General features: G+C 44.1%; 3 protein-coding genes, 3 long non-coding RNA genes and 1 pseudogene across 13 annotated transcripts in view; 4 read left to right on the forward strand and 3 right to left on the reverse strand.

Annotated features, from left to right (window-relative positions):
- Positions 1–10,049: 10,049 nt before the first annotated feature.
- On the reverse strand, positions 10,050–143,417 carry KCNK10 (potassium two pore domain channel subfamily K member 10). 3 transcript variants are annotated; one of them, XM_058739938.1, is made up of 7 exons: positions 142,945–143,417; positions 84,343–84,677; positions 64,695–64,812; positions 53,464–53,624; positions 23,991–24,177; positions 18,022–18,164; positions 10,050–16,131 (listed from the first exon to the last, which is right to left on the reverse strand). In XM_058739938.1, the coding sequence occupies exons 2-7, from the start codon at positions 84,565–84,567 to the stop codon at positions 15,511–15,513; spliced, it is 1,455 nt and encodes a 484-aa protein (XP_058595921.1). In that variant the 5' UTR covers positions 84,568–84,677; positions 142,945–143,417; the 3' UTR covers positions 10,050–15,510. The 3 variants fall into 3 exon arrangements, with proteins under 3 accessions (XP_058595921.1, XP_058595919.1, XP_058595920.1); XM_058739936.1 differs by lacking the exon at positions 142,945–143,417 and adding an exon at positions 139,375–139,895; XM_058739937.1 differs by lacking the exon at positions 142,945–143,417 and adding an exon at positions 88,738–89,434.
- LOC131517607 (uncharacterized) lies at positions 24,171–46,440 on the forward strand. Of its 3 annotated transcripts, none has more exons than XR_009264699.1 (4): positions 24,171–26,865; positions 31,477–31,557; positions 38,420–38,560; positions 44,928–46,440. It is a non-coding gene; the product is annotated as an uncharacterized LOC131517607 (long non-coding RNA). The 3 variants fall into 3 exon arrangements; XR_009264698.1 differs by lacking the exon at positions 44,928–46,440 and adding an exon at positions 38,769–42,394; XR_009264697.1 differs by lacking the exon at positions 44,928–46,440 and having other exon boundaries at positions 38,420–42,394.
- A 14,516-nt stretch (positions 143,418–157,933) lies between the features above and the next one.
- LOC131517613 (uncharacterized) lies at positions 157,934–161,925 on the reverse strand. Its single transcript, XR_009264702.1, has 2 exons — positions 160,089–161,925; positions 157,934–159,880 (listed from the first exon to the last, which is right to left on the reverse strand). It is a non-coding gene; the product is annotated as an uncharacterized LOC131517613 (long non-coding RNA).
- Positions 161,926–181,559: 19,634 nt separating this feature from the next.
- On the forward strand, positions 181,560–181,920 carry LOC131517992 (large ribosomal subunit protein eL32-like; annotated as a pseudogene).
- A 4,586-nt stretch (positions 181,921–186,506) lies between these two features.
- On the forward strand, positions 186,507–226,860 carry SPATA7 (spermatogenesis associated 7). Of its 3 annotated transcripts, XM_058739962.1 has the most exons (12): positions 186,507–186,684; positions 193,374–193,448; positions 195,298–195,393; positions 199,479–199,526; positions 208,901–209,034; positions 216,247–216,719; positions 217,845–217,911; positions 220,323–220,438; positions 221,782–221,835; positions 222,625–222,702; positions 225,939–225,996; positions 226,243–226,860. In XM_058739962.1, the coding sequence occupies exons 1-12, from the start codon at positions 186,666–186,668 to the stop codon at positions 226,825–226,827; spliced, it is 1,803 nt and encodes a 600-aa protein (XP_058595945.1). In that variant the 5' UTR covers positions 186,507–186,665; the 3' UTR covers positions 226,828–226,860. The 3 variants fall into 3 exon arrangements, with proteins under 3 accessions (XP_058595945.1, XP_058595946.1, XP_058595947.1); XM_058739963.1 differs by lacking the exon at positions 195,298–195,393; XM_058739964.1 differs by lacking the exons at positions 193,374–193,448; positions 195,298–195,393.
- Positions 226,861–237,231: 10,371 nt separating this feature from the next.
- PTPN21 (protein tyrosine phosphatase non-receptor type 21) overlaps positions 237,232–288,358 on the reverse strand; it is an 84,182-nt gene continuing 33,055 nt past the window's right edge. Inside the window, exons 4-19 of the mRNA XM_058739956.1 lie at positions 278,450–278,547; positions 276,557–276,624; positions 275,674–275,744; positions 272,630–272,717; positions 272,159–272,247; positions 268,635–268,722; positions 267,644–267,723; positions 256,400–256,460; positions 255,680–255,764; positions 250,037–251,445; positions 245,360–245,497; positions 243,885–244,106; positions 241,522–241,650; positions 240,896–241,130; positions 239,943–240,103; positions 237,232–239,700 (exon numbers count right to left, since the gene is read on the reverse strand). Coding sequence (XP_058595939.1) covers positions 239,572–239,700; positions 239,943–240,103; positions 240,896–241,130; positions 241,522–241,650; positions 243,885–244,106; positions 245,360–245,497; positions 250,037–251,445; positions 255,680–255,764; positions 256,400–256,460; positions 267,644–267,723; positions 268,635–268,722; positions 272,159–272,247; positions 272,630–272,717; positions 275,674–275,744; positions 276,557–276,624; positions 278,450–278,547 — 3,151 coding nt within the window. The 3' untranslated portion in view covers positions 237,232–239,571. The remainder of the gene's footprint in view (positions 239,701–239,942; positions 240,104–240,895; positions 241,131–241,521; positions 241,651–243,884; positions 244,107–245,359; positions 245,498–250,036; positions 251,446–255,679; positions 255,765–256,399; positions 256,461–267,643; positions 267,724–268,634; positions 268,723–272,158; positions 272,248–272,629; positions 272,718–275,673; positions 275,745–276,556; positions 276,625–278,449; positions 278,548–288,358) is intronic.
- On the forward strand, positions 249,025–264,472 carry LOC131517612 (uncharacterized). 2 transcript variants are annotated; one of them, XR_009264700.1, is made up of 9 exons: positions 249,025–249,287; positions 252,630–252,723; positions 253,795–253,909; positions 255,372–256,734; positions 259,497–259,581; positions 259,672–259,835; positions 259,972–260,039; positions 260,468–260,599; positions 263,896–264,472. It is a non-coding gene; the product is annotated as an uncharacterized LOC131517612 (long non-coding RNA). The 2 variants fall into 2 exon arrangements; XR_009264701.1 differs by lacking the exon at positions 259,972–260,039.

Here is a 288,358-nt window from a genome sequence, read left to right on the forward strand (position 1 = left end):
GACTGAACCACCCAGGCGCCCCAGTCTCTCCATTATAACAGCACCCACACGGCTCGTCCCAACCTGTACATCTCTGTGCTTTTCCTGACAATTCTGCTCTATTTAGAACCCTCACCTATGCCCCTCCCCAGGCCAACTGCTACTCAGGCCTCTTCCTGAAGCTTGCCTGCCTGGACCCCTGCCTGCTCGTCTCCTCCACTACGTGGCAGCTGGGACCCTTTTCCAGGGGCACACCTCTGTCATTGCACTGATCACATTCGATGACATTTATCGACGTCATGGATTTCACCCTTGACAAGATGGTGAGGTCCCCTGGGCAGATCCATCACCGGATCCCCGCCTTTGCCCCGCACACAGTAGGCGTTCAATAAATGTTGGGTGAAGGGATGAGTGAATGATCATCTTCTCTTCACACTTGAACCCCAGATGGAAAAGAAGATGGAAAACAAAGTTTGAAGCCACTCTTGTTTGTTAATCCCTCCCTCCGGCCTCTTAGTAGGGGCATATTCTATGCCTTTTTCTCCTAGGACCCTCACCTGTTTCTTATTCCCCTTTGTCACTTTAATGGCATGCCAGCTCCTGTGTGCTGGAAGCCTGGCAATAAATAGCGCTATGAGAAGAAAGTGTCAACTCCCAGAGATGGCCTGAGTTAGCTGGGGACGTTGGGAGGCATGCGGCTGTCCCTGCAATCTATTCCTAGGGAACTCAAGCGTGTTGGGAGACAGCAATGTCTGTTTCAAGTAAACCGAGGAGAGCCTGACACCCAAGTGAGGGCCTGACACACAACAGGCATGTTGGGCCGCATTCCGAACCCCTCCCCACTCACGCTGGAGATGCGCAGGTGGCAGCTGGAGGGCTATCTCTCAGGATTACTGTGAAGAGGATCTGGGCCCTGTGCGGAAGGTTGGGATAAGTGCCTTCCACAGTCTCTACCCCTCCATGGGCAGCTCTCCAGCTCTGAGTGTGGTTGGGGGAAACCGCAGGAATCTCTGACTAGGGCTGTGCTTCGGCCCCACTGTTTCGTTCCTTCCCCTGCCCTCCCAGTAGGAGCACTGGGAAGACGTTTGCTCTGCACACCCCTTCTCCGAGTCCTAGAGGAGGGTGGGCATCCTCCTCCCCCATGTTCTTGCAAGGTCCAGCCTCTGAAAAGGAAGTGAAAACTGTCCAGAGAAGGACAGTCACCATAACGTAAAAGAATGAACGTATGCACCCCCCGGGCCCTGCCAGTATATACACACAGCGTATGTGACTCCCACTAGTTACTCAAGGCAGTGTGGACTGCAGCAGGCTTGATGGTGATGTTTTCAGTGCCTTTGGCACAAGCACCACCCAGGACCTTCTCTTGGATGTGCACAGTAGCCCGGGACCTTCTGGCATCTTCCACGGCCTGCCTGCCAGTCCAATTGTTGGCAGCAGCCCAGAGCACTCACACAGCCCAGCAGCTCAAGAGGGAAATGAGCACTGCATGAGAGAGTCACTCTCAGAGACTCAGGATGGTCTGAGAGGAACTCCAGGGACTCGAGGGGAGGGCAGCTGCAGGCAGAGCCTGAGAAATACCGCCCGTGGCTCTTGATGCAATTCTCACCCTTGGCTACACCCCGCCCCCCCCAACCACCGCCCGTGTGAGGGAGGGTCTCCCTGGGGAGTTTTGCTGCATTCAGAACAACTGGACTAAGATGACTCCTAGGGAAGAGTTTGGGAGTGAAGGGGGCGACAGTCTGGATGCAGGAAGACATCCTAGCAGGTGGGGCTGGCAGCAGCAGCTGCCCTCCAGATGCCGGCTCTGCGTGGAGCCTCCCGGCGGGCGAGCAGAGCAGACAGAAACTGGCTGCTCGGCGGCAGAGAAAGCAGAAGACAGGAAGAGGCAAACCGCTTCTTGTCCCCACTGTCTATGCCTGGCCCGGACGGTTTGCCTGGCGTACAAGGACCCAGGGTACGGGGCTGCTGGGCATGCAATGCAGCCCTGGCGAGGTTGAGAAGGGGGGTGCAGCTTCTGTGTACCGCAGGGCAGTCCGAGGCCACGTCCCTGCTTGTCACAGCCCCGCCTGAAGAAGGGTGCAGGCTCTACTTGAGTCTGGAGTCCCGTCCCCTCTCTTGACCATTTCTCGGCATCATACCACCACCACCCACCCTCCCAGACCCCATGAGGCCAATGGGATGCAACTTTTCAACAAGCAAAACTGTATGCTTTTGCAGAGCTCAGAAACTGAACTCCAAAGCACACAAATGCTAGTCATATCCCCCCCAACCGAAGGTTCCCCCAATACCAGCCCTCTTGGCCTCCTAAAGCCAGAGGGAAGTGGGCTCTTCTGATGTGAAATGATGTCTAAATGCAAGACGCATTTTTGAATGGAATCATACATGACTTCAAAGGGCCCATGTGAAGGGGCGCCTGGGTGGCGCAGTCGGTTAAGCGTCCGACTTCAGCCAGGTCACGATCTCGCGGTCCGTGAGTTCGAGCCCCGCGTCAGGCTCTGGGCTGATGGCTCGGAGCCTGGAGCCTGTTTCCCATTCTGTGTCTCCCTCTCTCTCTGCCCCTCCCCCCTTCATGCTCTGTCTCTCTCTGTCCCAAAAATAAATTAAAAAAAAACGTTGGAAAAAAAAAAATTTTTTTCAAAGGGCCCATGTGAAACATGGGAAGTGCATAGATGCAAAAGCATCACCTGCAGCCAAACCCTCCCAAACTGCAGGAGGAAATTCTTGCCGAAGGCCACTTACCTGGCACACTGGAGGCGAATCACGGACCTTGGACCGACTGTGGGAGTCGGGAGAACGGGGCAGGAGGGAGACAGGGAGGAATGGCCAGTCACCTCCATTTTCTCTCTCCGGGAGCCACATCTGGTGAAGAGAAACCATCCAGGATGAGGACAGCAGGTGTGGCCTAGGGGAAGGATTCCACATGTCCCTGTAACAATTAAGCCCACCCGAGTCCCTCCAACAGACCACCGTCCTTGGCTTCTTCAAACAGGATGGGACTCGGGGAACAAGAAAGGGAGACAGAAAAAGAGGAAGGTGAAGCCACTACCTTGTCTTTTCCATGGCACACTTGCCCCTGGACAGCCTGACATGTTTTCTGATAGATAAGCAGAGAACTTTCTGACTTTTCCTACTGATGTTACTGACAGCCGGTAACCAGAGCTCCGACTTATCTTCTCACCTGAGCTGGATGGGGCTGGGGGCTAGGGAGTGCTGTTGACATTCAGGTACAGTCATTACAAGGCATCGCTGTTGCTTGAGTCTGGCCAAAACCAGTGCTTTCGCTGAGACCACAGGATAAGGGGGGCTTTGGAGAGGGCCTCAATGGCAGATGGTTGCTCCTTTGTAACGGAAGGGGAGGAAGAGTCCCCTACCTCTGGGAGTTGGTATCCTGCCTTAAGAAACTCATCCAAGTGACTCTGGAGAGAGGGGAGTTTTGCGGGCCTACCTGGTGCCATTGAGGACAAAGCAGTGGCATCTGCTGGAGCCCCTCCCCCCTCTACTCTGGTGTGGTTTTCACGTTGGGATTAGAAGCCTCATGGCAGAGAAGCGCCAGTGAGAAGAATGTGGCATCTGGAGCTGAGCACACGTTTATTTTCTGTCCCTGCCTTTTGACCCTCTGGCTGGTGCTGGCAGTGGGTGTGACCTTAAGGGCATCCCTCAAGTTGTCTGGCCCCTCAGGCACCCACTTAGCCAATGTGATTTGCACCTTTATTGTGGTAAACAAGGGAGACTCTCCAGCTTAACCTTCTGGATGGGTCTGAAAAGCCAGTTACTGTTGAAACGCTCTTCAGTTTGAGAGTTAAAACATAAATAGGAGGAAAATAAATTTGAAAGGGGGAAACGTACTCTCTGAAGACAAGGACTTGTCAAATACTGTTGTAGAATTTTCCCTCTGAATCAATTATGTTCTTCTGTACAGATAACAGCATAGGGTAAGAGGAATAGAAATATTTACTGTTAAATATTGAGTACATAATTATTTAACTAATTAGCAATAGAATCATTAATTATAGGTGCATGTGCCTGGCGCATAGTTACGGGCTTCGTATACGGTAGACCGGATGTATTCTCACCCAAAAAATTCTAACCTCTTTTTTTTTTTTTTAATCTTCTTATGTAAAAGGCCACCTCTTGCTTTGTTCTAATGGTCTTTGGGACATCTTCTGGGTCTTGCCAGAAAGGCCCAGAAGCCTTAGCTTAAAGATACAGAAATGGGGGAGACCCCCACCACTGTTAAGCACTGAACATTGTTTTTGTTGAACAGAGATTCACATTGTACACTTTCCGGCTCCCTTTATCTGCTGATTCTCTGAAATAAACTTCCCCCCAGGAAGGAACATGAGACAGAAGACCAGCTCTGTACCTTCAATAATGTTCACCTCCCCTTGTCCAGATGGGAGCTGTTTGTGCAGAGGTCCAGAACCTGGCCTATGGCTAGGGCTTGGCAAATAGTTTAGTGCAGCTGGCCCCCTCCTCCCTCGCGCTGCCTTGAGATGCACCTAGTTGAAGCTCAGCCTTTTCAGCGTGTGGCCTTTTCAGTGTGTGGCCTGATCCCCGGAGAGTCAAGAGACCTTCTACACTCATTTTCAGCCTTCGATGGATGCATTGTGTTGTATTAGTTGGCTGGGCCCTGGGAAGAGCCGGTCTTGGGAGACCTCTTCCTCTGTCCCAGCAACCTCTTCTTCCTCTTGTGGAGCAGGCACAGGGGCAGCCTCAGAGAGCCAGGGAGAAGAAATAGGTCTCTTGGAGCCTGCCCGCATCTCCATGCAAGGCGCCTACTTCCTCCTGGAAGGCTCTCCCTAGTCCCTTCAATTCAGATCCCTTCCAGTCCTTTCTATGACCTCAGCCCACCTCTTCTTGTTTTCGACGGTTGCTGGATCACTTTTCTGAAACCTTTAGCCTGCTCGGGCCAGCCCTCCCCAAATCTGAGGCTAGCTTTAGCTTCCTGACGGGCCTCTGTGCCTCACACAAGTCAGGTAATCTATGTGGGGCCCCTCCCCTTATCTTCTATACTCATTGCCCACTGGTTTTGGCTCATCTGCCCCACCCCACACCAGAACACACGATATATTGCCCTTGGGGGATGTTAGAGCCCCCTCCCCTCCCCCCCCCCCACCCTCGCAGAGAAGCAGACCCTGTGGCCCCACCTGCCGGCTAGGCAGCCATCTTCTCTGGAGAGATTATTTTGCCTTTTAGCTTCTGGTAGACACTTTTGCCTGTATCCCCTACCTTTTCTCCTTTACCAGTTCTCATTGTTCTGTCAGCATCACTAAGGATTCAGACTTTCGGGAAAATTAAAGGCCAGGGAAATATTAGGCTATTTCTGCTTCCTTTCCAGTCACATCCTTCTCTTGCTTGAATTGGGGTGGAGGGTGGGGATGCACAGAGGGCAGACTGACGAAAGGAAAAAGAACTCGAGAGAGTAGAACACTTTTGTGCAGGATAATCATCCAGCCCCACTCCTAATATGCAGTCAGCTTCTAGGAGTCAGCTCATCTTTCTTCTAGGAGCTCCTAAGAGGACTGGAGAGGGCAAGAGAGAGGGAAGGGGGAGGCGGGCCCCTCCCAGCCATGCACATATGCCTATTTTCCAGGATGAGTCCTTCTTCACCTTGGCCAGAAATTGATCCTGGACCCCAGATCCCACAGTGCTGAGCTAGTAAAGGGAGAGAGCCCAAGAAGCGGGCATAGAATGTGCTTCTGGACATCCAGGGGGTAGCCAGGCCTGGGTGCATGTGCAGTCCAGTCCTGTGGCTAATTGGATCTCTCTCCCCACAGGAGCCCCTCACTTCTGCCACCAACCACCGTCCTCTCTGCCCGAGGGAGGAGGCAAACTCTGCTGGGCCCCACCTTGCTACTGCTGAGGCTGGAAGGAAATAACAAGTAGGAGATCAGCCGAAGGCATTCCTGGTCTCTAGTTACAAGAAGCTACCTCCCCACCCCTTCCTCAAAAAGAGACTGTCCAGTCTAGATGCGCAGTATTTCTAGAACAGGGATCATCCACAAATCAGGGAGAAAACTTGATCTGTTCTTGCCTAAGAAATAAGACAGTGCAGGTTCAAACCAAGAAGAATCATTTAGGACAGAAAAACAGTTCAGGTCTGCAAGAAACAGTGGCGCTCTTTATTTTCTGTAAATTTCCCTTTCAAGACCCACCCTACTGGGAATGTGGGAAGTCCTACAGTGGTTGCTGGTTTGGGCTAGGATCCTGGGGCCCAGCACCTTCCCCCAGGGCCCCTGGCCTTCTGTCAGGGCTGCCCAAGGGCTCCTCTACTGAGGCTCATCATGCTGTCTGTCCTTTCTCTCCAGGAGGCTGCATGCAGGCCCCCTCTGGGGAGACCCCAGAGTCTGTCCCCAACCTAAGGGAGTCTCCTCTTACTCAGGGAAGATACTTGCCCATCCGTGTGCTCCAATCTCCTCTGCTTCCTGTCACCTGAAATCCTCCTGTGGACCTGGCTTTTGAATCAAAGCAGCAGGAATATTCTTGCCATTATATTCCTCCCTGGAGGAAATGAAGCCAGAACCTAGGATCTGCTTGACAAAAGGCAAGAAGGAGGGAAAACACAGAGAAGGAAGAGGAACTCATATACTGCATGGGATTGAGTCACACGTGGCTATCAGAAGGAGTTATAATTCCTGTTGTAATTGGTGACTAATAGAGCTAATCTTCTGTTCATCTTTTAATTTTGGCTTAACGTTGTGATTTCTTGAGTCATTTTAAAGCATCCCTCCCCCGCCCCCCGCCCCTTAACAGAAAATGTCTTATAACAAAGTAATCCCAAGCGAGGATTTATCTGTGGTATCCTCAGACAGACGGGTCAGTCTTAAATATTACCCAGAAGTATGCTTTGGAGCCACTCACACACTCCTGCTCCCTAACTGGTCCTACTACACCTTCTTTAAGATGCTGCCTCTTACAGAAAGCCCTATTTGATTGCCATGGTGCTCACTGATCCTCATGCCTTCTGAATTCCTAGCCCCCTTGTGAGAACTCCTTGTGCTTTTGAACAGAATCACATACCGCCCTATTTTTATTCTTCCTCCAACCAAAGGGCAGGATTTTAGCATCCCAGAGCACATTACACAGGGCTGCCTCACTGCACATGTGACATTCTTGTGGGCAGGAACCTTGCCATCCCTTGCCACTGTCCCAGGATCTCATACAGAGTAGGTTAAATGGTTGGTTGGATGGATGGATGGATGGTGCAGTCTTAACTAGCTACCATCACTGTTACCTGTGTCTCTCTTTATTCCCCTCAACAATCATTCGGTGGAGAAATTGTTTCAGGCTTCTATTCATTTTTGGAAATAATGGAACAGCCTATTCTCTTCTTTCTTTTTTTTTTAATTTTTTAATGTTTATTTTTGAGAGAGAGACAGAATGTGAGCAGGGGAGGGGCAGAGAGAGAGGGCTCCAGGCTCCGAGCTGTCAACACAGAGTCCGATGCGGGGCTTGAACCCACGAACAGTGAGATCATGACCTGAGCCGAAGTCGACGCATAACCGACTGAGTCACCCAGGCGCCCCTACTTCTCTTCTTTTTATGGAATCAGAACAATGTTCTTTTGAGGCATGGGTTAATGTTCTACATAAAATATTAAAATGTACATCCATCAATTACGTTAGTGTTATGTGTATTTCTGTTTCTTACATTTATAACTAATAGTGTTGGTTCCAGAATGATAGAGTTCTCTAAGGCTCTTCTTTTCAAAACAAGTTTATATCTTACAAAGTCTTACAGTTGTTCTTTGCCTCAGGTATTTGCAAATAACTCAGAAGAACCATTGTCGTAGGCAGTTTGTAGATAGCGTAGTTTACTATGTTGGAAAATATTCTAATATTGTCATGTTCCAAGTGAGGAAAAAATCCTTATTTATCTTAAATGATTCCAAGCAATAATTAATGACCTTTAAAATGCATTTAGTAAACATGACTCTTTCCAATAGATTGTGTGACATTTTGTATATATACATTTTTTAGTTTTAGATTCTTATATTTTTAAATTTGTTTCTTTTTTAAATTTTTTTAACGTTTATTATTGAGAAACAGAGCGAGACAGAGCATGAGCAGGGGAGGGGCAGAGAGAAAGGGAGACACAGAATCTGAAGCAGGCTCCAGGCTCCAAGCTGTCAGCACAGAGCCCGACGCGGGGCTCAAACTCACAGACCGTGAGATCATGACCTGAGCCGAAGTCGGACGCTTAACCGACTGAGCCACCCAGGAGCCCGTTTTTCAATTTATTTCTAAGAACAAGTCATTAAAATTTTGAAATATTTCCCGCAAAGGCAGGATGGATGTTGAGCTGTGTGCCACCTCAAATTCACACAGCCAGGTGTACCCTAGCATTTTAAAACCACAGTAGTTTTGTGTTAAGGTTGTTTACACCACTCTGGTGCCTGTGATTGATGTAAGGTCATAGACGTGACCAGGTAAAAGTTGTCATTGGAGTCAGTGTTCTGTATCCAGAAATCTTCCAAGATATTTTCCATTTGTCTGGACAGCTACCCTGTTCTTTTGAATCCATCCAGGCTCCTCTTAAGTTCACCCCAGATTTGGGCTCTCTTCATCTGTTCCTACTCTCCACAGAGGCCCTTTACACAACACCCATGGTTTGGGGTTTGCTATTCAACCAAAAAAATGTCTTTTTTTTTTTTTTTTTTGGATAAAATCCAACCACGTTCTGTGCACTGTGCCAGGCCCATGGAAACAATGAGCGAAAAAGATGTCCCTTCATGAGCTCTGGATACAGGGAAGGTGGACAAGGGGATCATTGGAAGGCCATCAATTCCGGTCCCAGAGGGGCAGAGAGATTTCTAGAAAACTGACTACAGCATGGTGGCCAAGAAATTGAGTAACCGTGAGATGCCTCTAGGGTTCTTAGGGCTAACTGGAGAGGAATTTGAGGGGTCGGATCCCCACAAAGCAGCTGCGCAGGACCAGAGAAATATTGTTTTGTGGCTGTTTCTAAGATCCATTCCTATGAGGCACAGCAGGAAGCCCTTTCCAATTATATCTGGGTACTTTGGGGTTTTCTAAGAAACATATGTCCATTTACCAGAATTTTGGAAAACTCTTTAACCGTCAACAAAAGGCATCACACTGCCTTGCCTCTGTCCTCTGAGTGACTAATGCTACTCAGTTCTAAATGCATGCCCTCCTGAAGGAATGTGTTAAAATGGAGAGTAATGTCTTAGTATTGTTCTGGAAACAGTTCTGACCTCATGATCCCATGAAAGAATCTTGAGGACCTACGAGGGTCACTGGACCATATTTTGAAAACTACTAACCTTGGCTATAGTCTTAAAGTGGACTCTGAGAATGTATCTGGGTTGATAGGGAAGTAACTCTGTGATAAAGAGAGCTGCCTTGGGCACAGGAGTCAGGGGTGGTGACCCATTTGCCATACGTTTGACATCCCCACAAAGCATAATCCCTTATTTCCTAAATTCATAGACATTAAAACTGTATCTGTAGTAATGACATTGGTCTTAAAACAAATATTCCATCAGCATACATCTAAATGAGAGCTATCCTTCAGAGTAGTCATTTTAGAGTCTAGTTATTTCAACAACCATCACGGTAAATTTTAGAGTTCGTTGTAAAATACAGACCCAACTCATTACTTTGTAGGTAAACTGGGTTTTGACCAAGATGATACTTTAGGAGTGGTATAAATTGCTTATTTTAGGAGTCTTGGCTCCAAAAGACTTCTAAGTCATGAAAAAATTAAATCTGCCTTGAAGGATGCAAATGCGCTATCAATAAAGGCATTAAAATCACTTCACCAATAATTTTGAGTGTCTCTGTTTGTATCAGGCACAGTGCTCAGCGCTGGAAATGAAAGACCTAATTCCTGCCCTGAGGAGCTTATCATCTGCGTCAAACTGTGGTCTCCTCCTCCAGCAAGACAGTGGGTTTCCTTCCATAGGCTCTGGCCTGATGCGTGCCGGTAAGAGGGTGCTCCGCCAGGCAAGAAGCCATTCCCTAAAAGACCTGAGTGTAGCTCCCGACCCAGCCGCTGTGAACCGTGCTTGGCCCCACAAAAGAAAGGAAAACAGGAGAGACATTGGATTGGATCTTCCAGAAGGTCTTTGTTGCAATTTTCTGCATCATTGGAAAAAAAATTACATCATCATCAAATAAAGACAATAGCAGCACAGCTTATTGAAATGTTACAAGCAAATTTGCTTTTGTACTTTTCCTAAGAACATTACGAAATTCCCTCCTCCCCCCACCCCGCATTTTCAGTAAAATGCCTTTATTTTTTTTTTAAAGCACCATGAAATCCTACAGAGAGAAAAATAGGTAAAACACCTCCACACAAGGGTTTTCATCATCACTGGGTCCCCTGCCTGTGAGTCTGGGACGGGAGAGGCTGGAGGCTGGTATGTGGGTTAGTTTGCATGTCACTTCTAGGTACCACTGCACCTTCCCCCTTCAAGCTCGGCACCCTGATGGCAAAGGAGAGGTTTTCCAGTTGCCCTCCGCAGCACAGGTCTGCTGTTTTGATGGAGCAGAGTCCTCTCAAGGGCTTTTTTTTTTTTTTTAATGCACAGGGAACTATGAGAGATTTTTCACTTAAGAACCAAGAACAGAAGGTAGATTTCAAATCTTAGGCACCTGTGAAAATGATAATCACTTTCAGTAAAATCAGAGACACTTCTTATTTCTCCTCAATGCCACTGCGCTGACGTCATGTGGCCTAGGGACTGCCACAGGAGGACTGAAGTTTACATGGACTGCGGGCAAGTTGGTGAAGAAAAACACAGGTGGTTTATCGCGCAAAGACAGAGTGCAGGGCTTTGTTTATAAGCCATGTCCTCAACATGCTATCCCAAAGTTTCCATATGCAGAATATAGCATCGACAATGCCAAATTGAAGTCACCTTTGTTTCAGAGAGTCCCCATTTTTATTTTTTAAGACCATTGCTAACTAGCTCTTACACTAACTATACTGATGAAAGTTCTCTCTGCTGACACAGCCACCGTCTTTGCACATAGGTGCATCATCACAGAAACAATAACCTCCACTTGAAACATCAGCGGGATACGGAAAGCAAAGACAAGAAATGCAATACTGGTTTCTTCCTCATTTTTTTTTAGAGAGTCTCTGCACGTTTGTTTTATTTTCTTATGCCTTTCCTATGGTTCAGAAACCATGGTATACATTGGATGGTCTCCATTCTTACCCAATCCAATGAGTATAAATCTGCCTCACCCAAATTCTGGCTACATTCTCACTAATCCCCAAAACCAAGCACACAAATAGATGAGCGGCATTGACTCAGCCAGGAAGTCCTCCTCTCGGAGGGAGGAAGGAGGTGGTTTGCTAATGTCTAGTGCAATTAGGACTTTCAACATGGAATGGTCCCCCATAGAACCCAAGGCAGCCATTTCCAGTGTGTGTGTGTGTGTGTGTGTGTGTGTGTGAGAGAGAGAGAGAGAGAGAGAGACCTGTGTATAGTATATGAATTCATGAAGTAATCAAATCAAGGGGAACTTTTACTACATTTGACTGCAAATAGCAACAGCTTAAAATTCTTTAAATAATCTTAACGCCATGCAAAAAATGTCCGCATCGCCTGAGCCCTCCGGGTGACAGCCTGCTGTAAGGGAGGATAGAGTGAGCCTACACAGGGCATGATTCTAATTTGGACACCAGGCTCCCAAATACATCTGGTCTCCATCAATTACCCAGAAAACAAATCCCAAAGGGCAGGAGACTAAGCTCTTCTCTTAGCCTAAGATGAAGGGGCCCATTAGTCGGTATTTACAAACCCAGCTAATATGGTTCTTAATAAATTTAACAAACTCGTGGACCAGGGGATGCTTGGTCAGAATGCTGCAGAACTAAAAGGGACCTCGATGATTTTGTGTGTTCAATTCCCTCGATGTGCTGATGAGGTAACAAAGTTGGATGCGCAAGGACTCAGTTGCCCACCATCACAGGCTGGGACAGGGGAGTGCAGACCAAGAGTCCCAGTCACCCCACCTGTAGGCCAGGAACACCCCTACCTACACACACATTAGGGCCCTACCCCCAAAAGCGCTAAGTTCTTAGAGTTTGCTATTGGGTGAGGAGTTGGTATGGAGCTCTAGTCTCCAAACCGTCCCTCAGCTGTCACCAGTAAACCTCCAGATCTGTCAGGGAAGAAAAAATTGGTACCCAGTTACCAGGTGAAGTGAAAGTCACCACCCACTGAAGATACGGAACATGTGTTCTTCCCGTGTGCAAAATTGAGGCATTTATTCCAGGTTTATGTGGGCAGGGGGTGGGGCGCAGGCTGGAAGGGCAGGGCTGTGCTGACGTGTGTTTAGAATGTGTAGCAGTCTTGCTACATGCTGTTTGGCCCCATCTTACAAGGGTGACATTCAAACAGCTTCACAACAACTAGCCTCCCCCCAGATCTTAGCTTGTACACACTAAGCAGAGTCCAAGCTCTTATTCCCTCTCAGCATCTCCTTTGGAGAGTATGTTATAGTTTGTCCAACACTGCATATTTAATGGATCAATCTCCACAGAGGGAGGGCTCTTCTTTGATTATATTCCTTGGGGCTTTGTGCCCCCTCCCCCCCGTACTCAGGGAACAGGTTATTTTGGAGATTTTCCCACTCTCAGCCAAGGGCTGTTTTGGATCCCTCTGTATTTACTGTGATTTGACTCGTTTGGGGAAGCACACACCAACACCTGTTCCATTTGGTAGAATGTGCAGCTTAGTTTAGCGCTTTGAATTGTTTTATTCCTGCTGTATTCGGAGTTCCTGCAAACTAAGCAAGTAAAGTGCAAAAGAGTGCTTTCAAAGGGCAGTTTTAACAGTACAGAAAGTGTGCCGCATACAGCCTTCCCAAAACCCAAACCAAAATAATGTTTACGTAACTGCAGGGGTAACCCGCGAGGTCATGTTTACGCAAAGACCTTGTGCCCTCTTGGTAACAGAGATCTTCTCCCCACCTCTGTGTGCCGTGTCCATGAAACTAGAAAGACACACACGCACACACACACACACACACACACACACACATACACACAAGAATGCATAACATGGACGCTATAGCAAAGTCAAAAGCAGACCTCGGTCAGATGGCCTTTGAATTCCAGCTCTATCACCTTCTTGCTGTGTGCCATTGGGTAAATTACTTAGCTTCCCTGAGCTCCCGTGTCCTCATCTGTATAGTGGGTTTATAACCACTTCTAGTACAGTGTTCCTGTGAGGTTTCAGCGAGCATTTAACGCCCATAAAGTGCCTAAATCTAGTGCCCGGCCCACGGAAACCACTGGATACATGACAGGGAAGCCTCTTCGCCAGCTTTGTCTGTAGGGTCTAGAATGTTTAACACATTACTGTAAAGAAGGTGAGAAGTAATACAGGGTGGATCGATAGCTAGTTTAATCAGGAAGGTTTTAACTTGTTGGAATAAGAAAGTCCCAGTTATCCACCAATGAAAACACGTTTTGCAGGCTTGAAGGACTCTCCCAGTAAGAGCCAACGCCCACACCTGCATAAGCGTCGTTTCCTGCGTCTCTTAATGTGTGGATGCAGGATGTCACCAGTGAGCCACAGCTCCAGCCAAGTGGAGGCACTAAACCAAATCTACCGTTGGAAAGGAAGGGCCTCATGAAAGTGACTCTTCTTTGGCTCCTTCCCAAAGGAAATGCCAGAACTTTAACTGGAGCCCAAAATTTGGGGCAGGGGAAAGGGGAGCTACATGTGGTCCAGGCATTTTGGGGAGACGGGCAGGAAGAGGTCTGCCCTGGTACCAGTGGTCAAGGATGTGGCGGATATAATTCTCCCCAGAAGTCAGAAAGCATTAGATGGTTTCGGGAAGTCTCCACTAGTCCTGTGATCTCTTGATTAAATCCACTCTGTGTGTGAATTGTGTGAAACCCCCAACAGGCGGCGCTGAGCCTGGGAGGACCACAACCTGCAACCTCCTGGGTTTGCAAGTCCAAAGGCTTCAGAGTGTGGTCCACGTAGCTACGTGTGAATGGCCAGCCAGTTATGCAAAAGGCTAAGGATGGTGAGCCTAGCACATATTTTGCCCTTTCTGATTAAAAAAAAAAAAAAATCATCAATTCAGAATCTTCTCAAAACCTATGACTAGCCACTCCCCCACTTTCCTTCACAATTTTAACCTCATGGAACAATCAGAATTATCAGGTGTTGCTATTGTTTGCCTTGAAACGATCGATCACACTGGGGTTCCAACTTTCGTGAGTAGCAGGTGTGGGCTAAAGAAACGAGCAAGGAAAAGAAGTGATGCTTTCAAAATAAGGAACACCCAAACATAAAAGTGGAATGTTGTAAATATTTCTTTTAAGCATTATTTGTAAATGGCATTAATGGCACTTAAGCTGCAGGCAATTTTAAAACAATTCAATCTTCGTGTACAAGAGTTGTTGGGGGAATCTTTCTTTCGTTTGGAGATAGCAGGACTGGACCTCGTCACTATGTCTACCTTAAGACACCCAAAGGGACAAAAAGCCCTGAGATGGAATGATGCCATGGTCCTCCTTGGTATGTCTCAGACATGCAGGATGTCTATTTTTATAAAAAAAATTAGGATCAGCTAGACAGAACAGCAAGCCACTGGCATCATGCAAGGCAATTGTTTTGGTATTTCTTCCCCCTCTTATCAAAACGACTTATAACCGAAGTTCCACTAGAAAAGTGAACGTGAACGTTTCAGAACCAGTTTATTTTCACCACTGCACCCACTGAGGAAAATGCATGATGTTGTGCCCGTAACCATGCAGCAAATGAGGCCGAGTGTCCGCCGATGCTCGCGGGTTCACTTTTTTCATCGTTCGTCGAAAAGACAAAGTTCAGTAGGCTTCTGTCGTTGGTTAAGGTGGTATTCCACAGTGTGATGCATTTGTGATTTTTTTTCTCTTTTGTAATGAGGAAAGCAATTGCACCTTTGAATACGTGTGCTCTGATCTGTTGCCAACAAATTCCACGTGCTCTCAGGTCCCACAGACGCTCATTTGGAGCCTAGAAAGAGTAGGTGCGCCCTGAAGGGTTTGTATCAAAACTCAAGCTCGGAGCAACATGCCAAAATGCCAACTCAGACCCTCCCTGCAGGTACTCGTTCACCCCCCATCTGGTCCCCTTCTGTGTGTGCACGTATCTCTAACGGTAGGTTCGGAAAATGAGACTCCACTTAGGAGACACATCTGTTCCTTTCAGAAGGCTGGTCTAAGGAATAGCTGCCCTTTTCTACATGCTGGGGCCGGGGTGGCACCACACAGGGGTGCAAGCACCGTCCCAGACACGCCCTTAACATTTGCGGCCACGACCTCCTGCGTGTGCGAACACTCCCCCAGTGTCCTGCGGCCGCCGCCAGAAGTGCAGTCCTTGTTCTTTGACTCCTTTCGGCAGAGCGATCTTTCTCATCTCAGTCGTTTATGGCACAGTGAAATATATTCTTCGATGCTATGTAATTTCGGACTAACGAGAAGTCTGTTTAAGGCACGTGTCTCAGGGTGAATATAAAAAACACGACGCTTGGTCAAGTCCAAGGTCCTCAGCATTTAGTTTCTGTCTTCAAGTAATGCGTTGTTCTCGAGTTCCTGGTCTCTGGTGTCCGTGGGGACCAGCCCGTTCTCCATCCCGGCCTGCTGCTGGATGCACTCAGTCAGCATGGCCGTGCTGGAGTGGTCCGAGTTGCACATCTTCTCCGTCTCCTCCTCCTTCTTCTCTTCGTCCAGGGAGTAATTCCGGAAGGTCTTGTAGATTTTGTGGACGTCCTCGGGCAAGGTCTTTTTGAGGTCCTTGTTTTTCCTCTTGGTGAGCTTGGAGGTGGACCCGAACTTGTTGATGATGTTGTCTTCCGAGGCGCCCTGCCCGTGTTTGTTGAGCTGCTCCGACCCCTTCAGGCGCAGGTTGTTGGGCCGGTTGTTGATGCTCTCCTGGGATGAGGCCTTGAAGCGGCCCGTGTCCAGGGCGGCGAAGACGGAGCGCTTCTCGGGGGACAGCATGTCCAGCGAGTGGGCCCTCTGGTCCAGGCCCAGGCGCCGGCGCTCCATGCTGCGGATGGTGGCCGCCCGCTGCAGCTTGTCGTGGATCTCCACGCTGAGCCGCCGCCGTGTCTCCCGGAACTCGGCCGTCACGTTGGCCTTCCACTCGGCCGCGTGGGCCTTGATTTCACCGACCTGGCCGGGAGACAGAAAAGCGACAGGATGAGAAAGTCCTCTCTCCGCCTGCCTCGAGCCCCCACCCGCCCCCAGCGCCCACAGCCCTTGGATGTCCTGATGGGAAGGCTGGCTCAAGGGAGGCCGGGAGATGGGGGAGCACAGGCCCAGGGGGAGGGAGGGGGGGATCAGGGAGTTACACTTGCTAGAGAAGCCGCCGGCAGGAGCCTGAGATGTGGAGGCGGTGACTGAACGGGAGGCAGAGCTCTCTGCGGGAGAGATCACTGTTGGGAGGTAGACAGGCTTGGGTTCCTGTTATGCACCCACCCCTTTGTTAGTTGTATGGCCTCATCCCTCCAACATAAGTGGGGTAATCATGTCTAGCTCACGGAGCTCTTGGCGTTATGTGAGACAGAGAGAGACATTCCCAGGAGGAAAGCACCCAGGGGGTGCAAAGCAGATAGATGTTCAGGGGGTCCTTGGCCCTTCTCTGTTCCCCAGTGCTCCTGTCTGGGAAGGGTGATCCACCTGTCCCAGTTAGACTAGGACTGTCCCGGTTGTAAAACACAGAGTCCTGTGTTCTGCAGTCCTGGACAACCTGGGGACCGTCGCTCACCCTGTATCTGGGCCACACGGTCGTGTGCTGTCGAGCTTACTCTGGTTTAAGAAGACCCTCCAGAGCACCTGGTGACCAAACTTTCCTGGTCATGTTCTGCAAAAGCCCACAGAACGTTCTTCCTCCAGAGTGAAGTTTTCGCAGAAGGATCAATACCAAATTTCTCGGCTCTTGTTCAGCAGCACCGAGACTAGTAGTCCCATGTCTTTCTATACGGATGAGCAACTAACTCAGAAGTTTGCATTTTTGCACTTAGGAAAGTCAATATTGATGTGGTTACTTTCACTATGGCTGATTTTCAGCAGGTCAGTGAGCTCTCTGGGGGATCGGACTGAAGACTACACTGACAGTGTTTATGCAAGGCAGGAAAATTTAACACTTGGGCCCGGGAATGATATGGGAAAGGAAATATTCCCACACAGTAACTTTCTCCTGGGGCCTTCTGTATAGAATGTCTGTCTTCTAGGAAGTGAGCAGGTGCCCTTAAAGAAGCTGTTCCTCTTTTTCTTTCTTTCTTATCTCCCTTCCATTCTTTAGCTCCTTTCTTCTTCTCTTGCCTGCCTTTACCTTTTCCTCTCTTCCTAGAAGAACTTCATGGACATTGTTTTTAACCACAGAATCTACCTTCCTCTTATGTCTTTTCTTGCCTTTGTTTTCACGCACATTTACATGAAAGTAAATGTGTAAAGTAAATGAGTAAAGGCTGCATGTCCTTGGACACATGGGTATGTCTGTTTCTATAGATCTGATAACCGAGAGGGGATGATGGTGAAAGGGACCCCTTGTGTTTGCTTCCTCATGGCTGGCCACTATTGAAGGACTTCAGTCTCAGGGAACCAAGAAGGATTCATAGTATTTTATTGCATTTCCATATAGACCCCAAGACCTGAAGGACAGGCCATCTTTCTCAAGCTTTTTAAAAACGTTCTAAACCTCTCCCTCCAGTCTGCACACCAGCCTCAGCTACAGCCTACCCCTGCTGACAATCGCTGTTTGGGTTTTTTTTTTTTTTTCCTTTTTCCCTTTTCACTTTTTAAAAAGCAGTCATCGTTTACTAGTCTTTCCCGGATCTGTGGCCCGGTGAGTCACCAGATGTTCTCACCTGCCGAAAAGGGATCCAGAAATAACTGCTATTCCGTTGACCTTGGCTTTTAGGGAATGCTTCAAAAAGAGGAAGCCACAGGGGCCCTCCGTTTATTTAAGAAGCCCTTGTGCCCATAGAAGAGAGACAGGTAATTCTTGACATGAGCTAATCTGATCTCAGGAACGTTCATAGAATTTGGAAGGAGTCCTACCTCTTCTTTTGTCTTTTTGGATAGAACCCGTAGCCAATCTCCGATCATACTGAGGACGGCTGCAAAGTAGGCAAGGCCAACAAGGATCCAAAACCACACTAGGGGCTTATACCACTCCCGGTAATTGATCCCAGCGTTTCCCCCTGAAAACAACCAAACGTTATTTTAACCAGGGCCTAGCATATGGTCTTTGCAGAACAAACATATTCTGGTCCACATGGCAGAGATGTCTTCCCATCACCATCTGACACGCAGCTGTTAGCCCTGCTGTATACAAGAGGTGACAGGCAAGGAAAAGATTTGTGCCTTCCCTAAAGGAGCCTGGCCTGTGGCTTAATTTCCTTTCATACACATATATTTTAGAGGGAGAGAGAGCACGTGTGTGAGCAGGGCAGAGAGCGGAGAGAGAGACTGAGAGGGCTCAATCCCACCACTCTGGGAACATGACCTGAGCCAAAATGAAGAATCGGACGCTCAACTGACTGAGCCACCCAGGCGCCCCAACTTTCTTTGATTCTTGACCACTAACAGTAACACCCATAACAAAAACTTTTCAGGGACACCTGGGTGGCTCAGTTGGCTAAGCGTCCGACTCTTGGTTTCAGCTCAGGTCATGGTCTCACAGTCTGTGAGATGGAGCCTGCATTGGGCTCCACACTGACAGCCTGCCGCCTGCCTGGATTCTCTCTCTCCCCCTCTCTCTATCCCTGGCCTGCTCATGTGCACACACTCTGTCTCTCAAAATAAATAAACAACAACAACAGAAACGTGTCAGTGGCCAATTTGGTCCACTTCTTCTCAACCTTGGTTTGACAATGAAAGACATGAGCGAGAGGGACAACAGCTCAGGCCCAGCCATCAATTTTTTTTCGTAAACTCCTTTAAATGTAATAAAAATAGGGACGCCCCGGTGGCTCAGTGGGTTAAGCGTCCGACTTCGGCTCAGGTCATGATCTTGCGGTTCAGGAGTTCCAGCCCCGCATAGGGCTCTGTGCTGACAGCTCGGAGCCTGGAACGTGCTTCGGATCCTGTGTCTCCCTCTCTCTGCCCCTCCCCTGCTCACACTCTGTCTCTCTCTCAACAATAAACACTTAAAAAAATTTTTGTAATGTAATAAAAATGAAGGATCAATAATCCCAAATGGCTTGGAACCATTTCCCCCTTAACACATGCATTTAGTAAGAGCAGAGTGGATGTGAGGAAGTAAAATTAGACTTAATGGCATCCTTGAGACTTTGATCCTAGCAGGAGTGATTTCACACTAACTGAGGGATGGTGTTTACACGATGCTAATCCAAAAGGTCAATCAGTCTGAGTAATTAGAATCACCGTGCTCGAGCTAAAAAGGCCAGCGAGTCCAATCCCTTTATTTTATATGTAGGGATCACGGTAGAAATCTATCAAACCAAATCGGCCAGCTGCCTGATGGCATTGACCGGCTGTTCCGTTGAAAGGACCAGTCATTTATTGCAAATAATTAGCCTGTTTGTTCTCACCCTCCTACAGGCCCTACCAAAAGTAGCCTTGTAAAACAGGCTCCAACCTCAGCGCTCTCTCCTGAAGAAGTGAAGAAGTTCCATGACATGGCTGCTATCAGCCTGCCTCTCACTCTGTGACACATTGTTGCCCAGTGAGGCAGGCAGGCAGCCATTTCTAAATTTTTTTTTCCTTAATATTTATTTTTAAGGAAGAGAGAGAGACAGAGGGTGAGCAGGGGAGGGGCAGAGAGAGAGGGAGGCACAGAGTCTGAAGCAGGCTCCAGGCTCCGAGCTGTCAGCACAGAGCCCGATGCGGGTTGGGACTCACAAACTGAGAGATCATGACCTGAGCTGAAGTCTGACGCTTAACCGACTGAGCCGCCCCCGGGAGCCCCCAGGCGGCCATTTCTAAGGCAACTGAACATTAGCAATGTATGGGTAATTAAGGTGTTACACGAGGAGTGATTACTAGTCTTTCCACTGAGTGGTGGTTGCAACCTCATCGAGCCCCACGGAATCCAGTCTGAGCTCTTACGGTCTCAGTAATACCTCCCAAAGGCACGTGGGCAGGCCCTGTGGCCTGTGGCTCCTGTCAGTGGGACCGAACCCAGGGTGCAGGGCAGCCCACAAGGCCTCAAGATCTCCACAGCCACTGCCATTTCTTAACATGAGAATTCCAAACATCGCTAACGGGCTCTGGGCAACCACACTTCGGTCTGGTTCGGCTGCCTTTGTTTTTTGTTTTTTGTTTTTTTTTTCTTTTAGGCAACGCTCCCCCCCCCCCCCCCCCCCAATAGCTTTCTCTAGGGTTCCTGCAACAGTAAGTGGTTTCTGAGGTTCATTTCCGCGCTGGGCGGGAGGGAGAACCGTGCAGCTCGGTCCTCAGAGCCTGGGGCGGGGGGGGGGGGGGGGGGGGGGGGGGGAGGGGCTTGCCGACGGTAAATACTGACCTCAGCAAATCACCACCGCCCGCCAAAGACTGCCACTAGGGTGCGCTAGCAAACAACACAAAAGGCACCCTTCGGTGGATTCCTTTCTCAACCGCTTGTCTGGAATTGAGAGCTCCGTGTGTGCGCTCCCATTGAGGGTTTCGAAATGCTCCGAAGTTGTTAGGCTGTCCCAAAGGAAGTCAGCTATTAAAATAAGCCAGCATTTAATCCTGCATGATGACCAACGTTCCGATTATATTTCTAGAAGTGATGCTGACTCAGAGCAACTATCAACTCTTGCTGATGCACCTTTTTGAAATGGTCGGGCCTCGTTCCCTGTTGCTAAGCTTGTGACAAATTTCATGCCTTAAAGGCATGCATCTTTGGACCACAGTCTACAGAAGTTCTGGAAACCCAAATTTAGGAAGGCCTGGTCCGCTCGCAGTCAGCACTGTGAATTATAAGAGACACCCTGTCCGTGGAGACCTCAGAACAAAAGAAACAAGGCTTTGTAATCAACAGTAAACAAGGGAATTAAACCAGCGCCAGGCCTGTGACGGGGGGGGGGGGGGGGGGGGGGGGGGGGGGGGGGGAGGGGGAGGGGGAGGGGGAGGGGATCATGCCCTTTCGAGGTAAGTAAAGATAAAGTCAAGTGCCGGTATGTGCTAAGTGCTCTCAATCCATGGTGGGTAATAAGAAGAAATAATAAATCAAAATCAGTGGCAGGACCCCTTGAAGCACCAGAGGCCCCTCTCATTTTGTCCTTGCTCCTCCCCTCCCTCCCCTTCCTTCCGGGGAGGAAAGACACCAGCTGGGCAGTGTTCCCTAATAAGGGCGGTCACTGTGGGTTAAAAGGTAAAGAACATGCATGACCTTTCTTCTCTCCCATCCACGATGAAGAGCAGGGACCCATATACACATCATAATGTTGAACAAGTCACACATTTTCTTTCCTGGGTTATCTTTAACTTTTTTACTTAGAACCAACATATGTAAAATCATTTAGGTTGGCCAACTGTATTCATCTAGGATCTAAATAAAAGCTACCTCTTTCTGACATTTTTACTGAAGCAGCAAGGCTCTAAATAAAGTCCCATCACACCGGCCAACCGAGAACATTCATGTGCGTTAAATCTGGGGCTCATTTATTTCATTTTCTTTTTTCTTTTTTCTTTTTCGGTCAGTCAGTGCTGTTTTGTAAAATGGAATTCATATTACTTTACAGATTCATATTCACCTTTCAATTAACATGAAAGCCTTGATTCAATAATATTAACAAAAGTAGATAGTAGGTATTTATACATTGACTCTAATGTGAATAGATTATAACAGTTTTGGTTTTATAAGATCACAACTTATAACAGTAAAATGTAAGATATTCAATTACGTTATTGTCAAATGTCATCTTCTTTTTTAATGTCAGGCTTTCCTGCATTTTCTTGCATTGTATAATTAATTATATGTAAACAGGTAACCTGGGGGTTGCCTGAGTGGCTCCAACGGTTAAGTGTCTGACTCCTGATTTCTGCTCAGGTCATAATCTCACGGTTTGTGAGTTCAAGCCCCTCGTCGGGCTCCTCACTGACAGTGCGGAGCCTGCTTGGGGTTCTCTCTCTCTCCCTCTCTCCCTCTCTCTCTCCCTCTCTCAAAATAAACTTCAAACAAATAAATAGATAACCTAAATTCAAATTAAAACTGCTGATCACTAAATAAGTAAATAAATTTTTAAATTTTATATTCCAAGGCTCTGCTATTTGTGCCCCAGATTAGCAGATTAACAGGCTGAGTCCAGCAGGTGTTTAGCGAGAAGGTTCGTCACAGGTGTCCTGTAACAGACAGTCCAGCAGACAGCCCAGGACTAACACCGAGCGCACCTGGAAGCACAGACCAGTGCGAGCTATGCCCTGGGGGAACTTACAGAAGTTTGTGAAATCGTCCCAGCGGGTTCCCTGTGGTTTCTCTCCGGAGCTTCAGGCCTCTGCTCGGATGGCATGAAGTGACTCCTGACCCAAGGCGAGGAGACGCACAGTGACTGTGCATAAGGAAAGACTGGTGGGGACCCAGACCCCCGGCTTTTGTAAGTTTGTAAAGTTTTTAATCACTTTGACTTTGCAATGCTTTGTCCTTAGGCAATAAAAAGGAAGAAAAGAAATATAAAAACTGCTATTTTTTACAAACTGGACTGCAGTCTTCATCTACCCTGCTGTAACAGCTAGAAGACCCCTAGTAGCCTGGAATGAATGTGGAGGCAGCCAGGCACCTTTTGAAAAGACTTCAGTATCCCCTCCAGAATGTCCTGCTTTCCGGATTCCCAGATCCCTGTCATCCTGGCGAGCACCATACTCTGTGAGGAAACCAAGGTGCTGCCAGGATCATGTGTCAAATAAAGGATGGGAGGCCCATGATCTCAGCCTGCAAATGTCTATGCAGCTGCCTAACCGGGAACTGGTGAATAACACACACACACACACACACACACACACACACACACACACACACCACTCAAACGTGTTGAGCCTAGGACAGAGTTGTTTAATCAAAGCATTCACTTCTTGGAGTAGGCAACGATCCATTGCCCGACCCCCTAGAATTATCTGTTAGGACACAGAAGGATGGCCTGTTTCTCTCTCTTTGCCTTCCTACCACACTCTGGGAAAGCCATACATGTAAGAAGCCAGATCTCATTTCATTTTCAAACTCCCTGTCCCCGGATGAAATTGATGGTGGTTTTCTTTTGCTTCTATAAACATAGTTCATTGGCATTGACTTTCACAATGAAGGCTATTGCTTCTAAAATATACATTCATGCAGAATCCGTTAAATTTTACTCCCTTGGGACGGGTCTCGGCTTCTACTAGTCAGCTGAGTCCTAAATTTTGTGCCCAGGATAACTTTTGCGGGGACCACGGCCCTCCCCTGGGCAGCATCAGGAAGCCTAACCCACAGATGGCTGCAGGTTAAACTCTATGCTAATCTCCCCAAAGTTCCTTATTTGCCACTTGCTAATACAGTCTTTATCAATTCATTCAAGGAGCTTTAATGCAAATCATAAGTCTAACATTCAATGAGAAATTCATTTCACTCATGCATAATTCATATGATGATAAGGGCAATGAACATCCTGGGGAGGAAGGGGCCGGCTTTTTTTTCACAGCAGAATCTGCGGCTTATTTTATATTACATGGGACCACGGGCTTGAAATGAGTCCATGCACAGCAGCAGTGACATTGAGATGTTTCCATTTGCTTCTCCCATAACGTTTTTTCTGGTGGTTAAAAAATTTTTTTTAGTGTTTATTTGTTTTTGAGTGGGGGGGGGGGCGGGGGAGGGTCAGAGAGAGAGGCAGACACAGATCTCGAAGCGGGCACCAGGCTCTGCACTGTCAGCACAGAGCCAGGCACGGGGCTCAAACTCCCCAACTGTGAGCCGGAGACCTGAGCCGGAAGTCAGACACTTGACCAACTGAGCCACCCAGGCGCCCCCTGGTGGTTGTAAAAAGCACTGTCAACAGAATATTCTCCCCGCTGGGGGCCCTGGTGACTGGGATGCCCAGGGAGCTTACCTGCCACAAAATCACCAAAGCCTACAGTGGTGAGAGTGACCACCACAAAGTAAATGGACTCCAAGGCTGTCCACCCCTCGATATATTTGAAAATGACAGCAGGGATCGTCACAAACACAATACAGCCGGCCAAGATGAACAGGATGGTTGAGATGACCCGGATCTTGGTCTGGCTCACTTGCTTTTTCTGGGAACAGCAAAGCAGAAAGATAGGTCAGCTTTATCACCCTGGATTCAGAGGACAGAGAGGCACAGAAAAAAATGTATTATGTCAGTGGCTTTTCACCCCTCTTCAGTCATGGGCAACTTTGGGAGAACCGGAGGAAGGAAGGCTGTGGACCCTCTCCTAGAAAAACGCACCGACAGAAGTTTTCAGATGCTCTATAGGTGTCTCTTGGACCCAGGAAGGCTGTTCATGGACCCCGGGTCAAGAAACCATGGACCGTGGGTCAAGAAACCCTGCTTAGGTCATGCCTTGAATGTCCTTCAAGTGGTTCCAAATGCTGATTCTAACTTCCTCACTGGTGCAAATATAATTATTCCCCAGAAGGGGTTGCTGCCATTTCTCACATATTATCGACCCTCCTTTAGGAGGGCACAGGTTTGGAGCTCTTTCCACAGTGGCAGTGATGGACTTGGCACCTAGTTTCCCTTGTATCAAAGGGAACGTGTTGGGGGGAAGAAACAAAAACAAAAACAAAAACAGCTGGCCTGAGACAGACTAAAGTGTTCAGAGGACAAGGAAAACACAGCCACGCCCATACTCATTTGACACAGACTCCAGCTTCTTCACCCTCCTTCCCTGCTGAAGTGGTACGTTTATAACATACTTTTCTTTCAAAACACATGTGTTTGAGCTAGCGCTACGGCGTGTTTAGGCTGTATTATCCACCAAAGACGGACAAAAGTCTAAGTCAGAATGATGCGGTCACTGTCGAAAATGACAGGAGCTTCATTTCAGATCAGCTTCTCAAGGAGCCAGCAGGAGGTGAGAGCATTTAGATTGGGTATTAGACTGACATCACTCAAAGAAACAGTGCCAACGGAGTCCAGAGGTAGACTGGAAGCATCATTGGTATTCCCCTTGAATGCACTCAAGACAACACTGGCATTGCCTCTGGACTAAATAATCTTTAAGGTCTTCTCAAAGCTCCCAGGACTGGCATGTCAATTGTCATCAGGGGGCCCTAGCACTATAACCCAACCAAAACCATATAATACCAGAATGAATGGGCCTTTCTACACCACCTAGATTGATGTTCTGCAAAAATACACCACATGTAGGGCACTGGATCTAGGAAATCCTTACCATGTGTTCTGTTTCCTATTCATTGCCTTCTGGTGAATTAGAAGGCAGAGAACCTCAGAGCCCAGAGAGACCTTTGCATTCATACACCTCATTTTACAGATGCAAAACCAGAAGCCAGGAGGGGTTGAGGGACCAGCATAAAATGATTTTGCTAATTAGAGGCAAAGCCGAGATTAGACTTCTGATGTGATTAACTCCCAGTCCAGTGCCTACTGATGGAACCAGACTTCAAGTTACTCAACAATTTCCCAGCTCAAACAAAGTTGCCAGAGTCCCCCCCGCCCCGCCCCTCCAACCTACCCCCTCATAACAAAATCAACCAGACTAACCCCCATAAAGAACAGGCCATCCTGCTTCCCTTCTAGAAAGGAAGACTGAGAATAAAAAAGTGTCACTATGCGATCTGTCCGGGAATTCCTAACCTTCAGTAATAAGCAGTGACACCTCTGTGACATCTTCCCAGGACAGAGAGAGTCAATTGTGTCTTCTAAGATGAGCCACTTGGGCCAACCATGGAAATGCCAGTCAAGAAGATGACTAGGTTTCCCCTCCTTCCATCCCCTCCTCCCCAACTGAGGGAGAAATGATGGTGTTGCTTGTTCACTGGAAATTTTCAGGGATGAGGAAGCTGAAAGGAGGAAAGGCTGCTGTCCGCTCTAATCACGTCTCAGAAACATTCAGCCCCACCTGACTGGGGTCCCAGTCCCAGGTATGCTCAACGCGGCAAAACGGAGGACACAGGGCAGTCAGTAAGAGCAGTTACAGTGGAGAACATATTTTGGCACAAATCTAAGTCAGCACGATTTCCACCCCCGTTCTGGGATCAGTATATTCCCTAAAAACACACAAGAAGACCCAAAGAAATACAATCCTTCCTTATGAAAAGTAGTCATGTGCTCTAACTCCCAAGAGGGCACTCAGTGTATAAAGTGGGAACAGGGAAAAATTATTTGATCCATGCATGTTTACATGGTCCCCTCCTCATCTCCTCAGAAAAGCCATCTAGAAAAAAAAAGTGATAATTTACTGATATTGTTGAAACTGCAAATGAAAATTCCAAGTATTTTTGCACGGAAGTATTGTGACCAGATAAATCACTTGAGAACCACGGGAATGTCTTCCCCATTTCATAAATTTCCAGACTGGATATGATAGCAGGACTGGGTGACGGCAGTTGAGTCCCTCTGAGAATCCAGGAACTTATGTATCACTGGCCTAGTTTTGTTTATAGATATATATAAAAATCCAAAGCCCGAAAGGAGATTTTGCCATCAATCATTAAATTCATCTAATTGCTGGCAATGGACACACCATTCCCCCCGCCGCCACACACACACCATAAATTGTCCTCCACAAACACATAATAAAAGTAAAGTGAACTAAATGTTTGTGAGACACTTGTGAGGTCATAAATTAGGGTGGGGACACAACTGCGACCCACATGAGGCTGAGGTTGGCAAAGGAGGACTGCAAGTATGTGAAAGCTGGGGGACATTCCCCGGCTCTCAGAGGTGGGCAGAAGGGACGATGGCACAGGACAGGATTCGTTTGGTGGCAGAGAGGGAGGTATGTAACAAAGGCTAAATAGTGGTGTCTTAAATGTATTATCTGTTGGAGAGTTTATCAGCAAGGTAAACATTTCACCACTGCTCACTGCCCAAGCCAGCACGTGTGCTCCTGGGCTGCTGCTTCCAGACATTCTACAGTGATGCTCAGTGAATGCGTGGAGAAGTCAATCATTGGGGTATTTTAGGGACATAAGAAGTCAAGTGTCTCACATGCGTGTGTATGAAAAGCTGTCTACCCATACTTCACTTTAGGAAGAGGTGTGGAGGCGACTGGGTGGCTCAGTCGGTTAAGCGTCCCAACTTTGGCTCAGGTCATGATCTCACAGTTGGGGAGTTCGAGCCCCACATCAGGCTCTGTGCTGACAGCTCAGAGCCTGGAGCCTGCTTCACATTCTGTGTCTCCCTCTCTCTCTGCCCCTAACCCACTCGCATTCTGTCTCTGTCTCTCTCAAAAGTAAAAACATTAAAAAACCTTTTTTAAAAGAGGACAAGGTATGGACGTAAGGTTTTAGCAATATATGTTATTCTGGATATCCATGCTTTTGCTGCCCTCCAGATATTAAAATGAAACAAAACAGTTGCCTTAATTGTACGCTTCACAGCTTTCAAGATGGAACCACAAACTACGTTACACCTCATCCAGTGATCTTTGGACTTTGAATCCCCATTAGGCCTGTAACTGCACCCTACCACTTGTAAAATGGTGGTTAGGAACTCGGGGTCTAAGAGCAGACTGCCTGGCACACCTCCCATCCCCACTGCTATATACCTGGGTGACCTCAAGCAAGTTTGTCAATCTTTCTACACATCAGTTTCTTCCTTTATAAAATGGACGTAAAAGAACCCACCTCACAGGATTGTTTGGAAAATTAAATGAGTGTGCAAAAGCTGATCACACTGCCTGCTAAGTGCTCAGTGACTGTTAATGATTATCTTGGATGTACAAGTTCAAATCTTTTCTTAGATGTGGACAGTCCCAGATTTAATGCTGCCCTTAGCTACTGAGGAATGTTCCCTCATGTCTGGCTTAAGATAATCTTTGTTTAGCTTCAGGAAGTCATTGTGGGCTTCCTGGATACGTTATCTCCTATAATCACCTCATTTTTAATGAGAAAAAAGGTCCTCATTCTCTCTTGGTTCTTCTGTGTTGACTCTGGGTTGAGTTCTCAGACAGTCTCAGCTCACAATCTTGAACACTTTTTATTTGCCTTCCAATTAATTTCCCCCTAGTTCTTCATCAGCCTTGCGAGACTAAGGATTGAAGATAATGTTTGCGATGTCAGAGACCAGCTGCAGAGACCCTGAGAGGCACATACCTTGCTTCCCGAGCCAGCCGCCTCCCCACCTCCCCACCGCTTACAAAGCGTGCTGTGTTTCCACGGAGGGGTTGCTAAGCAAAACCACACTGCTTATTTACCAGTAAGCCCAGCAGCTAGCAAAAAGCTTTGTGAGAACCCAGATCTGACTGAGCTAATGTGTTCTTGGGCGAACAAAATTGTGATCTGGGACAAGATGGACTGATACAATATTTGGGCAGGAGTGATAGGACGGTTGTGCACATCTGTCCAGATCTTGTTTTCACACTTTGTTGATTAGAATAAATGATGTGTTCTTTCCTTCTTATGCAAATAGCATTATGCGAAACAATTTCCTGCCTCCCATTGGCACGAACTGCAGGAATTTTCGAAGAACTCAAAACCTACCTCCTGTAGACTTTGCATTTAGTTGTCAGAATTATGTGTGCAATTATTCCAAAGAGTAAAACAAACTTCACAAACAGAGAGCAGGAGAGCCAGCTCTAAGAGCTCTCCTTTGAGACAGGGAGGTATGTGCTGACAATCCTGAAAGGATTTACTTGTTTCAGACCTCAGGGGACTAAGCCACACGTCCAACTCTCATTAAGCAAAACGCCCTTCCTGTGTTGGCTTACTTCTGCAGTCTTATTTTAGAGAACAAGTATATTTCTATTCATTTGTGGGTGAGTCCTTTATTTGACTTTTACCTCTCTAATGCCTGTTCTCCTTTTCACTTTTATGTGATTTCTTCGAATTCTGAGATCAGCAATCCAGATTGTTGTGTCTGGCCGAGGAAATTGCTTCTTTGTTGTGATTTTTAGCCGGAACGTAGGAGATTTTATTTAATAATAAGGATACTGCAATAAAAGTCATAGGACAGGAGCTAGACATGCAGAGCTCTACTTTACAGTCTGGTTTGGTTTTGTTGAAATGCAAACACATCACCATGGTAATACAATTCAACTGAGAGTAATTTCTCAAAATGGAAAGATAATAGGAACTGCCTTTCAAAAGAACTGACTTTATTTTCTGATATTATTATGTTTTTCCACAAAGATTTCTTTTTCCACAAAGTTCTAACAAATAGTTTCAACATTATAATGAATAACCATGTAGTATCAGCACTTCTATAAACTTTGAGGAGAGCTTGTAAACAGCATTTGCCTATAATCTCCATGGCAGAGATACTATAAACACACGTTAGTGAGAATCATGTAGCAAAATCCTCATGGAGCCTATGGAGAATGTCCTACTCAAAGGCTGAATACACAAATGTATTTTGTTTACATTCAGCTCAATAGCTGAATTCACACACACAAGTTTCATCTAGCACCTGACTCTGAGCCACACTGCAGCATCTAATAGATTATTGGCAAGTTCAGTGCTTTCCTGGTATCACCATGCAGTTTTTTAAAAAGCTTTTGGTATATATAATTAAATTGTTTTTATCACTGAAATGCCAATATAGGTGCACCTGGCATGTAGAAAAATTAAAATCCACAAATAATAAACATTCTCAGCTGTTCTACTCCAGGAACACTTTAATTAAAATCTTTTAAAGTCCTCTGCTCTACAATTCAGTGGTGTTTAACATTTGGAGATAATACTCAACTGGAACACAAGAGCTTGCACTCAGAATACAGCCAGTTAATTCATTCAGCACATAATTTTTAAGGACCTTTCATATGCCACAGGCTGTTCTGGCTGCAAGGGACACAGCAGTCTGAAAAGAGAAAAGTTCCTTCCTCATGCACACAAAGTCTAGTGCACAAGGCGGGGTGGGAACCACCAAGTCTTTGGCTGAGAGCAGTCTTTGTGGCGCTGTCCATGGTGTCCTGCCCTGGTGCAGGTGTTGAAGGCAAAGTATAGTACCTAATGACATCCCACTGATTAAAAATACCATGTAGGAGAGAAGATAGAAATATTCTTGTAGCTCTGGTAATGTGGAATACAAAAGCGTGCCAACGGTGATGGATAACCCTTGGATCTCTGTTAGTTAAGAATTCAGAAACCGTACCCTCAGGATTGGAACAGCACACAGGCAATCACACCGATGTAGGAAGCTCCCACATGTAACCTTGGCTGAAGAATGGTTCTGCTCTTCAGCTGAGGTTTGGAAAGCAAGCCCATGGAAAGCAGAGGAGGACGGACCCCCCTCCTGACAAGCCACCTCTACAGAATAACCCCTGGCAACCTTGATCAATGCCCGCCTAGCTGCTCACCGATCCAAAGTCTAAAGTTACTTTACCCAGACTTCAGCAGCACAGTGAACAACACAGCCTCCACCCCAAAATGCCCTCCCACCGTTATATGTATGAGCATACGATAATAATACTGCAGTAACAGTGCTACAGACACCTGAAGCCGCCTCACTCTTCTCCTCCCCTGGCTAACAAGCGTTCAAGGTCAAGCAGTCCACAACAGCCAGGGCAACAAGATCCCACCCCAATGCTTCTTTCTCGAGCAGGGGGCTCCCCCTGCTACGATACACATGGCCTGTCTCCAGCCTTACTCTGACCCAGGAATTGAGCACTCTGTCTCTTCCTCTCCTTTCCTTTTGGGAACAAACTGCCCTCAAAAAGTGGCCTTGTGATCTCCTAATTCTGGCACTGTTATTAAGAACCCCATTTTTCTACAGATACAAGCCATATTCTCCAGTGTTGAGAAAATATAGTAATACTGTGCTTTAGTGCATCATCTCCTTTGTCTTACTTCTCAATCAGTTCATACCTTGGGTGGGAAGGAGAGGACACTATTTATTTGGCTCCTTCAAGGACCCCCATCATCTCAACTCTCCTCCCTGCAGTCCTTCTGGTACCATGGTTTTTTATGTTAGTGATAGCTCAATAATTATTACACAATGAAGGGGAGAAAGAGGTCAGACTGTGTCCACTGGGGCAATTTCTCCTCAATGGAAGGTGAGTTCCCTTGTTTAGACTATGGCCCCCACCAAGGAGGAGCACGATTACAATGGACCTCCTACTGAGGGGCCTGTCCTAGAAGGAGATGAGGAACTGGGGAAGTCATTAAGCAAAGCCAGGCCCCAGAGGAGCTTTCTGGAGGAAGAGGGACCCCGCACAGGGATGAGACAGGCCAGGGGATAGAGCTGGGGAACAATGGTCACAATGCAGCCACATAACACATTGAGTAAAGTAAAAGGGTCACAGTGGATTATCAAGGAGCCCTTGACTCTTCCTCATCCTTCCTGGCCATCTCAGAGCCAGGTCACTGTTGCCTGGAACCAGCATCCAAGTGTACTCAGGAAGTGAGGGAGAGAAGAAAGCCTTCACATGCCCCCCTCCCTCCATTTGCAGGTATGAATAACCCAGAGGGCAGACACTTGTGAGCCTCTGGTGGGCTGCCCAGAGTGCCTGTCTACATGCCCAGGAATCAAGGTAAGTGGCAAAGAAGCATGCATTTTTCTGTGGCTTAATATTTATCTCACCCACTAGAAGACCTGAAGAAAGCCCCAAGATCAGCCAGAGTTAGGTCAATACCTTTAAAATGCACGTGGGTGTTGTTGAGTCAACACCCGTGAAGATCCCTGGGTGTTATTGGGGATGTGGTAAGCAATCCCCTCCCCAAGAGTTACACCCTTTCTTTCCTTCTTTCTAGAGAAAGACTTTTTAATGAAAGCACACAGGGATGCTCACTCTCATAAAACTATAGAGAATAATGAAATAGGCCTTAAGAAATTATATGGGGCAAAGATGTGGGAACTAGAAGAGAAAAAGGCAATGAGAAGCAAGAAAACAATAATTAAGTCTATGAAAAGGAGGAGCACGTTTGAGGAAAAGATTTGGAGTATAGAAAGCAGAAATGAAACAATGGTTTGAGGGCCTAGAATTTTCCTGGAGGTACAAGAAGCCTGCCCAGACAGGTTTGCAGAGAATTGTTGGGAGATAGAAAGAAAATGGAAAGAAGACAGAAAGAAATATGCATGCACTTTCTAGTTAGACTGGAAACAGAGGAGCTTAAGAAAGAATGAAACATGGCTTGAAAGAAAGAAAGAAAGAAAGAAAGAAAGAAAGAAAGAAAGAAAGAAAGAAAAGAAAAGAAAAGAAAAGAAAAGAAAAGAAAAGAAAAGAAAAGAAAGAAAAGAAGGAAGGAAGGAAGGAAGGAAGGAAGGAAGGAAGGAAGGAAAAAGAAAAAAATCCTGGGGCACCTAGGTGGCTCAGTCGGTTAAGTGTCTGACTTCGGCTCAGGTCCTGATCTCATGGTTTGTGAGTTCAAGCCCTGCATCAGGCTCTGTGCTGACAGCTCAGAGCCTGGAGCCTGCTTCAGGTTCCATGTCTCTCTCTCTCTCTCTTTCTTTCTCTCTCTCTCTCTCTCTCTCTCTGCCCGTCCCCTGCTTGCGCTCTCTTTATCACTCTCTCTCAAAACTAAATAAACATTAAAAAAAATTTTTTTAAAGAAATAAATCCTAAACGGGGAAACCCTGCATTGAGACAACTTGATAGAAACATCCAGATTGAACAAATTTTCTTTTGCAGAATATTTTCCAAGCTGTGAATGAAGTTGAATTCAATACTTTCTCCCCTTTCATTCAATAAATATTTATCGTGCACCTACTGAGCTCAATTCACTGATGAGCAAAACAGAACGATGCTCCTCCCAGGACAGAAGCTATAGAATGCCAAGTACTCGCTCTCCCAGCCTCCCCCCTGCAAAGACACAAGCATGTAGCCCAGGCTCCCCCGACCACGGAGACAAAAGCCAGGCTCTGAACCAGACACTAGTGAGACAGATGTGACAGACTTGGCCTTGGAGTATCTTTTCTATGGTTTTCTGTGTGTTTTCCGCTCTCTGGTATCCCAAAGGCTATTCCTAAGTGAGGAGCAAGGATTCCCAGAGGCATGCCTGCAGAACCACTTTTTTTTATTTTTTTAAAAAAATTTTAAGTTTATTTATTTTGAGAGAGAGAGCAAGTAGGATAGGGGCAGAAAGAAGGGCGGGGGAGAGAGAGAGAATCCCAAGCAGGCTCCACACAGTCGGTGCAGAGCCCAATGTGGGGCTCGAACTCACAAGCTGTGAGATCACGACCTGAGCTGAAATTAAGAGTCAGACGCTTAACCCAGGCGCCTCCAAATCACTTTTTTTCTCTCCCACAGAATAGATAAGATCGGGCTAGAGTCAAAGACAGAGAGAAGGCAGAATGGCCACTCGGCCTGGAAAGGGAAGACGGGTAGGAAGGGACTACATCTTCCCAGGGTCTCCTAAGCGGGGTTAGCAGAACCTACAGTCTGAGGGACCAGCGGCAGAGAGGAAGGGGTTAGATGCAGAGCCCTCCTCTAGTGTGGACGCAACTACCTCAGCACCTGTGCCCAGCCTGCCGCGCAAGACTCTTGGCTCCCCCGACGTCTCCTGAACAGAGATTGAGGGACATGGACACTACACAGGGCAGAGGCATGGAGAGACAACTTTGCCCCCAGTCAAGGTGGAGCCAGACAGCACTAGATGGAAGCTTCCATGGGGGCAGGGAGGTGGCAGGGAGCAGTGGACACACTGTCAGTTCTACAAAGAAGCAGGGACCATGTGGGTGCCATCCTGGGGCCGGTGGCCACAGTGATGATATTCTATCCCATTTTCAGGGCAGTCATGGGGTGGTTCTAGCAGCAGCACCTACGGCCCAGAATCAATGGGGTCAGCACGGCAAGATGCTACCTATGCCAGCCAGAAATGACAGTGGCTTCTTCCGGAACCGCTTCCGTGGCGTGATTTGGGTGACTGCTCTTGGCTGGGTACCTCCCAAGTCTGGGTCTCTGTCCATCCCAGGGATTCGGTAGCTATCAGATATCCTTTCATTTTTTGTTTTCTTTCCTCCTTAAATTATCCAAAGTTGGTTTCTCCTGAGTCAGCTAAGCTGCCTGCCTGCAACCGCCTCTCCAGGAGGTCAGAGTAAGCTGGCTTTAGCCACTTGCAGGCAGGTCAGGGACACGGCCCCATGTGGTCCCCGGGACAGGCATACACCTCTGAAGTCCAAGATCAGCCTGAACTACAACCTGACATGGCATGACAATGTTTCCGATGTTCCTATATCTACAGAAAAGTCTCGTTAGAAATTACAGCGGGTTTCAGCTGTGCAGTGGGAAGGGCTGCAACCATTCCCAGGACGGTTAGAGAGAGGGCAGTATCTGACTCCTCCCACAGGCCAGCCCTGCAGGAGGGGACCAGCAGCAATGCCAAGAGCAGTGTTAGAGCAGAGCATGGAGACCCAGAGACGGGTCTCTGGGGAAGACACAGGCTGCAGCTAGGACAGACACGGGGACACATGAGTGACAGCCCCTGCAAGCATCAGAGGGCAGAGGACCTTGGGAAGGGGATCGACATGCCAGTGGAGTGGCCGGCATTTGGGCAAAAGATGCAAAGAGAGACGATTCAGAAGCACAATTTTCAACGTGTTGACGACAGATCTCCTTGGACGAGGGGCTTTCGCAAGATTTTACTTTCTTTTTTGTACTGTTTTCCGAAGTCTCTACGATGGCCAAGTTCTCTTTGTCAGCTTTGTAATGAAGGAAAAGGAGGGGGCGGGGGACTGGGAGAGAGAGGGGTAAGGAGGAGAAAAGGGAGAGAGGCAACGTGGAACTGCTCCTGAATGCTGCATGGCTCCCTTGAGAAACAGCACAAATATCTGTAAGGATGCAGTTGGTCTTTCTTGCTTTTGGGAGAGACATGATGGCCGTGCCCCGGAGGGAAAACTGGAAGAGAGAAGGTGGAGTCCATACTCCCCACAGTAAAGAACAGAGATGGGCCTTGTCTGAGCCTTCGGAATCCCAGGGTCACGTGCCTACGGTGGCGGTGGCAGCCGTGAGGACGTGGCCTTGCTCCAAGGTGGTAGTTGCATCCTGCCTGCTGCCCTGCCACCTCCTCTTCCCACAGAATGTGTCACCCCCCCTCCCTGAGCAGAAGTGCCGGGAGCCCCACTGTTGGCAAGCATCTGCTGTCCCTCTCCGCCTTGCCTGTAATTCCAGTCATTTTTGCAGCTTACCCTCTAAAGAGACAGAATCCCGCTTCATGCTTCTGTGCCCTCTTTTAATGTTTTATTTATTTTTGAGAGAGAGCGTGAGCAGGGGAGGGGCAGAGAGAGATGGGGGCGGGGACAGAGGATTCGGAGCGGGCTCCGTGCTGACAGCAGTGAGCCCAATGTGGGGCTCGAACTCATGAAGCATGAGATCATGACCTGAGCCCAAGTCAGACGCTCAACTGACTGAGCCACCCATGTGCCTCTTTGCGTCTGTGCTTTTTAAAGGCTGTTCTGTCTGCTGGGATATTCTTCCTCTTCCCCTTTTTATACTTGTCAAACTCCTGATGCTTCTTGAAACACAAATCCACCATTGCCTCCTGCAGGAAGCCCTCTGCCCTCTGGCTAGAGTTACCTCTCCTCCCTCTGGCTGTCTCTGTTCTTTGCATTTTCCCCTGTCGATGGACCCACTCATCCTGCATTGCTGTCTACCCACATGTGTGTCTCCCCCATTTTGTATCAAATGCGCGATGTGTTTCTCTACACTTGCTCCCTCTTTTTTAGCACCTAGGGAAAACAGGGGAGTAATCATTTAAGATAAACCAACCTACAAAGGACATAAAAGAAAACTGTTCATCCAGGAACAGATAAACTGTCAGGATTTTGTAACGTAGAACACTAGTAAGAGTATCCACTACAGAGGGGCACAGGCGATGGCCATATACGCAGGCACACAGGACAGGTTTGTGGAATGGAATTGAATATTAATAGCACAGGAACTGCATGAAAGACAGAGTCTTGGCTTTTGAACATAGCCTTTCACACAAGAATAGAAATCATATGTGTGTGTTCCCGAAGCTACACGGGGGCTCCCTGGAAGTTTGGTGTGTTTTTTTTTAACAACCCCATTCAGACTGTAACCCCCTAAGAGGTGACTGGTAAATTTGGGAGGGTGTTTGTGGTTGTCACAATCACAGGGGCACTCCGGGCATGCAGCAGGAGGGGGCAAGAATGTACAAGAGTTAGTGTCACCAACCAGACAAGAATCCCAAACTTACTGTGAGTTTTGACTATCCCATGGAGAAAAATTCATGTTTATAATTACCTGAGCTGAGAACTCAACTCCCTTTTACGTGTAGACACACACACACACACACACACACACACACACACACACACACGTTTTTGCATAGTTTCAATATAGGCTGAACTTTACAAGAATGTGACTCCAATCAATGTAAATTGCAAGAAGGTTGAATCTTGACTAGTTGGAACACTGCCAAGGACTGTTCTCCATTTTTGAAAAGCACATCACTGGGGGGACATCCCTTGTAGCATCTTAGTCACTGGCGGGACATACCTGAACTGACCCACGTTTGGAACTACCGCGTTCCATACACAGACGCGAGGGTCTCGCTGCTTCGGTGGGTCTCCTAGGGTTTCATGCCCAAATGCCTATTACTGAAGCATATTATTCTATTGTAAATGATCTACCTTTTATCTCTCCTTTATACTGTAGCTAGAAAATACTACTGAAATTTTCCAAATTATATGTGTAGATGAGTTGCACAATCTAGGAGATTTATTTCAATGTGGTAAGTGGGCACTAATGAATATTTGCTCCAAAAGATGGTGTTGGGTATTACAGGGTTGAGAACGACTGGATATAAATAAACTGTATATTGTATTCAAGGCTGCCTTGCAAAGTCTGGAGAATTATGCTTACAGGTATTGCCTAATGAAACAAAAGCCCCTAGCACATAAATACCGCGTGCAGTGTGCAATAAGCATGATCAGAGGACAGAGGATCCTGGACCCCCTTTTAACAAAAATATTTGCACTTCAAAGGTGAAGACCAGGGTGGGTTTCTTTTTCCTCCATTGCCATTTATTAGTATACAACACTATTTTTGGTTTCAAGGTCATTTTCCATATCAAAATGCAGGCTAATGCTCATTCATTCATTTATTCATTCATCAGGCATGGATTCAGTGCTCTCCGGGTTCCGGGTTCCAGCCCTGGGCTAGAGACTGGGCCTCACAGAGCTCTCAGGCTGATGGGGACGTCAGCCATGAAGCACGTAACTCCAGTTCAGACAGATGAATGCCATCCTGGGGGTGTGCAAGGTGTTATGGGAGTAGGGGGTGCTGACCTCCTTTTGGAGTCAGGAAAACCTCCCTGAAGACCTGACATTTCCCCTCAGAGCTGGGGGACGACAGGCCCTGTCCAAAGCACCATAAATATCCCATGCAAAAATCTGAACAGGAGACCATGGCACATTCAGTGTAGACACAGCCCCTATGAATTTCCCCTGTGCATGCAGAGATACGTCCCCCAAACACAACCATCAAGGATCCCACTCCAAGAAAGAATGTTAATTGTAAAAAAAAAAAAAAAAAAAAACAACAATTTTTTTTAAATTTTGATATGAATTTTTCACAAGGTATGGTTAGTGAGTTCATCTGTGTTGTTGTTTCCCTAATCATGAGAGAATTTGGATTCAAGACGTTTCTAGAGATATTATTAAAACCGAAGGCATGTGATCATCTTTAAAAAGGAGAAAAGAGATGGGAAGCGATGCGCCCATTTTTCAGGCAGGGGGCAATCTCCTCAACCCTCAAACTCCCGCTAGAGAAGCTCCCAGAAGCAGGTGTCACATGTTTATAGGGCCATCTGGACAGGTCCTCTTTCCTCCTCTTCCCTGGAGAAAAGGCTGACAAGCCTCCAAAGAAAGGGAGAAGAGAAATATACCTCATAGAAATACAGAACCAAAGGGCTAAGGGCAAGTGAAACTTTTTTTTAAAAAGCAGCAGAGGCAAGAAGCAAACAGCGACGTCAGAAAAATGATGCAAGCCAAAGAAAGGGGTAATAACATTGCAAGAGCACCATATGGCATTTATATGCCTGCATTTTATTTTAAATGTGGATATTTGCTTTCTTGTTAGCCTTGGTGACAATCCCGTTACAGTGCTCGGTGAAATTCATTTTTTTTAAAAAAATCACACAGCAGCTCTCTGTCCTCTATCCTTAAAATCATATATAAATTCCTTTTTTTAGCTGCATGCTATATATCCCTGTTGCTAATCGTCTAAACTGAACTGTAAAACCACATTAAATTAGAAGGGAAAGTCCCGTGCATTGACTGATACAAGGTGCCCAACACATGTGTTTGTGCTTCCTCAGCAGGAAGAGGGGGTGGGGGATAGGTAGACGGCCAGATATTAATAATAATAATTTAACATTAATTTCATCATTAATCATTAATAACAATAATGAGCCCTTGCAAACGTTCCCCAGGCTCACATACAAAGACTGTTGATGCTTACGGTCAAATTCACTTCTGCCAAGGAACGGAAACAACCGACAGAGGGGACATTGCTCTCTCTACATGAAGCCACCGCGACAAACACGTAGGATCTGAACATGAGGAGACAGGATGTGAGCACGGCAAAGCCCATCTTTCGAGGGTTCCTTTTGATATTTGGGGGGCAGGTATCATGCGGGAAGAAAGCGTAGGCACATTCTGGTGCTTCAGGGGAACAGGAACTGGTCCTGGTGTTCACGATCAAGTGAGAGCACACACATGCTGAGAGGCAATCGGCATGCGGCTAAAATCTTTTCCATTCTTTGACTTTCCTTTTACTAGAATCTGTGTCTGCGATGGCACATCATGGACACATCTGCGTAAACAGTTGCAGCCCGTTAAGTGCAGCCAAGGATGTAGACAGAGCACAACCTCCCCCCTCTCTCAGACAGAACGGCAGGGGCACACTCAGAACTTCCATATTCTTCCCTCTCTGAGTCATGGCCACGGCAGCTTTTCCTTGTAGGACAATGGTTGACGACGAGCTTTGTCTGAGACCCAAGCCGTCCTGCCCATCCGGTTCCCTGTTACTGCTGCTCCCTACACTTCTCCAGCCCACGCACCCCCACACCCCACTCCCAAGAGGGGTGGGACCAACGGCAGCATCAGCAAGTGTCTCTTCCTCATTCAGGTTTGCCGGGGAGTGTGTTCTCCTGCACCCTTTGGGTGTGTGGAAAGGAATTGTGTTCATTTCTCCCTCAGCTCCGATCAGTTCACAATCAACAAGTATTTGCAGTATTTACACCTCCAAAGTGCTTAGCACGGAGCAGGTGTGGCAGGGGTACAGGAAAAGAAAGGCACAGAAGCTCTATATTCAAGGCCCTTAGGCTTTACTTAAAAAGAACAACCCATCATTATGCAACATAAGACAGGTGCACCACTGAAGATGTGTGCCATGTCACATATACAATCTAGGATCCACAAGTCCCTCCTCTGGGCTCCCGTAGCTAATGGTGTGCTTATTGTAACAGCATTTACTGAGTGCTGATTATGTATCAGGCAGGTTCTCATGCATCAACTAAGTGTCAAAAGAGATAGCTACTATTTTTCAAATAAAGAAAATGGGCATAAAATAGACATAGGTCAACAGAAGAGAATAAAAAAAAAAAACCACAGAAATAAACCCATAGGTAGATGGTCAATTAATCTTCAGCAAAGGAGGCAAGAATATCCAACGGCAAAAGTCTCTTCAATAAATGGCGCTGGGAAAACTGGGCAGCAGCACACAAAAGAATAAAACTGGACCATTTTCTTACACCACACACAAAAGTAAATTCAAAATGGACTAAAGACCTAAATGTGAGACTTGAAACCACAAAAGTCCTAGAAGACAGCACAGGCAGTCATTTCTCTGACACCAGCCATAGCAACATTTTTCTAGATATGTCTCCTGAGGCAAGGGAAACAAAAGCAAAATTAAACTATTGGGACTCCATCAAAATAAAAAGCTTCTGCACAGTGAAGGAAACCATCAACAAAGCTAAAAGGCAACCTACTGAAGGGGAGAAGATATTTGCAAATGACATGTCTGATAAAGGGTTTGTGTCCAAAATAAAGAACTTGTACAACTCAACACCCCAAAAAACAAATAATCCAGTATAAAAATAGGCAGAACACATTAAGAGCCATTTCTCCAGAGAAGACATCCATATGGCCAACAGACACATGAAAAGATTCTCATGATCACTTACCGTCAGGGAAATGCAAATTGAAACTACAGTAAGATATCACCTCACATCTGTCAGAATGGCTTAAGTCAAAAACACAAGAAACAACAAGTGTTGGTGAGGGTGTGGAGAAATGGGAACCCTCTTGCACTGTTGGTGGGGATGCAAACTGGTGCAGCTACGGTGGAAAATAGTAGGGAGGTTCCTCAACACTTAAAAATAGAACTACCCTATGATCAAGTAATCACACTACTGGGCATTTCCACAAAAAATACAAAATCACTAAATCAAGAGATATGTTCACACCTATGGTTTATTGCAGAATTATTTACAATAGCCAAATTATGGAAGCAGCCCAAGTGTCCATTGATAAATATTTATGCAATGGAATACTATTCGAGCAGGAAAAAAGAATGAAATCTTGCCATTTGTAACAACATGGGTATTAGGCTAAGTGAAATGATTCAGTCGGAGAAAGGCAAATGCCATGTGACTTCATTCATAGGTGGAATTTAAGAAACAAAACAAATGAGCAAAGGAAAAAAAAATAGAGACAAACCAAGAATCAGACTCAACTATAGGGAACAAACTAATGGTCACCAGAGGGGAGGCGGGTGGGGGATGGGTGAGATAGGTGATGGGGATTAAGGAGGGCACTTGCAATGAGCCCTGGGTGATGTATGGAAGTGATGAATTACTATGTTGTACACCTGAAACTAACATTACACTGTATGATAATGACCCTGGAATTAAAATAAGAGCTTAATTTTAAAATTTTGAAGTCAAAAAATAAAAGCAAATAAATAATTTTTTCAAGGAAAAAGCTCAAGGTCCCATGGCTGGTAAGTGGTGGATCAGGCCTCATACACTGAGGCAGTGCAGCTTCCGAGGCAGCCTACCTTAGCCCCGGACTCATAATGACATCGGTCTTTGTACAGGTCTGTTTCTTCCTGGGGAAGGAGTAGCTCCTGTTTATTGCCACAGTTCTCAACCCCACAGTGTTGAGAACACAGAAGCCATTATTTGATAGTTGCTTATTAAAGTGATCTGGGGAGGGGCACCTGGGTGGCTCAGTCGGTTAAGCAACTGACTCTTGGTTTGGGCTCGGGTCATGATCGCACGGTTCATGAGTTTGAGCCCTGCATCGGGCTCTGTGCAGACAGCGTGGAACCTACTTGAGATTCTCTCTCTTTCCCTATTTCTCTCTCTCTCTTTCTCTCTCTCTCTCTCTCTCTCTCTCTCTCGCTTCCCCTCCCCTGCTCACGTGGTCTCTGTCTCTCTCTAAACAAATAAACTTTAAAAAAAAGTGATATGGGGAGGGGTATGCAGGAGCAGCCAAGATGGGGAGCTGGAGAGCAAAATACACAAAGCTGTCAGAGCAGCAGCAAGGCCAGGTGGAAACCGGACGTCACCAGCCTGCAGAAGCCCCAGTTGGCCTGGCATGGAGCCACCTTCCCTCCAGGCAGCTCTGCTGTGGGGCCGGAGCTAAGGAAGCAGGATGGGGACAAGCACAGGGACACAGATGGAGGTGAGTGTGGAGGGCAGGGGGACAAGCGCAAGAGGAACACGAGGCACAGCCTCTCCATTTTGCCTCCTGTGTGCAAACGGCAGCTGTTGAGGCAGCCAGGATGTGAGAGCAGTGAGCTAGCAATTTACCCAATGCTATCTCCGTGGCCTATGAAAATTGAAGAAAAAAAAAAAAAGAAAACAGAAACTAAGTGCTGGCGAGGACGTAGAGAAAATTGGAACCCATGTGCATTGCTGGTGGGAATGTAAAATTGTGCAGCATTGTGGAAAACAGTCTGGCAGGTCCTCAAACTATGAAACGTAGAATTACCATATGACCCAGCAATTCCACTTCTAGATGCGTACTCAAAGGAAATGAAAACAGGGAGTCAAACAGATATTCGGATACCTGCACTCACAGCGGCGGTGTTCACGATAGCTAAAAGGCGAAGCAACCCAAGTGTTCACTAACAGATGAATAGGTAAACAAAATGTAGTACACATACACCCAGTGGACTATCATTCAGCCTTAAAAAGGAAAGAGATTCTGGAGTGTCTGGGTGGTTTAGTCGGTTGAGAGTCCGACTTTGGCTCAGGCCGTGATCTCACAGTTCATGAGTTCGAGCCCTGCATCAGGCTTTGTGCTGACAGTGTGGAGCCTGGAGCCTGCTTCGAGTTCTGCGTCTCCCTCTCTCTGCCCCTCCCCTGTCCTGCTCTGTCTCTTCTCTCTCTCTCTCTCTCTCTCTCTCTCAAAAACAAATAAACATTAAAAAAAAAATTTTTTTAAGGAAATTTTGACACATGCTACAACATGCATGAATCCTTAAAACACTATGCTAATGAAATAAAGCAGTCACAAAAGATGCTGTATGACTCCACTTGTATGAGGGATCCAGAGTAGTCAAATTGGCAAAGACAGAAAGTAGGATAGAGATTGCCAGGGGGCTGGGAGAGGGGAGAATGAGGAGCTGGCATTTAATGAGTACAGTGTTTCAGTCTGGGAGGATGAAAAAGTTCTAGAGACAGAGGGTGGTGAGTTTTGCACAAGGATATGACTGTAATCAATGCCACTGAACGGTACCTTTGTAAATGGTTAAAATGGTAAATTTTATGTTATATATATTTTCTCACGGTAAAAAAAAAATAGGCATAAGGGAAAACATTCAAGCAGGCTCTAAAGTATCCCACTGACTCCTGGGGTTACCTTAAATGAGACGACAACCTCTTTGAAACAGTGATTATGGCCAGGACAAAAATGTTAATTCCATGGAAAAAAAACGAACCCAGAATGACATGGAAACGGCACTGATTTGAAAAGCCAATGTCGCTCTGCCCCTTTGTACTCAACTTTTTTGAGTATAAGAATTCCTTTTGAACATTAAAAAGAAATCCCTCAATACCCACACCGTAGGACATTTCCTACCCACTGATGGAATTCTTGATGATGGTTCCTCTGCATACATTTGAAAAAGCTTAGCATATACATGAAGGAGACATACTGTTTACTCTGTCTACCAGCGATGTTTGCATCACAAAAAGCAATCCTCTGATCCTTGAAAATAGCACCTCAGGCCCCTGGGAACCCACCACCCACAGGGTGAGAACCACAGCTCTATGCTAACAAGAGACTAAGACTGAGCAGCAAACCTCCAAGTCAGAGCGCAAAACCTTTAAGTCGAAAATGCTACAATGCACCAATGCAGCTCTCTGCAGAAAATAAAAAGCAAAGCATTTTCCTCCAGAGACCAAGTGTGTTTCCTCTAACAGGAATGCACATTTCCTAGGCTAGATTTAATTCGGGCAGCCCTGCCTTACACAGAGCTATCAGAACCTGCTCAGCAGTGTGACCATCCTATGCCTGTCAGGTAGTCACCCCCAAGGGAGCTGCCTCTTTGGGGTGAGTGTTCGCAACAGTCGCACACCTCCCAGTGAGGATGTACTGTAAACAATTTCCCTTTCCTAAAGCAATGAGAAGTTTATCAATGACTACTGACATGCAGTCACCTGGAAACTGCCTTCAGTGCCGCCCTGGTGTAAACATCCTGATCACATACCCAGCTCTGCGATGGGCAGACTCAGCTCAACCAGAGCGTCTCTCAATTTTTAGGAACCTAATTTGTCGGAAGCAGCACCAAATGGGTTACTACTTGCTTGACTCACAGAAGCAGCATGAGGCTAAATGCAGAAAAAAAGGGGGGGGGTTACATTGATATATGTAATCCCCCCCCCAAAAGAGTAAAGAACTCCATAAAAGGGCAAAGGATTATTATTGTATTAAATCAGCGCCTTCCAGCCCAACCAAACTCGCCTGTGAAAACTGGTGATGAAGGGTGAACATGGGAAATCATTCACCTGTTACGTTGGTTTTTTGAGACCGATAAAAAATGCGAGTCCTAATAAAATTCTTGCATTAAATTCGTTAACTCAAAAGTACCTGGAAGTTTTAGAGACAGGTTCCCATGTGGTAGATCTAAAGCATCACTAGACTTTTGGTGGCCCCAACATGCAAAGATATTAAATGTCTTAATAAAACCCCCAAGGTTCTGGGAAGTGACTGTGTGTTAATGGTGGGCGAGTACTAGCAGATAATGAATGTCCGTAAAAATTTCCCAGACACTTTCCTCTATAAGATGACCATTTCTTGAGTTTAAGACCGAGTTAAATACCCAATGGGAATTAAGATCATGGTGTTGGTTTCCTCAAACGTAAGGTTCTTCAAATCTCGACCCCTGGAGCAGAGTGTCGAGACAACCCAATGAATCCAGAAAAAGGAGAACACTTTTGAGGGCAAGACCAGCTGGCACAGATGACCAAGAGGCTTGGCTTTGAGCTGTGTGTTCCTCTTATTGTCAACACTGAGTGAGTTGTACAAACGGGGACGATGAGGTGGAAGAATCAAGAATGGAGAATATTATCTGCCTGGCAACGCCTCTCTCTCGCAGGTGGCCCCAAATGAGGCAGCCATTGGGACAGCATAAGCCCCTCTTTTAGAAGCTTACTTTCGCATTAGTCACATAGCAGACATGACCAAGGGGGCATTTAAATCCTAGCTTAATCTCCAAGAGAAGGGAACACTAAGAAAGAGATGTTTGCTGATAATGAGCCAGCATCAGGGAGATAGCTCAGGTGCACAGAGAAGAATCAGGGGCTACAGTCTGATTCACAGTATTGATGGATCATATAAAGTTGGAAAACTAAAACCCTTGGAAAACAGATAAAGACGCCAATACTAACTTTTCCTCAACTAGCCATCTTTGTCTGTCCCCAGGTCTTACACCTTTCATGGAGACCCTTCTGAACCATCAGATGCTATTCCTACCTTACAAGAGAAGGAAGGAAGGAAGTGGAAAGACTAAGTCTGTGCATGCACACTGGGGCAGGGCCACCTCCTTTGGAATCCTTCTTCTGTCACCTATGGGCTGGGTGACCTTGGGCAGGGCACAGAACCAGTCTAAGCCTTCCAACCTCATAAGATTAAGATGATAATGGTCTATTTGGGAAGGCTGTTGTGCAACTTATTCTGGGTAAAGCCCACAACCCAGGGTCTAGCATACAGTACATTCTCAAAGCAGATTAGCAACTCATTTCTAGACTTCGATACTGTAGTGCCATAACACTCAGTCTGACCTCAACCAGATCCTACCAATCCAAGGCTCCCCACAAAGGTCCCTATATACAGAAGTTCACGAGGGGTTGGTTACTCCTAAGTAACAATCAGATTCCCAGAAGTTATCTGTGATCAAATCTTGCCAGAAAGAGAGAGACTTCGTTAACACTACTTACAAATGTTTAAATGTTAAACACTATGTGAGCAGTATTTTAAGTAGTTATATTTTAGGTAGAGTTTGATAGCTTTAATGTTTATAGAAAAAGGTGAAGATTCATTGTGTTTTATTTTATTTTATTTTTTTGCAAATGCATTTTAAGAGCCATTAACGCCTACAGTGATCTCAGATGGCAACAGGAAACACCAAAGGGACACCGGCCAGCTATCAAAGATAAACTGAAAAAGAGGAAGAATCACACGTTAGATTAGTCCCTATGGGGTCAGTTAAAGTCAGTGCTGACATGGTTTGCCTGCTAAAAAATAACAGAACAATCTATCTTTATGTGTATTCATTAGGGTGAAGTCCCCAGGCATTTTCCCTCATTGATAAGAAATGATCTTATTCCCAGAGCATAACATCGCTAAAGCCCTCTTTAAGGACCCATCTGAGAGAGGAGCACTCTGGGTAGGAATGACACCAGCACTGAAAAACTAGTGAAAACCATTGGTGGGGATACTAGAATTTGAGTAGAAGATTCAGTCAGGGGATCCGGGCATGCATCTTGGGACCTGTGGGTTAACTGACCCCTTACATCTCAGCAGAGCCGTGGTTCTTACTGGGGACGATTTTGCCCTTGATGGGAAACCTACTGATGTCTGGAGATGTTTTTGGCTGTCATAACTGGAGGCACTGATGATTCTGGCATCTAGTGAGCAGAGGCCAGAGACGCTGCTAAATATCCTGCAATGCACAGGGCAGGTCCTGTGACAACAATCTGCCGAAAATGTCAATAGTGCCAAGACTGAGCAACCCTGCATTACACGAAGACAGAAAAAAGGGGGCCATTCATGGACAGACTGTGTCACGGGCTGTCACTAAGAGATGTTGTGCAGTCTAGTTTGTGGATGTCATTTATGTCGTTTGTCCCAAGTGCACAGCTGGGCCTATCATGAAAGCCACACGATATCCTTAAACTAATTTAGAAGACACCTGGTTGATAAAGCTTTAAAAATATTTACTTTCTCTGCGTCTTAAAATGATTACCTCCCGCCTCCTTCTAGTCCCTTAGGGAAAGTAAGAGAGTAATTGTTCACATTCAAACCAGAATCTTCCCTCTGATCAAAATAAACCCACATTATCCATGTAACATGAATTCTACTGAGTTATTTCTCAGGAATTTTTAATACATTATATGCCCTAGTGCAGGCATGTTACAGAGGCAAACAGACACATACACACACGTGTACACACACACACACACACACACACACACACACACACACACACATACTTGGGCACTCAGCCCACGACTTCGCCCTTCCCCTACCTCTGTAGGCTGGTGTGCATAACTAATACCCCAATGAATATTTCCACTACTAATAGAATCAGAAATTGTAGTTGAACCCACAGAGCTGAAAAGAACACCCAGTTTCTAAAACAAGAGCTTTTATCTTCTTGAAATAATAATTTTTTTCATTTAACCCCCTTGCTCCTGCGGGCAAGCTCCGAGACCACTCATGAGTAACAGAAGGCTCCCGCCATGTGTGTCCTTCAAAGTCTTTCCGACTCATGCCAGGCACATGGCAGAGGCCTCCTGCAGTCCTTGGCTTCCACCACCAGCCTCCTGCCTTCAATCCAAAGTGATTGATTGGCCCACTAATTGTACATCATTAGCAGATTGAGACTGTCATCACCCCATCCTAAGCATTTCACAGGCTCTAAAGCCCCCAAGCAATCATGGTGCTGTTAAGCCTAGGGTAATGTGTTATTATTTGTCAGCTACACCCAGGCTCCTGTGGCTCCAAAGGCAAATAAACATTTCTGCTGTATCCTTGGGGGAAGAGACCAAAGAAGAAAAAAAAGAGTCTCTTGGTTCTAAAGGTAATATCAAAAAGCTTGCTGTTCAGCCTGATAAAAAGAGGCAGCTGCTTCCCACCAGAGGCCAAAGTCCAGCTCAGACCAAGAACATGGGATCCAGTCCAAAATCTGACCAGCCTTCCTACAGCATCCTATCAGGTCACAGTCAGCCTGGCCCAGCAAAAGAGCCAGCCCACAGTAGGGGAGAGAGAAGCTTCCCGCTTCCAAAATCTGCTTCAGAACCCAAGGTCAGCCTTATTTAATCCCAAATAATTATCTTTCCCTGCTAACTGCCCAGATTTCCCTCTGGAGACCCAGGAAGAAGTATTTTTACTTTATGTTATAGAAATACTTAAAAATCATCTCCATGAATTAGCATGACATGTCCAAAATCTTAAACTCCGCGTTGGTTTCACAGCATGGATTAATATATTTGACCGTAAATATTTTTGGCCCACCAGGAAGAGGATAAGGCTGGCTTGAGTCCAGGCTGCACCCCCAACTCACTATGTGGGTCTAGGCAAGTGAAATGAGTCTCACAGAGTAGTGTTCCCCAAAGAGTGACCCACAGGCCATCTATATCTAAATTTTAAGGACCCTTGTCATCCTAGAGTGGGGCTCACAGGTAATCCCAGGTATTATTCATAGTCATGCATTTTTCCAACCTGGAAACCACTTCCTGGAGATCAAACAATGCATTCCAGGTTCCTTTTGTAGTGGGCGGGGCTGAGGGACTAGTTGGAACCAATGGGCTGTGACTGGAGGCCAAAGCTCCTCGGGCCATTGTGCAATGCCCGGCTCTCTCCCTCAGCCTGGAGGGTTGCTGGGGCTGCAGCAGCCTGGCAAGGGTGAGAGAAAGCTAGTATCCAGCATAAGCTAGTCTCCCCTGACTGATTCAAAGATCCCAAAGACCACCTGATTTATGGCAAGGAGGGAGAACAGCTTCCCTATGAGTGGTCTGTGTGGCTAGTGGTTGACAGACACCTGAGCCAGATGCTGTCGTGTGTTTAGCCCAGCTTCTTCTTCTCTACTAGAATTCTCATTCTGTTCATCAGCCCCAGGAGATGAAGCACGAGTCCTCTGTGCCAAGAGTTCTGAGACTTTAGTAGGCATCAGAATCACCTAGAAAGCTTGGTGGACACAGATTGCTGGGCTCTAACTTCACTATGAATTGTCAATTCTAACAAGTTCCCAGAGGATGCTGATGCTGATGGTCCAGGGAACCACCCTTTGAGAACTACTGGTCTAAACCAGTAAATCCCACTCTTCTTTGTCAGATCCTTACTTTTTTAATTTCCCTTGCAGTTGGGAATGGTCATGTGACCCCATTTTGGTCAGTGAGACAGAGGGAAGTCTACAGGGTAACTTCTGGGAAAGTTCTCCCAATACAAGGAGATCTTTTGTCCTGCCTTAAATATGGTTGAGTGGAAACATATGTGGTCCTGAGGCAGTCGTCATGCAAGCCATGCAGTAACAAGTCTGAAGATGAAAAGCCAACATGCCAAGGACAGCAGAGCAGAAACAGAGAACAAAACATGGGTACAATTTGGTCTTTCCTGGTACAGAGGTTCTGAAACCCTTGGAATTTCCAGTGATAAGAGTAACCAAGGTGTTTTTTGTTATGTGAATGACATGACTTTTGGATCACCTAAGGATGGGGGAGGTTTGGAACTTTCAGTACCACGCCCTGGTGGGATTTCTGAGGAGAGGGGAGGAACTGGAGGTTGAATCAATCATCAATGGTCAATGATTGAATCAATCATGTCTATGTAATGAAGCCTCCAAAAAAATCCAAAAAGAGGGGATTCAGGGTGCTTCCAGGTTGGTGAACCAGAAAGCTTCTATGTGCTACTGTGTCAGGCCCCAACTTCCCCAGAGACATTCTAGCAGATTTACTGAACTCAAGGATGGGGTCGTGGGAACCCCTAATCTACAGCCATGTGGTCAGAAGCACAGGTAACGGCCTGGACTTGTGACCAGCATCTGAAGTGAAGGGAGATCTTCTGGAACTGAGCCCTTCACCTGTGGGAACTGAACTGATGTGCTCTCCAGGTAGATAGAGTCAGAATTGAGTTGAATTGTAGGATACTCAACAGGTGTCAAAGAATTGCTTGGTGGTGTTGGGGGAACATCTACACATCGGAATTGGTACCACAGTCCTTAACCTGCCTTTAGGGAACTGATGCACCGACCTTCCTCTAGGCTCTTCGCTCTCCAGGGTAAGTAAGTGTTGAATTTTTAAGCCATTGTTAATTAGTACTGGGGCAATGTCCACTCTCCTGGCCTCATGTTCTAAGTGGAAGGACTTCACCCAGAGTAACATTCCAGGCCTCGACCTCCACTGTTCAATCAGACAAGTGACAAAGCAGAAGGGACTGAGTTCCTCCACCTCAGTCCCCTTCCCCTCCCATCTGAAACCCTCTGCTACACAGAGGCATACTTTGTTCTCCTCTCTATGATATAGCAAGTTTAGTGGGGCTAACCCTGCTCTCGTTAAGGAGGCCTGTGCTGCCAATGACTAGAAGAGACAGAATCTCCAAAATGGCCCGTGAAAATATCCCACCCTAATCCCCAGAACCTCTGGTAGGATGAGCTATTGCTTTCATGGCTATGTTGTGTCATATGGCACAGTTATTCTTAAGACAGGGAATTATCATGTGATCTAGTCACATGAGCCCTTAAAAAGCAGGGCACCATTCTCAAGCTGGTGGCAGAGGGGCAGAGGGAAGTCAGAGAGATACAATACACAAGAAGGATTCCACGATGGCTTTAAAGATGGAGGGGCCATGTGCCAAGGAACCCAGCTAACTCCTAGAAGCTCTCAATGGCCCTCACCTGACAACCAGCAAGGAAACAAGAATCTCAGTCCTACAACCACTGGCAACTGATTTTTGCCAAAACCTGAATGAGTTTGGAAGCAGATTCCTCTCCAGATCCAGAGCCCAGCCCCAAGATATGCAGAGCATAGCACCCAGCCAAGCCTGCCCAGACTTCTGACCTATAGAACTGGGATACAATAAACGTGTATTGTTCTAAGCTTCTGCACTTGTGATAATCTGTTACACATCATTAGAAAACCAATACAGCAGAGAAGTCCTTCTGATTCAGGGCAAAGTGGTTAATAAGTCCTTTTGGCATCAAAGCAAAAGCTACGTTCTCTGATTAGCTTACCAGCAATAAAGCTGACATTTTAAACACTTTAATCTCTATCTGACTCCTGTGTCTACACCGCAAAATACAGGCGCCCAGAAATGCATTTTCTATTTTATCTTTACTCCACTAAAAATCTCTTCCCTACAGCTGAGGGAAAACATAGCAGATAAGAAAAAGACTTAACCCTTGAGCAGGTGGAAAAGAAAAAAAAAAAAAAACAAAAAAGGACCTTCCCCACAGGGGCTGAACTCCACAACCCCAAGCTTTTATTGGTTTATAACATTTTCGGTTTTCAACTGATCACCTAAGAGGAACTGGCCTTTGAAATGTAGTATAAATGAATGGCAAAGACCGTTGAGATTTTCCACCCAAACTCTAGGCGGCAAGCAAACTGCAGAATCGGTTGTTTGTGTATTCAGGAAGTCGGCTGATATTCCTGAAGTACAGTCACCCCTTCCAGCAGCACCCTCCGATGTCGGGCAAATGCATATGTCGCATGTTGCCAATTCCATAAGATACTGCTGTTTCCTTCCTGAAAGACTCCCAGTCCTTGATGGAGCCGCAAGGGACTGAGTGTGCCATCAGCATAAAAATGAAATGCAAGGTTTTTAAGGCTCTGTCCCAGGGTCCTTTGAACAATTCAGATTCACCCGAGAGGCAGCTTTAAGGGAAGGAGAATAGTACTCTCTATTTGTAGTTCAAAATTCCCTAGGGGAAACTAAGTCCCCAAATTCAGCAGCAGATGTGGTCAGAATGATTGCAATCTCTTCCTTCATTTAGAATACAGTAACTGGTTTCTTTCTTTCTTTTTTTTTTTTTTTTTTCTAATGGGGAATTTCAAAAGCTTTTAGTGCAATCCTTTCTGTCTACAAATAAGGAAACTGAGATCTGGAGAAGCTACATAAAAATAAAAAATGCCAGATCAGTCATTTCTCCATTTGAATCCTGTTCTTCTGAGTGTTCAATCTGCCAGATTCATTTTTGTCTAACTTGGAGTGGGGGCATGAGGCCATGGCTGAAAGGGCACCTCCGAGAAGTTCAAAACGGCTCTTGGAGATGGGGTTGCCGTGTCTGGTTTAGGGAGACCTGAACATCTGAGAAGCAGAGAAGCTGAGCCTTGACGGTTTCCATGGTGACCACTGAGCCCAAGTGCATGCTCTAATGAGCCAGCTGGCTAGCCAGCAGCCCAGGAGCAAAGGTTATGGGACATTCCAGGAAAATCCACGTGCTCCTGAGCTCCTCAGATGAAATCTGAATGGGCGGCTATCCCGCTAATAAGGGCTTCTTTTGGGAGACACACACACACAGCAGATCTGAACGCTGCGTGTCTGGCCCTGTTCTCTGCCAAGTTCTCTTGCATACATTATTTCATTTAATCATCACCAAAACCTTCTCAAGTGGATTCGAATTCTATCCTCCTCTTTCGCTGATGAGTAAACGGGGCAGGATCACTGTAAACCCAGGATCACTGAGCTCAGAAGAGGCAACTCTAAGCCAGCTCTCCTGCCCTATTCCTCCACTCCACTTTAACAAACCTGAAAGTGCTCACCTGGGGAGCTCCCTTGCCTTCTAAAGAGAAGTCACAATTTCTTGTCTCGGAGAGAAAAACCAGTGCAGCTTCAGAACTCACCACTGATCTATCTTTGCCCATCACTGTTAGAATCTGAAAAGGTCTTTAGACCGTCAGTTTTATTTTTTGCGTTGTTTTGTTTGGGAGAGAGAATGAGAGCACAACGCGCGAGCAGGGGAGGGGCAGAGGGAGAGGGAAACACAGACTCTTAAGCAGGCTCCAGGCTGAGTGAGGAGGCCCATGCTGGGCTCCATCTCACAGCCGTGAGATCGTGACCTCAGCCAATATCAAGAGTCAGATGCTCAACCGACTGAGCCACCCAGATGCCTCTCACTCAGACTGTCATTTTTTTAAATATTAAGACATCATCAGAAACAACTCCCTGAAGCAGGTTTGAAAGACTTGAGAATTAGGTCAATAATGAAAAAGAGAGCAGAAATGACATTGCATCTAAGCCAAACAAGTTATCTGTGAAATCATATGGAGAAGTGTGAGTTAAAGGGCACTGGGAACCCCAACCCAATCACATCTCCTTCACATACCAATAAATTTCTTGAGTTTTTGTCCCTTGTTTAAAGGTAAGTATTCTCAAGTGGAAAAAACCCACTAAGACAATAGCAATCATCAACATCTTAGTATAAATTAGTACATTAGTGTACTATTGCTGAGGGAGCACTCAGAAGTGGGGGTGGGGCGTGGGGCGATAGGGTGAGACCATGAAGAGACAAATAACAAAGCACAACGCAGTATCTAGACAAGGCAGGCTTCTGGAAGGGGTCTTAGAAGCTAGGATCAGCCTAAAGACACCACACTTGGACATAAAAAGGAGTAAATAAGTTCTAATAACAAAATAAATGGATTTACCCCTCTATTTTATTGCAAACACACTTAGAACCCAATCTTCCATGTTTAAAACGGAACTAAAGGGGCGCCTGGGTGGCTCAGTCGGTTGAGCGTCCGATTTCAGCTCAGGTCACGATCTCGCGGTCCGTGAGTTCGAGCCCCGCATCGGGCTCTGGGCTGATGGCTCAGAGCCTGGAGCCTGCTTCCGATTCTGTGTTTCCCTCTCTCTTTGTGCCTCCCCCATTCATGCTCTGTCTCTCTCTGTCTCAAAAATAAATAAATGTTAAAAAAAATTTAAAAAAAAAAAAAAAAAAATAAAACGGAACTAAGTGTTTCTCCCATCTTCAGAAAACCTGTTTTGGCAAATCTGTACTTAACCTTCTTGTATTGTGATTCTGGAAATACACTGTCAAGAAGGAAGCTGCTGAAGGGAAAGGAGTTTTAGGCACAGTACCTGTGACCACCGTTGGCCAAAAGAGAAAACACGGTCATAACATTATTCCTTCAAAAGTGACAACGGTACGATAACATCCTGATAATTCCTTCTGGATCCTGTCAGGCTAAAAAGCCAATTGGATTGCAGAGGTCAGGGTGTGAATAGACACAGTACTCACTCGAAAGACCTTCTCCACTCTTGCAATGCTTTTCCCAAAGATGGTTCCCAGTTGGTCTCCAATTCCAGCCAATAAGAAACCAAAAAGCGGAATTCCAAAGATGGCATATAAAATACAAAAGATTTTGCCTCCTTCAGTGCTCGGAGCAATATTCCCATACCCTGGTGAGAAATATCAAAAAGAGAGAGGGAGAGTGGTGAGGTGGCAGAGAAATCAGAGGGCTGAACCAGAGAACCCACAGATAGACAGAAGGATTTCTGCACTTCCACGATCAGTCGGGGAGTAGAGCTTCATTTCAAAGGCCCTCCAGCAATCAGAACGTTGTTCCATTGCTTCTCTCTCTTCTCTCTTTGGAAACAGTTTTAAGGAGATCTGGCTTTCCTGGATCTTCATGTGTTTAATTAGATTACACTTTAGGAAAACTGGTAGTCACCCAGAATTGCATTGCCGATGGAAATCGGTACCATCCACCTCAGAAACACCAAACATCTTGGACATGCCTGGTTCAGGGAGACCTGAATATCCACGAAGGGCTCGCCATTGCCCTTTGTAGATTTGAAAGGAGCTCCTCCTTTATAGTCTCATCCCATGTGCATCCCCTTCACCCAACAGACTTGGCTACCCCCGATATTTGGCTCTATAGGGAAACGGATACTCCGCACTAAGGAGGATATGTGGCCTGGCACAAATTCGGAAAGGACCCATGGATCGTACAGTCCCACCCCGAGACACCTGAAAACTGCAGAGCAGGGAAGGAAGACTGTGCGTCTTCTCACAATGAGTGATGTTTAGCTCTGCTTGGCTTTTGCTCCTTACTGGGAACTTTACATCGTCTCTGGATCCTGCCTCTCTTCCCACCCGCTTCCTGCATCAAGGGCTATCAAGCACTAAATACATATCTACTGGTGGAATGGATGTTTGAAAATAAAAGAATCTTTTTATAGTCATGGCTATAATGTATATTTCAAGTAGTGCTTGAAAATACCAGCATCTCCATTCTTAAGAATTCTGCAATTACGTAAGTAACTTCTGTATAGTGAGCACTGGGTTTCCACTAGATGGATGAGACTAATGGAAGTAGGGCTGGAAAAAAAAGCAGGGGTGGGGGAGGGGCTGTGGTATTACCGTGACTTATAAAGAGATGAGAATCTAAATTACTTGCTGTTCAGTTTCATGCCAATGAGTATTGCAATGTTATGCTAACTAGCGCCCAGGTAGTCATCCAACTATTCTCCCATAACAGGGTAACTCATGTGGGGCCTGTTTCTAGATCCATGCGATGGGTGAGTTACTGGGCTCATGGTTATGGTTATGTTAGGGGTGCAGCGCAGTCAAGGATAATGTTGACGCGGTCCCATCCTCCACTTCCTATGAGCCTAGAGACCTCGCTGCTGCTGTCTGCCTTCGGGTGATGAGTCACCTGGTTATTTTTCTTTCCAATTTTCTTGTCAGAATCATTCAAACCTCTTATCATGAATTATCTCAGTTACAGTTTCCATTTGTTAAATGAGCATTCAGGCAAGGCTTCCTCATCTTGCATTTCTTTTACTCACCACCACTGCCATTTAATTGTGCAAAAAAAAAAAAGGCTCCTGGAACTTTTTTCAGGTGCTTTCAGGAACTTGGACAAAACCATTTTTCTAAGAAATCCCCTCTAGAATAATCTGATTTACATTGAAAGGGGAATAAATGTGCCTACCCAGCTTCACTTTATAGAGGTGGATATTGACCTGTGAAAACATTTACGACTCTTGCCTGTCTCAGTATTGCCCGTTTACTGTCAGAGAACGTAGGTTTTCCTTAGGCTGAGTATCTCAGAAAGAAACATACGGCAGACACAGCACAGGCAAACAAATTGAGGCTTTGAACCTGCTGAATAATGGGCGTCTTATTAGCCCCGACAAGAGGTACACACTCTTGCCCCGGCTTTCTGTTTGGATCTACCCCACCATCTGGGTAAGGACTGTGTTCAGGGACTTTCTGGTGGCATCCAAGGAGCATGACAAAGAAGCGAGAAGACAGAGGCTCCAGATTCAACTCGACCTCATTCCACTTGGTTGTCCTCGGATGCATTTAACCTCTACAAATCCCAGGATGAGAGGAGTTCAAGGAAAATGGGCACAAATCAGTGAACTGTAAGGTACTATACCAGTGCAAAGTAGTATTACCACTAGTAGCGTTACCGAAATTGGCTCCTTACGTTTTCGGTGTTTCATGGACTAGAACACTGAAACGAAGTTAAAGCAAAGTTCTCGGGTAAGGACACAAGTAGAGTAATATTCACTAATATTCAAATAAGTTTTTAAATATATTTAAGGCCATCACTTCATACTGGGCATAAGGTAATTGCCATTTTTGAGTAATGCTGTGTTTATGCATGTGTGCATGTGTGTGTGTGTGCGCGTGTGTGTGTGTGTGCGCGCACATGTGTGCATGTGTCCCCTGGCTCTGATGGTCTATACGGAAAAGCTGTTCCAGTGGAACCCTCAATCCTGTCACTCTGGGGAAATTCTAGATGAATCACATTTTGGATGTTTGCTCTGAGGCAATGGGAGGGCCACATTCCTGGATTTTTGGCTCTGCTTTCCCGGGCCTGTTGGACTTCCCTGCCCATCCTTCCAAAATCCTTGGCAGAACTTTGAAGTTCAGAGTGATGGTTATGGACGCTCATGGCTAGAGACCGCAAAGCTTCCTGTTCTGACACTTCCACTTACTGACTCTCAGATCTTGGGTATTTACCTAACTTTTCCGCCTCACTTTCCTCCTCTGAGACCGGGCTGTTAACAGCACCTGCCTTGTATCTATTAAAGATAAAATGGGTTACATGCAAAGTATGAGTTGCCTGTAGAGATTAAATACATGTAAATCATGACACAAAGTAAGCACTCAGTAAGTAGTAGCAATTATCATCTTGCCCGGGGTTTTCTGTAGGAAGGAGTCGCTTCTGAGCAATACGTCTCCAGGAAGATGAAGCCCCAGGAGAAAACAGATGGCTGGCTCCTCTCTTCCCTCCAGAAACTCTGCTGTTCTCCCGCAGTGCCAGGACAAGGGGACAGAATGTCTGTACTGCCAGTGGGGCTGGCGCAGGGAGTTGGGTGGGCCCACAGCTGCATCTGGGGTGTGGGCATCTCTTGGTGCAGCTAGGGCCAGCAACATCTGGGAAACGAGATGGGGTGACGTGGCAGCGAGAGAGGCAGTTGGTCAGGGAGAACACAGGAATTTGTACTAAGCAAAAGAAGTCCAAAGAGCTACTCCACCAACCGACTTCTGGTGACTTCTGGCAGGAGATGACCAGCCCGGCAAGGCCCATCTGTTACAAATGAGAAGGACCAAGGCAGGGCTTCACTGTGTTCACCTCTGGCTAGAAACCAGTTCCAAGCCCTTTTTGAAGAGAAAGCTCATGTTTAAAGAAGACTGCCTGAGGGGCGCCTGGGTGGCGCAGTCGGTTAAGCGTCCGACTTCAGCCAGGTCACGATCTCGTGGTCCGTGAGTTCGAGCCCTGCGTCAGGCTCTGGGCTGATGGCTCGGAGCCTGGAGCCTGTTTCCGATTCTGTGTCTCCCTCTCTCTGCCCCTCCCCTGTTCATGCTCTGTCTCTCTCTGTCCCAAAAATAAATAAAAAACGTTGAAAAAAAAAATTTTTTTTTTAAAATAAAAAAAAAAAAAAAAAAAAAGAAGACTGCCTGAGTAGCTCACACATAACACTTGCATTTGCTATTTAAGCCAAATCTTTGCACAACCGTGTGCCATTCAGCCTGTTATCTGGTTAAAAAGTGTACATTGTAGGCCCAGACTGTCTTACGTGTGCAGAACTGGCTTTCTGGGAGTGCAATCTGTGCACCCACACTAAGAAGGGCCCCATGCTTGGTCTATTGATCTGCTGGTGCCATTTTGATGTTCTTAATCATTTTTTGGCAAGGGACCACACTTTCATTCTGCTCTGGGCCCTGGTGAACGAAGCTGGGCTCCACTGCTTACTAGTTGTGAGATATTGGCCAAGTTACTTAACATCTCAGAGCCTCGGTAAACTGAGGCTAATAACAGTACCTACTGGCCATGCTTAATGTGAGACTAAGTGAGATAACTTTGTGGAGCACAGTGCCTGGCACCTAGTAAGCACTCACTAAATGTCGGCCTCAGTGACTATTTCCAAAGCCACAGATTAGCATCCCGTTCAGGTGCTGCTTTAAGTAGAACTATCTGCTCAGGTACTTTGGCGCAGGTACTCTTAACTGAGGTCGTCAGGCAAGTGACAGTTACTAGCTACTATCTGGGACCTGTCCAGGGGCTCTCTCTGATATGAGTGGAGTCAGGTGACTCAACCCAAAAACGCCTCGAAGACTAGCATTGCATAGCTGTTGATAAGAATGTTGTCATTTCCTGCCCTGCTACAAATAATGGTTTATGGGAAAGCATCTGAACAAAGGAGTGAGCAGCATTCCTCCCGCTTAGAAACCCTAGTTGGTGGGAACCCACCATCAGAGTCAACATCCAAGGGCAGGTGGAACTTCCCCACATCAGAATTAGTTACTGACAAAGGGGACAGGGGACAGGGCACCCTCAGCAAAGACTGAGCAGAGTCTGGTCTTCCTCTGACGTGGCTCCTATTTTGGACAAGTGCCTGAATATATTCCCTTTTGCTACACACTTGTAAGTCTGCCTGTGTATCTGAACATAAGAAAACCTTGTTTAAAAAGAAGTACTTTGATACCTTCAGCTAAAAGGGACCCCTGATGCTTAGTAGTATCACTGCTTTTCAGAAAAGACTGTTATTCCTAAGAACTCTCTACACACATTCTAAATAATGAACACATTTTTCTTGCGTCTGACGAGTACATAACCTCATGTGGCTCATGAGAGTCTTTCTGGAAAGCCATTTGGCAAGCTTTAAAAAGTCCATGCCCTTCGCCACCACAACCCCTTGGGGGATCCTCCCCAGGAGACAACCAGAGGTAAAGACCATACTCGACACACAAAGACTTCACACCACAGTGGGACACAATCACAAAATGGAAGCAGCTTAAGCTTCCAACATGTGATTATGGTATGGATGATGTATCCAGTGGAATCCAATAGAGATCATGTTTTTCAAAGAACCTCAGCGATTTGGGGAAATGTCTACAATATTACATCACAAATTACAGGAACTCAAGTAAATAGGCAAATGTTTGGATAGTTCACAAATAATGAAAAGACAGCTCCTTAGCTCCAGCTACCCCACTGCCTGACTCCTAAATAGTGGAAAATTTCTCAAGCACTGGAAGAATTTGAGGACTCTGGGTTTTCTTATAAGCCTTGCTACCACGTGTGATGAATGAATTTGCCACCAAATAATTGAAGGGAAAAAACCACATTATTTCTTCACCTCATTATTCTTACCAACATTGTACTAAGGCTTTACTTAGAATTCTCTAACTGTAGGATTTTAGAAATATCCTCCATTCTAGAGGTAAAATTTAGCCAGCTCCGTGATTTTCAGCTTACAGTGTATTATTTTTCAATTAAGAGAAAGGGAGGGTCAGAGAGACAATAATTTACCATCGCATAGAACAAGGACCTAATCTCTAGCAATAATACTGAGCCATGATACTAAAGTGGACTTTTAATTCAGGTTGGATTTTATTTTTGCTTTGTGTTTTGTTTGTATGCTTGGTTTTAGTTTCCTGTTGAGCCCCCACCGTCCCTTCAGACTTTTGGGAAGGGTCTTCATTCATAGATATGACAGAGTGTCCTGCCTCCCGCTACAGAGCCTCCCAGGTCACCAGGACACAGGTACCTGAACCACAGGCTCATCCAATAGGATGTTCTCCATCAGGAGTGAGTGGCCCAAAAAAGGTAGAAGATAGTGCCCGCAGGTGCAGTGACCAGCACAGTCAGGCACGGGCCACCCAGGCTAGAGGACCCTTGTGGACCCTCCGTGATCTCTGACCCATTAAGTGACTCTGTCACTTAGGATTTTTTCAGTTTTAGGTAACAGAAAACCCAATGCAGTCTTGCTTAAGCAAAACCAGAAATGCACTGCCCCCAGTAAATAAGGGATTTAACATTTATTTCTTAACACCTCGTGGGTAGCTCCACCTAGAGTTCAAAAGATGTTAGCAGGACCCCATTTATCTGTCTTTCCTCCTCTGCTTCTTTAGTGTTATCTGAAGTCTAGCCAGGAAAATGACTACCAGTGTCTTGTGCCTATCTCTTTCCAGATTTACTCCAGTAACAACAAGAGGAAGCCATTTCCTCCAAAGCTCAAGCAAAAGCCCAGGAACTGAGTTTCTTATTGGCCTATTCGAGATCTCATGCCCGTCTCTGGACTAAAGACTTTGGCCAGGCACATGCACCGTATTGGATTTCTTGGTCTAGAAAAGATGATTCATCCCCTGAGGCCTGGAGGCCAAGCATGGGGGGGAGGGGTGCCACTCAGGAAATGGTTATCAGGAGACAAGTGTATATAAGTGTATAAAGTGAAACCCAGGCAGCAGAAACCAAGGATTAAGAGTGATTTGCACAAAGTCAAAGATTCCCGTGTACATACATTAAAAAGGGCAGCACATGTTACATATCAAATGTTTCTCATTAGGCACATGGAACCACCACTCCCCATCACAAAAGGTCATGTGGTCAATGAACACTGCCGTTTAATAAACCAAGCCCCTGGGATCCTAACGAGTTGACACAATAAATACCATCAGTGTGCATTCCAATGTAACTATAGTGTTTTGCAGCAAACCACTGATTTAGCCATTTTACAAAGCAAGAAAATTGGGATTTTTTTTCCTTTTTCTGTCTTCTTTAACACATACTAATGTCTCATGGATCCAACACTGGGTACGGAGTGCACCTTCCAAAATGTACCTCTTGAAGTGGCCCAGACTGCCTCAATTTTAATCATTTTACTATAAATCCTCCAAAAATGCATGACACATTTCTCCCTCTTACTGACCAGACTGGTGACACAATTTAACCTGACACTGGTCTTCTCTGATCTACTGCAGGGATGCTCTCGGGTGCCGTTGAGTTTTATAGCACTTTTTGCCCTTATGTCAAACGGTGCCACTTCCTCTGTGGGGAGCCGTGAGTTGTGGACTAAATGATCCAGTCTCGCCCGGAGTGTCAAAAGGCTTCTAGGACCCAATCCCACTATAGTGTGATGCACACCTCCAACATGTGTCGGAGCTGATTTTACTATGTTTGTATATTCGCAAATTTGAACATGGTATGTCATATAATTAGATTAAAGGACTTTCTGAAAAGAAATGCCAATTCTCCCTCATCCCAAATTTTCTTACTGCATGCAACTTTCTTGAACGCACCAATGTAGAAATAATACAGGTCCTAAAGGCTAGGTCTAAAAACAATAACTTCTAAAAACATAGAAGCCTATGCCTCTAAAACAGTCCTCAACCTCGGAAACTTGCACTAATAGGAAGTCGGTCATCAAAGTGCCCAAGGAGGGCACACTATCCAACACCCACTTGAGAGATGGTCGTGAAGGGTAAGGAGAGGGAAGGCATAGCTGGGCCTCAGAGAGCAACAGACAAGGGAGGTCCTCCCAGAGAGCATAAAAGGAGTTAATGACGATCCTTCCACCTCCAGGGCTGAGGGGCCTCTCGATGCTATGTGTCTCCCATTCTTCTGAATGAGAATTTTTATTGCAATGTGACTCAACTTTTGCAGAGGGGCAGAAAACTCTCACTTTCAGCAGAGCTGGGAGAGCAATATTATTTATAGCTTCCCCCATGTATGTAAGGATTACCAAAAGGGTTGGACTGACACCATATGGGAAACAATAAAGAGAAGAAGCACAGAGAAGGAAGAAAAGGCCCATCAGTAGAAAATCCCAGAAAGTGCCAGCAAAAATCCAATTATGACGGTGAGACTCTCATTCTGAACTTCAAAAGAACTATCTTTGTTCGTACCAAGTGTAGAAAACAGGGTGAAGAGAGAGCGCAGCAGAAGCCCCCTTGAACTTGATCTGGTTCAGAAAAAACCAAAGAGGCAGGACTATACAGAAAATCACATAGATGGGTCACACTTGCAGGAAACCCTCTCTCTCTGTGGCAGCAGAAAAGAGGACAAAGATGTGCTACCTAGAAGGTTACCCTACCTCTCCCGGCTTTCCTTCTCCGGCCGCACAGAATCTTTCAGCAGATAGCTGGATCGGGAATATCGTTTGTTTTTGGCATCATGTATTTCGAAAGGAAACCGGTCCAGCATAAATACAAAGCTTCTGTTTTTCAAAACTGTGGCAAGAGGGGTGCCTGGGTGGCTCGGTCAGCTAAGCATCCAACTCTTGATCTCAGGGTCGTGAGTTCAAGCCCTGTATTGGGCTTCACACTGGGCATGGAACTTACATAATATATAATTATTACCAACAGGTGAAAGGCACTCCGTCAAAAAACGCTGCCTCAACCAGACAAAACGTGTGACCACCTGTGAAGCAATCACCTCCAATAACCATCGCAGCAAAACCACAAAGCAGAAGAGCCGGAAATCAGGAAAGAAACAGTGAGATAACAAGGGAAGATGGAATGTGAGCTAATGGCATTCCGGAAAGAAATACGAAAGGAAAAAATATCCCCTAATGATCACAAAAATGAAAATAAAATTGGAAGGAGCACATGGCAAAAAAGGCACTGTGAAAAAACAGGAAAGGAAGAGAGAAGATAACAGGAACAAAATGGAAACCACATTTTCCGAGTTAAAAAGGAGTGGTGGGGCGGGGGGTGTGCCTGGGTTGCTCAGTCAGTTGAGCGTCTGACTTCTGCTCAGGTCATGCCCCTGTGGTTCACGAGTTCAAGCCCCGCATCAGGCTCTATGCTTGACAGCTCAGAGCCTTGGAGGCTGCTTCGCATTCTGTGTCTCCCTCTCTCTGCCCCTCCCCTGTTTGCGTGTGCGCGCGCTCTCTCTCTCTCTCTCTCAAAAATAAATAAAAACATTTTTAAAATTTTTAAAAAAGGAATAGGTGGAAAATGATAGACACAGAAGACAGGCAAAGTAATGACAATATATGTATAGTCAGAATTCCCAAAGGACAGGACCAAAACCACATGGCAGAGGACACGTGTAAAGATGACAATCAAGAACACTTTCCTGAAATAAAAGGGACAAAACCTACTTGTATTATCAGATGAAAGAGAAACGGCCCTTTGTGTAGCCAAGCAACAAAGTAAAATCCCTTCTAAAAGGGGGAAAAATTGGGCTGGCATCAGGTTTCTCCCCAGCAGCACAGACGTCAGAGAAGAGTGGATTATCACCCAGAAGACCCTCAAAAAAATAAAATGTGAGTCACAGATTTCATTTCCAGACACACTGCCCCTCGAGGGTAAGGCTACATTTTGAGCAAAGCTGAGAGAGAGAGAGAGAGTGGGTGCAAGCAGGGGGGCGGGCAGAGAGAGAGGAAGACACAGAATCCGAAGCAGGCTCCAGGCTCTGAGCTGCCAGCACAGAGCCCGACATGGGGCTTGAACTCACAAACTGTGGGATCATGACCTGAGCCGAAGGCTGATGCTTAACCAACTGAGCCACCCAGGTGCCCCTCCCATGAGCCCTTCATAAGGCAACTACTTGAAGATGAGTTTGAGCCAAGTAAGCGGTGATGAGAAAAGCCACAGCAGAAGAACGAGGGCTGAACATTGACAATATATAACTGTGGGACCAGGACTAAAACACATGTGAGTATCAGGTAACAGAACACAATGTAAATCACAGACCCTGACGTTATAGAATGATCCAGCGAGTAACAGCCGACAGCCCAAGTGCGAAAGAAGTAGAGACGCTGAGTAAGTTCACTGACTGCGTTCTACGTCACAGCTGAGAGCCAAGAGTTATCATTCGATGTGGGCAAATCATCAAATAGAAGCATAAGCATATTTAACAATTTAAAAGTAAGCATTACATGGATGGGATCGACTAAAATTGTGTGAGAGAAGAGATGTCTTCACCTGTGATAGAGAACTAGCAAATACTGCTTAAAAAAGCGAATACAGAGTTTGTTACATATGACTGTAATTATAAAGTTAACCCCTAACGCAAAAATCTAAAACTCCCCAAGAATCAGAAAAAAGACACACGCAAATATAAGACAAAAACCGGTGCAGGGAAGAGGTGATCACAGATCACCATAGGATCAGTTATAAAGGGCATTTACCTGGTCAAAATAAGGCAAACCTTCATTGTTGATCGAATTAAACCATATTGGGAAGATAGGGGGGGTGGGAAGAGAGCCCTGTACAGAAGGGCAGAGGGGAAGAAAAAGAATCACAGGGAATATGTTCCAAGACCCCAGTGGTGCCTGAAACCACAGACAGTACCAAACCCTATACAGACTATGTTTCTTCCTATCCATGCATACCGATAATAAAGTTTAATTAGACAGTAGGCACAGTAAGAGACAACTGATGATGAAATAGAACGATGATAACCATACACTGTCATAAAAGTTATGTGAATGGTCTCTCAAAATATCTCACTGTTCTGCACTCACCCTTCCCCTTCCTGCGATGATGTAAGATGATAAAATGCCGACGTGATGAGATAAAGTGAGGTGAATGATGCAGGCATTGTGATGTAGCACGAGTCCACCACTGACCTTCTGATGATGAATCAGAAGGAAGACTGTCTGCTTCTGGACCACAGTGGACCGAGAGTAAATGAAACCATAGACAAAAAAGAAAACCATGGATGGGGGGACCGCTCTGATTCCTCACCTTTCACAACTGGAAGTCAAGAAATAATCTCTAAAACTGAAACTTCTGGAAGTGGCAATACAAGTATAATATTTAAAGACAGGGAAATGAATGTTGAAATAATCAAAAGAGAGGAGAGCAGTTGCCCCAGGGGAGGTGAGGAAAGGCAGAGGGGCAGAAACGGTTGTGCTTCATTAACAAACTTCGTAGAACTTTTGGATTCTTTCGTTAACAACCCTAGTAGTAAAAAAAAGTACAATTTTTGAAAAGGAATTTGAGCTCAACTGACCAATCCATATTTTGATTTTCTATTCTGATCGTTTCATCAGGTCCTTTCAAACTAAAGGCTCCCTAGCCTCTCATTTTGAAAAATGAAATTCCTTAGTCTGCTTTGCCTTTTATTGAAAGCCCCTACAACTACTGCATTTATCCAGCAGTGTTTCATAAGCCTCCTTTGAACCTCAAGCTGCCAGTGTTCTAGGACCAAATGTTGACTAAGTGCCGTTTCTCGGGGCCCCCACAAAAAAAGATATTAGCGAAGGAATGAATACCTATGGTGGTGATGACAGTTCCAGCAAAGAAAAAGGCACTTCCAAGGTCCCAGTGACTGCTGTTGTTGGAAGAGTTTCCTATTGGACTTACTCCTGCATTATCAGCGTCAAGGGCATGCTGCAAAGAAAGCAAGAAAGCACGAGATTCAGTTAAAAAGGTTAAAAAAAAACAAACCCAAAGCTCTCAAATTCTTTCCCTGCTCAAAAAATTGCAGTGATCTAAAGGGGACCGGTCACGTGAATGCGGGTGCAGACATAACATGAAATACTAAAAACCCGCTTATTAAAATTGGAAAATTAATGTTAGGTGGGGAAAAAAAGATATAGAGAGTATGGTGCCATTTATGTAAAATTTGCAGGCACAGGATTTAGACAATCTAGGCACGGATTATGCAAAATGCATACGTGTCTATTGCATACACATAGAAAGATGTCTAGAAGGATTGTCACCCAAAATGTCATTCCTGGAAGGCAGAATTTTTAGTTGCTGTTCACTCTTCCCGTTTCTGTTTCGTTACAACGTTTTACACTGAGCTGGCTTCAGGATGGCAGGAGGTCAGAGCTTGGGCTCCAAGTCAGACCGCCATGGCTCTACCCACTCTTAACTTCAGAACCGTGCACAAGTTATTTTAACCTTTGTAAATCCAAATGTCCTCATTTGCAAACTGGGGATAATAATACCTTTCTCTACATAGTTGTGAGGATTGAATGAGATGGTTCATATAATACACTCAGCCCAGTGCCCAGCACCGAGTCAGGGGGTGAGAAACAGCAGCCAATTTCCCACCTGTCATTGGACAATTCCTCTACCCCACCCTGCCACACACACACACACACACACACAGCTCCTATTGTAAATAAATGACAGTGACTCCTCCTCGCTGGGTACAGGATCTGGAATGCCACACACCTTAAATTCACAATACATTGGCCACATCGAAGATCTAACCTCAACTCACACTACTAGAAAAGCCTCCAACCTGAGGCAGGACACTCCATGAGTCATTCCCTTCTACCTCTGGGCCCTTGCTTATGCCCTCCCCCAGTTGTGTCTATCCTGCAGAGTCCAATCCAGATCCGACTTCTTCCAGAAGGCTCCATCCATGTACCAGAGCCCCCCACAGATAATCACTTCCCAGGCTCAGACTTCTGCGCCACGTATATTTCATTGGCTTTGGATCACACACTCCCCCGCTGAGACTCGGCATGTGTAGAATAGGGTGGAAAATACCCCAGCGGTCCTTCCTGAGCTGGCCTCTGCCAATCCCTTTCAGGCCAGGGGAGAGTGTGGGAAGAACCTTCAAACAGGTGAGCTGTGGTAAGGAGGTAGAGCCTTCAGCCGGGGTTCAATCAAGTCTCACTGTGCCGAGAAATGTACACAAATGTCATAAGCTGCGTATAAAAGTACAGATTCGCCGCAAAGACAAGTGGGGATGATTATTTGTTTCATCAAAACATCCAGAGTAAGATTCCTTTTCAAGTCTCATTTTTTTTTGAATTATGCAATTGATAAATATTTAATGTTTACATATGTAGCCCTCAAGGAAAGCATTTGTCGGTTGAAAGCGAAGGAAACGAACATTTGTTGAGTTTGTGCCTTCAGCCAGGTGCTTCAGAAGTGTTTTTCCACTTTATCCTTTCTGCTGCTTGGATGTTATCCAGTTTTACCCTTTCTACAACGTGCAAGAAAGTAACATTATCCCCACATTAGAGACAGGGAACCAGGCTCAGGGAAGGTAAGTAACTTGTCCTAGGCCACACAGCCGGGAAGTGAGGCCAGAATTCAAATCGGGACTTGGCCTTTTCCTCTATAGATGGCAGTCCTATCCCCACCTCCAGGCTCACCTCCAGGCTCACCTCCAAGACATAAACGAGGCTGAAGACGGCCACTGCCCAAGAATTCAGGCAGAAGGACCTCTCAACGGATCATTTCTAATTAGACTATATCCTTAAATACACAAATGCAGGCACCAAACTGCATTTGGCTGTTGGCACCAGTGAGATCTTAACTGCTCTGCATTTAAAATAAAATTTAAAAATAAATAAACATGGGGACGGGTTGACTTTATACCCTGAGAGGGAAAGGACAGAACAAAGAGGGTGCAAGCCCTGAAAAAGCCAGAAGACAAGAAAGAAAAGGTGAGAAAGGAGTGTCAGTTGATGCTGGGAGTTCAGGGCTCAGCCACAGCAAAGCCAGGGCCACTCAAGAGCAGGTCCATCCAGTATCAAACGTTAACTCTGTTTATATATGTCATGTAAATCTCTCCCTCATTTTCCCAAATCTATACTAAAGTGAGCAACACAAGCAAATACCTTGAAGTGGTTTTGAGGAGATTAAATACAAGGCACAGTGGGGCCCGAACAAGACTTAGAACCAGAGCAAGGAGAAAAAGAAGTTCTCCAACAAGTCCCCAAGCCCTTGGTGAGGCTTTGGACAATCCCCAATGCCAGCAATATGATTTGATTATCCCATCCAGATCTGGTGAATCAGACTCCAGCAAAGCACCAGAATTAAAATGCATTGGCAAACTCACACCCCGCACAGAGAAAACCCAGTATAAACAGACTGCTGTCACTCGAAGCGAGAGCATCATTTTCAACTCAACAAGAATGTTTCTGATGGAGGGCAGAGTTCTAACTTTATTAATTTTTAAAGTATTTTCTAATGATCTTAACTGTTTGAACCCAAGTGAAACGTTTTAAAATTAAATGTGCTTGTTTTCACATTGCGTTTTTCTCTGCGTTCAGGCTGCAGAAGTGAAGCTAAGTCAGGCCATTAGAAAAGTCTGGGCACAGAGATAAAGAAATCATGCATATGAGCTGTGTACTGTTTCACTTAAAAGATCAGGTACAGGGTAGAGGCGTGTCACCAAGAGTAGCATCATGTTAGGCCATAATCTCAGACCTGATGCACATCATGTGTTCACTTACAAGTTCAACCACTATCAAGTTCAGAGAGGTCTTATGAGGATCAAAAAAAAAAAATTACACTAGATGTGATATGAGAGCCCCAAGCTTACTCAGGGAAAGAGTATTCTAGATAAGAGAGCATTACTTTAAAATTTAATTCCACTCCGCCTTGAATTTCCTTCTTAGCCTCTAAATTGGAATCTCCAGCACCCACCCAACTACCCAGCAAACGACTCGGGAGTGAATGCTCAAATCAATAATAAATGAACAAACTAAAGTAATAAATTCAGGCCCATGCAACTTACTTCTTCTGTAAAGGCAGACAAACCTAAGAAAGTAACCCAACAAAAATAAATATAGTGATGATTTTAAAAGAGAAGAAGAAGGTGAGAAGCTAACTTGCATGGAAGCAAGATCTTAAAAAGTAGAATCGTGGTTGACAGGGGCTGCGGGGGGGAGAATGGGGAGATGTTGGCCAAAGAGTACAAACTTTCAGTAACAAGATGAGTAAATTCTGGGGATCTAATGCACAGCGTGGCGATCACAGCTAGTGACAATGCATTACATGCCTAAAAGTTGCTAAGAGAGCAGATCTTAGGTACTATTACCACAAAAAAAGAAATGCTAATTATGTGACACGATGAAGGTGTAATCTAATTCCACAGTAGTAATCATTTTGCAACATACAAATGTATGAAACCAATATATTATACACCTTAAACTTACACGTTATAGGTCAATCATATCTCAATAAACCTGGAGAACAAATAAATAAGGGTCTGTCTCTCCCCCATCCTCCCACCCCCCCTAACCCCCGCCCCCCATGCATTAGGACCACCTGAAAGGTATAACAGAGAAACCACAGCCACTCTGAAAGGGAGGCGGGGGGTCTGAGGTTGATATGAAGGGAGGAGGTAAAGGTGGCCCTTGGAGGCCCCCACCAGCAAGTACCCCCACCAGCTTTCCCCGGAGCTGTAACCCATAAGGCAATGCTGGGCTGCACAAATCACTGTTCTGGAAGGCGCAAGATACCATCACAGGTGTTAGCACTACAGCAGAATGAATGATGACCCACAGGAGACCACTAACTGTCTGTGGCTCTTCTCCTATGATCTGTGTACTCGGTGAGATAATCTGTTTCTGTTTCCTTATGTGGCACCGAAAAGAAAAACCAACAAAGGCGGAGCAATCATGACTCAGCTGGTCTGAGACTCTGGCTGAAGAATACAGCCAACGGGTGCCATATGCACAGACGCTAACAGCCAGAGCGATCATCTGACTTAAGTCCAACCCAGGACACTTGCCGAGTAGAGAGGGGCTCTGTTAATAATCATGGTGGGACCAAAAGACAGACCGAGTGCGGGACGTATGGTCACTTTACTAATAGCTTATACCACGTGGACAAAAGGAAAGGGCCTCGTCTGAGAACCCAAAGATGGTTCTGTGTCTACAACATTCTTAGTCCCAGGAGGGCACGGTCAGCAAAGGGGTCTATGAAGTAGATAGTTAGCTAGAGGCTGTGGCAGGATGAGGGGGTGGGCAAGAAAAGTGACTCCATAAATATATTACAAGGGAGCACACTTTCAGCCATTAATGGACAGAAGGAAAGCCACAAACCCTGTGAGGCAGAGAAAGGCAATTGGCAGAACGCATTCATTACGACTCAAAATTGCCCCTAATGATTCAAAACCCCAACAAGAGGGCAGCCCCATCCCTCCACGTTCTTGCGCAGCTGCGGCGGAAGGGCCTCAGGTAGGAAATGGAAGCGTGGTATTAATTTGTTCGCCACAGCTGCTTTTTATTTCTCCTGCTTCAGAAGCAATTCTCATATAAATATTTCCCAGCAGCAGAAGTGAATATGCTAGTGTGAGGAAAGGTGCAGTCTTACATCCAAGGGCAAGGCCACATCACAATATTTCAAACAGTGGGAGGGTACCGGAGAGGAGACCTGGAGCGGCCCCCCAGCAAGGCACTTCTATGGCGGATTCCAAGAAGCCTTTGCTTCAGTACCCAGGTGGACAGTACGACCACCATCGGCCTATTACTCTCACAACAGAGCAAATCTGTGTATCGAGTGACAAATGTTCAGCCTCTACACATTACTCAGCTTCTCTGAGCCTCAGTTTCCTCGTCTATCAAGTGAGGGGCCTTTCCCTGTCAGGATTTTCTTTTTTAATATAATTCATTGTCAAGTTGGCTAACGTACAGTGTATATATACAGGGTGCTCTTGGTTTTGGGGGTAGATTCCCATGATTCATTGCTTACATACAACACCCAGTGCTCATCCCAACAAGTGCCCTCCTCAATGCCCATCACCCATTTCCCCCTCTCCCCCACAACCCTCCCTCATCAACCCTCAGTTTGTTCTCTGTATTTAAGAGTCTCTTATGGTTTGCCTCCCTCCCTCTCTGTTTGTAACTATTTTTTTCCCGTCCCTTCCCCCATGGTCTTCTGTTAAGTTTCTCAAGTTCCACATATGAGTGAAAACGTATGATATCTGTCTTTCTCTGACTGACTTATTTCACTTAACATATTACCTTCCAGTTCCATCCACCTTGCTGCAAATGGCAGGATTTCATTCTTTCTCATTGCCAAGTAGTATCCCATTGTATACATAAACCACATCTTCTTTATCCACTCATCAGTTGATGGACATTTAGGCTCCTTCCATAATTTGGCTATGACAAATCTTTGACAAAGCAGGAAAGAGCATCCAATGGAAAAAAGAGTCTCTTTAGCAAATAGTGCTGGGAGAACTGGACAGCAACAGGCAGAAGAATGAAATTAGACCACTTTCTTACACCATACACAAAAATAAACTCAAAATGGATGAAAGACCTAAACGTGAGACAGGAAACCATCAAAACCCTAGCAGAGAAAACAGGCAATGACCTCTTTGACCTCAGCCGCAGCAATTTCTTGCTCGACATGTCTCCAAAATGAACTATTGGAACCTCATCAAGATAAAAAGCATCTGCACAGCAAAGGAAACAATCAACAAAACTAAAGGCAACTGACAGAATGGGAAAAGATATTTGCAAATGACATATTGGATAAAGAGTTAGTATCCAAAATCTATAAAGAACTTACCAAACTCAACACCCGTAAAACAAATAATCCAGTGAAGAAATGGGCAGAAGACATGAATACACACTTTTCCAAAGAAGACATCCAGATGGCCAACAGACACAGGAAAAGATGCTCAACATCACTCATCATCCGGGAAATACAAATCAAAACCACCCTGAGATACCACCTCACATCAGTCAGAGTAGCTATAATTAATAACTCAGGAAACAACAGATTCTGGAGAAGATGTGGAGAAATGGGAACCCTATCGCACCATTGGTGGGAATGCAAGCTGGTGCAGCCGTTCTGGAAAACAGTGTGGAGGTTCCTCAAAAAATTAAAAAATAGAACTACCCTATGATCCAGAAATTACACTACTAGGAATTTATCCAAAGGATACAGGAGTGCTGATTCATAGGGGCACATGTACGCCAATGTTTATAGCAGTGCTTTCAACAATAGTCAAATTATGGAAAGAGGATTTTTTTTTAATGTATGAAAACTTTGAGAAGTGTGCCTTGTCATTTCATATATAATAATACTAATGATAGCAGGAATCCTTTCTGAGCACTTACTAGTGCACAGAGTGACTCAGTTAACCCTCATGATGATCCTGTGAGACAGGCATCACTATCTTCATGTGGGACACATGAGATTTAGAAGAGGGAAGTATCTCGACCATGGTCCCACATCTAGGGCACGGCAAAGCGAGCCAGTGGCTGCTATTAGAATTGTCAATGGGAGGGGCACCTGGGTGGCTCAGTTGGTTAAGCGTCTGACTTTGCCTCAGGTCGTGATCTCATGGTTCACGAGTTTGAGCCCCGCGTTGGGCTCTGTGCTGACAGAGCAGAGACTGGAGCCTGCTACAGATTCTGTGTTTCCCTCTCTCTCTGCTCCTCCCCTTTTCTCTCAAAACTAAATAAACATTAAAAAAACTTTTTTTTTTTTTTTTTTTAAGAATTGCCAACAGAATTGCTTCCTAAATGCCGGAAAGGAAGATTCTCTCCGTCCTCGGTGTTCTTCTTTCTCGCCATCCTGGACCCTCTTGGCCCAGCTCCCTGCCTTGCAGACAGCAGGCTGGATCCCACCCAGGCTGGGACCCCTCAAGCATCTATGAAAGATGGAGGGAGAAGGGAGAGGGGACTGATATGCCTGTGCCTTCCCCTCCCACCTGGCGGATGGTCAACGTGGCCCTCTGCCTGTGCTGGCCATCCTACAGCCATACCACCTCAGCATCTCCCACAAAGAAATGCCCACAAAAACTTTTTATGTCCAAACCATAAAGAGAAAAAGAGAGAGGCACCTTCTGCGCCTTGGTGAATATTACGACGATGTTTATTTTCCTGCCATCCTAAGTATCAAGTTACGTGCAAATATTAGCCCTTCCTCGGGTCCCCGACAGCAAGCTTTCATCAACACTTTACAGCCTGGTTATAAATCTAAAGTGAAGGCCACCTGCAGAACGGAGAGAACAGTAGAGAATCTGTTTAGAGAATAAAAGAGCAAATCTGAATTAACTGGACCATATACCCAGAGCCTATGGTCTTAGATAAGTAACTTTCTTGCTACCACTACTTAATTCTTTGGTGGGGTAATGTTCTAAAACTCAATTCATTAGCATCTGGCTATACACTAATGACTAATCTATCTGTATATTGTCACGTGGGATCAAGCCATATTTGGGGGTCTCTTTTACCTTCCAAATTGTGCCTTATAATGTAGAATCAATTTTCTCCCTCCCTCTCTCTCTCTCTCTCTCTCTCTCTCTCTCTCTCTCTCTCTCTGACTACATGGGAGGATGAAATAAGAGAAATTTTAAACCATGAGGAAAGCAACAAGCTCATGAGGAAGTAGAGTATCATCCATGCTCCAATAAGATCAATAAGCTTCCTGACGAACTGTCACCCTTTCATCCCAGTTTGGACTCATCCTGTACAGACTCAGTAACCAATTTTCCAAGTGATACTCAAAAGTCACCCTGGTCCGGCAGAGAATGTTTGACATATGCCCCATTCTCTCTGCACTTGAGATCATTCCTATCAAACATGAGTCCGTCCACAATTTCAGAGGTGGGGAGGGGGGAATTTACTGGGCTACAGAAGGAACTCCAGGAATTCTTTTTTTTTTTTTTTTTTTTCAACGTTTATTTATTTTTGGGACAGAGAGAGACAGAGCATGAACGGGGGAGGGACAGAGAGAGAGGGAGACACAGAATCGGAAACAGGCTCCAGGCTCCGAGCCATCAGCCCAGAGCCTGACATGGGGCTCGAACTCACGGACCGTGAGATCGTGACCTGGCTGAAGTCGGACGCTTAACAGACTGCGCCACCCAGGCGCCCCGGAACTCCAAGAATTCTGATTCACAGCAATGTGAGCTAATTCCTTCCATTGCTATGGCATTCAAGAGACCCTGAAATCTAAGAAATGATTCATAACATCATGAAAGAGAGACACTTCTGCTATCTTGTTTTCATTGTAGCTATTGACTTACTCTTCCTTGCTCTTGAGTGTTCAATATGAGTCCCAAATTAATACTTCATTTCCCGTGCCTCTGTAGGCAACATGCCAGCACCTATAACCAGCACCAGTGTCTGATGAGCATGATTTGATCTGGGAACAAGAAGGAAGTGGAGACAATCCCAGAGACTTTGGAGAAAGCTCTAGAATACTCACAAAAATAATCATAGTAGCCAGCATTTGAAACGCACCTTCTTCTCTTATTCAACCCTCACAAAAGCCCTGTTATAAAAAGTCATGTTATTAACTCCATCTCTAGTCTAAATGAGACAAGAGAAAGCAAAAGTAACTTGGCCACAGTTGTGGTGGCTGGTAAGTGGCAGAGCCGGGACTGGTTAAAGGCACACTCCTTCAACTATGCCTTCTCCTGTCTCCCACAGACACCTCTCTGTCCAGTGTGCAAACATCTTTCTAAAGCGCATCTGCTATGTCACTTTCTCCCACATGAAACAGGACAATATAGAGAAGAATTTGTGATCTGGTCCTCATTTCTCAAAGAATGAAAGGTTAACTCCTCGCTTACTCCATAAAGTTAACCTGGCATCAGCAAGATTTCCGTCTCTTCTGTCCACTGAGAAGGAAAGGAATTTCCTTGCTCTCAGCAAAGACTAAGAAGTTACTCTTCACCACAGAGCTGAATGACAACTCATGTACTTTGGTTTTAAACAGAATACACTGACCCAGCCTCAATACCTTTATGTGAAGACACAACGTCTCTCTAGAGCACAACCAACAGGTAATCATGACCCTCTGCCATCCTCACAGGTGAATGAAGGTCCTTTTGAAGGTCCCACAGGTTGAGACATAGACGCCTGCTCTGTGAATAAGGGCCCAAGTGTTTCCTTATCTTCCAGCAATGACCATACTGGATTCCAACTATCAAGACAAGTTGGTCTCCCTGACCATCAGTAGAACATTGTGGTTAAAAAGCACAGATACTGGGGACGCCTGGGTGGCTCAGTCGGTTAAGTGTCTGACTTTGGCTCAGGTCATGATCTCACGATTTGTGGGTTCGAGCCCCATGTTGGGCTCTGTGCTGATAGCTCAGAGCCCGGAGCCTGCTTCGGATTCTGTGTCTCCCTCTCTCTCTACCCCTCCCCCATTCATGCTGTGTCTCTCTTTCTCTCAAAAATAAATAAACATTTTTTTTTAAATTTTTAAAAAGCACAGATTCTGAGGCCAGACTCCCCATCTCCAGATCCCAGTTCTACCTCTCAGTCAAGCATGGGCAAGTTACTTAACTCCTCCCGTCACTTTCTGACCCTCACCTCAAAGGATCATGTCAACATTAAATGATAAAGTATTTACAGCAGTGCCTGGCCTCAGTAAACACCGTGCAAGTGTTAGCTAATGATACAATTAATACCAGACTGGGAGCTTCTGGAGGACAGGGAGTAGCCATCTTGCATCTTCTGTTATTTGTTTTCTTTTTCTATTTTTTTAAATATTTTTTTTAATGTTTATTTATTTTTGAGACAGAGAGAGAGACAGAGCATGAACAGGGGAGGGTCAGAGAGAGAGGGAGACACAGAACCTGAAACAGGCTCCAGGCTCTGAGCGGTCAGCACAGAGCCTGATGCGGGGCTCGAACTCACGAACCGCGAGATCATGACCTGAGCCGAAGTCGGATGCTTAACCGACTGAGCCACCCAGGCGCCCCTGTTATTTGTTTTCTAATCACAAGAGTCTAACACAGCACCTGCTTCGTGACAAGCATTCAGTAAATATTAGTTACCTAAATGAATACATCTGATTATAAATAATGAAAATAATTAAATGAGCCGCACACCATCAAAATCTCGTTAAATAAGATTTTCGCTTCACTTTAAATGAGAAGCAGACACATGCACATTTGTACAGAAATGTGGATGCCGTACCACTCATTGCTGGGTTTTTGTTTTATTTTTATGGGAGTTGTTTTTTTTTTTTTTTTTGGAACACAATCCTCATTTGCAAATTCATTTTTCCAGTAGCATGCCAATTTCCATTAGCTCTTTAATTTCTGGCTTAAAAGCTTCAGGACTTCACTAAACACTGATGGAATCACAACCTCCGGGATGAAAACAATAATAATGATGAACTGGAGGCCAGTAGAGACAGGCCAGGGGCTGCAGGCCCAACCCTGCGTGCACTGAACAATCTTGTGTATGACTGCTTCACTGGAGAAATGGCAGTGCCTCTGACTTCGGGACACCCACCAGGAGGAGTCACTTCAATTTGTCAGGGCTGCGTCCTTGGGCACAAAGGACTCAAACCCACACTCAGCAGAGGTCACCTGCTGCCTCAGCTGCGGCCTAAACTTCTTGCCCAAAAGCTGCTTGGAAGAAGTGATGGCCCAGGGTGGGGAAGGACAAAGCTTAGCTGGCTCTGCTCTCTGACTCACAGCACAGATTTCCGCGGACTGCTGAAGCAGTGTCTCCAGTGCCACGCTTTTCTTAAATCGCTGCATTCCTAAATATGTAAACTTTGGAGGTTATGGACACCAAGGGAATCTGCTCATGCAGGAAAAAAAGACAGGAAGATGCTTTAAGAGAAGTGCTCTTGACAACGAGGCTGAAAAGAAAGGGCTTCTATTGCCCCAAAACAAATTTTCTGCTTCGCTTCTGTGAAGGTTTGAAATGAAGGGCTCTTGGTCTCCAAAATAGATATGAAAATCCATTCCTCAAGCCTTGAGCATCTTCTGTGGGCCAGCTACTTGTGTCAGGCATGAGCAACATAAGGATAAAAGACACAGACTCAACCTGGAAGACCTTACAGCTGTGGGAAGGAGACGGATGAGAAAGACAGTAGTCACTCAATAGAGTCTATTAAGCGTGGAGGCAAATGTGAGTGATTGATGCCACGGGGCCAAGCAGAGCACCTCACGCCGTGGAGGGTACATGATGGCCTCCCTGAAGACTTGAGTTTGGGCACCTCTGAAGGCAAGTGATTCAGAAATCCAAAGCGTAACACTTAGCAGAGTGCCATAGTTGGTACTCCGTGAATGTGTAGTTACCAAATGAATGAATGAATGGATGAATGAATGATTTAAAACCAGCTCTTTGACTACCACTGCAACCCTTTGGATCAAGATAAGGGACCCAAATGGCAAACTGGTGACTGATCGCATCATGTCGCCCTGCTGCCTGAAACACGGCCACAGCTTCCCAGTGCGCTTAGGATAAAGTCCAACATCAGGCCCCGCACGGTTTGCTCCCCTTGCCCCTGCTCCCAGTCCAACCTCCTACCAACCTCCTACCTTGCTAACTCCCCTCCAGCCATAAATGCTCCTCTTCTCTCAAGTCCCCAGACACCCCGGGCACCCTTCCACCACAGGGCCTTGGCACTCAGCTGCCCTGCCTGGACTCCCCGCGCCCCCTGTGTCAGACCTCCTGCTCACATGCCCCACGGCTCCATCCCGTCTGCAGCATTCACTCATGGAGGTTTTATTTATACTAATTTGTGTGGTCACACGCACAAGATTTGCCTCCCCTACTACCTATCAGTAGGGTAGCCATATGATTTATCTTTCAAACCAGGATACTTGCGACAGAGACAGAGATGCTATTATTATTCCAGAACCACGAAAACTGGGATGTTCGGTCATCCTAGTTATAAGCTCCAAGAGGTCAGGGACTACGTCCGCCTTTTATTCACCATTATGTCCCCAGGACTTAGTACTGAAGTTGGCGCACAGCAGGAAATCAGTAAATTTGTTGAATGAATGAATGAATGAATGAATGAGTAATGGAGTAAGGGATTTGGAGCTTGAAAGAAGAAGGGAATGGTAAATGTCACAGCCTTGGGAAATGTTCATGGCTCATGCAAATTAACTAACATCTCCTGCTCCTGGAGAAAACAGTTTGGCAGCTCCTGATCTCTGGCCCGCCCTTATCTGCAGAATAGCGGCTTTGGTTACCATGGCAGCATTAAAGGTCCACGCCCAGGACACGACACAGTACCCCGTCCTCTCCTGCAGCCTCTTGTACCTTAAATGAAATCATGTCCCACCAAATCATGGTGGAGTCAGGCCCAAAGAGCAGAGCTAGTAAAATGAGTCAGTAGGCCAGAGTCCTGAGCAAAGTATCTAACACTCTAATCACTTATTAGCAAAGGATAAAAATCCCTAAGAGATCATAAAGGGAAAACCAGTGGCAGAGGTCCTGTTGACTAATGTAAAAAGTCCTGCACCAGTCCAACTGGGGAAGGGAAGATATAGCAGGATGAGAAGGGACCCCCACCCACAAAGGCTCATACTTCCAGGAAATTCCAGACCTGGCTGACAGTTGAGAGCTTCAGGTTTGCTTCAGATAAAGAGACCATCATGACTAGGAAGTACCCATTTTGAGGTCAAGACGGTTCTGAAAAGTTAAGCAACTTGCCCAAGCAAGGACTGAAGGATGCCAGGAAAAATGTCCACCTCCCAGCATCAAGGTAGTGTGCTCACTGGGGTGAGGGAGGGGGGGTGGGGATTAGGGGTTGCGGGGCAGGGGGGTGGGTCAGAGACGTTATACAAGCTGTCCCCCGGGGAGCCCTCCAGTGAGAGAGGAATCCTTGTTGCCTGCACTACAAGACCCTTACAATGGAACATCCTGAGTCCTCCCTGGTGGTCATTTCATCCAATACTACACCCACTCCTGTGAAACACCTCTCCCTCGTGGCTACTACCTGGAGAGAAAATAGCCATGAGACCCCACTAGCTACTCTGGAGACCTGCAAAGTCTTAAAACATCTAAGAATTGACAGCCTGAAGACCAACTGCCACATATCATCACTCACCCAGGCTGGGGTGTGGTTCCCCATCAGTCAGGGAAGCCACCTCATGATTTTATTCTTTGAGGTTTACAGAAGACGAAGGTGTTCTTGCTTTCTCCAAGACTAGCCATGACAGAAGCTTCTAAGACAATTGTATTGGGGTCAGGGACATAAGCAACGGAGGCATAGGAGAGCACTGAGGATAAAGAGATTCTTGGGATGGGGTGGCTATCAAATCAAGTTCAAGGAAATAATGTTTCCTGGACACCAGCTATATGCCAGGCACTCTGCTGGGTGCTCTGAGTGGGTTACCTCCTTCCCTCTTCAGCTTCTGAATGAGAGGGACTGTCCCACCCTTTTGTAGGAGGAGAAGACTAAGGTTCAGTGGGGTGAGGGACCAAGCCTACCTGACTTTCAGGCCCATGCTCCTTCCCCTCTTTGACATCCCCCTCTTTGAAAATACAATATAGTCCACACGTGTAATGCTATAGTGCCAGGTGAGATAGCCCACATCTTAAAAATTTCCCCTTTTCCTCCAGTATTTTCCTTGGGGGTAAAAGCTTTCAGAAAAGGCCCAGATGTGCTATAGGGGGATACTCACCGTTGATGCAAGTTGAGCAGCATAGCCCAATGGCTAGACCTACGGGCTCTGGAGTCAGGTATCCCAAGGCTCAAATCCCAGTTTAACCATGCATTGGCTGTGACTTACCTTGAACCAGTTACTTCTTAGAATTAATTTTCTCATCCATAAAATGGAATGACGGCAGTGCAACCCTATCTGTAGGCTTATTGCAAGGGTTAAATGAACTCAGACCTGGAAGCACTTAGAAGAGTGCCTAGAGGAAAGTAAACCACCAATAAGCAGTAGCCATTTTTCATTACCTCGACAGCTCTGCAGGAGATCTCTCTGTTAGTGTCATCTGCAGACTCCCTCGCGTCGCCTCAGGGGCGAGAGTCTAAAGATGGATGGCTCTTATGTGTCCCCTCTGGGTGGAACCCCTGAGGCCCAGCTCTGGTTAAGTGGCTTGCCCCAGGGCGTCAAACTAGAAAGATCCACACGCCTCACTAGGGGTAAACAGCAGTCAGGTACAGATGACATCTACCCCTTCACTCAGTCACACCTTGGAATGATGGCCACCCTATTGTTCCACTGACCTGTGCCAGCCTTGGGGGCTGCCTGAGTCTTCTGGGACCCTGAGGTTCTCTGGAATGTTTCTCAAACCACAGGAGGAACAATGGAGGAGGGGCAGACAGTGATCAGTGTCCCCACCACGGCTCGGGATAAAGACGCGGATCTAGATGGCCCCGGTAAACCCTCTAAATGGAATAGGAAACTGGTCCATTTCCTCCCTGAGCTCATGCCACAAAGACACAGCCCCTCAGTGTTAGCAAGCCAACCCGGCACTCACAGAGCAATTTCTGCGAAGGTGACTTCACACTTCAACAGTAGAAGCACATTGAGAAAATTTGTCAATGACAAAATTTAGGATTGAAACCCCGGAGGGCCTTTTAGGAGCTTTCTTCTCTTTTCCCTTAGGGGGATCCCAGGATGCACATACTTCAGGGGCTTTCTGGCTTTTTTCTTCCTTCCTGAACAAAGAAATAGTAGCAATCACAACAGCTGCAAGTAACTGAACTTTTTGTTTACTATTCATACGACCCAAACAGGTGGACACTAATACCACTATCTCCATTTTACAGACGGGAAGGTGAGGCCCTGGGGTGACTCCCCTATTTCCCAAGTCACCTGGCCGGGAAGCGGGAAAGAGATTTAACACAGGAAGGGAAACTGCAGAGTCTGGGTGCTTATTGCCAAGCTATGCTGCCCACGCAGCCTCTGCTTGAACAAGGAACACTGAGCAGGCACTCCAGAAATCTCTGCTGAATGGGGAATGAGTCATTTGCAAGTTTTCTTCATCCGACTCTCTTCAACGTGGCCCCTTCTGTGGGTGATGGGTATTGAAGAGGGCATCTTTTGGGATGAGCACTGGGTGTTGTATGGAAACCAATTTGACAATAAATTTCATATATTTAAAAAAAAAGGAAAGAAATTGTTTGCTATAACTGTCAAAAAAAAAAAAAGTGGCCCCTTCCCTGTTATCTCAGCATCTGTGTCTCACTTATGATGTTCTAATAGTCTCCTTATGAGTCTTCCTTCCTTCAATTTCTCCTTCCACCAACCCAAAACCCCCCTTGCTAGAAGAGTTATTTTTCCAACAGCAAATTTTCATCATGTCACTGCCTTGCTTAAACTCTTCAGTGACTCCCCACTTCCCAGGGCAGAAAGCCTAACTCCTCAGCAAGGCTCTCTGGGCACCTCCCAAATCCAGCCCCACTCGCCTCCCCAGTCTTATCTACCACCCCTCCCTCCACCTCTCAGCTCAGGCCACACTGACCACCTGCAGCTTCCTCAACGGGCCACACACACCATTGGGGTGCCCTTGACCCATGACCTAGGGAATGGATCTCCTCCCACAGTCCACGTTTCTGTTCGCATGTGCGGTGGTTAAAAGCCTAGGATGCATGGTCAGACCGCCCAGGAGTAAATCCTAGATCTTCTGCTTACTAACGGGTGACCTTGAGCACGTAACCTCGCTGCCTGATGCCTCTGTTTCCGTGGGCACAAAAGACTATCCTTGCAGAACGGTTATAGGGACCAAAAGAGATAAAGAGCCACAAAATCTTCCCTGACCTCTGTTTGCGTCACTGGGGCTCCCATTTTTATGTACTTCTGTAGCTCCATTCTGGCCGTCATAAAAAGACAAGATAGAACAAATGCTGGCAGGGACGTGGAGAAAGGGGAACCCTCTCGCGCTGCTGGTGGGAATGTAAATCAGTGCCGCCACTCTGGAAAACAGTATGGAGGTTCCTCAAAAACTTAAAAATAGAACTACCATATGATCCAGCAGTTGCACTTCTGGGAATACGTCCAAGAAAACACAAAAACACTAACTTGAAAAAATACACGCACCTCATGCTCACGGCAGCATTATTTACAGTAGACAAGACCCGGAAACCACCTAAGTGTCCATCCACAAAGGAGCAGATAAAGGAGTTGTGGTACATAATATATACAGTGGAACACGAGTGGATGGCATTATGCTAAGTAAAATAGGTCAGACAGAGAAAGACAGATACTGTATGACTGCACTTATATGTGGAATCTAAGAGAAAAATTCATAGAAAAAGAGATCAGAGGCCAAGGGGAGGGGGAGGGGGCCTGGAGGAAGGTGGTTAAAAAGTATCAGCTTCCGGTTATAAGATCCCTAAGTAGGGGCACCTGGGTGGCTCAGTCACTTAACCATCCGCCCTCAGCTCAGGGCATGATCTCACGGTTTGTGGGTTCGAGCCCCACGTCGGGTTCTGTGCTGACAGCTCAGAGTCCGGAGCCTGCTTCGGATTCTGTGTCTCCCTCTCTCTGCCCCCTCCTCTGCTCATGTTCTGCCTCTCTCTCTCTCTCAAAAATAAATAAATGTTAGAAAATAAAATTAAAATAAGATCCATAAGTAGTAAGGACAAAAAGTACAGCATGATGACCCTAGCTAACGCTGCATGGTGATATATAGGAAAGGTGTTAAGAGAGCAAATCTCGAGGGTCCTCAGCACAAGGAGAAGATTTTTTTTTTCTCTTTTTGCTTTTTTTCTTTATTGTAGCTATATGAGGTGATGGATGCCAACCAAACATAGTGGTAATCATTACAGAATATATGTTCCCAACCATTCTTCTGTACATCCAAACTTATACAGTGATGCATGTCAATTACATCGCCATAAAACTGGAAAAATAATAGCTCCATTCCAGTGAATTGCGGTTGTTGGGTTACATGCCTCTTCCTCCAGGGTTTCTCTGCCTCGGCCTGCCGACACCTGCCTGCATAATTCTTTGCTGTGGCCAGGGCCGTCCTGTGCATTGCAGGATGTTAGCAGCCTCTCTGGTCTCTACTCACCAGACCCTACTAACACCGCCTCAAGACTTGACAACCAAAAATGCCTCCAGACATTGTCAGAGGTCATCTGGGGGGCAGACCCCCTTCCCCATTAAGAACCACTGCCTGAACCAGGGGATGTATGGAAGTGTTGAATCTCTATATTGTACACCTGAAACTAATGCAACACCGTATGTTAACCAACAGGAACTAAAATAAAAACTTTAAAGAAACGGTGCCACTGCCTGAAACTCTAAGCTCCTGGAGCAATCCTACAAGCACCAGTGGCAGCAGCAATAGCAATCGTGTTTTCTGAGCACTCACCACGTGCAAAGCCCTTCTCAGTGAGTCATAGAATTTAATCCTCTCAACACCCCAGGGGGGAGGGATTTTAGGCACATTTTATTGACAATGAAACTGGATCTCAGAGAGGTTAGTAACTTGCTCACGGTGTATTTTATTTTCACCTTTTCTATCCCCAACACCTAGCATGTTACCTGATACAACAGGCGTTCAATAGCAAGTTAAAGAATGCATGGATGAGGGGTGCCTGGATGGCTCAGTCCATTAAGCATCCAACTTCGGATGCATCCATTGATGCAAAGATAATGTGACATGATCTTTTTCCCCAAGATCTCACTGTCTATGGAAGGAAAATTCAAGCATGAATCTAGATTCAATTCAGACCACCGTTTATATGTATTGCAGCTAAATAAAAAGGATCTCATCACAACAAGTATAATCCCATTCTTACTTAAAATTACTCCAGAATTGTTTCCCCCTTTTTCTATGGCATTCTAGGCCTTAAATCCAGCACAGATTAGTACCACACTCTCATCACCACAAACTTGATGGCGTTTTTTCACAAAAGAAGAAAACAAAGACAAAGCTATCCAAGAAAGAGTAATATAAAACACCACCCTTAGATTTGACAGGTTTTTTTTCATAAAAATTATAGGAACACAGGTATGAAATCATATTTATTCCCAGAGGGGGAGGTGGGGAGAGAATGTGTATTTCTAGGTATTGAAGAATCAAGTCAGATTACCAAAATTTCTTTAAAGGAATATAATTGCTATGAAGGTTCCAGATCATAGGTAGCCCCCAAATTCCTTTACCCTGTCAGTGCAGTTAGAAAGAAAGAAAGAAAGAAAGAAAGAAAGAAAGAGAAAGAAGAAAAGAAACAAAAAGAAAAGAAAGAAAAGAAAAGAAAGAAGAGAAAAGGAAGAAAAGAAAAGAAAAGAAAAAAGAAAAGAAAAGAAAAGAAAAGAAAAGAAAAGAAAAGAAAAGAAAAGAAAAGAAAAGAAAAGAAAAGAATGAGCCAGACCAGTCTTGCAAATCCTGCAATATCCTGGATTGCAGTAACCCTTAGAATTTAATGCAGAAAATCCCAGAACAGAAGGAGTTGTGGGAGCCATCTTTTCCATCCCTCTGCCTTGCAAACTTTAGAAGCCCTGGAAAGACGTGGCTCTCCCTTGCCTCCATGAATGTCACCGCCATCCACCAGGACCTACTCTTCCTGGTTCAGGAGGGTATACAGGATAGGAAATCAATTTTCAGCCTCCAAGGCAGCCATCCACCCTCCGTCTCCCGCACGGTGGAACCCTCCAACTGGGCCCCCGACCATTTCACTTCCTCCCTCTGGGACTTGACTCTCTGCCCTTCACAGACTTCTGAAGCCTCCTGATTCACTTCCTCCCATCACTCCACCTGAGAGGACTCTCTGTCTCCCATGGCCCTCCCATGGCCAAGTTCACCCCTGCCGAGGCCACCCCCACCCCTGCTTTCACTGCCTCGCTTCTCTAGGTGGTAGCTCAAAGTTCTCTGCCTCCATCTTTTTATGGGTGCTATTTTCTTAATACCCAAGCTATGCAAGGGCCTTAGCATGGTGCCTGATACAATAAAGTTCAAAAAGAGTAATCTTGATTATTCCTATTACTGCTGTCTTTATTGTATCCCCATAAATCCACCACAATGGCCCTCCCAAGTCACCAACAGCCTCTCATCCCACCTCTGATGGTCTTTACTCCACTTTCACTGACTTGAGATAGGTTAATACAACGCTGCTTGTCTAAAACTCTTTCTGTGGCACCTAGGGCACCCTCTTAGCCCAGCAGCTCACGCAGACTTCAGAATCAGGAAGTTAATCAGTACACATAGGTGGACTTGAATTGGAAAATCCAAAGCCTTTTTGCCTGCCTCTGCCTCCGGCCACCTCCTCCAAAAGCGGGTGATGTGAAACAGAGCCCACTCATCACGCGTCAGGGCATCAAGGCTGTGGCACGCATGTTCCCTCTTCCCCCTGATCATCACGTGCCTTACTCTCTGGGTCCTTGGAGGTCTCAGCTCACAGGTCGCCTCCCCGGAGAAGACCACCCTGACCATCAGGAGCATCTCAACCAAAGGCGAAACTCGGTGAGCTCCAAGGACAGAACCAACGCTGTCCCTTCTCCCCACAGGCTATCCTATGGCTGACTCACCCCCTGCTCACCTGGATCAGCGTCTCCAGCTCCTGTGGGCTCACGCAGATGTGATCCCGCAGGAATTCTGCCTTCTCCAAGGCGATGGTGTTCTTCTGGCTGCTCTCGAAGGGCTGTTCCAGCGCCCGGAAGACCAGACCGCCCGTGACGAGATAGACCACCACGACCACAAAGATGGCAACGACCGTTTTCCACTTCATGACGGTCTGCAGGCCCCCCTGGGGGGCGCCTTCCATTCTGGCTACCACCGTGGCTCGGGAGGAGACGGACAGGCGCGGGGCCGCGTGGTGCCCACTAGTGGCACCCTTGGGCTGGCACACCGGGGGTGCTGCTGCTGGAACGGCCACTGAGAAACAGGGTGGAGGACAGGGGGAGAGAGAGTTTGTTTATGAATACAAGACACAGAACTTGGCAGAAGCAAAGCACAGATGTCTTTCTCAAGCCAGCTTTCAAACGTGAGGATCACAAACCGGCTCCCCAAGCCGGCAGGGAGGGAACCTGATCAGTTGCGAGGCGCCTGTGTGAGTTCTTGAAAAATGGGCACCAGGAGTTCTGGCTTTAAAAAAAAAAATAGTATTAATTGAGTTTGAAATGCTTATATTTCTCTACAAGGTCCAATTTTGAAGGCCCGTGATTTATACTTCAGCTCTTGCCTTAGCTTCCTTGGTTAAACGATATATAAGATAAATGACAAACCACCACATTTGAAATACAGACGTATCATTCAACTTGGAGAGGAAATAAATCGGAGATGGACGCCCAACGACTCTGGCCACATGGTGAGGACCGGGTGATAACCAAGAGCAGAGGAGAGACTAACATCTAGCGAGTTTCAAAGTCCCTTTCATCCAAGGTCATGGTCACAAAACAAAGAAGGGTGAGCTTAGCATCAGGGAAACAAGTCAAAACTCAGACACGGTAAAAAAAAAAAAAGGTTTGGGTTTCAGAAGACTACCAAAGTGGGGGGAAAAAAAAAAAAGACAGAGTAGAATGAGGGAAGGAATAATGAGTGATGTTTTTATGCCAATAAATTTGGTTTCCTAAAAAAAGAAGAAATAGATTCAAAGCGCATTTCTCAATAGAAAATTCAGCGACTTAGATGTAATCACTCCTGATCTATTAGTAATAGAATTTTACTTCTATTTTCCTCCAAAAAGAAGCCATTGGAAAAGAAATTTCCCCTCGTGTTGAGAACACATCAAATTCTCAAAGGTCCCTGGTCTCTGTTAGGGCAATTTCGTTACCTTGGAAATAAATATGTTAAGCTGGAGGCTTTTCTGGAATGGCAGGAGGAACAGGGTAGTGTTGCACACGTAATGCTATCATGAATTTCGGAAATCTGTCTTGTGCAGCAGTGAGCAGACAGTGCACTTCGATTTTGTTCTGCCCTCATTATACTAATGCTTATTATAGCCTCTGCCATAGCGCAGCCTGGCTGTTGTGTAAATAAGGTATTAGGAGATGACAACCCTAATTACCTAAGTGGGGCCAACAATCCCACTCAAGAGAGCTCACTGCTCAGTCCCTGCCTTGGGGAACTCAAGATAAATAAAAGCACGGGGATGTCCCTGCCTGTTCACAGCACCAATGACCCTGACAATGCCTGGCCAGAAGGGTGGCCACCTCCAGGAATCTAGGTCTGTAAACATCTGCCTTTCCTCCTAGGGCCTCAAAATCAGCTTTTCTCTTGAAAACCAAGCAGAGCAATCAACCTTTTATTGTATCTTATTCTAGCAAATAAAAGCATTATTGTTGATAATCGTATATAATCGCTGCAAATAAAATGTTACATTTCCTTCTGACTTACTGAACCCAAAACTGCCTGGAATCTCTGATTGAAAGATTTAAGAATTAGGATCAGCACTGTGGGCATTATGGTCTTGCTAGTCCTTCCCCCAAAACACTACTTCCGGGTTCCTACTAGCCCTTGTTGATACTGAGGTGCGTCTTGTCTTGGGCAGCTTGCTTTCAGCCTTGCCCCCACGTTTCCCATTCATTCAACTTCCCCATTGTATCTCAGTCTCTTGCGCCTCTCACCATTCCTAGGACTACCAACCTTAACTCATCTTGCTTGAACCAATCCAGCAGCCGCCTAAGTGACCTCCCTGCTTCCACTCTCACCCATCTTTGACAAATCTGGGGTCAAATACCACTTCCAGAAGCACTTCCTCCCCTTTCCTCCTGCGGCCTCTGTGGACGGTGGAATAATGGCCCCCAAAGATGTCCACATCCTAATCCCTGGGCCCTATGCCTGTGTTACCTTACAACAGGAAAGGAACTTTGCAAATGTGATTAAGTTAAAAATCTAGAGATGGGGAATTATCCTAGATTATCTGGGTGGGCCCAATATAATCACAAATTTCCTTCTAAGAGGGAGGCAGGACAGTCAGAGAAAGACATGTAAAGACAGAAGCAGAGGTCATAAGCCAAGGGATGGAATCAGCTCCTAGAAGCTGGAAGAGACAAGGAACAGACTCTCCCCTACAGGCTCCAGAAGGATCCCACCCTGCCCACACCTTAATTTTGGCCCAATGAGACCGATTTGGAACTTCTGACCTCCAGAACCATAAGATAATAAAGATGTATTCTTTTCAGCCACTAAGATTGTTACAGCAGCATCAGGAAGCTAATACACCCCCACTAGATTAGATCTCTCTTGACCCACACTCACTGCCCTGTGCTGTTAATAGAACCTGTTTACTTGTCACTCGACTTAGAGCTTCAGGAGGGCAGGCCCCGGGTCTACCCTCTCACCTCTGTACCCCAGTGTCCTGTATGGTGCTTCCCACATGAGGCGCTGATAAAATGAACGAAGAACAGAAGGAAGAGACGTGGGCACGTCCGAACCGCGCATACAACGTGGATGAGTGGTGCTCAGCGGGAAACCGCTTGGCACCCCAGGAGCCAAGAGCAGGTGCCCCGACACAACAGTGCTCTGCTCACACCTCACCCCTTCATGGATGTTCCTCTGGCCGGCAGCCCCCTCCCCACCTTCACCTGCCTGGGAAACTCCCATCCTCCTCAATCTCAGCTCCAAGCCGCCTCCCCTGTGAAGTCATCCCGGACTCTCCAGGCCCACCTGGTGTGCCCCTCGCCCGACGAGCCTACAAACTCCTTGGAGTCTGAAAGCTTGTCTTTTAATGGCTGGATCTCCATTTCTCGGCATAGTGCCTGGCATAGAGCAATTGTTTGTTTTCTGTTGTTGTTGTTGTTGTTGTTGTTGTTGTTGTTGCTGATTCCTTCAAACCATAAACAAAAGCCCCATCAGTCACCACCACCCTCAGTAACAAGCATTTGTGTAATGCCAAATGAGCACGAGGCGCTGTGCTGTGGTAGTCACAGTCCCTCCCAGCTCCAGGGGTTGACAACCCACTTAGGGGACATCCTCCACACTGACAGGTGATAACCATTAGGAGGAAGCCTAATGACGGCCTTGAGCTCGGGGGGTCATCTGCAGCTGGGACTCATTCACGGACTTGCATCATGGATGTTTCCGGGGCTTCTAGCATCCCTGAGGCTGAGCAGAATTGGGCTTGACAAAGGTCTTTTTCAGACCAGTTCCTGATGCCACTCTGCTAAGGGACAGTCTCTGGGAGCAGAGTCTGAATAGAATCCACCAATCCTGAGTTTCCAAATCACCAGGAGTAAAAACCAGAACTTCAGTCCCAAATCTATCAGTGGCTGGGTGACCCTGAGACCGCCATTTAGTTTCTCTGTTTCCTTATCTGCGAAAGGTGGATGATAAGGACTCAGTTGGAGGGTTGGGGGGCTGGTGGGATTAAAATGAGAATAACGTGATTTCCAAGTCAGTCCTCTTCTGGAGCATAGGAAACAGAAAAATAGGAACCAAAGAAATTCCCTTGGTGGAAAGGGCCCTTTTATCTAAAACGTATCAATAACGGATGGGTCATATAAAGTAATGATCTATCATTCTTCACGACTCCCACAGAAAAGTATCTGGCAGCAAAACACACTGCCAAGAATTGATGAGAAGGCAAAGCCTGGAAGATAATACCGTAAGTTAATTTTCCTTTTAAAATGTTTCCTCACGGGGGCACCTGGGTGGCTCAGTCAGTTAAGCCCTGACTCTTGATTTCGGCTCAGATCACGATCTCATGATTCATGAGATCAAGCCCTGCGTCGGGCTCTGTGCTGTTAGCGCAGGGCCTGCTTGGGATTCTCTCTCTCTGCCCCTCCCCCACTCTCACTCTCTCTCTTTCTCAAAATAAATAAACATTTAAAAAAGAAAAGTACAAGATAAAAGGTTTCCTCATAAACATCTGCCCATTCTGCTTTTACCGAAACACGGGTAGATATGGGAGCACGCGTGCAAATCTGCTCCTTCTTAGTTGAACGAGTTGTTAGTAGTTTTAAAGTTTTCAGGCTTTCCCAGGCCCTATACTTACCGCATCACCCATTCTTGCACTCAGTCAACAAACATTTGAGTCAGCCGGGCACTGTGCTGGGTCCTGAGGACACAGAAATGAGTAAGATACGTCCCTGCCTTCAGAGTCAGTGGGAAAATTGACGAGGGTCTCACCCACGCGTGAACCTAGTTCGTCGTCACAAAACCTCCTGTGGAGAACAGTTGTCATTATCTACCCCTCTTGACAGGTGAGGCACTGACAGGTGACCCTGACCAGCCTGTCCCAAGCAGTGGCATCCTTGGATCTGTCTTCACACACCTAACCCCGGATGCCTTCCGCTCCTCCGGGCCGCTCGAAACAAATGACATCCCCGGGATTCAGGGTTTCTTGGAAACGTGGAACGCGGCCATCTCAGAGGTCCGCTGTCATGCAGTCACGTGACTCTGCCTATTGACCCAGGCAAAGTACAAGTGATTGCAACACACTGGCGAGAAGCAAAGAACTCCTGCCCTCCCCCCCCCCAGCCCTCCCAGGTCTGGAATCGGTCCAGGGCCACCTGCATGGACAGCTCGGAGCTTCCCGAGAGCTCCAGGTGGAAGCTCAGTCTGGAATCCTCAAAAGGCTTCCCTGGGGGTAGTGCACAGGGTGGGTGTCAGGAAGAGGGAAGGGGTGATGGGGAGCCCCACATGCCTGCAGTTGTCCCAGAGGCTGCTTTCACCTCTGCCATCCTCTAAGAAGAGCAGACAGGGGGGCGCCTGGGTGGCGCAGTCGGTTAAGCGTCCGACTTCAGCCAGGTCACGATCTCGCGGTCCGTGAGTTCGAGCCCCGCGTCAGGCTCTGGGCTGATGGCTCGGAGCCTGGAGCCTGTTTCCGATTCTGTGTCTCCCTCTCTCTCTGCCCCTCCCCCGTTCATGCTCTGTCTCTCTCTGTCCCAAAAATAAATAAAAAACGTTGAAAAAAAAAATTAAAAAAAAAAAAGAAGAGCAGACAGGATGTGCATGTTTGCTCTGACTCCAGACGTCCCAACAGCCAAACCTCGTTCTCCCAGCTTCCATCTGATGGCTGTGCCTTAAAGCTGGTCAAGCTGGTCCTGGTAAGAACGCAGCGACTCTCCGTCTACACACACTAAATGAGCAAGCCCTGTGCCCCAAATGCCACCAAAGCAAAGGCTCTCCCTTTGGGTTTAATTATTTCTCTCTCCTAGCCCTCTCGAAACACCCAAGCTTTCTTTCCAGATGGAAGAAAAAGGCATGGGGAAATTTCTGAGGACCTTTAGAGACAGAGAGCCAAGACTAGAGGAAACCAGGCTGAAAGAAAGGGGAGGGGAGGGAGGAGGGAGCCGAGAACATGTTGCCACCTTGACTCACATCTGTCCTCACCTCTCTCTTTAGGGCAAGGCTCTGTCTTCTCTCACCGGAATCACTTAGAAAGCCTCCGGTCCTGTCCCCTCAAATCCATCCTCCACATGGCAGCCAGATGGCGCTCTCCCGGGTGCAACTCTGAACACTTGGACCTCATATTTCAGGCCCTCTGAAGACACCATAGTGATGCAAATAAAGCACAGGCTCCCAAAACATAAGAGACTCTTAAAAACTGAGAACAAACTGAGAGTTGAGGGGGGTGGGAGGGCGGGGAGGGTGGGGGAAAAGAATAAAAAAAGCGCAGGCTCCTTCCAGGACCTGGTGCCTGCCGGTCTCCCCAGCCTCACCCGCTGCCACGCCCCCACAGGCAACCTTCGCCCCAGCCAAACCCAGCAGCACCCGACCCCTGTGTCCTGAGCCCTGCTAATGCCGCCCTCTGGGCCATCTTGCTTCCCGATACCTTTCTCCTCCCCACTCTTTATCTGGCCGACATCGCCTCCTACTTCAAAATTCACTTCGTGTGCCACCACCTCCAGGAAGTTCTCCCCGACTGCCCACCCCCAGTATAATCAGATGTCCTTCCTTTCCGCTCTGTGTCTCAGTGTGGAGCTCAGCACACTGCTGACAGCTGAGATCCTCCTACTTCTAATTTGTTCCATTCCTGGATTCATTCACGCCTCCATCCATAAATTCGCCTTGCACCAACATTTATGAGGTCAATGTCACACACTTGCCCAACAGAAAATCCGACTGCAGAATTCATTGATCTGGTAGTATGAGCAGTCCTAGTACTATAGTATTTTCCGCCCCCCACAGACAGACATCCAGAGTCGAGGTGGTCTCAGACAATAAACAGTCCAAGGAAAGCTCTTCATGATTTGTTCAATTCCTAAGGAAGACGAGGAAGAGCCCAGGACCAGAGCTCCTCCTTGCCCATGCGAGCTGGCCACGACAGCCCTGGCACTTCCCACTGCCCGGTTCCTCCTTCGAGATCTGGGGCTCCCTACCTTGTAGTTTTCCAACAGGCCCCACACTCCACCATGCTGGTGAGATGGACCCATTTGTCTTGACTCATTTGGTCAAGGCCTAAAGGCACGCGGCCCCAGATGGGGTTCTGTTGTCTAGGTCCAAAATGCTTCATGAAGAACATATTTTGTCTCTTGCTCTAAGTTTTTTCCTCCATAATTTAAATTAACTAAAGCACTTTTTAAAAAAAAAAAGATTATTTTTCCCCTACCTTTCGGATTAAAAAGAATGTCAGCTGCTGCGGTTCCCAAAATATCTCCTTTACCCTAGAGGTTTGCCTTTCCCGGGTGTTTTGTCAACAGCAATTACCTCTCCTCACTGGGCTCCATGAAGGGGACTCTTCCCAATCAGGCTGGAGCCAGGGGGTCCTTCCAAAATTCCAGTCCCGCTCCTGCTTAAAACCGCACAATGACTCCCACAGCTGTTTACGTGGCCTCCAATGTTCCACGTGCTCAGGCCTGTCTTACTTCCCCAGCCCTGCCTCACCCTCCACATGCTGCCCTCTGACCCCAGCAAACTCCCTTGGGTGTTGGCTGTCTCAAGCACGTAGGTCACAAGTAGTTGTACCAACCCAAGCAATTCTTTTTTCTAGATCCACAGTAGAAAGCAAAACTGAAAAATATGTCTTAACCCATTAGGTAGAAAGGTCCTATGACTTAAGTCCATAACCCCATGCCTAACTCCCTTTCCTTGGGAAACCTGTTCACTGCATCCCACACAATGGTGGTGATGGAAGTAGCCGGAGGTACTTTGAGAAATTCCAAATTTATCAGAGCATAAAATACAGAGGTGGTAAGTACACGAATGTTTTACGGGGATGAAAGGGGAGGGGCGTTTAGAAACTTGATGTGTCATTTACTCACTTACAACAAATGCATGCCAACTATGTGCCAGGAGCACATCGCAAGCTCCATACTTTGTCCAGGCTGCTAAACCACCATCTACCAGGAGGCTGAAGAACCCAATTCTTTTGAAAAGAGCAACGGCCAAGTAAGCCAGTGGATGTAAGCCTCCCTGTAGCTTTGATTCCCCTCAATGTAGCTTTAATCCCTCTTCTACTCTCTGCTTCGTCTGCTCTGATCCAAACTTCCCTCCTCCATCCCAAACCTTTCCAAAGACACCTGAGGGCCACCAGGACTGAAGACCTCCCCTACTTCCTCAGCATCTTCAGGGAACCTTCCTCCACCTTCCTCACTGACACCTGGGCTTCCCCGGAAGACCCTGTCCTCCGACTGTGGCATTCAGGTAGAGGTTGGCCAATCTCCCTCACCCACAATGTCAGGGCCACACTGTCCCGGAAATATAACACTCCACACTCTTGTGTCCAAATCCCTGTTCCTTTGAGACCCAAACCCTCTGGTTCCTTCACTTCCTCCTCTTCTTGTGGCTGGCTGTGGTACAGCCAACTTCTCTCCTTGATTCCCTGAAGCTTCCGTCCAGGTCCTGCTTTCCTCCTGAGTTATTTCAGTTGTTCCACAGACAATCTTTCCAATACCCACACCTCCCAATTCCCTCATTTCATCACCATGACCATCATCTCTAATCCACTTCAGCCAGATTCCTCCAGAAGCCGATCCCGAGATGAAGACTGGTTTGTAAGCAATCTGTTTAGGAAGCACTTCCAGGAAAAGGCCATAAGGGCAGAGAAGGGAAGGGCGAGAAACCATGCAAGAGTGTGACTCCAGGTGAAGCCCTGTCCCCTGAGCCCAGAGGAACCCTGAAGCGTCAATTACTTCTCCAAGTTTGTCCCACTTGGAGGCCAGGGAGCTAGGCTTGCCTTCTCTTACCCAGCCAGTCGTGGCTACAGAAATGGGACAAAAATGCCCAGGAGCATCCTGGCCAGAGGCACCAGTAGACCAAGAAAAAAATCTCCTGAAAAGGGACTCTTTGTAGGGACAAGCTACAAGGGGAGAAGTGCACAGACTCTGGAGGAGGGGTGCACAGGGCAGGGAAGACGGATCTGGAAGAGCTGGCGGAGCACCGATGGTTTCCACTATGACGGCCTCCTCCTATGGCCACATCCCGAACGCCGTCCTCACAAGAAATGTCCCTGCTCCAGAGATACTCCGGTAAAGACACCCACTTCTGACCTGAGCATCCTATCCACCCGGCTCTCTCCACATAATTACCCCCATAACACGTCCCACCTCTACCTCTCACCGTCTAGCGTGCCCCCCGCCCGTCCCGTGTTTTCTTCCTTCCCTGCCCAGCTTAGATGCCAAGTTCAACACTTCACTCTCCAGCTAATAGACTCAACTCCCTTTCCTTCCGTCCCTTCCTGGAGCCACCTGGAGCTGGAGCCACCCCCTTCTTTGTTACTCCTTCTCTCTGCTCGGAGACCAGATCCAGGCTGCTGGACGTCGCTGGGAAATTGAACAGCCTCGGGGATTGCTGCCACTCGAAACCCCCTGGTTTCCTTCCCAAGCTGGCTCTCGGTGCCAGCCAGGAAGCTTCCCTGTCTCCCTGCTCAGAGACAGCTGTCAGGACAAACGTCATGAAGAAATGAGGTGTATCTTCCTGTACATAAACCTGAAATTGTATCTAACAATCCCCTGCAAGACAGCTCTCTACTTTACAAAAGGATTTTCTGGGGAAAGCATTTGAACGGCACGTTCCGTGGACAGCTAGCATGGGCTTTGGTTTATATTTATATTTTTCTAAGAACAAACTGTTTATGTAGGATGAGCTGTGCCCTCGCTTTGCCCTTGTCGCAGGGTCACTGAGACGGGAGTCCCAACGCCCCAGTACATTGTGCTTTGCAAGCAGCTCAGCCGCCTGCATTTCCAGTGCAGCCGCCCAGTGCCCCCGGCTTGCTTGGGAGTCACTAAAACCTCCTACAGAAAAAAAAAAAAAAAAAATGGGATGGGGAAAACATTTTCAGATGGCTCTCCCTTCACTGTGCCTCCTAAGTCGCAGCAATGAACGAGATCCATGCAAGGGAGAAACGGTTTCCACAAAACACCCTGCAAAATGGCTTTGCCTCTTAGCATCACCCTCTGGATAATTCCCCCCTGGAGTGGCTCCTCTAATGCAGTATCGGTGCTGCTGACATCAGCAACATTTCCGTGATTCGCCGTAAATGCAGCCATCGGAGGCTGGGAGTGAGTGCAGGAGGGAGGAAGGGAGAAAGCCTAAAGGGGAAAAGAATGCCCACGTTGTTCCTCACGAGGCTGGGGAGACAGTGGTGTAGCAAACGTAGCAGTTCATTTCTCTGAAGACGGAGAAGTGTTTGCAAATACTATTAATAGCTCTCATTAGTGAAGTCTTCAAGGAATCAAAGGACTTACTGAGAAACTAGGGAAGCAGATCTAAAAAGACAGGGAGGGGGTTCTTCAATAAACCAGCACACCTAAGCTGGGGGTCTAATGAAGCCAGGGATCCCTGCTGCCGAGGGGATCCGAAGGCTGACCCAGGCTCCAGGGGAATTTTCCAACCAGGACGATGCTGAATGTAAGCTGGACCTTCTAGCCAAACCGACATGGCACGCCAACCCCCAAACGTCTGCAGTCCTTTCTCAGTAATAATCCCTCCTGCTAGAGGGTAAATCCCTCTAGGTGCCCCCTGCGCCGGACCCTTTGCCTCTAAATCTTCCATATCCCAATCCCAGTGCACAGCATATAATAAGAGCTCAATTCATGTTCATGAAAGGGATTCAAGAAATGTTGGCCAAGTGTCTCGTGCTTCAGGAACCAGCAGACAAACGGTGACAGAGCAGAACCCTGGTGTCCAGGAGCTCGCCAGGTAAAAAGATGGATGCATTGGGAGGGGCAACCTTCACCTCCACTCCCATGTCATTCAGAAAAGGCCCAGCACTCGAGGATCAAGAGAAGGCACCCGAAATCTCAGACAGCCAACGGATCCCTGCAGGGTTCAAGAGGAAATCTGGCATCTGCTCTGCTGGTCCCTAAACTGCCCCCCAAGAAAGAGCTCATAAAGCAGGGTGCACAGAAGTTTGCCTTGGCATCATTTACAAAAGTTAAATTCCTCTTCCATGTTACCACCTTCTCATAGATCCTTAGACCCACACCTGTTACCCAGGCAACCTCTCTATGTGATGGGTTAGTAGCAATGAAGCAATCACCAAAACCATATTTCCTTTCAAGGAACCACCCGGTTATAAGGACCATAGGACACGGTTCAAGAACCTACAACAAAATACAAATTAGCGAATATTGGCCCATAGTACGGCTCAATAAACTAGTGCAAAATAAATGTGCTCCATTCAGCTTGCCAGGTAAACAAATGTTAAGTAGGGATGCAAAGCCCTTGTAAATGGTGAAGCCCAGGGGGAAAAAAAAAACCACAAGAGAAAAAAAAAATTCTTTTCATTGATAGTTAAACCTAACCTTTGGGTTCTCAGCTTTTAACCAAGGAATATAACCTTCAGAGAAAATCCTAGCTGAGGGGTGCCTAGGTGTCTCAGTTGGCTAAGTGTCAGACTTCAGCTCAGGTCATTATCTCACATGAGCGGGTTTGAGCCCCTCGTCCGGCTCTGGGCTGACAGCTCAGAACCGGGAAACTGCTTTGGATTCTGTGACTCCCTCTCTCTCTGCCCCTCCCCTGCTCACACTCTGTCTCTCTCTCTCTTAAAAATAAATGAACATTAAACAAAAAAAAAAAAAATTTTTTTAAATCCTAGCTGATAGGTAATGCTTCACACACCTTGGATTCAACCCGTACTTAATTGCTTTGAAGTTGCCTCTAAAGGGATCATTTGAAATACAGTCTTTCGGTTAGGAGTCTTCTACTTCATAGAAAGGAGGAGGAACAGGGCATAGAAAGTGTCATAATGAACTAAAAGCACAAGTGACACAACCCAGCTATCTTGGAATTCATGGGCATTTCCAAGAGTTCCCTGCCATTTCAAGAGGCTTAATGGCCCCTCGGATGCCAGTTGCATTTAAGCTGCTATTACTGGGAGGTGCTGAATTCAGCAAAGCATTTGCTTCACAGCCACAGGGCTGAATCAGATATGTCATGGAGATAGCACTCGGTTCCTCCAACACAGCCAAAAGTGCCACAGCACTTAATTCACTGAAAACTTCCCCGCGAGGCCCATTTCATGACCTTCTCAAAGTAGTTCACAGGTATCAGGGTAGTGTCCTTCCATGCTTTTCCACTAACAGCTAACATTCACCACAGCACAGAATGCAGTTTGCATTGTTGGATGAGTGCCTACTATGTGCTCAGCATTCTGTGAGGTGCTCTAAGGGAACTTCATGGAAGCAGGAGCTATCATCAGAAAGAAAGGTCCTTGGAGGCTGGCATTTCTTACTGGTCCTGGAGACTCAACCCAGAAGCAGACCATATGGTAGTTTCTATATGACCGTCTAGTTAGGATAGGGTTGCCAGATTTGAGAGCGTGCTAAAACTCACATCACATAAAATTCACTGTTGTAGCCATTTTAAAGCGTACAACTCAACGCACGCTGGAAGGTTCAGCAAATAAAAACTCAGGGCACCCAGTTAACTTTGAATTTCAGATAAAAAAAATTTTTAGGGTAAGTATGTCCCATGCAATCTCTGGGATATACTTATACTCGAAAAAATTATTCTTCTGAAATTCAAATTTAACAGAGTGTCCTGCACTTTATCTGGCAACCCTAAGTCAGAGGGACAAAAGGAACACAACCATCAACCACCCAACACAACCAACCAAAAATGTAGGTAAGTACTACACTGGGTGATACCAATCATAAAGCCGTATAAAAACAAGCAGGCTCCCACCCCTAGCACCCTAGCTCTTCACAGGACCCCCACCCCCTCCACCCTGCCAGATCCAGGTCACAACACCGTGGCCTCATTTGACTTGGCCTCCCACAGAACTCCACACACAAGGCCTTGCTCCTTAAAATGCTCCCACTTCTGGCCTCTTGACACCCCATTCTCAAGGTGCGCCTCCATTCTGTCTGGTGAGGTCTTTTTAAATCCACTCTACAGGCTCCTCTTCCTAAAAATGTGTAAATAATGGACTTTCACAGGGCTCATCCCTGCACCCTTTCTTCTCTGTATCCTCCCCATGACTGATCTCTTTCGGGGCCAAGGTTTTAAATGCCACCCACTTGCCGATGACTCCCAGATCTTTATGCCTAGGGAAGCAGCAGGCAGAGGCCAGCAGGAGGCAACTCAGGGATCAGTGCGCCAAAGTCACAAGAGTCGCAGGCATGCTGCGTCATAGGTGATAAGCCAAGCCAGCACTGGAGGTGTCCAGAAGAACGAGGCAACTCTGGGTGGCTGCTCGGGTTACAGGGATGCTGATACCTGGGTCACCACGGCCATCACCATAAAATCTGGGCCACTTACAACTGGAACAGAAACCACATATTTAATGAAGACAATCTCAAATTCATCCTCATGGACTACACAGAGGGCCGTGTAGCCACCACTCGAGGGGCCAACCTAGCTCTGTGTATATTCCAAGAGAGCGTGGGCTTTGGAACGCTCAAGGCCAAGGCCCAGGCCTTGATTCAGTAGCTGCGGGAGCCCTTCACCCAAACAGTGGCATTGCAATGCGCATTGATAGAAGCGGGGGTCAGAAAAGAGAGAAAAGCATTTGCAAGGAGAAGGCCTCTTGGGAAGACTGTCCTGGACTGTGGGGGCAGGGGGACTGTGGGACCCTTTCTTCTAAGAATAAACTTCAGCTCCTGAAAACCTGTGCTCTGACTTCCAGCCTCATATATGCAAGTCACTGGCATATCTCAATTGCATCTCACACTTAGTTTGTCCAAATTGCACTCCATCACCAACCAGTCAAAAAAGAAGGCTCCTCTCCCAGGATGGTATTAACATCCACCCAGTTTGCTCAAGCCAAATGGCCAGATCCTAAGAGGCGACCTCACTTCAGCCTCCCTGTTCCTCCTGCTCTCCTAGAGTTCTGTCATTTCTACCTCCAAGGAGACCAAGAAACCACCTCTGGCCCTCCTTCTGCCTCCCCCGCCACCAGCCCAGGTCAGCACCTGGGGGGAGACTATCAACTCCGAGGGCAGAGACCTTGCTTATTTGGTTTGCTTTTACACACCCAGTACCTAGCACATGGCACCTGAACGTGGTAGGCTTTCAATAAATGCTCTGAATATATGAAGCCAAGGAAGAGGTTTATTGTATAATTATACCAAATTACACCACAAATCAGTAATATAATTTTTTTTTTACCTAAAGGGCATCCTAAATATCAGCTAATCCTGTAACACCCTCAGCTAGAGGGTGATATAAGCACCTTGTCCAAGGCAGGCAGTGACCCAGGATACAAGCCTGGTGTCCATCTAATTCTTTTCATTTTTAAGCCTTTTTTTAAGATGCTTATTTATTTATTTTGACAGAAAGAGAGTGAGCACACAAGCAGGGGAGGGGCTGAGAGAGAGGGAGAGGGAGATTCTGTGAAATCATGACCTGAGCCGAAATCAGGAGTCGGATGCTTAACCTACTGAGCCACCCAGGCACCCCGTGTGCACCTAAAACCCATGCTCCCTCAAGACCCCCTAATGCCCTCATGCTCAGTTACAAGAAATTTTCTGAAAGAGCACCTTGGCCCTCGATTCTGTATTCATTCTAGAATTTAACTTGAGTTTCTCGATTTGGTACTAATAAATCCTGCCATAATCCCAAACCTCATTCCTTGGTGTTCAGGACTGGATTTCACCCACTAGGAACAGAGAGCAAAAGCTGAGGCATGGGAGACACCTACTTTGTGGGCACACCCCAAAACAAATGAGCAAGCAGCCGCCATTCAGTCACCAGCACAAAGGTGAACTTCATCTCTCGGCAGGATCTTCCACTTAAGTACAGCTGCACAGTATCTCAAACCAACTCCTTTTTTATTCCTAGGCACTTGCCAGAAATGCCCTAAACTGAGAACACTGAAGGTACAGAGAGGCACTCCTTTGTAAATCACAGCACATGATAGCTGCTTTTCAAATTTTATGTTTATTTGTTTTTGAGAGAGAGAGATAGCAGGAGAGGGGCAGAGAGAGCGGGAGACAGAGGATCCCAAGCAGGCTCCGCACTGACAGCAGAGAGCCTGATGTGGGGCTCGAACCCACGAACCTCAAGATCATGACCTGAGACAAAATTGGACGCTTAACCGACTGAGCCACGCAGGCCCCCAGGATCTTCTTATTCTTACTACCTTGAAGCCTGCCATCAAGCCCTCTCATGCTTCAGGATCAACAGAGGCTGGAATCCATGACCTCCTGACAGGACTGCCACATTGCACAACTCCAGGAAATGCCATTCACAGTTGTGCAATACACAACCTGCACAGCCGTACATGACAGCCCTACGTCTTAAGGCCTACTTAAGCTCTGTCAAGTTTGTAATCACCCTACAATTTGGACATGAGCCAAAAAAAATGTTCTTGTGCCAGAAAATTCACATTTCCTTCATCACAAGCAAACAATTGCTGGATACTTCTATCCAACTCTGCAGTCTGCTAAAGAAGGTGATTATCACGCGTTAAGGTTTTTTAGTCACTTTCCGTCAAGAAAACTTGATATGAAAAAGTAAACTGAAAACAAAGATCACGGTAAGAACACTCTTTCTGGGACCTATTTACATACTAAATCAGTCAGGATAACCCAACAGACATAAGATCTAAATCACACTTTCAAAAGTCTTTTAAAAATTGGATAAACCCTCTCTCCCTTTCCTATGACTTTCAGTTTTATGGATTTGTGCTTGCAGGGGCACTTTAAAGGTTATTTTCCATAGCAGATGCTAACGCACCTCTTGCCAGCAGAGAAGACTTTAGCTAGTGACTGAGATCTTGAGGCTGGAATTAGGATAACTGTGGTACCACTTACGGACCAGATCTGTGCACTAAAAATAGACAAGATGTGGAACAGACCAGAGATGTTCAAACTTTTCAAACGAAACCCTTCCATTTCAAGGAAAGGCTGTGTTCTAAAAGTCTGAATTTTAAGGAGAAATTCAATTGAACTGAATAAAATTCAAACTTTAAGTGGAAATTATACCTATAAATGCAAACTTTCATTTGAAGGAAAGGCTTCAGGTAAACCTTACAAAGGTAAGATCTGAATCAAACTGAACTTCCTTCAAATGAAAAGGTTTTGTTCCGAAAGTTTGAATTTTGAGTGGAAATTCAATTGAACTGAATGAAATTCAAACTTTAGGTAGAAACAATACAGACACAGATAGAGATGTAAAATTCCATTTGAAGGCAGGATTTTAGGGGCGCCTGGGTGGCTCAGTCAGTTGAGTGTCTGACTTCGGCTCAGGTCATGATCTTGTGGTTCATGGGTTCGAGCCCCTCGTCGGGCTCTGTGCTGACAGCTTGGAGCCTGGAGCCTTCTTCAGATTCTTTGTCTCTCTCTCTCTCTCTCTCTCTCTCTCTCTCTGCGCCCCTCCCCCACTCACACTCTGTCTCTCTCTCAAAAATAAATGACCATTAAAAGAAATTTTGAAGGGAGGATTTTGTTCTAAAAGCCTGAATACCTCTCACCTACCCCACATGCTCTTGGATATTGAATACTGTATATTATATTATGTAGTGTAAGCATAATATGTTAAATATTAAATACATATAAATGTTATATTATTTTATAGTACATTGTGTTTTATATAGGATGGTATAGTGTAGTATAGTATGGTATAAAACAATATAATATAATCTCAAAGCAAGCTGTAATGGCTGGAATTTTGACAAGGGCCCAAAGTCATATGAGCTTTACCTCCCTCTCAATCTCTACACTCAGTCCCAAGACCTCCTTAGGACCCCAGAGACTTCATGGAACATGCATGGAAACCATGAATCTGGAAGCAAAAGCACCAAAGGGAATATCCAGAATGTGGGCTCTAGTCCCAGCTTTCTACGAACCTGTCCTGTCACCTTCAGCATGCGTTGTGGGAGCAGAAGGTCTGGGTACAAATGCCAGCTTGTGTCACTTACCCTCTCCACTACTCTCTGTTCTCTAGAAAAAGGAAACTGCCTCAGGGGGTTACACTGCAAATTAAATGGTATCATACTCTTCGGGGCCTTACTATATTGAATGGATGCAGTATTTAAGAATTGCTAGTTGTGATAATAATTAATGCATTAGATAAGGTCTGTACAATGGGAAATGTGTTCCTGAACGTTGACTACAATGCTAACTGAATACGTTTGCATTAAATGCATTTTGTGTCTTGTTTTGACTAGTTTTATTGTAACTATCATTAGGGATTGTCACTGGCTTTCTTCCTCTCCAGAGACCAGTTAACTGAAAGCCAACTGTAATTCATATTCACCTTGTGGTATGTTGGTTTGCCCCGACAGCAGTAAGGGTCTTGCACAGAGTCAGTATTCCATCGGGGTTTCTTTTTTTTTTTTTTAATTTTTTTTTTTCAACATTTTTTATTTATTTTTGGGACAGAGAGAGACAGAGCATGAACGGGGGAGGGGCAGAGAGAGAGGGAGACACAGAATCGGAAACAGGCTCCAGGCTCCGAGCCATCAGCCCAGAGCCTGACGCGGGGCTCGAACTCACGGACCGCGAGATCGTGACCTGGCTGAAGTCGGACGCTTAACCGACTGCGCCACCCAGGCGCCCCCCTCCATCGGGGTTTCTTAAGTGAATGAGAGCTTACCGGTTCTAACAAACCAACATTCCAGTACAACAAAGGCCAAGAGCAATCAAGTCCTTTAATAAATAAATGAGACCCTCACTTCAGAGCACATCCAAAATTTAGAAGTACGCTGGATTCTTTAAGCCAACTGGCCTCATAATTGGCCTCCTGGTTAAGCCTCAAGACAGACTGTATTTTTCCAAAACTGGCCACAACATCTCCTGTCCTGCATGTTCTGATATTCCTCTCATGAGATGGAATCTATGCCCCATCGCCTTGAATCTGGACAGGCTTGTGACTAAGGCAGAAGTGGCACTGTGTGGCCTCCGAAACTTTCATAAAAGACCACACTGCTTCTTCCTGGTTCTCTCGGGACACTCACTCTGAGAACCCAGCTGCCATGCTGTGAGGAAGCCCAAACCAGGCCCCAAGGAGAGGCCACACGGCATGGCCCTTTGTTGGTGCTCTAGCCAACGGCCAAGCTAAGACCCCAGCGGAGAGTCAGCACCAACTACCATCACATGAGTGAAGACGGCCCTAGTTGATTCCACTGCTCCCCACACGCCATCAATCCCCACAGCCTTCCCAAGTGAGCCCCCCACCCCAGACTTCGTGGAGCAGAGATAAGCCATCCCTAATGAGCTCTGCCTGATTTCCTAAACGCAGAATCTACGAGTATAATCAAATACTTGCTTTATGTCAGTAAGTTGGGGTGGTTCGTTATACAGCAACAGGAACAGAAACAGATTTTAATACATATTGCAGTAGAGGGCTTGTTCATAAAATGGAATCATGGCACAAACCTGGAAGACAACCCAAGCACACTATACACTGACTAATAAACAGGTCAAAACAAGACTCCAAAACAATACTCTAATTATAACACACCTTATTCTTTCATCTGTTGAAATGCACCACACAGAGCAACCACAAGAAATACTAACACTAAAATCGCTAGAGAGTATTATGCTAAGTGAAGTAAGTCAGAGAAACACAAATACCGTATGATTTCACTCGCCTGTGGAATTTAAGAAAGAAAACAAACGAACATAGGAGGAAAGAGAGAGAGGTCAACCGGAAACAGACTCTTAACTACAGAGAGCAAACTGAGTGTTACTGGGGGGGGGGGTTAAGTGGGTGATGGGTACTAAGGAAGGCATTTATAGGGATGAACACCACTATTGCATATAAGTGCTGAATCACCGGAGCTAATATTACACTGTATGTTAACTAACTGGAATTTCAATTAAAACTCGGAAATAAATAAATAAATAAATAAATAAATAAAATCACTATCATGTATTGAGTGCTTATTGGGTACCACGCTTACACTGTATGTTAACTAACTGGAATTTCAATTAAAACTCGGAAATAAATAAATAAATAAATAAATAAATAAATAAATAAAATAAATAAAATCACTATCATGTATTGAGTGCTTATTGGGTACCACGCTCTATTCCAGGTACTTCACAGGTATTAACTCGTGTAAATATCCCAATAACTCTGTGAAGTAGGTACTAGTATTACCCTCTTTTACAGATGAGCCAACAAAGCACAGGACTAAATTAACTTGCCCAAGGACACACACACCCCCAGCGAGAGGCAGGGCTGGGATCTGAATCCAGCGATCTGGTCCCAGGATGGGTCATCTTCCACAGCGCAGCAGGGCTGCTTTCCAAGGCGCGGGCCCCGCCAAACAACATCTGTGTGAAGCAGTTAGCAGGGTGCTTGGCACAGGCAACACTCACTGTTGACATAATTTAGATCGCCACGTTTTCTAGAGCAAGAATGACGTCCTTCTAAAGCCACGAGTACACCTCCCACATTTTGTTTTGCTCCTTGTGCCTCTGACGGATGATTTCTACATCTTCATCCCCAGCACTGACCTTTTCCCCAGCACTTGTGGATTTAACAGTCTACCCAATTTCTCCACTTAGATGTCCAATTAGCCTCTCAAACTTAACACGGACACGACTTAAAAGAAGAATCTTGTTTTCACCCGTAGGCATACCCTGAGAGTGACTCTTCCCCAGAATTCCTCAACTCAGTGGCACTGCCCTTCCTTCCCCCAGGAGCTCAGCCGAAAAGTCCAGAGTTAATGGTGGTTCTGCTCTGCCCAGGCTGCGTCAGCCAATCCAGCAGCCAATCCAGCCAAGTCTTCCAAGTGGATACTGACTTCCACCACTTCTCCCCACCCCCACCAGGTCCACGTCCCTCCCTCTCCTCGTCCAAGTACCAGAGCTGCACCAGGGTATCCGGCCCAGCCAGCCCATTCACCAAGCAGGAACCGGCTTGACTGCTTTCTAAAATGTAAAGTCGACCCCTACACTCCCTTGCCTCCAGAGGATTCCCATTACACTCCAAAGAGCACCCAAAGTCCCTTTCATAGTTCTCCCAGTTTTGGCCACTGCCTGCCTCTCCATCCTTAGCTCCCCATAAATACCCTCCAGCCACACTGGTTTTCCAGTGTTTCCAAGTTAGCTCCCACCTCTGGGACTTGGCATTTGCTGTTTCCTCTGGCTGGGACATGTTTGCCCAGATCCTTGCAGGGCAGCTCCTTGTCAACACTCAGCACGCTGTTCCATGTCACCTCCTCAAAGAGGCCCCCCTAGCCTCCCACCCCACTGCAGAAAAGCCAGTCCCCTGCAGTCACTCTTCAGCCCCCTGCCTGACTTTGTTTTGTTCACAGCTGAAACTGTATCGTGAGCTGAAATCATCTTTTTTTTTAAAGCAAACCTTTTAATGTTTATCTATTTTTGAGAGAGAGAATGGGGGAGGAGCAGAGAAAGAAGGAGACACAGAATCTGAAACAGGCTCCAGGCTCTGAGCTGTCCACACAAAGCCTGACTTGAGGCTTGAACCCATGAGCCATGAGATCACGACCTGAGCTGAGGTTGAATGCCCAACCAACTGAGCCACTCAGGCGCCCCGCTGAAATCACCTTCTATACTTATTTGCTCGTTTACTGTGTGTCATCCCCACTGGAATCTGGACATCTGGAGTATCAGATTTAGTGTATTTTGTTCATCGCTGCATCTCAGCACCTAGATGGGTGCCTGCTACATCACAGATGCTCAACAAAGATCTGCTGGATAAAATGAACGAATCCCTTTACCGGACACAAATCCCTGGCAGTCAGGGACTCGTACTTATTCAACTTTCCATCACAAGTTCTGAGCCCAGTTTCTATTCCAAAGTCCTTCTATAGATAGTGAAAGAAAGGGTGGGGGGAGGAGGGAAGAGCAGGAGCAAGAGAGAGGGAGAGAGAGAGAGAGAGAGAGAGAGAGAGGAAAAGAAGAGGGAAAGCCAGCCACAGCATCGAGTTGTTCTGATTTGTGGATTTTACAGACGTAGTCTTACAAATAGCCAAACATTTAATCCCACATAGGATGCATTTAATCAGTCATCATTATTGAAAAATAATTACTTCAAAAAATAATGACTTCAAAATATTACTGTCTTAAAGAGTCAGAATGTATGGACACCCTTACTATATCTGCCCCAATATAACAAACATCTTTCTGCTAGCCAATCTGTGAACGTGTCTAAAATGCAATGTCTGGGGCGCCTGGGTGGCGCAGTCGGTTAAGCGTCCGACTTCAGCCAGGTCACGATCTCGCGGTCCGTGAGTTCGAGCCCCGTGTCGGGCTCTGGGCTGATGGCTCGGAGCCTGGAGCCTGTTTCCGATTCTGTGTCTCCCTCTCTCTCTGCCCCTCCCCCGTTCATGCTCTGTCTCTCTCTGTCCCAAAAATAAATAAAAAACGTTGAAAAAAAAATTTTTTAATGCAATGTCTTCGAAGCTCAGGGGTGTAGGCAAAGGGGTTGAGAGAGAGAAGCTGTCTCTGGAGAAAACGAAAATGTGGAAATGCAAACCCTACCCCAAACAGCCTGCCCCTTCAGCAGGAAAGAATCCAGGAAAGTTCCTTGCTACCACTTCTGCTCAGAGCAGGGGAGGCACCACTTACTTACCTGCACACTTCACCCTGGGTAGACCCTCTGGAAACTTCTTCCTCTTCTCCCCGTCCTACATTGCCTGGGTAAGCTGCTGTGGGTCATCCTAGCGCCCAGCAGCTGGGTCAGCCTCATTAAAACACCACACAGTCTGGAGACCAACCGTCCCCCTACTTGTGCCCTTCATGTAAAAGTTCCATTCCCACTGAAGGAAATTCCGGCAAAGATCAAGAACAACGTGGCCTTTACTATTCAAATGCTTCCCTCAGATTCACTTGAATGTACCTTCTTTTTGCCCTTTAAAATCACCAGGTGGTTTCTATATTCATCACTAGAGAGGAACTTCACTGGGCTCTGCTATTCACACACTGCCTCAGCTTGAAGCAGGACCCCATTAGCACAGCGATAAATGGTCTTGGGAAGGATCAGTTCGGTGGGAAGATGAACGCATGTTATTAGATTCTCCTGAAGGCAACCAACATATCTGCCCGACAGTCAGGGCCATGAACTTGCAGCTTTGGACCATGATTGGGATGTAGCATTGGCCTCCCGTGGGAGCTCTGCCCCGGGTCCTGAATTACAGCTACTTGTCCACCTCTGTTAGGAAAAGAGCCAGAGGCACACCCATCTACCCTTCCAGGGGCAATATATAATCCAGTAATTAATTGTAGAGCTGAGGATCAGACAGACCTGGGCTCGCGTCACTAGCTGTGTGACTTTTGGAAAAAGTACTTAAGCTTCCTAAACTTCATTATCCTTATCCTCAAAATGGGAATAAAACCTTCCCCTTAATGCTACGCTGACACTTGAAGATAATTCCCTAAGGTGCCTAGCATAACACCTGGCATACAGTGAAGGGTAAGTGTCGACTGCCATGATTATCATTTATCTATTTTGGTATAAGCATGGTATCTTATTCATTGTTTATGCCCAGCCCAAAGCAAAGGGTCCGGCACACTGTGGATACTTAATTTTTAAGATAATCAGTGTGGTAGGCAGAATAATGGTTCCCTAAGACTGTCCACACCCTAATCCCTGGGACCTGTAAAAATATCACCTTATGTGACAAAGGGACATGGCAAATGTAAGTTAAGGATGTGGCATGAAGAGATTATCTGGATTATCTGAATGGACCCAATATAATCACAGGGGTCCTAATAAATTGGGGGGTGGGGGGTGGGCAGAGGCAGAGAAGGAGATGTGAGGATGAAAGCAAAGGTCAGAGTGGTGTGGCCATGAGCCAAGAAGCTGGAGAGGGCAGGGAAAGGGTGCTCCCTTAAAACTTCCAGAAGGAGTGCAGCCTTGCTGACCCCTTGATTTTAGCCCCACAAAGCCAATTCTGAAATCCGACCTACAGAGCAATACGGTAGGAAATTCGTTTGTTTTAAGCCATCCAGTTTAAGGTAGTTTGTTACAGCGACAGGACAGCAGCACCATCAGTGACATGTCCTGGCTGCTGGCCCCGTGCCAGGGGCTGCGTATGTTTCACACACAATCGCATTACGTCCAGTCCAGGGCAGAGGTTTCATTCTTGGCCCAATTTTACAGATGGAGAAACCGAGGCCCAGGGAAATTAGGTAGTTTGCCCCACACCCAGAAAAACAGATGCAGTAGCACTGACCTGCAAAGCACTATGTGTGAAGAAGGAAACCTTTACAGAAAAAAACCTTTGTAGAAAATTCTTGCCGGTTTCCCCGCAAGGAACAAAGGCATAAGCTACAGGACCACAAGAAAGTGACAGAATTATTTCGGCAGGTTGTGCCGCTGCGATTTTCAGAGGCAGATCTTTTCATTCACAGAAAAAAGGCACCCGCAAAGCAGGTGTGTGCGGAAGCTTCTAGGTCAGTGTCAGGAGACCAGGACGCAGGTGAGCCGGCATAACTATGCACTAAAAAGGAGCCCATCATCTCGGCCTGGCCAGTGGTCCGTCTGCAGCGGAAGTGGACAGCACCAAGACTATTTTCATTCCCACACGACTTGCACAAACTGTCGTTTTCACCTAAAAGTCACGAACAAGGCAAACCGGGCAGAACCGTAAAGAGTGAGAGCCTCCCCTTGCCACAGGCACCACGGCTGGCTTTCCCAGGCACAGTGATTTTCGAGCTATGCCCAGGAGCGAGCCTGTTGTACCTGCCCTTGCTCCCCACCTCACCCACCATGTGTCGCCCTCTCCGTCTGCTTTATACATTGGACTGTCCTGCGAGGTTTCATTTGACGACAGGGTTTCTCTACCACAATGCCACGTGAAGTGGGGCTTTTCCTGTTCCCTCAGGATTTATACTGACACCCCAGGGCGGAAAACTGAGCCTTTATTTAGGCAGAAATTGCTAAGTTGAGGTCCAACTGGTTCAGAAACCACCTGCTGCTTCCAGCCCATGTAAGAGAATTCACTGGAGAAAAGGCATTTCTTAGAGAAAACACAGCACTGGGGAGCACAGCAGCAGAGAAGCAGCCAGAGAACTGCTCAGAGGGATGAGAGTGGTTGGCAGAAGAGGGTCCCGGCACCTCAGACCCCCAGCTGCGGGCTTGCTGAGCTGCACACTTCACAGGCCTGCCTTGCGCCGTGCCAGACTAGAGTGTGAGACACTCATTAGCAATCAGATCTGCTGCATTAATTGCCTAACTCCAGAGTACGCACAGAGGGTGCCCCCTGGAAGGGTGCAGTGAAGACAGCCCGGGGAAAATCAGACACAAGGCCCCACAGTTTGGCCTGGTTGAGGACAGAGGGCAGCAGAGGAGTGGCTCGCTCCTCCCAAGCTGGGCAGCACAGAGATACATAATGATTTCTCATGGGCCAAATGGACACAGAGGTGCGACGAGGGGATAGCTTGGTTAGAGCCTTCATTAAAAGCCCTGCCCCCCAAAGTGGATCTATTTGGGCAAATAAATAAATAAATAAATAGCCCAGGATGTATTCGGGCAGAGGCTGAGGGGGCATCATAAGGGACCAGCCAGGGAGGGCATCACTCATGCTGTGGGAATGTCTGAAGATCTTCACAGGGGGTCTCCAAGAACCCACAAAAGCTCTTGGATGCCTGTAAGGCTACAGAGAACCATGAAGGACATCAGCTAAGTAGAACATTTTGGCCTCCTCCTCGTCCCTCTCCCTGCCACCTGACTCCAAAGGAGCCAGAAGTTGTAAAGCAAGCAGGGAAGGCGTTTGGACCCAGAGAGACAGAGAACAAACAAGGCTTCCCTTTTCCATTGCTGGTCTGTGGTGTCTCAGCCCAAGCTCGAACTACAGGGAAAGGAGAGCTTTTACATAGATGAGAGCATGGTACTTGGGTTTATATTAAACTGGAGTTTAGAATACTTGAAACTAATTATTCTTATTTCTATTTTTATTTGAGAAACGCCTGGAAAGGCTATAGGATACTGCTGGGATATGATTCAGGGTTGGCCTAACAGAACAAATGTGAAAGTCACGCGTGAAGAGAAATAAAGCCATCTTTCTGTTTGCATTCCCAATAAAATCCAGCCCATTTAATTAACCAATTACACGGCATTAAAAAAAAAAAAATGCTTCAGGCATCCGTGTCTCCACTGTCTCGCCTCTTACCTAAGCTGCTGCGATTCCTTGCCTGTACCTCAGTAACTTCCCAAATGGTATCCCTGCTTCCAGTCTTATCTGCCCTCTCTCCCTGCCCCATCCATGCTCTCACGACCAGCCCCATTGGGGCAACAGCCTGACTCTGTTTAGGGAAACCACTCCCGCCCAATCTCAGCCCTTGTGCTGAACATCACTGACCAGCAGAGGCTTCATGAGTGAAGCACATGGCCCAGGCTAAGCCAATCTGCGCATTTGATCCCCACCTCCCACCATGATTGGCTAAAGGATAAGTAACTGACCCCGGACAAGCCAATCAGGACTAAGAGAATTTCATTGCGAGACTTCTGTTTGAGCCTTAGACAATGTAGCTTACTGCGTCCTGAAGGATGTGAATCCGGAAGGACGGAGCCCAGAGCTGCTGGCAGCCTTCAGGTAGGACCACCAGGTAGGAGGGTGTCCAGGAACAGAGCGATGCAGAATGGACGAAAGAAGAAATATCCAATCCTGGATGCATCATCTGAGCCCGAGATGGCGCTCTGCCTAGGCTGCTCAGTTATGAGAACCAATAATCCCCTTTGGGGCTGGATCCCATTTGGACCAGGTTTTCTGTCGTCGGCAACAGAAATCATCCTAACAGATACATTGGCTGATCCAGTGACTGTGTTTAGGCCCATTAGGCTCATGTCTCCATCAATCCAGACTTACAAATGGCCTCCGACCTGTACTGGGCAAAGGCCCAAAGAGGTTCTGATTGGGCTTTGGAGCACCAATCACAGCAGCATCATTGCCATTAGCATCAATTCCTGACCTGAAAAATTACCAGCTTTCTCCTTCTCCTCCTACAATTAACATGCAACTTCAAGGACACTGCCCCAACACTGTTCCTCTCTTGGTGTCTTAACAATGTTGCTTTCTGCCTTTAGAAAGAATTTAAATACAGTCACCGTTAATACCCTGATACAGGTTACAATTCCTCACTGCGCTTTTCATTACTATTCTAACTCAGAATACTCTAATTCTCTTCAATGGATTTCTCATATGTGTTTCTTCATCTGTTTGCTCTTACATTGGAAACTCGAAAAGATAGGGACCAAGCCTCTTTGCAGGACACCTCACACAAGGCAGAGAGTAGTTAGAAACTTAATAAATGATTACCGATGACAGAGATAGTGATGACAAGGGTGATAGTGATTGTGTTACATGCCTCATTAGAAAGACGATTGTTCTCACCATTTAAGGGTATTTCCTCTAAATTAATAAAAATCTACTTTGTTCTATTACCCTCACAAGAACAAATCAGAAAGGCTTATTAGGTGATCAACTTAGACCTCTTCCTAGTTCCTAGATTTGAATAGCCACCTTTGGTGTTTGAAAGCTAGGACTCTTCCTTATAATATACAAAATTCCTCTTGTCTATCCAATAGCTCTAAGAAAAATAACACAGTGATTCTAAATAATAAACCAAACATTTTAAATTTCCTTGAGATATCCACAAGATCAAAATCTAAACGGAATCCATTGAAGGCAGAACATCCCCACAGATATTAGCAACATAATTAAAATTATTCATCAACTCCCAACTATAGACTGTGAGCTCACCCCTACAGCAAGCTGTTCTTGGGATCATGGGCTTTATTAAAACACCCATTCCTGATTTCTAGAATCTTAGCTACAACAGCACTTCTGTTCTGTGGGGGTCTGATTAGAGTAAAGTAATAAATTCTTGAACCTCAGCACATAAGTCACCAAGCTGCCAGATACTTCCCTGGGTCTGGGAGCCTCTGCCGCTTCCCAACTTTGTCCATCCAGTCCATGCACCTTGGTTACAGCACATGAGGACATTACTTAAGACATTGGTGGAATTCTGCTTACTGGCCCTAATTTTGGATTCTGATGCTATGTAATTTTCCATGTACTGCTCTGACCCTGGTTGGCTTCTGTGACCTCTCCCGATTGGACACAAATTCCCTGCATGTTCTGAGGCTTTGGGATGCCCTGCAGGATGTTGAAAATGGAGTGGACTTTGATGACCCATGGACCAAACCTGAATCCTGCTCCTATCACTTATTAACTATATGACACTGGGCAAGTTACTTACCCTCTCTGAGCCCCGGGTTCACACAAAAAACAAGGGCAATAATGATGCTCAATGAATACTTATCTTGCAGGATTTTTTTTAAGTAGCATCTTTGACTCAAAACCACAAGATATCACCTTACGCTGTTAGAATGTTATCAAAAAGACAGCAGATTACAAATGCTGTTGAGGATGTAGAGAAAAGGGAGCCCTTGTGTACTGCTGGTGGGAATGTAAATTGGTGCAGTCACCTTGGAAAATAGTTTGGACATTCCCCAAGAAAGTAAAGATAGAACTACGATACGATCCAGCAATCCCACCCACCTCTGGGTATTATCTCCGAAGGAAATGAAACCACTATTTTGAACAGATTATCTGCACTCTCATGTTCACTGCAGCATTATTCACAATAGCCATGGGAGGAAAACAATCTGAATGCCCCTCCGTGGGTAAACGGATAAAGAAAATGTGATTTATAGATATAGATACAGATACATGGATATATAGACACATACAATGAAATACTATTCAGCCTTTAAAAAGAAGGATATTCTGGGGCACCTGGGTGGCTCAGTCGGTTAAGCGTCTGACTTCAGCTCAGGTCAAGATCTCATGGTTCATGAGATTGAGCCCTGCATCGGGCTCTCTGCTCTTAGCACAGAGCCAGCTTCAGACCCTTTGTCTCCTTCTCTCTCTGCCCCTCCCCCATGCCCTCCCTCTTAAAAATAAAAAAAAAAAAAAAGAAAGAAAGAAGGATATTCTGCCATTTACAACAACATGGATGAAACTGGAAAGCACTGTGCTAAGTGAAATAAGCCAGACAGAGAAGGAGAAATACTGCGTAGTACCACTTATATGTGGGATCTTAAAAAAAAAAAAAAAAATCAAACTCAAAACAGAGTAGAATGGTGGTTGTCAGAGCAGAGGCAGAAGGAAATAGGGAGAGGCTAGCAAAAGGTTGTAAGATAAATAAAGTCTGAGGCTCTAACATATAACATGGTGACGGCAGTTGATTCTACTGTATTGCACAACTGAAACTTACTAACAAAGTAGAACTTAAGTGTTCTCACCCGGGGGGGAGGGGGGGGGAGGGGGGTGTAAATATGTGAGGTGACGGATGTCACAACTCAGCAGTGGAAATCTTTCCACAGCGTATACGATGTCATGTCACCACGTTGCACACCTTAAATATTTTACAATTTAAATATGTTACCATTTTATTGGTCAGTTATATAGGGGCGCCTGGGTGGCTCAGTTGGTTAAACAGTTATGAATAAATCAATAAAGCTGAAAAATGGCGTTTTTGAAATGGGCAATGGTAGGACACTCAATAAATAGATGCTGCTATCATGCTAACTTCGTTGTTCACTTTATCACCAGGTACACACACTGACGTCACTCTCCCGTCTCCCATGCTGCAACCCTGCCATTCATTTCTCATTCCTCCCACTCTGTCCTGATGTCTGTCAGAGTCACACTGCCTGAATTTATGTAGCAGACCAGAGAGGGAGAGAAGATACAGAGACGTGAGGCACTGGAGGATTTCTGTCCACCGTGCTATTACCGCCTACGTGGCTTGAACCACTGGCCCTCCGTCCATCTTCTGACTTTTCTCCTAATCTGGACATCTGGGCATCTGCGTTCTGGCATCCCTGGACCAACCTCCGTGCCTAAAATTAGAGGCTTAACATTAGTACTGAACTCCAAATGGGGCCATGATATTGTCAAAGCATGGTACCAACAATAACGTTGTGCACACATCGCCTACAAAATATAATACATCACCTACAAAATGCATCATTATTTTACATATATCTAAAAAATTAACATTGCCAGCTAACTGACTGCAAATCATTGGTAGTAAGACACCTTGTGATTTCGGGAATGTAAGGAAAATAATGCATCTTCGAATTAATGCGGTACAAGAGAACATTTGCCTTGGAGAAACGGTTAAGAGCAAAACACAGTTCTGATCCTTATTTGCAAGAGTCCTGCACAGAGCCTGGCAGATGGTAAAAAAAAAAAAAAAAAAAAAAAAAAAAAATTTGTTAAATGAATAAATATATATACATGAGTGAATGCATTTCCTAACAGGCACATTATAACGGGGTTCCATCATTTAAAAAGAAAATTTGATGCAAGAGGGAAATCAAGCTACAAGTTAAATGCATCACTTCACAAAGCTTCCACTTACATTCATTAAAAAAAAATAATAAAGGTCGCTCTGACCATTTTGTAAGTTTGCTGCCTCTTCAGCAACATGGAAGGCCAGATAACAGTGATAGATTTCCAAAAGCTTAGTGTCTACCTAATAGCCAGTCCGATGCTATTTTTAAGTGTGCGGTTTCTGGGACTATAAAATCTAAGGTGCCTCTTCAGAAACATCTGGCAGCATCCGCAGGGCACGCTTTGGGTTCCTATTAGCTAGGAGACAGTGCTGGCGTCTTTGAGAACTGGGAATGCAGATCCATTTAACAGACCCTTCTCCTTTCTTTTGTACCACTAAATTGGCTCCAGATTTGCTGGAACGCAACCAATCCCTGCATGGTGACGGGGACCCAGGCGAGTGAGTCACAGTCCCAAAAGAAGTTCTCATTAGAAGAATTCACCTCCACTTCCTGCCCAGAGCAGCTCCCAAGAGCTGCTCTGGCCTATTCATTGCAATTTAAAGTGGTGCATTTCACCTCAGATACTACAGAGTCAGGCATTCCATAAAATAAATAAACAAGAACTATTCAAGCAGAGACTAAATGAAAACAAACGGATTTTGGAGATTCATAAATTTAGATGGTGCTCCCGGAAAATTTCCAGGTGACAGGTGCCACCAGCATCAGAGGTCCACCCTTCTCTTTGCTCTGCAGTGGAAAGTCAAATTTCAGACCCTGCTCTTTTTAAGCCTTCATCTGCTGTTTGCTTAAATCATTTCACATTAGACTTCTCTCTGTGTAGAAGCAGAATTGCATCCACAGCTGCTGGATGTCACGTCCATTTCAGGCGGGAAACAAGGAGCTGGAATGGAAGAATCCCGTTACGTAAGCATCCCTCAATACAGGGATGTTGCAGGGGAAAGGACTGTGGGTAAAAACAAGTGACTCGAATGACTTTTCACAAAATATGGTAGTCCAATTTCCCAGGACATGGTACCCTTGTACAAGTCAAGAGCAATAATGTCCATTTTCAGCGCAACCTAAATGCCTCTCGAGCATGCAAATCTGGAAATTATACACGGAATTATACACGGAAATTATACAGCCATTTATCTTGGTGTATGCTTAAAGACAAAATAGAAGGAATTGACAGAGCATGGACTGCTTCTGTTCTGTCCCAGCAAAAAAATTACCTATAACATGCCTCCTCCCCCCTCACCCACATATACTAGAACTGCAAACTTTATCTTGTTCCCCCCACACACAATGTTCCCCAGTATTCCATACCTCGTGGATGACACCACTCTCCCCACCTGTAATTCGAGAGAAAGGACTGACCCCGCTGTGCTGGTGGCTGGTCGATCCCCAGACCTCTCCACTGACCTCTCTGTTTAGATCTTTCTTCTTCACTCCCTCATTGGTCCCTCCAGCCCAGACCTCTGTCACGTGACCATTCGGGATCTCATTATTCATCACCCAGGTTACTACAGTTTCTTCCTGAGAGTCCCCAGCTTGCATCTACTGGATGTGGATTCATATCCATTAGCGGTTTCATAAAGTGCAACACATCACACATCATAGCCTTCAAGGTCTCTTCATTGACTCCGGAAATAAATCCGTGCTCAACCCAGAGTCCAGGGTGTCCACAAGACCCCGGCCTTCTTTTCCACCTTCATCTCCCCACATATCCCACAGAACAACTGGAGACTCGCTCTTCTTCCAAACAAGTGCCTCAGTTTCCCTCTTTGGTGCCTTGCGATGCCTTTGCCTCTGTCGCACCCTCTCCGTCCCTGCCTTTTACGTCATCCTTCAAAATCCATGTCAAATGCCAGATCTTCCAGAGCCACACCTCCCCCCCCCCAACCCCACCAGAGCTGGCTATGAACTCATCCTCTCCTAAGCCCTGAGCATACACTCACTGCATCGCTCTTGAGGTCCTCACCCCATTCTGCACCCGCCACCACCCCTTCGTCCTTCATTCTCTGGCTTATCGCTCACTGAAACACTGTACTCTCCATCGTATCCGCACAGGCATCGTGCAGTATGTGACAGGTACCTGCTGAAGTAAACTGGACCTCGGGAGAGCTTACCAGCCCTGGTTCCGTAGATGGAAGTCACTCAGCTGCCCAGGACAGAGCTGATGTCAGATGGCATAATGGAAGCTACTTTGACAGTTGGGATTGGCCTCATCAAGCCTACACCTCACCTTCTTATTGGTGTGCCATTCCCTCACTGCCTTGCTCCGAATCCATTAAGAGCAAAGATCGCATAGAATTCCTATTTCCATCTCCTCCGGCACAGTGGTCTGCACATAGTAAGTATCTAATAAATGCAGCTGAACCCATGTGCTCAATTCATCATGTCACAACCAGAGAGCTCTAACAGTGCTCTGAGTGTTCCCAAGAGTGTAGTACAGGAACCACTGGTGGTACATAAGACGGCATTAGGTGACACACAGATGAGGCATTTTTTAATGGCCATGGGTTCATCTTCATGAGCACCCGGGAAAATCAAAGTAGTGCAGAATACCTACGACTTCATAGGTACCATTGCTTTAGGGTAAGGCTAAACTCATTTAAGTTTTGAATACAAGGCGGCAATCTAAAGAAAAAATATCAACCAAACAGTGGGAGATATTGCTCACGGCAAAACTAAATTTATTTAAGTTTTTGTTTTTATTGTTTTGTTACTTGAGAGACAGAGAGAGGGGGAGATCATCCCGGGCAGGCTCCACACTCAGGGAGGAGCCCGACACAGGGCTTCGTCCCCCCCCCACCCTGGGACCATGACCTGAGTCAAAAATCAAGAGTCAGGGGCGCAACTGACTGAGCCACCCAGGTGCCCCTATTTAAGTTTTTAACAGCGGAATCAACTTAATGAAAAAAATGCAAATTAAGTAACTAGTGTCACAGGTGATATTTCAATACGGCCACAAAAATTCTAAAGCAAAGGTGGCAGAGGAAACCTTGCCCAAACTAGCATTTCCGGTCTGAGCTGGTTTGCTCCCAAATGCCCGACACTCCACTGAAAGATCCGTCCCTTCCAAACATCCCTTCGTGTCACATCAGGTCTGGAAAACCCTAAGTAGCTCCCCACAACCAGCCGCATCTCCCTTCCTCCACTGACCGCTCTTACTTCTCTAATCCTCTTCCGAAGCCTTCCTCTGGTTCCTGGGCAGGGGGACTCCACCCTTTCTGCCCCTCGGGCAAAGCTTGCAAATGTGCACCGTCTTGCCTGTGCTTAGACCATTCTCCCTCCCCATTCCTCTTCCCGGTCCGCGCACATTCCTCCCCCTACTAATGGAAGCTCAAATCCGTGCGCTCCTTCTATTTCTTATTCCAATCCATCCCGTACTGCACATTCTTCACCTCCTCCGTTAACAGGCTTTCCCTGCAACCTTGCTTTCATCCACCTGTGCGTTTCATCACCCTGATCAGAATGTGAACTCAGCAAGAACTCAGCAAGGGCAAAGACTATGTCCTTGATGTCGTGTGAAGTCTCCATCAGCCCACAAGAGTGCTGAGCACACAAGTACAGAACACGCGTCTCATAATGGGACAAGTCAAAACCAACACATCCAGGAAACGTCTGACACCGGGTGCTCTACCAGGGTGTCCAACGTGAACATCGTTCAGGACAGCTCACCTGCAGCAGCATCCATATGGGATTCTCACTGCACTCATCCCAAAGACCAAGTTTTAACAATGTTCCTGCACAAATGGACCTGGATTTATCATTAGAATTCATCCTCGGAGTATACCAACCAATAAAGAAATCACTCAATCTGGGTTCACCCCTAACGCTTTTACGGAACTCATCTATCCTTTCAAAAGATTTGATGGAATCCAAAATTCAGAAGGATTTTGGTCTCAAAATTAATTTTACTTATATCATGGTTTTGAAATAAATAAGAAATCACCTATCCTAGATTATACTTCTCTTTCTCAATCTGTTAAGAGATAATTCAGTATTTCGATCATCATCTAAGGAAGTATATAGTCCAGTTGTTATGAACGTGGACTTGGGTTTTACTCAGACCCAGGTTAGACACTCAACTGTACCATTCACAAGCTCCAGGACCTTGGTAAAAAATTCATTCACTCCCATGGGAAACGTTAATTGAAAGCTACCGGGTACCAGGCACTGCACCTGAGCTCCCTAAGCCTCAGGGTTCTCCTCTGTAAAATGGGAATCGTGGCATTCCCTGACAACAGATAAAGTGTCAGGGTGAAATAAGATAATGTATGCAAAATGCCTGCCACCCTCCCAGCTCAGGGTTAATGAATAGCAACAATAAACATGAGTTGTCACTGTCCTTATCATATCATGATCATGATCTTCTTGAGTCTTTGCAGAGCATTTAACCTTGCCAGGTAAGGTCCCCTTCTTAAAACTCTCTCCTATCCTTGGGACACCTCAGTCGGCTAAGCATCTGACATCGGCTCAGGTCATGATCTCACGGTGTGTGAGTTCAGGGTCCGCATCAGGCTCTGTGCTGACAGCTCAGAGCCTGGAGGCTGCTTCGGATTCTGTGTCTCCTTCTCTCTCTGTCCACCCCACCCCCACCCCCGCTTGCCCTCTGTCTCTCTCGTGCTCAAAAATAAATAAACATTAAAAAAAAAATTTTTTTTTTGAACTCTCTTCTCCCTTGACTTCATGGAGAGGTCATCTTCGTGTTTTTGCTTTACTAATTTCGTTTCAGCCTACTAAATTAATAAATAGGAAAGAACATTTTCAGTGAGTGACAATGACAAGTGTGCTGACAGAGGGTGATCTGCACGAGTGGGTGTACAGAGAAGCATCTCTGAGGAGGTGATGTTTGGGCTGAGGTGTCAGAGGTGAGGAGGAACGAGTCACATGAAAATCCAGTGGGAGAGAATTTCAGGAGGGGAAAACGGGTCCCACAGAGGGCCTAGGATAAGGAGGGGCTGGTTTATCAGGGAAGAGAAAAACACCTAGAGAGGGCTAGACGCTAGATGAGGTTTGGAGAGGAGGAAAAACAGCCCTCACAGGGGGCTTTGGGAGCCAGCATCAGGAGCTGAGAGTTAATGCCAAGGGCAAAGGGGCACTATTCGAAAATTGTAAGCTCTGGGTATGACAGGATGTGATATATGCATTTAAAGATCACTTTGGCTGCCCTGTGGGGAATGGATTATGGAGAACAGGAAGGAAAGCAGTAAAAAGGCTGTGTCAGCTAGGAGGATGTGTTAAACCAGAGTGGCAGGAGCATATCCTGGGCATGTTTTAGAGGTCACAGTTGGCATGACTTATTGATGAAGGGATTGAAGCATCAAGGGGCTGGAAAGAAAGGACTCATCCATGCATCACGACTAGATTTTTTTGTTTGAGCAACAGTATCCACGGTGGTGCTGTTTGTGGAGAAAAGGAAATCTCAGGGAGGAGCAGGTTTGGGATGGGAGTCCACAGTCCCGCTTCAGGGTCTGGAGCTGGAGAGGGCCATTAGACGGGTGGGTAGGAACGTCAAGGGCGCAGGTAGATGTGCAAATCTAGAGATATACACCTGGGAGGTACAAAGGGCTGCTGACCTCACCCAGGGAGAACCACAGAGATCAGAAAGACCTCAAGTCCAAGGGCGTGGGCATTCTGCCATTGGAAGGAGAACACCAGGGAAACGGCCAACCGGAGAGTGAGGAGCGGCCATGAAAACTGAAGGAGAACCCCGAGGAAATAATGTCACAAAGCAAGTGACAGACAGACATACTTCAAGGAGGAGAAAGTGTTCAGCTATTAAAAAGGCCTCACGGTGTCAAGGAAGATGCAGCAGGTCCTTCCCAGTGCTTTCACGTTGGCCCCTCTCCCCTCCTTGCTAACACTCCCAATTTCACCCATATGTTGGTTAAAAGGCAGCATGTTTAAAGGTGGGCCCCAGTGGCAGACTCAGGAGATAATTCTTAATTGGTCCGAGCCAATAATGATAACACTGTTGCCCTTTGATGATGATTGGTTTAGGGGTTGTTGCAAGGAGAAGTATGCTGTGCGGCTCCTGGGTGGGGGGAGTCCTCCATGATGAAAAGAGAAATATAAGGAGAAGCTTACTTCACTTTCCTCCCTGCGTTTGGATGACATAAGACCTGCTGGAGCGTCTGCAGCCCTCTTACCACCATGTGGGGAGCATTTGCCAACGTGAGGAAGGAAGGCAGGGCAGAAAGCTGGACACACCTGGGTCCTCGATGGCATTACAAAACAGCTGAGCCACCTTGGCAACCCCCGTTCAGTGAGAAGATAACTCTCTTAACCATAAACGTCCTTAGTGTTTAAGCTTCTTTGTTTTGTTTTGCTTTTTGTTTTTGCTTTAGAGACAGAGAGAGAGTAAGCGGTAAAGGGAGAGAGAGACTCTTAAGCAGGCTCCACACCCAGCACAGAGTCCGACAGGGGGCTCAATCCCACAACCCTGGGATCATGACTTGAGCCGAAATCAAGAGCCAGACACTTAACTGCCTAAGCCACCCCTGTGGCTTCTTTGAATGGGACACTGTGCCACATGCAGCTAAAGCATCCTAATTGATACTTAAGACACAAGAACAGAAAGGGAATGCAACGGCCACTGGTGACCTCAGTCAGAGCAGCCCTTGTGAAGCGGTGGTGGCTGAGAAAGGAGGTGGGGTGGGAAGGTGGAGACCCTGACTCCAGACAACTCTTCCCCACCATTATGCTGTGAAGGGCGTAAAGGAATTAGCTGGTGGCCGCAGGGGATGTGGGCCAAGGGGATGCTGGGAGATTCTGAAGCACACTCACACACTCGTGGGAATATTCAAGTAGAGGGGGAGAGGGTGATGGTTCGAGAGAAGGGAGGAGACCAACAGAGCACCACCAGTGGTGGGGTCCCCAGCATACATGGAGGGTTGGCCTTGGACAGGAGTGGACGCACTTCATCCACTGAAGAATAAAGGCAGGGCAGTGGGTCCAGATACAGGTAGTCTGGCAGAGTTGGGGGCGGGGGGGACATGAGGTAGTTCTGACCAATTACTTCCTTTTTTCTCAGTGATGTAGGAAACGCTCAAAATGTCTCTCAAGACCTCTCTAAAACTCTCCCCGCACTGAGGATTCTGTCCTGGGTTACTCTGAATTTCTTCCTTCACATGCCCACCGAACTGTTTCTCTTTTGGAGTTTTTAATTCATCCGGCGTCACAGTTTTAACTCCCCTGTACCACCCGAATGGAAACTCCTCAAGGGCAGGGAACATCTAATTAACATCCCAGAATCCATCACGGAGCCTGGCACACGTGTAGTGAAAGAAAGTCCTCATGTGCTGGGGTGAAAAAGGCAGTCGGCCCTTATTCGCCGATTCCACATCTGCCGTTTCTCCTACTTGCTAAAATGTATTTGTAACCCAAAAACGACACTCACGGAACTTTTGCGGTCACTTGTGGACACGTGCAGAGCAGCGAAACGCTTTCGTCGTCTGATGCACATGCTCCCAGCCGAGGTCGGACAAAGCCAACGCTCCGCTCTGCCTTCTTGTTGTGGCTCTGGTATTGTAAGCAAGTGTCCTTTTCGTGGTCTGTTTAGTGCCATGTTTTTCACATATTTTGGCTTTCTGCTGGTCATTTCACCGTTTAAAATAGCACTCAAGCACAGTGCTGAAGTGCTTTCTAGTGTTCCTAAGTGCAAGGCTGTGCTTGCGTTATGGAGAAACTATGTGCCAGGTAAGCCTCCAGCAGGCATGAGCTACGGTGCTGTTGCCGTGGGTTCAGTGTTAATGAGTCGACAATACACGTCAAATAAAATGTCTTGAAACAGAAGCACACGTAAAACAAGGTTATGTATCGATCGGTTGATGAAAAGGTGGTGACCAGCGACTCGCAAGAACCTAACTCTAGAAGCAGTGGTCCGGTATTCACTAACTCGGTACCCGCAGAGACTTTACAGAACATGACCTCTGCAGATAATGAGAATCAACTGTACTCCATTTTGCCATCTTCTGAGAAGGAGAATTATGGAGACAGAATGGTTTGATGAGGCTGAGATGAGTCTCATCAAGCCTTAACCTCTCTTTTCATGCCTTACAGATTACTCATCAGCACCAGGATTTGTGCTGAAGATGTGTTGCAGAGAAAGCTGCTGATTAGCTGCGGATAGTATCCCCTAAGAGCCACTAGCCTGCCTGGGGAACATCTTGGGGCACTGTGCCCTATCCTCGTAAAGCTAGCTGGGTGGGGAATGAGGCAGAGAAGCAAGGGAAAGGTGAAGATTTACCATATGTCTTCATGTGGTTTCCCCCAGAAGCTGATCCTGAGATAAGGACTTGAGCACCAGTAGTTGTTTGGGAGGTGAAGAAAGCACTGGTGGGGGGGTGGCGAAGAGAGAGAGGGACTGGAAAGCAGCCAAGGAAACCAGCAAAAGGTGCAATATCAAGCTCGCTTTCACTGTGGAAGAATGGAATTCTTCCCGTTAAGAGAAACTAAGAAACTAAGACTCAAAACATATTCCTGAGTTATCCGACCCAAGGCTGGGGGAACTGGGGTATTCATACACCACCCACCATCAGTCATTGGTTGAGGGGTGCTCTTGGGGTGTGCTAATTTCCCTGCACTTTCTGCCTTCCGTGGAGCCTTCAAAGTCAGCAATGTCAGGAAAATGGCAGAAGATGCAAGAAATGGCAGTTGGAAGTCAGCCAGTTTGCCCCGAAGGGGTAAGAGTAAAGGGATACGGATGGGCCCTGGCATGCCTGCTACCTCAGAGAGGGCGGACGCTGAAAGTCTCACGTAAACCGAGACCCGGCACGGGCCACTTCCGTGAGAAATCTACAAAACAAGCTCATAACCATCACCTAAGTCCTGGGGTCTTCATGTACTTTCAGCGTAATTCATAGACCAATTCCCACTACTACTTTTAAGTCAAAATAAGGTTTAATGATGTTTCCAGAGGAACCTGGAGATAGTGTGTAAGGTCATTTTCCTTCTTTGGCAGAAGCAAGATGGAAAGCTGAGTTGCATTTTCAGGGATCAAATGGGCCCCTTCCCATTTGAGAATAGCATGTGAGAGAATAGCAGGACAGAAGCTGTTTTTGGAAAATAAGGGGAATCTAGCCCTTCATAGGATGTGCTGACTCACCATCACTGACTAGGTAGGTCCCCAAGGAACATACGCTGAAGACGCACATCCCTGCCCAAGAGCCAGCTGCTGCTCGGTCTTCCCTTCCATGAACACCTATGCCCACTGGCCCCAACGCTGTCACAGCAGCTGAGGAATGTGCACTCCAAACTGAGTGCATAGACATATGTCTATGTCTCAGGAAAACTCCTGCGGCCGGGAGGGGGAAAAGTGTGGCCAGCTCACACTTTGTAGTGGTCAATTACAATCTACTGTTACAGACGAGGCAAGAAAGACAAGGGTTCCTCCATTACATCGGGTGAGTGGACTTCTGGGCTTTGAACACAGAAAGTATATTTCTGGCTTCATTTTGACCTCTACCGCTTTCACAGTTCATGCCATAACCCTTGAGAAATGGATAAAAGAACTAGACTGGCCAATGCAAGTCACAGGAGCCACCCGTGAGTGTGCACCCATGAAACCAGACCCTCCTCCAGGAGGTAGATGGAGACCATCAGAGTCCTGTGAGCAGAGACTCCTCCGACCACAGCAAGGAAGAGGGGCCATGCCTGAGGCCCAGGTAACCCGCACCTAGCGGGACACGCCCTCTACCTGGACCTGACACTCAGCATGATACAGAGGCCCCATCAGAGGCCAGCAAATGGCCTTGGAGCCAGCACAGACCTGGAAGCAAGCCCCAACTCAAGCACTTTCAAGTGGGGTGGTCATGAGCAGTTACACACACATTCGCAGCTTTGGTGTCCTCGCCTCCAAAATGGAGCTGACCCTACCTGTCTCAGATGATTGCCCGTGTCTTCAATCAGAAGTAGATACAGATGCTGGAAAATGAGTGAACCTTGGAAACATTGTGCTAAGTGAAAGAAGCCAGTCACAAAAAGCCACATGTTATACGATTCCATTTATATGTCATGTCCAAAATACACATATCCATGGAGACAGAAAGTAGACTGTAGTTGCTTAGGATGGGGAGAGAATGGGGGGTAATTGGAGGTGCCTGCTAATGGGTCCAGGGCTTCCCTTGGGAGTCAGGAAATCTTCCAAAATCGGATGGTGGTAATGGTGGCGCAGCCCTGTGAATATCGTTTTTTAAAAAAAAACCAAACACTGAATTGTACATTTTAGATGGGTAAATGTTGTTATGTACATGATGTCTCCATAAAGCTATTATCTACAAAACAGAACAAAACAAAAAGATCTGGAGCCCTCACTATGTGCAGATTCTTCGGAAGCCATGAGTCCCCAGGTCATTAGACCCAACATGAGGACATGAACTGGAAAAACAAGCAAAGTGACTCAGGCTGCTGTGAAGAATAAATTACAGCGTGTGCCTTAAGCACTGAGTACCGCGCCCGGACGCAGAGCAAACCCTCGGGAAGCGTGCAGGCCCAGTACCCTTGTCATCATCGTGTACGAGTCTCCTGTGTGCCTGGCACTGTGTTCGTCCTTTGTGCCCACTGTCTCATTTAAGTCCCACAGGCCCTAAGGGATGGGCACTATCATCATTTCTGGATCTCAGGTGGGGAAGCGTAGGTACAGAGAGGTAGGTCAGCACCTCAGAACAATGGCTGAGGGGGGTGGCAGAGCTGGGGGACAAATGTGGGCTCTTGCACAGCTCCTCATCACATCCACCTCATCGCCAGCATCAGCATGGCCCCCGTTCCCCTCATCAGCACCACCAGGCAGGGTTCCTTCAGTCGCTAGAACTGGTTTAAAACAGAACAGAAGCTTCTGGTAACTGCTGGCAGGTTGGCTCCTCCAGGTCCCTCCCAGCCACTCAGCCGAGAATCCCGGGACTACAAGTATGGCCTCGCTGCGACCCTGCCTCAAACCCCAGGTAGGATTCCTGCGGGCCCCACTCCCCCCCACCGGGATTCAGAGTGGACACCCAGCCTGTCCAACCAGCTGCTGTCTCCTTAAGCCTTCGTGACCCAGGCTGGCATCCTTGACCCTCTGTTGGCCTCAGTCTGCCCCAGCATCCCAGATGTAGTGAAGAGATTGCCAGGCTCATAACCAACCCAAGCCCCAATTTCCCCCTATTCAGAAGATATGTAAATTTAGACACTTTGGAAATCACGTGTAGCAAGAAGTTCCCATCTGCCAGAGAGAGAGAATGAGAGAGAGAGAGAGAGAATTTAAGTACCTAACATGTTGGCCTCGCGGTTCCTCGGAGATAATTTACATGTCGTCACCCTGGGGGAGAGTCACACTCTCCCCACTTCCCAGTGATACGTGCACAAGCCACACAGTCCCGATGAACACAGATTCTTAAAAAAAGTTCAGTGCAAACTAGGCAGTTCCCAGGCCCTCGACGAAATCACTGAATTCTCTAACAGAATATTGCTGCCTCCAGCAGGATCGACACTCATTCCCTACAAAATTATCAAACTAAACATTTTTTTTTCACAAAGCAAGGTAACATTAGAATGGCCTTATCTTCATCCTTATTATAAAACTGCTTAAACTGGGGCGCCCGGGAGGCTCAGTCGGTTAAGCGTCTGACTCCTGGTTACGGCTCAGGTCGTGATCTCATGGTTCATGAGGTAGAGCCCTGTGTCGGGCTCTATGCTGACAGCTCAGAACTTGTTTGGGATTCTCTCTCTGCCCCTTCTCTCTCTCTCTCTCTCTCTCTCTCTCTCTTTCAAAATAAATAAATAATCTTTAAAAACTTGCTTAAACTCCTATACTTGTCAAATGTGGATCTGAAAAAGATTTCTACAATGCAGAGGAAGTTGACCTGAGTCTACAAGAGAGGCTGAGAGGTCTGGCCTGGTGGTAAGTTTCAGGAGGGCAGGGACTTTGTGTTGCTTCCCCGTCCCTGCACCCCCAAGCCCGGAACGGTGCTGGGCACCAAGAAAACATGCAGTAGATATTCACTGAATAAAGGAGTGGATGCCCTTCCCCAAGAGGCTGAATATACACCCACAGCCACACTATTATAGAATTTAGTTTGGAATCTCCGAACTAATATGCTCTAGGCTCTACGGAGCTACAGCTCTCCATTAATTCCTCCCAAAAAGAAGGGAATGGGTTTCGAAGGAGGCCCCAGCACCTGTTGGCATTACCTTAAGAGGCAATGTGGAATGACAGAGGTTAGCAGATAAGGATGCAAAGAGGCACTTTGTCCCTCTTTGCTGTCTGGTCAAAGGCAGGTCACTTGAACTCCCTAGACTCCAGGGCGTTCCTGAATGTCTGAACAGTCCCTTCCAATTCCTGAGGTGACTTTCATGTGAACTGGACATCATTCCCACAAGGGAAAATCTGTCTTCAGTGTCCTTTTCCCGCCCTCTGGGCACCTTTACCCGCTGGCCCCCATCACACAGCGCCTGGTGTCCAAGGTCCTCCACGTGCTCCCTGTGTGGCTCCTCCCCACGGCCCGTCTTCCCTGCTCCTGACTTTTCCCTTCCCCACTTTACACCAACCCATCAATATGTTTGGGTTCTGCGTCCCATTCTCTCTTGGCCCAGTTCTCCTTTAGGAATTTGATTAGCTTGGCTGCACCAATGGGTAATTGAGAGTTTGTATGTTATCCCAAAGAAATATATTTGCATTTTAACGAGATGTGTTCTGGAGATGAGATTTTAATCCATATCGCTATCAGCGCGTTTATCGTGGTATATTATGATACTTGATTATGCGCCTGGCTCAGCAGCTAGACTGGGACTTTCTGGGCATAAAGCCTCAGGTCTTTTTCATCTTTCGTGTCTGGTACCTAGCCCCCACTTCTCTGGGCACGCACTCAATAAATGTTCATGGATAACCACATAGATGAATGACAGGCTGTTGACGAGTAAAGTAACTGCTAGATTTGAGGTGATCTGATGGTCACGGGAAGGACTGATGTGGGTCAGCAACAGACAAGGACTTATAGGGCTCCTCAAATCCTGCTTCCACCTGCCCCTCCCCCCTGTGGCTGTCAGCTCTGCCTGCCTTTAGAACTCAGTCTGAATGCAGACATTATTGCCTGAGAACAGGCATTCATGCTCCTATAGAAGCTGTGTTCTCACCCTGCCAGAGAAAGGGACCAGCACATCACAGCGTCTCATTAATTCAGGCTTTTGGGAAGCCTTCTGAGCTGAGGCCACAGAGACTCAGGGGTTCCCATTATAGTCAAAGGAGAAATACCCTAATGTCACAATGCCTTTCAACACTCCAGAAACAAAGTGACAGTGGGTATGGAGGGGATGCTGACAATTTTTCTCAGGCCCATTATGCTGGACTGATAGCCAACTCCTTCTGAAAGCTGTCTGAAATGCAAAACACAGGCCCTCAGTAGTTGTTGGTTTTACTGATTCCTTGACTCCAGATATGTAAATGATGACAGAATCAAAGGCCATGTAGCAAAGCCAGGGAAAAGATTATTTAACAAACATTGAAAACGCAGTGGCCATTGTTTTAAGATACACCTCCCATTTGTAACCAGCTGTTTGGCGTTGGCTATCCTAAATCAAAGATGCCAAGAGAAGCTTTTCTCCTGCCTAGATTTAAAAACAAAACAAAACAAAACAAAACTCCTATGATTCGTAAGAGGAAACGCGAAGTCCCCCAGGTGAGTCAGGCACCCGGCACCCTGCCTGGCACATAGTAAGCGTCCTCCATAAACATTTGCTGAATCAACCATTCAATTTATGAGTGGTTTAAAAATCACTCATACGTGATTTATTACAAATCAAATATTTGTAAAAATACAAAATCTGCTCGTGTCATCTTCCTCCTTCAGACCATTCAGTGCCTTCCCTGTATTCTCAGAGAAGCAGCGAAACTCTTTCGTATGACCTACCATATCCTGCAGAACATGGCCAGCACCCCACCATGCCTACCTCTGTCTCCAGCCAGAGCCACAATCCGGGTCTCCTGAGACCAGCGCTCACCTTACTGTGCCTCACTGGCTTTCTCTATGCTTTTATAACACGCCCAAATACTCCTGAGATCTAAAGCAGACTTAGCTGCAGGGGCGTTACTGGAAACAGCGCCATGAACCACCAGCCTCGTGCACAGCTGCGGTCACGTCCACGGTACGTACACTACATGACTTACGACCGTTTCTCGTAGGAAAAGTGGAAGCGCTGAGGAAAGGATGTGCACGTGGCTCAGTGTGGCTCCTAATGAACCAGTTGTTGGTGCAGGAAGAAAGGGGCCTCGGGAAGTAGGAGAATTAGTCACAAGTTAAAATCACTCTGAGGGGCGCCTGGGTGGCGCAGTCGGTTAAGCGTCCGACTTCAGCCAGGTCACGATCTCACGGTCCGTGAGTTCGAGCCCCGCGTCAGGCTCTGGGCTGATGGCTCGGAGCCTGGAGCCTGTTTCCGATTCTGCGTCTCCCTCTCTCTCTGCCCCTCCCCCTTCATGCTCTGTCTCTCTCTGTCCCAAAAATTAAAAAAAAAAAAAAAAAAAAATTAAAAAAAAAAAAAATCACTCTGAAAGTCCGTCTCTTAGCAGGGGTAAGTGGAAGCGGAGGGTTGGGGGTAGCTCCTGGATGAAGGAACAGAGGGGGAAGTCACAGAACCAGAAGGCGAGTACACTGGCATAGGAGTACCCTGAGAAATTTTCAGCCCGTGGTTACTATGGTTACAGACGCCACGAGAGGTGGCTCCAGAATGTGATGAGGGGGAGGGGGGCCTCAGGCAGCCTCCTTCAAACCCACTCTCGCGGGCCTAGGGCCTCTTTGCCATTTTGTGCGGGAAGTGACATAGTCAACAAAGCCTGTGGAGGCACTCAAAAGAAACTGTATTCATCTTCCTCCGCCCAGGACACAGAAGCTCCAAAACTTTCCTCAGAATGTAAAATTGCTTCAAGAATGATAAGCCAGGCATGCAGTGTTTGGAAACATGAGAACCTCTAAGGCATCAAAGGCATCCTTTTTCCTGGAAATCGTTTTCTCTACAAGAATGTGCAGAAAAAGCAACAAGGTAGTTAAAAAAGAAAAAAGCCTACTTAAAAGATGACAGAGAGGGCTAACAGGCCTCCCTCAATGGCTTTTCCCACGTGCTGGGTGGGTCCCCCACCCCCCGGCACACCATCCCGGCCATCTTGGCTACATTCTGACTTGGGTTTCGGTCACACCATACAGACGCAAGGTCTGCTGCAGAAACACACCAGACGCCCATTCCCTGACATTTCTGCTGCTCAGCCTGAAGGATGCCCTGTTCTTCTGGCTTTGTCCAAGGAGGCTAGATGTTCAGTCACTGAATCTGTAAAGGAAGGGGGCTGTCAAAGAAGGGCAATCTGAACAAGAAGTGGGCCCAAGAGTTGCCACACTTCACCTCTGGATTCAAAAGAAATTGGGTTTATCGTGTTGGTTATTCTCTGGTGAATGTCCTACAGATTTATGCGTAGCATCGTGCCCACCCGAGACAGCCTCCACGGATGCTTTTTGTAATTGAATAATTTGCTTGGACTGCTAGGTATCCTGGGATCTATTATGAGACCCTATATTCATTCCTTACATAAATCAACGTCATACTGTCTTTCTAAAATACCATTTTGAGTAGCAGGTAATAAATAGGAAGGGTAAATGGAGTTCAGTGAATCACTGTTCTGTGGGTAAGTGGGAAATGCAGAGTTAAATAAAATCAACCAGGTTTCTGTACTACAGGATTATCAGAGGGGGTGTAGGGGTAGAGGTGAGAGCTCCAGCATGAACAGACAGGCCCAGTTTAAGCGACGGAACTACAAGGTAACTTTGTGCAAGTCACTTGAGCTGTGTCGGACTTAGTCTCCTCATTCAGAAAGCAAGGAAAATAATTCCATCTCTTTCTTTGGACTATAAAGAGGATTATATGAGATAATGACTATAAAGCACTTAGCAGAGCGCCTGGAACTTAGTATACATTCAATAAATAAGAGGGGAAAATGCTTACAGTAATTTTAAAATATAGCCTCAAATCCTTTGATACTCCTTGCTTCCAAAGTGAGCTTAATCATCCCAAGTATGAACTAAACTTAGTAATTCACATCTAACGAAAAGACTGTGGCTATAGTAACAATATGTGATTTCTGAGGTTGATTCATAAAAGGCATCGTCAATTCCACCTTGTTCTCTCTCGGATGGCTTGATCTGGGGGAAGCCACCCACCATGTCGGGAGGACATTCAAACAGCCTGTGGAGAGGGCCACATTGGCAGGAAATGAGGTTTCCCCCCCAACAGTGAGCAGCAGTTGCAAGTCACATGAACACATCATCTCAGAAGCAGATCCCCCAGCCCCAGTCAAGCCATCGGATGACAGCAGCCCCAGCTGACATCCGACCACAACCACGTAGTGGCTCCTGAGCCGGACCACCCAGCTAAGCTGTTCCCAAATTCCTGATCCACAGAAACTATTAGATAATAAATATTTGTCATTGGTTTAAGCCACCAAATGTTAGAGTTTTTGTCCCACAGCAATACCCACTCCTCAGGAAGGCATGAATGAACACACATCGTTCTGTAGACCAACCATGAAACCCTTTTTTTTTTTTTCCTCACAGTATCTGACAAGATTAACTTGTGTCTTATGGAACACAATTTGGGAAATGCTGGTCTACAACTTGACATTTTATAAAGCTTGTTCACACTTGTTATCTCATTTAATCATTTCACCAACTGTGAAGCAGGTGCTGACTGTGATCTTTATTTTACCCAAGAGAAAACTTAGGCTCAAAAAGGTTAAATGATTTGTCCAATTTATCATTCTAACTAATGCAATTGGTGGAACAAGAACTCAGACTCAAGTATTATGATTCCAAACTATATTTTTTTCTCTCATCTTTTCTCTGGTTTGACCAGAACAACCCAGGTTTTTGAAACCTGGGATAAGAATACTGACAGTCTAAGAGAGTCCCAGGGAGGGGGGCTGTGCAGTAGGCCATGCTCCCAGATGACCTGTATAATGAAATAGATGCTTCTCAAGTGGCTGGAGCTGTAGCGTTGCCTGACTTCTCAGAACAGGGACCATGTCAACCGTGATAACAACATAATGCAGGTACACGGAGCCTTCGCAATGCTCCAGGATGCTTTTGAGAGTTGGCATATATCACTTTATTTAACCCACATAATAAATCAGAGAAGTACAGGGTGTCATCATCTCCACCTTACATGTGAGGCTAAGTCACAGACAAATGAAGGTACTTGCCAAAATCCGCCACTAGTAAGTGATACAGCTCAAACTGGGACCCAGGTGAACTAAGGACATCAAGCCATCAACATCTCAACCGTCTCCTTTCCCGTAAGAGTGGCAGAGCCAGTGCTAGAACCCAGATCCTTCCACCTTAAGCTCCAATCCTGTAGAGAGGGTAGCATCTAGTCCAGAAGCTAAGTTAAATAAATAGAACATACATTTAGTTCCACCAGGTTTCAAAGACGTATATGCTGAACCAGATATACCATAACTACTTCCCATATGGCCTCAAATTCCATCGAAAGAAATGAATGCCTTTGGCCCAAAGCAATATTCTCAACCAGTAGAATCTAGGAGTTGACCCAGGTTGGTTCATGGTTAAAACGGATAACAACAGATTCCTCCAAATTTGCAGGCAAAAAGAAGAAAAATAAGTTAATGGATAGAATCTTTTCATTTCTAAGCTTTTTCTCCCATCATTTTTTCTTAAACATTTGGACCCTGCTTCCTTATCTCATCTGATAAAGGTGACTAAATGTTCAATTGTCAAATATCACACCTGATACCAAGCATCTCTATTCAGACTGCCAGGCTCCTATTACACTAAATTTGGTAAGTTACACTAGTTGTCTTTATCCTGAGAAAATATTTGATATTCGGGGGATCTACAGGCATTCTTACACAGAAGAAACTCACTCTCCTGGTATTAAAATTGTTTTTAGAAATACAAATAGCATTGGGGGCCATTCTGCAAAGGTCACCATGACTTCCAGATTCCTATCACTTGGGTAAATCTGCACTGTCTCTGTGGGCATCTCTTTTTAAATTGAAAACACTACAAACACCCCTACATTGGGTGGATGAATAAAAAAAAAATGGGATCCTCTGCATAAGAGATAGCGACTGAGGTCAGAACTCTGTGGGAGGGCAGGTGAGGGGTGAGGAGGGGTAAAGGAAGGAAGGCAGAAGGAAGGGAGATGGGAATGAGGGAGGTAAAGTTACCTATGATGATGTGGTTTACGTATTGCAGCAGTTAACTCTCCAAATCCTATGTTTCACTACGATTCTAGTCTCCTTCAAAGTTCCCTCTGGGGCGGGGGGGGGGGGGGGGGCGGGAGTCAAGGAACCAAAGTTGGTAGTATAGAAAATGGAATCCCCTGAAATCTTACCTACCTACCCTGCCACACCACCTCTTTTGTCCATCCGTCCAGCCTCCCCGGCTCTGGGAATGGAGGAGGAAGAGAACGCAATTCCCCCCGGGGCGCCTGGGTGGCGCAGTCGGTTGAGCGTCCGACTTCAGCCAGGTCACGATCTCGCGGTCCGTGAGTTCGAGCCCCGCGTCAGGCTCTGGGCTGATGGCTCGGAGCCTGGAGCCTGTTTCCGATTCTGTGTCTCCCTCTCTCTCTGCCCCTCCCCCTTCATGCTCTGTCTCTCTCTGTCCCAAAAATTAAAAAATAAAAAAATCTGCCGGGTGGGTGTAACTGACATTTAGGGAGATTCCAAAACCACGCCATGCGGAGCGGAGCCCCTGACTCTGTCTCTGTCTGCTTCATCGTCTAAGTGCCGTTTAGAACAGAATCTGAGTACAGCAGAAGCTTCTCCCTTTAATTCACCTTTATGCTTCAGCCAAGAAAGCTGTCCAAACTGAAACCTCCTAATTGGCTCTCAGTAAAATGGCTTCATTCTGTTTCATTAAACTCTTCCAATTCTCTATGGACTAAAAGTCACAATAAAATAAAATAAAATAAAATAAAATAAAATAAAATAAAATAAAATAAAAATAAAAATAAAATAATCCACTATCTCTATAACCTTTTTCTTGCCAACAGTGGGCCCCCAGTTCTGTGCCATAGGAGATATCCTTCACACCATATCGCAGGTGTGGTTGAAGTCTCCCAATTTGGGGCAAGCTGCACCTTGTATTTTTTTAATGCATCTGACTTATGATGCTAATATACAGCCTGTTATGGACTGAACTGTGTCCCCTGCAAAATTCATGTGTGGAAACCTTAACTACCAACATGACTGTATTGGAGATAGGGCCCTAAAGGGGTAATTAAGGTTAAATGAGGTTATGGGAGTGGGGCTCTAATTCAATAGCACTGTTGTCCTCGTTAGAAGGAGAAGCCACCAGAGTGCTGTCTCTCTACCTTGTGAGGGCACAGTGAGAAGGTGGCCACCTGCAACCCGAAGGAAGAGCTCTCATCAGACATCGATCCTGCTGGCACCTTGATCTTGCACTTCCAGTCTCCACAACTGTGAGAAAACAAATTTCCATTGTGTGAGCCACCCAGTCTATGGTGCTTTGTCATGACAGCCTGAGGAGACTAAGACAGAGCCAAAGCACAGATGTTTTTGGAAACAGGGTGAAGTAGCAAAATCAACCTGTCTTGTCTTAATGCCACTCAGCGAACACTGGGATGGGCAAAAGAACGGTGAAGCTCCCTCAGACACTGCTGGAAAAGAACCCCGAACCAAATCTTGGCCCAGACGATCTTTGGAACATTTTTTCTTTTTACTTTCTAGGATAATTGCGGTGATTTGGGCGCATTTATTAATCCCATTTGGAACGCTGATCTCCTGAAAGTTGGATGCTAAATCAAAAATAGATGGCTTTCTTTCCAGCAAGTCTAAGCTATACAAATGTGTGTCTGGAAACACGTTAGCAAAGATAGCGCTCAAGTGACCTTGATGGCCATAAGAGACTGAATTTTTTTTTAGCCAGGACAGCAGAAGTGAAATCCAAGGGTCTTCAGCTGAACTCTTGGGATAGAGTGCCAGCCAGTTTATGGCCTGCAGAAAACAGCCAGTGACTACCAACTCACTGATAGACTGAGAGCCTTTTTCCTCTAAATCTCTCAGAGAAACTTCTGAATACACTTACGGGTAAGAGTCAATGAAAGCGTGTGGGATGGACAAAGACCCTGGAAGGGAGGAAGGCTTGAGGGAAATTGGCCTTGGCCTGGACTTTAAGGATCGAAAGGACTGGGTTGGCCCCCAGCTCTGCCTGTCTGCAGCCTTGGGCCTCTAAATAACTCATTTCCTCTTCAACAAACCTCAGGTTCCAATAGCAACAAAAATAAGGTTGTTTCTAAAACAAATGAGATAACCTGTAAGAAGCGTTATGTAAACTGAAAAGCGCTAAACATGTACAAGATAGGCCTCTCTGTAATTCTGCATTCAGGTACTCACTAAAAACAGCTTTAAAAAAAAAAAACTAAAACCAGCTCCTTGGGCATCTGGATGACTCAATAGGTTGAGTGTCTGACTTTGGCTCAGGTCATGAGCTCATGGTTCATGAGTTCTCATGCTTGGTGAGATCAAGCCACGCATTGGGCTCCGTGCTGACAGCATGGAGCCTGCTTGGGATTTTCTCTCTGTCTCTCTCTGCCCCTCCCCCTCTCACACTCTCTCTCTCAAAAATAAACAGACATTAAAAAAATAAAAATAATTAAAAATTTTAAAAAGCCAGCTCCAGCTCTGAAGCTTTGCTTCTTTCTTAAGTGGATTTAAATACCTAAAAAGAGCTACTTGTCAATGGCTAATCTGAGCCGAATTACTCATTGAATACCAACCGTATCTTTGTCAGGCTATGTCACCACCCTGCCCCAGCCCCCACCCCACCCCCATTCAGCCTTTTCACTCCTGATGAGAGGGAAAACAGGAGGAAACAGTCTGCGGGAGACTTTTCGAGAGAAGGGAGTTTGCAACAAGTGGAAATGTCTGTGTCCTTTCCAATACCCCGTTATACAGAAAAATTCTTCCTTTCTCCTTATTTGTACTTTGCCGCTTGTAGCTTAGAGGAGTCCTGGAATTTCCTTCACGCACGAAGACTTAGAGATCCTCTCTACTCCAACCCCCCAACCATCCACTCATTCAGCAAAAGTCACCGAGTGTCTACTAGGTGCCAGGCTCTTCCTGGGGCACTGGGGATATGAGAGTAACAAGACAGGGCAAGTTCCTGCCTGTTCATGAAGTTCATACACTAGTGAGGGAGGCTGGCATCAAATGAGACACATGAGTAAGAGGCTTTCGGACAATGACCAGTGCCGGGAAGACAACTGAACGGGCGACATAGTAGAGAGTGACAAGGCTGGGGAATGAGAGGGGAGGTCTTCGGATGGGACAAGGAAGCCCTTGCTAAGAAGGTGATCTTTGAGCTGACATTCAAAGGTGGAAAGGAGCCAGCCACACGAAAATGCGTTCTAAGCAGTGGAAAGTGCAAGTCCCTGAGACAGGACCAAGTTTGATCTATTTGAGGAACAAAAGGAAGCCAATGGCCCCAAGGTCAGATCGTAGGAGAGGGTTGAAGAGATAGGGTCAAAGAGGCCAGGTCAATGGTCCCTTTGCACATGGGAGGGGCAATGAGAAGAAGTGAAATGAGCAGCCCAAAGTCACACAGCTAATTATTGCTACAGCTTATTCTAGAACCTAATTCTTTTGCCTCCAAATCCAGGGTTTTTTACACCATATTGACCTGCTTGCCTTGAGGTGTGGGAATATTGTGTGCTGATCTTAATGCTTTTTAAAACCCCTTAAGATACATAAAAGCGGGGCACCTGGGTGGCTCAGTCCGTTAAGCGTCCGACTCTTGATTTCGGCTCAGGTCATGCTCTCGTGGTCGTGAGATCCAGAGGAGGCTCTATGCTGAGCATGGAGCTTGCCTGGGATTCTCTCTCTGCTACTCCCCCGCTTGCTCTCTCTCTCTCTCTCTCTCTCAAAATAAACAAACATTAAAAAATATACATAAAAGCAGCAAGCCAATCCCAGTTTTCAGCAAAAAACCAACAGGTGATCCCAGTGATTTAAAATGCACATAAGTTTGGGGCACCTGGGTGGCTCAGTCGGTTGAGCATCTGACTTCGGCTCAGGTCATGACCTCGCGGTGCGAGAGTCGGAGCCCCGAATCGGGCTCTGTGCTGACGGCTCGGACCCTGGAGCCTGCTTCGGATTCTGTGTCTCCCTCTCTCTCTCTGCCCTTCCCCCACTCGTGCTCTGTCTCTCTCTCTGTCAAAAATAAACGTTAAAAAAAATTAATAAAAAATAAATAAATAAAACGTACATAAGCTCTACAAAAGCCAGACTTGGTGCCAGTCAACTTTTTCTGAGGTCCTACACAAGCAGTAACTATTTGTTATAGGCTTAGCTTTACAAATATGGAGGAAGGCCACATTTCACCGGAGAATAATCATTTTACATTTAGGTCTTCGTTTTGCACCTAAACCTCTTGACAGTGCTTTGCTTAATTCACGCAAGGGCAATCAAAACCAATCTGCTCTCAATCCGCCTTCATTCTGTGCTATTAAATTGTCAGGTAATGGGGCTGTAAGTAAAACATCATAATTACAACCTCCTTCCACAATCTGTGAGCACCTCCACCTGAAGGTTCGAATCTGTTAATACTCAAAACCTACAGTCTGTGGAAGTGTCCCTCTCCTTTTCTGTTATAATGCTAGGTTCCCCCTGCATCTCTGCCCTGCTAAACACACTTGGTCTGTGTAAGCCCCAACTTCCAAAGAACAGACCCAAAGTCTGTCCAGTGGCCAGTGACTGGCCCACCAGAGGTAGAGGCGGAGATTCTATTTGGCTAGATGGGCTAATGGAAAAGGACTGAGTAGGAAAGGCATTCTTCTTCCTCTCCCTCCCCCTCCTCTTCCTTCTTCTTCTCTTTCTCCTTACAATGAGCTTCTCCAGCCCCTGAGCTCTGGGAGCCTCACCAGACAAGAGCCAGAGGTCCGAACAACTTAAGACATAGACTCAAAGAATGTATAAGGACCCCTGTTCTTGGGGCGCCTGGGGGGCTCCGTCAGTTAAGCGTCCGACTTCAGCTCAGGTCATGATCTCACGGTCTGTGAGTTCCAGCCTCGTGTCAGGGTCTGTGCTGACAGCTCAGAGCCTGGAGGCTGCTTCGGATTCTGTGTCTCCCTCTCTCTCTGCCCCACCCTCCTCGTGCTCTGTCTCTCTCTCTCTCCCAAAAATAAACATTAAAAAATTAAAAAAAAAAAAAAAAAAAAAAAAAGGACCCCTGTTCTAGTCCAACAGCACCACACACTAGCTGTGTGATCTTGGGTAAGTTACTCAACCTCTCTGTTCTTTAGTTCCCCCACCTGCAAAATTAGGCCAGTATCTTCTTAAGTTTAAATAAGAGCAAATAACATTCTTCTAGTTAAATTGTAATGAATTAGTTAATAATAAACTATTTTTTAATGTGTGCAGAGCACATGGTTCCATACAGGTGTGAGATATACCACCCTCACTCCCTTACTCTCTTCCTGCCTCCACCTCCTGGCTAGAAAAGACTACTGCCACGCCCACCTGCAAGAACGATTGTGCATGAAGTCAGAGCATCTTACTGGAAGGTAGTTCAGTGGCACCCTGATGGCCATCAAGTGGGGCCAATACCACCGCAGAAGTATTATGAGAATAATTGCATGAAATAATGTGCATGAAACACCTGCATGCAATGATGTCTCATTAAATGTTGGTCTTTTTATTGGAGTCTTTTCATTTTTAGCACCATCCGTTGTGACTGTAGATGCTACTTGTGCACTTCTCCATTGTTGTCAGGCTGTAACATGTTGGATTCATCTGTGTTTATCACTTTGATATATATATAGAGAGAATGACGGTTATCCAGAAACGTATTCTCAAAACCGAGGCAAACTTCACAGCCCTCCATCCCGACCAGAGTTCCCTGAAGATGCCAGTATGATTGTTTAGACAGCTGCCCACCTGACACACCTCAGGGACATCTCCCAGTCAACAAGTTTCAGACTGAACGCTCGAGCTTTCCTGCAAGACTGGTCCTGCCCTCGGTGTCTTCCCGGTTCTTCCAATGACTCCACCTCCACGCTGCATTCACACAAAACCTGTTGATTTTCTTTCTGCCTTCCAGAGCTCCCTACCCCATCCACTTTTCCATTACCACAGCCACTACCCTGGTCCCTGTCACCATGGTGTCAGGTCCCTAACATTCACCCGAGCCACACAGCGCTTGTTTGGAAACGGAGTTCAGACCATACCTGTTCTCAGCTTGAAACCTTTCAGGGGCTTAAGATAAAGACAACACTCCTATCCCCACCCCACAATCCTACCCTACCTACAACAACATGAGGCTGTTGGGGTCTGACACTATGGATCCACCAGCCACGCCTCAAAACACATGCTCTCTTGCTCTCCACTCTAGCCATGGAAACTGCCTTTCACTTCCTCAGATACATATGTTCCTTCTGCCGCAGGGCCTTTGCACTTGCTGTTTCCTCTTCTGTGTCAGTTCACCTCCTCGGTAGCCAATTAAGCCCTACATATCTTCCAGGTCTCAGTACAAGGGTCTGACTACCTTCCCTGACTGCTCACCTTCCCTGATCCTTGTCAATCTCTTCTACACTTTCTTAAAACCCTGATGCACTCCTTCATGGAATGTACATAAACATATAATTAGGCACTCTTCTGTGCATTGACTGATTTAGGTCTATGTTCCTCACTATAAAGTCCAAGAAGACTTGTTCTATACTATTCTGACTATATCTCCAGGGACAGCATTTGGTAAGTAGTGGGCATTCAATAAATATGTTTTGCAGGGACCAAAATAAAATTAAAAAAAAAAAAAAAAAAAAAAAAAAAAAACAAGGCACACTCTCCAGAGATCAACAGACAAAAACTAGGTTGGGTTTGGGTTGTATAGGTGTAACAGCTTCAGTGTTGAAAACAGGCAACACATCTTCACTCGCGAATAGCCAGTCAGCTTATAATACATTTACTCAACAAATAAGTGGGTTTCCGCTTTTCTGGTCTGGAGAAAAGAATAAATGCCCTCGCAAAACAAACAAACAAACAAACAAACAAACCAAAAAAATATTAAACACACATACACACATCAGATAAACAAATTTCAACCCAACACACACAGAGTTGTTGCCTAGCCCAAACCAGCTTCAGAGGAGGCTGGGAGAAATGATAAAACGCATTCCTGCGAAAACCGGACACTCGGTTGCAACTTGTTCTGCTCGCCTGGCAGTCATTCAAGAGGGGCCTTAACATCTGTATGCTAATTCCAGACACGGTGGTCGACGCTAGGCACACACAAATCTGTCTTGGTCGCTCTCTTTTGCGCCAAGGGAACGCTGTCCAACATTCATTAGAGCTTGTAGACCACACTGCTGCTCAGGCGGACACGCTGCGCGCCCCCTCCCCAGCCCTTGCCAGCCCCACCCTTCTCGCAAACCCTTTCCCCCTCCCACTTCTAGTCCTGTCTGAGCCAAACTAGCTGTCTGGTTTGGTAATAAGATTGAGAGAAGACTCGGAAGGCCCTGGGGGCTCCATTATGCCCCGTGCCTTAGGAGAAGGGCCACCTCCAGGGACCGGTGCTGCAGATCCGAGCCTCACTTGCTGCCAGGAAACCTTTCCCACCGAGGACACCCTGAGCAGGCTGCGCAGCTCCAGATCCAGGGGGAGGCACCCCACCCATCTGCCAGAGAGACAAAGATCACCAGAAACAAAGGACACACACACACACACACACACACACACACACACACAGTCAAAAGCAAATACCGACACTTGGTGTGAATTCAAGCCAAAGAGCCGGCTTGGTGTATCTTTAAATAGGTTTTGAGACAATCCAGGAGGGACAATGATTATGTGGTAATGACAGGCACTATCTGGGTTTGGAGCCCACGCTGCCTCCGCCCTCCTCCCACCCGCGCTGCGGTTCCCAGGCGCATTTTCCAGCCTCAGGACACACGCTGCCGGGAGCAAGAGTGCTTCCACTCACGGAAGCGCGCGCGCGCAGGAGGTGGAGGCAGGACGAGGGCCGCCCAAGTAGGAAATACCAACCTTTCGGATCCCAGTTCACCTGTTTTCTTGGAGTCTCGATTGGAAATTTCATGGCTCCGTTGCCCAGAAGGGGAGGAGATGAAAAGAATCGAAATAATAATAAAGTCCTCAAGCTTTACACGCCTCGGTACGGCAGTCCAACAAAACAATCTCCAAGGATGGGGGAGCCTTGGACTGGCTCGTGGAGGAACCCCGGAGAAAGATAAGTGGAAAAGACTGGCTAAGGAGAGACTGGAAACGGCTTAGGTGTTGGCACCGGCGGAAGAGTGGCCAGCTGCAGCCCCCTGGGTGAAAGGAAAAGTAAGACTGGCGAGGGGTGGATGGAGAGGGAGGCTCGGGGAGATAAAAGAGCCAAGCTGCTTCCCAAACGCGGGGGCGGCAGGTGGGGGGGCTGAGCAGCCGGAGGGCCGGCGCGAGGGAGAAACCCACTGCAGTGTCACTCCAGCCCCCGAAGGCGTGTGCGCACACACTCCCGCACACACTCACTCGCCCGGGCGCGCGCTCCGGCGGGCACGTCAGCCTCGCTCGGCCGCGCACCGCGCACACGCCCCACCCCGGCCGCGGCTCCTAGCCTCCCCCCGCCCCGGGAGACGCCCCCCACTCCCCACCCCCCGAAAGCCATTGGACGGAGGGGTGGCGCGGCACCCGGGGAGCGCGCGGCGAGGGCGACCCTCCCCGAAGCGCGCCGCGGACGCCGCGCCACGGCGGGAGAGCGCGCGGCGGGTGGAGGCGCGGGGCCACGGCGGCGCGCGGGGCTCCCGGCGCCCGGGCGGGAGCGGCGGCCGGCGGCGGACTTGCCCGCGGGGCGGCGGCGGCGGGCGCGGCGCGGCGGCCGGAAGCCGCGGCGGGGCGGGGAGCGGGCGCGGGCGCGGGGCGCGCCGCTACTTACTGGCTCGGCCGGCCGGCGGGCGGGCAGGCGTGGAGGCAGCCGCGGCGCGCTCGGTGGAGTTGCAGCCGGAGACACGCTTGGCTGCCTGGAAGGCGCAGCAGGAGGCGGAGGGAGGGCCTCGGCCGCCCCGCCGCAGACCTCGGCCTCGGGGGTGACCTCTTGCCACCCTGGGCGCGCACACACACACCCTTTTTTTTTTTTTTTCCCCTCACTTCATTTTTTCACTCCAGTCCCCCACCCCGCGCCCGGTTCTCCCGCCTGCGCCCCGAACCCGCGTCCCCAGCGCACTCGAAAGAGGCCGGTGCCAGCCATGAGCCTTTTGTTCTGGGACCGCTCCGCGTTGGCCGCGCTCTCCCCACCCGGAGAAGCTCGCTCCCCAGGCGCAGCCCGGTCCCTTCCCCAGCTACCTGCAGCCCGGCTGGGGCCGCTGCTCGGAGGCAGGGGAGGCGGCTGGAGAGAGACGCCACGACCCCAGAGGAAACTGGAGTTGCCAAGACCTAGCGGCCCCGGGAGCCCGGGGGGGCCCAGCCCGGGCAAGTGCAAAGGAACCCCACACATGTTCCCGGAAAGAGGCTGAACCTGGCGCCTCTCCCCTACCCCAGCTCTCACTGAAGCCGCACAGGGGCTTTCCGTGACGCCTCGATCTCCAGAAGAGCCAGGTGGTGCTGAAATGCTCTCGAACGGGCCACTCGAAGTACCAGTATGAATGATGCTTACAAATTATTTCGGCTCCTAGCAACAGAGACTTGCACATAGTAGATGTTCAAGAAACACTCGCTAAATGAAGGCATGAGCTGCATGAAGTAGTGTTGGACAGAAAGTAGTTTAAATTCCTGTCCATTCACTGTCCACTCGACCTGTATCTTAAGCCCCTTCCACGTGCCGTCACTGTGCCAGGTGCTGGCAGTGTGGCAGAGCCCGGCACAGATATGGACCTTGCTTCCGTGGGTCTTACTGTCTAGTGCCCACGAGGTCCGGTTAGATTTGTCGTTGCCCTTAGTTATGAACAAGAAAGTGACTACCAGGCTCATTCCCAAGACTGCCTGCTATGGTCCTGAACCCCTACGTTGGCAGTTGCCACTCTAGGGCACCTTGAGGCCTCTGGGAGCCCTGTTTCAGCAGCGCCCTTCCCATCCCCCGCAGTCACATCCAGGTTTCTGAGTCCCAGGGCAAGATCCACAGAGGTCCACTGTCATCTGTGGGAAGGGCTGGTAAGTGCTTTGTCACTGACCCTGCAGGCTGCTGGGACTGGACTCCTGAGTTCAATGCAGACCCCATCCAGGCAAACCTGGTCCCGGTCTGATGGCGATACTCTGACCCCTCAGCCCTTTGGGAAGACACAGGTTCCCAAGGCACTTAACAGCCACCTTCTCTGGGAGTCCATTTCCACACTTTGTTTCCCTCTACGAGAAGTGCAGGAGGATGGATGAGACACGGAAATCAGACAAACAAGGAATTTCGGCTTCTCCAGCCATGACCCCAGAAAAATTCTGTCCCAAAACCCGAAGTGAGCTGCTTCTAAGCTCCTGCAACAGCCTTCAGAGGTTCACTCTGCTCTCTCCTTAACTGCTCACAGGCAGGAGGGCTCGAGCCCAGTCACTGCAATGCAATGTTTTTCCCTGCATCTGAGTCAGAGAGAGGTGCCCCCAGAGAAAGATACCCTCTCTCCCAAAGCCTCTGAGAATAGGGAAGAAAGACTGACATGTATCAAATGGCCCCTCACAGCCTCATACTTCTCTGTATTTATCTTCCCTGTGTCATGTTGAAGAAGCTCTAATCAGCCTCATTTTACAGACGAGAAGATCAAGGCCCAGAGAGGTAAAGGAACACACCCAAGGTCACAACACAGAGATTCTAACCCAAGGGAGCTCATCTGGTCCCTGCACCCATAAATCTGACCCTGAGGACATCAGATAGGATCTTTGGGTCATGAAGATCTAAATACTCTATTATCTAGGACCCCAGCCCTTCCTCCTTTGCAAAATGAATTGGGCTACCCTGCTGCCCTGAGATCTACATCAGGGAATTAGTTTAATATCCAAAGCAAATTCCCCTGGCGCAAAATGTAGCCCTAGGGTGCATCATTCAGTCAATCAACAAACACATATTGAGCAGGTCTTATGGATGAGACAGACTGGAGATTTCCCTCAGAAGTTTCATGGGGCCCTGGGAGAACCTTGCCCCAGAAAGGCATCATCAGGACCATTATTTGGAGGCTTAGGCAGGTTTCAGATGGACCTGCTGGGGAGAAGGAGTAGGATCAGGGGTCTGAAGTGCCTGATGTGGGCTGAAGACTTGCCCTAGTCACAGGCCCTTAGGATCTCTCTGCTAATTCACCGACCCCCCCCCACCCCACCCCCAACCTCTGGGGCTTTCTCTTTCCTCCACTTTCACTCTCCCTTCTCAGTATGTGGACAACACAAATGGGGGAGGGGTCCACCAAAAATTAAGTAAATAAGTAAGTGAGTAATGCCGGCACAACCTCCCCAAATGCGCCTGACACCAAGCCCCGCTCCTAAAGTGCGTATGTGGAAACGGCTGTAGGGGATGGAGGGTGTAAAGGAAGAGCCCCCCCCCCCGCAAGAAAAACAACTTAGCACATTAACCCTTTGTGTTTCTGCAACCCCCTTCCACCTCGGCCGATTCTTCCCCTTGGTTATTACGCACTAGATTCCACTTACCCCAAGGAGGAAAGAAGCGAACTGTCTAGAGAAAAAACATCCAAAACAGATGCCGCGCGGAGCGGTTCCCTCTCCCTCTCTGCCGCCGCAACTTCCATGGCTATTGCTGCGGGCGGGTTAAGTCTGGTGGAGAGATACCGCCTCGGGTTCCTGCGGCAGGAAAACAAAGCATCGTGGCGCAAAGTCTGCCCGCACTGGCCGGGCCCCGCCAGCAGCCCCGGGCCGGCGGCGGCCGCGTCCTGGGCGCATTCGGTGGCAGAGGGCGCAGATCCCCGCCGGGGAAGCGTCGCAGCGGGTCGCCCCGGCCTCTGCAGCTCAGAACCTGCAAATAGTTGTCGCACCACTTTAACGATTGCCTGGTGGCCGGGCGCGGGAGGGCTGGGGGAAGCCGGAAAACCCCAGTCACCTCCCGCGAGGAAGTTTTCCGAGAGTTGGTGGCTTTGCTACCCCCTCCTCACGCCGCAGTCCGGGATGGGTGTGAGAGCCGAGGGGTGCTGCCTGCCGCGTTGGGGAGTCGGTCTCTCGGGGTGGGGGGGGCGGGCGATGGCAAAGAACAGCTCAGCCGGAGAAGAGTTGAACACGGATTCCGGGGTGAGGCCGGAGAACGTCCTGGACAGAGAATCGCAGGGAGTGATGAAGCAGCTTGGGGAATCCTGCCTGGTGCCGGCTTGGCAAACAGACGCGGGAGGACAGATCTGATTAGACTCCACTTTGAACTCACGAATACCAGAATGAATTCACTAATCTGCTTTGAATTGTTCCCCTTTGGTTTCATCATTTCTCCCTGAAGTCCAGAAGAAATCCCCACTTTCCAAGATCTTCCCCACCCCCCCTGCAAGACATCTCCAGGTCTCCTTCTCCAAAGAACTGCAGAGAAGTTTCCGTGTCCTTTTGTGAGGATACCCCCACCCCAACACACACACACACACACACACACACACACACACACACACACACACACACCCTGTGGATACCCACTCTGTGGTAGAACTAACAAGGTTATGCGTTCAAGTTAACTTGAATCTCTCCTCCCAAAAATGTTTCCCCCAGTGAAGTTTCCACTTTGTTCTAAGCATTTAATCACGCCTACATTTGGCTTCATGTCCCAACCAGCATCTGCAAAAACACACCCTTAAATATATGTTGCTGTAATCTCAGATTCTGCTTTTGGCTTGGAAAAGCTGGAGTCACATCAGTAGCTAAAGGGCAGAGGGTATCATATGTCATACTGCTCAATAGCAAACTCTGTGTGCTAAACCCTGAAGATTTATTTTGGTGACTCAAACCTCTGATTGCGGATTAATGAAGACAGCATATTATGAACTCCAAACAAGTTGTACTTAAAGCATCACGCTGACGAGCATGTTTCATAACTAGGAACTGCTTTCCTCTTCCCTTGTAAGTTTCTGTATTTTAAATTTTGGTCCTTAAGAAAATATTGAGTTCCCATAAGGCACCATGCCCAACATTTTACCAAAAATGCACACACCTATAATCCTGCTTTCTTTAAAACACGTTTTAAGGTGATTCCCTCTCTCTGGGTTACCGCCAAAACATAATCCCACATAATTTTTCTGAGATGGCGCTGAAATTTTTTGGTTTTCCCCTCAACTTTTTATTCTTAACATTTCTGAACACACAGAACAGTTATAGGTGTTTGGTAAAAACCAGGATGCTGTCAAAGATTGCATTTGTTTGTTATTTCTAGTGTCTTTTATTCCAGAAAAGTCCCTTCATTTTTTTTTTTTTAAATGGCATTGACTTTTTTTTTAAGAATCCAAATTCATTTGCTTTCTGGTAATGTTTATGTCATGATGTAGCTAAACATAAGTCAACTTACTGACCACGGCAGGTCAGTAAAAGAACTCAATACCTTCTGTAAATTCAGTGTCCATGACAATATCCATGGGAGAGAACACAGTTGTATCCCTGCTTTCTCACGTTTCTCCCCTAGACTTAGTCCTAGCCTTAGTTGAAGAACTTATCTCTGTTTCTCATCCCCCAAAAGGCCATGGTTCAGGGAGGAATGAATGAGTGCTTTCACATATGTACACCAAGTAGACAGGCACATATGGTATTTTACGAAATTTAAAAACAAGAATTCAGCAAGGTTACAACCATAACAAAGGAGCTCAGATTTTCGTATCATTCTAGGAACATTTTAACTTGAACCAAAATGTTAAAGTGCATAGAAGTCATACATGTTCTCTATAACCTATTTATTTATGGTGAGTCTCATGCCAAAGCCTTTCAGCTTACAAAGAGTTGAAAATCTTTTAGAGGGACCCTACTTTCCCAACATATTGACAGATGCTTCTCTCAGGAAGCCAATGAAAGGCGTGGGAAAGTCTGACCGATAGAAAAGGTTTGGCTCAGGATGGGGTGGGACATAGTCTCAGTGTCCAATGGGGAGGTTTGAAATATATTTACTTCATTTTTGCTCTTTTATAGCAAATACTTGTTTGGCTAAAAATGGTTACAACAGGGGCGCCTTGGGTGGCTCACTCGGTTGAGCGTCCAACTTCGGCTCAGGTCGTGATCTCACAGATAGGGAGTCAAGCCCCACATCAGGCTCTGTGCTGACAGCTCAGAGCCTGGAGCCTGCTTCAGATTCTGTCTCCCTCTCTCTCTGCCCCTCCCCCATTCTCACTCTGTGTCTCTCCCTCTCTCTCAAAAATAAACATTTACAAAAAATTTTTTTAATTAAAAAAAAAAAGAAAATGGTTAGAACAAATGTAGTGTGAGAACTTCCCTCTCCTACGACTAATGCATCTAAGTTTTTGCTGAATCATAGAAGGAGATTTGGAAGAGGTCATTTCAAGATACTTCCTGGTTTAATTTTCTACTTCTAAATCAGGTTCCAATTGATATGACCATTGAAGAATAGTAAATACATCTAATGAAAGCATTCCAAACCCTGTATTCATGGGCTTTTTTTAAATTTAAGAAACTCTGCTAAGGTCAAAGTTTTTCTTACTTCCAATCTAAATCTCTGCCTTCTTTAAATTTTTCAATACTTATATGAAGATGAAGAGAATGATGCCCTTTTGGTTACTTTTATATATTAGAGATGAAATTGTCCAATGCCTTCTTCTTCGTGTAATTTCATGTAACTTCAGGTAACTTCATCTACCCTTTTACCAGTATATACACGAATTTGGCCAACTCATACATTTCTTAATAGTATCTTTGGGGGTTTTTTTGCAAGATTTTATTTTTTTAATTTTTTAAATGTTTTTATTTATTTTTGAGACACAGAGAGACAGAACATGAGCAGGGGAGGGGCAGAGAGAGAGGGAGACACAGAATCCAAAGCAGGCTCCAAGCTCTGAGCTGTCAGCACAGAGCCTGACACGGGGCTCGAACTCATGGACTGTGAGATCATGACCTGAGCCGAAGTCGGACGCTTAACCGACTGAGCCACCCAGGCGCCCCTTGCAAGATTTTATTTTTAAGTAATCTCCACACCCAACCTGGGGCTAGAACTCACCACGCCGAGATCAAGAGTTGCATGCTCCACCAAACAAGCCAGCCAGGCACCCCACTTAAAAGCATCTTTTTTACTACAAATTTCAGAGAAGAGCATCAATATCTCTCTAAGCCTTGGAGCACCTAAGTGGCTCAGTCAGTTAAGCATCTGACTTTGTCTCAGGTCATGATCTCCTGGCTTGTGGGTTTGAGTCCCATGTCGGGCTCCAAGCTGACAGTATGGAACCTGCTTGGAATTCCCTCTCTCTCCCTCTCTTTCTGCCCCCCTCCCCAACTCGCGCTTTCCCCCCCCCCTCAAAATAAATAAACTTCTTTAAAAATTTTTTAAATCTGTCTAACCCTTACTGAGTTTCCCCGTCTATAAAATAAGGATAAGTAATAAGTAGAAAGTATTCGGCCAACTTACACGTATTTTAGCCAGCCATCCTCTTCAGTAGGAAGTACAACCAAACAGGGGAATTTGCGAGGCTTCACTCAGTTTCTTCATCTACAAAATGGGGTACTAAACGTCTGGCTAGTTTTACCTCTAGGTTTGCTTAAGGAGACAATAGATATGAAAGTACTTTGTAAACTATGCAGACATTTACAAATGTACGGGATCATTCTTAGTACGTAATCCATCAGACTGTTCTTACCCTGCCAGGCACATAGCAAGCACTTGTTAAGATTACTCCATTTATTTCTCATACCAATCCTAGGAGATGGTTACTATTATCATCGTGACTTCGCTTAAAACAAAACCTGACATGTATTAGGCACCTACATATTTGTTAAGGGGGAAACTGGAACTCGGAGGGGACAACCGTTTGTCTAAGTAAACATGGCTAGTTAGGAATGGCAGTAGAACCCAAACCAGGCCCCCATTCATCTCTAGATCAAATTACCATTCGTTACCCAGAGCTAATTACATAAAGTTATCTTGGTCTCTGGAGTAGTCAGTTTCACTCAAAATGGTAGCCTAAACCATCTCTGTCCTTTTCCCATTGCATTGACATCGCCCTATGTTTTGGGGTTCTTTATATTCTCCCCCCCCCTTAAAGTGACTATGAATCTTAGGCCATCAGGCATCATCAAACAGATAAAAGAAGTATTGGGGAAAAGGTGTAGGAAAGGAGGTGGGATAACCTTTGTTATTGTCCCTGAAGTCACACCAAACCATACCAAACAGGTGGCCATCTTGAAAGAGTCAGATAAACAGCCTTGTTGAAATTACTTTGATCCTTCCAGGTCTTACCCACTTCTGCACAACCACATTATGTTGCTAGGTCTGCTGGTCGATTAATAATGCTGATTATGGAAAGAGGATCTCCTTCCAGTTTACGTAATACTTTTATATTTAGATTCTGATACTGTGTTTTAAAAATAGTCATATAAAGTTCCTGATACATATTGAAATATTGATCCACTCAGACCCGCAAAATAATTACTGATCTGTACCACCCTTTTCATCAGGAATCAAAGTTAAGCTGACAACTGTAATTTTTAGGAGTCTTATTATATCTTTTATGGAAGGTAATTCTTTTTCATTTCTTTCTAAATATGGGGCATTATCCTTCAAAAAGAGTTTCCAAAGAGCCATATCCCTGGATTCCATAAAGTTCTAAGTGACTGTAACCTTCAGTTAGAAAGAACCCAACATTTTTAGAAAACCACCATCAATTACTATCCCGCCATCCATTGGACCAAAGTAAAATCTTGGCTCATCAGAACTCACTGAATTAAATCTGCCCTCAGCAACATCTTGGAAGGGTCAAAGACTATATTTGCTAGTATATACATAAGGTCGCTGCCAGTCTAGATGGTCACTGCTATCCTGTATGATAATATAAACAAAGTTCCTGCTAGCCTAAATGGCTATTAGTGAGTGGCACTCCCTCCAGTGGAAAAAGCACCATGGCGCTGCCTTGATTTGTAGACAGTGCCTTTGTTCAAGTCAGAGGACACTCCTTGGGAATGCAGAGTCAGGTGGGGGAGGACATACTGATATCAGGAAGCACAGCACTGTATCAAAAACTTGGAATGGACCTCAGCCCCCATTCGTCCCCTCAGCTTGGTGCAATGCAGAAACTTCATAACTGTATGCTCTGGCCCCTTATATAAGATATGTAGAGGGGCGCCTGGGTGGCGCTGTCGGTTAAGCGTCCGACTTCAGCCAGGTCACGATCTCGCGGTCCGTGAGTTCGAGCCCCGCGTCGGGCTCTGGGCCGATGGCTCGGAGCCTGGAGCCTGTTTCCGATTCTGCGTCTCCCTCTCTCTCTGCCCTTCCCCCGTTCATGCTCTGTCTCTCTCTGTCCCAAAAATAAATAAAAAAACGTTGAAAAAAAAATTAAAAAAAAAAAAAGATATGTAGATAGATATATTGAGCAGGAGTATATGATGGGTTCCAATTATTCAAGGTCAATTTTGGGAAAAAAAATATTTAGTACTTTATACCATACATGAATTCAAATTAACTTTAAAGTACTTTATAACTATTCATTTATTAATATATATAATTATTATGTTTATCATTTCCGGACATGTTCAGGTTTTCTTGTTTTCCTTATTTTTCTCAGTTAGTAGAAGATCAAACTATCATAGCTCTTCAACATCCTAGCCGTGTTCTTTCATGAAATCTATACCATTAAGCTTGAACTTCATATTACAGTGATGCCTCCACTGCTTTTGTGCCATGAATGATGGAAATAATAAATTTAATTCTAAAATATTAATGTTAAATATGTTTAATTATATAATATCACCTTCTACCTCTGACCAGCTGCATAAGTTGTTATTGTATTAGGAAAACTCCTGGGGTACCTGACTGGCTCAGTCAGTAGATCACACGGCTCTCAATCTCAGGGTTAGGAGTTCAAGTCCCACACTGGGCATGGAGCCTACTTTTAGAAAACTAAAAATAAAATAGATGTTAAAAAATAGAAAAACTACTGAGAGGATGTGAAATTTACAGAGATTTTTTGCTCTCTTCTACTTTATCCCTAGGAGATAGCATCGCCTACTATTTTCTGTCTTTGATGCTGAGACTTTTATTTGTAATGCAGGCACATTGAAGATAGAGTGTCTTTTCTGGCAGATAGAATTTTTAAAGCTGACATCAGAGAGCTCGTTTATTAAATTTTATATTCAAAAGGAGATAACTGGAAGCTAGAGCATTTGTCCATTTTTCTTCCTTTTCTCCATGCAAAGCTACAGATTCTTACAATGTTTATACTGGCAGTGATCCCCAGTCCGTCGAACAAAGATGCAATTGCTTTAGAAATTCTGAGCTTATTCCAGTGAGAAAGCTGAATCATAGAATGTAATCATTAGTAGAACGAACGTCAGACACCATGTATGAGAGCTTTCCAAACTTTCCTGGTAACAAAAAAAAGATTACATGGTCCAAATGCTTCTTCTGGAGATCCTGTTTCAATGGACCTAAGATGGTTGTCCGGGGATTTACTCCTTTAACAAGAGCCCCAAGTGGTTCTTTCACGCAAAGTCCGTCACTGGAGGGGCACCTGGGTGGCTCAGTCGGTTAAGCCTCCCACTTAGGCTCAGGTCATGATCTCACAGTTCGTGAGTTCGAGCCCCATGTTGGTCTCTGTGCTGACAGCTCAGAGACTGGAGCCTGCTTCAGATTCTCTCTCTCTCTCTCTCTGTCTCTCTCTCTCTCAAAATAAATAAATATTTTAAAAAATTCAAAGTCTGGCATGGAGCCCGTAGCTTTACAGATTCAGCAATGGAGTTCTAAGAGGTAAGGTGACTTTCCCAAGGCCAAAGAGCTGGTCTGTGACAGAGTCAGAACTGGAACAGAAATATCCTGATAGGCCTCAAGCCTTCAGAAAATGGAATACCATGTTTGATAAACATTTTCAACCATAGTGGACAGTGTGGCTTATGGGGAAAAAAAAGCAAAGGTGTGTAACCAGAAATTTTAGTTATCTGAAACTCCTTGTTTCAGATGCAGCCTGGTTATCTGAGCACTTATGACACTCTTGTCCTTTATTTGCTGAACACATTCTTCCAACCCTTTCTCTGATTGGACTCATATGCTTGAATATGGCTAATGGGGCTCCCCTCAGTAACTTTGTACCTACCACCACCTCTGTCTTCTTCATTGCCCTCCTTAAAACTTTTATCAAACCTGACACATCTCCCCTGATTCACACTGCAAAATTCCTTCTCATGCCATTAATTCTATCATCTTTCCATTTTGTTGTCTCTTTTTGCATCTAACTCTGGTGCATGCTTATTCACATGAATGTTACACTTTTTGCATATAGGACAGCCATCCAACTGGAAAGCCCACCATGGTAGAGACTAGAACTACCAATTCCTAGCCCCAGTCTTGCTGTTAATAAGCTGTGTGATCTTGAGCAAGTCACTTAGCCTTTCTGAGCTGTTGTTCAAAGAAAGGGTTAAACTCTGGGATTCTGAGTCCTCTCTTTCTGTGTCTGCCCTATCTCTTTCAGAGAGAAAGGAACTATCTTTTCTAATTTATTTTTCTCTTTGCACTGGGCCTATTTTTATAAAACTACATAGAATGCTCATTCATTCAATAAATGCTGACACTTCCTTCCTTGGTCTAGTTTGACTTTCCTCCTCCCATCACAGATGGTGTATGAGCCACATATCTGATCACAGCTGACCTTTGTTTTTGGTAAGGACTAGGTTTTTCAAAAATAGTACAAACTGTGTGTCTTTCCAATGTCACTATTCCTTTTCATGAAATGGCACATCCTGTTCCTTGGCTCTCCATATTTTCCATTAAAGCAAAATATTATTTCCACATGTCCCTTTTGCCTTACAGGTTCTTTTTTAATTTTAAGTATAGCACTCCTGATTTTTTAGTTGATCATATAATTTATTTATATCCCTGATGCGGATCTTAAAGAGGTCTGCTCACCTCTTTCTTTAAAATTTCCATTCGTAATTAGGTCTCTGTTCAGCTGTGGCTTGGATCATGCTCACTCATGTTTTTTAAAATTTTTTTAATGTTTATTTACTTTTGAGAGACAGAGATAGACAGAGCATGAGCAGGAGGAGGACAGAGAGAGAGGGAGACACAGAATCCGAGGCGGGCTCCAGGTTCCGAGTGTCAGCACAGAGCAGGGTTCAAACTCATGAACCGTGAGATCATGACCTGAGCCAAAGTTGGACACTCAATTGACTGAGCCCCCCAGGTGCCCCCACTTATGTTTGAAGATACTTGGTCTCCAATCACAATTGTAAGCACATTTATCTGTTTTGGATTTTTTTTAAGTAGCTCTTAAAACTATGGCACTCTATGACATGTAAAATTGTTCTATTTAGTCAACTGATCCACACTCAAATGTATAACCTTAGAAAAACATACATGAAAGAGGACATAAGAAGTATGAAATGATAGAAAGTCACTCAGAGTTCAAAATAATACACATGATTGTAGAATAAAAGTATGTGAGATTTCAGGACCTTGGACAGTTAAATGTATTTCTGTTGTAATTCCTTCTGTAATTCTGCTGTATCACAGCATAAGTAAGCTAGCAGTACATTTGAAAATCTACAGCATCATATCAGACATGGTACCATGAATATCATGAGTGATTTTCTTTTTTTAATATAATTTATTGACAAATTGGTTTCCATACAACACCCAGTGCTCATCCCAACAAGTGCCCTCCTCAATGTCCATCACCCACTTTTCCCTCTCCTCCACACCCATCAACCCTCAGGTTGTTCTCAGTATCCAAGAGTCTCTTATGGTTTGCCTCCCTCCCTCTCTGTAACTTTTTTCATCCCTTCCTCTCCATCATGGTCTTCTGTTAGGTTTCTCAAGATCTACCTATGAGTGAAAACATATGGTATCTGTCTTTCTATGAGTGACTTATTTCACTTAGCATAATACCTTCCACTTCCATCGACGTTGCTGCAAATGGCCAGATTTAATTCTTTCTCGTTGCCAAGTAGTATTCCATTGTATATATAAACCACAACTTCTTTATCCATCAGTTGATGGACATTTAGGCTCTTTCCATAATTTGACTATTGTTGAAAGTTCTGCTATAGACATTGGGGTACATGTGCCTCATGCATCTGCACTTGTGAGTGATTTTCTATAACTCACATCTTACAAGAAGAAAGTAAAGAATTCCCTAATGAAAACAATAAAGCCCAGACTATACCCTTGAATACACAAACATGAACAGTTTTAAGGCACCAGGGCATGGTGGTGGGGTCTCTACAAAGCAGTGCTGCTGAGTGGCTTACATGACTCTTCCGTAGATAGTTTGCTATTTAATTTTAAAATGTAACCAAACATTAGGGCACCTGAGTGGCTCAGTCAGTTGGAAGTCCAACTCTTGATTTCGCTCAGGTCATGATTCCAGGGTCATGGGATCTAAGTTGGGCTTAGATCCAAGTTGGGCTCTAAGCTGAGCCTGGAGCCTGCTTAAGATTTTCTCTTTCTCTCTCTCTCTCTCTCTCTCTCTCCCTCTGCACCCCTCCCCCAATCGTGCTCTCTAAAATATAAAAGGTAAAAATAAAATAATATGTAAGGCAACACTTCTTTTAAAATTTATTTGAGAGAGAGAGAAAGAGAGAGAGAGAGAGAGAGAGAGAGAGAGAGATCATGTACATGAATGATAGAGGGGCAGAAAGAGAATCCTGAGCAGGGTCACGATATCATGACTTGAGCCAAAATAAAGAATCAGACAACTAACCAACTGAGCCACCCAGGTGCCCCAAGCAAACACTTTTAATTACACAATCATGAAGATCTACAGGTGAGCAATATCAGAAACAAAAAATTCAACTTCACCACCATCCAAGAAATGCAAATTGAAACAATAGGGTGCTGTTTTTCATCTCTCAGATTGACACAGATTACAAAAATTTCCAGAGATGTAGGGAAGTGAGCACATATATGCACTGCTGGTAGGAATGCAAGTTGGTACAAGTCTTTGGTTGGGGTGATTTGGAAATATGGATCAAAAGCCTAAATAATGATAAAGCTATATATGTAATAACATGAAAACAGATTCTTAATTCATTGTTAGGTAGAAAAAAGCAGGTTACCAAATTATATAATAATGTATTTATGATATTTAAACATACGTTCTGAAAGAATGTAACCCAAAAGGTCATGATCTTAGAGGGTAGGATGGTGGGGGGGAATGGGAGGAGAGCAATTACATTTTGTTTACATGTTTTCTAATGTATTTGTATTCAACATAAATTACTATTTCTGTTTTTTAAAACAACTTATCCAATTATCAATAGAATTCTAGGTAAAGACTTCCTAGTTTCTCCTTTTTAGGGATTACATTGGGTGGAATTGGGTTGAGCATGTTGAAGAGAAGCCAGAGGGGTGGACAGTTGTGAGAAGGATGAGAATGGCCCCAGACATGTGTAGACAAAGAGTTAGGGTCCGAATTACTCCCAGTTTTGAAGCTATGGTAAAGAGTTTGGATTTCATTCTGGAAGCACGGACCACCTTTTCAGGTAATGAGCAAGGAAGGAGCAATGATTAGATCTGTGGAGTTTGTTTTGTTTTTAATTACACTGGTTTCCGAGTAGAGAATGGAATGAAGTGAGACAAGGTTGGAAGCCAGGAAGATCAGTAAAAAGACCACTGTAGAATATGATAAATAACAGTAAGTCACTGAAAGTGTCAATGGGGAAAAAATAGGTTTTATTTAAATTTTGGAAGTAAAAACCATAAGACTTGCCTATGTGGTAAAGTAGGAAGAAAGACATCAAGGATATTTCACTTATTTGGAATTAAGGATAACTCTGATAGTTGGGGTTTTTTTGTGTGTGTTTTTAAGTAACCTCTACACCCAATGTGGGGCTCAAATTTACAACCTCACAATCAAGACTCACATGCTCTATTGAGCCAGCCAGTGGTCCCGACAGTTATTCTTTAATATCAAATTTAGAAAGACTGAAACACTCATTTTGGTTATTAGTTTTCAAATCTTCTTATTGAAGTCTGTCATTGTGGTGGGTTGAATGGTGACCCCCAAAAAAATATGTCCACATCCAAATCCTAGGAAATTGTGAATATTACCTTACTTGGGAAAAGGGTGTTTGCAGATGTAATTAAATACCATATGATTTCACCCATACGTGAAATTTAAGAAACAAAACAAATGATCTTAGGGAGAGAAAAAGAGAGAGAGGCAAACCAAGAAACAGACTCTTAACTTTAAAGAACAAACTGATGGTCACCAGAGGGTAGAGGGTGGGGGATGGGTGGGTTAGGTGATGGGGATTATGAAGGGCACTTCTTGTGATGAGCACCGGGTGTTGTGTAGAAGTGTTGAATCACTATAACTGTACACATTAAACTAATATTACACTGTATGTAATTTAAATTAAAACTTTAATAATTAATTAATTAACTAATTAAGGATCACCCAAAATTCTTTGAATGGGCCCTAAATCTAATGACACATGTCCTTATAAGAGTGAGACAGAGGGAGGGGTGCCTGGGCCTGGGTGGCTCAGTCATTTGAGCGTCTGACTTTGGCTCAGGTCACCATGTCGAGGTCAGTGAGTTCGAGTCCCTGTCGAGCTCTGTGCTGACCACTCCGAGCCTGGAGCCTGCTTCAGGTTCTGTGTCTCCCTCTCTCTGCCTCTCCCCTGCTCATGCTTTGTCTCTCAGAAATAAATAAGCATTAAAAAAAATAAAAAATAAAAAAGAGTGAGACAGAGGGAGATTACAAACAGAAGAGAAGACGATGTAACCATGGAGGCAGGGACCAGAGTGACGCAACTACAAGGCAAGCAATGCCAGCAGCTCCCAGAAGCTGGAAGAGGCAAGAAATGAGTTCTCCCCTAAAGCCCTTGGAGGGAACACAACGCTGCTGGATTTCAGACTTCTAAACTCCAGCACTGTGAGAGCATGCCTTTCTGTTGTTTTAACCCACCCAGCTTGTGTTAATGTGTTATGGCAGCCACAAGAAACTGAAAAAATATAGATCCAAAATCCTGTACAAATAGTAGGTGTCCAGTTTAGTCAGGACAGTTAAATGAAGGAAATCTTCAAACACACCCAAAAGCAGAGAGAATAATATAACGAACCTTCATTGTTTCCCAAACCCAGTTTCAAGAATCGCCAATACACAGCCAAAGTGGATTCATCTCTGCTTCCATCCATCACCCTGGCACTGGATCATTTTGAAGCAAATCCTAATCATCATATTTTCCATCAAAAATACTTCAAAAGATGACTTTTTTATTAGCATCACAAAATGCCATATGTTACCTAAAAGTTAGCAAAATATCCTTAATAGTATCGAATATCTAGTCAGTATTCAAATTTCCCCCAACTGTCTGGGGCGCTTGGGTGGCTCAGTTGGTTGAGCATCTGACTATTATTTTGGCTCAGGTCATGATCCCAAGATCGTGGAATGGAACCCTGTGTCAGGTTCCATGCTGAGCATGGAACCTGCTTAAGAGTCTCCCTCTCTCTCCCTCTGCCTCTCCCCCCCACACACACACAAGTGCTCTCTCTCTAAAATTAAGAAAAAAAAATGTCCCAGTGGTCTCATACACAGTTTCTTTTTTCAGTTGGTTGTTTGAAACAAGATGCAAACAAAATGTGCATTCTGTATTTGGTTCATACTTATCTTAGTTCTCTTAATCTATGAGTTCCCTCTCCTTCTTTTCTTTTTCTTTTTAGTTTATTTATTGAAGAAACCAGCTCAGATCATTTGCCTGGTAGAATTTCTTGGATTTTAATCCATCCCTGGGTGTCTTCAATATGCTCCTATCTTCCCTGTTTCCTGTAAACTAGAGATTAGACCTCAAGTAGATTCAGCTTCAGTAGTTTTGGGAAGAACACTTTCTAGGTGGGGTTTGGGACAGCATTGTATCCTGTTAATGCCTGGATATCTTTTTGTGTGACACTAAGATCGACCAATGCTTTCAGGAGTTATTGACCTGATCTACCCATTATAAACTTTCCTGTTAGCCTGCCCCCTAGCTGTTCTATGCGCATTCATGATCAATGCCTAGAATCATCATCGGCAGTTGCAAAATGGTGCTATTGTAATTCTACCACTATGTTTGCATTTATTAGCTGGAACTACTGTATAAAGAACTTTCCCTCATAAACGATTTGATCACCTTTGATTATCGATGATACAGGAGAGACAGGGTAGATGCTCAATCCTTTCTCTTTATGTACCAAGAAGCTGGTTCCCTAGCGTTCTTCAAAGATGACCTGTGGAGTTTGTTTTGTTTTGTCTTGTGTCATTAGGAAATAATAAATTTTCCTTTAGTTTTTTTATTTCTTATTTTTGGGGTTCTGGTCAGAAGATACAAGTATACTATTCACTTGGCTGTGTCTCCTGGGAGCCAATGTCTATAAGTGAGTCCTAGACCCATTCACTCTTATGTCTATATATACACCACTGGTTTCAGCCCCTCTGATGATAGAGGAGGAGACAGAAGGCCAGAGTGGCCTGGCAATTTGCTAATGTAACTCACCTGACTAGTGGCAGGATCCAAGTGAGATTCCACATCCATGCTTTTTCCACTGTAAGGTAACTAAGAGAGCTATTTGCCAGAGGGACAGCAGCCACAGTAATCAAAACAGTAAATACACTGAGTTGACAGATAAGGAAGTAAAATTTACATATTTCGCAGTTATGTACAACACTTCTGATTTGATCGAGAAGGTCAGTAAACGGCAATGTGCACACCCAACAAAGGCATTCAAGCCAATTGTTAAATCAAAGGGCTTGAGCTTGATTAGGAGAAAAACACTTTTCTATTTTGACACTGAAAAGAACCTGTTTTGTTCACATTCTAACGTAGAATATGAAATAGCAAGACTGGAAAGGCAGTTCCCACAGTTTGTTCTACCCAGCTTTATTTGTACTTAATTTTATTTTAATTTAAAAAATACGTTTTCAATGTTAAATACAGTATAATATGGAGATCTGAGGTCCCAGATTCACAGATCTTTATGACATGGCTTCAGATAAAACATATTTCAAATTATGTTCCCCTCCCTTCTAACATATAAGTGATGATAGTTAGTGTAATGTAATGCTCCTGGGGTTGTAAGAGAAGGGTTAGCTCTTCTTCCTCATGCCAGATTTATAAAGTAAATGATTTTAACAATCATTTATTGAGCACCTGTCCTATCACTTAAGAACTGAGCCTAGCGTCTTTTCACATATAAAACTGCATCTGAAATCAACATGTGTCCCTGAAGTAAACTTTTATATTTATATTATTTATTATATTATATTTAGTATTTATGGCTTGTATGGTAATAGACTTGAAGGAACTAGAAGATTCCTGGAGAAAACTAATAATCATTGTTTTCTTATCTATTGTATCAATGGCCAGTTAGAAAGTGGAGTTGTTGTCTTCTTTGTGGCTCCAAACAAAGACCAACGTGTGTGAAATACAATGACATGTTTTGACTCAACAATGTCACAGAAGAGCGAGGACTACCTTCTCTTCATTCTCTTCCACATAAGTAAAGCATCCATGGAGGGAAAAGGAATATGCATGCACCTTCACATTTCCAAACCAACTTATTTTTATTTATACAAAACTCTGATTTTAAAGAACAATGTTAATATAAATTCTCTCTTCCCTCCTCCCACTCCACCCCAGCAACCTTCAATCTTTCAGCAGGCATGTTTCTCTAACAGCCTGTCTGTGTCTCTCTCTCCCATATCTTAGGTTTCCTCTCCTGCTCAGTTTCTTCCCTTGCTTGGTTCAGAATTCTTGGAAGAAGATTGGACATCAGCAGCCAGGGATTAGTGAGGGAAATCCTGTAATAAAGCACTGGTCCCCCAATCTTGGAATTTGTTTAAAGATGCAGATTCTAGGGGTGCCTGGTGGCTCAGTTGGGTAAGTGTCCGACTTTGGCTCAGGTCATAATCTCATAGTTTGTGAGTTGGAGTGCCATGCCAGGCTCTGTGCTGACAGCTCAGAGCCTGGAGCCTGCTTCGGATTCTGTGTCTCCCTCTCTCTCTCTGCACCCCCCCCTTAAAAATAAACATTAAAAAAAATCCTAATGCAGATTCTAGGCACCATCCCACATTTAGTGATCCAGACCCCCAGGGGCGGAACACCAAAATGTGTATTTGTAACAAACTCCTGAAGGAATTCTGATAGAACAGGTTCAAGGACAGTTGTCTGGGAACCACTTTCATGAATACAGTGATCGTTTACGACCATAGATAAGACACACATTTCTCCTCTCTCATCTCCCTCTACCAAATGAAACCTAAACAAACATTACGTTACAATAAACTTCTTTTTATTTATTTATTTTTTTGATGTTTATTCTTGAGAGAGAGAGAGAGAGAGAGAGAGAGAGACAGAGCATGAGAGAGGGAGGGGCAGAGAAAGAGAGGGAGACACAGAATCCAAAGCAGGCTCTAGGCTCTGAGCTGTCAGCACAGAGCCTGACACGGGGCTGGAACTCACGAACTGTGAAATCATGACCTGAGCTGAAGTCGGACGCTGAACCAACTGAGCCACCCAGGCATCCCTAAACTTCTAATTCTATACACAAGCCCTATGAGAAACTTAAAATCCTGGTACCTAAATTTTAAAACTACTATTTGAAACAGTACTTTCCTGGGGCACCTGAGTGGCTCTGTCGGCTAAGCATTTGACCTTGGCTCAGGTCATAATCTCGCAGTCTGTGAGTCCGAGCCCCGTGTTGGGCTCTGTATTCACAGCTCAGAGCCTGGAGCCTGCTTCAGATTCTGTCACCTTGTCTCTCTGCCCCTCCCCCACTCACACTCTGTCTCTCTCTCTCTCTCTCTGTCTCTCCAAAATAAATAAACATTAAAAAAATTTTTTTAAAAGAAAGAAACAGTACTTTCCTTTCAGAGAAGAGGCTTTGCTTAAAACCCTATACTTACCTTACTTTTCTATAGTTCATGTAAGGTTGGAAACCCCATCTAGGCCAGATATTTGCACTAGTGAAGGCTCTATAGGTCTCAAGCATCAGAAAAAAATAATCCAACCCATCTTAAGCAGACAAGGAATTTACTGGCTCATGTTACTGAAAAGTCCAGATACTACTAGCTTCAGTCATGGCTTGATCCAGGAGCTCAAAATGTTATTTCAATTCCATTTCTCTCTATCTCTTAACTTTGCTTCTTCTGGTCTGGCTCTGTTTTCAACAGTGTCTTCTCAAGGTTGTAAGAAGGTCACAGCAGCTCTACTTCACATCCTCCTGAAGTCAAGTCCAGCATGGAAGAGGCTTCCTTTCCCTATGTAGTCTCAGAACTGATCTCATTATATGTCATTGATACGGATGGATCACACAGTCATTCTTGAGCCAATGGCTATGCCCTGAGGAATGTGGTGCTCATCTGATCAGGTCTGAGTCAGTGGTACCTGCCCTCTGCTGAAGCTGATAGTGGGCTCAACACATGCAGACCAACTGTGATCAAGGCGGCTCTCCAAAAAGATACTGGGCACTGTCGCCAAAAGGATCCTGGACAGACAAAAATGGCAAATGTCCTTCCAAATAAATGATGATTTCAAGGTTATTTTGACTAATGTAAGAAACACTAGTAGGTTGCAAAACTGAAACCCAGACCAGAATTTTTAATATTTTTATGAACTTCACCATAGATAACTTCCCCAAATAAGATATCATGGTCTGTTTTAACAAATTCAAAGCAAGATCATTATCCCCTCACATTTGAGGAGGGAGGGTTGTCTTTCTTATCTTCATATTCATTTTAAGCAATGAATCAAGCAATATGAAAAAGCTAAAAATAAAAAAATAGATCATGAATGTAAAATGTCATTAAATAATAATGATGCATTTTATGGTAGCTGATTGCATGCAATACTTTCAACTTTGGAATAAGGTTACTTTTTTCACCTAAGTGCTGTTAGAAGTTTTTCAGGCCTGAATATACAGGGATCTAAGATGCATATTGATGCATATTCTGCATAAACAGAGTACATGAAAACATGAAGAACATACCTACCATAAACCTAAACACTTAAAAATCACATTGTACATAAGAAAATGAAGAGATTATCCAGTATATATATAGAACGTCTAGAAAAAGATAAACAACCAACAGAAAATTGGGCAAAAACCCTGAATAGGCACATTTCACAAAAGAAGCTCTCTAAATAACCAATACACATATGGGGCGCCTGGCTGCCTCAGTTGGTGGAGCATGTGACCCTTGGTCTTGGGGTTGTGGGTTCAAGCCCCGTGATGGGAGTAGAGATCACTTTCAAAAAGAAAACAAATAACCGACACACATATAAAAAGGTGCTCAACTTTGTCATCAAGGAAATGCAAATTGAAAGCATAAAGTGATAGCATTACTCACCCACTAGAAAATAACAAATGTTGGAAAGTATATACAGCAACCAGGATTCTCCTCCACTACTGTTGAGAGTGTAAATTAGCACAACCATTTGGAAAACTATCTGGCAGAACCTATTAACATGGAAATGTGCTTATTCTATGACAGCAATTTCACTCCTAAACATATGCCCAAAAGATATGATCAAGGATGTTCATGAGAAGCACAATTTGTAGTGGTCAAAAAGCAAAGACTACCAAAAGGCCCATCAACACTGGAATGGATCAATAAATTATGTTATGCTTGCACATCTTGACACTGTGTAGCAGAATGAACAAACAGCATGGATGAGTCTCACAAACATAAAATTAAATCTAAGAAACCAGCCACAAAAAACATGCGGTAGCATTCGATTTCTATAAAAGCTAAGAACAAACTAAACTAATCTGTGCAGTTAGCAGACAAGACGCCAGGTAACCTTGGAAGGACAGTGACCTGAAGACTCGGGGGGTTTGTAATACTCCACTTCCTGATCTGCTGCCAGCTACGCAAGTATGTTAAGTTAGTGAAACTTCAGCTGGCTGACACTTATGTGCATTGCTCTGAATATATATTACACATTAAAGGTTAAAAATAGAAAAGGAAGAAATCAGTTAAGTCTCCCGCGAGTCATTTCCAGCCTATCTGTTCCTTCCATTACCAATTCCCCTGCTGTTTTGTAAAGTTGCCTTTGTGTGAAAATACTTGCTCCATTTTAACAAGTGGTGGGTGGTTGATGTGATTTCTCTATAAATAGTTTGTAGAGAAACTATTTATAACCACTGTAGTGGCTTGGAAAGCACAGTATAAATGTTAGTTTTAATCATCTGGGGATGTACACAATATTTTGTTCCATAAGGATCATATTATTAAGTCATAGTATTTTTCCTCAGCTTTAGTTTATCTCTGGAGCACAGCACCCAGAAGCGCTCACGATTCCAGCTGCAGATGACAACCACACTTCATTCCTACGCAGATCACAGCTCTTAGAGACATGAAATTGAGTCAAGAATCAGAGAGAGCCTTCGTTGTTGATCCTGTTGAGTCTTGTTGGAAATAATGAAGAAAATCTGAGAAGATGTGCTTTCTTCTTCGTTCGATTGCTACTTCCCGTCAGTAGCCCCGTACCCAAAACACACAGAATAATGAATGGTCAGGTTTTAAACAGAATCTGTTGGGGCGCCTGGGTGGCTCAGTCGGTTGGGCGTCCGACTTCGGCTCAGGTCATGATCTCACGGTTTGTGAGTTCGAGCCCCGCGTCAGGCTCTGTGCTGACAGCTCAGAGCCTGGAGCCTGTTTCAGCTTCTGTCTCCCCCTCTCTGTGCCCCTCCCCTGCTCCTGCTCTGTCTCTCTCTCTCTCAAAAAATAAATAAACATTAAAAATTAAAAAAAAAATAAAAAAAACCAATCTGTTTCTCCAGCTTTCTCCCTGTGAGCCCACAAGTCATTGATCCAACCAGAGCTCTTCTCCCTGTTGCAACTTCCTCTAAATAAAAGCAGAACAGTTCTGTGTAAATACAGGGGGAGGCTGGATTAACACTCACAATAAACAAGAGATCCTTATAAGCAGCATTCTGTTATTCAGAATAATGGAGTTCGTGGCCTATCTCACGCCATAAGAAAATCCAAAAAGAATACCAAAAAAAAAAAAAAAATGTTCATCACAAAATAATGAGTTAATGGGGAGACATTTGTAAACAGACAAAATAGCAAAGGGGATGCATCAAGAAGTAAATCATTTTATTGTGAGGTCTCATAACAAATAGGCAGTGAAGAAGACTCACATCAGTATCCCTTGATGTCATGTGTTAGGAAAATCAAGACAACAGGTTTTGTTTCTTTTTTCCTTAAGCTCCATGCCCAAGGTGGGGCTTCAGCTTATGACCCTGAGATCAAGAGTCACATGCTCTACCCGCTAGGCCAGCCAGGCACCCCCAAGACAACAGTTTTTCTAACCCATAATGTTGAAAATACTAATTACTATCTTTTGGAAGTTGCTATCCTTTATTTTTGTTGGTATAATATGGGGACTCCAACCTTCTAAAAAATTATTAGGGCATTATTTTTTTGAGATTTCTCAGCACTACAGACTAACTTCTAAAGCTGAATGAAACATGAAATTTTACCTAACCCGATGGTCCTCAAGTCATGCCATTGAGGAGCCCTGGGGCATCCTACTCAATATGTCAAAGGTGCCCAGGAATTGGTTGGATAAAGACCCAGAGAGAAATACTCAGGACTCTCCCCAAACCTGGGCCAACCTTATTTATTTATTTTTTATTGTTTATTTATTTTTGAGACAGAGAGACACAGCGTAAACAGGGGAGGGGCAGAGAGAGAGAGAGAGGGAGACAGAGAATCCCAAGCAGACTCTGAGCTGTCAGCACAAAGCCTGATGTGGGGCTCAAACTCACAAACCATGAGATCGTGACCTGAGCTGAAGTCAGATGCTTAACCGACTGAGCCACCCAGATGTCCCTGGGCCAACTTTAGCAAGCAGACCAGCTCATTTTCTGTTTCCATAATGGGCTTCCACATGAGTTTTATGTGAAGAAATCATTCAACTATTTAAAAACAAGAAATAATAAAAATTTTTTCAAAAATTTTGTTTATTTACCTATTTTGAGAGAGAGAGGGCATGAGCAGGGGAGGGGCAGAGAGAGAGAGGAAGAGACAGACAGAATCCCAAGCAGACTTCTTGCTATCAGCATGGAGACTGATGCGGGGCTTGAACCCACAAAACGCAAGATCACGACCTGAGCACTTAGGTCACTTAAGAAGAGTCGGCACTTAACCGGCTAAGCCACTCAGGCGCCCTAAGAAATAATAAAACATGTTGAAGTGGACAACTCATCTTCAAACTGAAGAGTTTATAAAAAGAAAAGTGAGAGGGCCACCTGGGTGGCTCAGTTGGTTAAGCGTCCCACTTCGGCTCAGGTCATGATCTTGCAGTTCTGAGTTCAAGCCCTGCGTCGGGCTCTGTACTGACAGCTTGGAGCCTGGAGCCTGCTTCAGATTCTGTGCCTCCCTTTCTCTGTGCCCCTCCCCCGCTCATTCCCTCTCTCTCCCTCTCTTTTTCTCTCCCTCTCTTAAAAATAAATAAACATTAAGAAAAAGAAAAGAAAAGTGAGACCTAAGCAGATTAAATGACTTGCCCAAGATCTCAGATGCAATTAGGGGCAGGACTAGACCTGGACCTTTTGTTTTCTGATTCTGGTTTGAATGGACTTTCCAAACCACGATGTGCCCAGCAAAGAGTTTCCACAGTTTCCAAAAAGAGGGGTTGGAAATCCCGAGTGGAAACTAGCATATGCTTATTTATCTAGCTTTTATAGATTCTTCTATTTTCAGTGTCAAAGTCCTTGATACAGAGGCCATCTGCATTTTTTAAATAATGCACAGCATGTCACACGAAATAATATGGGCAGCAGAACCAAGGCTAAAAGTCCACTGTCTGTTTACTCCCAAGTGCTATTTGCAAATGGAAGAAGAAATTAGCTGCTAAAAATGTTACATTGGTTATGATCTGGAATCCTTCGACAGAGTAAAGCTGCCATGGGAACTGACTAGCTGATTTTTAAAGCTTGAAACAGGCCTTTTTCATATACATATACATATACATATACATATACATATACATATACATATTTATATATAGCAGAGTGTTTTTTCTTTAATGTCAGGATGTTTGTTCAAAAATGCTATATAATTAGATAACAGCTTTCTCTGTCATTCCAGCTGTATTTTCTAAAGAGAATATACTGCAATTTTTTTAATCCAATTTGGTAGCTAAAGGGTTAATTAAAGAGAGGGCCTTCTATTTTTAGCTGTTACTATAGCCAGACTCTCATTCAGTCTAAAAACAGCCATGCCTTCTGCACCATTTTTAACCCTGCAAAGCTGAGACTCATGCCTATCCAAATTAAGGATAAGCTTAAATAGCCCATCCTCAGCCAAAACCATGGCAACCAGTACTCAGTACGCGTCCTACATCTTGCCCGGTAGTCCTTAACATTCTTTTATCACAAGACAGGAAATCTGTTTTGTTTGGTTGTCATTTAAGGACAGCTTTACACTATAGAATGGCTAACCATTTGCTTTTATTTAGGGAAGAAATGGTTTATGATGGTGTGAGCTTTACAATTAGCTAAAGACAGGAATAATCTTTATTATTTATTTACATATTTATATATTCACTGCCTCATTTCAAAAAGAGACCTGTAGTAACTCCCAAAACATCCAAAAGGGGATATGGAGAACATGAGAAAATAATGGGAGTATGGGCTTTCTATAGTTATGACCATGAACACAACTGGTTCGGCAGTCAGATTAAACAATAAAAAGAGGGGCACCTGGGTGGCTCAGTCGCTTAAGTGTCCAACTCTTGATATCAGCTTAGGTTGTGATCTCACAGTTCATGAGGTCAAGCCCCACATCAGGCTCTGCACTGACAGCTCAGAGCCTGCTTGGGATTCCCTCTCTCCCCCTCTCTCTCTGCCCCTCCCCTGCTTGCTCTCTCTCTCTCTCTCCCTCTCAAAATAAATAAATAAACTTTAAAATAAACACACAAACAAGGGGCGCCTGGGTGGCGCAGTCGGTTAAGCGTCCGACTTCAGCCAGGTCACGATCTCGCGGTCCGTGAGTTCGAGCCCCGCGTCAGGCTCTGGGCTGATGGCTCGGAGCCTGGAGCCTGTTTCCGACTCTGTGTCTCCCTCTCTCTCTGCCCCTCCCCCGTTCATGCTCTGTCTCTCTCTGTCCCAAAAATAAATTAAAAAAAAAAAAAAAACGTTGAAAAAAAAAAAACACACACACAAACAAATACAAAATAATAGATTCTGCACAGTGACACCACCCAAGTACCATTATCAAAATGGGAAATACAGGGGGCGCCTGGGAGTCTCAGTCAGTTAAGTGTCTAACTCTTGATTTCAGCTCAGGTCATGATCTCACCGTTCCTGTGTTCAAGCCCTGCATCGGGCTCTGCACTGACAGCGTGGATCCTCCTTGGGATTCTCTCTCTCTCCCTCTCTCTGTCCCTCCCCCACTTGTGCACTCACTTGCTCTCTCAAAAATAAATAAGTAAACATTTTTTTAAATGGGAAATACGGTCTTTATTTCCCTGAAAAACCTGAGAGGTCTTTATTTTTCTACCTTATTTCTAAATGAAAATAGCTTTGTGATTTTCTTCTGATAATAACATCAGTACATGCTCAGGTAGACAACCCATGCATTTTAGAATGCTATAAAGAAGAGAGTAAAAATTAGCCTAAATGATGCAGAAGCAACTGTCGTGACCATGGTGACCATCTTCCCATCTCTTTGTGCACTTTCATAAATGTACATAAAATGAAGTGCTACCCTGCATGATGCTCTAGGACCTGCTTTTCCTATTCACTTCGTTGCGAAAATCTTTCCATACAAATTAATATAGAATTGTGATACACTCTATCAAATAGGTGTATCATCATTTTTTTAACTAAGCCCCTATTTAGGAATATTAAGAGTGTTTCTAGCATCTCACCATTACGAACAACACTACAGTGAAGATTCTTTTACGAACATATCTTTGTTTAATTGGTCAATTACTTCCACAGGATAAATTCCTAGATGTGAGATTGCTACACCAAACAGCATATATATTTAAGTTTGTGGTTCCTATCATCCAGAAAAGTTGAGCACCCCGGAAAAGTTGAGCCAATCTATATACATGCTTGTTAAAGATGTGCATAAAGTTTCTCTACACCCTCACCAATATTTGGTATCTCGTTCTTTTTTATCTTTTTCTATCTAGTAGAAAAGATGTCATTATGTTTTGATGGGAGCAGCTCTTCTCCCATCAATTCATAACTCTAAGAAAAGGAGAATTATAATTAAATTGAATAAGATAGCTGAGCTACATGATTTTGAAAGGCTCTTCCGGTTTTAACATTCTATAATTCCAGTAGTGCAATTGCTAGATCGTAGAGCAGTTCTATTTTTAACTTTTTGGAAAACCTCCATACTGTTCCCCACAGTGGCGACACTAATTTGCATTCTCACCAACAGTGCATGAGGGTTCCCCTTTCTCCACATCCTCACCAACACCTGATGTTTCCTGTGTTGTTAATTTTAGCCATTCTGACAAGTGTGAGGTGATGTCTCACTGTTGTTTTGACTTGTATTTCCCAGATGATGAGTGATGTTGAGCATCTTTTCATGTGTCTGTTGGCCATCTGGATGTCTTCTTTGGAATTCAAAGGGATACGTGCACCCTGATGTTTATAGCAGCATTATCAACAATAGCCAAATTATGGAAAGAGCCCAAATGTCCATCAACAAAAGAATGGATAAAGAAGACATGGTACATATCCACAATGGAATATTACTCAGCCATAAAAAAGAATGAGATATTGCCATTTGCAATGAAGTGGATAGAGCTAGAGAGTATTATGCTAAGTGAAACAAGTTCAGTCAGTGAAAGACAAATACTATATGATTTCACTCACATGCAGAATTGAAGAAACAAAACAAACAATCATGGGAAAAAAAGAGACAGAGAAATCAAGAAACAGACTCTTAACTATAGAGAACAAACTGATGGTTACCAGAGGGGAGGAGGGTGTGGGGATGGGTTAAATAGATGGTGGGGATTAAGGAGGACACTTGTCGTGATAAGCACTAGGTGTTATTTGGAAGTATTGAATCACTAAATTGTACACCTGAAATTAAGATTACACTGTATGTTAACTAACTGGAATTTAAATAAAAACTAAAAAAAAAAAAAAACAACTCTATAATTCTACAAAATGTCCCTAATTAATTTCTCTACCAAGCATCTATTATAAGCAAGATCCAAAGGGAAGAGAGGTTAACTGGGAGTCTCTAATGTGCATGAAAACAACCCTTTTAGATCACTGTTTATACTCATTTTATTTTTCTAAATTTTTTTAATGTTTATTTATTTTTGAGAGACAGAAAGACAGTGCTAGCAGAGGAGAGGCAGAGAGGGAGGGAGACACAGAATCTGAAGCAGGCTCCAGGCTCTGAACTGTCAGCACAGAGCCCGATGCAGGGCTCGAACCCACAAACCACGAGACCATGACCCGAGCCGAAGTCAGACACTTAACCGACTGAGCCACCCAGGCACTCGTGTTTATGCTCATTTTATACAGGAAAAATATGGGGCTCAGAAGGGGTTAAATAAGAGCAGAATCAGAGCAGGTCAAACTGACAAAGTTTTTTTTCCCCTATAGCATGCTGTCATTCAGCGGGATTCCTGTCCTTCAGGAACGTACAGTTACCCTAAGGCAGGGATGTGAGTTGCAGAGAGACCACACTCACATAAAAATCATTCAAGTCACATCTGATTTCTAAGGTCAGGCCCTTGTCTTCCTCCACCCACCCCTACCACCACAACTTTGTATCATTCCCTTGGCACTTAATATGGTATTTCCCATAGAGTAAATGCTCAAAGAATACTGTCCATACTCCTCTCTATCTGCCTGACTACTTGACTGGGAGGGGTAAAACCTTCTCATTGTGGACAAGACGGTCCTACTCCTTGTACCGTTTTATAGTGGCCTGGAAGCTAGAAAGCAATTAGCCTCAGACTGGTCATACACCTACCTGGTAGGCCCTCCCTCTACCCAGCCTGACCAGGCTTGGAGCCAAGAGCCCAGAGAAACAGAGTGGGCTCCAGGGATAGAAAGACACTCGGTTCCAGGGCACAAGTGAGACGAATTGTTCCCTTTCATAGTTCTGCTTTTGAACCTTTCTATACAATCTTAAATATTACCGTATCTTACAGCTTCGACATTTCATCTCTAGCTATTTGACATTTTAGAGTGTCTTTACACTTCATCAAGATTATTATCAGAAACAATCAACAAAACTAAAAGGCAACCTACTGAATCAGGGAAGATATCTGCAAATGACATATCTGATAAAGGGTTAGTGTCCAAAATAGATAAAGAACTTAGAAAATCCGACACCCCCCCCCAAAATCCCAAATAATCCAATTTAAAAATGGCAGAAGACATGAACAGACATTTCTCCAAAGAAGACATACAGATAGCCAACAGACACACTAAAAGATGCTCAACATTGCTCATTATCAGGGAAATACAAATCAAAACTGCAATGAGATATCACCTCACACCTGTCAGAATAGCCAAAATCAAAAACACACGAAACAACAGGTGTTAGCAAGAGTGTGGAGAAAAAGGAACCCTCATGCACTGTTGGTGGGAATGCAAACTGGTGCAGTCACCGTGGAAAACTGTTTGGAGGTTCCTCAAAAAGTTAAAAATAGAACTACCTTATGATCCAGCAATCATATTACTGGATATTTACACAAAGAATACAAGAACACTAATTCGAAGGGATACATGTACCCCTGTTGCTTATAACAGCATTATTTACAACAGCCAAGATATGGAAGCAACCCAAGTGTCCATCGATCGGTGAACGGCTAAAGAAGATGTGGTGTATATATACAATGGGAAATTATGGAGGCATAAAAAAGAATGAAATCTTGCCATTTGCAATGACATGGGTGGAGCCAGAGAGTATAATGCTAAGCAAAAGAAGTCAGTCAGAGAAAGACAAATACCATATGCTTTCACTCATAAGGGAAATTTAAGAAACAAAACAAACGAGTGAAGGGGGGGAAATAGGAGAGAGAGATTAGAGAGAGGGAGAGAGAGATACACTCACAAACCTAGAACCAGAATCTTAATTCTAGAGAACAAATTGATGGTGACCAGAGGGGAGGAGGATGAGAGGATGAATGAAAAAAGTGATAGGGGATCAAGGAGTTCATTTGTTATGATGAACACAGGGCGATATATGGAAGTGTTGAATCACTATATTTTATACCTGAAACTAATATTACACTGTATGTTAACTAACTGGAATTAAACTAAGAACTTAAAATAATACATACATACACAAATATTACAATTAAAAATATTTTAAAGAATATATCATCATTAGCATTATTGCTATCAATCACTAAACACGGATACTTCAAGTTTTTTATGGTTCAATGTTGTTGGGGTTTTTTAAATTTATTTTGAGAGACAGATAGAGAGGGAGAGAGCAGGGGAGGGGCAGAGAGAGAGGGGGAGAGAGAGAGAATCCCAAGCAGGCTCAACGCTGTCAGCACAGAGCCCATATTGGGCTCAATTCCATGAACATGAGATCATGATCTTAGCCAGAATCAGGAATCAGATGCTTAACCAACTGAGCCACCCAGGTGCCCCAGTTCAATGTTGGTTTAAAATGGTGCTTCTCAACTACTACTATTCTAGCTTAGTAGAACTCAATTAGTTATTGAGTTCTGAGAGCTAGCATATGGTGTGGGCAAAAGCTCAGGACTCAAAAGTCACTAAATTCTGATTGGTTGTGGTCAAAGGGCCAGCACTTGGGGTCGACAGGTACAAATGTTGGTGTTCATGTGCATTCACAATGGTCTAGGATCTAGACTCCATGTAACCACTCTTGCAAAGAAATCATATAATGTGCATTATATATTTCACATAGGTCTTCAATTTGCTTTGTGTCAATATATGACAAGCTGCAATTCAACACTTTCTGTAGATGAAGTATTCTCAAAAGTAACAGCTGGAAAGATGTGTACATTTACATTGTAAAATTTATACAAACCTCATCTGATACATGAAGCTAGACTACATGCTCGTAATGACTAAGTATTTCAGGTGCTTTGGGCAAGTTAAGAAATTTTTTTTTTTATATTCAAACAATACATCTTTATTATCTTATGTCACCACTGAAACTTTACATCTAATTTTATTACTTCATTATTAGATTACTAAAGTAGTGTTCTAACTACCCTTCTTGCCTCTGTATTTTTAAAATATCTCCAATGCCACTACTAACAAAACAACAGCAGTAATAATAAAAACAGTTCATAATTACTGAGTGTTCATAAAGTGCCAGACACTTTTCTAAGTGTTTTATAAAGATCATCTAAGTTGTTCTGTACAATGGCCTTATATGGTAATATTCATATATCACTTTATAGGTGAAGGGATTGAGAAAGAGAGATAAAGTAAGTTATCCAAATCATCTACTTAATGGGTGGATAAAGATCCAGTTCCCTGAAAAAGGAATTGTCTCCCTCAGATACAGCAAGAAAATGTTTATTTTGATCAATGCCTATAATTTTTCCAGGCTCTTAGATATGACAAGCCCTCCATTGGGGCCTAGCTCACTGTAAGACTAGCCTCTCTGTAGGAGAGACAATGGCCATGGGCGAGAACACTTGGGCCTACAATGGCAGCCCATTCTCAGGAAGAAGAGTGGGCCTATTGTATTTGCCGCAGTAGAATCAGGCTCTTCTTTCTGATGTGCCATCTTTTTTTGTTTTCAAACAAATGTGTTCTTGCTCAACAACAAAGGGCCTGACAAGATGCCACAGACCTCACACTATCGAGCTACATAAAAGCAGGAGATGATGAATGTTAAGTGCATTCTGGCTTGGTTTGATTTAAAGAGATCACTTCCAAGAAACACTTGGAATCAGTACTTGAAGTATTAGAGATGTGCCCTGACAGCTGGGATTTAGAGGAACAAGGGCAGCTTTGTTCTCTTTTATGTCCACTTGTTCCCGTGCATTTGTTGTCAGGAACTGCTCGTGCACAAGGCACAGGAGAAGAGGACATAACAGAGAGCAAAGAAGTGGGAGATTTTCTCCAACCAATGCTGAGGTGGAGGGATTGGCTGGAGTCTGCTTTTAGTAGTTGCTGCTGGGATTCTGAGTGCTGAGTCCAGCCCGTCCATACAAATGACTTCATGTTCGGGCATCGACAGGCATGTGTACAGCCAAACCCATAGCCTCTTCTTCTCATGCACAAGGCTAGACTCTACTTCTCAGCCTCCCTTGAGAGTAGAGCTAGTGGAATGTAAGCAGAGGTGATGTGGGCCACCTCTGCACCTGGTGCATTAAAATTTCCATGGTAATTCTCCTCTTTCTTCCCTCATCTGCCAGCTGGATATCCATGCCCAAGTACCCATGCAGCCATGTTTAAAGAATGATGGAGCCTCCATAGCCAGATCCTTGAATGATTATGTGAAGCTAAGCTTAGCAATACCAATACTCTCATGGACTGGAATTTATGAAAAGAAAATATAAACATCTATAGTATCAGGCTGCTGAAATGTGGGCAGGAGGTGGGGGAGGTTTGTTATAGCAGTTAGCATACTGTGACTTATATAGAGTATGCAAGAGCCCAGGGAAAGAATGGATGAGGCTCACTCTGAATGTGTTAGCTCTGACTGCCTTTCTGATCACCTTTCCTTTAGCCTCCCCACCTGCTTGCTGGGGAAAGATGAAGGAAAACACATTGGGTCATTACACACTAGCATGTTGATGTGACTTTGGAAAAGTCTCTATGAAGATAGTGAAGAACTTACATTCTTTTTTTTTTTTTTGAGAGAGAGCAAAAGTATGTGCCACGGTGGGGAAGGGGCAGAGGGAGAAGGAGAGAGAGAATCTTAAGAAGGCTCTATGCCCAGCACAGAGCCTGACACGGGGCTTGTTCTCTCAACCCTGAGATCATAACCTGAGCTGAAATCAAGAGCTGGATGCTTCACCAATTAAGCCACCCAGGTGCCCTGATAACTCACACTTTTGAGAAGAGAAATGCTATCCCAACCAACAAATGTTTATTGGACACATTCCCTAAAGAAATCATCTTGTTAGGTGCTGGGAATACAAAGATTCACCTCTACTTTGGAATTAAAACAAAGCAAAAAAGATAGTCCTATAAGCTTGAAAATTGGGGAAACATGATTTAAAAGATAGTTGGGTAATGAAAAAAGACATGCTTTACAGTTAGACAGACCAGAGTTGAAACACTAGATATGACACTCATTAAAATTATGGAAAGTCACTTAATCACTTTGTGCCTCAGTATTTTCATCTTTGAACTGGGATAAAACCTACTAACCTGAGTAAAGTGGTTTTTTTCATTTTTTATTTGGAAATAATCTTCAACTTAGAGAAGAGTTGCAAGAATTCCCATCTACCCTTTCCCCAACTTCCCCTCAACGTCAACGATTTGCATGGCTATCATTTAATTATCAAAACTAGGAAATTAACATCAGTACAGAATAGCTAAATGACAGACTGTATTAGAATTTCTCTGGTTTTTTTCCACTAATGTCCTTTCTCTGTTCCAGGATCCAATCCCAGGAGCCACATGTAGATCCTTCCATTTAGTTATCATGTCTCCTTAGTTACCTTGAGTCCAACACATTTACCTTGTTTTCCTTGCAGTTTATGACCTCACCACTTTGGAAGAGTAGTTGTAATATATCTTTCTAGAATGTCTCTCTCAATTTTAGTTTGTCTATGTTTTCTCCTGATTGGACCAAACTTATAGATTCAAGGAAAAATATAGCACGAATTGCATTATTTCAGGAGGTACATGGTATTAACATGACTTACTAGTGGTGATCACTTGGTGAAGGGGTATCCAAAAGATTTCCCCAGAGTAAAATTACTATTTTCCCCATTCAAATAGAAGTGAGTCATCCTTACATATTCTTTGGTAAGGTGTATAGTCAGAACTTTTGCCCATCTAGAAAAATCAGGTTGTTTGTTTTCTTATTACTTAGTTTAAGGAGTTCTTTATATATTCCGTAGCTAAGAACATTATCAGATATGTGATTTGAAAATATTTTTTCCAAGTCTATGGCTTATCTTTTCATTGTCCTAAAAGTGTCTTTTACAGACCAAGTATTTTTAATTTTAACAAATTGGAATTCATCAAAATTTTTTCTTTTATGGGCCATGCTCTTGGTGTCATGCTTTGTCAAATCAGGCAAGTTTTCTGCTAGAGGTTTTCTAGCTTTGGGTTTTACACTTAAGTCTAGAATTCATTTTGAATTATTTTTTGTAAAAGGTATGAGATAAATATCTAGTTCAGTCTTTTTTACAGATGGACATTCAGTTGTTCCAGCACCATTTGTTGAAGGGGCAATTCTTTCTACATTGAATTGCCTTTGCAACTTTACAAAAAAAGGCAGTGATTGTATTTGGATGAGTCTATTTCTGGACTCTCTCCTGTTGCATTTATCTGTGTTCTAAACTTTCACCAACACCATTTTGTCTTGACTACTGTGGCCTTATAGTAAATCATGAAATAAGGTAACATGAGACCTCCCAACTTTGTTTTCATTTTACAAAACCGTTTTAACTATTCCAGCTCATTCCCTTCTCCATATAAATTTCAGGATCAGCTTGTTGAGATCAGAAAAGAAGCATAGGAGTGCCTGGGTGGCTCACTTGGTTAGGCATCCAACTCTTGATTTTGGCTTGGGTCATGGAGATCGAGCCCCGAGTGGGGCTCTGTACTGACAGCACAGAGCCTGCTTGGGATTCTCTCTCTCTCCCTCTCTCTCTGCCCCTCTCCTGGGCTCTCTCTCTCTCCCTCTTTTTCTCTGTCTCTCAAAACAAATAAATAAACTGAAAAAAAGAAAGAAAGAAAGAAAGAAAGAAAGAAAGAAAGAAAGAAAGAAAGAAAGAAAGAAAGAAAGAAAGAAAGAGAAAGCAAGCAAAAAATTGGGTCTCTTAAATTTTTTTAGTGTTTATTTGAGAGGGAGAGAGAGAGAGAGAGAGAGCAAGTGGCAGAGTGGCAGAGAGAGAGAGGGAGACACAGAATCCGAAGCAGGGTCCAGGCTCTGAGCTGTCAGCACAGAGCCTGATGTGGGGCTCGAACCCACGAGCAGCAAGATGGTGACCTGAGCCGAAATTGGATGCTTAACCATCTGAGCCACCCAGGTACCCCTGGATGCATCTCTTTTTCATGACAGTCTACCTGCAAATGTATTATCCCACTTTACTTGTAGTATAAGCTTCTAACAGTATATCGCCAGTGCTTTTCAACCCTGCTGCACCTGAGAAGCACCAGAGGCGATGTGGAAAACAATACCAATGCCCAAGTTTAACCGAAAATAAATTTCATCAGAATCTGGGGTGAGGTTGGAGGTTGAGGGAGTGCAAAGAATCATATTTTTCAAAGCTTCCTAGGAGATTCTTAATAAGCCACCAGATTGGGTCACTAATCTCTAAAGATCATGGGTTATCACTTAGTGCTTACGTGTGATGTACAGCCTGGGAATGAAAAGGCTTATTTATGTCTGTCATTGAAAAGGCAAAGTACCTGAGCAGTGGTTATATCTGGTAGCAGTACCAGTGACTAAGCACCTATTGTCCTCATACATCTATGTCACCTGCCCACCCCCTGAAGGCTTTTGTGATTTCTAGTTTAGACTGTAACCATTGGAAGACATTGAACTATGGGATACGGAATGTGTAAAAACATGTTTAATGGAAATGGGTAAAAGAAATCAATTTCTTATAGGTTTGATATAACATGTCTCAGTCCAATCCATCAGGGAAGCACCAAGCAGAGTAATTTACTTCCTCACCCTGAAACTCTTCAATTTTTATAGATGGTAATGTCAACAATCCGAGAGTCTGAATGTGATTTAAGACCATGAATAATTTTCTAAGAACAAAATATCGGTGAAATCACTGACACTAGATCTGCCATTTCCATAAGCAGCTTGATAGCAGAATCCTACAATAACCCCAAAGTTTAGAGGTTTAGCCTTTGTTAGAACACTAGGAAAAACCTATCTTTAAAATACCCAGTTTTTCATAGAAAAAGTACTAGAAACAACATTTATTGCATTTTGGCTCTCTTATTTTAAATGTTAGGAAGCTGAGGGCTGCCTGGGTGGCTCAGTCAGTTAAGCATTCGACTTCGACTCAGGTCATGATCTCATAGTCCATGAGTTCAAGCCTCACATGGGCTCTGGGCTGACAGCTCTGAGCCTGGAGCCTGGCTTCGGATTCTGCGTCTCCCTCTCTCTCTCTGCCTCTCCCCCGCTCGTGCTCTGTCTCTCTTTCTCAAAAATAAATATACATACATACATACATACATACATACATTAAATGTTAGGAAATCTAGGCTCAGAGATGTGCTTTGTTCAAGGCCACACAACTAGCCAAGACCACACAGCCCAAAGGTTCTGATCTCATAAAGTCTTCATTCTACAATGCTTCCATGCTCTTGTAAAATGTATGCAACATTAGGGGTGTGCCCATAAAGGAGGGAGCGTGCCCTTCTTTTTCCCTTTCCTCCTTTCATCACTAGAATGTAAATGTAATGGCAGGACCTGGAACAGCCATCTCAGACTATGACGTGGTCCTGGGAATGAGGCAATGCTCAGTATGGTGACAGGTGAGATGGAGCACGAGTGTCTGACACTGTGGGGATTCGTACCAATCCTGGAATAGACCCCGTAGACACTAATCCTGGAGTCAGATATTCACAAAAGAGAATACTAAACTTTTGTGTTTTCTATTATTCACTGTTATACATAATCCTAACCAATCATAGTTAGGATTTTTATAGTCTCCAAACTAAGCTATGTAAATGGATCCTCCTAAAAATAACTTTACTGCCACTTGGAAAAGTCAATGGAGCATAGCATTCTATTTGTACACATTAACAAGAATTTTGTTACACGGAAATCCTTCTTGCGAGGGAAGATGAGAAACATTTTGATTCCATATGGCCCAACCAAAACCTGGGAGTGCAATCATTATTTAAGGGAAAATAAATATTGGGACCAAGTAGTAGCCTCCAGTACAACTTGTGAGAGAATCTTTTGTTATATATAAATGAAAAACAACATTCTCAATTGTCTGGAAAGCAAGATTTTTTTTTTTTTTTTAATGACCATGCTAGGAGTTAATGGTAATGTTCCTTATTTATTTTTATTTAATTGCTTTTTTAGAGAGAGAGAGCACGTGCACATGCTTGTGAACTGGGAGGAGCAGGGGAGAGAAAGAGAGAATATGAATCAGGCTCCATGCCCGGCACAGAGCCCAATGCAGGGCTCGATCTTACAAATGAGAGATTGTCAACTAAGCCTAAATTGAGAGGCAGACACTTAACCAACTGAGCCACCCAGATGCCCTGGTGATGTTCCTTTTTGGAACAGGATGGTGTTAAGTGTTCAGAGGGATGGATTTTTTCCCCTGGGCTCCCTGAATTGTAACCAAGATAAAAAATCAGAACATAAAGAGATGGGTACTTGCATTGTTATTTCTGAGAAATGCTTGTCTTGGAGACAGTCATTGAGAGACAACATTTCATTCCGCTGTATTAGTTTCCCAGGTCTGCTGTAACAAATTCTGGGTAGTCTAAAACAACGAAAGTTTATTCTCTGACAGCTCTGGAGGCCGGAGTCTGAAATCAGTATCACTGGGCCAAAATCAAGATGGCAGCAGGGTCTCACTCCCTCTGGAGGTTCTAGGGGACAATCCATTCCTTGCTTCTTCTGGCTTCTGGTGGTGCTGACGATCTCTTGCCTTGTGGACCACCTGCTCCGATCTCTGCCTCTATCTTCACATTGTCTTCTCTTCCATCTGTGGGATCTTCCTCCACTTCCCTCTTACAAGGACACTTGTGATTGTATTTAGGACCCACTCACATCATCCACAATCACCATCTCATCTCAAGATCCTTCATTTAGCCACCTCTGCAGATACCCCTTTTCCTTATAAAATAACATTTATAGAATCCAGGGATTAGGACCTGATCTCTTTGGATGGCCATTATTCAGTGAACTACATCCACCCAAAAGAAAATGTGAAGATGATTGGAAAAAAAAAAGAAAGAAGTCATCACCATTTGGTGGAATCATCGCCTCTTCTTATAAGAAGCCATTCCCTGTCTCTCTTTTCTGTCATCAGGAAGAAAGTTGCATCCTTTCTTGGAAACCAAGGGAGGAAGATGCCAAGAGGATCATTCATTGGTGGATTCACAGGTGCCTACAGAAAGGGGAATTCTGATTCTACTCCCTGGTTACATACATGTCTATGTTAGCCTGTACATCTGCTCACTTGCCCCTGTGATCCAGGCAGAAGGGAATGAATTAAGGAGACAGCGCAGGGTGGAAAATGTGAAATGTGAGTGGCACCTTGTCTACCTAATCTCTTTTTTTTTTTACTCTGAGGAAGCACGGATACCATTATACTAAGCAGGTGATTTCCAAATTCCAGTCTTTTACATGTCACCTACGTGTCTTTTGCCACATTGTTACACCAGTAAACACTATTGTTTCCTTTGTAGTTTTCCTTTGAGTTTACTCACTTTTTACATTAAACATTTTTAAAAGAAAAACTATACCTCAGTTATAATTGGAAGAATAGTAGTAAATGCCATAAGCAAGCACCACAAAGACAAAGAAGGATGCCTCAAATACTATGGCCTGAAACTGAACTTCAGCCTTTGTTAAAAATGGAAGATTAGCTAAGATGACAGGTGTTAAAGCCATAGTAGGGTCACACTGAGACTTTCTCCTTGATGTAATTAGGAGTGAAAGAATGGCAAAGGGGATAACTTTCTCATGGGGTAATCCAAAGTTATTCAATGTTGTGACTGAGAAATAAAGTATGAAGCGCCAGAACCTCAAAGGAGAGGAAGGCTATTCCAGAATATAAAGATACCGCCAGTTCATACCTGCCTCCACCATCTTGCTAGCAGCTTTTATAACTACTTAGGAATTTACATTGGAAGAGGAGGTGTTAAAAGATGTCCTAGAATTGTAGAGCATGAAATGCTACAAATGTGTCCATTAGGATTCTTCCCTTGCATGTGAGAGTGAAGAATTTATTGGCTCCTAGAACTGGGAGGTCAGGTTCAAATGCTTCCACCAGAGCTGTATTGGGGGAGCTCAAATAATGTCTTCAGGATGTTTCCTTCTGTCTTCCTCCCTCTTCTCTCTCTTCCCCCTCCTCCTCTCTCTCTGTTTCCCCTTATCTGTTGTACCTGTGCTTTCCACAGAGAGTAAGAGAGCGGTCAGCAGCATAGGCCTCTATCTCCCAGCTCAGCAAACCCAGCAGAAAGAGTCAGTGCTAATAGCTGTAGAAGCTAGGTCCCAGAGAGGATGCTGATAGGACCGGATGCGGACTAGGTTTCTGTGCCCATCTTTGAATTAATCCCCATAGCCAGCTGGCTGGACACATTCTGGCCAGGCCAGAGTCACATTCCCCTTTCCTGTGATAAAGGAGGGGCAGGAGAAGAGGGGACTGAGAAGGAGGAAAAATGGAGACTATCACCCAAAGGACAAGGGATGTATTTCCTGAAGGAAGAAAAGAGAAAGGATGCTGGGCAGACAAAAATAACAGGTGTTCACAACAAACGCCTTCTCTGTGCCAGTCGTATGCAATTTGAAAAGAACCCAAAAGCGTACTTAATGGTAATGATGTTTAAAAATACAAGGAGTAAATGTATGTTGAATGGCTACTGTCACCAGGAAAGTGGACCCTGTCAATGCCACTTCCTTGCTCGCCAATCCCAACTGCAACAGTGAGTGCCTGCACCTTATTGCCTAGAGCTTTCTCTGAACACGGAAGCCTACTTTACCTGCCCTTCAGGAATTACCCCCCACCCCGCAGCCCTTAAACATGGTCTGACAGCAGGGTGGTGGATAAATAGCCCAGCTCCCCACCCTTGGGTAGGATAACTCTGTGGTGTTCTGTTTCCCAGAGTTCTCTGGAGGGACTGAGCTCCAGGTATGCACTAGATAGAACCCTTTACAGCTTCCTTCCCTTCTCTGTCTCACTTATGTCCCCCTTATTGGTGTTTACTGGGATGACCTCCTAAATAAATGACTTGTACTTGAATCCTTGTCCCAGGGTCAGCTTCTGGGAAACCCAAACTATGGCAGCCAGGCAGGCACTTTGGTAAGCTATTTATTCATATTACCTCTGATCATACTCACAACAATCACATAAAGTAGACACTATTATTATGCTCTGCTACCTTACACATGAAGAAATAGAGTCTTTGGTCAAGGTCACACAGCTAGGAAACAGCAAAGCCAGGATTCACAAGCAAGTGGATTCCAACACTTATTCTATGTTACCTGCCACTTTACAATATCTCTATAAATGCCCAGCTTCCAGGATCACTGTAAATGAACTAGAGAGAATATGGTTGTGTGTTGTAGAATCCGAAAGGAAAATGTGAGCTGAAGAGTCATGGGTCTTGCGCATAGTAGGTGCTCATTAATGAGTTGGAATAACTCATTAATAAATTAAGGACTGAAATAACAGGTGACAGTTTTTAGTTTACAGGAAGTTATTAGTGTTGTTCTTTTCTTCACCCTTGAAAAAGAGAAGCTGCCCCTTCTCAGAAATAATTCTCTAATATAGTTTCCTGGGGCACCAGGGGGCTGAGCCAGTTAAGCATCCAACTCTTGATTTCAACTCGGGTCATGATCTCATGGTTTGCGAGATCGAGCCCCGTGTGGGACTCTGTGCTGACAGCACAGGAGCCTGCTTGGGATTCTCTCTCTCTGTCTCTCCCCTGCTTGCGTGCTCTCTCTCTCAAAATAAATAAATAAACATAAAATAAAATAAAATAAAATAAAATAAAATAAAATAAAATAAAATAAAATAAAATAAAGTAAAGTAAAGTAAAGTAAAGTAAAGTAAAGTAAAGTAAAATAAAATAAAACAAAACAAAAAATAAATAAAATGTTCCTAAACTCAATGTCAATGACAGTCTTTCTGGATTACGGCAAAGTAATCATCTTCGGGGTAGGAGAAAAACTGGGCTCAACTGAGCTCTATTTCATTTTGGAAGAATAATATATGTTAGCCTTTTAGAAAAAGATATGACTTTAAAATATACATACACTTATCTTAGACAGCTTAGATACAGGTTTGCCTAAGAGAAAGGACTGAAGCAAAGTCTCATTTCCCCTTCCCATTTTATACATCCATGATTGCACATGAAAAAGATTTTTCCATTATTTTAGGTAACACGTGCATAGAAGTGCAAACGGGCATAATGAAACGCCACTGAAATAATTGTCTAGCTGCCTATTTCTTGATTTAGTGGAATGAGCATTAAATCAAGAGTCAGAAAGCTGAGTTGTATAGGCTAATTATTTATCTTCTCTGTGCTCCAGTAGTTTTTTCTACAAGATGGATATTTTGGTTTAGGAATCACTGGCATCCTTCTAGCCCCCAAATTTTCTGAGGTCCAAGAAGAAATATTTGTTCCCTGTGAGGCTCATTTAAAAAGGAAATTAAGAAGGCTCAGAGAATCACTCAGTCTCTTATTTGTCTGTTTATCATATACAAACATCCACTCCACATGTTATAAATGACACAGAGGAAGTCTTTCTGTGCCTGGAGCACAACCAAAATTTCTAGACTGTGTCCTCACTGTGGGAAATGACTCCTGAATGGCTGCCCTCAGACCTCTGGTGACATCCGAGATCATTAAAAAGAGAACCAAGGGGCCCCTGGGTGGCTCTGTTGGTTAAGCGTCCAAATCTTGATCCTGGCTCAGGTCATGATCTCACAGTTTTGTAAGTTTGAGCCCCCGCGTCAGGCTCCCCTCTGACAGTGCTGGCCTGTTTGGGATTCTCTCTCTCCCTCTCTCTCTGCCCCTCCCCCACTCACGCTGTCTCTGCCTCTCTCAAAATAAATAAATAACTTAAAAAAAGAGAGAGAGAGATGGAGAGAGGGAGAACCAAGAGGGGCACCTGGGTGGTTCAGTCAGTTAAGTGCCAGAGTTTGGCTCAGGTCATGATCTCGTGGTTCGTGGGTTCGAGCCCCACATTGGGCTCTGCACTGACAGTACGGAGCCTGCTTGGGATTCTCTCTCTCTCTCTCTCTCTCTCTCTGCCCTTTCTCCACTTGCATTCTCTCTTTCTCTCTTTCACTCTCTCTCCCTCTCTCAAAAAGAAAAAAAAAAAAAAAAGATGGCTGAGAAGTTCATCTGGCACCAGCCAAACCAGTATGTCAAAATTAAGCACAACTGGCAGAGACCCAGAGGCATTGACGATAGGGTGGGCAGAAGATTCAAGGGCCAGATCTCGATGCCCAACACCGGTTGCAGGAGCAACAGGAAAACAAAGCACATGCTGCCCAGTGGCTTCCGGAAGTTCCTAGTCCACAAGGTCAAGGAGCTTGAAGTGCTGTGTGTGCAACAAATCTTACTGGGCAGAGATTGCTCCCAACGTCTCCTCCAAGCACCGCAAAGCCGCTGCGGAAAGAGCAGTGCCGCTGGCCGTCAGAGGCACCCATCCTGAAGCCAGGCTGTGCAGTGAAGAAAATGAATAGACAGTTCATGTGCATATCATATTTGTGTTAATAGAGCCATAAAACTAAAAAGAAAAGAAAGCATTGTCTGTATTTGACCACTTTTGATTTATAAAAGGGCAATTTTGGGTCATTCAGCCTAATAATTTAAAGTGTTTGGGGAGTATATTGCAGGCAGATACCCTAAAAGACAAAGTATGACAGGAGAGGAGGTTGAATCCCTAAGGAAAACTAGATAGGGCACAAATAAAGTATGGTTTTCATCGGTGGCTTAACAAAACCTAGTTGTTGTTTTAATTGATTCGTGTGTGGTAGTTTGTGAATCACAGACACACTTCTAAGAGCTTCACTGCAACTTTCCAAAATCCATTAATTGTTAAAACTCCGAACCCTGCTTTTTAAGTGAAACAAATATGAGCAGGATAGACTGACAACTTGGTTATGTCCTTTGCTTTGCTTTGTTTTTAACGGTGAAGCCATTTGTAAACAGGGAATACGTTAGGCGGAGATTATCAAGCCTTTCGGCCAAGCATTGCCCCAATGTATTGTGGCAACTGATTGGCAGTGGAGAAGAGATAAAATGCTCTTCTTAAGCTATGGCAACAGGTTACCTAGTAACCACAGAATGATTAAATTCCATTCACAGAGACTTGTTCTCTTAATTGGAGGAAAAGATATAAAGAACACAGCTGGAGAGAAACGAAAGCAATGGAAGACTGTGACAGGTATTAAGGGGCCTAATATCTGCAATTCTAGCAGCCTTCACTTAAGAGCCACACTATATGATTGACTCTTTTGTTAGTAATAACAAGCAGCTAAGCTGCCTGTAGAGCCATAATTTCGTGTTCTTCTCTACTATAGGAAAAACGAAGATAAAGTATACAATGGAGCACATCAAATGCAGCACAAACTCCAGAGGGTGCTATAGTTCTTAGAGTGACCACTTACCGCGTGCAAGATTACGCCTGTGCTGAGATATCAAAGTTCAATTCCTTACTAGAACTCAGAATGGTCATCTGGGGTCAGTATATCCTGCTATCACTCTCTTCTGTCTGTTGGGCACATATTGCTTTATAGAGAATTATGGTCATGCCATTCTCTCCTGCTTTAAACAATAAAATTAAGAAAAATCAAGCTCTAGATTGACAATGATGAGGATTTTTTTTAATCCATTAATTTTTTTCCTGTGCTCAACAAAGAATTCACCATGTATGTCACTAGCTATAGTTGGAAAAGTTCTACCTAAGGGTCACTTTTAAAAATGTTTTTCAGTTACATCTTATACTCCTTGAGTAAGATTTGTAGGTTAATATTGCCTCAGTTTGGCTGCTCTGCTCACAGGTATGCAGCTTAAAACTTTTTGGGGGCACCTGGGTAGCTCAGTTGGTTAAGCATCCAAATCCTGATTTCAGCTCAGGTCATGATCTCATGGTTTGTGAGATCGAGCCCCATGTGGGGCTCTGTGCTGACAGCGTGGAGCCTGCTTGGGATTCTCTCTCTCTCTCTCTCTCTCTCTCTCTCTGCCCCCCACCCCACTCGTGTGTGCGCATGCACACTGCCTCTCTCTCTCTCAAATAAATAAACATTAAAGAAAAAAAAAACTTTCTAAAAAAGAAAAACTTTCTTAAAGCCCCCTCTAGTGACAAACAACAAATTAATCCATTACTGTGTAACATGCTAACCCCTCCAAGGTCCAAGTTCTGTTTTCTCTTTCAGTATTAGATGAATCAGGAGCTGCAGTATTTTGATTGGAGAATGACTAAGAGCTAGTCAATGGCTCACATTCTTAAGTGCTCTTCAGTCACCAAAACCTAAGGGATTTTGTTTTGAAACTGGTCAACACAAAATGCACACACGTCATGTAACTGTATTTCTTTTACTCCGCCCTGTTATATATTTCTTTAAAAAATTTTTCCTGTTTGTTTTGTCCTTCAGGGACTTTCAGGATTAAAATACGTTCATGATAACACAATGAATGGAAAAAAGATTATCTTGGCCTTTTACGTCTTGTTGCTTTTATTGGATAATTTTCACCATGATGTTAAGCAGGTCCAAACAGACAAACATGAGTTCTAGGAATCCTCTGAATTATGAAACTAAGGGTTATCTATAAATATATAGACTGAATGTAGAAATGATTATTTTTAAAATATAAAATAAAATGCAGTAAATACACTATTATATGTATTAGACTATATATTATGGTATGTGTGATACATAGTTTATTTTATTTATATCTCCAGTTCCAAAGGGCTTAGAGCTCCTCCAATAAAACAGAAGTTTAATTGAGTCATTAAAACAAGAGTGGAATAAAAAAGCCACCTGCCGAATAAAGGGAATTAGAGGTAAATAGAAAAATAGGCTATGAATAATTATTGCAACTGAGCATACGTTTTATTTATGCTTTCTGTCAGCTGAGACAAAAAGGGAAACCCCCCAATAGTAAAAGTAAGCATGCCAATTCATTAGGGCCAAAAAATATTTTCCTTCTAAAATGTAACATATAAATTTCTAGATATCAATAAAAAGTATACCGTTGGAATAATTTCTTAATATGAAATTCATACTTAAATATTCAATAAAAGGTCTTTAGGAATGGCCCCTCTCCAAGTCCATTGCACCTGGTGGTGATTCTTCCCAGTGGAGGGGTATTTCTGGGAACTAACTCTACCATAAGCCCATACTAGCGGTATGCATCCTGCCTATGATCATGGATTGCCTCCTGGGAATAGCAACCAGAAAGGACCCTGTCTTTCTTGTTTATACACACAGAGTGAAAGCCAAGGACATATTAAATTGAACTTAGGATAACATGTTTGCTGCTAAAACTGGAGAGAGAAAGTAAATTTTTGAAAGAATTGGAACAAAATACTTAAATAATGAGGATGGCTTCAGTTGAAGTTGGGTACCAAGCAATGCTGTCTCTAGAACCCTCTCCTGATCTTGGAGATATTTAAAAGCAATATCCACTTTTCATATCCTAAAATGTACTTTCGTAAGAGGAGCTGGCATCACCTTCGTGTGAATCAAGTCACTGTGTTATCTTCCCAGGGGTGTTTGCCCTTTAAGCTTTAGCTCTAATTCAGTTTAACAAATGCTTACCAGAGACCTATTATATGCAAGGTATTTTCCAGATGCCAGTAGTGGAATAAAAGGCTTCATGTTCTTAGGGATTTCAAACATCAGTGAGTAGGTAGGCAAGAGAGTTTTTGTTCTCTGGGTAACACGTGACTCTCTACCCATGTATCCTTCTAAATGACCTTTGTTGTTGGGGCCACAGAGCCATCACACATCCTTCCACATTCCTCAGATTTTTAATCTAACGTTGTCCTTTCCCTAGTCTTAGCGAACCAGGAGTTCAGATGTTACTGTAACTGAATTTCTGGCTTATTCCCCTTTCCTTGTCATAGGATTCCTGACTCACTCCCTTACATCTGAATTTTTCTGATACCCCAGCTTTTCTGAGATAGGGTCTTACAAAGAGAGAAAACTATTATTTGTTGAAAGCCTCGTTTTATTTTCCAGGCAGTGGGCATATTAATCCTTGCAACTACAACATTAATAGCATCTTTTACATTTTAGAAAAGAAGGACCTGTGCCTCAGGGAGGTTTCCAAAGATCAAGTTGGCAAGTGCCAGAAAAGTTCCATGTATCTGCCTCCAAAGCCAGTACTTTTTCCATTACAGCAATGGTTCTCAAAGGGGTTGCAATTTTGCCACCTACCCCTGGGAAATTTGGCAATATCTGGAGACAGGCTTGTCACAGCCAGAGGTGGAGTGGGTGGGTTACTACTGTCATCTAGTGGGTAGAGACCATGGATGCTGTTAACACCCTACTAGGTACAGGGCACCTCCCACAACAAGGAATTATGCACCCAGCCCAAAACGTCAGTGGTGCCACTAAGGAGAAGCACCAGGTTACAGAATGTTCCCTGCCCTATTATGATTTTATCTGCAAGGATCCAAAGCTAGGTAACTGCTTCAACATTAAAAAAATTGTAGAAAGCCACAGATCAATCAAGGCCTTGTTCATACTGCAACTCTCTTCCATCCTAAAGAAAAACATATTGGAGCCTTAAGATGAAAAAGGCTGGGGGTGGGGAGGGAAGAGGGGTAGTGCTCAGTAAGCAGAAAGGAAATGCAAACTGATTCTTGAGGTTAAAAATCAAGAGGTAAATATATAGATATCTTTCACCCCCAGGATTTTCACTAATCCCAATGTTCGCTCACTGCTCTGAAATTTAACTATTGGGAACTGGCTAAATGTTACCCTGACCTCAACCAACATTTGCTTTTGATTTTTTTCCGGGACCCAGGGGACGTGGATACCAGATGAGGCCACCTTGTCTCCCGCTCTTCCCGCAGGGACAAGACCTGCCGGGTGCTGGTGACTTACCTCCCGACAGGAGGCGGCTCTGTGGACGACTGGCAGGATCCCAGGGCCACAGACCGGTGTTTGGGACACTTTCCCCGCCCAGTAAAGGCCGCCTCCCCTCGTTCCCCACTCCACAATCCTCAACTGCTCTCCCCCTCCCTCCGCGTACCCCCGGGAGCTCGGCTGCCCGAGAGCACGTCCCAGCGCGGTGACGTCACAATCCCGGCGCCGCGGCCCCGGCCCTTAGCAACGAGCCTAGCGACGGTCTCCAGCGGCTGCCGCCCCGCGCCGGCTCCTGCGCGCCAGTCCCCTGCTGCGGGGGCTGACCCTGCCCGGGGAAGGACCGAAGGGGGTCCGGCGTGTCCCCACGGCGGCTGCAAGAGGATCTAAGCATGAATGGCAGCCGGAGAGGTAAAGGGAACTCTCAAGGGCGACCGCCGCCTCGCGCCGCCGCGTAACCGGGCCTGGGGTCCGGGATCCGTGGCTCGGGGGCGCGGGTCGGGGCCGCGCTCTGGGGGCTCCAGGTCCCCTGTTGACTTGCCACTGTTGGCCCCAGTGTTAACCCGCGCACAGGAGGACGAGGTCCTGCCTGCTCAGAATTTGTGGCCCTGACTGCTGGAGGCCCGGTCTCTTGAACTCGGCGCATGCAGCCTTTCTTACCTCGGTGGCCCCGAGGCAGAGGAACTAAATTTAGGTCCCCCAGATCAAGCTCCCTTGCTCTTCGCAAGGACGACCCTCAATTTCCTCATCTCTCGAATGTGACAGTAAAATGTCCATGTCATAGAGTTCTTGAAGTTTAAATGAGGATAATATATAACTCCTGGCACATTTTAAGTAATCGGTTAAATACGAAATCTTCCCTTCTGTAACCACCGTCCTCCCCACAAAACAAATAACCCAGGGATTCTTTAACTTTAATGTGAATAGGAATCCCCTGGGAATCGTGTTAAAATGCAGATTATGGGGGCGCCTGGGTGGCTTAGTTGGTTAAGTTGGTCTCTTGATCTTGGCTCAGGTTATGATCTCACGGTTTGTGGGATGGAGCCCCGCGTGGGGCGGTGCACTGTCAGTGTGAAGCCTGCTTGCTTGCGATTCTCTTTCCCTCTGTCTCTCTCTCTCTCTCTCACACACACACATAAAATAAATAAACTTAAAAAAACAGATTATGATTCAGTAGGTCTGCTGGGGGCTGAGATTTTGCATTTCTTGTATGTTTCCAAATGATGCAGTGTTGTTGGCTTCAGTGTTATCAGCAAAGGACTAATCCATAATCACTATATTCACCTACCCTTTATTGAATACTGTCTGGGTCAAGTGGACCCAGTATCTTTATTTATTTGTATATATTGTATTTATACTTTATTTATAAATATATAAATTTTTATATTTATATAAAATATTTATATTTATTTGTATATCTTTAAAGTATCTTTATTTATTTGTATATATTTTTAAGTCCTCTCTCCACCCAATGTGCAGCTCAAACTTACCACCCCAAGATCAAGAATCACATGCTCTACCCACTGAGCCAGCCAAGCACCCCCTAAAAGTATCTTTAAACCAAGCTGCTAGATGGTTCCTTGCAGTGTCTCGCTTTTGAATATGAGTGTGCTTTTATTACATAATCATTGGTCAAAATAAGTGCTGTTGTAAACATACGAAATTACTATCCATTGATAGCAAACTGTATATTCTGACACTGTCAACGTAAGCTCCAGAAAAAGCAAACCAACATGCTTTTATGTTTTTTAGAAATTTTACAACATAAGCTATCCTTGCTGTGTAACAGAAACAACTCCCAAGTTATCTCATTATGTAATCCACAAAAACATCTTGATAGGTATTATCCTCATTTCACAGTAAATAAGAGGGTCATATATAACTTGCCAAGGTCATAGTAAGTGGCAGAACAGGCTTTGAGTCCCGTTGAGGAATGTGAAACCTTAGGGCCATTATTTTTACATACGATCCCATGGCAGAGGTGGGAGCATGGGAAAGGATATATGTAAAATTTAAAGTACAGAGGCATACCTCGGACATACTGCAGGGTGCATTCCACCACAATAAAGCAAATATCTCAGTAAACTGAGTCAAATAAAATTTTTGGTTTCCCAGTGTATATAAAAGTTGTGTTTACCCTACACTGTAGTCTATTAAGTATGCAGTAACATTATGTCTAAAAAATAATGTACATACCCTCATTTAAAAATACTTTGGGGCGCCTGGGTGGCTCAGTCGGTTAAGGGTCCGACTTCGGCTCAGGTCATGATCTCGCGGTCCATGAGTTCGAGCCCTGCGTTGGGCTCTGTGCTGACAGCTCAGAGTCTGGAGCCTGTTTCAGATTCTGTGTCTCCCTCTCTCTCTGCCCCTCCCCTGTTCATGGTCTGTCTCTCTCTGTCTCAAAAATAAATTAAAAATATATATATACTTTATCGCTAAACAATGCTAACCATCATCTGAGCGTTCAGCAAGTGGTATTCTTTTTGCTGGTGGACGATCTTGCGTTGATGTTGATGGCTGCTGGCCGATCAGGGTGGTAGTTGCTGATAGTTGGGATGACTGTGGCATTTCTTAAAATAAGACAACATTAAACATTGAACTTTGCTGTATCAGCTGACTCTTCCTTTCACGAACGATTTCTCTGTTCACGAATGATGCCTTTTGATAGCGTTTTACCCACAGTAGAACTTCTTTCAAAACTGGAGTCAATCCTCCCAAACCTTGCCTCTGGTTATCAGCCAAGTTTATGTAATAGTCTAAATCCTGGGTTGTCATTTCAACAATCTTCACAGTATCTTTGCCAGGAATAGATTCCATCTCAAGAAACCACTTTGCTCATCTTTAAGAAGCAACTCCTCTGGGCACCTGGGTGACTTAGTCGTTTAAGCGGTCGACTTTAGCTCAGGTCATGATCTCACAGTCTGTGGGTTCAAGCCCCATGTCGGGCTCTGTGCTGACAGCTCAGAGCCTGGAGCCTGCTTTGGATTCTCTCTCTCTCTCTCTCTCTCTCTCTCTCTCTCTTTCTCTCTGTCTCTGTGCCACTCCCCCACTTGCCTCTGTCTCTCTCTCTCTCTCTCAAAAATAAACAAACATTAAAAAAATTTAAAAAAAAAAGCAACTCCTCATCCGTTCAAGTTTTATTGTGAGATTGCATCAATTCAGTCCCGTCTTCAGGCTCCACTTCTAATTCTAGGTTTCTTATTTCTATCACATCTGCAGGTACTTCCTCCACTGAAGTCCTAAACCCCTCAAAGTCATCCATGAGGGTTGGAATCAGCTTCTTCCAAACTTATTAATGTTGATATTTTGACTTCTTCCTATGAATCACAAACATTCTCAATGGTATCTAGAATGGTGAATACTTTCCAGAAGATTTTCAATTTATGTTGCCCAGAACCATCAGAGGAATGACAGCTAAAGCTTTATGAAATGTATTTCTTAGATAATAAGACTCGAAGGTTGAAATTACTCCTTGATCCCTGGGCTGCAGAATGGATAATGTGTTAGCAGGCATGTAAGCAACATTAATCTAATTGTACATCTCCATTAGAGCTCCTGGATGAACAGGTGCATTGTCAGTTAGCAGTAATATTTTGAAAGGAATCTTTTTCTGAGCAGTAGACCTCAAAACAGTGGGCTTAAAATATCCATCGAGCCCACCCAGGAACACCAAGGTAGGTAGGTAGGTAGATAGGTAGGTAGGTAGATAGATAGATAGATATTCAGCAAACCATGTTGTAAACAGAAGTGCTGTCACCTAGGCTTTGCTGTTCCATTTATAGAGCACAGTAGATTTAGCATAACTCTTAAGGGCCCTAGGATTTTTGAAATGGTAAATGAGCATTGGCTCCAATTTAAAGTCACCAGCTGCTTTAGCCTCTAACAAGAGTCATCCTGTCCTTTGAAGCATTGAAGCCAGGAACTTCTCTCTAGCTATGAAAGTCCTTGATGTCATCTTCTTCTAATGTAAAGCTGTTTCATCTACGTTGGAAATCTGTTTAATGTAGCCATCCTTATTAATTATCTTAGCTAGATCTTCTGGGTAACTTGCTGCTTCACTTTATACTTTTATGCTATGGAGATGGCTTCTTTTCCTTAAACCTCCTGAACCAACCTATGCTAGCCTCAAGCTTCTTTTCTGCAGCATCTTTACCTCTCTTAGTCCATAGAAATGAAGAGGGTTGGGGCCTTGCTCTGGATTAGGCTTTGGCTTAAGGGACTGTTGTAGCTGGTTTGATCTTCTCTCAAGACCACTAATACTTTCTATGTGTCAGCAATAAGGCTGTTTCACTTTCTTATCATTTATGTGTTTCTTGGAGCAGCACTTTTAATTTCTTTCAAGAACGTTTCCTTTGCATTTTTATAACTTAGCTAAGTATTTGATACAAGGGTCCTAGATTTGGCCTGTCGAGGTTTTCAACATGCCTTCCTCACTGAGCTTTGTCATTTCTAACTTGATTTAAAGTGAGAGATACATAACTGTCCTTTCACTTCAGCACTTAGAGGATATTGTAGGGTTATTAATGGCCTAATTTCAATATCATTGTTTCTCAGGGAATAGAGAGGCCCGAGAGAGAGAGAGAGAGAGAGAGAGAGAGAGAGAGAGAGAGAGAGAGAGAGAGATGGAGGAATGGCTGGTCAGTGGAACAGTCAGAACACATGACATTTATCAGGTTCCCCTGGATTGAGATCCACAAACTCTGAATCTGTTACACATAGTTGCTGTGTAATCGTGGGCAAATTACATGCTTTACTTCATTGTGCTTCATCTATAAAGTGGGACAATGATAATACCTGTCTCATTGGATTGTTGTAAGGATCAAGTGCATTTGTAGCTACCAAGTGTTTAGAACAGTATCTGGCACGGTTAGTATTCAATAAATTAACTTTTGACTACAAGTGAAGAAACCCAATTCAAACTGGCTTAGAGAATTTTTAGCTCCTATAAAGAAAAGTCTGGTAAGGGTAGAGCTTCAGTTAGATCCAGAGACTCAAGCAATATTACCAGGAATCTCTCTGTCTTCCACTTTTCTCCAGGTAGGTTTCATTCTCAGATAGGTCTCCCTTGTATGGTGCAAGATGGCCACCAGAAGTTCCAGGCTGATTTGTCTTGCACTGGGCTCTAGCCCAGTGGAAAGAATGTCTTTGGTTTTAGACAGTGGTTCCAGTAAATGGTTAAAAGATGTCTTAAAGTTCATCTAGTCCAACTTACTTATACTCTTGTCTGGATCCTATCTCTGGATCCTATTACTGGAACTAATGGTTCCAGTAAAAGTCCCAGGATTGTGTGTCATTGGCTGGACCTGGGTCACATAGTCATTCCTGATTCACTCAGCATAGCTGGTCAGATTTGGATTATATGCCCACCTCTGAGCAGTAGAATAAGCTGTACTTGAACCACTTGGACTAAAAGTGAAGGGCTAGTGGTTCCCCAAGGGCAAGTTGAGGTCCTGTCTCCACATACAGAGGCATTGGGTTCTGGGCAGGCAAAAAGTGAAACACTTATTTTTCCTCCATAGACACAAGGTCTGCTTGAGAGTTTTTGTTGGTTAATTTGCTTTTTTGTGTGTTTAGGTTTCAGATCCCCTTCTTTCCTGGTAGAAACAAACTATGCTAATTTCATGACTGTCATTACCAATTCAAATGGTGTAATCTTGATCTCTCTTGTCCTAAATAATAAGTTAATTTTTTTCCTTCCTGCTCTCTGGCCTGTGATACAGAAGGATCTTCTCAGACATTCTGATCTCAACTTGTTTTTCTATTTTGGTCTCTTTTAGCAAACTTTGTTCTCTGGTCCTGGATTTTAGTTCTATCTAGACACCTCTTTTTCTATTTTCAGTCATCTATATTTCTTCCAGACTTTGTGCCCCCTCCACGCCTTTATAGCTTATAGCAGCCCACCTGATGGCAGACTGACCATTTTATATACTTAAAACATGTCTTAGTGATACAGTATTCATATTTTGCATGTTAAATTCCATTAAACTCTGTAACTCAGCCTTCTTATCTTGAAGGTTACCCCTCAATACACAATCTACTTTTGGAGGAAATAAATTAATTTTGTGAGGAGGTTTATGTCTAATTTTCCATCCATCTGGTCTGAAAGATGAGACACTGACTTTAGGGGAGATAGGATCCAGACAAGAGTATAAGTAAGTTGGACTAGATGAACTTTAAGACATCTTTTAATAATTAAGTTCTGATTCTGACATTTTTATATATCTTCTACATAGTAACATTATATTATATAATTTCTAATTTATTAAACTACTTTGTAAGGGGATTACTTTTTATTTTAATTTTTTTCACATTTATTTATTTTTGAGAGATAGAATGTGAGTGGGAGAGGGGCAGAGAGGGAGGGAGACACAGAATCCAAAGCAGGCTCCAGGCTCCCAGCTGTCAGCACAGAGCCCGACGCAGGGCTCAAACCCACGAACCGTGAGATCATGACCTGAGCTGAAGTTGGATGCTCAACTGACTGAACCACCCAGGTGCCCCGGGGATTACTTTCTTAAAATTATTTTTAAGGACAGACTGGTCTATGATTAACTGAATAATTAATACATATGTATTAACTCAAAATCTCACTTCAACTGTATCTGAAAATCATTAAAAAATCTGGTAGGTCAGTGGTATACAGAATAAAATTAATATGTATCAGATAACATAATTGATATAGTTATCATTTTATCCAGAGAAACTAAAGTCTCAAGGTACACCTGTTCTGGAAACAACTTACTTTGTTAAAAGAGAAGGCCTTTTATCTATGGCAGAAGAATTTTTGTCTGTCTGATGTATCATTGCTGGTTAGTAATATGATTGAATAAAATTTTAACAATTCTGAGGGGCGCCTGGGTGGCTCAGTCAGGTAAGGGTCCAACTCTTGATCTCAGCTCAGCTGTTGATCTCGGTTGTGAGTTCAACCCCCACGTTGGGTTTCGTGCTGGGTGTGAAGCCTACTTAAAAATAAATAAACAAAATAAAACAATTCTGATATTTAAAATCAAAGGTAGATTTATTATTTTTAAATGCTCAGTATTTTTGTTTTCGTGAAAGATGTGTTTTACTTATCCTAATTTATATTTTTTTGTTAAAAGTCAGAGCAACCTCTGTCCTTCCCAGATATGGTTCACCATGCCTATTTAAAGGACACTTGAGCACCAAAAGTAATGGTAAGTGAGGTGTTTAAATGGTAAAAGATTATTTGTTAAGACGTTGACTGTTTGTTTCCTTTATTTGTAAATTGTATGACATGATGAAAAATTACTTCATGTAATCAATATTGAACCTCGTATTGTTAATTATAATTAAATAGTATAGGAATTCTTGAGAAAATTTAGGAGGCCATCATTTCACACTACTATTGTGCCCAGGACGTGGACCTGGTCGCCTCCCACTCCCTGCTGTATCTCCGGCCCAGCTCTACTCTTTGCTGCAGACCACCCTGGCACACAGCTTACCTTCCTTGTTAAAATGGTGGTCAGGAGGTTATTAAAGACACTGGTACTGAAAGGGAAGAGCACTTGAAAAATGCAATTTGTATCCGGAGTAAACACCGATGGGCCTCTTTTCCAACTGGAGTTCTCGATCCTATGAAAAGGAAATCTGAATTTTCTGTGTTTTCACACTTTAAAGCCTTTAAATTTTTAACATGAACTTAACATATATTTTTATAATTATAGCTTCAAAATTTAAACTGCATTTTTAAGCAAAATAATTGAAAATCTCTTTTTCCTTACTTACATGAAAAGTCTTTGATTCTGGTTCCTCTAAAAGTGAAAGACGGATCGCATTTTCAATTAACTTACTTATTTCTGGTAATAAAGTATATATACACATAAAGCAGAGTCATAAACGTTGAAAAATTATTTTTAACTAAAAATTTTAAACTAGATGTAAAGTGTACATACATTAGAAAAACAGGATGAAGAACAACAATATGTAGTTTGCTAACATTTTTTTTAAGAATATATGTGTGGAGCTGCTGTAGGTATAGTGGTTCTAGGTATGAAGCTGATTTGGTTCACACCTAAACCGCGTCCTTTATCAGCTGTGCGACCTTGAAGACCTTATTCACATCTCTCTTGGTCTCCACTTCTTTTAAATGGTAATAATGACTAAATGGCTTTTACATGTGAAGAGTCTAGAACAGTGCATGCACGGTACCTATTCAATAAATTTTACTTGTAGTACAATTATCAAGCTTATCGTTACTGTGTATGTTTGTATTATGCATAGGATTTCCCTAGAAGGATGCATAAAAATGGTAGTAGAGTATACTTCTGGGAGGCGAGGCTAGGGGTCATGACAGGATATTCACTTACTTTTCAATCTTTATATGCCATTTTAGCTGTTGGTTTTGTTTAACTATATGTATGTATTCTCAAAAATGGTTTTTAATGTTTAAAAAGTTATGCCTAGATTTATTTACATTTTATACACTCATATATAAGTGCTTAATTATTTCTAAGGTATCTTTTAAACAGTTTAGATGAGATTGAGAAGCTTATGGAATTTCTATGTGATCGTATTTGTCTTAATATATTCCTAATACTTCAAAAAGAGTGCAGTAAACTGATGGTGTTTTCAGGTGTAAAATTAGAAGTCGCCCCTCAGAAAAGAATCTTTGCAGAGAATTTTAGAGTTTTGGATTTGTTTGACTTACTCGACTGTTAACAATGCTAACATTATCTTATAATCAGGCAAGCAAGCTAGACGCTTTTAGTTATGAGATTAATGTCTGTCAATAAGAAATAGTTTTGTAAATGTAATGATAATAGATCGTATTCCAGAATCTCTTCCCAAACTCTCAGTCTTAGAAAGGCTCGAACCCAAGAAGTCAAGAGCTTGTCAGTTACCAGTGCAAGATGAAGGCTAGGACATACCCAGCATCACAGATATGTCAGTATGTTAATTTTCAGGACATTTTATAAAAATGAGCTTAATAATCAATATCTTGTTTTTCTCATGACTTGATATTAATTCTAAATATATAATGATTAAATATGTTTTAATTTTTAGCTTTTTGCACTGACTCCTCCTCTCTCAGACTAAGTACTCTCCACCTGGTCAAGAATCACATGGCTGTTCACTATAATAAAATCCTTTCAGCCAAAGGTAAAAATGTGCAAATGTGAACTTTCTATATCCAATTTAAATCCTCAGCTTCACTTCTAGTTAGGGTAAATCTGTGGCAGAAATGAATATATTATATATAAATGTATTTATGTTTCATGTAGCAAGATATCACCTGTTAACTATAACTTTTATACATAGAAAATTCAGAATGCCATTTTTGTTAACTCTATGTGATATCTATATAATAACTACTTATTTCATTTTACCTGTGTTATCTCTAATACATTTTTGTGGTTAGATATTGATGTTAATATAATGAAAGTTTATAATCTGCTTTTGTTTTCACATCTAAAGAAATTGTACAAAGAAGATACCAGCTGCTCTTTTTTTTCTTTTTGGTTGCTTTGTTGAGATAATAACTTATATATAATAAAATGACTGATTTTAAGTGTACAGTTAAGTATCTGTGTTTTGGAACATATATCCATTTGTATGATCACCACAACAATCATTCTATAACAGGGACTAGCCAACTACAGCTTGTTGGTCAGACCCTCCCACCACCTATTTTTGTACAGGTCTTGAACTAGAAATAATATTTATATTTATATTTTTAAGTGGTCAGAAAAAAATCAAAAGAGCAATATTTTGTAACATGTGAAAGTCACATAAAATTCAACTTTCATTGTCCAGATATAAAGGCAATCATGTTCATTCTTGGACATATCGTCTATGGTGGTTTTTGCACTAAAAGGCAGAGTCGACTAGTTGTGACAGAGACCATATCACTCTGCAAAGCCTGAAAAGTTTACCATCTGTCCCTTTACAGAAAACGTTCACTGACCCCTGATATAGAACATTTCCATCATCCTAAAAAGTTCTCCCTAGTCCTTTGCAATCAGTCTCCTCCTTCAATCCCTGGCAACCACTGATCTGCTTTCTATGACTATAGTTTTCCTTTCCTAGAATTTCATATAAGTGGAATCATACAGTATGAATCATTTTGTGTCTAGCTTCTTTGAATTACCTAACGCTTTGGAGACTAATCCATGTTGGTGTGTGCATCGGTAGTTCTTTTTATTGCTAAGTAGTTTTCCAGTCAATGACCATACCATAATTTGTTTATGTATTCATCAGTTGGTGGATATTTGGATTGTTTTGACTCACTTTTGGCCATTAGGAATAAAGCATACAATCTTCACATACAGTCTTTGAACACATGCTTCCATTTTACTTGATTAAATTTATTCACTAGGAGTGGAATTGTGGGGTAAAATGGTAAGTATATGTTTAACTTTGTAAGAAACTGCCAAACTGTTTTCCAGAGTGACTGCCATTGTGTATTTCTGTCACTTGTACATCCTCACCAGAACAGTACTTCCTTTCGTAGCCATTCTAGTGGAGACATAGTGGTAGCTCATTGGGTTTTAGCTTGTATTTCTCTAATGCCTATGATGTTGAACAACTTTTCTTGTGCTTCTTTTCTTTTTTTTTTTTTTAACATATTTTATTTTATATTTGAGAGAGAGACAGAGACAGAGCATGAGCAGGGGAGGGGCAGAGAGGCTCCTAGCTGTCAGCACAGAACCCGATGTAGGTCTCGAACTCACGAGCGGTGAAATCATGACCTGAGCCGAAGTCAGATGCCCAACCAACTAAGCTACCCAGGCGCCCCTCTTGTGCTTATTTTCTATTTGTAGATCTTCTTCAGTGAAATATCTGTTCAAATTTTTTGCCCATTTTTAAAGATAAGTTATTTGTCTTCTTAATACTAAGTTGTGAGAGTTCTTTATGTATTAAAAACAGGTCGTATATCAGATATATTTTCTCCCTGAGACTTACCTTTTCATATTCTTTAAAAAATATTTATTGTGAAATTGTTTTAGACTTATAGAAAAATTGCAAAAACAGTACGGTGTCACAGAAACCCTTCACCCAGCTCTCCCTAATGTTAAAATCTTATATAACCATAGTACAGTTATTAAAACTAACAAGTGACTATTGATAGAATACTAGTAACTACTGACTTTTTTGAATTTCACCAGTTTTTCACTAATGTCTTCTAAAAAAGTTTTTATCTTCTCATTTGAAGAGCTAAAGTTTGTGGTTTTTATTTTTTTTTAATATTTATTTTGAGAGAGAGAGAAAGAACACACGTGAGTTGCGGGGCAGGGGGCGGGGGGGGGGGTGTGTGTATGAAAAATTCCAAGCTGATTGCGCAGAGCCTGATGCAGGGCTTAATCTCACAAATGCTGAGATCATGACCTGAGCTGAAATCAAGAGTTGGACGCTTAACCAACTGAGCCATCCAGGTGCCTGGAAGAGGTAAAGTTTTAAATTTTAGTTAATGTTTTATGAAGTTTATGTTTTATTTATTTATTTTATTTTGTTTTGTTTTATTTTTTTTAACATTTATTCATTTTTGAGAGAGCATGAGCAGAGGAGGGGCAGAGAGAGGGAGACACAGAATCGGAAGCAGGCTCTGAGCTGTCAGCACGGAGCCCGATGTGGGGCTCGAACCCACGAACTGTGAGATCATGACCTGAGCCAAAATTGGTTGCTTAACCAACTGAGCCACCCAGGTGCCCCTGAAGTTTATATTTTAAATGATTGAGAAATCTAGAGAAAAATTATATTTTGTGACATGTGAAATCAAGTTCAGTTTTTCGATTGTTTTAATAGTTTAACTTTTCAGGGGTGCCTGGGTAATTCAGTCTGTCAAACATCCAACTCTTGATTTTGGATCAGATCGTTATCTCACAGTTTCATGAGTTTGAGCTCCTCATCAGGCTCTGCACTGACAGCACACAGAGCCTGCTTGGGATTCTCCCTTTCTTTCTGCCCCTTCCCTGCTCACCTTCTTCTGTCTCTCCCAAAATAAGTAAATAAACTTAAAAAAAATTAAAAAAATAGTAGTTTATACTTTTCATATCCTGTTTAAGAAATCTTTTCCTGGGATGCTTGGGTGGCTCAGTTGGTTGACCGGCCAGCTTCGGCTCATGTCCTGATCTTGCAGCATATGAGTTCAAGCCCCACATTGGGCTCAGAGTGTGCTAGTGTGGATCCCACTTTGGATCCTTTGTCGCTCTCTCTTTCTGTCCCTCCCCTGCTTGCGCTCTCTCTCTCTCTTTCAAAAATAAAACAAAAAAATTTTTTTTAAATCTTTCATTAATTTTAGGTCACTAGGATTTTCTTTGTCTTCTTTTAGAAGTGTTAAGTTTTAGTTCCTACATTTTTTTTTTAAGTTTGTGATCCATTTTGAGTGACTTTGTATATATGATATAAGGAGTAATTTTTTTTTTGCCTATGAATATCCAAATACTTCCAGTATCATTTGTTGAAAAGATTGTCCTTTTTTTTTTCGTTTCTTTTTTGTTTTTCTTTAATTTTAGACAAAGAGAGAGAGAGAGTACAGGCAGGGGAGAGGGGTAGAGGGAGAGAATGAGAGAGACAGAGAATCTTAAGGGGGCTTCACGCTCAGCATTGAGCCTGATACAGGGCTCGATTCCATGACCAAAATCAAGAGTGGGGGGCTCAACCAGCAAGCCACCCAGGCTCCCCAAGATTGTCCTTTCTATGTTGAATTGCCTTGGCAGTTTTTGAAAGACAGGTGACCATATTTGAGGGTATATTTCTGGACTTACTCTTCAGTTCCATTGATCTTCTGTGTCTTTATTATATTAGCATATTGCTTAGTTACTATAGCATTACAGTAAATCTTGAAATCAGGTGGTGTAGGGCGTCTAATTTTGCTTTTTTGGAGGAACTTGTTTTGGGACTCCCAATTACAGGTATGTTAAGTGCATGATTCAGGTAGGTTAGGTCAGGGACGCTCTGTGCATTTATTTTCCAGTCTTCCTTTACTCTGTTTCATTTTGAATAGTTTATATTGCTATGTTTTTAAGTTCACTAATATTTCCTTCTGCAGTATCCAATGAGCTGTTAATCCCAACCAGTGTTTTGTTTTTTTTTTCTCAAGGATATTATATTTTTCGCTTCTAGAGGTACGATAAAAATTAAAACAAGGAACTGCAAATTCTGGAACTTTTTGTGATTTCCACATTTGATATTTGTTGTCATTTAAATGTTAAGAATATACTGAACAACTGATTTTTTTCTTTCAGCTGCCGTAGACTGCTCAGTTCCATTAAGCATGAGTGCCAGCATCAAATGTAAGTAATTTTTGACATGTTGACTTTTGAACTAAACTACACATAACATAAAATTTACCATCGTAACAATTTTTAAGTCTAACCATCTTAACCATTTCAGTGGCATTAGCCGCGTTCATATTTCGGTACAACCGTCCACCGTCCATTTCTAAAACCCTTTTTATCTTGCAAAATTGAAACTTCGTACCCGGCAGAATAACTGCTCCAAACCCCCCTTGCAACTACCATTCTATTTTCTGTCTCTCTGAATTTGACTACTCTGGTACGTCACATAAGTGCAACCATCCAGTAGTTTTCCTTTTGTGGCTGGCTTATTTTACTTAGCATAATGTGCTTGAATTTCATCCATGTTGTAACATATGTTAGAATCTCCTTTCTTTTTAAAGATTTTTTGTTGATACAATCGTAAGTCGGTAAACACTTGGGTTGTTTCCACCTTTTGCTTAGTGTGAATAATTCTGTGGGCGTGGATGTACAAATATCTCTTTGACACTCTGCTTTCAGTTCTTTTGCATATATACCCAGAGGTGAACTTGCTAGATCGTATGGTAATTCTATTTTTAATTTTGTGAAAAAAAACCCATAGTATTTTTGTATACCAGCTACATCATTTTACATTTCCACCAATAGTGTACAAGTGTTCCAGTTTTTCCACATCCTTCCCAACACTTGTTATTTTCTTTTGACAGTAGCTATCCTAATGGGTGTTGATATATTGCCTTTTGAGGAAGCATTTTCTAACTTTTAAAAATTATCCGTAAATAAAAGCTTGTATTTCAAAGTTTGGAACTTAGAATTCAGCCCAGGCTTTGCCACTGAATTGCTGTGTGACTTTAGATAAATTATTTAACTTTTCTGGATTTCATTCCTACGTATAAAAATTAAGGTAGTACTTCCCATATCTATAAAGAACTTATGAAACTCAACACCCAAAAAACAAATAATCCAGTGAAGAAATGGGCAAAAGACGTGAATAGACACTTTTCCAAAGAAGACATCCAGATGGCCAACTGACACATGAAAAAATGCTCAACATCACTCATCAACAGGGAAATACAAATCAAAACCACAATGAGATACCACCTCACACCTGTCAGAATGGCTTAAATTAATAACTCAGGAAACAAAGATGTTGGTGAGGATGTGGAAAAAGAGGAACCCTATTGTGCTGTTGGTGGGAATGCAAACTCATGCAGCCACTCTGGAAAACAGTATGGAGGTTCCTCAAAAACTTAAAAATAGAACTACACTATGATCTAGCGATTGCACTACTAGGTATTTATGCAAAGGATACAGGAGTGCTGATTCATAGGGGCACATGTACCCCAATGTTTATAGTAACACTATCGACAATAGCCGAAGTATGGAAAGAGCCCAAATGTCCATCGACTGATGAATGGATAAAGAACATGTGTGTGTGTGTGTGTGTGTGTGTGTGTGTATAAATTATATACATACAAATATATATATGTGTGTATGTATATAAAATATACAAATATATACATATATAATGGAGTGTTACTGACAATCAAAAAGAATGAAATCTGGACATTTGCAACAACATGGATAGAACTAGAGGGTATTATGCTAAGCGAAATTAGTCAAGTCAGTGAAAGACATATATCATGTGACTCCACTCATATGTGGAATTTAAGATACAAAACAGATGAAATAGGGGAAGGGAAGTAAAAATAATATAAAAACAGGGAGGGAGCAAATCGTAAGAGACTCTTAAATATAGAGAACAAATAGGGTTGCCGGAGGGGTGTTGGGTGGAGGGATGGGCTAAATGGGTAAGGGGCATTGAGGAAGACACTTGTTGGAATGGGTACTGGGTGTTATATGTAGGGGATGAATCACTGGATCTACTCCTGAAATCATTATTGCTCTGTATGCTAACTAACTTGGATATAAATAAAAAAAAAAAATTAGGTAGTTCTAAAGGGCTTGCCAAGGATTCTCATTTCCCTTGGCTTTTTAAGGTTAGTGAATGATTCATTAAACTACTATAACCAGCATTTTTCTCCAGATAGATATTGTCTACTATTTGTATCCTAATAGCTTAACTGATAAGCTTGATAGTTACATGTATGTGAAAAGCTATAGTGACCCAAGATTTCTAAATAATCTTTACTAAGGAAATAATCAGATCACAAAATTTGAAATTCCTATTTTAAAATGTTCTAAAAGATACCATTTGAAGTCTTTGAGTTCAAATCAGGAAATATATACTTAAAAATAGCCAAAGGACATGGCCTGTGCTTGTCTAGTAGTAGATTATTAGTATTACTAGTAATTCGGTATTACTAATAAGACAAAATCAGAGAGGATTTCCATATTAAAAAATAAGTATCAGCCCAAGGTAGTGCATGCTAAGTGGTGAACGAATGAGACCATAGGTAGGGAAATGCCCCTTAGGTGCAACCTGGGAAAGATCAAAGACTGCAGGATTGTTTGGTCCCAGTCTCTTCTTGGATATCTTCTTAGTGAAACAGAGAGGACCTTTAAGCTGAGCCAATTGCCACCAGCTGCCATTCAGTGAGCACAGTGTCTTTGCAGGTCCTGTACCTGGCACTTTTTATTCTCCTCCTTCTGTGTATTCCCTTATGTACAAACGTAAGTTTGTAACAGGCCCTACTGTAGGCTCTCATATCTTTGAAGGAATCTTGTTCAAATAATTTTATAAGAGGAGTAAAGGCGTTTTAGGCAAGAGTACAGAATTAAGTCTGTTTTTACAGACTAAATTGACCACAGCATTCAAGTTATGTGGGCAAGTCATTTTATTTCTTACCCTCCACTCTTGTAAAATGAAAGGTAATTAGATAATCTCTAAGATCCTTCCAGATTTTTAATTTCTGTGGTGTATATTTTTTTTTTAATTTTTTTTCAACGTTTTTTATTTATTTTGGGGACAGAGAGAGACAGAGCATGAACGGGGGAGGGGCAGAGAGAGAGGGAGACACAGAATCAGAAACAGGCTCCAGGCTCCGAGCCATCAGCCCAGAGCCTGACGCGGGGCTCGAACTCATGGACCGCGAGATCGTGACCTGGCTGAAGTCGGACGCTTAACCGACTGCGCCACCTAGGCGCCCCGTATATTTTTTTTTCTGTATCATATTAATGATGTTTTGTAGCACACAAAACTGGCTTAGTATTTACCAGCTTAAAAAAATCTGAATCATTTGGGGCACCTGGCTGGCTTAGTTGGTAGAGCACGTGACTCTTATCTCAGGGGTCATGAGTTTGAGCCCCACGTTAGGTATAGAGATAACACACACAAGAAAATGAAATAATAGCTAGATAGCTAAATTGAATCTTTTTTAAAAAATCTGAATCATTTGCACTAAGATGTTTTTACCTGGGGCATCTGGGTGGCTCAGTCGATTAAGTGTCCGACTCTTGATTTCAACTCAGGTCATGATCCCAGGGTTGTGGGATCGAGCCACACGTTGACCTCTGCACTGGGCATGGAGCCTGCTTAAGATTCTTTTTGTTCCTCTCCCTCTGCCCTTCCTCTGCTCTCGCTCTCACTCACTCTCTCAAAAAAAAAAAAAAAAAAAAAAATGTTTTTACCCAATTGTCATTATCAGACAATCCTGTTTAACTAGAATCACCTCTAAATGGGAAAGTTTTGCTTAGTTTTCATACAGATATTAATTTCCTGAACAATAAATATATAAAATAAGATTATCTCTCTTTTATTTAGTTTGAGTAATAAAAAGCCTGCCTGAATATATGTATTAATCCCCTTACTGAACCAAACCCTGGGATCTAAAATCCATATTCACCAATTTAAAATAATCAGGTATTTTGCATAATATGTTGTTTAGTTCACTAGAATTTACTCATTGATTAATTCAGCAAATATTTATTAAGTACCTACTATGTGCTGGATACTATTCTACCTGCTTTTATAGAACTTGCATTCTAGTTGAAGGAGACAATAAGTAAATACAAAGAAAAAAGTAAATACAGAATATGTCAGAAGGTAATAAATGCAATAGAAAAAAATCAAGCAGGATAAGAGACATTGAGAGTCTGCTGGAGAATGCCTCACTGATAAAATGAGCAGAAACCTGAAAGAATTAAAGGAGAGGCAAGTGGATAAATGGGGGAAGAAGAACAGTCAAAACCAAGGAAATAGCAATTACAAAAGCCTTGAAATGGCATCGTGATCTGTGTGTTCAGGGAACAGCAAGGAAAGCTACATAGCTGACGTGAAATGGGCCTGCTGAAGAGTGCTAGGAGGGGAAGTTATTGAGGTGGGACAGGGAGAACAGACCTGGTGGGCTATGGCCATTGTGAGCACTTTGGCTTTCACTCTGGATGAAATTGGAAGCCATTGGAGGGTCTTGAGTAGAACAGTAATAGAGCCAGTTTAACTTTTAAAAGCACCTCTCTGGCTACTGAATTGAGAACAGTCTGTAAGGGGCAATGGTAGGAGCAGAATGACTAGTTAGGAGACAGGAATGCAGATAAGAAATAATGGTGACTTGGGGCACCTAGCTGACTCAGTAGGGCATGCGACTCTTCATCTTGGGGTCGCGAGTTCAAGCCCCACTTTGGGTGTAGAGCTTACTTGAATGAATGAATGAATGAATGAATGAATGAAAAGAAAGAAGAAAGAAGAGAAAGAAAGAAGAAAAGAAAGGAAAGAAAGAAAAAAGGGAGAAAGAGAAGGAAGGAAGGAAGGAAGGAAGGAAGGAAGGAAGGAAGGAAGGAAGGAAGGAAGGAAGGAAAAGAAAGAAAAGAAAAGAAATAATGGTGACTTGGACCAAAGTGGTTGCAGTAGAGGAAGTGTGAAATGGCTGCATTCTGGAAACATTTCAAATGCATGTCAACAGTACTTACTGATGGGTTGGATGTGGATAGGGTATGAGGAAAAAGAGGAGTCAAGGATGACTCCCAACACTTAGAGCCTGTCAATCAAAATAGGTTCTAATTTACTGAAATGAGGGATATGATAGGAAGAGATTTGGGGGAGGAAGTGAATCAAGAGCTCACTCGTGGTCGTTATAATAGTTTGAAATAAATATCTATTAGATAGCCAAATGGAGATCTTAAGGAGGTAGTCGGAGTTTGAGTCTGGAGTTCAGGAGAGAGGTCCAGGATGCAGAAAAAAATTTGAGAGTTGACAGCATATAGGTTGTATTTAAAGAATTGCTCCTATTTTTGGTTTTTGGAATTTAGAGTTAGCTAGTGCTTATTTATCACACGGTATTTTCTGCTTTCAGTCATTTGAGACAAGAGGTTTTCTTTTTTGCCATGTCAATGAAGAAAATTGTGACGGCCGGAAGAATTACAAAGATTGTTATCACCAAACTAAAGTGTAATTAATATTCATTATTCTTGTGTTATAGAGCTGATGCTCATTATAATTAATATAACTTAGAAACACATTTTATAGACACTTTTTAAAAAGGAAATCTCTGGGTTTAAGCCATCTGTTTTTATAAGATACATTCTTCTATCTAACAGACTACTACTGATTTGATCATTTCAGTCTTCATAGTATCTACACTAGAATAGCTCTACAGAGTTTGTTGAATTGATCAAATAGTCCCATAAATCGAATGCATTAAAGGACTTTACTTTTTATAGCAGTTTTATTGACAAATGATTTGCATACCATAAAATTCACTGATTTTTACTAAGTTTAAAAATTGCATAGGAGCACCTGGGTGGCTTAGTCGGTTAAGCATCTGACTTTGGCTCAGGTTACGATCTCAGTTTGTGAGTTTGAGCCTCCCCCACATTGGGCTCTGGAGCTGAGAGTCTGGAGCCTGTTTCAGATTCTGTGTCTCCCTCGCTCTCTGCAACCCCCCACTCACACTCTGTCTCTCTCTCTCTCAAAAAATGAATAAATGTTAAAAAAATTTTTTTAATTGTACAGGCATTAGCACAAACCACTTTTAGAACATTTATGTCAGCCCAGAAAGATCTTTTGTACCCATTTGCAGCTGCTTTCTATGGCCACCCCTAGCCTCAGGAAACTACTAATCTATAGATTTTTTTTTTGGACATTTCATAGAAACTGAATCACTCTGGTTTTTTACATTAGACTTCTCACTTAGCATAATGTTTTCTAGATTCACCTTTTCCTTAGATTGTATCAGTACTTCATTCAATTGCTAATAGTATTAGTATTGGTATAGTATTGCTAAATTGTATAGATAATACCACATTTTGTCTGGTATCAGCTGATGGATATTTGCATCATTTCTGGGTTTTTGGCTATTATGAGTAGAACTGCTAAGAACATTCATGTACCAGTCTTTTGTGTAGACATAAGTTTTCATCTCTTTTGAGTATATACCGGAGAGTGGAATTGCTGGGTCATAGGTAAAATTATATTTAACTTTTTTAATGATTTTTTTAAGTTTATTTATTTTGAGAGAGAATGCACATGTGCGAATGGGGGAGGGGCAGAGTGAGAGGGAGAGAGAGACTCCCAAACAGGCTCTGCAGAGCCTGACTTGGGGCTTGAACCCACAAACCATGCAATCATGACCTGAGCCACAATCAAGAGTTAGATGCTTAGTCGACTGAGCCACCCAGGTGCCCCAAAGTATATTCAATTCTTAAAGAAACTGCCAAACTGTTTTCCAAAGGGGCTGTGCCTTTTTACATTCTTACCTCCAACACATTAGGATTTCAGTTACTCCACATCCTTGCTAACGCTTGTTTTGGGCTCCCCGTTTTTTTTTTCAAGTTTTTTTTCTTTTTTTTAGTAATCTCTACACTTAATGTGGGGCTCAAACACATGACCCTGAGGTCAAGAGAGTCACATGGTCTTCCAACTGAGAGCCAGCCAGGCACCTGCCCCTTTTGACTCCCTTTTTCATTATAGCCATCTAGTGGGTGTGAAGGTGGTATCTTATTATGGTTTAAATTTGCATTTTCCTCATGATTAATGATGTAGAGCCTTTTTTTCTGTATGCCTATTAGCCATTTGTATGTCTTTGGTAAATATTCAGATCTTTTGTCCAATTTTTAATTGGGTTGTCTTATTGAGTTGTATATTATTTATATATTTTGCATGCAATCCCTTATTAACTATATGATTTGCAAGTATTTTTCCCCACCTGTGACTTGCCTTTTTATTTTCTTAGGATGTGTCTTTTGAAAAAGTATAAAAATTTTTCATTTTGACTAAGTCTAATTTTTTTTTAGTTTCTTGTGCTTTTTGGTTGTTGTGTCTAAGAAATCTGCCTAACCCAAGGTCCTGAAGATTTACACTTCTGTCTTCTTCTAAGAGTTTTATAGTTTAAGCTCTAACATTTAGGTCTGTGAGTTGTTTTTGTATATGGTATGAGAAGGCTTTACTTAAATGAACAGGTTGGACAGATTTGGTAATATGAAAGTATTTAAAAATTGATAGTGTTAAGGACTCTGTTATGTTTTTTTACTCCTTTTACCTATGAGTAAGATAATGGATCTGAGAAAGTTCTATTTATTTCACTCTACAGATGTCATCTGCTTTAATGTAGTTAATACATTCATTAAGCAAGTATTTGAGGATAGAATAAGCTGAAAGTAATAAGTTGTCCCTTAAGCAGTGTGGGGTTTAGGGTACCAACCCCCTGACATAGTCAAAAATCCCTGTATAACTTGTGACTCCCCAAAAACTTTACTAAGAGTCTACTGTTGACGTTACTGATAACATAGTCAATTAACACATACTTTGTGTGTTACATGTATTATATACTGTATTGCTACAATAAAGTAAGCTAGAGAGAAAATATTATTAAGAAAACCACAAGGTAGGGGGAACCTGGCTGGTTCAGTCGGTAGAGCATGCAACTCTTCATCTTGGGGTTGTAAGTTTGAGTCCCACATTGGGTGTAGAGTTTACTTAAAAATAAAAAATCATTTTAAAAAATGGCCAAATTACTAATTAGGTTTAAAAAAGAATCACAAGGGAGAGAAAAGACATTTACATTACTGTATTGCACAAAATCCATGTACAAGTGGACCCATGCCGTTGTTCAAGAGTCATCTATATTTCACTCTACATTTTAAATAATAAGTATATTTACTTTAGCATGCTTGTAATTTTTAAAAAATTTTTAAAATTTATTTATTTTTGAGAGAGAGAGACAGAGAGCAAGTAGGAAAGGGGCAGAAAGAGAGAGAGAGAGAGAGAGAGAGAGAGAGAGAGAGAGAGAGAATCCCAAGTAGGCTTCGCACTGTCAGCATGGAGCCCGATGCGGGGCTCGAACTCAGGAACCATGAGATCATGACCTGAGCTGAAGTCAGACGCTCAACCGAATGAGCCACCCAGGTGTCCCTAGTTCAGACTTTAAATATACATATAAATTACCTTTGTTTTTTAAGCTTATAGAAATTTTTATAAATTCTGATTCAAATCAGAGTGATTTGAAACTTGAAATTATACTGTCCATTAAATTGGGATAAGTTCCAATAAAAAGTATATGTTAAATTTTTCATTTTATATGAAAATACAATTTAATTTTGTTTATATTTAACTCTGAAATTTGACTAGCTTTCATTTTGCTATTTTCAGCCTTTATACAATGATAAATCTTTGATAACAACTCAGTACTTGGCTTGCATCCTAAAGTGTGAAATCACTGTTTTCATTTATATTTTCAAATAATAGCAGTTAAGAGAAGTGGAAATCCATTATCCTGATTGCAAATAATGTTATTTTTTAAGTCATTTATAAAACTTAAATTTGTATGTGATAGTATTGACAATAATACTGCATTTGTCTGAGAGTCTGTGGATCAACTCAGACTCTGCATTTAGTAACGACAGAGTTACAACACATCAAGCTTTCTAACTTTCGTATCTCTGAATATCAGCTAGGAATTGCTTTCTTGAGCTCTTAGGCTTAGCCAGGAGCCAAAATGTCACATCTTGTTTATGCTCTTTAAATAGTTAATGCAGGGGCACCTGGGTGGCTCAGTCAGTTAAGCATCTAACTCTTGATTTCGCCTCAGGTCATGATCTTAGGCTTGTGAGATCAAACCCTGCATTGGGCTTTGCACTGAGCCTGGAGCCTGCTTAGGATTCTCTCTCTTTCTGTCTGTCTCTCTGTCTCTCTGTCTCTCTCTCTCTCTCTCTCTCTGTCTCTCTACCCCTTCCCCGCTTGCTTGCACACACATGTGCGCTCTCTCTCTCAATAAATAAACACTTTTTAAAAATAGCTAATGCACTTACAGTTTCTGTAAATTAAGTATTTGTTAGCTTCTCTATACAGAAACGTATTTGGATTTTTATTTATATATCAATAGTGTAAACATTTTTTAGCGAAAAAAAAAAAAAGTGCCCTTTATTCCTCTTCCACGACCAAGACCTTAATTTTTCTATTTTGTTCTACATTTTAAAAGATTTGTTTTCCCCCTCAGATGCAGACCAACAACGAAGAGAGAAACTCAAAAAGGAATTGGCACGATGTGAAAAGGAGTTGAAATTAAATAAGACAGCAGTGCCGGCCAATTCTAAAAATAATTCCAAGTCATTATTTACCACTCTACAAAAGGTAAGATAGTATTTTCACTTTTTAAAAGCGGATGTGGGGCACCTGGGGGGCTCAGTCGGTTAAGCATCCGACTTCGGCTCAGGTCATGATCTCGCGGTCCGTGAGTTCGAGCCCCGCGTCGGGCTCTGTGCTGACAGCTCAGAGCCTGGAGCCTGTTTCAGATTCTGTGTCTCCCTCTCTCTCTGACCCTCCCCCATTCATGCTCTGTCTCTGTCTCAAAAATAAATAAATGTTAATAAATAAATAAATAAATAAATAAATAAATAAATAAATAAAAGTAGATGTTTCCAAGCTACTCCATCAGTGGTACAACCTGACTTTGTGGTAGCGTGTTTGCCATATGTCAGAATCGGTAAACTTCGCCTGTAAAGAGCCAGATAGTAAATATTTTAGGCTTTTCAGGCCACGGTCGCTCATGACCCTTGTGCCATTGGATAGTAGCCACAGACACTATATAAATGAACAGGCACGGCTGTGTTCCAGTAAAACTTTATTAAGAAAGGAGTAGTGCTGGGGCGCCTGGGTGGCGCAGTCGGTTAAGCGTCCGACTTCAGCCAGGTCACGATCTCGCGGTCCGTGAGTTCGAGCCCCGCATCAGGCTCTGGGCTAATGGCTCGGAGCCTGGAGCCTGTTTCCGATTCTGTGTCTCCCTCTCTCTCTGCCCCTCCCCCGTTCATGCTCTGTCTCTGTCCCAAAAATAAATAAAAAACGTTGAAAAAAAAAAAAAAAAAGAAAGGAGTAGTGCAAGGGTGCCTGGGTGGCTCATTCGGTTGAGTGTGTGACCTCGTCTCAGGTCATGATCTCAAGGTTCGTGAATTTGAGCCCCACGCTGAGTGAGGCTTTCTGCTGTTAGCGAGAGCCCACCTCGGATCCTCTGCCTCCCTCTCTCTGTGCCCTTCCCCTGCTCTCTTGCACTCGCTCTCTCTCTTTCTCTCTCTCAGAAATAAACATTAAAGAAGAAGAAGAAGAAGAAAAGAAAGACAGTAGGCCAGGGGTGCCTGGGTGGCTCAGTTGGTTAAGCACCCAACTCTTGATTTCAGCTTAGTCGTGATCTCACGTTGTGTGGGATCCAGTGTTGGGCACTGTGCTGACAGCGTGGAAATGACTTGGGATTCTCTCTCTCTTTCCCTCTGCCCCTTTCTCTCTCTCTCTCTCAAAATAAATAAACATTAAAAAAAAAAATCGAGCAGATTTGGCTGCAGGCTATAGCTTACTGACCTCTGCTATTGGTGTTCTGGGATACCTTTTAACATCTGATGGAGGATTTGTTTTTCCTTTCTCATGAATGCATGTTAATTTTATCAGATACTCTTTCTGCATTTTTTGAAAAGGTGATATCATTTTTCTTTTAAATGTGTTTATGTAGTGAATTACAGTCAAGTCTCTAATGTTGTAAACAACTTTGCATTCCTAGTATAAACATAGCCTTGTCGTGGTGCAATACCTTTTTTATACATAGTTGGTAGAGTTGCTAAGACTTTGTTTAGGATTTTAGCATCTACCTCCGTTATCAATACTGACCTATAATTTTCCTTCTTCTCTACTCATGTCTATGTGCTACTTCCTCTTTTTCCATGCTGTAGAATAATTTATATGAATTTAGAATTATTTATTCCTTGAATTTGATGGAACTCAACATTAAAATTATCTGGGTGCCTAGAGTTTTCTTTTTGAGAAGATTTTTGACCACTATTTCAATGTTTTGAATCATTATAGAACTATTTTTTAATGTATTTATGTCAGAAGTTGTCCATTTCATCTAACTTTTCAAATTTTTGAAAGAGACTTGTTTAAATATAATCTCTTAATCTCTCCTGAATATGTATTATTTCCCCCTTTTATTCCTCATGTTGTTTGTTTGTGCCTTTATTTTCTCTTTGATTTTTCTCACCAGAGATTTGTCAGTTTTTAAAGTCTTTAAAAAGGGCATATTTTTTTTACTTCATTAATTTTCTCTGTTGTATTTTGTTTTCTATTTTATCAATGTTTGCTCTTACCTTTTCCCCTTTTGGTTTTCTTTGGGTTTATTTTGCATTACTTTTCCTACTTTTGCTTAGCTTATTCTCATCCTCACTTCTGGGACGGTATAAGCATATTTAAGATTATATATTTTCCTCCACATGCTGCTTTAGCTGTATCCCACAAGTTTTGATATGTGGTATTTTTATTACAATGCAATTGAGAGTATTTTCCATTATTTCTTTTTTAACCCAAGAGTCATTTAGAAGTATTTCTTAATATCTGTATGTATTTTTTCCCTAGTTTTTTTCTTTGTTCCAGCCTAATCGTACTGTGGTCAGGGAACATCTATATGATACCCATTTCTTGAAATTTGTTGAGAAATTTGTTTTATGGCCCAGTAGGGAGACAGATTTCTTAAAATGCACCGTGTCATTATGTGTTTGAAAAGAAAATATATTCCATAGTTGTTGCATGCAGTATTTCATATACTCTGTATTCATTGGATTAAACTTCATATCTTTTATATATTCAAATCTTATTGATTTTTTGTCTTGTCTATCATTTATTAAGAGAAGTATTCCACATGATTATGTATTTAGCTATTTCTCTAAAAATTAGTACTACTAATTTTTGTTTTGTAGATTTTAAGTATATTATTCTATGTATACAGATTAAGAGATGATATATTTTCTTGGTGAATCAAATCAAACCTATTATCACTGTGCTTTGAACTTCTTTATCTTAATATTTTTTGTATTAAAGTGTTTCCTTTTTTTAAAAGATTTTTTTTTAAGATTATTTATTTTGAGAGAGAGAGAGAGCAAGAGTGAGGGAGGGGCAGAGGGAGATCAAGAATCCCAATCAGGCCTGCACTGTTAGCAAGGAACCTGACACGGGGCTCGCTCTGAGAAACCATGAGATTATGACCTGAGCCGAAATCAAGAGTCCACGCTTAACAGACTGAGCCACCCAGATGCCCCACAAGTTACTGTGAATTCTAAGTGGACAAAAACTATATACAAACAACACGGAGCCTGCTTGGGATTCTCTCTCCCTCTCTTTCTGTCCCTCCCCTATGGAAGCGCAAGTGCACTCTCTTTCTCTGAAAATAAATAAAAATTAAAAAAAAAAAAAAAGAATTCACAGTAACTTGCAATTTGCATACATTTTTTATAAGCCTTGATAAACATTTAGATGAATTCAGATTCAAATTATTACTTGGGGTATACTATTTTAATAATTGGGCTTTATGGTTAATAGACACCTATCCTAGTTATAATCTGCATATCCTGAAAAGTTTGCTACAATTAAAAAGAACATGCTAACTTTAGCCTCTGAATATAATAGCCATTTATATACGTGAGATCATATAATCAAAAACCGTTTCTTCTAATTGTCCAGACACTCATACTGTTCTTTCTCTCACACTCTGACTCACACGCTGTCACCTCAGGAGCCTCCAGTGTGTTTCCAGTCTGTACCCTGTAACCCCACACAGTTATTCACCAGTCATTCACATCACTGGTACAGCACCTACTGTGTGCTGTTAGTATTAATTGAATATGTGAATGTGACCCATATTCCTAAATAAATCTAGGAAATTTTTTTAGAGAGAGTGAGCACAAGTGGGGGAGAGGGACAGAGAGAAAGGAAGGAGAGAGAGAGAGAGGGAGGGAGGGAAGGAGGGAATCTTAAGTAGGCTACATGCTCAGTGGGCTTGATTCTGCAACCCTGGGATCATGACCTGAGCCAAAATCAAGAGTCAGATACTCAACCGACTGAGCCACCCAGGCATCCCTGAAACATTTTTAAAGCAATATAAAACAATGAAAAGCAAGAGCTATCAGTTTCTTTTTTATTTTATTTATTTATTTATTTTTTTTAGCGTTTATTTATTTTTGAGACAGAGACAAAGCATGAACGGGGGAGGGTCAGAGAGAGGGAGACAGAATCTGAAACAGGCTCCAGGCTCTGAGCTGTCAGCACAGAGCCCGACACGGGGCTCAAACTCACGGACCGCGAGATCATGACCTGGGCCGAAGTCGGCCGCTTAACCGACTGAGCCACCCAGGCACCCCTATCAGTTTCTTTTTTAAACTAGAATTTGAAACTTTTTTGCAAAACAAATGTTAGTCAGATTTTTAAATAATTTGTACCCATCCTATTCTGCAATTGAAATGATTCCTCGACTGTTTTAAAACCTGACAATTGCAAAATCTTTGTGTGCTGTTTCTTCTGACATCGTCCCTGAAAAAGATAGTACTCAGTTGTTCTGTGATTGTAAAAGTTGGGTACGTGTTCTTGACGTGAAAACATGATGAGTATATAAGCTGGGCAACGATTATCACTTTATATAAATTCTTAAATCACAGTTCACAACAAATCACATTGAACTGTAAAGCTGACTTAAGAAATGAAAGCGGGGGCGCCTGGGTGGCGCAGTCGGTTAAGCATCCGACTTCAGCCAGGTCACAATCTCGCGGTCCGTGAGTTCGAGCCCCGCGTCAGGCTCTGGGCTGATGGCTCGGAGCCTGGAGCCTGTTTCCGATTCTGTGTCTCCCTCTCTCTCTGCCCCTCCCCCGTTCATGCTCTGTCTCTCTCTGTCCCAAAAATAAATTAAAAACGTTGAAAAAAAAAAATTAAAAAAAAAAAAAAAAAGAAATGAAAGCGGTCAGATTACAACCAGAATTTTTGTTCTATTCACATATAATTGATAAACCCTTCTCTGATTTTAGAACTTTACAGTTACCTGTTGTCCAGATTTTGGTGAATTTACCACTGTGTTATTTATTTTCTGTGAAAATTATATCCATCCAAGCTTTCCAATATTCGTACCTACAGGAAACCGTTATATAATCTCAAAAAGCAGATTGGTACAATTGATTTCATACTATGTCCTACAGGTTTCCAAGGAAAGAAAAAGTGTAGGGTGCAAGGTTGGAATTATGATACCTAAAAATAGAGAAGTTTCTTGCCTTCAGTCAGTTCAAAAGCAGTTTTTCCAGCCCATTTGATACAGATGAGAGTATATTTCTGCCTTTAAAGACTTCCTTTGAGGGGGCACCTGGGTGGCTCAGTCGGTTGAGTGTCTGACCCTTGATTTCAGCTCAGGTCATGATCCCAGGGTTGTGGGATCGAGCCCTGCGTCAGGCTCCATGCTGAGTGTGGAGCCTGCTTAGGATTCTCCCTTCCCCTCCTCTCTCCCTCCCTCCGCCCCTCTCTTCTGCTTGTGTACACTCTCTCTAAGATTAAAAAAAAAAAAAAAATATTTAAAGACTTTCTTTGGTGTTTCGTTTTGTTTATTAAATAACCATTACTGATAAGAGTTTTCTTGCAGGCAGTCTAATGCTTTATGCATTTCTGCCGCCTCTGATCTCAGCTTGTACCGTTCCTCTAAGTATAAATAATTCCTGTGATTATTATTTAATAGCCCTGTAAAATTTTTCAGATCGTACTTAGAAATTTTTTCCCGGGAGCCAAACTCTTCTGGTATATAAGCTGTGAGTCTTGTTTGGGAGTGCTTTTTAAAACTAATATATTGAAATCATTAAAAAAGGACCCTAGTGACTCAGAATTTAATGCCAAAATATTTCCTTGCTTTGAGTAATTTTGCCTTGTATTTGAGATCAGGTTAGAAAACACTTGGAAAGGAAATCGGTGACTTTGCCTTTAGTTACCCTATTCAGTTATCTGCAGTTTTCTTACTTAGATGAATCAGTTCTTAGGTTAGCTGACTGGTTCACCATCAGGCAAAGAGTTAAAATCGGTTTAAAATTCCTCATGGTGTAAAAAATCTAAAATACGGGGACACCTGCCTGGCTCAGTCAGTACAGCATGCAACTCTTGATCTTGGGGTCATGAGTTCGAGCCCCACGTTGGGTGTAGAGTTTATTTTTTAAAAACCTGAAATATATAATTTTCAATTGAGTCTTTATAATAGATAATATGATGTCGTCATGGAGAGCATAAGCTCAGCCTGGGTTCAAATCTGTGCGACCCTGCACGGCCTCATTTTCTTCATCTCTGAAATAAAAGTAGTATTTGGGGCACCTGGGTGGCTCAGTCGGTTAAGCGTCTGACTTCGGCTCAAGTCATGATCTCACGGTTTGTGAGTTCGAGCCCAGTGTCGGGCTTTGTGCTGACAGCTCGGAGCCTGGAGCCGGCTTCGGATTCTGTGTCTCCCTCTCTCTCTGACCCTCCCCTGCTCATGCTGTGTCTCTGTCTCAAAAATAAATAAACGTTAAAAAAATTTTTTTTAAGTAGTATTTGTATTACCACCCAGAAGTTGATGTGAGGATGGAATGAGTTGTACGTGTAAATTAATTAGAACTATACCTTATACATCGTAAGCATAGTAACCCACTATAGCAGCAGTGATAGAAGTTCTAATCGTTCTCTTTTATTCTACTCAATGGCAAGAACAGTACCTTGCACACAAGAAGCACTCAGCTATTCTCTTGCTCGGCTTATTCATCTTTCTCTTGTTTTTCTCCCCATGAGCTTGTAGGACAGATGTAACAGCTAAATCCTAGTCATTGTCACCTCAGAATCCGTGACTTCTATGTAACTTCCCCTCTACCTAATAAAGTGCCTCAAAGTTCTGTAATGCATACACAGGTGTCCATAAAGTCTGGAATCATAGACAGAGCTTCTTGGACATCCAACCTGTGAAAGAATAAAATATTATCTATGTTTTAAGATTTTCTGGATACCCTGTAGAAATGGTTCTTCCAAAATTAAACCAAAAAGAAATGGAGCAGTCCAAAACGCCTTTCCTTTCGGCTCTCCCCACTTGTGAGGAGAAGTGGAGAGAAGTTCCTTTTCATTTCTTCAAAGCCTTCAAGTCTGAGGCACCGCTGGCCCCGGAGATTGCCCTAAAGGCCCGATGGGAAGGGGGGTGCTGCCACCAGCAGTGGTTGAGAAGGGGATTGGTGCGCACAGGTGGTTTGGAAACCTTCAGATAAAGCTGAGACCTACCCGTAGATGTCAGTGTACAAGTTCAAGACCAGATATAGGTAGATGTGAATAATTGCTTTTTTTTAGTTTCAGAAAGAAAAATGACTGGTCTTACTTATGTTTAGAATTATATTTTTATATATTAATAATTCAAAACCTTGAATAGAGGTCATATCAATGCTAACACCTTCAGGAATATATAGTTCTCTAGACCTCCTAAGGCAACCATTTTTGGGTATATAATCTGGAGAGATCCCCAGTTATGAGAATTTGTAGCAAACCAAATGTTTTTAGCCTTCAGGAGAACCACAAGATGAAGACGTGTTAATCGGAGAAGTGAATGGATTTCCATCCTTCACAAGGTCACCAGTAACTTCTTCAGAGAGACTGCAGTTGAATCTACCTAAATCTGATAAAGTCCTCACAAATGGTACTGAGAAGAACTCCGGTTCCTCCATGTTCAACGTGGACTACACCCCCTCTGGGCCTAGGAAACCGTGCTCTGGAACTCCGTACGGCAGAGGGCCCAGGAGCACGCGCCCAAATACCCATCCGTTTCAGTTAGTTATTTCAAAAGCACCGAGTGGGGACCTTTTGGATAAACACTCTGAGCTCTTTTCCAACAGACAGTTGCCATTCACTCCACGCACTTTAAAAACAGAAGCAAAATCTTTCCTGTCACATTACCGATATTATACGCCTGCCAAAAGAAAAAAGGAGTTTACAGATCATCGGATAGAAGCGGAAACCCAGACTGATTTAAGCAGGTATGGCCCATTCACAGCCAACAGTAAGTCCTTCAGGGTGTTGTAAGAAATTAAATAGTAATAATATTCCTTATTTTACGTCATGTACCTAACATGCCCGACTGAAGGTCTGGGAGTGCCTTTTTGATTGGAATGAGATTAATGTCTTTTCCTTTTGCATGTGTCACTAGAACTACCCAAGTCATTGTTGAAAAGTACCTATTAAACTTGTCAAGCTTTCCTTACAAACAGGAATGTTACATAGTTTAATTTATTGTTTCAAACATGGTATGTGCTTTTAAATATACTTTCAGAGAATCCTTAAAATATGTCATCAAGTAGCATTTGTGTAAATATGTCTATTGCTTCATTTTAAAAATGGCAAAACAGTGGGCTAGAGAGGGAAAGAGGACAGCTGATTCTCTGACTCTCCCTGGGTTCCCTTCCCTGCAAATATTCAACTCCACTGTTACATAGGAGCAACTCCCCAGGAATAATTCAGGCAATTGGGGTAACTTCTGGAAATTCCATAGATTTTGCCTCAATAATGTTTTCATATATGATAGTGCCTGGCACATAATGAATATTCAGTAAAAGTTTGCCAAATGATTGAAGAAACAAACAAATCTTATAAAGTATTTAGTGTTAGCTGACTTGTGATGGTTTTTCCTGGTCCTATATAAAGAGCTATTTACCTCATCCTAAGTATGAGTTAATTTTAGAAAGCAAAAAACAATTTAGCTCTAGTATTCTTTTCTCTAGGTACAGATAAGAGGTACAGAAATATCAGATGAGTCTGCGTACGTTTAATCCCAAGGATTAAAGAGTGGAGGGGAATGAGGAAAGCAAGCATATCATATCCTTTTCTGATTGTATTTATGACCACTTTGGAGGATAATAGTTCCCATGTCCCTGGTCCCATTCTATCCAGCTGAAATCTAGCTGCTACTGAAAAAAAAGGAAAAGGAAGCTGTGTAATCCAAACCATATCTGTTTCCTGATTATATAATCAGAAACTACACATTTTATAAGAATAGATGGATTTCATCTCTTAGTTTGAGGGGTTTTTAAGACAGTAAACTTGTTATCATATCACGGTATTTGTATTTTGAAAGCTTGACAACTATTCCTTTTAAAATATTACAGCTTTAAATCTGATTTTGAGGCATTTGAGACCAAGAACTTCACAGATTCAGAAAAGAACATAAAGCAGGTAATAAAAATGAGATCTCTCTGTGTGCTGCATTGGAATTACAGCCACTTTCACTTAATAGGATATATATAGCTATTTGGACTTCAAGAATCTCTCAGTGACACTTCTCGCATATGATGTCACCAGCATGGAGAAAGACTACCTATTTACAAAGGCCTGTTGCTCCTTTTGAGTGGCCAGATGGATCCTGCCCCGTCTGAGAAGTCATTTGTTGTTAGCATCTTTTCTAGATGGTTGATTGGCCTGCTAGATAGAGGAATGGGTGAATAAAATACCTTAAATGTTGCTTCAAAGATGCAGATTTGGATACTAAAGGAACCAGAAAAGCTGTATAGAAGTCATTTTAATTTCTATGCCTGTAATTTTTCTTTTGAAGAATTGCCACCGATTATATTATTGGAAATTATACATTTTATGAGAATAGGTGGATATCACCCCTTACATTTGCTTTTGCTTTTTCTGGACCATAGGCTCTGTTTTACACTGTGTATGTTTTGAGTGTTCAGCAGTCATTTCTTTTATTTTCTTAAGCATGTTGATTTATTTTGAGAGAGAAAATGTGAACACAAGCTGGGGAGGGGCAAGAGAGAGAGGAGAAAGAGAGAATCCCAAGTAGGCTCTTCATTGTCAGCACAGAGCCCAATGCAGGGCTTGAACCCATGAACCACAAGACCATGACCTGTGCCGAAATCAAGAATCTGACGCTTAACCAACTGAGACACCCAGGCGACCCAGCAGTCATTTCTTTTAAAATATTACAGCTTTAAGTCTGATTTTCACATAAACTGATTGTTTTTATTTTTTATTTTGGGAGTGTTAATCATACACTTGTATCCTAATTTATATTTGTTTGCAAAAACAGTTTGTCTATTAAAATGTCAAACACAGACTCGAAAATAAGATAATAAAATATAGGGGTGCCTGGGTGGCTCAGTTGGTTAAGCATCCAACTTCAGTTCAGGTCATGATCTCACAGTTCGTGAGTTTGAGCCCCATGTCAGGCTCTGCACTGACAGTGCAGAGTCTGCTTGGGATTCTGTCTCTCTGCCTCTCTCTCTGTCTCTCTCTCTCAAAATAAATAAATGAACTTAAAAAAAAAAAGAATAAAATATAATCATACTGAACTTCCATCTTCCCTTCTGAATACGTATTGTAGGTTTCCATGTCAGCCATTCATACCTGTTTGACATGGGCCCTGCCACTCAGAGCCCGAGGGCAAATCGCTTATCCTCTGAGAGCAGAGTTTTGCATCAAGAGAAACTGTACTTACCGTGCAGGGTCACTTATCAAGGAATAATTGATATAGGTAAAGTGCCTTGCCCGAGAAGGGGTCAGTAGAGGAGGACTGTGACTAGCTTGAGATTGAGGAAGAGAGTTAGCTCAGTAGGTAGCTAAATAAATGAAGTAAGTCCATTTTCATGACGTTGTGCTCCAAATGCTTGTCCATAACCTGGTAAGGAAATGGTGTGTCCCATTACTCCATAATCCTTGGCCTCAGCAGTCTGCTTGAAGGTCATGAGGATCACACCAAATTCTAGCAGCACTGTGCATGAATGAGCACTGTAAAGACTCCTCTAATACTGCAAGGAAATGCTTGCCACGGATGCAGCTCGTAGTAAGGGTTCTATAAAAATAAGCTGCCGATATTTGTGTGTGTTAATAGTATCGACGGAACCACCAGAACTACCACTGCTTCTCCGTAGTTGATACATGGACATTTGACACGAATGAGCTGTTTGAATTTGTTATAATGGGATATTTTTTTCTCAGGTTTACTTAAAACTTGCACATTTGCTTCATTTTTCTCTTTGCATGTTTATTTGTGGTAATTCCTTAACAGATTTAAAATATCCCTCATTAAGACTCTCGAATATAGAGAACAACCTGAGGGTAGATGGAGGGAGGTGGGTAGGGGTTGGACTAGATGGGTGATGGGCACTAAGGCGGGCACTTGTTGGGATGAGCACTGAGTGTTTTATGTAAGTGATGAATCATTAAATTCTCCTGAAATCATTATTACACTATATGTTAACTAACTTGGATTTAAATAAAATTTAAAAATTAAAAAAATATATATCCCTCATTAAAATGTAAGAAATAAGCAGTTGTCTTACCTTACTTTAAATAAACTTAAGAAAGAAGTCTTAATTGGGTAGAAAATGTATTCTAAAAACATCCTTTGTTATAATATAGCAGTCACTTTTATTTACTGGACTTTGTTTCCTTGACTTTTTTTTTTTTTAAGTTGATTTTGAGAGAGAGAGCGTGAACGGGGAAGGGGCACAAAGAGAGGGAGAGAGAGAATCCCAGGCGCCCCTCCTTGGCTTTTTTGAAGTTTGCTGTTTTGCTTTATTTCTGCTTTCATAATGTATTCTTGAAGCAAAATAAAGATCGATTCTTCTCATTCCCAGGCATCTAATTGTATGACATATGATACCAAAGGAAAAATAACTCCTTTACCCTTGCAAGGGCATGACTTACCATGGCATGAGATTAAAGGTGGAACTTTCCAGTGTTCCTCACCCAGGTAAACAATTTACAGAAGTCATTTCAACTGTAGATTTAACTGCTTTCCTGTGTAACAGACATATGATATTTGCAACATAAGTACTATTTTAATTACGTGAACTCTGATCTATTTTGGTGTTACACAATTCAGTAGCAGTGTTAGTTTTACTAATGAAATTTTACAAAGTAGGTACTCAGTAAAAGTTTAAATGAATTTATTTTGCTAATTCATTAATGAAAAAGGGGGGCACTGGCTTGTTTTATATGCCATTGCTATTCGTAGGGAAAAGGATTTTTTCCTCAAGGCAAACCCTCTAGCCGTGATGCTAACCAGTTTACATGGCAGAAATAATACTGAAGAACCTCACGATCTGAGGACTCCTAATTCATGATTGTGAATATTCACCATGTGCTGGGGTTTTATCTGTCCCTGCTGTGTATCGGGCACTGTTTTTCAGACTACCCATTGTATTTCGTAATCACGGAATACAGCACCTAAACAAAAATGATGGCTTAGCAAAAATGCCTTTGATAGTTTCAGCTGTCAAATGCATTTCCAGAGTCAGAGATTATATATGAGATGAAGAAGGTGGAAGTAAAAAAGGGCTACAGATTAAAAAGAGGCAAAAATGAGGTGTCATACAGGCGACCGGAAGGCAAGCCCTTGTGATCCCTCAGAGCCCAGGCCCTTCCCCCAGGGAGATGGTGCCTGCAAGGCTGTGGGCAGCTCACCGCTGACCTTCATGATGCCTCAGTGCTCAGAAGATTTATAAGCTAACTCTTAAGCCTCTCTGCAATGGACATAAAGAATGCCCTAAAGAAAGGAATATTTATCTTTTCTAGTAGTTTCTATCTAAAAAGTAAAATATTTTAATTGAGCATACCTAAATAAAAAGCTTGGAATTAACTAATGATGATATAACTAAATAATGACAAAATTTAGTATAATAATCAGCTTAAAAAACAGTCTTTCATAGGGAAATATCTGTCTCCAGCATTATTTACATGTTAACTGTAGTCAAAGTAAAATTATGTATCCTAGATAAGTGCTGTAGTCCAGTTTTAAAAAGGATTGTGAATTTGTAGTTCCCAAGACGAGTTCAAAATATCTCTGCTACTTACTAACAACATGACTTCGGTAAGTTACCCAACCTTTCTGCCCCCTGGTGAACTCATCAGTCAGTGGGAAGATAATACCAACCCCATATACCAAACAGGGCTGTTCTGAAGATGAGATCGTATCACAGATATGAAAGTACTTTAAAAATTCTACAATCTATTATTACTGATATATAATATTACTGAATACTTACTGCATGCCGATCATTGTTGTGTTCAAATATTGTCATTTTCTCTTTCCAGGGCAGTATGTCAGTATTCTTTGCAGTTTCCTCCAGAGAGAAAACTCCACTCTGAGTAAGATCTTTTTGACCTCTTCATTGTGCCTAGGGAAAATCAAGAATTAAGAATCATGGGGCACCTGGGTGGTTCAGTCAGTTAAGAGATCTACTCTTGGTTTTGGCTCAGGTCGTGATCTCCCAGTTCATGGGATCGAGCCCCACGTCGGGCTCTGGGCTGGCAGGGCAGAGCCTGCTTGGGATTCTTTCTCTCTCTGCTCCTCCCCTACTCGCACTGTCTCTGTCTCTCTCAAAATAAATAAATAAACAAAAAAGAGAATCACACAAACCATTATTAAATCAGTCAGGACTGAATGCTAATTTTTCTTACAATTCACTCCCCGCTCTCTCTGCCCCTTCCCTGCTTATGCTCTATCTCTCTCTCAAAAATAAATAAACATTAAAATATATATATATATTATATATATATATATATATATATAAAATATATATATATGATAGGGGGCCCTGGGTGGCTCATTCAGTTAAGCATCCAACTTCGGCTTAGGTCATGATCTCACAGTTTGTGAGTTTGAGCCCCGCATCAGGCTCTGTGCTGACAGCTTCAAGCCTGGAGCCTCCTTCGGATTCTGTGTCTCCCTCTCTCTCTGCCTCTCTCTCAAAAATAAACATTAAAAAAAATAGAAGATAGACATAGTTTGTTTTATATTATTCCTCTTAGTAATATGAGATAGCAGTACATTTGTCATAGCAGAGATAGATGTTCCTAATTAAGTGCTCATATTTCCTGTAGTTTTCAGAGTAAGTAGGAAATAATTATATGCTATGTACTGCTTTGTCTTCACAGTGAGGAAGAACTGTTGTATCTGAGTTTCATTGAAGATGTAACAGATGAAATTCTGAAACTTGGTTTATTTTCAAACAGGTTAGATTTTTAAATTATGGCGGTCGAACAGTACATTAAATACTCTTCTTTATGAGGTTAATTTTTTTAAGTTATTTCCATATCCTAGGAAATTAAAAATTATAGTGCTTTCTTGGGGGGATATAATCTTATAACTGGTAGCAAATTGTAAAGAATGTTTAATTCACACTATATGAGGCAAGTTCACAGTTTGGGGAGTTACAGGAAAGAACAGAGGTTTTACTCATTTAAATTGGGTTATATCTCTTAGACGCAGAGAGCAGCTTGGCGGTTGCCAGGGTGGGGGCGGGCAAAATGGGTAAAGGTGGTCAAAGGTACAACTCCCAGTTATAACATAAATAAGTCATGGGGATATAATACATGTACAGGGCGGTGGGTATAGTTAATAGCACTGTGTTGCATTTTTGAAAGCTGCTGAGAGAATAAATCTTAAAAGTTCTCATCACAAGGAAAAAATTCTGTAACGGTGCGGTAATGGATGTTCACTAGACTTATTTGGGTGATCATTTTACAATACATACAAATATGGAATGATTATGTTGTACACCTGACACCAATATAACGTATGTCAGTTATACTTCAATTTAAAAACTCTATCACAAAAAAAAGAAAAAGAAGAAAAATGATATCCTTATTTGAAAGAAAGACGTAAAACTGTCTTTATTCACAGACAACATTGTCGTCCATGTAAAAATCCCATAGAGTCTACATAAAAACAAAAATTACTATTATATCTCTTAGTTATATAGACTAGTGAACTGAATTTTTGCTTCTTATTTGCAAAGATCCATTACCTCATTTTACTATTTGAAACTTGTCACAAGAATCCAGAGCAAGCAGTTTTGTTAACAACTGTTACTAGTAAAGTGAGCACAAATTAAAGGCTAGGTTTACACACTGTAAGTGAAATGGAAAGTTTGCAAAACCAGATTCGATATTGCACATCTTAAGGAAACTGTGTGATCCTGAGTCAGCTTGAACATTTATTCATCTAAAGTTCACTGGGCAGTGAGGCGCACTTTATGTTGCATATCTTAGAATTCCATGTTGCGTACATGCTTTCTCTGTTGTATTATGTCAAGTACAACATTTCTAATGAATTATTTCTATTCTTATGTGAATTTTTTTTAATTAAAGCAAACATTTTTTATTGCTATAAAAAGATATACCAAAAATAGCTAAGTTTTTTTTAAATACAGTATTCTATTTACTTCTTTCATTTAAAAAAAGTCGTTAAGGGGGGGCACCCAGGTGGCTCAGCTGATTAAGCATCCAACTGTTGATTTTAGCTCAGGACCTGATCTTGTGGTTCATGGGATTGAGCCCTGCGTCAGGCTCCATGCTGTCAGCGCAGGATTCTCTCTCTTTCTGCTCCTCTTCCCACTCACACGCATCTGTCTCTCTGTCTCAAAATAAATAAATTAAAAAAAAATTTTTTTAAGTGGTTAAAAATGTTTTCAGGGGGGTGCCTGGGTGGCTCAGTCGGTTGAGTGTCCAACTCTTAATCTCAGCTCAGGCCATGATCTAGCGATTTGTGGGATCGAGCACCCCATTGGACTCTGCACTAACACCATGGAGCCTGCTTGGGATTCATCCTCTGTCCCTCTCTCTCTCTTTCTCTCTCTCTGCCCCTCCCCCACTTGCACTCACTCCTTCTCTCTCTCAAAATAAATGAACTTTAAAAAAAATGAAGTGAATTTATTGATACAGAAGGATGTTCAAAATATATAGTTGATTAGAAAAACAAAATTGAGGGGCGCCTGGGTGGCGCAGTCGGTTAAGTGTCCGACTTCAGCCAGGTCACGATCTCGCGGTCCGTGAGTTCGAGCCCCGCGTCAGGCTCTGGGCTGATGGCTCGGAGCCTGGAGCCTGTTTCCGATTCTGTGTCTCCCTCTCTCTCTCTGCCCCTCCCCCGTTCATGCTCTGTCTCTCTCTGTCCCAAAAATAAATTTAAAAAAAAAAAAAAAAAAAAAAAAAAAAAAGGAAAACAAAATTGATACCCAAACAGTATGTATTGTTTGTAAAGGATAGAATATGGATTCTTTGAGCTTTTTAAAAACGGCCAAGTAATTCAGAACTACTAAATCTAAGATTAGCTAATTTCATTGATAATAAAAAATGGCAACAAATGAGTTTTCAGCAAAGGTATAGATACATTCATATGATAGCACCACAAGTGTGGTTTAGTTGCGAGAAGATTTTCTCTGGAGCCAGACACATCTGGGTTAAATTCTCTTAATGGTTTTGGACCTTAGGAGAGAGGAAGTTATCATCTTAGATTATTTTCTCATCTTTAAAATGATCTTTACAATACCTTTCTCCCAATATTGGTCATGATTAGGGGTATAATGATTATGTGTCTAGCACAAATGTCTAGCCCTTAGTGGTACTTAATAAGTGATAGCTTTTAGGTTATTATGTGGATTTACCATCAGTGGAATTTTTTTCAAGTATAATTTAGGAAGCATTATAAAATAATTCCGTGTAAGAGAATTTTCTTTAGGGTTTGGTTTGGGGGGTTTGTGGATGTGAGAAACAAGGGGAGGAAAAGGCATTTGTTGTGTGCATACGTGTGTGAGAGAAAAAAGAAAAAAGTTTTTGTTTTGTGGCGGGGGCAGAGGGAAGGGAACTGTTGGACCTCATTTAAAATATTCACAGAATAAGCCATACAGAGAAAGACAGATACTATATGGTTTCACTCTTATGTGGATCCTGAGAAACTTAACAGGAACCCATGGGGGAGGGGAAGGAAAAAAAAAAAAAAGAGGTTAGAGTGGGAGAGAGCCAGAGCATAAGAGACTCTTAAAAACTGAGAACAAACTGAGGGCTGATGGGGTTGGGAGGGAGGTGAGGGTGGGTGATGGGTATTGAGGAGGGTACCTTTTGGGATGAGCACTGGGTGTTGTATGGAAGCCAATTTGACAATAAACTTCATATATTGAAAAATAAATAAATAAATAAAACACACACAAAAAATAAAATAAAATATTCACAGAAGTACAAGTGGTATATACTCTTTCAGAAACAATGGCGTCTGTAATATCACTTAAGACCCATACTAGCTCCCAAATCAGAGAACTTGACAGAACAGGGAAGGATTAGTGTTTAGTTTTGCAAAGAAAAAGAATAATCTGAAAAATATTTTCCAACCTTTAGCAGTTTTGTTATTGCGTGACCATTTTGTATTTGGTTGATTTTATGATTTTGAGACATTAGCATTTCTATTTATCTTTCAGGTTTTTAGAACGACTATTTGAGCGACACATAAAACAAAATAAACATCATTTGGAGGAGGTTTGTCTTTCTTCAGACATTCATTAGAAAAATTCTAATATAGAAAGAATTTTGAAGTTTTTCCATAGCCTCAAAGAATGCATTAAAAACAAGAGCGGTTTTGCCCTTGTACCTTTTGTGTGCGTGGCGGGGGCGGGGAGCGTGCGTGAAGTAAGTATTAATCCTGCTGAGATTAACAGCACTGTGCACAAAAGTAGTTCAGTGTGACTAGCTCAGCTAATGTCATTATTCTTGTCTTAATCCTAGGGAAAAATGCGCCACCTGCTGCGTATCCTGAAGGTGGACTTAGGCTGCACATCCAAGGAAAACTTAGTAAAGCTGGATGATGTCGATATGCTGAATTTACTGGGTTTTGAACAGGCTGAGGACTCAGAAGAAAATCATCATAAAAGTAACCACGATGCCACAATTCAACAGGAGCGTCAGCAATACCAAAAATCTTTGGATATGTTACTATCCGTACCGAAGGGTGAGAACGAGAAACTCTCCTCACCGGATGAATTTTTCCTGCCCGTCTACAAATCGAAGTATTCAGAAGGGGTTATAATTCAACAAGTGAATGATGAAGCAAATCCCGGACCTTCAATTTCGGATGAAAAAAATTCAAGTGTCTCAGACAGTTTAACAGACCAAGAAACCTCTGTGAATGTCATTGAAGGCGACAGTGACACTGAAAAGGTGGAGACCTCGAATGAATTATGTTGTGTGAGCCCGGAACTCTCCCCGTCCCTTCGGCTTCACGGTGTCCAAGGTGAGAACAGTCGTGACATGGAAGGACCAACTCTTAAATTCATGGAAATGAGCATTGAGGATTGCCCTTTGGATATTTGATCTTCATTAATAAATACCCCAAATGACCAATCATCCAGTGTTCCTTTTCTCCCATTTTTTTCTCTTTTATAAATTAAGATTTCTGTATTTGCTTTCTATGCTCTATAATAAATTACCATAAATTTGCAGCTTCAAACTACACACATGTATTATTTATCCCACAATGGGTGTGGAGCAAGAGTCTACACAACTTAGACGTGCCTGCTCTGGGTCTCTCAAGGCTACAATTCAGGTGTCAGTTGGGCCTGTGGGCTAATTTGGAGGCTCGACTGGGGCGAGAATCTGCTTCAGACTCCTTTCAGTTGTTGGCAGAATTCCTTTCCCTTTGGCCATCAGCTGCCCTCAGCTTCTAGAGGCTGTCCACCGTTCCCTCCCACGCAGCCCCCTCTGCAGGCAGCTCACAACGTGGCTGCTTGCTTCTTTAAGGCTAACGGGAGAGAGACCGCTAGTGAGATAGAGTCCCATATCAATGATGCAACCACAGGAATGACCTTCCATCATTAGAAGGAAGTCATAGGTGCTGCCCACACTTGAGTGCAGATATTATACACGGGTATGGAAGGTGAGAATCACTGCGGTCTCCCTAGGATCTGTTGGCCCCAATTTCTAAAGTTGCTTTTCGGGGGAGCGTGTTTCACCCAGACCTAAGTGATTTTGTATGCAGTGGGAAATGGTTTATGATCTGGCACGGATCTCGAAACATTAAGCCTGGTCTCTAATCTCTTTAATTTCTTCTTTCTCACTTTCCTGCAGTATCTAAAGCTTCAAGGACTTTCTAGTTATCAGTGAACTAGAACAGTGTGTCATCTATTTGAAAAAGTGTCCCTTCTTACGAGGGCAAACATTCTATCAACCTAGTCTGATACTCTCCTCTCGCTTTTGTACCCACGAGTGGGGATCTTGGCTATTAAGATCTGCCTCAGAAGACTTCCCTCTATTCATGTCTTTTCAGCCGCTTACAATAATGTAACTGAATAATGATAACCCAGATATTCTTTTCTTTCTTTCTTTTTTTTTTTTTTTTACATTTATTCAGTTTTGAGAGACAGAGCACACGCGCAGGAGGAGCAGAGAGGGAGACAGAATCCAAAGCAGGCTCCAGCCACTGAGCTGTCAGCGCAGAGCCCGAAGCAGGGCTCAAACCCACGAACCGTGAGATCGTGACCTGAATCGAAGTTGGCCCCTTAACCAACCGAGCCACTCAGGCGCCCCAGTCGCCCAGATGTTCTAAAAACTTAGCACCGGCCTCTAAGCATCCTGGTCTTTAACTCGGGCTTTTACCATCCCCTGTCCAGACCAGTGTTTCCACAAAGGCAGTGCACACCACTGAGGTATTCGAGCTGATTTCTGGTGCCACGTGGGTGACAGGTCTGTCTCGCTCATGGGAAGCTGTCACCGCTGTGTTCACGATTCAGGCTCAGGGACAAGCTGCAGAGTGCAACACGGTGGGGCTGAGCACCCAACCCACTTCCCCCTAGTGTCTTATGCCCGAGTCACCCCTGGGCTGCAGCCCTTCCTCAGCCACACCTCCCCCTCAGCTCCCACCTGTGCAGTTCTTCCCTTTAACCTTCTGAGCGACGCCTCCCTTTCCCATCCCACAGTCCTCTTCGACCTCGTGAAATATCCTCAACCCTAGGCTTGGCTCCCAGCCTGGGCCTCCCCATCAGTCATCTCTCCCCTCCTCCGTTCTTGGGCGCCATCCCTCTCTCGGCCTCCAGGGCTCCTTTCTTCAGTCCCAGCCTCTCCGCCACAAATCCCTTACCCGACGACCCAGGCAGCTACCTCAGACTCGCGGCCCCGCCTCAAGTCCTCCCTTTGCTGCAGCTGCCGTCCTGCTGGCGCTCCACTTTGGGAGCCTTGGGCCCGGCCCTGTCGCTGCCTGCCTACTTTGCCAGATCTGCTCTTCTCCGCCAAGTCTGGGCACAGCTTTTTGTCTCTAGGACCATCACCCATCCTAATTTTTGTACTTTTTAGGGTGTTTTGTTGTCGTAGTCCTCGGGTTTCCCTTGAAAATTCAAGTGTAGAGGGGCGCCTGGGTGGCTCAGTGGGTTAAGCACCTGACTCTTGACCTCAGCTCAGGTGTCGAGCTCAGGGTCGTGAGTTCAAGCCCTGCGTTGGGCTCTGTGCTGCACATGGGGCCCACTTGAATGATACTAAAATAAAATGCAGGTTGAGAAAGATTTGTTGGTTTAAAGAAATATCAAGAATGGTTCTTGGATACGGTAAAAGTCGTGCAAAGGTGAGAAGTGAATGTTAAGTTTGGGAAACACTGGCTTAGCATCCTTGTCTCTCTCTCTGCCTCCTCCCGCCGTCCATCCTCCTCTCTGCTCGCAGAGGCTCGATGGGTGAGCCTTTCGACACAGACTGCCTGGGGTTTGATCCTTGGGAGCTGTGACCAGAACCCAGGGCGGCCTCGGTGGTTGAACGCGGTGAACTTCCAGGGCCTTCGCTGCAAGGCTGTAAGAACTAAATAGGTCGTGCGAGAAATATTCAGTCGCTGTCACCCTAAAACAGACCATGTCACCACTCCCTTCAACAACAAAAACCTTTGAGAGTTTCCTCTTGCCGACAAGATAAAGCCCAGGTCCCTTTGCATTTTTTACAAAGTTATGTTTTCCTTCCCAGCTCATCCCTTGCCATCGTCCACCAAGTATCCTAAGTGTCTAGAACATCAAATGACTTGTTCTTTATTGCAAAGCTTCTCTCTCTCTCTGTCTCTCTCTCCCCCCTCCCTCCCTCTCTCTCCCACCCTTTGTACTCGCTACCTGCTCTGAATGCCATTTCCCCTGTGCTGCTCTCTTGGGCCTTCCCTGACAGTCCAGATTTTAACACAGGGAGACCCTGCCTGATTTCCCCATTTGTCCCACCCGCTGTGGGATCCGGGCTCTCTCAGATCTATAGCGGGAATTGTCATGCTGTTTATGTGCCCGGTTTCTCTTCCATCTAGACTGTGGACTTCTCAAGACGAGGGACTTACTTCTCTTTGGATCCCAGGTCTTTGTCTCCGCTTGAGAATGAACGTATTTGTTCATGGAGGGAGACAGTTGGAGCTAGAGGACAGCGTTGGCCACAGGTGAGAACAGGACAGAACTTTCCTCTCTCCTCTTTACACTCAGAAAGTGTCAATTCCCCATGGAAGGGAGAATGTAGCAAATTGCTAAATTACAAGAAAATTTCCTCATTTGCTCACATTTTAGATGGTATAAAATGTAAACTAGCATCTTCCCTTTAAAAACTCACATTTCTTCCCCCCCCGTGAAGCCACTCAGAAAAGACTCAGAGCAGCTTTTATGGGGCAAGACTATGATTTGCCAAGTGGATCAATCGGCTGCCAGTGACTTAATTTACCCTGGGCCCTAGTTTAAGAGTTTGGACTAGATGAGACAAAGGTTTTAGTTTTAATATGCCCAAATTAGCCTTGGCTTAATTCTTCAGGGCTTTAGAAATTATAATTGAAAGAATATCTTGGGGGCGCCTGGGTGGCTCGGTTGGTTAAGCGTCCAACTCTTGATCTCAGTTCAGGTCACAATCTCGTGGTTTGTGAGTTTGAGCCCCACACCGGGCTCTGTGCTGATGGTGCAGACCCTGCTTGGGATTGTGTCTCCTGTCTGCCTCTCTGCTCTCTCAAAATAAATAAACAAACATTTAAAAATTTTTTAATTAAAAAAAAAGCCACATAAGATCTAAAAGCAGTGGTAACTGTTGACCCTTCCTTCACGTGCTAATATGGATGGCCCTGGACAGCAGTCCCCTGGACACAGGACACCGCCTAATAAGTTGCTTTTCCCAGATGTTTTAAAAGCAGCAGACTCAGCTAATGATGACATAGCCCCAAAGAACAAATCCACGTTTAATTTTCGGCCAGGAAGAAGATACTTTTGAGATGACATAAGTAAAGCTTTGCTCCAAAGCCAACCTTTTGCCTCAGGAATTCCATCTTGCACCAACATTCAAGTTAGGAGACGAAAACACCCAGCCGTTCCGGTGGATTCCATACCCACCTAGTTCTTTCAAGATTCTACAATCGGTGAGCTGATTTCCGCCCCCCCCCCCCCCCCGCCCCAAGAGGAAGAATGTACTGTTGTGCTCATTTTCTTTTGCTGCTGTAACAGTCACCACAAACTTAGTGGCTTAAAGAAAGCTTTATCATCTTACAGTTCTGGAAGCCAGAAGTCCTACAGACTGCTGCCGGGGCTGACCTCTTCTTGCAGGCTGTAGCCTTGCTTCTTCCAGCTTCCAGAGGCCGCCCACCCCTCCTCCACTTGCAACCCCTTCCCGCATCTTGCAGGCCAGCTGCGTGGCATCTTCAACCCTCCCGCACCCTCCTCTGCTTCTGTCACCACATCTCACACTGTGGCTCTCCTGCCTCCCGCTTAGTCCCTCGTGGCTAGTTTGGGCCCACCCGGATGACCCGACTCCCCATCTCAAGGACCTTAACCACATCTGTAAAGTCCCTTTTGCCCCGGAGGGTGCCGTTCCCGTTTGCCTGGATAAGGAATACCGACCTGAGGGGCTGTGGACCACCCGCAGCTTTTTAAAGCCCTGAAGAGGGCGGTTTTCACCCTTTGATGTACATCAGAATCACCTGGAGAATTTGGGCCCCATCTCCCTAGCTTCGGGTTCAGAATTTTCGGACCTGGGATGACCTTTGAGAATTTGAATTTCTAGTAAGTTTCCAGCGCTGCTGTTGCTGGTCTAGGGAAAAAAAAACCCACTAACAAATGCGGTGGACATTTGACAAATAACATCAAGTTCCACTACAGGGGAGCTCTGTCAACCTGCTGGGAAGTGGATATCATTGGGAGGCACGTCAACAATTTTTTTTTTTTAACGTTTATTTATTTTTTGAGAGAGACAGAACATTAGCAGGGGAGGGGCAGAGAGAGAGGGAGTCACAGATTCCAAAGCGGGCTCCAGGCTCCGAGCTGTCAGCACAGACCCCGATGCGGGGCTCGAACTCACGAACCACGAGATCATGATCTGACTCGACGTCAGACACTTAACCGACTGAGCCACCCAGGTGGCCCAACAAATGTTTATTCTTCAAGTATATTAATTGTTCCATAAATGCCCTGGTTAGTGAAGCTGGCTATTTGGCAAGATGCATTGTAAACATTTTTTTTTTTTTTAAAGAGAGAGAGCATGAGCAGGGCTGAGAGGCATAGGGGGAGAGAGGGAGAGGGAAAGAGAGAGCAAGAGAGCGAGAGCGACAAGAGTACCTTAAACAGGCTCCACATTCAGTGCGAGTGACCCTGGGAACATGACCCTCAGCTGAAATCAAGAGTCGGATGCTCCACCCACTGAGCCACCCGGGTGCCCCAGCAAGATGCATTGTGTTTCCTAAGTGATCCATTACTACGGAGATAGGTGATGACAGACTGGCATCTACTCCCAGAAACATCTAAGGTTTGTACCTTATTTGAAATAACCCAATGGGGAAATGGGACTAATTATGAGCCTCTATGCAATAAGATCTAAAGTGGAAAAAACTCCAGCAAAATAGCCTTAATTGTACTAATATAATCACACGTGAGTTGTATCTTCAATATTTATTTTTATGGCAAAAACACACTAATACATTCATTTCACATATATTACAGTCATCCAAACTTTTTGCCCATTAAATGTACACAATTTTACAAAGCAATGAGTTTAGAAGAATTAAGCTCTTCTGATTATACATTTTTATATTATTGATCTTCAGACAGCACTTAAAATTGCTTTTTAAACCAGAAAACAATACTAGGCAACTCTTTATACTCACATGTCAGAAAGGTGCAATTTCCCAGTGCATTGCTTGAATTAGAGGGCAACTTTCTAAGAAAATGTTACTTCATATAAATTTCCTCCAAATTTTGGGTTTATTAGGTTAAGCCATATTAACGTCTGTTGGAATTTTTTACTTAAATAGACGTGTTAGCTAGATGTTTATTTTTAAACTATGCTCTGCTAAATTTACTATGGGTAGGGTTTGGATTGCTTCCGTTTTTAACCAGATCATACAACTCAGAAATATACAACAAATTTCTGGCTTGTTACAGTGTATTTCTTCATCTGAGCCAAACAGCATCTTTATAATTCAGAATATTTCCTTCAGTTAAGCACAATAGAATTAAACACGGGCATTTTCATAGGAAAATATTTAACATTTGCCTGATAAAAATCTGTTTTATATCATAAATGTAAAAAATTACATGAGACTACAGTAAAAAATATATATTCCAATGGCCCAGTGACAATCTTTTGAGTAAGGTGTGTATCCAAGCTTTTAAAAAGGCTTGAGGGGCACCTGGGTGGCTCAGTCGGTTAAGCGTCCGTCTTCGGCTCAGGTCATGATCTCTCGGTCCATGAGTTCGAGCCCCGCGTCGGGCTCTGTGCTGACAGCTCAGAGCCTGGAGCCTGTTTCGGATTCTGTGTCTCCCTCTCTCTCTGCCCCTCCCCTGTTCATGCTCTGTCTCTCTCTGTCTCAAAAATAAATAAACGTTAAAAAAATAAAATAAAGGCTTGATATATTAACAAATATTTTTATTTTCCTCCCTCATTTTGTATTGCTTAGAAATTGCATATACTTCTAACAGTGTAATAGCTCAATTCTATAAGAAATTAAGCTGCCTACTTTTAATATAGACTTGAGAAACTCTAATATGGAAGGGTCCAAGCTGATACTAACAAAATTTGCAAAAACATTAAGAATCATCCCTACACAATAATTACTGCTTTAATTTCTGTCCTGCCAGAAACCAGATTATGCAAATAAAACCCATTAGAGCTCTATCCGCCTACAAGTTGTTACAAATTATAGTATCTTTTCTCTTCTGTTTTTTTTTTTTTTCTTTCACTCTGTTTAACTCAAGTGAGTTTTGTATTATTTTTAACCTGGTGGGTTTGTTTTTGTTTTTTTAAATCCAATCTAGGGGCGCCTGGATGGCTCAGTCTGTTGAGCGTCTTCCAGCCGGTCATGATCTCGCAGTCTGTGAGTTCAAGCCCTGCGTCGGGCTCTGTGCTGACAGCTCAGAGCCTGGAGCCTGCTTCCGATTCTGTGTCTCCCTCTCTCTCTGCCCCTCCCCCACTCATGCTCTGTCTCTCTCTCTCTGTCAAAAATAAACATTAAAAAAAATTTTTTTAATCCAGTCTGGACCAAGTTTGTCACCTCTGGAGAATATTTAGTTTTTCAGGCTATTTGTTGGGCTGAACCAGTATTTGCACTGATTTTTATTCCAGTAAAACTGCAAAACCTTTAGATCCTTTCAGGATATTTAAGATCAAATTACATTTTGAAAAATACCATGATAAAATAAGTAAAAAGCTTTGTCTCGTTCAGGGGTCCATTAATTTGAAGTGATTTCCAATAGTGTGATAGCATACGACCTGTGCTATTTTTTCTACTGCAAAATGAATGAGCTTATACCCCTCATTCATTTGTTCAGATTTGCTCAGCTGACAAACGAGCGGGTTGACATGGAAAGCCAGTTGTCATTAATTCTGTACTAGTCTCATTAACCTCATTAACCCAAATTGAGGCCAGATTCATGTTCTGGTTAAACCGGATAATCCACCCTTCTGAATTTCTCTGGCAGTCACATGCTTGCTCCCAAGAGCGAATACTGTCGACTTTTTCCCACGAGGTTTTAGAGTGTGAATTTAAGACCCACATGCACACTTAAAATGTCCATAGTGTACACATTTGACAACTTACATAGGGTAGTGGGGTTTTTGCACAGCTGAAGAACGAACCAGTTCAGTGCAAATTGCACGTTTATCAGCGTGACATCGTGTACTGCTGTAGCCAGTGGAGGATACGCTATATTCCAGATTTAGAGCCAAGGGCTTTTAGAGATTTTAAGTCTTTTTACGATACAGACCACGAAGTCGTTTAATGGAAGCCAAAGAATAACGATCAAAAGATTTACACAGCTAGTTAGTAATTTTCAAAAATTCACAGCTGTACTGCCAGTTCTGTAGCTAGAAGTTCAATTATTCCTTTCTTGTCATCCATTTGTACTTATTTATAATATTAAAGCATAATTTAAAATAAGGAAATGGTTCCTGGCCCTTAACCTGCCAACATACTGAAAGTCCAGCTTTACCCTAGATTTTTGAAAACTCTTTTAATTTCTCAAATACACAGGGTCATTTGGAAACACAACGTGTAGCCAGACCCTACATTATGTATACCCTTTGCGTGGGAATATTAACCTCGGAACTGCTGCCTCCTGAGCTGGGTGCTGCAGACCTTGAACTTCCCTCTTGGCCCATCCTCTGCTTCCCATGACAATAAAGGGAGGACATTTAAGGGGCGACAGGAAAGGCAGGGGAGTGTATTGCCAATTCACTCCCCTTCACCCCTGCCCTGCCTCACGGGTGGTTTCACAGGGGGCATCCCTGCTCCGTCCCGTTCTGTCCCTTTCCGTCCCGCTCCCTACCCTTCACGGGCCATCCAAGTTTCCGTAACACCGGATGGGACAGTCACTTCTGTGGAGTTCTCTCAGCAAATACTGATCCAGCTGACAACTGCTTGCTGAGTGAGGCTCAGTCCCCACCGAGAGGCGGAGAACTCCTTCTCCGATCTCACCACCAGGGTGCAGCAGGGAGGAAGACTGCTCTCTCCTCAGAGCTCAGATTATGGCCCTTGGCTTCTCCACCACAGTTCACCTTTCAGAGCCCTGACAGTTTCAGCAAGCTTTGGGAGGACAAGCCAAGAAAGTTAACACCCACTTGGAATATGGCTTACAGGGGGGAAATATTACTATATTTCTCAGTAATTCAACACACATACATCTGAACTTTTAGAGCACGATTTTTATTTGGGAACTGCCTGTACTATACAGAAAAGGATGCCACCTTAAACCATCCAAGGACCCGTTCAATTGTTTCTGAGAATCCTTTATCCAATGCGTGCACACCTTAAGCAACTGCACTTTCCGATTTTTCCTGGTTTTTCTATAATTGTAGATACTGGAACAGAGCCCTCATCTAGAGGAATTTGAAAAACTCATGTTCTTTTGAGAAATGTCTTTTCCAGGCAAATTGTTAATGTCCCTATTCCTCTATTTTTGAAATGTCTATCCCTCAGCTCAATAAAAAGCCCCCTCCAATTTAATTTTTAATAGACTTTAAACTGGAAAAAGATAGTTTTAGCTTATTCCACATGAAATCCTGATGGGAAACAAGTTCCCTAAATTTATATACCAAAGAATTCCCTTTAAAAATCTGATTTTAGGGATGCCTGGCTGGCTCAGAGGAGCATGTGACTCTTGATCTCAGGGTTGTGAGTTTGAGCCCCATGTTGGGTATAGAGATCACTTGAATTAAGTAAACTTTTTAACAAGCCTGATTTTAAAAATGATTTACAATAAACAGTAATTCTTGTTTCCATTTGTTCGTGCAAATCTCAAGCCTGTTCCTAAGGTACAGCTGACCTCCAATTGTAGATTTTAAAACATACAAAGTTTTATATTATATATGTTATACATGTACATTTGTATTTTCTTAATGTTGTGAATATTAACATGTCAACCCATCTGAAGGAGCGGTTTTCTTGTGACAACAAAAGCTTTAGGGGCGCCTGGGTGGCTCAGTCAGTTGAGCGTCTGACTTCAGCTCAGGTCATGATCTCACGGTTCATGAGTTCGAGCCCTGCGTCGGGCTCTGTGCTCACAACTTGGAGCCTGGAGCCTGCTTCCAATTCTGTGTCTCCCTCTCTCTATCCCTCTCCCCCTCATGCTCTCTTTCTCTCAAAAATAAATAAACATTAAAATAAAAAAAAAAGCTTCAAAAAAAAGTTGGCTCTGCTCTGCTGCTCTCATCACTCGGTCCTACAGCCTGACACTCTCCTCCTCTGTGTTTCTGTTTAGACCTTGCTCTTTCTGGGAGCTTCTAAGGAAGCCTAAGTCCACCTTCTGTTTTATTTCTGCCAAAGGGTTTTAAAGGCTAAATACCAGGGCTTTCAAGGTATTTCACAGTAGGTGTTCCAGGAAAAAAGTGATTAACCGTGACTACAATTAACTTTCCAAATGAATACTTTCTGTGCTCAAAACTCTCAGGGAGAACATTTCATCAAGAGACTAGGGGGCGCCTGGCTGGTCCAGTCGGGAGGAGTGTGTGGCTCTTGGTCTCGGGGTCCTAAGTTTGAGCCCCACGTTGGATGTAGAGATTACTTAAAAATCTTTTTTAAAGACCCCACTAATCAGGAAGACTGATGCCAGAGATGCCAACATTGATCTTCTGGGAAACACCGGCTCATAACTTGCTTTTTGGGCAAATGTACATTTTGGTAATTTTGACATGAAACGTAGAACCTCAAGGGACTAAAAGACACTGAGATACTAAAGCACCGTGGAGGCTGGGCAGACGGCAACATCCTACCAAGTGTCCCTGTTACACAGTTCACTCTGGAAAATCACATCATTTCCAAGTCCAGTAATGTAGATTTATTTTTATCCAGAAGTACTATGACATTCACTAACTGGAAAAGTTTATTCAAAAGGGACAATAAATTACATGGATCTTAGAAGCTATGTCAAACATGCGACGTTTTAAGAGTGACATTTAAACGGTATGACGCAGCCCTCAAAAGTAATTTTCTTACAGTTATTACAACTGGACGACAAATATACCATATATTACTCTTCAGATTTTTGTTTTACAGTATGTTCTTGTCATTGGGACACTTCAAAATGTGTAAACCTGACAGAAAAGCATTTTAGAAAAAAACATACCGCGGGAGAAAGAAAGCACTGCAAACATTCCTGTCCTTTACATGGTGTGGAGACGGGAAACATGACCATAAAAAACTCTTATTCCGTTCTTCTGGGAGCTCTTTGTCAATATTCACACTTGGGTCTACTGTTACTTAAACAGGACTCTTAAAACAACTTCCGGTTTAAAAGGAACATTTTGTCCCTAAGTGAGCGCTTGTGTCCACTTCCACCTCTTGCTTTCATTAGTATCTTGTGAATTTTCCTCTTTGGTGGGTGGTTTCTGGGTGACTTAAGAGATGGGCAGATCCACACCGTATGAAGGAAATCCTGCCTCCCAGGTGACCACACACACTCCGTGGTCACCACAGTGAGTTACGCTGCTTTAGGGGTGAACGGGGGAATCGGAACCACCCCTCGGAGATCCTAAGTAGGGGCAGAACCCTGCATGTGACACTGTGGAAGCTATGCATTTTACAGACGCAGCCTCAGAAGGAAATACGAGATGGTTCCTCAGGTAAATGCTCCAATCAGTCCTCAGACGTACTCAAGTCCCTCCGTGACAAGGCCATCTTAGCCCGGACCAAAGGCGACACCCTCCCGTCTCTAACTCAGCCTGGTTCTGCCCACCGGCACTCGGTGCATCTGAAAAGGATGGGGGCTGGGGGCAGGGGGGCCCAAGAAGCTAAAACTGACCTCAGGGGTGAAGTCAGGAGGCTGGGGAGCTAAAACCCGAGCACCTCCTGAATACCACAGCAATGCCGGGTGGCCCCACAAGTACGGGCACAGTTTTGGGAAATGAGGTGAAACTATTAGCAACTCTTCCCTTCTTTCAACCAAAAGAAAAGAAAGCCCCTTCAAGGCTTTTGATGGTCACAGAAACCTGACTTTATTTATTAAAAAAGGAGTTGAGGTATAAGAAACTCCAAGGAAAGAGTCGCTGACAGGGATGGCTCTTGAATTTCCCGGGGATACCCACCGTCTGGGGGCGGCTCGGCCCCTACCCTCCCAAGCTCCCCCTCTCTCCACCCCAGCCTTGCAGTCTGAGTATAGGTAATACCGTACTTTGGCCAAAGGCATCTTGTTATGCCAAACTCACTCTTGCCCCAACCATCCTACATACACTTATTCCTTAGCTCTTCCAAAACACTCCTTCTGGAGCAATGTCCACTGTTACTGTTTCATCTGTAAAGCAGCACATGTCAAAACTCAGATCTGTTTTTAATAAAAAAAGTGCTTAAAACCATCCGATGCAATGGTTTTTCAATTCATTTTCAACCAATGAAAAATCGAACTCGTTTGGGTTTACAAATAATACTGAATAAAATGGTGAATCCGATTATTCTCTTACATGTTCAATCATGTGCCTTCATTCATTTCAGTATCTTAATGAGTTGAGATGAACTCTCGTCTGGAAAAAATAGAAGGTACAAATATATAGAATTTTTAGGATAAGAAATTTTCTGAATATAAAAATGCTTTCTATGTTTGAAAATAACACTTTTAGATTCTTCTCGTAGTTTCGGGTTTGGTAACTAAACTGTTAAGTACCCAAGGTTTTTAAGAAGTAACGAGAAACAGCAACATGGTTTTAAATACAAACTTACACAGGAACCGATCACACCTGTGGACCATCCGCCTAGAAAGTTCAAATACTTTAGTCATAAAATAAAATTCCATTATCAAAAACTAGTTTAAGATAGAAATCTATGCGCCTTAATGACTGCCAGAGTTGCCCAGCATAGCTTCAGCAAAACAGAGAATTGTCTGGAAAACACAACCTCCACAAAGTGTGCAAGTACCGCAAATGGGACAGACCGGAGCCGGGCGAGGCCCTGGGAACCGAGTCCTTCTCCCTCAGCATCTTTCCCGGGCCAAGCCTCCCGACTTTGGCCTCCTGCTCGGCACAGTGCCTTCAGTGCCCGTCATCCATTCACACGGCCTCTGGCGGCCCAGGGTGCCGGAGGAAGTAGGAGTTAGGCAAGCACTTCTTTTCGCTGTAAACGCTTCCCATGATCCATCGGTCCCCGTGACAAATTGTGGGAGCTCATATGAGCCTTGAGCTTTTCAGGAACTGAATGAGCACTCGGTACACGAACGTGTACTGGCAGAGGGTCTGCACCATCAACATCCTCTGTCGCCTCAGCATGTCCAGCACCCTTGGGATGTCCAGCACCTGGATGGGGAGACAGCCGTGAGGGGAATGCACTCCCCTGCGGAGACGGGGCGGGGGGGCGGGGGGGAGCCTGTGCAGAGATCTGGTCGGGAGACGGACAGACGCTCTTTGCTACCTCAGCATCTTCTAGAAGAAGCCCCCTGGGTACTTGTTCAGAAAGAACTATTAGGCCACTGGGTCCTTTCTTCCCCTGGCCTTGGGCCCTGCCCACTTCTCCCCCAGCCGAAGAAGGACAGCAATACCTCGTTGTGTTCCAGACAGGCGATCATGATCTCCGACAAGATGACGACGCCAGTCCTTCCCACTCCTGCGCTGCAATGGACCAGCAAGGGAGGGTTGGGGCTTTTTGGTTCACTGGTACTATTTGTATGGCGTCGAACAGACTGGATCTCTTCGAGGTATGCTGTGAGATGCCAGAAACAGAAACATAATCGGGGATTAAGGCCCATCAAATTGACAATTTTCAGATTATCATCACTGACTGGGAGGACTCTGGATAAAGAGCACCCCGACCACTAACGGACAGTGTGACCTTGGGCGAGTCACTGCCTCTGCCTGGGCTTCCATTTTCTCATTTACAAAATGAAACTGAGGAGGCGGTCTCTCTGAGACCAAATTATACTTCAAAACCTTCTGCTAAGCCTCCCCTAAACACGTAAAACCGTTATTTTAAAGCAAGTCCAGGAGTACCTGGGTGACTCAGTCAGTTAAGCGTCCGACTTCGGCTCAGGTCACGATCTCACAGTCCGTGGGTTCGAGCCCCGCGTCGGGCTCTGTGCTGACAGCTTGGAGCCTGGAGCCTGCTTTGGGTTCTGTGTCTCCCTCTCTCTCTGCCCCTCCCTTGCTTATGTTCTGTCTCTCTCTCAAAAATAAATATTAAATAAAAATTCAAAATTAGCTCTGAGCCCAGAGCCAGAGTGGAAAATATGCCTTGGGGCACCTGGGTGGCTCAGTTGATTGAGTGTCCGACTTCGGCTCAGGTCATAATCTTGTGGTCTGTGGGTTCCAGCCCCGCATCAGGCTCTGTGCTGACAGCTTGGAGCCTGGAGCCTGCTTCGGATTCTGTGGCTCCTTCTCTCTCTCCCCCTCCCCTGCTTGTGGTCTGTCTCACTGTGTCTCTCAAAAATAAATAAATGTAAAAACACAAACAAATTTAATAATAAGCAGAGGCTGTGCTGGGAATGAAGACACTTACACAAAAACCCCTTGAGGTCCTCCGGACAGCCGTGCTCAGGCCAGTCTGTGTACTGGAGATGCCACACTGTCCTCTCCTGCCCCGTGAGCAGGTGCTTCATCTTTAAGCCGGTGGTGGCGTAGCAGCCAGAGTCCGTGCGGAACCGGGTTGTGATCTTAAACCTCCCGTAGGTGACGGTGTTGTGCCTGGAGCCAAGTCGTGGCCAATACCTGAAGCTCTTCTCCCTTCCGCCCTCCTGGGAAAGACAAGTACGGTCAGGGGCGCCTAGGTCGGCTTCGGCTCGGGTCATGATCTCACGGTTCATGGGTTCAGGCCCCATGTCGGGCTCTGCACTGACAGTGCAGATCCTGCTTGGGATTCTCTCTCTCTCTCTGCGCTCTCCCCTGCTCTCGCTCTCTCAAAAACAAACGTTAAAAAACAGACAAACAACAACAACAACAAAATGACAAGTAATGCCAAAACCCAACACAAGATCCAGCAGCGAAGGCACTTCTGTACAGGCAGCGTGTCCGAAGTGCAGGGTTAGGGTCCCAGCCCGCCGCCTCCTCTCAGGGTCAGGACTCCCCACGACACAGGGACTGTGCTCTGGGGGCTGAGGAAATCAATTAGGAGAAAGGAGCACTCACCTCTTCTGCTGTCACCATGGCTATAATGGCAATTCCCTGTTCCCACACCATCTGCCAGAAATCCTGACAGGTATTCTGTAATGGTCCCTGTGTGGCGATATAATCCCACTCAATTCCACTGACAGAGACCTGAAATTAGAAAAGATTTTTAAAAAATCACTACGTGTGGACATATATGATGTATGCACACACGTATGCATGTAGTTCACGGTGCTACTAAAGAATGAATGGAATTATTCAGAATAAAGACTTTTATTCTTTTTTTTTTTCCTTATTAATACAATTCCCACGACTACCTGTTTTATAAACCTATGCACTTGAATTCACATAATATTTTTGTGGCCTGGGGCTATCTACTTAACCTGACTCTCTGTTATCATGTGTAAAATAAAAATATCACGTACCCTCATAGTGATTAGATGAGTCACCTGGTGGGATTAGCTGAGTCAATATATATGGTGCCTGCACATAATAGGTTCTCAATAAACAGTGGTTATTGCTGTTGTTATGGTTCTTCTTCTTATAAAAATAGTCTCAACATAATAGGATCCTAAAATTCAAACAGTGCTAAACCATGAAGTGCTAAACACGTTGGGAAAAACATTAACAATGAAGCCAAAACCGAGGTTAAATGCCAAATTTCTAGAGAAGAAAAAATATTCCTGCTCAAAGTGGTCTCACCTCTGAACCTGAGTCAAGATCACCCTCCAGAATGACACATAATTTGCACCTAAGATTGCACCTCCTTGGGAACAGGCTAAGGTAACACAGTCAGGAGATCTGGGTTAGACCCCACACGCCCTGACGTCCGGTGACCACAGTGACTGTTTCCCAAGTGCCTGGTGCTATGCTGCCAACACCCTCATAAATCACAGGCACATCCCCTCACTGAGGGCTCACTCTCATGGTGGCAGGTGCCCTGGGAGCTACCAGTCACCACAGTGAATAGCTGTTGGGGGGCGGAGGTTCTGATGGACAGCCTGAGGGGGACGTGTCAGCACTTCTTTATTTAGAGGAAAGTACAAGCAGGTCCCAAGTCCCACGCTAGTAAGTGGGACATCCAGGAATTCTGAAGCTCAGGCACCTTCCTTCGTTCCTCAGCTGGTGTCTGAAGACTTTGAAATACCCCCACAGGACGACGACTTCACTCAGTTCTCATCCATCCAGTCACGAGGCTAGATGAGTTATTCCACAGAAATGTTCAGTTTTTAAATAAACCATACCCATGTTACAAAGCACGTGCATAGATTCCCAAAGACCGTCAAGGGTACCGGCCTCCGTGGGCAGATGGTCAGGTCTCTTTTAAAAGCCACCCGTGGGAAGCTGCTTACATCAAATATCACTTGTAAACGAAATAAAATGTGGGAAAGAAGAAAAACACCTGGCCATGGACACTTCCTCCTTCTGTATTAGGAAACTTCTCCTTCCCCAAATGCAAGAACTGGACCTCTAGCCAGCAGAAAACAAAAGGTACGATGACGCAAGAGAGACAGCACCTGGCCTTCCTCGCCTGCCAGCTGGGAATCCTCACTTTTTCCCATTTTAATGGGTGTAACACAAGCCCGGTTAGACAGTGTTACTCGGCTTCTAGGGAAAAGGTGTAACTGCTTCTCCCGAGAACAAAATGATGTGCGAAAGCGACTACAGGGAATACGCAGAGAACAGACAGCAGCCTCACGGGGAAAAGCTTCGGTGACACCACCATCAAAATACCCAGACACTCTTGTCACGTGAGAATTAACAGATATATGTGATCAGGAAAAACTAGCAATTCTGCCACTCTGGAGAGAATTCAGGAGCCAGAAAGAGGCCTAGAGATTTAGAAGAACAAAGTCCCAAGGTCAGGGCAAGGAGTGCTCCCTGGGTCCCGGCAACAGTGTTGGGGGCGGAGTGGTTCACCAAAGGGGAAGGGCACATGTGGCCTGGGCTCCAGTGGTAAACACTTCCTACCCAGCCGGGGGAAATGGACTTCCCAGTTTATGACATAATTGGTTACGATGGTTCAAACTAGGTTGATTTTAGAATACACACACGAATACAATTCTTTTTTTTTTTTTTTTTTTAATTTTTTTTTTTTCTCAACGTTTTTTATTTATTTTTGGGACAGAGAGAGACAGAGCATGAACGGGGGAGGGGCAGAGAGAGAGGGAGACACAGAATCGGAAACAGGCTCCAGGCTCCGAGCCATCGGCCCAGAGCCCGACACGGGGCTCGAACTCACGGACCGCGAGATCGTGACCTGGCTGAAGTCGGACGCTTAACCGACTGCGCCACCCAGGCGCCCCACGAATACAATTCTTATCATTCTTGTGATTCATCTCACAAATTCAGGGCCCGTTTATCACCCTACCCGCTCTGCTCACCTTAATATGAGACGCATTGATGTAGCCGGTATTGTTTTCTTTAGTTGGGACCAGCTCCACTCGGGCATCGTCATAGGGAAGGACATCTTGGAATCGATTTCTTTCTGCATTTTCAGGGAGTCGTGCTGTTGAGCACTCCCCATCAACTAGCCGTTTTTTAAGAATTTTTTCATATTCTGTGAATACCATTCCCTGTTCTAACCGCTGTTCCAGAATTTTACACTGTAAAACGGAATATGCGGAATGAGTGTAGTCACATGTCTAAGCTGCACTCTGATGGCGCATCTGAAATATTGTTCTCTGCTTCAAGTCTAGCATTATCTGATACTGAAAAGTCTAGGTGAAACCAAAGCTAACTTTTTAACAAGACATAACAATAAGAGTTAAAATAACAAATGAGGGGCACCTGGGTGGCTCAGCTTGTTGAGCTTTGGACTCTTGATGTCAGCTTAGGTCATGATCTCACGGTTTAGGAGTTTGAGCCCCGTGACGGGCTCTGTGCCACCAACGCGGTCTCCAGCTCTCTCTGCCCCTCCCCCACTCTGTCTCTATCTCTGTCAAGATAAATAAACTTTTTTTTTTAATGTTTATTAAGAGAGAGAGAGAGACACAGAATCTGAAACAGGTCCCACGCTCTGAGCTGTCACCATAGACACAGGGCTCGAACCCTGAATGGTGAGATCACGACCTGAGCTGACGTTGGATGCTCAACCAACTGAAACACCTGGGCGCCCCAAAAAAATAAACTTTAAAAAAATAAATAAATGACAAATGAAATAACCTTGTTGGTGAGAAGCAGAATGCAGAGTTCTGTTTAAAGGTGAAAACTGGCCTAATATAATTTGTTGAACTCATTTTCTCTAAATCTACGGTTGATTTTGTAGTTCCTAAGAGACAGAAAAATTCTCCTGGAGAACAGTAAACCCTAGAGTAGACGAATCAATTCCAATCTCTATGAACAAATGCTTCAATGTTCTAATCAACGATACACAAAAACTGAAAAAAAAAGAATATTCAAAATTATCTCCATGGTCCAGTTGTAAGCAAAGGAATCTTTTTACTTAGGATTAATTCATGCCTGTCTGATTTTGATGTAATAAAACCTCACAGCAAATATTATCTTGGTCACAAAGAAAGTCGTGAAACACTCAGTAACTGTTTACTCTTGAGGTACATTTTCAGTACAATGAAAGCAGTCAGAGTCTCATGTGCACATGTACTGGCAGATCTCCTCTAATTTAAAGCCATCAAATATCAAGACTGCTGTAGATGGCTGGAAGAAGGTCAAGAATAACATTCAGAAACAAGCAAAATCAACATTTACTCTAAAGTTATCTGTTAGATTTGCCTCAATAACACTCATTTGTGATGATTAAATGTATTCGAAAATTCACTAACATCTCAAGAAGGCATTGTGTAGCATTATATGGATGGCCCCAGAGGAGGCATACCGGGTCCTTATGTCTCGTACGTACCCTCTCGTCATTGGTGGCTCTGGCAGGCACTTCCTTTCCTTCATCCGGCAGAGGCAGTCGAGACAGGGAGAGTCCATTTAGGGCAGCCAATTTGAGAGGACCAATTTTTTTTGCATCTACCCGGCTCTTTTTCATTCCCTATAAAAATATTTGTATGTATATATGAAATATACACAAATACAACCCCCGTGAAAAGAAATTCCAACGGACTGAAGACTGGAAACAAATGGAAGGAGTGTTCAACCACAGGAGAGATTATTCTCCACACACACACAACAAACATTGGGAGGAAGACATTCCTTTCAAGGCCAGAGCCCTGATAAGTCTTCCAGATAGATTTTGAAATGCAATTGGTTTCAAGGCTCTGTTGTAATGTAAGGTGAGGCTCCAGGCAGACAGCATTCCTTCAAAGAGCTCCCAAATTTCAAAACACGACACACACACAAATCAGTGGCCGTCCACAAAAAGGGTTTTAAATGCAGTTGTGTGATTGCCAATAGGCTTCTGTAATTTTTTAGAAATATATATTAGCTCTTTAAATCATTCTGAAAAAACATGTTTTCTGCACTCACCCTCTCTATTCTATTCTACCTTCTGCTGCAGACTTGTGTGACCTGGGCTGGATCACGACACCTCTCAGAACTGCACGTTTTTAACCAGGAAAATGAAACAGCACCGAGAGCTCCACCGTGTCACGCCAGGGGGCTGGGGGGCACAGGACAGGCTATCTGCCTCCTGAAAATGTGTGTTTCCTAAAGTGACTACTAACGTAATGATCTTCCTCTCTAAGGCAGACAAGCCCGGGACCACCAAGTCTACTCAGATATTCTACACCCCCTCAGAAGCCATAATAATTACAACAGTGGCCCTCGTTTGACAGAAATGGTTTTCTCAGTTGTCTCACAAGGAAATGAGTTTTATTCCAGCTCTACCAGCCAGGGAGGGAGAGGAGGGGAGGGAGGAAGGCTAAAAGGCCACTGCATAGGCTAAAATGTCAGGATTCTGCCTTGTGCAGGAAACCCCAGGATGCTGCTGTCTAACAACTGGCAGGGGGGCTGGGGAGGGGCTTATAAAGTCTGCCAGTTTCCACGGTGCAAAGACGCCCACCACGGCCAATTTCAAGCTGCCAACATAACATCAAGTGGCTCACAAGACTCCTGAAAATTCAAGCCCGCTCTCGCCAGCCAGTACGAGGTGGCTCCAGCTGTTCTCTGCCTGAGAATGAGCCAGAAGGGCCCACTGCACCACATGCCGGATAAAACTGACTGCGTGGAAGGTCAGTTCTAAAGCCAGTATTTGAAGAAAGGCGCACGGAGTCTAAGCTAGTACTGTCCTCAGAGTACAGACACGTGGTGTGCGGGGCACAGCCGCACCATGGTTTGTGTGAGAACCGCCACCCAGACTGGGGCTGCACAGGAGGAAAATCTGTCCCTAGCAATGGGAGCACTCCAACCAGCCCGCTGGTTTTCAGATAACAATCAAGTTCCTGGAGGTGGAGAAGGGTGGAGAACTCTCAAATGTTTCTGCTTGTCTGCAATTCAGTTCATTGTTTTTAATATTAATACTAAACTCCCGTAACCTCAATTCTCATTGGGATGTGGACTCAGTTTGTTGGATGATGAAGATAATGGCAACCCCATGTTACTATGGGGAGTCTCAGGGGCTTAGCAGGGGCTAGAGTTCTCCAATTCTTGGGAAGTCAGTATGATGCAACCTCCCAGTAATAAGCTAACTACGACTGAGCATTTTCTATGCTCCAGGACCTCAGTTTATCCCACAACAACTCTCTGGGGCCAGCTTCAGTTACAAGTGAAAAAATAAGTCAGAGAGAAGCAGCTTGCTCATGGTCACATAGATGCCTCTTCATATATGGTCATCAGTGTCAGAACAATAAAAAATTTTCTTTAAAGTCAGTTATGCCCCATCATAGAATTTAGAAAACATTTTTCAGGCCTCACCTTATGTGGGACTTAGCAGGCAGAGCAGAGGTGACTGTACCCATGCTACAGATGGAGAAGATGAGGTTCTGGTGCTGCTGGGTCCAGCCCACTGGGCAGAGAACTAATAAATGGAAGGATCTAGCCTCAGATCCGAGTTCTTCCACTCTTAGGTCCTACACCTTTCTCCCAAGCCATAGCTGCCATACACACTCTTCCAGTAAAGGAGAATCCGTTATGCCAAAGAAATAATCCAGTCACAGATCTGTACTAATAGTAGGGGCCTTACAAGTCAAAGAGGAAAGGGTGCCTGGGGGCTCAGTCGGTTAGGTGTTCGACTTTGGCTCACGTCATGATCTCATGGTTGATGAGTTCAAGCCTCGAGTCCAGCTCTGTGCTGACAGCTTGGAGCTTGGAGCCTGCTTCGGATTCTGTGTCTCCTTCTCTCTCTCTGCCCCTCCCCTGCTCATGCTCTCTCTCTCAAAAATAAAAAATAAACATTAAAAAAAAAAAAGTCAACAAGGAAGAAAACTTGTAATTTTAGAGAAGCAAGCTGATCAAAGTCCTCAGATTTAGGGGATCTTACTAGATCCCATTCAAAAGGGACAATAAGCTTGCATAGTGGACTCACTCAAAACAAATATCATTTGGAGAAGTGACTCAGGTCACACATAAAAATGATGGAAAATTCTGGGGTGCCTGGGTGGCTCAGTTAGGCGTCTAACTTTGGCTCAGGTCATGATCTCACCCTCTGTGAGTTCAAGCCCTGCATCAGGCTCTGTGCCGACAGCTTAGAGCCTAGAGCCTGCTTCGGATTCTGTGTCTCCCTCACTCTCTGCCTCTCTCCCACTTGCACTTTCTCTCTCTCTCTCTCTCAAAAAAAATAAACATTAAAAAACAAAATGATGGAAAATTCTCAATATAATTAGGGAAAGAGGATTCAGTATGAAAGGGCCCTGTCCAGCTGGCTCAGGGACTTGGGTAGCATTACCTTTTGGAGACACATCCACACCCAGCCCCCACCGTGAATCACTGATCATGAACCCTTACCTTCCACTCCAGCTGACCTGAGACATTAGTCTTTACTGCTCAGGTAGATACAAATGTAATCTTAAGAAAAATTGAAAATAAGCTTAAAATTCAAACCCCCGATTCATTAAAAGCAAACACACTCTTGTTAAGTGGCTTCAGTCTACCTCTGCTAATCTATTTCATACGTACTGTAAAATTGTGTGGATTTTCTTCCCAGTTTATGAAGATCCTACTATATTTGTGCCGGGTCCTGAAGTCTGCATATGCAAACTATCAGAGGTGGGGGAGGAGTCCTAGCTGCTGGGCAGGAACTGGGAGACAGGATGGACAGGCTAATTAATGGCTTTTGCCAGATCCTAGGGCAGGGCCAGGGGAGGGCGTGCAGGCAGTGAGGGGCCAGAAGCCTGAGCGATGAAGCAAGAGGATTTAGAGCCACCACCCTTCCATGACAAAAGCACGAATGCATGGCCAAGGCTTGGGGACTCAAAAAGTTTCCGTGGAAAGCCAGAAAACAGCAAGGCTTAGAAAAACAACAGCTACTTAATAAAATATTATATACATTATACCTCAATGCAGAACAGCATAACTGACAAGAAAATAGGTTGCAGAGATAAGCATGGGTTTAAAATTCCAGTTCAGCCACCCACTAGCTGTATAACCTTGGAAAAGTTACTAAACATCTCAGAGTCTGTTCTCTCTTCTGAAGGAACAATAGGCCTGTTGTAAACCAGGGGGGCCTCGGCACATGGCAAGTGCTCGGGGGATGGCAGCTAGAGATGATGTTATGTATGCTCTTTTATATTTTGCCCCACATAAGCAAGTGCTTAACTGCTGGTTATTTGCTATACTGAGTATCAAAGAGCTGCATTTTCTCCAAGGGACCTTCCTGGGATCCTCGTTCACTTAATCTTTCTTTGAAAGAGACCTGGGGCTTTCGGGGACCTGGGTGGCTCATTCAGGTAAACATCTGACTTTTGGTTTCAGCTCAGGTCATGATCTCACGACCGGTTTGTGGGTTCCAGCCTGGCATGGTGCTCCAGGCTGACAGTGTAGCGCCTGCTTGGGCTTCTCTCTCTTTCTGCCCCTTCCCTGCTGGCTCGCTCTCTCACTCTCAAAATAAATACGCGTTCTTAAAAAATTAAAAAAATAAAGACCTGGAGCTTTCAAGTGTTTTGTCTTGACAAAGTGCCACCTTCCCAACTCCAGAATCACTCTTCAGCCCTCAGAGATCACACACACAGAATTCAAGCAGTATCTACACAGTCGGACATCAGCAACACTTCTCTCCAGGGATGCTGCTCTCGGACACCATGCAGCCCCCCCTCCCCCCCCCCTCTGCTGCATCAGCACAGTGTTTCTAACAAGTGGCTAACAAAGCAACCTCGCCTAAAGCGGGTGAAAGCTTAACTTCCTTTTCCTTAAGGCTGCATTGACCAAACCTTTCGTTTATTCTTTCCTCTCCATTCCAGAGCCTCCCGCGTTAACCTTTTCACTTCACCTAATTATCTCCAGCAAAACCACTAAAATTCTAACCGATCCAATTGATCCCCCTCATTTCCATAGATAATCCTCAAACTCAAAGTATTCCAAATAGGTCCAGAAATAGCGCATGGGGGGATGAGAAGAACTCCAAGAGACAAAGCCGAACTGCCAGGAGGCAGAGTCAAGTACAGGACCCAGCCACACACTCGCCACACATTCACCTTACCCCTAGCGGCGGAAGGCCTTCCACGACGTTCTTCTTTCCGGAAAGGAGATCTGACACCGGCCGCTGCTTCAGGGAGTCCCTCCTGGCTCGGTAGCGCCCCGACGTGGTGAGATCAGATTCGGACATGGAGGGCGTGAGCAGCCCCTCTCTGCGGGGTCGAAGGGCCTCCCCGAGATGGGGCCCGGGCTCGCGGCCGTGCAGGGGGCCCGGGCCCGGCGCGGCAGGGACCGGGGCGCAGGGCCCGCGGGCCGGGCCAGGCGGAGGCTCGGGGGAGCGGCGGCCCCGCGGCGCGCAGGCCGGCAGCAGGGGCACCTCCAGCGTGGCCACGTCCTCCTCCGGGTCCTCCTCGTCCTCGCTGCTGTGGATCAGCATGGTGGCGTCCGAGAGAGACTTCTTGTGGCCATAGCCCAGGCCTCCCCGCTCGTCCGCCTCGTCCCGCTCGGCCCTCTCTGGGAAGCCGCCGGGCTGGGAGCCCGCGGAGACGGGCCGCGGCGGCGGGTCGGCGGCCGAGGCGGACAGCGTGCGCTCCTTCAGCCGCAGGCCCTCGAGGCTGTGCGCCAGCCCGGCCACCTCGATGCTGTTCCTCTTGTGCAGGTGCGCGCGCCGGGCGGCCGTGAGCGGCTCGCTGACCTCCTGCAGGGAGTGCGCCACCGGCAGGCTGGCCTCCTGGAACGTCTGCACCGAGTGGTGCACGCGCCTGGTGATGAGGTCGGGGTTGCTGCTGCTGATGTACGGGTGGCGGGACAGGTCCGGGGTGCTGTTGGCCGGCCGCGGCGGCGGGTAGGGCGGGGGCGGGCGGTACACCTGCGTGCGCATGATGTTGGGGGCCGGGTAGTCCTGCGCCTGCAGCTGCACGTTGGTCAGCTCGGGCACGCTGACGGCGCCCGCCACGGGCCGCCGCTCGGCGGGGTGCGGGTACGGGGACGGGCTGTGGAAACTGTAGTTGAGGCTGAACGGGTAGTGCGCCGACTGCGGGGAGGCGAAGTGCGCGTGCTCCCGAATCTCCGGCTGGCTGTAGACCAGCGCGTCGGGCCGGCTGTAGGCGTACGAGTTGCCGATGTTGAGGTTTCGCAGCGAGCGGCTCTGCCTTTCGGCGGGCACCATTCCCCGGTTGAGCTGCTTCATGACCGTCTCGTAATCCGGGGTCGGGCGGTACGACGGCGGGATCAGGGCGCTGTGGCGGTGTGACGGCACGTAGTCGGGCCTCATGACGTCACTCCCAGTGATGCTCGGGTTGGAGGACATGGGGGAGGGCTGCAGGTAGGGCTGAGGGTTGTTCAGGGAGTTGGTGCTGTGCGCGCTGTATACGCTGCCGTTTCGGATCCGACCGCTGAGGTCAATCTGGGCTCGATCCAGACTCGTCTGGGAGTGGCAATAGTATCCATTCTGGTTGGTGGCAAAGAGGTTATCTGGGAAACAAACATTTAAAGCGAATGAGCTGGACCAGTTACTCTAGGCGGAAACCGAGATGTGCCCTGAACGCTGCTGACATTTTCGGTGTCGTTTACAAAAATCCATGCAGAAATAACCTGGCTTTACCCGGACTATCTGAATGACCGTGGGCACATTTTCTGGAGCCCAGGCGTCCTCATCTATAGAATGGTGATAGTTCTGCCTGCTCTAAGGGTGGTACTCAGCATCTCAACACCCCCCCCCCCCCCCGCAAAGATTAACCAAATCTAAGTCCAATATTAAGAGTGCAGTTGTCTTTTTCTGAAAATCAAAAACGTGTTTTACTAGAGATGAAACAGACTTTCTGGAACTCTAGGTAGCTGGAGGCAGAGACACTGTTCAGGGCATTGGGCCACTAACTGCTCCCTTCCCCTGGTGGGGATGTGGCCTGGCTGATGTTGAGCTAGTTCAAGTACCGACCATCTATAAATACCTCCTTAAGTGGAATTCTAGGTTGTTTATGGGTTCTTCTAGAATGAAGACAGAAAGACAAGAACTCTGCGGGTTCTGCTTCTGCAGGTCCAACAGTGTCATCAGTTGCTATATACCTCACCAGGGGCCAGAAGCCAGGGAGAATCATGCTAAGCGAGTCACCCCCCTCCCCCACCGCCCGCTCTAGCCCCCATGCTCCAGTGAGAGGGGGATCCACAGCTAGCAGAATCAGGAGCACCATCTCTTCTACGATGGCTGCCTGTGTGCCAGGTAGGGCTGGACGGAGGCACGTTTCTTCTGTCCAATCTGTGGTTCACTGGAAACACCATCACTATTGAGGGTGATTTCTCATGCTTCAAAGAGCAGCAGTCAGGTCCTTCAGGGAACAGTTGGCTTTGAAAAGTATTATTTTTGGGATTACAGAGCTGTGTGATGGTTTAGTGACTAGTGGTTATCGAAGTGAATATGTCAGTCTAGCGGATGGACTTTCCTCAGGTGGCACACAAGCCAGGAAGAAACAGGGCTCAAACACACACTGTATTCTCCCTGCTGACACCGGTGCCTCACTGTCCTGCACTCTTCCCACACCTGGAATGCTTTGCGACCTCGGAGTCCCTGGAGTCACTGGCACCACAGCCTCTCCCTGGTCCTTACTCCAGCCTGTCTGCACTGGCCTGATACCCACCCCTTCTGGTCTCCCTGCCTGCAGGCTCCTCCCTGCACCCCACAGGACATCCCTTTGGGAGCCCGTGTGTGCAGAAGACTATGCTGAGCACTGATGGGGGTAAAAGATGGGAATCCAGGTGAGTAAAGGGGAAAAATGTATATGAAAGTCACAATTCAAGGACATGTTACACTACAAGGAGATAAGTGTGACGGGTCCACGCGGGAGGAGAAAAGGATCACTTCCAGCTTGGGCTGGGTTGATGGGGACAGGGAGGAGAGAATCAAGAACACCCTCACAAAAAATACAGCATTCAAGTGGCCTTTGGGGCAGTGGGGAGGGCTTGCCTGGCTTTCAGCAGCAGCCAGTCAGCCAGTGGGTGCAGGATTACCCTTCCTCACCCCGTGGCCTATGCCAGGCATGGTCATATCACTAGAAGAGGTCAAGGGAAAGGGAGCAGAAGATTGAGAGACAGTTTCCATGCCCCCCTGCCCCCACCACCCTGACCAGTGTTCTAGACGGAAGAGGCCCCTCCAGCAGGAACACAGGGGCAGGCAGGTGGGGAGCAGAGCCCTCCTGCCTGCGCACGACAGCCAGGTAACCTGAGCAAGAAGTCACCCTTACTGCATGGGCCACAAGAGTTCCCACAGCCCAGCCTCAACGACCCGAGGGGAACCAAGCACGTGGGCAGGAGAGTACACTATGGGGTCATGTCAGGGCAAAGGGCGTTCTGAGTGACAGGGCAGCTCGGACAAGGCTGGGAGACCACTTGTGGAGGGCATCCTCGGTTCGGCTGGAGCACAGCGGGAAGGAAGACTGGAAAAGGAGTGTTGGGAATCAGCATGGAGAGGGTGGCACCCCAGGCAGAGGAATGAGAGGAATGGGGAGATGAGAAGAGCCCGGCACTCTCGTGTCCAGCGAACTGGGGAGAGTGCAGGCTGAAGATGGGGCTACAGCTAGCCATGGGGCTGGACTAAACCAGGAGCAGAAGGCCAGGGAGATGGAAGGGACATATGGAGCTAGAGGCAAAAGCATGTGTAACGACTGGGTGTTGAGGGGGAAAAAAAAAAAAAAGGCCAAATTACATGCAGTTTGGAATCCAAGTAACCAGGACAGTGACTTCATCACAAAGATGAAGTAAGGACAAGGGGGAGAGGGACAGGCTTATGGGGTAGAGTGAGGAGCTGAAATTTAACGTTTTCATTTTCAGCTCACTGTAATCGCGGATACCGTAAGCCAGCACCCGGCGGAGGGCTGTCCGTGTAGTGGCCCCTAAACTGTGACTCTGAGACAGATGGCAGTGCAGGGCCCAGGACCAAGGACAGGTGGGAAACACAGATGTGACAACCGTCCCTGCTGAAATCTGAAACGTGGATGGGGTGCTGTGGGAGCCTGCCCAGGGAGGGAAGAAGGCCACAGGCAGACGTTCCCAGGCAGCGAACAACGCTGATGGCACAGGAGGAGGAGGGGAGGGAGAACCAGAGCACTGAAAAGAGACTGTTCAGGAGAGAAATCTGGGACGTGCTGGTGAGGAGGACGCGTGGGGCGCTGGGGACCTGGGAGGGCAGCGGAAGGAATAAACGGGTAACAACCACACAGGCACTACTCTCAGAAGCAGCAGGCGGAAAAGGGAAGGGAACAGTAACTCCGACCACTGTTGGAAGAGAGAGGCGTGGCAAGGACAAAGTATTAGGATATCTGCAGACCGAGGAAAAGGGCAGAGTGGTGAGGTAACTCTAACAATGCAGAGAGAAGAGTCTTTACCCAGAGGTGGGGCACCTGGAGGTGCAGAACCAGACGAGGGCAGGGTGCAAGGAGAGGGCGGTGAGGAAGGCAGAAAATACCCTGAGGTGCACACTCTGGGAATCCACACCCTGAAGCGCTGTTCCCCTATGGCCTACCAGCCTACCTCACTGGAAACTGTCATCTGTGCACGTAAGGCCCGCACACAATACACTCACAACCTACCTCTGGTCCCTTCACACATCACTTCCACCAGTTTCCTACCGAGAGTCCAACCATACCCCTCCTCTCCCCAATGCCCTTCCTCATTCTGTGCCATGGCATCCACTGTCCCCCCAAACCAGGGGTAGCGATCCCAATCAACTGCCCGCCTCTCTCTCCAGCTGTCTAAATCCACCCGTCTTTCCAGAAAGCCCTTCTCAATCTCCCCAACAGGATGAGACTCTCTTCACATAATTGCTTGCCCTCTCTCCTCAAAACAATCACGTTCTCTTTGTATTTATTTGTGTACTAGTCTTTTTTAAATTTTTTTTTTTTGACGTTTATTTATTTTTGAGACATAGAGAGACAGAGCATGAACGGGGGAGGGTCAGAGAGAGAGGGAGACACAGAATCTGAAACAGGCTCCAGGCTCCGAGCCGTCAGCACAGAGCCCGACGCGGGGCTCGAACTCACGCACTGTGAGATCATGACCTGAGCCGAAGTCGGTCGCCCAACCGACTGAGCCACCCAGGCGCCCCATATTTGTGTACTAGTCTTACCCCCTACTATTAGATTTTAAGATTCTTAAGATGTGGAACTACTTCTCTGCACTCAGTCTCCTTGGCTTTTAGAGCCCTGTACACAGGGTAGAGAGTAAATGTCTGCGAATGAATGCTTGACATTCAGCTTTGGAGGCACTGCCTTAAATACAGCTCGCTCTACTAATCAAGTGAAAAATAAAAATAAATAAACAAAAATAAAGATGAAATGTTTAAAGCTTTACAATGGGAAGCTCTCGGGCAGGAAAAAAAACCAAAACGAGCTTGCGATATCTTGTGCCAGAAACAAGGAAGCACTCAAAGGCTAACGGGGGAGTATCAGCAGGACACAGGAGCTGGCCGAAAGGAGCTCCCATGGGCCGAACTCTGGATCATCTGAGTATCAACATCTGATACTGCATATTGCGACACATTTTGAGAAACTGAATCTAATGGCAGCTCCTTCTACGAATCCAGGATGGCTATAACCGTGAAAACAATCGCAATGTAACATCAGCCAAAAACTGTCCTGGCTCCAAGATCTCCAAGTCTTCATATATTTATTCAGAGTATAATAATTTTATACAGCATTTCAGAAATAGTGTACTTTACCTTGGGAGGAAGTGTATGGTTCTGTATAATGTCCATTATAATGCAGCTGGGGTTGGGGAGGCATCACATAGGACTGGGGCTTAGGCTAAGGAATGGAAAGTTGGAAACAGAGTTAAAATACATTGCTACCTATGTAATATATGTAAAGTAAGTCTCCGCTGGTTTCTTTCTTTCCATTAAAAAACTTCTAAGGAAGTTAGATATATTATATAGAAAATACACATGGAGACCCTGTAGCTCTTACCATATTTATCACTTTCAGTGTCTCCCAGAATGACAATGCCAAGCCCTGTACAGTGGTATCAGACATCAGAGATCACAAGAAAACAAGCTGTATCCAGAAAGTTAAGAGCAAGAAGGAACAAAGTTTCCTGAATTCTTATATAAACATGTGAATATAAAAAGCTTTTATGTAGTATATTTAATCTTCTCAGGCAAAATTAGCTAGTATTTTAAAGATCTACTAACTTCTGATTACTCTTTGCTAATAGTCGAAAATGGTAGTATTAGGTTGGACCTAGTATTTAAATATGTGTAATAACATAAAGATTACATAAATATTAGGCTCAGCCTACTGCCGTTTCTTTGGTTAAAAACAATCTAATACCAGCACACTTTTGTGGTCCATCTAAAAATTAACACTATCCAAAGGATCTTTTATTAAGGAAGATGACATCACTAAAAGAAAAAAAAGCAATCATAATTTTCCTTCTTTCTTACCAGAGACACCCTTGAAGACGACCTCCTCCGAATTGGGTTCACTGTGACAGTCTGGGTTTGCCTGTAAAAATAAGACATGTCACTGAGACATACGTACACATAGTTTTCCTAATTTTGCCAAAGTAAATCAATAAGAAGGTAAAATGATAAATCTGCTAAAGTAAAAAGAAGATAAAACTAACCCAATCATAAATTAGAGAAAAGGAAGGAGACTCTCTTGTCCTCACTTGGGGCCTCCCCACTTTGTGGCTACCCAGAAACCCCCCTCACCCCCCCTCCAGGGTTTGAGCCTCCTGATGCAGCAACATCTGCCTGGACAATGAGAGGATCAGCAGGTACGTCTTTTCCCGGTCTATCAGGTAGAACCTCTGGAATGAGCATAAGCAGAGAGGGAGAGTGGCAAGGCTTGATCACCCACAAACATGTCACAGAAGCAAGATTCAGTGCACACGTATCTCTCCCGTGGGCCTGGGTTAGCTCTGAGCGCCTCCACTAACAGTCCTGAGGGATAACCACCAAATGCCAGCCCAGAAGCCTGAAGCAATGGGACAGGCCTGTAGTTAAAATCTACTAACCACATACTACAAACATAATCAAGAGGGAAGTTTATAACTTTGGTAACTTAATCCAGATTTCCTGTAAGAAACTAAGAGAAAACAAAAAATAGAAAATTTGGTTCAGTGGGCCCGTGGTACACCCATTTGACTTTTCTATGCAAGAAACTTCTCTCTGGTTTTATTTTTTTAAATGTTTTTAAGTTTATTTATTTATGTTTAGAGAGACAGAGACAGTGCAAGTAGGGGAGGGCCAGAGAGAGAGGGAGAGAGAGGGAGAGAGAGGGAGAGAATTCCAAGCAGGCTCCATGCTGCCAGTGCAGAGCCCGATGCAGGGCTCGAACTCACGAAACTGCGACATCATGACTTGAGCCGAAACCAAGAGTCAGATGCGCAACTGACTGAGCCACCCAGGCATCACTGATTGGTTTTAAATGTATTTTTTAGAAACAAATGAGAATATTAACAAGTGCAGACTGACATTTATCAGATAATTTGAGATTTTAAACTATTCCCATCAAGTTCCATCTTTGAATAAATAATTACATCAAAAAGGAACAAGACACAAAAAAACCCACGTGTAATTTTATCACTTAAAATTGTTTATGTTTATTTTTGACACAGAGAGAGTGTGAGTAGAGGGAGGGGCAGAGAGAGAGGGAGACACAGAATCTGAAGCAGGCTCCACACTGTCAGCACAGAGCTTGACATGGGGCTTGAAGTCACAAACCGTGAGATCATGACCTGCACCAAAGTCAGATGCCCAACCAACTGAGCCACCCAGGCGCCCCTAATTTTATCACTTTTAAACAGAGTCAGGATGTTTTTGATTTATGTGCAATTTATTGCAAATAAGATCTAGGAACCTAAACATAGGATTTTTGGCTTTGTTGTGACTTACATAATTTTCTCAAAGCACTTTTTAATTAAAAAAGAATTTTTTTTTAAGTAAGCTCTATGCTCAACGGGGACTAGAACTCACAACCCCAAGATCAAAGAGTTTGTATGCTCTACTGACTGAGTCAGCCAGGAACCTCTCAAAGCACTTTTTTTTTAATTGATGAAATAAATATGTAAATGTTTATTTATTTTTGAGAGAGAGAGAGACAGAGACAGAGAGAGGGACCATGAGCAGAGGAGGAGCAGAGAGAGAGGCAGACACAGAATCCGAAGTAGGCTCCAGGTTCTGAGCCATCAGTACAGAGCCCAACGTGGGTCTTGAACCCATGAAACGTGAGATCATGACCTGAGCTGAAGTCGGATGCTTCCCAGGTGCCCCACAAAGCACAAAGGTTTTTTCAAAAAAACCTTCCACCATCTGTTTCTGGGTCATGAGCTTATGTGACACATAAATACTAATTACAAAAGTATTTTGTGACCTTTGGTTATAGTGTTCTAAGGACTAATTACTAGAAAATCCAGAATCACAAGGTAAACACTCAGTCCATTTAATCAACAAATTTACCATAATCTTAGCATCTTAACAATTAGTATCCTGTATTCAAACCCTGAAAATTAGCTTATTTTTATAAGACTTTTGAGATAAAATAAAACTAGTGCTTATTATTTCTGATTAAAAACCATCACCAAATTGGGGTACCTGATGGATGGGTCAGTCTGTTAAGTGTCTGGCTCTTGATATCAGCTCAGATCATGATCTCAGGGTTCATGAGTTCAAGCCCCGCATTGGGCTCTGCGCGGACAGTGCAGGGCCTGCTTGGGATTGTCTCCCTCTCTCTGTCCTTCCCCCACTTGCTCACGCTCTCACTCTCTCTCTCTCTCAAAATAAATAAATAAAACTTTAAATTAAAAAAAAAAAAAAAACCATCACCAAATTAGAGGACACTTATATTTACAACTACATGGATGGAGCTAGAATGTATTATTATGCTAAGCGAAACAAGTCAATCAGAGAAAGACAAATACCATATGATTTCACTCATATGTAGAATTTAAGAAACAAAACGGATGAACATCTGAGAAGGGGGAGTGGAAAGAAGAGAGGGAAACAAACCACAAGAGACTCAATGATACAGAACAAACTGAGGGTTGATGGAGGAAGGTGGATGGGGGATGGGCTGGATGAGTGATGCTAAGGAGGGCACTTGTGATGAGTACTGGGTGTTGTATACAAGTGATGAATCACTGAAGTCTACTCCTAAAACCAATACTGTACTGTATCTTAACTAAAATTTAAATATTAAAAAAAAGAAAAGAAAAAACTGTCACCAAATATTGGTCTTTAATGAAACTAGGGTGGTACCGACTCAGTGACAACGTTAGAATAAGGGAACATAAGAGCAATCTGAAAAATGTCCCCCCCTCCCCCAAAAAATAAAAACTGCTTCTGTGATAAAGGGGATATTCCAGCTCAGCAGAGAGAAGGTAGGTTTTTGGTACAATGGACCATTTATAAAAAGTTCAAGTGTCATTAATACCATCTAAGAAAGCACGTTAAGAGATGCATTTAAAAATTAGAAATTTAAATATGAAGTCATAAGTGAACTTACGGAAAACATAAATTCTTCTATTATATATCATAGGCTGAAGATCTATCTAAACACGAGACCAATAAGAGAAATTACAAAGAAAAAAAAAAACGAGTGCTCATCAGGAACTTAACATCAGGTGACTACAACTGCTTTTTTACTAGTTGATTTTTTTAAATTAAATGCTTTTTGTAATAATTTTCTTTCATTATCATCAAAATGTGTTAAGGTTGTTGCTAAAGAAGAAGTGTCTCTTTTCCAAAGAATATTCCATCTGCCAGAATTTATGCAACAATGACACAACCGATGTGAATTCTGTCGGGCTGCAAGAATACCTGTTAACAACCACCAAAGCGTTATCGGTCCTAATTGAGGCCTCCTCGGGGAAACAAGGTGGGAAGGTGCACCGTGTTCTGTTTTGTTGAACGCTCACTCACTGTACATTAAAACACTCCTTAAAATCAGCATCCACAATCTGAAGGCATTTTGTAGCCTTGAAGTTTACTTTGCCTCTGCTTATTCCCCATAGGTTTAGGCAGAACTGGGTCCTCTGAAGCTCGCATTTAGTCCACTGTCCAAACAGACTGAACTTTTAAGGTACTATAAATTCAAAATTCAGAGACGAGAAGAAAGGGCTGGTAGAGTACAACAACATGTCCCGAGTTGCCCAGCCTCGGGCAAAAATAAAACTTGAATGTGTTAAATTAAAAATGCAGAGATGCAGAGCTTAGAAGCATAGGCAGGAACTCCCACACGCGATATCTGTTTTGGCGCCCTTGCTGGGAGCACCCAGTGTGGAAGCGACTCTGCCCGCCGCAGAGGCCGCTTCTTGCTAAACACAAACAAACTGGACATGTCTTTCTCCCGCCAAACGGTCTGACTAGGCAGCCTTGCCATCAGTTCTAATAGTCTACCTCCCCTCTCTTCCTGCTGCCGTTCTTGTAAATGCAGCTTACTGAGAGGTCAGCCATCCTTACCTGAGTGTATAAGAGAAAATGGCATAACTGCTGGTTGGTGTTTTCCAGACTCTGGGGGCAGTTACTGTATTGATGGGTGCTGCTAAAAATGAGACAGCCGAAGAACTCTTAGGGGAAAAAAAAAAATCACTGGAATGTGTGCACCGGAGAAGACAAACTAAGTATATGCTGCTGGCCCAAGTAAAATGAGTATTACTTACTGAAGCAGCGCTAAAGGCTGAACGTGATTATTTCACAGAATCTGAACAACAACACCATAAAGGATGCCAGTTATTATCTGGATTTTACAGACAAGGAAACGGATACTTAGATTAAGGGAAGTGCTCTTGGTCACATGACAAATAAGTAGCAGAACCGGAACTGGGACCAGGCAGGTCTGTCAGATTATGGAGCGCAGGCTCCTAGCGACTGATTATTTTCCCACCCCCTCCCCAGCCCCAGCCGATCCGTAAGCTCCATGGAGGCGCGGGGACATAACGGTATCACTGGTGCCTAGCACAAAAGGAAGGCCTCAAATGTGTGCCAAACAAATGAGTGACACCGTGAGTGAAGGACTGAAGCAGATACCGATTACTGAGCATTTACAGTTGAGCTCGTTTCTTTTTTTTTTTTTTTTTAAGTTTATTTATTCTGAGAGAGAGAGAGAGAGCGCAAGCAGAGGGGGGACAGAGAGAGAATCCCAGGCAGGCTTCACACTGACAACGCATAGCCAAATGCAGGACTCCAACTCTTGCAACTGTGAGATCAAGAGTCAGACGCCTAACCAACTGAGCCACCCAGGCATGCCGGACTCCTATTTCTAAGAGCTGTCTCCATTTTGCTGTGTGAGCTTCCTTTCTTATTGGTTTATAGCTAGTGAAGAGAAGACTGTGGTGAATGAAAAATGTGTTGGATGGTGGAAATACCTACAAATGTTGGTCTCAATGACTTTCTTATGGGATAGGGTTACTCCATCTTCTTCCAGGCCTCCTCCAGGCTCTTCAAACCCTGCAGTGGGCTTACAAGAAGGTGCAGCCCCATTCCCCTCCAGGAAGCACCTCCTCCAGTCAGTGTTCTGGCCAGAGTTTCCAGAACAAAAGTGGGCACACATACCAGCCCTGTCACTATGCTCAGCAAGCAGCCTGCCGGTGACTGAAATTCAGCTTTCCCTCTAGACTAAGTCTCTTGAAACCTTTATCACCTGGCTCTACAGCTTGGGGGATACCAACCTCCCCAAGAATGTTTCTCTCCCAGTCTTTTTCTCATACGAATTAGAGAGACTGATTACAGCAGGACCAATTCTGAGGTCTGGAAGAAGGTTTGTGACCTAACAGATTGACATTATTTCATTTAATTCCTAATCCAACCCTAAAGGAATAGTCACATTCTTCTCTCATTTAAAAAAAATTTTTTTTGGGGCGCCTGGGTGGCGTAGTCGGTTAAGCGTCCGACTTCAGCCAGGTCACAATCTCGCGGTCCGTGAGTTCGAGCCCCGCGTCAGGCTCTGGGCTGATGGCTCGGAGCCTGGAGCCTGTTTCCGATTCTGTGTCTCCCTCTCTCTCTGCCCCTCCCCTGTTCATGCTCTGTCTCTCTCTGTCCCAAAAATAAATTTAAAAAAAAAAAAAATTTTTTTTAATGTTTTTATTTTATTTTTGAGAGAGAGACACAGTGAGAGCAGGGGAGAGGCAGAGAGAGGGGGAGACAGAATGTGAAGCAGGCTCCAGGCTCTGAGCTGTCAGCGCAGAGCCCGACAAGGGGCTTGAACTCACAGACTGCAAGATCATGACCTGAGCCGAAGTCAGACGCCCAACTGACTGAGCCACCCAGACGCCCCATTCTTCTCTCATTTTTAAGGCTTGGGTGACATCAAAAGCTGATTCTGCTACTTAAAGTACCTTGCTTATTGTTATTTTTAAAGCTTTATTTTGAGAGAGAATGCACACGTGCACACGTGAGCAGGGGAGGGGCAAAGAGAGAGGGAGAGAGAATCCCAAGCAGGCTCTGTGCTGATGGCACAGATGCAGGGGCTTGAACTCACGAACCGGGAAATCATGACCTGAGCTGAGATCAAGAGTCTGTCGCTTAACCGACTGAGCCACCCAGGTGCCCCTAAAGTACCTTGTTTAAAAGTGGAGGGAGGGAGCAAGTCATTCTATAAATTCTAAAATATACTCATCTGGGTCAAGTTTGGATGAATCAAACAAGGCCATCCAAAACACCATTTTATTATATGTCAGGACCAGCAGGGGGTGGGGCGGAGGACAACACTCTAGGAGCAAAATCCTCTTTCTATACAAGTAGAATCATCTCCTGAGACTCCAGGTGCCCCAGGCTGACCCAGCCATCCAGAATCCACTGTCCAATTTCAGGCTCGATGCAGTTTCATCAGATGCCCATCACACTATCGGCTGACCCGTCTGGACCATAAGAACGAATCTACCAATACTTCAGGATCATTATAATATTAAATGTGACTGAACAGTCTAGGTTGACAGCCTTAAAAGAAATGACCATAGGGGCGCCTGGGTGGCTAAGTCACTTAGGCATCTAACTTCAGCTCAGGTCATGATCTCCTAGTTTATGGGCTCCAGGCCTGTGTTGGGCTCTGTGCTGACAGTTTGGAGCCTGGAGCCTGCTTCAGATTCTGTGTCTCCTCTCTCTGCCCCTCCTCTGCTCATGCGCTCTCTCTCAAAAATAAATAACATTAAAAAAAAAAATTTTTTTTAAAGAAATGACCATAAAATTTATTTTCAGTTTTATCACCCATCAAAACATTAAAAGCTAAGATTTCATTTACTTCACCTGAGAGCAAGTGCTGCTAGTGAACTGTGTTAGTTTCCTACAGAATGAAGCAGGGAGCCTCCATGAATGGCTCATGGATATGGACTTCCTTAAATCTACTGGATGTACAGAGATTAAAAACAAAATATGGAAAATACTCCTTCAAACATAATTATTTCATCTCTGAAACACTCGTATGTTTTCTTTATATAGATATATGCAACTGAAGGCCCTATGAATGTAATTTTATTTACGTTTAGCAAGAAACAGCAATACGACTAAACTTAGATTTCTAAAACTGAATTTCTTTCTTTTCCATCTGAACTTTTTTTTTTTTTTTTTAATTTTTTTTCAACGTTTTTTATTTATTTTTGGGACAGAGAGAGACAGAGCATGAACGGGGGAGGGGCAGAGAGAGAGGGAGACAGAATCGGAAACAGGCTCCAGGCTCCGAGCCATCAGCCCAGAGCCCGACGCAGGGCTCGAACTCACGGACCGCGAGATCGTGACCTGGCTGAAGTCGGACGCTTAACCGACTGCGCCACCCAGGCGCCCCCCATCTGAACTTTAAAATCATTAGCAGGTGATGATTTGCCAAAAAAAACTCCTTAAAAAAAAAAGGCATTAATACCAACCTATATGGATGCCTACTTGGAAAGAGATTGTAGTTTGCAGTTTATTCCAAATGATTGATTTGATTCTCCATTATTTTCCAGGGGAGGAATCACTGAAGAAATGATGGTTCAATATTATAAATACTCTTAAACTTATGAAAAGGCTGTGTTCTGACAGAGTGCGTATCTACTGCTTGGATCTCAGAACACTACTTCTGCATGAAAATAATGTCACACGTGATTAGGTAACCAGGCCAGTCCAGGAGAGCCCCAAATGTGACCGCTGTGGACTAGTAGCACCGCTGAATCTGGCCACCAGGGGGAGCACATTCATGCACAAATACATCCGGAGCTGCAAGCCAGCAGCCGGCAGAGAAAGCAGGGCCCATATGCACAGAGAAAGCAGGGCTCCCCCTCCCGGTCAGTTAGTGCTTTCCACATCCCACCACCAGAGGAACAGTGGGACTCAGGGAAAAACACACCTATGTGGTGTCCAGGGAGGAAGGGAGGGGAGGAGGACTGGGGCTGAGGGGCTAATCTTTAGCTGGTTCCCCTGCAGGGTCATCCCTGGTCATTTCCTTTTCCTTCCTGAGTCCCAAAGACGGGCCTGCCCTGTGCATGGTTATTCCTAACCAGTTTCTCTTCACACCTTGGCTCCCTATAAAACAGAAAGCACTTCCACAGCCTTTCCTCTTCCTTCCTGGCCTTAAGGGACAAATGTCCTTTCAAGATTTCCCCCCCCCAAATTACAATCAGTAGTAAAAGGAAATCAACAAGGAACAAAAGGGCTCTTCTGCCCTCTGACACCCATCTCTGTCTCATCTCTGTCTCACTCAGGCTTCCATCATTCACTAAGCCTTAGGTACAAGGTGCCTTGCCAGACACTGGGGCACCACCGGACAAGACGGACAAACCAAGTCCACGTAGAACAGCAGGCACACGACGCGCTAGCAGCCTGGCGTGGTGGTTGGCAGCACCGGTTGTGCCGCGGGGCCACGACAGTGTGGGTCTCTGAACCTTCATCTATCAAAAGACATTAAGAATTGCACCAAACAGGGCTGTTGTAGAGGTTAAAGGAAATAATGCTTGACGCAGAGGAAATACCTACTGAATCAGAAAGTGGTAGAAAACAACCAGAACTTTGAGAATGGCACTGAGGACTTAGCAAACTAAATGCACGGTGGCCTCCAGGACGGCTGCACTTAAACTGGATCTGGAAGAACAACCAAGAGTCTGCCAGAGAAGGGGAGAAAGAGTGCATTCCAGCAAGGCCTGGGGCTGCAAGAGGCATCAGCATTGTAGGAGCTATGGGCACCAGGGCCAGGATCAAGGGCAGATGAGCCCAGAGGAGGATCACAGGAGTCTTGTGCTTAATGTTGTAGCTAAGGAAGCGGGGGGAAGAGACAGGCTCAGATGCGGTTCTGAGCTATAACTTTGGGAGAAGTGCTACACCTTTTGCTCATCCATCCAGAAAACTGGCTGGAGCCAGGGGAGATGGGCCCGAGAGCCAGATGAGAGGCAGCTACAATGGGACAGGGGAAAAAGGACAGCATTGAGAAAGCTTGTGGAGATGAAGCAAAACCTTCCAAGTCTCAGTTTAGAGGTCACTCTGCTGAGAAGCCTTTCCTATGTTGGCAGTTCTGAGTTAGGTACCCTTTCTCCGAAAGGCCCCTACAGCACCACAGGCATCCCAAATCAGACCTCTTAACGTGCATTTCTATAGATTCCTTCAACAAATTCATCAAGGCCTGCTGTGGGCCAGCCCCTTATTCAGCACTGGGAACACAGGGGTTAATAAGAGAGTGTCGGCCCTCTGCGGCCCTCTGTGCTGCTGTGGCGCTTAACTGCTGAGAACAAGTAAACAAGCAGATATACGAATTCAGGTGGTACTAAGTACTATGATGAAGAATCAAATAGGGCAAGGGGATACAGAGAGATAGGTAGGCAGGGAAGGGGTCCCCAGGGCAGCTACGGACCCCCAGGGCAGCTACGGTCAGCCTCTCTGAAGAGGGCCTCCTCTGATCAGACAACTAATGTAGTGGGAGAATGAGGCATGCAAAGGAAAAGCATTTCAGGCAGAGGAAGGGGCAAGCACAGCATCTCTAAGGGCAGAACATATTCACAGACCAGAAAGGACACTAGTGTGGCTGGGAATGGGTGAGCAGGAGGAGGGTGTGTAGGAAATAAGGCAGGAACCAGGCAAGGACCAGATCGTGGACAGCTTTGTGCTTTCAAGTATGATGAAATTCCAGTGCAGGGTTTTAAGAAGAGTGATAGGATCTGACCCATATTAAACTAAGACCAGTCTGGCTGACTTATGGAAAGCAGGCTATAGGCACGGCAGGTACCGAAACAAGGAGGGTGTCAGAAGGCTACTGCAGTATTCTAGATTAGAAACACTGATGGCCTGGCACTGAGTTGTTAGCGGAGGAGGTGGTCAAAGTCACATTTCAGATATATTTTGAAGGCACAGCTTGCTGATGTATTGGGTGTGAGATGAAATAAACAAAAATCAAGTGGGAATTACGTAGGTTTGGGGCTTGGGCAACGGGGTGAATATGGAGTGTTGCCACTTATCGAATGAGAAAGGGTAAGGAAGAGGCAGATTTGGGGGCAGGAAGAGAAAGAGCATGTCAAGAGTTTCATTTTATTTATTTATTTATTTATTTTTTTTTCAACGTTTTTTTATTTATTTTTGGGACAGAGAGAGACAGAGCATGAACGGGGGAGGGGCAGAGAGAGAGGGAGACACAGAATCGGAAACAGGCTCCAGGCTCCGAGCCATCAGCCCAGAGCCTGACGCGGGGCTCGAACTCACAGACCGCGAGATCGTGACCTGGCTGAAGTCGGACGCTTAACCGACTGCGCCACCCAGGCGCCCCAAGAGTTTCATTTTAGACACAGCAAATCTGGGATGCCTCTTAAGTCACCAAGTGCAGACATCAAGTACGCAGTTGGCTGTGCTCACGGAGAGGACTGAGCTAGAAACAAAATCGGAGGCAGTTCCAGCAGACAGATGCAATCTGTAAGCCTGACACAAGGTGAATCCCCTGGAGAACAAGCATAGGTGGGAAAGAGGTCTGAGGATTACACCAGCAAAGATGACTGAGAAGAAACGGCCCAGAAAGAGGAAAAGCAGGAGAGGGTGGGGTCTTGGCAGCCAAGGAGGAGCAGAGTGCAGAAAGGAAGGGGTGGCCAGAGGTTAAGTGCTGCTGAAAGAACTTCTGTGGTCCTGACAGGACCATGGGATGAAGGTCACTGTCACCGTGACAAGCAGTGTCAGTGTGTGGCAGCTAGGGGAGGCAGGGCAGAAAGAAGGAGAGAAAACAAGTCTATACAACTCCTTTGAAGAAATTTGCTATATAGGAGAGCAGAGATATGGAGCCGTGGACGGATGGCGTGTGGAATGAAGGTCAAGTGTTTTAAGAGATGCAATATTATAGCATGTTTGTATGCTTATGGGAATGATCCAGCAGAACGGGGGAAGCCGATGCGGCCAAGAAAAATATTCCTTAGGAAGGAAGGCATAAATTCTCCAAACGGCTTGACAAGCTGAATAATTACTCAAAATGCCAATAAAAAAAAATTCTCTTTTTAAATTTCAAGAATCAGTGATTCTAGTAAATAGGTGAAGAAAATCTTAGAGGCATATATCTGTAGTTATTAGAAGTCATCCAAAGATAAATGAAACAATATTTTTGAGAACTATTTTAACACGCAGTTTGTTTATGTCCTAAAACTGTTATTTTCTACAAAATTTTCCTTTCTAAATGACACGATACAGCCAGCTCAAGATGAAAACTCCTAACCTCATTATTTTCTACAATTTCCATGAACAGGATGTACTCACAGGCTGCATTGATTTAGTCTGTAGAATTTGTGTCGCGCAACACAGAGTCTCCACACGTATTTTGCGGTTTCCATGTCTTCCTAGCAAATGAAATATGCATAAAGTAAATGAAAACACATTTACAACTTGATACAGAGTTTGTCGGAGAACAAGACATGACTGGGGGATATAATATCCCGACTCTTTCAAACACACCGACTCTTTCATTTTCTAATGCTGCGCCTATCATATGAAGGCTCTAATTAGGATTTAAATTAGGAAGACCAAAAACAAAAAAAATGTTCTAAGGGTATGACTCTTACACTGAACAGTTTCAGATGACTTAGAAATTTTAAAAATTATGAAAATATCAACTTGTATTTTGACAAATAGATACTCAGAGACAATTTAAAAAAAAAGCATTTGACTTGGTGACTCAACACTGCCTTTGTCAAGAGAGCAAAAGCAATTAACTGTGAAATAATATTTCTACAGAGGCATTCACTTAGCAACGGAAATTAAGATGTTAGTACTTACTTTCTCTCCTATTTAGTCCCTTTAGTTTACTTTAAAGATCACCATACCAGATAGTATTTATTCAAGGACTCATTCATTCAACAATATTTACTGAGCAACTACTTTTTGCCAAATGCTATTATGCAAAATGTTATTAATATTTTATGTTTTATAAAAGTACTAAATATTATAATTTTATTTTTTTTAATGTTTATTTTTGAGAGAGAGAGAGTGAGAGCGAGCATGAGCAGGGGAGGGGCAGAAAGGGAGGGGGACAGAGGATCTGAACCAGGCTCTGTGTGGACAGCCCAATACGGGGCTCAAACTCACGAACCATGAAATCATGACCTGAGCCGAAGTCAGACATTCAACCAACTGAGCCACCAAGGTGCCCCAAATATAATTTTAATGCCACCTCCCTCCTCAAACATGCACAATGAAATGCTAACTTGTTAACTTCTAGGGAAAACGTTCCAGATTCCTAGTGTTTACTCACAGTTTGAAACTGGATGGTCTCCTCTTTACTGGCCAGCTCTAATGCAAAAAAGGACTTATTGTGGGACATGTGAGCAATATCATGCCACCTACAGAATAACAAATAGAAAACAGCAATGTGAGTGTCACTAGAAGATGGAACATAGGATTTTTCCTTCTCGAGCTTGATGTGTAAGTTAATATTTGTTAATCGTCTTAAAAAGAAAACAGTTGTTTTAATCAGCTGGCATGCATCTTCTCGTTGAAGTGACAACAGCTAGTTGCAAAAAGTAAATATATGTAGACTAGGTGAAGGCAAACAGTACTTAAAAACATTAAGATCTGTCTATCCTCGTTTGCCAGATTAGTTTGATCAAAGAGGCCTCTCTGAGCTGGTTGCCAATGCCTCCTTCATTCATTCAACAAACATCCATTGTAACAATGCCCGAAATCGTGTTAGGTCCCAGGGATACTAAGATCAGTAAGGTACGGTGCTTCCCTCAAAGAAACACAGTTGGAGGGTGGGGATGAGAGAGAGAACATAAACATAGACATAAGCAAGTACCATTAAGTTTTTCAGGTAAACAAGGCACAAAGGTGGAGGAGGGGTGCTCTAAAAAGCTTCAGGGTGAAACAAAGGTCAAATGCCAGGAACCCCAAGAGTGAACTACTCCGGGTGTGTTCATCAGGTTTCAAACTCTGATCCTGTATTTGCTAACTGTATTTTACCAAGTTTAGATTTTATATATTAATATTTTATTACATAACATATAATTTTATAAAAGGGAAAAATGGATCTGAAAGAAAAATTTTACCTCTCTTCATCCTTCTCCATTATATTAGATTTATTTATCTTAAATATATTATTTTTTTTGAGAGACAGAAGGCGCAAGTGAGTGAGAAATAGAGGGAAAGAGAGAATCCAAGAGGGGCAGAGAAAAAGAGAGAAAGAGAGAGAGAGAGAGAGAGAGAGAGAGAGAGAAACGGGGCTCAAGCTCACCCAATGTGGGACTCAAACTCATGAACCATGAGATCACCATCAGCTCAGCAACTGAGCTGAAGTCAGATGCTTTACAACTGGGCCACCTAGATACTCTATCTTAAATTTATTTAAATAAATAAAATTAATTTTTTGTGATTCAGTGTTTAATTGTTAAACCTAAAGATTATCAGCATCATTATTAAAGAAGGCTATTTTAAAAATTCGTACCCAGTGAGATAAAAGAAGCTGGCTGGAGGCCTCCAGTTTTCATAGGGCCCTTCGGGCACTGTCAGAGTCCTGCCTTGCTGGTGCAGTCCAGATCCTTTTCTGCCCTCTGACCCCCAACTCACACTTAGAAGACTTAAATGAGCAACTTAGGGCCATGAGAGCAATTGCCAAAGGGGAGTGCTGCTGGACCGAGGGCAGTACAGTCTGGGAGTGGGTTTATGCTCCCCACACTGGGTACACTCTCCATGGTCAAAATCACCATGGAGAATTCAGAGCCCAAAAGGCAGTAGTAAAGGAAAATAAGGAAAGTAAAGGAAATGAAGGAAGGAATGTCAGCTTAGAGTTCTTCAAAGGAAAACCTAGTTCTCAAGAAGAAACAGAATGGTTTTTAGAGAGCTTGAATAGTGGGGAATTAAGTTTCTTTTAATAAAAGAAGCCATTTGAGGATGCGGAGAAAGAGGATCTCTTTTGCACTGTTGCTGGGAACGCAGACTGATGCAGCCATTCTGGAAAACAGTATGGGGGTTCCTCAAAAAATTAAAAATAGAACTACCCTACGACCCAGCAACTGCACTACTAGGTATTTATCTAAGGGATACAGGTGTGCTGTTTCGAAGGGGCACATGCACCCCAATGTTTATAGCAGCACTATCAACAATAGCCAGAGTATGGAAAGAGCCCAAATATCCATCGATGGATGAGTGGATAAAGAAGATGTGGTACATATACACAATGGAGTATTACTCGGCAATCAAAAAGAATGAAATCTTGCCATTTGCAACTACATGGATGGAACTAGAGGGTAATATGCTAAGCAAAATTAGTCAGAGAAAGACAAATATCATATAACTTCACTCATGTGAGGACTTTAAGATACAAAACAGATGAACATAGGGAAGGAAAGCAAACATAATATAACCAGGGAGAGGGACAAAAACATAAGAGACTCTTAAACATGGAGAACAAACAGAGGGTTACTGGAGGGGTTGTGTGTGGGGGGGAATGGGCTAACTGGGTAAGGGACATTAAGGAATCTACTCCTGAAATCATTGTTGCATTATATGCTAACTAACTTGGATGTAAATTTAAAAAATTAATAAAAATTTAAATAAATAAATAAATAAATAAATAATAAAAATAAAAGAGGCCATTTAACACAGTGGTTAATCTGTGGGGAATCTGAGTTTAAGTGGAGAATCTGAGTTCTTGGTTACGCCAGTTTATAATTGGGTGACCTTAGACAAATCACTCCATTTTTCTAAGGCTCAATTAAACCATGTGGAAAGTGGTGGTAGTACCATCTGCTCAGAGTTGTAAAGATCACATGACAAAATACACAGAGAGCACTCAGCACAGAACCTGGCTCATGACAAGCACTCAATAAATAGTAAACACAAAGGAACCCAGAACCAAAACTGATATAATGTTTTACTGCTCTGCAAAAACAATATGAACTTTTAAATTTTCGTCAAGAATAGAATCAAAGTAAAAAAACAAAACAAAACAAAACAGAATCAAAGTAAACAGAAAATAGAATCTCTGAATAATACTATTTCTATGAAATGACACTTTGGATTTTCTAGGATATGAATTTTAAGGAATGAAAAGGCAGGGATTGAATAACATGGTCTAATTGGCTATCTTCAAGATATAAATTCAAATACAGAATACTGAAAGGGAAATTTAAACCACCTGCAATTTCATTGTTTGAAGTTGGCCACTATTAGCACATTGCTATAGATCCTCTCGCTATATACCTACTAAGATTTCCACAAATGAATAGCATCACATTTTTATAATCAGGAAAAAAATGAACATTATAAAAAGTAACTGAACTTTGCTTAACCAAAAAAAAAAAAAGAAAGAAAGAAAGAAAGAAAGAAAGGAAGAAAGAAAGAAAGAAAGAAAGAAAGAAAGAAAGAAAGAAAGAAAGAAATTTGCTTAGATGCTAGTATTTTAGGAATTTTAGTGCATGACTGGAATCAGAGAAAGGCCCAGATTTTCCACAAAAAGACAGTCCTAGAATCTAGAGCTGAAATTAAAAACTCACATCAAAACAAAGAACAGCCTCCATTTGGTAAGAAAAGGGTCACCCACCTTTAAGCATTTCATAAGTAGGCCATTATTATAAGCACTGTTTTCCACACATTTGGTTTTGAAGAAAGTGGCTTATAAAAGAACCAATGCAGTCAGGTGTTATTTTATTCTAGGAGGGGCATATTTCCATTTCCTAATGAGACCCAGGGTGAGATCTGTGGGCACTATTACTAGTATATGTACTAAAAGCTATCACCAAGAGGAGCCGCAGAAAAGTGCACAGGATGTAAGCAAAGTACCTAAATATCACAGGAGGCCTTCCATTCTTGTGTTTCACGAAGATGCCTTCAAGACATGCTCCAATGGATATGTCACTGCCTTGGCTATCCTGAAAGGAGAAAGCACAGAAAGAAGCATTTGGGCAGCAGGTGCATGAGAAGTGTGACAATGAACCCAGCTTAGCAGATGCTCAGAAGACCTACATGGAGGGCAAAGTCTGAAAGGTTTAAAGGAAACACCTTGTCAAATAGGTATGAAAAGAGGACAAACCGGGCTCCTCAAAGAACCCATTTTCAAGAGCATTTCAAAGAACAAATTGCAAAACAGGAGTGTGTTTTACTAAGAAATTTTGGTCACAGGTCCTCAGCTTTCCAGTTTCCAGACTTTCCCATGCCTCCCGCCTCTGCAGCACAGGGTGTCCCCAGGCCTCACCACTGTCCTCTGAGCTCCTGAGATGGACTGGGAGAGCCCAGCCTTCATGCCACACTCACTTTTGCGGGGTAGCTCTCTTCTCCATAGCCGTCCATCCTCTCTACCTCCTGCATGTACAGCATTTCAGCATCAGGAGCCGTGAGCCTTCTGCAACCCAAAAGATGTGAGGTTGATCACAGAACCAAAAATGGGGGTGGGGAGGAGGCGGTGCTAAAAAACTACATAATCAATTTGGCATAAGATATTTACAAACATTTCAAATTTTTAAGCATACCAGAAATTACTTCAACCGATCCATCAACATCAATTGAAAGTCAACTACACGCACAGCACTCTGCTGAACGCTGAGGGTTATAAAGATCCCATCCCTGTACTTCGGGCAGGCCAGGGGGACGTGGGGAGTCAAACTCCCTAATAAGTCTTCACTGAAAGCTGGAATTCATTTGAAACCACTAAGTAACTGCTTATTATCCAAAATATCAGGCAATACTAAGCATCGTGTGCTAAATGCCAAGCGATAAGTGTTAGAAGATGGTAAGGGTTAGAAGATGGTAATCCTTTTCTGGGGGCAGAGTTACAAGGGTGGGCAGGAAGGCAGTGTGGGTAAAGAAGGTTCTCAACTGCATGGAGGCTTGTCCCCCCCCAGCCTCATCTGCTGTTCCTCCAGCATCCATAAGGCATCCCACCCTGCAACCAAGCCATGATGTTCTCTCATGCTGGCCTCTGCACATGCTGATCCGTCTTCCTGGCACAACCGTCACTCACCTGTGCACCTGATCAATCCCTAATAGCCTTCAAGAGTCAGCCTACGTATCACTCCTTTGTCACCTGCTGTGATATCCCTGAGTCTAAATCAGATGCCCCTGCTCCATCCATGCAGACCCACCACATTCTATGCACACCTCCCCCACTGCACTCATATCACATTGTTAGTTTATAATTACTATTCCAATGCCTACCCCTTAAGACTCCAAAGCAGGGAATACATCCTTTGATGGCAGCTAATTGTTCTATTTATCTTCATGCCACAGCATCCAGCCTCATACAGAATAGTACTAAACTATCTTTTAAAAAGATGCACAAACAAGGGGTGCCTGGGTGTCTCAGTCGGTTAAGCGTCCGACTTCGGCTCAGGTCATGGATCTCACGATTTGGGAGTTCAAGCCCCGCATCAGGCTCTGTACAGCCTGCTTGGGATTCTGTGTGTCCCTCTCTCTGCTCCTCCTCCGCTCGCACTCTGTCTCTCTCTCTCTCTCTCTCTCTCTCTCTCTCTCTCTCTCTCAAAAATAAATAAAGATTAAAAAAAATTAAAAAAAAAAAGATGCACAAATGAGTTCATGAAAGTAACAAAAGATAGGGTGATAAGTGCCTGAGGGATGAATTATGCTGGCAGAAAAGAAAAGGTTTATTTGGGACAGCAAAAAGTGAAGCCAGAAAGGCAGGACGTGACCAAGTCTTTAATCCCAAGGCTAATGAACTCAGGCTAGTGGAAAGCCAGAAAAGACTCATGAGCACTTGGGAAAGCAAGGAGGAGAGATGAAAAGAAAGTGGTGTTTTAAGAAGATTGATCTTGGGGTGCCTGGGTGGTTCAGTTGGTTAAGCGTCTGACTTCAGCTCAGGTCATGATCTCAGTTTGTGAGTTCAAGCCCGGCATTAGACTCTGTGCTCACAGCACAGAGCCTGGAGCCCACTGAGTTCTGTGTCTCTCCCTCTCTCTCTGCCCCTCCCCTGCACCTGCTCACTGTCTCTCTCTCTCTCTCCCTCTCAAAAGTAAATAAACATTAAAAAAAATTTTTTTTTTTTAAAAAGAAGATTGGTCTCTAGTGAGCAACTCTATGGATTTGAGTGGGAAGAGACTAAAGACAAAAGGTTATTTTTAATGGGAGGGGATGAACAATAGGTTATAATTAGATACACCTGGGTTCAAATCCCGTCTCTCCCACTTGTAGCTTTGGGCAAGTTATTTACTCTTTTTGAGCTTGGTTTTTTCAATCTGTAAAAACAGAATATCATTTACCTTAAAGAGTGGTTATAAAAGCGTAATGTTATCTAACATACCTGGAACTATGTAGCATTCGGTTGAGAGTAAGACCTAGCATTCTCCGGGGGAGGATTTTTTTCTTTTTCTTTTTTTTTCTTTTTTTAATGTTTATTTTTGAGACAGAGACAGAGCATGAGTGGGGGCAGAGAGAAAGGGAGACACAGAATCCAGAGCACAATCCAGGCTCTGAGCTGTCAGAGCCAGATGTGGGGCCAGAACTCACGAACTACAAGATCATGACCTGAGCCGAAGTCAGACACTTAACCGACTGAGCCACCCAAGTGCCCCATGGGGGAGGATTTTTCTTACACACAACACATACAGGTTCACTACCAAATGAGGCCATTATTTACCCACATGCATGGGCCAGGGCAAGAAACACAGCTCATGGTACAGATTGCCCAGAAGACAGAGATACAGTTTCCAAAGGTATACTGGGGGGTAACTCTACACGGGCTGCATCACAATAGGAAACAAGTCTCCCTAATCTTGCATTAACCCACGTGAGACTAGGTCACCACCGAAACCTTTACTATATGGAGTAAAGAAGTGGCACCCTTCAGTGACTGGCTGCTTTCAATGTTCTCAGCTTCCTCACTGATAACCATGGACAGTAAATGAATTAACACGGGGAAGTGATTAGAACAGCACTTGGCACACTGAGTGCAATGGAACGCTGGCTCCCCAGAGCAGAAGTAGTGGCTGCAGCAGCACGAAAGCTCCAAGTTTTAACTGTGTCAATACGTATATCATAGTCAACCCAGCTTTGCTTCCACACGATTTCCATTTCTTATCTCTTAGTGTTACCTGTATTTCTTTTTTTTTTTTTTTTTTTTTCTTAAAAATTTTTTTAACGTTTTATTTATTTTTGAGACAGGGAGAGACAGAGCATGAACAGGGGAGGGTCAGAGAGAGGGAGACACAGAATCTGAAACAGGCTCCAGGCTCCGAGCTGTCAGCACAGAGCCCGATGCGGGGCTCGAACTCACGGACCGCGAGATCATGACCCGAGCTGAAGTCGGCTGCTTAACCGACTGAGCCACCCAGGCGCCCCAGTGTTACCTGTATTTCTGATGCAGTAAGGCCACTTTTTGGGTTGCTTCTTCCAATACTTTTTCATCTTGTAACCACCCCTGAAGAAAATACACTGCAGTAAGTATGTAAACAAGCCACCGAAATTTCTTCAGAGGAATCACCGCTCCTGTTAGTGACTCCTGTCACTAGCAGGCAAAATTCGGACTAGTATCAGCATGCGGGAGATTTGCTTAAGTATGTGATCAAGATCCTTCTAAGGAATGAAGTAGCTTGTGCTCAGGAGCCAAAACACCCGCCCCGCCTTCTCAGTTCATCCCGGAGAAGGTCTCAGCTGAGTTATTTCAGGTTGGCAACATCACCCATCAGCCAGTTCTGAGTCCGGCACAACGACAACATCTTGTGTGTTCCCTGGCTGGCTGTGTAGACACTCACAAGAGCATCATAACACCTCCCGTAGTTGTTCCAATGTGGTTTTCCTGTCAATCACATCAGTAGTGACTTTAAAAAGCAGACAGCAGTGTCTTCTTGCCATCTACTTTTTACACTGCTGCTGAGAAGCCAAATTCATTCCCACATAACTGAGAGGTTTCGAGCCTTCGGTTAAAAGCAAAACCTCCGTGGGTTTCCTCAGAAGTTGGAAGTGAATCCCTCTCTTAGACTCACACCCAAACACAAAACAAATCTCTCTGGCTGCAGCCCAGTGACTGCACCCCTTCCATTTCTGTGGGTTTACAACGACCAGTAAGACTACAAAGGAAAGCACTTCCACTTGAGTTGTTTATGAGGCAATTGATTTTTTTAAACACTATTCCAGCCCAGTAAATCCACCATATGGACTTTGTTTTGGGGATTATTAAAGGATGTGGAAATAAACTATTTATAAAAAGCCCAATGTTGAAAGAAGTCTTACCACAGGAAACAAGGCAAATTTCTGAAGGAAGTCCTGGGATTCATATTGATCAAAGTCACCGAAATCAGCTGTGCAAAATGACAAATATTCACATTAGTTATGTTTAATTTGCAAAGAAAAACATGTACAACCAAATGCAATATGCAGTAGATAGATGGTATGCTTATGACTTAGAAGTCAAATGTGCCTTACAGCTGCTATACAGTATATGTTTTAAAAAGTCTTTTTAAAAATATTAATGGGGTGGCTCACTTGGTTAACTGTCTGACTTTGGCTCAGGTCACGAGCTCACAGTTTGTGAGTTTGAGCCCCGCGTTGAGCTCTGTGCTGACAGCTCAGAGCGTGGAGCCTGTTGTAGATTCTGTGTCTCCCTCTCTCTCTGGCCCTCCCCTGCTCATGCTCTGTCTCTGTCTCTCAAAAATAATAAATGAAACATTGAAAATATATATATTATTTATTATTTAATATAATATATATATTAGGTAAATTCATGTGTCTTAAACTTGGAAAAATACCTACAAATAAAGGGAAAAACTAAGTTACAAACTAAATGTATCATGATCTCATTTTTATGAATAACAAACAAAAGCTACCCTATAATCACGTGTGCTTACTTATGCACTGGAAGATATCAGAAAGAAACCAAACTGTTTATACCAGTGATCACCTCTAGGAAATGAAATTAGATCACCTGAACATGTTACAGCAAGATGTGTCTGCTTTAGAAATGTTTAATTGTTAAAAAAAAAAATGATAGTTCTGCAAAGACCTTATGAAAACCTTTCTTTTTAACTTTTTTTTTAATGTTTATTTAATTTTGAGACAGAGAGAGACAGAGCACAAGCAGGGAAGGGACAGAAAGAGAGAGAGAGAGGGAGACATAGAATCTGAAGCAGGCCCCAGGCTCTGAGCTGTCAGCACAGAGCCCAACGCGGGGCTCGAACTCACGACCTGTGAGATCATGACCTGAGCTGAAGCTGGACACACAACCAACTGAGCCACCCAGGCGACCCATGAAAAACTCTTAAAGCCAAAGATGATATTTAGGAAGATTCAAAGTACCTTGAAAAGGAATATGGCTCCATGTGTATCAGGCATTTGTTTGTCTAGAAATGATATATGTCTCCATACCTTCTAATATCTGAAGGAACTTTATTAAAGATTCTTCTGGTTAAGTTTCAATTCCCAAAATTAATGCCAATTATCATTTGAAATAATGACCCATCAGAAGTCTTCCCAAAATATATACATGCATGTAAATACATGTTGATTAGACATGGGAAACAGAACAGAATGACACAATCCAAAAACACTTACGAAATGCAGAGCTTTATCTGTTATGATTGACAATGCTCTATAATCCAGGACAACTGCTTAAGAAACCAAATAAATGACGTCTGCTAAAAGTATAAGCGTTAATATAACTTCATCAACCTCACTGTTTGCCTGATCTTTCTTCCTAAAATATTAGCTAGCTACAGATCAAGTCCTTGCACTGGAGGAATACACAGCATATTACATGTTGTGTGTGTGTGTGTGTGTGTTTTCTCTGTTTTTGGTTGCTCTGTTGACATAGGCTAACATGCTTCACCTCCAGAAGTCTCATATTTCACGAAAGGTATCCAAATTTATTTTTTCCTGCAAGAAAACTAATTTCACTAACACTACCATAGGAAGTCAGTTATTTTAAGAATCCTTTGTTGTTTTTGTTATAACACACATTTTTTTAAAGATTTTTTTTTTTAAGTTATCTCCACACCTAATGTGGGGCTCAAAATTACAACCCTTAGATCAAGAGTCACATGCTCCACTGACTGAGCCAGTCAGGCGTCCCTGTTACAACATACATTTCAATCTGATATATCCATTACATCATCGATTGCCATTATTTACCTTGAACAGCTAAGCCGGCTAGCTGAATTGCTTGTTCTAATGTACAAGGAATGTTTCCTTCCAAGATATCTTTCTTCAGCTGCAGATAATACTGGTACCTATAAAAAATGTCAATTAAAAAAAGTCAGTATCAATATTACCTCCAATTGAGACACAATACATTTTACAATAATTTGGAAGAAGAGCAAAAACTAGTCAAAGAAAACCTTAACCCCAGATGGTTTCAAAAAAATGACAAGAATGTCCTTGACCATATCTACACCTACACATACATATACGTGCCTGTACGCACACACGCGCGCGCACACACACACACACACACACACACACACACACAATGTAATCAATTTGTTGAATCACTTATCCTTAACTGTAGTTATTTCAAAGCTACAACCACTCAGATGACTGGTCGCCTTTCCAATGCCATGCAAGACAGTTCCTAAGTTTTGTTCTGTTTAGTTGGAGAAACAGAGAATCCATGACCAATCATTACTTTAAAAACCTTGACTAGTCAGAAAGAGAAATCAAGGAATCAATCCCATTTACAATTACACCAAAAACCATAAAATACCTAGGAATAAACCCAACCAGACAGGTGAAAAACCTACACAATGAAAACTATAGAAAGCTTATGAAAGAAATTGAAAAAGACACAAAAAAATGGAAAAAGATTCCATGCTCCTGGATATGAAGAACAAATATTGTTAAAATGTCAATACTACACAAAGCAATCTACATATCCAATGCAATCTCTATCAAAATAACACCAGCATTCTTCACAGAGGTAGAACAAACAATCCTAAAATTTGTATGGAACCAGGAAAGACCCCAAATAGCCAAAGCAATCCTGAAAAATAACACCAAAGCTGGAGGCATCACAATCCCAGACTTCAAGCTGTATTACAAAGCTGTCATCATCAAGACAATATGGTACTGGCACAAAAATAGACACATAAATCAATGGAACAGAATAGAGAACCCAGAAATGGACCCACAAACATATGGCCAACTAATCTTTGACAAAGCAGGAAAGAATATCCAATGGAAAAAGACAGTCTCCTCGGCAAATTGTGTTGGGAAAACTGCACAGCAACATGCAGAAAAATGAGCCTGGACCACTCTCTTACACCATACACAAAAATAAACTCAAAATGGATGAAAGACCTAAACGTAAGGCAGGAAGCCATCAAAATCCTAGAGGAGAAGACAGGCAACAACATCTTTGACCTCGGCTGCAAAAACTTTTTTTTTTAAAGTTTTTAAAAATTATTTATCGAGAGAGAGAACCAAGGGGAAGGGCAGAGACAGAGGGGGACAGAGGATCCGAAGCGGTCTCTGTGCTGACAGCAGAGAGCCTGATGCAGGGTTCAAACCCACAAACTAGGAGATCATGACCTATGCCAAAGTCAGATGCTTAGTTGACTGAGCTACGCAGGTAGGTGCCCCTTGGCCACAGCAACTTCTTACTTGACATGTCTCCAAAGGCAAGGGAAACAAAAGTAAAAATGAACAATTGGGACCTCATCAAGATAAAGAGCTGCACAGAGAAAGAAATAATCAGCAAGACAAAAAGGCAACTGATGGAATGGGAGAAGATATTTACAAATGACATATCAGATAAAGGGTTAGTATCTAAAATCTATAAAGAACTTATCAAACTCAACAAACAAAAAACAAATAATCCAGTGAAGAGAGGGCAAAAGACATGAATAAACACTTTTCCAAAGAAGACATCAAGATGGCTAAGAGACTGGGGCGCCTGGGTGGCGCAGTCGGTTAAGCGTCCGACTTCAGCCAGGTCACGATCTCGCGGTCCGTGAGTTCGAGCCCCGCGTCAGGCTCTGGGCTGATGGCTCGGAGCCTGAAGCCTGTTTCCGATTCTGTGTCTCCCTCTCTCTCTGCCCCTCCCCCGTTCATGCTCTGTCTCTCTCTGTCCCAAAAATAAATTAAAAACGTTGAAAAACAAATTAAAAAAAAAAAAGATGGCTAAGAGACACATGAAAACATGCTCAACAATCATTCATCATCAGGGAAATACAAATCAAAACCACAATGAGATACCACCTCACACCTGTCAGAATGGCTAAAATTAACAACTCGGGCAACAACAGATGTTGGCGAGGATGCAGAGAAACAGGAACCTTTTGCACTGCTGGTGGGAATGCAAACTGGTGCTGCCACTCTGGAAAACAGTAGGGAGGTTCCTCAAAAAATTAAAAATAGAACTACCCTACGACCCAGCAATTGCACTACTACATATTTATCCAAAGAATATAGGACTGCTGTTTCAAAGGAGTGCACACACCCCAACGTTTATAGCAGCACTACTGACAATAGCCAAAGTATGGAAAGAGCCCAAGTATCCATCAACTGATGAATGGATAAAGAAGCAGCAGGGTGTGTGTGTGTGTGTGTGTGTGTGTGTGCAGTGTATACACACACACATAATGGAATATTATTCGGTGATCAAAAATAATGGAATCTTGGGGCGCCTGGATGGCTCAGTCAGTTAAGCATTCGACTTCAGCTCAGGTCATGATCTCACGGTCTGTGAGTTCGAGCCCTACGTTGGGCTCTGTGCTGACAGCTCAGAGCCTGGACCCTACTTCAGCTTCTGTCTCCCCCACTCCGTTTCCTCCTTTACTCACTCTCTGTCTCTGTCTCTCTCAAAAATTAATAAACGTTAAAAAAAATAATTAAAAAAAGTAATGAAATCTTGCCATTTGCAACAACATGGATGGAACTAGAGTGTTTATGCTAAGCGAAATAAGTCAGTCAGAGAAAGACAAATATCATGTGACTTCACTCATGTGGAATTTAAGATACAAAACAGATGAACATAAAGGAAGGGAAACAAAAATAATATAAAATAAGGGAAGAGGACAAACCATAAGAGACTCTTAAATACAGAGAACAAACTGAGGGTTGCTGGAGGGGTTTTGGGTGGGGGGATGGGCTAAATGGGCAAGGAGCATTAAGGAGGACACTTGTTGGGATGAGCAATGGGTGCTCATGTAAGTGATGTAAGTGTTGAATGTAAGTGATGTAATCACAAAAGTCTATTCCTGAAATCATTATGATCTATAAGTTAACTTGGTTGTAAATTAAAAATAATAATAATATAAATAAAAATTAAAAAATTAGAACCCTGACTAGTAACCTGGTAAGATAAGACTTTGGTAGAAGTTACTTATTCTGATGGAAGTTCCCTACCCTAGAAAGTAAAGCCAAAAGAAAATGCTTCCTGATATTTCAGACCAGGCTTATATTAAAATATTTTGAAGAAATCCCCAAAAGAATAGCTGAATAGCTGCTATGATGCTTTCTTAATACTCTTGTAATGTGGGTTTACTTCTGTTTACACTTTCAATACACAGGGCACTAGTTAGCAGCACAAGCTTTAGTCAAGCAGACCTAGGTTAAATTCCAGCTCCCCAATGTAGCAGTTTGAATGAACAAGGGCAAGTCATAACCTGTGGCTTTAACTTATCACCAATAAAGGGGCACCTGGGTGCCTCAGTTGGTTAAGCATCTGACTCCTGATTTCAGCCTCAGATCATGATCTCATGATTCTTGGGACAGAGCCCTGAGTCAGAACCTGATTGGGATTCTCTCTCTCCCTCTCTCTTTGCCCCTCCTCTGCCTCTCCCACTCTCTCTCCCTCAAAATAAGTAGACTTTAAATAAGTAAAATAAAATAAATTATCACCAGTAAAATAAGAGTACTATCGCCCATTCACAAGGTTGAGCATATGAAGCCAATTAACAGTTATTTCATCTATAACCACTACTCCATTTTGATAAAGCTCTACAGTGAAGATTTATGCTGCTTTCCTTTGATTTATTCATTTCACTGGTAATTACGAGGGCCTACTATGCGCCAAGCATTGTTCTAGATGCTGGGAATACAATGTTGAATGAAGATACACCAACTCCCTGCCAGTATAGTCTATAGAGCCATCTTGAATCCAGAATCTCTTCTGGGTTTGGCATCTGTGAATGCAACCTGGTCACGTTTGAATTCCCCTCAGAGCCCACCCCTTTAATCACTTCATATGTTTCCTAACATCATCCACTTTTATTTTAGCTAGCTGTGAGGTCTCCATTCTTTGTTACAAAAAACACCATCCATTCAGATAAGAATTTAGATCCACCTTATCCCGTCCACCTGCTAGTGGTAAGTAGCAGAACCCACAGATTTCCTTCAACGGACAAACAGAATGCTGGTAGTTCTGGGATCTTGTCAAAGAAGAAAACTTCAAACCTTCTACTAGGCAGCTCCATTCCAAAGCCTATTTAAAGAAGATCATATTTAGAGAAGTCTATCTATTGAACATGCCAGCCACATACCCCACTCTAAATACTCTAGGTGCTTTCCTTAAAACCAAATCGCTGGAAAGCAACACACCTGCACCAAATTAGCTTAGTCTTCCACAGAAAGGCACACATTTTTTTGCCTTGTGTCACACTTTTCTATTTTAAGAATCGATTCCTCCACAGTCGCTCTAAATTGTTCATTGCTGGTTCAATGTCTTCTACACAAAATCCCACCTGAAAATTTCCTTTTGAATGATATACCAAGAAAATCTGTCATGTTTGCAAACTGATATGTTTTGTTTTGTTCTGTTTTGTTTTATCAGATGATGGATGATGGAACTCAGATAATTCCTTCTTTTGCCTTGACTGCCATGGAGCTCAGAGCTAAACTCCAGGCACAGCCAGTCACTGCTTCCCCTCTCCTTCCCTTCCTAACCACTTGCTCCATCTGTTTAATAACAGCCACCTTGTACTCAGGCACAGCTGAAGCTCAGAGATTAAATAATATGCAGAGATTAAATAGTACCGCAAAGGTAGGCTGAGTCGGAGTTTGAATCTCGGTCAGAATGACCCCAAAGTGCATGTTTTTGACTGTCACAAATCTCCAGTGAAGAATTTTCCTAGTATTTTTATCCTATTTCTTTAGTTTTTTGTTTGTTTGTTTGTTTTTTTAATATTAGAGTCCATATGAATACAATGGTTGAGAGCAAGGACTGAGAAGTCAGCCTGCTTGAGTTTAAATCTCAGTTCCACCACATACTGGCAGCGTGACCTTGGGCAAGATATTTTATTTAGCTTTTCTGTGCCTTGGTTTCCTCATCTACAAAATGGATAATAATACCTACTCTGTAAGATTTGTTGTGCAGAGGAAGTGAATGATTAAGTATAAAGTACTTGGGACAGTGCCTGACGTATAGTAAGAAAGGTAAGTGGTTGCTTTTACTATTATGTTTCATCGTATCGTCCTTAAAATCCTTTAATGGAAGCAAGCAGTGTGTGCATATGTGTACATATGCATATATATGTATATACCCATATATATGTATGTATATGTATGCATGTATGTATATATTTAAGTATTTACTTAAAAGGAAAGGACCAAGAAATTTTACTTCAAAGGTTATTACCACTTCTGTTAACACTTTTTGTTAAAATTATAATATGCTGGTGAGGCTAAGGATGATTTACACATCTCTTCTTTCAGTATTTACTGCAAAAAGAATAATTAAAAAACAACACAGTAATAAAATGTAACATGCAAACTTTTATTCCTTACAAACAGTTCTGAATTAAAGAAACTGCACATCTTAATTCTAAACAAGTGTTCTATAAATTTGCCCAAAGCCAAAATACTAATTAAAACAGACGTTTCATCTCAATCTTATGCACTTATCAACTTTCTAATATAAAATACTTTTATACAAGAAATATTACATGAAACAATTATAATAAATTGGGTTGCCCCATTTTGCCCAACAGATATTTCAGTATATAAAGAGGCAGTCTTTTCCTTCACCTTTTTTTTAAAGTTTATTTTGAGAGTTTATCTTAAAGTTTATCTGAGAGAAAGAGCACATGCGCATGCACAAGCGGAGCAGGGGCAGAGAGAGGGAAAGAATTCCAGGCAGACTCCGCACCATCTGCCTTAAGCCCGATGCAGGGCTCAAACTCACGACCTGTGAGATCATGACCTGAGCCGAAATCAAGAGTGAGGTACTCAACCAACCGGGCCACCAGGTGCCCTCCCCACCCACATTTATTTTAGGTTTATTTATTTCCTTCACTTGTTTTTCTTAGGCTAGTATTAGAAGGCTAACGTGTAGGTAATGGCATTTTTAAGTTTTATTATGGAAATTCTGAAACACATATACAGAAAATAAGTCCCAGTAAACCCACACATCCTTATCATGCAGCCTCAATCATCACTTTATCCATACTGTTTCCTCTACATTCTCCCCTTCCCCACCCAAGTGCTTTAAATCAAATCCCAACTATATCATAGCACCTACAGGTACTTTAGTACATATTCCTAAAAGATAAGCTTTAAAAAAAAAAAAAGCTACATTTTTAACATAACCAACAAAATGAGCAATAGTGCCTTAAAGCTACCCAATATCCAGTCCACATACAATTTTTGTGATTGCTTCAAAAACATATTTTTTTTTTTTTGAAGATTTTACTTAAGTAATCTCTACATCCAACATGGGGCTTGAACTTACAACCCTGAGATCAAGAGTTGCATGCTCTACCAACTGAGCTAGCCAGGTGCCCCTCAAAAATGTATTTTTACAGTTTTTTTATTTTTATTTTTTTTTTTATTTTTAATTTTTTTGTTTATGTATTTTTGAGAGAGAGACAGGGCACGAGTTGGGGAGGGGCAGAGAGGAAAACACAGAATCTGAAGCAGACTCCAGGCTCTAAGCTGTCAGCACAGAGCCCAACACAGAGCTCAAACCCATGAATCACCAGACCATGATGTGAGCCTAAGTCAGACACTTAACCCAGTCAGCCACCCAGGTGCCCCTACAGATCTAAACAGGTTCACAGATTACACTGAATTGACATTTTTTTTTTTTAATTTTTATTTTAGAGATACAGAGAGAGCACAAGCAGGGAGATGGACAAAGAGAGAGAATCTCAAGCAGGCTCCACGCTCAGTGCAGAGCCTGATGCGAGGGCTCGATCCCAGGACCCTGGGATCATGACCTGAGCCGAAATCAGAGTCGGACGCTCAACCAACTGAGCCACCCAGGTGCCCTAATTGGATTGCATTTCTAAATCTCTCTTAATTTTAAAAAGAAAAACTCCTTCTCTTTATTTTCATGTTATTTGTATTCAAAATGGTATGATGTGTCAAGTAGAATTCCCTACATTCTGGGTTTATCTGATTGCACTCTTGTAGGGTCATTTAACATGTTCATCTATTCTCCAATTTCTCCTGTGAACTGTTAGATTTAGAGCAGTGTTGTCTAACAGAAATTTCTGCAGTGATAAAGATGATGTATATCTGTGCTGTCCAATATGGTAGCCTTTAGCCACGTGTGGCTACTGAGTACTTAAAATGTGGCTAGTGTAGTGTGACTGAGGAACTGAGAAAGGCCTCTTAAAGGCACATGAATCAGGGCACCTGGATGGCTCAGGTGGTTAAGCATCCATCCGACTCTTGATTTCTGCTAGGGTCATGATTGCATGGTTCAGGAGTTTGAGGCCCACATTGGGCTCTGCGCTGACAGCACGTGGCCTGCTTGGGACTCTCTCTCTCTCTCTCTCTCTCTCTCTCTCTCTCTCTCTCTCTTTCTCCACCTCTCTGCCCCTTCCCCACTCACATTCTCTCTCTCTCTCAAAATAAATAAATAAAATTTTTAAAAAACAATATGAATCAGCTAAGGGTAGAACCAGTTTTACCCTTTTGCTGCCAGAATACGAATGTGATAGCTAGAACTTCTCTAGAATTATTTGACAAGGATATCTCCCAGTGAATGGAAAGAACACACCAAGGATGGCAGTACAGAAAGAGAGAAAGAGCATGGGTCCCTGAAGACTTTGTGGAGCAGCAGAGGCTCTGCCATGGCTGACCTGTGGACTTATTTAACAAGTGAAAGATATTTAGGGTTTTTGGTCACATGCTGCCAAACTTAATCCTTACTGGTACAACTTCTCTACCAGGTTCTCCTATACGTAATCAATGTGCACTCCTACTGACTCAATCTACCAGGCCTTAGTCCTTCCTACAGCTAATGCCTTTGTTCAGGTCCACATTCTAGACTAATGTCTGGATTGTGGCGTATACATTCCTAACTGGTCTCCTAACTATATAGTCTTGCCACCTCTAAGCTACCTTCCGTGACAGGTGATGTTGGTAAAATACTAATGTCATCATTCCATTCTGTAAAAATTCGAAAATGTCTTTCCCCATTGTACCATGACCTTATGACTAGGACATTCCTATTTTTCAAATCTCCTCTCCCCTCTCTAGGTCATATCTGAAATTTCCTGAAAGCACCAGAGGCTTTCATTCTCTCCCCTACTCTGCACCAGCTATTCCCTCTAACTGGAAAATTCCTTCTAAAGTCAAGTGAAAAGTCAACTTCTTTACTTGCCTGCTCCAGTTCCTTGGTGCCCCACCCCTAGGAATCTTCTGTTTTAATGAAAGCATTTATCATCATAATATACTGTAATTGTTTATTTACACGGGCTGTTGCTTCCAGACTCCAGTCACTCCTCCAGGGCAGGATTAAAGCCTAGTCACTTGTATACCCGTCTCCCACAGAGCTCTGACATCACACCATATTACATCTTCACTAAATGTTTAAATAAGTGAGTCAATTCTCTGCCCCTCCCCCGTTCATGCTCTGTCTCTCTCTGTCCCAAAAATAAATAAAAAAAAAAAAAAAAAAAAATGTTAAATAAGTGAGTCATTGATCAGTTGCTGTTTTTCCTCCTGGCTTCTACTTCTCTCGTCAACATTCCTATCGCAGGTCACTTTTACAGTCAGTGCATGTTTATTATCCCTAGTACCTGATTCTTGCTTCTTAGGTTTCATATCTTCTTCCGATAATTAACTGGCAAACTCAGTACTCAGAGAGAACATTACACAAACACAGGGCAGTACCAGGTTCTTATGTACAGGGCACCGTGTTAGATACTGTGCGAAAGGTAAAGCTAAAGAAAACTTACAGGTTTAAAATCCAAGAAAAAGATAAGATATGTACACACAGAACTATAACGAAGGGCTGTAACAACTGCCATCTTAACACAAGTACGAGCAAATTGTAGGACAGTCTGGAAAAGCCAAAAGCTCATTCCAGGCCAAGGGTCGCAGAAACTTCATGGAGGAGGTGCCTTTTGAACTGAAATTCAGAAGACAAATAGGATTCCACTACATAAATAAGGAAGATCTAGGACCCAAAGATGAAAAGGCATGCGGCATGTTCCGGGCACTGGAAGTAGTCCAGCTCGGCTGAAAAGTAATGTAAAATGGGGTTCACAAGATGAGGTAGTAGCGGATTTTGGAGAACTCTGAAAGGCAGACTCATGAATCCAAATTTTATTCCTTGTTTTTTATTCAAGGAAAAAAAAATGCAGTTCCTCCATCCCACTCCTTAATATGACCTTCCGTCTCTGCCTCTGTCCCTTCTAAGTGAACTTACCAGCCTCTTCTACCCTGGACATGCTCCCCCTCCCAACTATCTACAGACTATAGCTACTGAAGTCAAAGAACTGTAAGAACCCCTCTGCACATCTGCACATTTCCCTGAGGGATGAAGACAGATTCTGCGACTTTTTAAAATTTCCTCTCTCATTTCAGTGTTAACAAAGATCAGAAACAAATCAACAAAAACTTTGAAGGAAACATCACAACAAGAAGAGTTCACAGCCAGGATAAAAACATCATCTTCCCCTTTAGTCACTCCTTTGTGCCTAGTGAAACCATAATTCATGCAACACACAATAAAATACTCTGACACACTGCATACCAGAACCTCCCTGCAATAATGTGGCTAAATATGTGGGCAGGAGGGCAATGTTTAGTCTTATCTCCTGACTTTAACCTTGGTGTCACTTTTTTAATCTCATTAGATTATTTCCTAAA

Source organism: Neofelis nebulosa, chromosome 7 (assembly GCF_028018385.1).
Source record: "Neofelis nebulosa isolate mNeoNeb1 chromosome 7, mNeoNeb1.pri, whole genome shotgun sequence".
Lineage (NCBI taxonomy): Eukaryota > Metazoa > Chordata > Mammalia > Carnivora > Felidae > Neofelis > Neofelis nebulosa.

Coding starts and splice junctions, on each gene's coding strand:
- KCNK10 (XM_058739936.1), bottom strand. CDS start 139,426: ATGAAATTTCCAATCGAGACTCCAAGAAAACAGGTGAACTGGGATCCG. Junction 84,678..139,374: donor GGTGAACTGGGATCCGAAAG/GTTGGTATTTCC, acceptor CCTGTTTCTCAG/TGGCCGTTCCAGCAGCAGCA. Junction 24,178..53,463: donor GAGTGGAGAAGGTCTTTCGA/GTGAGTACTGTG, acceptor TGCTGTTCCCAG/AAAAAGCAAGTGAGCCAGAC.
- SPATA7 (XM_058739962.1), top strand. Junction 193,449..195,297: donor CTTGAGCACCAAAAGTAATG/GTAAGTGAGGTG, acceptor TTTAATTTTTAG/CTTTTTGCACTGACTCCTCC. Junction 217,912..220,322: donor CAGAAAAGAACATAAAGCAG/GTAATAAAAATG, acceptor TCTCATTCCCAG/GCATCTAATTGTATGACATA.